This window comes from Trachymyrmex cornetzi, unplaced genomic scaffold (assembly GCF_001594075.2).
Source record: "Trachymyrmex cornetzi isolate Tcor2-1 unplaced genomic scaffold, Tcor1.1 scaffold67, whole genome shotgun sequence".
Taxonomy (NCBI): Eukaryota; Metazoa; Arthropoda; class Insecta; order Hymenoptera; family Formicidae; genus Trachymyrmex; species Trachymyrmex cornetzi.
The window spans coordinates 2,639,161-2,869,933 of record NW_017299992.1 but is presented as its reverse complement, the minus strand read 5'-3'; the positions used below and the strand labels follow the sequence as shown (position 1 = coordinate 2,869,933).

Genomic DNA, 230,773 nt, shown 5'->3' with positions numbered 1-230,773 from the left:
GGTCGTCCCTGCCGACGGTGACGATCCGAACGTCGTTGTCGTCCTCGTCGTCGTCGGTCCTGTCACGCGTACACTATGCACCAGCAGCACCGGGCACGAGCAATACAAGCATGCGGCCATCGCGCGCGCGGCGGCGGCGGCGGCGGCGGCGCGCAGTCAACGAACCCGCATTTCTTTTCGCCCGAACTTTTGTTTTCCCCTTTTTTCTTTCTCCTGTTCGACGCGAGAGTGTGCGAGGGAGAATGGAGGAGAGAGAGAGAAAACGAAAGGGAGAGAACCACGCGCGCACCGTATCGCTTATATCCGTGGATCTCCCGACACGCGGCGGTCCTCCTCGCGCGCGCACACGTATAAGTATATACGCGTACGATATATACGCACACCTATATACCGGTGTATCCCGGTGGCCGCTTTATACACCAGGAACAACCGACCCTCCCGGTGTCACTGGCTTCTTCTTCTTCTTCTGCCTCCACCTCTTTCCTCCTTTTCCTCCTTCAATCTCTCCTCCCTCTCGCCTCTCGGCTATACGCGCTATCGTCTCTATCGCGCGCGCGTGTGTACTCTGTCCGCGCATACTCGCGCACCTGCAGGGCTCTATATGCGCGCGCGAGCGCAAGTAGGTATACGGTAGGACACGCGTGTGCGTGCACGTACGTGTGTTAGGGCGCCGAGTACACAGGGACCGGCGCACGCGCGCGTTTCACGTTTCTCCTCGCTTTCGCACGTGCATATACGTACATCGGAGTAAAGTGAGAGAGAGAGAGAGAGAGAGAGAGAGAGAGAGAGAGAGAGAGCGCGCGCGAGCGAGAGCGAGAGAGAAAGAAAGAGAGACCATCTCTCCTCGTTGCTCTCGCGACGACGGCGGCGGCGCGCAATCGTTCACTGACCCGCTCTCACCGACACGGCTCTCGTCGCGTGCGCGCGCGCGCGCACACATACACGCTTACAGGCACGCGCGCCCGCCCGCGTGTCGATTCGATTTTCCGATGCAATTTTTCCCGTCGGGAGAAACGAGAGCAGACCTGTCCGTCTCTTCGTTCCGTCGTAGCCGCTCCGAAAGTCCGCGCGCTCTCTCCGCTCGTTTCGCTTCGCGCGGCGGCGAGTCTCTTCCTCTTGTTCTCGAATGCACGGGAACGAGACGAGCGAAATGTATACCGAACGAAAACAACCGGCGCGGCGGCGCTCTCTCGGCGCCCTGCCGGGGCTGATTAAAGGAAAAAAAAAGAAATAAAGAGAGAGAAAATGCTTACGTTCTTCCTTCGTTTTTCTCCTCCTCCTCCTCCTCCTCCTCGTCCACGATTCTCCGCTTTCGGTTCACGCAACGCGCGAGTGTCCGCAAGCGGTGGAGTCTCGATGCAGCAGCATGAAGCACACGTCTTGTGAAACACGTCCGTTTAGATACGGGGGAGACGTTTCGGGGCGACGGCGACGGCGGCGGCGACGGTGACGGCGACGGCGCGCTCTCGACGGCCGGGATAACGACAATCGCGCGCGTTATTATCGCCGCGCGAGGCAGAGGTGCCGACGGCGCCGTAATAACCCGCACCTGTCGCAAGAGTCGCGTGAAGTTGCCGCCGCGAGTTGCCCGCGACCAGTCCGCTACCAGCTTCCTGCACTCCGCGCACCACCACCTCGAGCATAAACATCACCGCGCGCCGCGCGCCGGTTAATGGCATATTATACAGACTCCTCTCGCCGCCGGAATTGTCTGCCGCTCGCACGAAACGTCATATGGATTCGACGAAACTTGGAAACGTCTTCTATCCCTCCGCGCGCATTCCGCGCGAAACCGCCGCGTTCGAATCCGTCCAAACTATTCGCCTCGCGTACTATTTACTCCGCTCCGCCACCCTTAACCGCGGTCGCCGGCGTTTTTACTACTTTCCCGACTTCGTGCGACGTGCGACTCGATATATGGCTCGACTTCCCTTTTCTCGTCGCTCACTTCACGTCGCTCTCGTTGTGTACTCCCGCGCGCGGGTACCACTTTTTTTTCTATTTCTTTTCTCGCGATATATAAATTATCCGTGTTCGATCGCGCTCCGATTATCCTCTGTCCCTACTTGCGACACGCGCTACGATTTTTCATTTTACTCCGCGCGACGATCGTTTCGGGTACACACCTCCAATTCAACGAGGAAAAAGGATCATATATTCTCGTCCGATCTGCGGCAAACTTCTCACATCCTCTCGGTTTCTTTTTTTTTTTTTTTCGTTTTGTCAAGTCCGATAAGACAGCGCGATTCGCGTCGGCCGGTCGTATTGTTATTATTATGTATATACACTACCGTTCCCCCGCAATCCCGATCGTTCCTCACGTTCTCGTTTCGATGACGTCGGGTGACTCAACTCAACTAATGCGACCCGACTCGACTCCGACCACACGACTCCACGACACACGACGCGCGCGACGGTCGAATGTAGACTGAATCAGACGCTACGCGCCGTACTCCATGTATCGGTCTGAACGTATCCGCGGGTCTCCCTCCGCCGCCCTGCCTCCCCTGGTCTCCACGCCCCGCCACCCCCTCGTCGAGCTACCGCTCTTTCTCTCGCTCCTCTTACCACTCTCGCGACGCGGCTATCAGCTCGTGCCAGACCACAGTCCTCGAGCTCGTTATTTTTTTTTTTTTTTACCGCGATCACGCCGCGCATCTACGAAAAAATTGGAAAGAGCACGGTCGCGTAGAAAAATGACCCAAAGTCCCATCTTTGAGCGCAGCTCGACATTAATATTTTATCTAAATATGTCTAATGCGATCTTTAATCGGTCTTCCGCGAATGCGGAAGTAACATTCAAAATGCGGAAAGAGATTGCATCTATTTTTAGTTCACTTTTTTGTATTAATTAACGGAAAAAACATGAAAGTAAATTACAGACAGATGTAAGACAGAGATAAATCGTTATTTATTATGCGCCCTGGGATAATATTTTCGCAGACGCTCAGAATACCTTACAATTATAATTATAAAGCAAAAAATAGTGAGCATTAAAAGGGAATTCAGATATAGAGATACAGCCTTGGCCAAAAATATTACTCATATTTTTTTCATTTATCTGGAATTCTTTTATCTACATTGTTATCTATTGATTACCAGAATTACACATATAAGTTTAAAGGGCTTTTGGAACAAAGGATAATTTACGGCAAATAAATCTATTTTTTAACTATAAAACTTTAAATAATGTTTAATAAGATGCTTAATATTTTTGACCAAGGCTGTAAGACAGGATACAAAAATACGCAAAAATAAACGAAAAGTAGGAGAGAGAGAGACAGAGAAATCGCTGTTTATTAAACGCTTCAAGATAGAATTCTTTCAAACACTGAAACATTATACATTGTTTTCAACATGGTACCTACTAATGGATTAATTCTAGAGAAGCGGAATCGTAACTTGTTGTCATAAGACTTATAAGAACTTATAGCTGGAGTTGTAATTCTATGCGTAAGATGTAGTACGATCATTCGTAAATTTTTTCGTAAATTTTATAAAACTAACAAGAAGCTGTTTGTAATGATATTGAATAAAGTTATAAGCATTCCAGTCATAAGTTCTTCCTAGTCTTACGAAAAAACTAAGTTACGAGCCTTGTACGATTCAGCTTAAAATCGACATATATACATATTTAAAAATTAAGTCAAGGTGAAAATAATAAAAAAATATTTTGAAAAATAAAGAGAATTTCGAAAAATGAAGAAAAATAATATAGATATATGTACAAGCATAACAAGTGGCGATTACTAGCACGCAAGACTGAGACCGTAAGAAAAAGAAAGAAAGGAAATAATGTATGTGTGAGTGTGCGCGCGCGCGGGTCTGTGAGTAAATAACAAAAAATCCGTTTTCCTCAAAGAGAAAGATAATAATTCTGGGATTGCGAAGTCATTCTGCATTATTGTGGCGGCGGATTAGATAAAGAAGGCGACGCACGAACGATTCGCGTCGTAATGAAAGGCGCTGTATGATATTTAGCATACTTATAAGCGACGTCTTCGGTCAACGTCGAACCGCGTTGCGTCGTATCCGAGATATTAACTGCCCTCATAAATTATATCGTGCATTTTTAGTCGCGCGATAAAGAGCACCGTACAATCGGAACACTTCTTCTTTCGCGTTTCTGTCAATCCGTGGAAGGCGCGACTGGCGCGAGCGCCAAGAAGAGGGTAATACGTTCTACGTTCATGAATGACAAAAGCTGGCACGAGCGGCGTGTCAGGGAGAAATTCATGGATGCAATGTTTTATTGAGGAACGCGCGCGCGAAGTATGGATGGGTCAAAAGTTCATGTACTGTTGCACCGAGGAATCGCACGTCACGTTATTTTCAGCTTCTCCTTCGAACGATCTCCGTTGATAATCCGGTATAAATCGTCACTTGACGCAGACGGACAACGAAAAGTGGCTTGTCACTTGACATGCTTGTTACTCGATTACACTTATTGTTATAGATTAAAATCTAAGCATGGCTATAAATATATATTCTATGACGCTATTGTTTATATCTTTTATGTAAAAAGCCAATCGACGTTTTTGTCCTCCTTGAGGTTCACAAGTCTTATTTTTCGTCTCTTACCAAAGATAAATAATCTATACCTGGTTATCTTTCTCATGGTTCTTAAGTATAATTATTTAATGGAGTAAAATATGCACGATTAATACTCAGTTTTTTCAATATAAATTTTATATTTATTTATTTATTTATTTTTACGTAAATATTGATATATATATATATATATGTATGTATTTATTAGTAAACAATAAACATTATCTGCAAATGCAATGGACAATTCAATTGCACTTAATTGACATTTAAATTATAATTTTGTTTTGAAAATTATCATAGTCTGAAGTTTTTGCACTCCAATATTCTTAAACAACAGATCCTATATATGTATATAATAATAACTATACCTAATGTAGTTACTATTTTCTATATCAAAAGAAAAATGTTTTTTAGTTTTATATACCATTCAAACATAATTTTAAATATATAAATCAGAAAATATTTTTGGAAAAGAAATAAGAATGTTACAAATATTTTCTTTGATTTTTATACGTTAGGTGGAATCTTAAGGCGACTTCAGAGGACGGACATAGCCAATGTATACCAACTTTGCACACATTCGCTAAATATTGACCTACATTTATATGAATAATTGTGCATGTCGTGTGTATGCGTGTGTGTGATATTTGCTAATGTGGCGTACATTGGCTATGTCGTTTGAACCCGCCTTCACATTAAGATCGAGGCCACACAATATGATAATAATTTAGACATGATTAGTTATTATTCGTACATCAATAACTGTCTCATATTGTCAAATCTATCTATCTATATACATCTACACACACACGCGCGCGCGCGCGCACACACACACACACACACGTACATACATATATATTTATTTATACACATTTGTTAATAACAAAAATAAAAAAATCAATGAAAAGAAATTTATTTTACTTTTTATTTTACAATTTTTAAATATAAATTATTTAGCCATGATTTTTTTTTTTTCGATCGTGTCAAAGAGATTAAATAAATCGACATTTACAATTAATAAATACATGCAATTAACCGATATCATAAGTGGAATCTTCATAACTTGCATTTTCGCGCGTACTATCAAAACCAATTTCTTGATCTGTTTGAGAGACTAGTTCAATAATTGCACTGTAACATAATAAGACAGACATTCATCATGTATTTATAGTTATAATTTCTTTCTCTCATAAGAATAATTATCATTCTTAACATAATGTTCATTTGCAAGAAACAATGATAAATAATAAATAATGTATATATAAATTTTTATGTATACTTTAATAAGTCTCCTTCAAAGGTTGACCAAGATACTGTTGCCGGATTTGTAACTTTATATTCCAATAAACCATTTAGAGCTTGTTGAAGTTCCTGTATAATGAGAAAGTATTTCAAAATAAAAAATATTTCCTTTCTCTAAGAATACACATACATATACATATTAATCATACTAATCTGTATACCTGTATCAATTCTGCGGATTTTTGTTCGCAAATTATGTTTTCCGAAAAATTGATGCTAATTATATATTGTCCTTTTTCCCGTTCTAAAATATAATGTTATAACATGTGTACGATTACTATTTTGAATGATTAGCACGTTCAAATAAAAAAGAGTTATATTTACTTATCGACATATTTGGTCCAGCAAATAATAAAATTGGTACACTTATACATGTAGTATCATGCAAAAATATGGCGGTGGACCGTTGTTTTGTGAAATATGTTAAGTAGCAACTAGGAAAGCTGGAAACTCTATTGTTTACGCTCGATGGATGTATACGCACACTACCGTCTTCCGGTGTCCAACTAAGCACCCCATTTTTAGAAACTCGTCTAAAACAGTTAGAATCATATAGATTAAGATAATTGTATTTAAACCAAATGATCGAAAATTAATTAATATAAATTATTAATGTCATATCAATCATATGACATATCAATGTCTATACCTTACAACAGCGATGTTAGGATATAATCCTGCACAGACAATAGCTTTTATCAACGCTATGTTATTCGAATTTCTGTTAGAGCCTATATGGTTTGGGTTTTCACTATCCAGAAATTTCATCTCACATAAATACTGTGCAAATTGAGCTTTCATTTCGGAGAGAAGTTTCAATGTATTAAAAGAGAGGAAATACTCTCGACAAAACTGGCGAGCATTTCCTCTTTGACGTGCAACTTCATATCTTCTTAGAGCTTCCGCAAGAGCAATATGATCACTACACTGTTCCATACTGAGCTCTAACTTTTTTTTATTAGCCATTTCCTCTTGTCCTAATGGACAATAGAAAGCGTCTTTAAATGTGAGACTTGCAGCAATAGCAAATATTGGATCAACACAAGAGAACAATGCACCCCACAAAATCATTTTCCCTATAATAAAACAAAATATACATTACATTAAAGTTGCATCTGGAGACACGGTAGTGTCTCGGCGCTAAGCCAAGCACAGCGACACTGCCGTGGCTATTTTACACGAGCCGGCAAATTGCGGAGGACCGAAATTATCAAATCTCAATTCTGTTTACAACAATAACAATAATAAATTACCTGTTCTAGGATCAAGTGGCAAATGTGCTAAATGATAACCCAAAGGAGTCAAAGTCTCGTCTTTATCGAGGGCATTAAGTGTCTCAAGTAAATCGAGAGACAGATCAATAGCTTTCAAATCTGGCGGATCCATGACGGTAGATAGGAACTCTTTGGCTCTTCCTAATTGCAAGATTTTTATTTGCAAAATTACCTCTTCTAAGCGTGTTCTTAGCATTTCTGGCAACGGATAGTGATCAAATGTCATTTCTCGTGCTTTTGTATACATATGATAACATTCTCCACTTTTTACCCTACATAAAAAATATACAGATTTGATTTTAGTTTACATACAGAAATTTGATTAAATGCATTATTTTTCTTCTAATACCAAACTGTAACAATATATAAAGTATTACCTGCCAGCTCTACCGCGTCTTTGCTTGGCGTTAGATAAAGATACCCACTCAGGCTCTAAAGTCTGAATATTCTTATTTAGATCAAATTTTGAATATTTTATTTTCCCGCAATCTATTACGTACACAACATCTTCTATAGTAATTGATGTTTCAGCGATTGAAGTCGCAATAATTATTTTACGAACGCCATGAGGTGGTTCTTTAAATATAAGTTTCTGATCAACTGTTGGCATACGTGAATGAAGAGGATAGATGATGTACGCATCTGTAAAAAAAAGTTTTATAAGATACTTGGTTTGAAATATATATCAAATGATGTCAAAATAGTTATAAACTCAATAACACAATTAACAGAATAAGACAAAAAATGTGATTTTATCTAATTTGTAAAATAAGTTTGTTTGACAATTCAAAATCTTGCAATATATAAAAGCATGTTCTGATTCCCACCTGGATAGACCTCGGTAAATGTTCGGTAAACAACAAAGATGACATGACATCCGGGGAGTACCCAGATGGAAATCTGAACATGCTTTAAATTAGATTTAAACATAAAAGCTATATATATTTATAATCTCTTACTATAATATTATATTAATAATATAAATATATACTTACGACTTGGATAACATCCGGACTCTAACATCATTTTATTTAAGTTCGATATATCCATCATACCAGGTAAAAAAATAAGAATAGCTCCAGGACCTTTTGTATTACAGATGTATCTAACTAATTTTTCTATGAGCTCCAATGAAAGATTTTCGCTATTTGGATTCCGTAATTGATCAATAACATGTGTTTCGTATTTTTTCTGTAATTATATAAAATATTTTAACATACATATAGATAAATAACGCGCGCGTGAACAATACTTATTTATTTACCTCAGCCATAAGTTGTCTAACATAAGGTTGTAATATGTCTAAAAATTCTTCTTTCTTACATTGTTGCTCTTTATACCTTTTTAGGTGTTTTCTGTAACCTTTAAGTGGTTTTTCAGATGGTGCTTCGGGAAATTTATGACTATAAGTTAAAAAAGATATTATAACAGTTCGTATTAATAGACCTGATTAGGTAGCGTGTAAACGAGTGCATGTATTTCGGAGAGTGTGCGAGAATCAATAGCGTTTAACAATTTGTATTAATCTCTCATGCATACAGAACCTAAAATCATCTAAAAAATTATTTAATGATCATTTAAAGTTATCACGAATATAACAATATTTTAATAACGTGGGAGAACAAATCAAAATCTGTCAATTTACAATCAGCAGATTTTGGATTCAATTTTTATTCTTATATATCAGTTTGTAAGAGGCTAATGAAAAAAGATTAAAAATTTTGAGTGAAAAATTATCAGATTATTGTAGTATGAAATCGTAATCCAAGAATAATTATTATTAATATATAAGGAATAGAAGTATAGTATTGTCGTTACTTTTTATAATAACGACTTGAATAACGTTGCTGTTACACAAAAATTTTATATAACAATAACTAAATGCTAAGGTTGCACTAAAATTGGGAAGGTCACTTTGAAAAGTAACGGGTGACCATTATGCGTTATCTATTAAGAAAAGCAATTCGTTACTAGTAATGCATCGACACGTTACTTTATTCGTTACAAGTAACGAGTAAAAATAATTTATTGCACAAATAACGAGTTACCTTTTTCAATAATGAGTGACTTTTCCAATCCGTTACACAAATAATGCTTAATTTTTTTAATTCTGATGTTTTTACCGTTACTACCATAAAACATTCGCAACATCATTATCAAATCGTTGTTATAACAAAGTAATGATAAAAAATAACAGCATTACAAGTAATGCGTATTTTCATTCCTCGCTAGATATAGTTTCAATTACATATCTATACTTACTGTACAAATGACAAAACATCTTCTAAATAAAATTCCTCCACAGGATAAGTAAATCCCGGTATATGTATCATAGGACAATTGTCATAATATTTCGAAAAGCTTTCAGCATTCAATGTTGCACTCATTAAGAGAACTTTTAAGTCTATTCTCTAGAAAATAAATTCAAAAAATGTTCAAATTAATTTATAAAACATGATTTAATGATTTGTAGATATAAAAATATATATTACAAAAATGTTCCAAAAATAATAAGAAAAATATATATCTAAACTCCTTGAATGAAATAACATAGAACAGTAAAATATAATCTAAATAAAGATATATATATATGTATATATATTAAAAAATATATATATCCAGTGTATGTAATAACGTTATTGTAAAAACAATATGTAAAACAATACGTCATTAAAACTTACTTTCGGAATAACTTGTTTTAATAATGTAATAACGAAATCACTTTCCGTAGTACGTTCGTGAATTTCATCCAGTATCACATGAGAGAAACCTTTTAATGCTGGATCATGTTTCATAATTTGTAGTAATATACCAGTAGTACAAAATAATATACTTCCATGATCTCGTGATAGATGTCTGTAGACAAAAGTATAAGAAAGTGAAAGAACATTATACGTCTATAAACTATTATACATATAGTGTAGATTACATTTAAAATGTATTGTATACATTTTTTTTAAATTTACTTTTCAAGTCGTATCTGATAGCCAACAGAATTTCCAAGATTTTCTGCTCTTTCCATAGCTACACGTTCAGCAACAGAAATGGCTGAAATCCTTCTAGGCTGTGTGCAAATTATTCGAGTAACGCTGCCATTTCCAGTTTCTAATTCATCGTCCAATATAAATTGTGCAATCTGTGTGGTTTTACCACATCCTAAAATTTTTTTTAAATCATTAAAAATAGCTTATTAATTATTAATTAGAATTGGAAATTTAAACAATTTGAAAATTGCTCCAGCACATGTTTAATTTTTACGATCAAATTTCTTTTACTGACTCTCTCACTGTATTGCTCCAATAAATGCAGATAAATAAAAAAAATAATCAGAAAAACATTTCATCTTATATTAATAAATAACTTTTACCACTTACCAGTTTCTCCACTAATAACAACAACTTGATTATCTTCAATCAATTGTAATATTTCTGACCTTTTTTTATATGCTGGTAACTTTAATCGAAACTTCAACATGTTATTATAAGCATCTTGATCATGCTTTTGTCTGTAATCATTTTGTAATATTCTGTCTATATCACTGTTTCTTTGCAACTTTGAAGTTACATTCATAGCTTTGGCAAGACTTTGTTGTATATTACCGTGTATAATTTCCAAAAACTTTCTTTTAAATTGGGTGTCATGAAATTGATGATACTTGTTGCCTTGCTCGGATTCAAAATTTGTACAGAAAACTGGATTGTAATATTTTTCTGCGTTATTTAACATAGCCTTAATTGATTGCTGTATATGAAATGACAATTTAAGAACTTCTGAATCCTTTTTTTTCTGTCTCTCTCTATTTTTGTTTCTATAATACATTCCTATTTCTTTTCCCCTTAGTCCAGGAGGTCTTCGTGCTTGTGAGTAAGTTCCTCCATTTCCAGATGTAGATTGTGTTTGTTCTAAAAAATTCATGGTAAATTTGAGATTTCATTTTTTCTTTAAATTTTATGTTATTTAACAATACACTCTTAAGCCTTGTGTCCACGATGCTAGAAATCGTTCCGAGATCTCGGACAGAGACAAAATTAACATTTGAACAATTTGATTACATGACTATTGCGATTGGTCAATTCTTTCTTCATCCGAGGTCTCGGACCGATTTCTAGCATCGTGGACACAAAGCTTAACGAAAGAATAACAATTATTATAAAGGTGAAATATCAATCCGTTCAAAGTGTTCAAAAATTAACAGATTTTGAAAAAGCAAGGTTAAAAGCGAATACAAAGTATTCAAGTTTTGTTTGCGTTTTGATCAGTACATATTTAATAAAAAAATAGAAAACAAAATTTAAAAAATGATACATGTATTTTTGAATTATTTTTTAAACAACTGAACATCTCTTATTAAAAATAGATATTACAGACTAATTTAAAAGACATTTTTCTAATGCTTATTTTAATAAAGCCTCTCACAATAATTAAGTTTATGAAAAAAATATCCAAGGATTTATACCTCAAGAATATTATATAGAAAGAACATTTTTCTATATAATATTCTTCAGGCTTCCACAGGTGCTTTCTATATAAAGGTTATGCATTTTGCAGATTTTCTCTGTGTCCAATTCCATTCTTGAAATACCAGGCGAAACGCATGACCTTTATATTTTTCTATATATGTAATATATAAGTGTGTATATATATATATATATATATAAATTCTAGTTTTCTGAAAATTTCATTGAATAGATAAAAGAAATTATCGTAGATCTAAAATATTACATATACAACAAAAGATAATATATAGTTCATTAATATGAAGAACAGTTATTACAAAAATATTCCATGGAAACAATTTCATCATTAATTTGCTAAATTACATCAAAATAAAGAATCTTGTGAGAAATGAAATATTCAAAGTATAATGGAATATAACTTAGATTGCTACATTATTATAATAGAATGTAATTTAGATTGCTACATTATATGTGTGTAAAGAATTGAATTATAATTATTTATAAATAATCAGTCTTTTTTAATACAGATTGTTAATCACAAATAATTTATAACAGAAAGTTCTCAAATAAAAACACATGTAAGTGTTTATGAACCTAGTCCTTGCTGATTGTTTCTCCAGATCGATTGTACTAAAAAATGAAAGAAAAAAAGATGACAAAAAAGCATTCATACGAAAAGAAATAGGACAAATGATTTTAGAAATAAATTTAGATTATTCAGGAATCTTGATCTTACCGTCTCTATCACGTTGTGGGTAGGAGCTGGACATGCCCCTAAAACCTCGTCGATACATTTTGAAAGAACAAAGCATTCATATATTAATATTTAGACATTGTTTTTAATCTTTAAGCCCCTCACAATGATCAAGCAATGCCAGTTTCTACCACAGACTTCTATATACACTAGCCTGTCAACTCCTCACTTTTTTCAGACTTTTCTCTCATATCATCAAATTGGCAAAGTAGCTAAGTTGCTCGCCAAGCAAATGAATACGATTAGTTATTACTTATAGATTCAACCAATCACATTCAATCGCTTGACGAGCAGGCTAGTCGTTTTGTCCGGCTTGAACGCACCCAAGGCTACGTTCAGGAATTATGCCTAGATAACTCTAGGGTGCATTTTTGCTATAATATACGTGACGTAACCTATAGCTTAGAGTTATCTGGGTGTAATTCCTGAACGCAGCCCAATGGTGTAAAAACAAATTCTCTGTTCTAAAACACAAATTCAGTGCTTTAAAACAAATTTTGTGTTTTAGAACAGAGAATTTGTTTTTAAAGTGCTAATTGGCTGCGTTCAGCAAACTCAGCAGTTTTGCAACCGTTTTGTAATTCTTCGCTGTGATAGAACTATTCCTTTAAATCTAAAAGTATGATCCAATCAGCGCGACGAATTATAAAACGGTTGCAAAACTGTAGAGTTTTGCTGCTGAACGCAGCCATTCTTTGTGTTTGTAGATAAGAGAATTTGTTATAGAACCTAATGCTGGATTCACACTGCATCCGATTTACGTCGTACGACGCTCTGCAACCAATCAGAAAACAGGATTCCGAAGCAAAATCCATCGGAATCCTGTTTTCTGATTGGTTGCAGAGCGTCGTATGACGCACATCGGATGCAGTGTGTATCCAGCATAACATGTTTACTCAACGGTCGCCATGATCGCCATTACGGTGGAAAGGAGAAAGATAAAGAAAGATGGGTAGCACCAGTTGGACACGGCTCAATTGGACACGAGCCACTCACAGCGCTTGAGACTACAAAGCTCCTAAGCACCGGTCGCTGTGATTATTGGTCTTCTTCTTCTTATTAATTTAATTGGCCCAGGCCCTCGACAACGGGGTGAACATGGCCATGCTTACTAATCACAGTTAAAGCCGGAATCGCTTTTCAAAAAATTAATGAAATGATGCAATACCCGAAGCAGGGCAGACGAGCGTCCGTCCTACTCGAGCAAGCAAACGAGACTTTGTGATTATTGGTGGTGTCCAATCGAGTCGGGATCACCCCAAGAAAGATGAGTCCCATGACACGGTCATCGCGTCACCATGGCATGGTGGAGGAAACCATGGTGAAAAAGGAAATCACCATGGACTGATGGACAATGGAGTAGATACCACAGTCGGTATTATCAGCTCGATTATCACAATCGGTATTTGCGCAGCAATTGATAAATACGTGGAATTACCGAAAGATAGAAAGCTTTAAAATTTTGCGAACGTCCGCGAGAGATCAGTTTCTCACTTGGTCGTTCCGATAATCCGATCACAGAGGAACGCGTATGGAGTATGAATTCCATGCAGTCATATGGAAGTCTAATAAAATTCATGATATTGAATGAAAATATTTGATAAGATTTTGTTTGTCTCTATTTGAGAGCTTAGAGATTTCGCATTTTATATTTTATTCATTTTTACTTCACTTTATTTAATTTTTCTTATTGTAATTAAACAAATTTATCGTTATCATTAAAAAGTGGCACGGTTAGTTAGAAATTAAACTGTGCGACGGAAAGATTAACCAACAAAGCAGTTGACATTTTTGTGTGACGCGTGCTGCATACAAAATTTGATATTGGGAGTTGTATTTATATATGCAAAGTTTGATAGGATTAATAAACATTTGTCAGAGCTGACTCCAATTTGCTCATTTTCGTTAGTGACTAATAACGAATATTTGGGAATATATCTACGTTGTGATTTCATTGAAAAGAACATAACCATGTCGGAACCAGATAAAAAATCTAACGAACCATATCGTCAATTAGAAGAATCACATGGTGCCGAGTTAAATGTTGGCGCACAAAGTACGTCGAGCTGTCCTACGAGTTTGGAGAATGCCACTGAAGGGTCAATGGAACTTTCCTCTGTTGTAGTTATACCTGATGGTATGTTACATCTAATTGAAATCTCTTGTAAATATGTAAATAGTATAGAAGTAATATATTGTAATGTTTAATTATATGCCGTGTTCTAATTGTACAGAAGGGTTTACTTAACTTTAATATGAAAGAGGACCATATGCTGTAAATATTTATCGCATGATAAAATAACACAACACTGGGAAAACTGGTTTTACTAATTACTACGTTAAGTTGTGGTAACATGGAACGCTGTAAAGTATTTTTAACAACAGTGTACATTAGACATGCATGTGTACAAAGAATTAGGTGTGTATATTTTTCATAAACTTTATGCGATAATAAAATGTGTCATCTGACATTTAAAGAGGAACAATATGCTTTTATACATATGTACGAATATGAAGTATCATGAAATAAAAATGAATGTATAATATCTCAGTTTAGTAATAGAAGAAATGTAACAATTGTGAAATTATATTAAGTTGAATTAAATCTTATCGACAGATACCTTTACCGTGGTACAAGCTATCAATGCATTAGGCTTTGGAAAATTCCAAGTAAAATTATCTCTATTCACGGGTCTTTGTTGGATGGTAGATAGTATGGAGATCACAATACTGAGTATTCTAAGTCCATCCTTACATTGTGATTGGGGCATTTCTAGATATCAGCAAGCACTGACCACAACGGTATTTTTTGGATTTGCATAATTATCTTTGTAAAATATATGACAATATTTGAGTTTATTATTGTGGAAATTGAACTTTTAGGTAGTATTTCTTGGTATGATGTTAAGCTCCACTTTTTGGAATAATTTAAGCGACAGATACGGTCGTAAGCAAGCTTTAACTTTGTGTGCGGTATTATTGGCCTATTATGCATTTCTAAGTTCATTCGCACCAAATTTTCTCTGGATCCTGTTGCTTAGAGGAGTTGTAGGATTTGCTATTGGTTGTGTACCACAATCGTAAGTATTTGGTAAGTTTCTTATAGATGAACAACTAATTTGCTTTGAAACTTGTCATTGATGCATACTCTTCTTTTTTTTTTACAGGGTGACATTGTATGCAGAGTTTTTGCCAGCAAAACAACGGGCAAGATGTGTTATTTTACTGGATGTAAGTTTATATTATAAGTATATGGATTAATACACATCATAGTATTAAACACAGTATAAGATATATATGTTACATGTATTGTAGTGTTTTTGGGCTCTTGGAGCTTGTTTCGAAGTGGCGATTGCATTAATCGTTATGCCCAATTTTGGATGGAGATGGCTTCTTATATTATCGTCCATTCCATTATTTATATTTGCTGTAATAACACCGGTTTGTAATAAATTTAGATATTTTTGAAAGTATATCATTTATTTAAAAATACTTTAGAAATTATATTAAGTAATTTCATATATTTGCAGTGGCTGCCAGAATCTACAGTATTTGATATGACAACTGGAAGAACAGATCGTGCAATTTCAACATTAGAACGTGTAGCTAGAGAAAATAAAAAATCATTGCCTGTAGGAAGACTAGTTATGGATAGATTTTATCAAGGTCATCATGGTCGATTTAAAGATGTTCTGAGTAAAGAAATGTACAGAACATCTGCTTTACTTTGGCTTGTATGGTAAATAACAAACTAAATATAAAAATATTAACTTTATCTCAATATTTTTGCAACTTTAGTATAACGTTGGCAAATAAAATATATTCGTAATATTATATTTACGATCTAAATGTGTATTATAACATATTTTACAGGATGAGTACAGCGTTCTGCTACTATGGAGTGGTATTAATGACAACTGAACTTTTTCACACATCCTCAGAGCAATGTAGCACATGGAGTACGAGCAACAATGAAGGTACATGCCAACTTGACTGCCGATTGCGGCGTAGTGACTACATCGATCTACTTTGGACAACATTGGCGGAATTTCCTGGCATATTTTCTACTGTTTTCGCGATTGAGAAAATAGGTAGACGAAAGACAATGGCTTGCCAGTTAGTCATGTTTGCCATGGTAGTTTGCTTCTTAAGCAGGACCTGTTTGTTGAGTAGAGCAGTGTTGACCATTGCCATTTTCCTAGCCAGAGGCTTAATTGCCGGTGTGTTTCAAGCTGCGTACGTATACACGCCAGAAGTATACCCTACACATTTACGAAGCATAGGTGTAAGTGCGTGTAGCGCTATGGCACGAATCGGTGCTATGATCACTCCATACGTAGCGCAAGTATTTTTACAATGGTCCATCACGGGAGCCATGATCACTTATGCGACAACCGCTTTGTGCGCTGCAATTGCTACGCTTGTACTTCCCGTGGAGACCAAGAATCAACAATCAAATGATGCAAGTCATGAAAATAGATAGACATCTTTGTAACGAAGTATCTTAGTATATTGACCGAAAGTTACTACTCTGTCGCATTATTTAGGATACTTTTATTATATATTACGATATATAATAATAGATGTATATACACAGACTGTTCTTGATTGATTGAGAACTTGTCTTGTGTATTTATACATGACCATATATGCGAACACGCAGCTTTAGTCATTATTAATATTTTTAATTTATTATTTAATCAAATGAACATATCTTTATTGTAAGTTATCTATAATACATATATATTTTTAATATTTTATTTATTTACTGTAGTACACATATATACTGTCAACAAGGGAAATTGTCTTGCATAAGGATTTATTATTAAAAAAAAATGTTAATTCTAGATTACACAATATACAAACATAAAGACTGACGTGTGTGCGACTTTCAAGAGAAGTGCCAAAACAAATATTAATCATGAATGCTCTAAATTTCGTCATATCCACAACTTTGAATCTATTTTTTTAAATAATGATTATAGTATCTAATGGAATAAATGAATAAAATTAACTTGTTAGTATGGTTGTCTTGTTAATATTATAAATTGAATTTAAAATCCAATACTGAGAATTATGGTTAATGTTGAAATTATTAACCAAGAGAATGATCTAATATGTGTGTATGATGAGTTAAATTGAAAGAACTTAAATGCACAAACTATTATTTTATATATATTTAATACTTGTATTGGTTTGAAATTTAATTTATATATATTAAAAATTATATATAATTATAATTAATGTAATTAATTATATACTGTAATTATTATAATTACTTGAAGATAGATTATTTTTACAAATACCCTAAGATATCATTTTACGTAGCAAAATTTAATATATCAATTTTTACAATTGTATCAGATAAGTGTAATAAAACTTTATAACATTTTTGTCATTTCTATATTATATCCTGTTTTTCTTGTGCGATGTTTTTAGCGATATGTATCAAATTGATAAAAAATATCTAAATTACATTTATATGACACTAATAAAATCATAAATAATAATTAGTAGTTATTAAATGTAGCTAGTGTATTGCATATATTAGTCTTAAATAAGAATTATCATTTTTTTTTTTGGTAGATATTTAACATATATTTCTCATATATATTTTTGTAGCATACAATCTCTACCTACAAAATATAACAATAATAGTCTGACACATGCATGCGTGTGTGTGTGCGTCATGCATAAGTGGTGTGTAGCAGCATGCAGCATGTAGTCGATCAGTTGAAAATAGAGTTGTCGCTATTAGTTTCTCTTTCGTTGCAATAATTGTATATATTTAAAAGGTTTTTTTTTGTAAAGAATACCAAAAGAGAGCAGAATTAGTTTCCAGTAAATAAAATAGAAGTGTTTAATATCAGTCTCTCAAAATGGTGAGTATTAATAAAAATTGGAACATTTTGGAGGCTAAGAGGTTAGGCGGAGGTTAATTATAATAAACGAACGCGTGATTCCTTATATGGTAGTATGACTTTAGATAGAAAAAAAAATATATATACATATTTATTTAAATAATATTTTCTAATATATTATTTCGTAGTATAAAGAAGAGAATTTAGTTATTTTTGCGTTTTGTATTATCCAAGCAGATAGCTTTTCAAGTTAATTTCAGCAAGATCCAAATGAAGACACCGAATGGAATGATATCCTTAGGAGGAAAGGTATCATACCTGAGAAGGAAAAGGAACAGGAAGTTACTGAGGATCAGATAGTAAATCTGTTGGAGAGTACGATAGATGAGAAAACAGGACGTGGTGATTATGTTTTTTAATATCTAATTAAATTGTATTTTAATTATTTATTGATGTGTTATCGTCAGCTCACAAATTCAATTTTTACAGATTGTAACAATTTAGAAGAGAAGACCTTGGATGAGTTAGATGAGCTGGAAGATGAAGAGGACGAACGAGTTCTAGAGGAATATCGACGAAAGAGAATAGCAGAAATGAAGGAGTTAGCTAACAAGTGTAAATATGGAGAGGTGCGAGAAATATCTGCAGAAGATTATGTTAAGGAAGTTAACAATGCTGGTGAAGAAGTTTGGGTTGTTTTATATCTTTACAAAGCTGGGTATGATAAAACAAAGCAGAACAAACCTTCATAGTGAACATAATCATGAAACTAACTCATAATACATATATCTTTTCAGCATTCCCCTCTGTACTCTAGTCAATCAGCATCTTGCCAGTCTAGCAAGAAAGTTTCCTGCCACTAAATTTTTGAAAAGTATCTCTACTACTTGTATCCCAAACTGGCCCGACAGTAATCTTCCTACAATATTCATTTATCACGATGGAAATATGGTGAAACAAATTATTGGGCCACTCGAATTCCGTGGCATGAAACTGTCTGAAGCAGGTAATACTTGCTTGATTGCAAAGTGTCACAAAGAAAATGTACAAAGAAATAATTTTTTTTTTTTTTTACTTTGTTACATAGAATTAGAATGGATGTTGGGGCAGACAGAAGCAATACCAACGAAGATCAAGGAGGATCCTCGATCCAAGATCAATGATGTTTTATTTTCAAGTTTGAAAAACGGAAACAATCTTGATGATGGTAACGATTGGTAATTTTACTTATATGAAGTCATTAAGAGATTAATGCATAATAAGTATTATCAAATTAATGTTTCGTATATTTTATTTATTTTATTATGTCTATAAACTCGTCATTTATAAAAATACTGTTTTCAAAACTGCTATACATTCATTTTAATAAAATATTTTATTACAATGTTATCTCACTTTACATTTATGTCATTTATCCTATAAACTGTATATATAAGAAATCTATTCATTAATTTAATTAGAAATTATGTTATCAGAAAAATATAAATAAAGAATTTATTACAACCAACTAGAATCAGCAAGCTTTTAAAATTGTATTTAAAATTTATATAATGTTAAATATGTATATATTTACTTTTACGTTACAGATATGAAAACAATGTACTCTTGGTTTTAAAAGTAAAAATTTTTAAGTCTGTGAATGAATTTAAAATTGTCAAAATTATATATTTATATACATATCAATTCTTTGTTTAAATTCTCTTTTTTGCTCACATATTTTGTTATATAGTATAATAAGATTCCAATTTGAACTCCAAGGATTCAGTTGATCCATATAGTGCATTGATACTTGAAGCAAAGAAAAAAATTACATTAAATTGCTCGTTAATTTTCCACCAGAACATTGTCGAAGGAAGCAACGAATATTTTTAAAGTCGTTTTAGACATTCTACAGATTTGACAGTAAAATGCTATTTACAACTGGTGCCCATTTCCACCAACGTAGATTAACTTTAATCTCGGTTCAACTTTTCGTCTTTCTCTAATCTTTTGAATTACAAAAAGACGAAGAGTAAGTTGAGTCGAGATTAAACTACATTTGTGGAACCGGGCATTAGAGTGCGATTCCACTTTGCATTGGTCAATTTTTTTCTTCTGATTGAACAACGAAGCATTTTGCAGTGAGTGGATTGCATCCTCATTCCTTAATATGCCGTATGCATTGTGCATTTTACAATTGCGTGCGTTCAATTTTATGCAATATGCACACGATGTATCATTTTATCCTTGTTCTTCGCCGAATAAAGAAGGATAAAATAATACATCATGCAATCGTGCGTGAAAGATACTCTTGTACGTGCACGTGTGCACATGACGAGCGCCAACGTGCACATTTCCGAGTCTTCAGAGTTCAGATGTTTTTTTCGTATCGTGTATCGTGCGACGTGCGATTCACTTCGCGCAGTTTACGCGACGCGACCGGCGCGATCGAACGAGACGCATAACTCTGAATTCATAAGTTACGTGTGGCGATGACGGCAATCCTATCTGAAATGTCCTGAATTCTGATCGCGAATTAGATATGTGTAGATCGTTTAGGCCGGCTTAAAGCCGTCGGCCGTCGCGAAGCTCGAAGGCAAGATATGAGAACCTCCGTTCAAATGAGTAACACTTGAGGCGGTAAAAAAAAGGCCATCGTTATCAAATTTCACGTGGAAACAAATAGAAGTATAGAAACACTTATCTCTAAACTTCAAAATACTTGGTTTAGAATTTTCGGAACCATGTATTTACGTACGACGCAAATATGTAGGTATGTATTGAGTGCTTTCCAGCAACAGAGAACGTTTACACCCTGTGACAGAGTAATAGCTGAAACGTTTAGCTTTTTCATTTCACTGTGAGATTGAAGAAAAAGGTCTTGTATAGCTAGGACCAAGAACACATTCGAACGTCGTAATCTTGAAATCTCTTATCGGAAAGTGTCATTCATAGAAAAATAAATAACAATGAAAAATAAAATATATAATTGCTTTCGGGAAGTAATGTTTTATTTATGACGATTTAGTTGAAAAACATCACAGTATTTTACAATTGTGTCGACTTGTTATAGTTAGAATCGTACTGTTAAGCCTGTTCTTTTTTTATCAGAATTGAACTTCTTGCATGATTAATCTCTCTCGAATTCTCTCCAATGTGAAAAGAAAAAGAAGGAAAGAATGAAGCTGTAAGTAGTATTTAGGGCTGTGCCCTTATCCTTGTTTAACATTCGATGAATAACAAGGATAAATAATGCGACATGCGGATGAAACGGAACGCAGCCTAGAATCAATCCTGGTATGGAAAAAAACCAGTTTAGACACGTTTTCACTGTTTTCAGCGCTTTTACACACCTATACATGTCCCATTTTTTATGCGCGGCGCCTTTGAGTGCCAGTACTGCCGTCTGAACGTAGCAGCGTAGCGAACGTTTAGAAAAAAAGGCTGCGAAGTTACAGGGCGACTAGGGGCGACTTTGTTTACATTCGCGGGCGCCCATGGGATATCTTTTTTCATGCGATTATCGCTCCCTCAAGGACTTCTCAGGTTACGGTTTTTGTTTAGTGGCTGAGAGAGCGGCTTTTGTGTGTCACCACGCCACGAGTCTCATTGTCAGTCGCGCGCGAACGAAAGACGGGCTCGGACTCGTGTCACTCGCGGTTACGACGAATTTTTCATCACCGGCGAAAATCGTCCTGGGAGTGAGACAGGAAGAACAAAGCCAGTGCTGTGACAGTGCTTTTGACGCTCACCTTCCCCTCCTTCCTCTTATTCTATTATCGGATCTCCGACAAAAGTTTTTAATTGACGATTTTTGATTTCTTGGAAGGTATGCGTATGCATGCAGAATTTTTTTTTTTTTAGAGTATTTCGGATTAAATCGGTGCTTATTGTTCAGTGCTTTTTGTGAGTCGCTCGAAGTTCTAAAAATAGTGACGATCTTGCCCTCTGATGCTTTGATTTATCAGTGTTGTATTAAATAAACATATAATATGCTTGACTTACGCGAGAATATTTATTACGATTTTAGATAAGCTAGGCGTTAGGAGATTATATTTATAGTAATTCTTTGAAACACTGATAAAATTTTGAAACATTTTATTGTTTTAATTTGACAATAATTAAACAATAGATAATAGATCTTTTTTATCAAGGATATGTCTCGAGTTTTATAGTGAAGTTTTAAATTAACAGATTTTTTTCATAACAATTGAGAAACTAAAGCCTAATTTTTTTTGTAAAGGTAATTTTTGACTTTACTTTTTGCGTTATTCCTTTAAAGTTAGAATGAAAATGTAATCAAGTATGTTTTAACTATATTTCTTTATAATCTTTGTTATAAATAAAATAAAACAAAAAATTGGGAAAGAGACTTTATAGTTAAAATTAATTTATGTATTAATTTGATGGCTCGATAAAATGTCAAAATATATAAAACTTAAAATATTAATTTTTTGAAATACAGTTTACAAATTTTACAAATAATTTTTAATAATTATATATAAAATGATTGTTTACATCCTTTAAATGATCTTTATGTGAACGCACCATTATTTACAAATAAATAATTAATATGATATTAAATATATCCGTAATATACTCTACTTTTATTATGATTTTAAGTAATCTAGGGATTAAGAGATTGTATTTAATTACGTGCAAAGCAAAGTTCTTTGAAATGTTGATTGTAAAGAATTTTATCGTCTTAATTAGATTATGGTAAAAATCGTAAATATAACAGTTGACCATGGACAAATATTTCATATACTATTTTATCTTCCATATTTGAGATATCTTATATATTAGAATAGGCAAATATTTATTAAATATTCTATCAATTATTTTGTTTACTGGCTAAAGGTTCGTATATGTCGCAGCAGAGTATGCAGGCACAGAATTGTGATAATACCAGGAAAAAGATGAATATTGAAGTAGGTTCATCATCTATGAAATCCTTCGAAACCATTTTTATGGAAGATGCAAATATCTCTGAGGAGAAAACTATCGCAAACCAAGCTTCATTGCATAATGTACAGCTTCTACGGAATCTACCAAATATTTTAAGAAGCAATAACACAAAAACATCTAGAAATCATAAAGTATTAAACAAAACCGATACAAGTACTTCCGGTGCAGAAGACGGAAATTCTTCTTGGGAATTAAATACATCATCTAGCGTTGATTTAGATATGGAAGCTAATTATAATAAAATCACTTCGCTAAAATCGCATCATCAAAGAAAGCAAGTGCACAATCCATTGGACGTTCAATATAATATTCCTGATTGCAACAATAACAAAAATAGAAATCTACTGCAAGAAGTTAGTCAGTTAAACACATTAATAAATGTGTCACCAAGTTGCCAGAAAAATACATCAACAAAGAAAAAAAACGTAAAGTATAACAAGCAGAAGAAAAGTTCATTCGATAAAAACTTGAAAAAAAAAACAGCTCGTAAATCTAGCAGGAAAACACAAGTGTCACGTAAAAAGCTAATTACTTTAGCTACTATTCCAGATATGAATATGAAGAATGCTATGCAAGATGTTAATAATTTTTTGAAGAATGATATACTTCCTCAACAACTTTCCATTTACAACCCTAATTTTTCAAATATAAATGTAAATGATTTAAATGACGTTACAACAGAACCGATCGAGCCATCTAATATGTTCTACTGTAACAACGAGATTTACAAATTCGAAAAAGAATGTGATATAAATCTCAACAATGTTATTTCTTGTAAACCGACAGAGATTAACACAACGCAGTCTAAAACTATCCAAAAAGATATTACAAGTTATGAGTTTCCAATAACAGAGAATAATTTGCAACGAAAGACGATAGACAGCTACATTGGCTCTAATTTTTTATGTGGATCCAAAATATTATATTCTTGTTCTTGTGCAAATTGTATGTCACATGACAAAGATATTATATTTTATGAAGATCCAGTATCAACTTCTACGAGCAGTGACGACATGGAAGCAGAGCTTTTCGCATGTGATTTGCATACAAACTTTTATGACTTTTATATTAATAATTACTTTCATATATTTGGTAATTTAATGGACTTTGAAAAGAATTTTTATGAAGAGTTTGACGAGAACATTTCAATGAAAGAAAATTCATGTAGTACAACAGAACTAATTGAAAGCAGTACAAATATGTCATCCATAAACCAAAATGAATCGCAAAATTTACAGCCTTCCCATATTAATAAAAAAGATATTTGTGTAGAATCATATCCTGCAGCATTAGTCACATATCCTAATAAAATAACAATGGAAAATTCAAAAACTTTCGATGAAATAGATATCCCTAATTATTTAAATTTGGACAGTTTTTCAATGAAGGAAAATAAAATGATTTCTCATGATGAAATACTGATTCAAAACGCTGTCTCATCGAATGCACCTGTTTCCGATTCTACATATCAGATACCAGAAAACAACACAGGTAAATATAAAAGATAGAGAAAAATAATTACAATAAATTATTACTTCAAGTTTTTATTACCTGAATTACTTAATAAGTATCTGTAATATTTTTATTTCAGATTTATATGTTATGCAGTGTGCTCAATGTGGAAAATTGTTCAGTAAAAAGCATCAGTTATGGAAACATTTTAGTCACTGTTACTTTCACAAGGAAAATTTTCCTTGTCATATCTGCAATAAAATGTACAGGTAAGAATATAGAGATAAAGCTTCTTGCTTGCTGTTTGATAGTTGTAAATACGTTATAAATACGTGTTGAATGTATGATTTATGTACAGATATTATTTTAACACATTTACAGACATAAATCGTCATTAGCTCAGCATTTACGGTTAGTGCATAATGTACCACATGGTCTCCACGAAAAGTTGGAGAAGAACTATATTTGTAAAAAATGTTCAAAATCATATGTCAGATTTCGTGCTTTTCAAAGGCATATGCTTCTTCATGATTAGTAAGTCTGATTGAACGTCATTGATAGTTGGTTTCTTACATGATGTCCTAGAACTGAAATTACTACTAAGAAATTGCGAAAAATCGTACATGACGTCAACATCACAGAAGTACAACGTAGTAACTATTTGTTCGATGTATGATTTGACAAGTAATGTCAGATTTTACGAATAATTTTATATTTTGATAATCCACTTAATACTTAATACTTGATTTTTTATGTTTTTTTTTGTTATCATTTTTGTTGTCAATTCTTTAAAAATGTTCCTCTTTGTTTAGATTTTCTTATTAATGTTTTCTATTAGAGCTTTTTTTAGTTTGTGGTGTACTACAGCGAGCCTCATTACTACTGTATTTCCAGTGTATCAGATTTTTCTCTCACTCTCACTTTAAATTATGTAAATAACATTTTCATCATACAGTTAATTCTACATGGGCTTTATTTTAATGAAGTATTAATTTAGAAATAAAAGAAGATATTTAATATTAAAAAGAAATACGAAAAAATATAGGTAGAGATAAAAATAAATTTTTGTAATTAACTTAAAATTTTTCAAGGAATATATGAATGGAAACACAGTAGTAATAAACAATATTATTAATAAATTGAAAACTTTTATTTACATCTATTTTTATATGGAAGACTCTCTAAAGCATATAACTTGAGTATAATATTTTACTAATATTTGACTAATATTTTGTTCCTTTGTATCTATTCTTTTTACTTCCTGAAATATATTGCCAAAGTCTGTCTTACTGTAACTGTTCTTTCGTTTTAAGGATGAGAAAAAAATAAACTCAGAATTTGGCTATTTATTTCGGGAATATATGTATGTTTAGTAACTAATTTCATTTAGCATATATAAAAAAATGTGTATTTTATATTTTTTATATATTCTAACGATACATCCAAAGTTTGGTACTTATATGTGTATTCATTTTAGTAGTATATTGCTATGCCAAATATGTTTATTTAGGCAATAAATGTCTATTATTGTGATAAATTCACGTGTCTGAAGAATTAAAACATCAATAATTATAAGACCAAATTGTTAATGATTTTCTACATGACATAACATAACATTTTATATAATGAAAATTGATAAGGAAAATTGTTATTATCAAATAACAAGAAAGAAAAATACGTCACAATATCCTTAACATGTAATTTTCTTTGTACATACAAAAAACAATTTTACAAAGAAATAAAAGATATTTGGCTGTTCATTTTAGGATACGTACATTTGTCATTTGATAAAAGACGAATTGCAAACACAGGTATACGAGAATCTTTCATATAATCGTATTTGACATTATCATATCATTCCAAAATAGCGAATACATTGAATTTACTGCATGCGTGAAATATGATTATCCTACAGTTGAATGTGTGACAGAATATCTCAAATGGATGCGTCTTTTAAAGGAAAGGGATAGAATCGTATATTATTGAATAAATTATTAATTATTATAGTTCAAGCGAAGTCGTGGAATTACATATTTATAACAGACATTAACATATGTGTCGTACAAAATTTTGCTCACTTTATTAATGAATTTACTAGTAAAATTTTATTCGTAAAATATTACTTAAATTTAAATGTACATTTTATATATGAAATTCAAATAGTAATTCAGTCTTGCAAATTCTTTAGGAGTTAAAATGTAAAGTCAAGATAAAACTTGAAATTTATTGATAAGACTTTCAAGTTTATTTATCGTCTAATTAATTACACTTATCGTTTAGCACTTTCTTGCGTAGAATTTAAAAAATAGAACTTGAATTCATACATTTTTTAAAATGTCTAGTAAATTAGTTACCTATATAATTGCAGCAATATTCTGTTATTCGTGATTAAAAACGTTGTGATATATAATAAAAATTTTTTATAACATATTTACATTAACAGTGTTGCTATTCACAAAAAACTTTATTTACAAAACTGACTTTCAAGAGCAGAAGAATTTCATTTAATGGTAAATTAAAAGTATTAAAAAAATTTTGTTTACTTAAATTTTTTCTGTTGAGTACAATAATTTGCATTTTTTTAATAAATAGGGATATTATTGTGCGATATCCACAAAAACATAAAAATATTATAGTATATAAGTATGTGGTGAGTGTTCTATGTTTTTTTTTATTTCAATAATATTTTTGAATATAAATGCAATTGTTAATTTTATATTATTTTGAAACTAAAATATGAACCTTATTATTATTGATTTAACTAAAAATAATATTGATTTAATTAAAAATAATTTCAAATATTTAATAAACAATCATTGTATAACTATTGGAAGATTTTATTTAAATACTTTATATTTTGTTATAACGTGATATTTGTTAAAACCTAAATAGATAAATTTGAATTATGATATATAAAACATTATATTTAATATGCAAAACAAAATTTTACATATACAATTTACAGATAATTGTTGTATTTTAAAGCATATATGCTTCTCAACACTGATTTCTCAACAAAATCACGGTATTGAATGGTTACTATTATATTTGAGTTTTCGAATTTGACAAGTTTATATTGTAACAAATTTAAATACGCCATTAATATCTTCATGTTGGGCCACGTTCAGAAGTTTAATCAAATTATTATTTTATCCTTGTTCATCGAATGTTAAACGAGGATAAAGTGATACCTGGATGGTACTCGAGTGAAATTTTTGAATGTAGGCGTTAACTGTGACGTCACTGTGACGTCATGCAAGCATCGTCAGAAGCGCGCAACATGGCGTCGCCGCGTTGCTCCGTCGTCTCGTGTCCTCTTCGTCTTCTACCGTTGTTTTATGAGTAACAGGTAAGTACAATTTTGCATTTCGAAAAAATATATTATTTGAGTGAAGCGTTCTTAAAAATATGTACGATTAAACGATAGGGAATACGAGAAGTTCTGAGATGCTCGTAATAATTTAGGAGTTCCGTTTCACGCATGATACGCATAATGTAGCATTTTATCCTTGTTCCTCGAATTGTGTTGCATTCGAGAATGTACATCGAATGCTTCCAAGCTTTTATCCTTGTTATTCACTGGGTGTTAAACAAGATTGATATCCGGAGGCACTCGTCTGTATTCTCGAAGGCAGTCTTAAAGAAGGATAAAGTGATCCATCACAACACATGCGTGAAACGGAATGCACTTTATTAGTTTTCGAGTCTTTTTTTTTTGCGAAATAGTTCTGTTTTTTGTCGGCCTTCTAAACGGTAAAATTGTAAACGCCACGTATAAAAATACACGGAAAGAACGGTTTTATGACACTAAAATATTAAAAAATTTAGTTGGATACAGATCTGAAAATAATTTTGTTTAAATCATCAAAAGTTGTGTTTCGATTATATTTACTGTCAGTAGTGAAAATTATAGCATCACGTTACGGTAAATTCCCAGTGATGAGACATGTATCTAATGACATATCTAGCTAAATTTATAACTTCAGCAGAATCGTTGTCCTTCCATGTACCTGTAAAAAATTCATCTTTTATATATTCGTTACAAATTTATTTTATTCCGAATTTCTCGCCGCGTTACGTATAGAGAAGAGGATCGGTACATATAAAATACATCAGCTTTATTTCGGTTCAGATAAACTTGCGACAGGACTCTCTTTGTTCTCGAGGTGTAAGGAAATAGTTTTTTCACACAAACGACAGTTGTTTAATTGTAACAATTCTGGTTTCTTTGTATTTTCGTTTAATATGTATTAATTGACATATCCTAGTTTCATACAAATATTCTAACTAGTATAATGATATATATTATGTAATGATATTCTAACACAAGTATAATGATATATATTATTCTCGTATATGTATATTCTAGTATATTATTCTAATCTAAAAACATATATGCATATATGATATGTATAGTGTTTAATTGATAAATATTGAGATATTTGAATGAATACGTGTAGTTTATTATATTTCCAATAGGAAATATGATATAGAAACATTGATTACTTAATAAGCCACAGTTCGGCGTAAAAGATTATTATTAATATATTATAATTAATATCATTATATTATAGTAATTTAATAATCCTACCATAATTATAATATTGATGATTTAATAGATGTAACAGAGTTTCTCTCTTGAAAAAATATTTAATAATTCCTCTAAATTTTATACTTATCTTATTTTAATACATTGAGATTTTATTTTTTAACGTAATTATTATGTAAAATAGTAAATGCCATTACTGAAATAAATAGTAAAGTATTTCTATTGGTATTAATAAATTATAGTATACATATATTAATATTAATTCTTTAAAAATGTTTCCCTGAATTAAATTTGACAATAAATATTTTTATGTGAGATAAGAATAATTTTTATAATTGCGATATCGTGACTATATAATGATATATGATTCTGTCAAATATAATATAAAATATTTGACAATTTAATTAACTATTATTAATTAATTTGAAATATAAACAAGTAACTTTTTAAATAAAAAATTAAAATTTTCTAACAAAAATAAGATAAAATTATTTAAAATTAATTACTTTGTCAAATGTTATACGTGTTTCTTGCGCATAATCAATGCTTATACAAGGGAGTGAGAAATAATGAAATATAAAATTGACGTAAATGCAACACAAAAGTGATTCGGGCTAAGCAGAATAAGCCTGAAGGCAAAAAAGTCGTATTTATTTTAATATTTTTTTCGCAATTCAAACTTAACAATTTTAAATATATCTTTTAATGTTATTAAGAAATTATACAATATAAATTTTTAATATTTGATGTAAGTGCATTAAAAAGATGTCTAAATGTATATAATCGAAATTACTTTAAGATTACTATATTTATTTTTTATTTATTATTTAGTTATTAATTATTAATATATTTATATTATATGGTTTTTTGTTACTAAATTTTTGCGGATATGAAAATTGTATTTTGTTATTGTAGAAAAAACTTTTATATTAAACATGTTCAATTAAAATCTAATCGGCAATATATTTCTTACAGATCTATTTCTGGATGCGAAATCAGTTCTGAAGTTGGCGGTATTGGTGAGTAAAATTTGGAATATAGGGGATGGTTTCTTTTTACCAATATCATTATGGCTAATTGATTATATTTAGAAATTTAAGTGCCTGAGTGCATTATATTATTTTACTAACGATAAAAATGAACGATAAAGATAGAACGACATACTAAGGCACTCGAGTAAAGTTTCCGAACACAGCTTACATAAGAAATCAGTGTGATGTATTTCACGTATAGATTTTCTCATATTGATGTATAAATGTGCATAAGAAAAGTTGAACTAGAAAGCGGTGTACTTCGCGTTTTGGAAAATATATTTATCAAAGTAGTATTATGTTTAAAATAGAATTATTTTATTGTAATACTCTTTTCGATTCGATTTATTAGAAAATAACTTTTTTTATTATCAAAATTCCTGTCGATATTTGAGATTTAAAAAGTTAACATGGAAGGAGAGAAATGATTAAAAATTTTATGGTTTTTCTTAATTTTTTTATAACATGATATGATTTATTATAAATATCTATAAATTTCATGTTTTATGATTATTAGTAATTGTAAGTTATACTGTTTATTTCTTGATGATTTCTTTAGCAAAGATTTTTTTATCTACATAATGTCAAAATTGACGCTTGAACTTTGTAAATAACAAAACATATGCGCGAATTCGCGATTATTCTGGCGCGTTAATAGATTTTTATGGTTTTTAGTTTTACTACTCCCATTTAATTTTTTATTTTTATTTTTTTTTAAATCTAATATTATATAAACGATTATAAATTTTGTAGAATTAGATTTATGGAAGTTATAAAATTTTGTAGAGATTGTAATTATTTTGGACTTGTTGATAAATTCCAGAAAAATAAACATTTTGTAAAATAAAATTTTTGTACAATTATATGATATAATATTATATTTATATAATTATAATTATATATAAATTTGAATTAAAGATTTTATTGAATTAGTTTGCTATATAAATTTCGTGATAACGTCAGAAAATTTGTGAATATTTTATTTGAAAATTATTTTTCTAGATACTATTACGATTGTTTTATGTACATTTTAATGTGGCGATCTTTATAAAATAATATTCGTAAAGAGGAATTATGAAATTGAGCTTCGAAGAGATATTATGAGCTGAGGCAATCTTCGCAAAAATATCGGAAAGACGCTCTTGCGAAGCAAGATTAAATTTATATTATATTACGTTACAAGAATTCACAAGTTTTTTATTTTTTGATACATAAATGTGTATTTTTAATTTAATTTATAAATATTTTGCTATTAAATAATTATTTAAAAAATTTTAACATTTTATATGTTATAAATACAAAAGATTTCGATGTTAAATTGTGGATTTCATATCGCGCATCCATTGCACGTGAAGTAGCACATAAAGTGAAGTACGGTAGACATATAAAACTCTTTAATGAATTTATTAACTTCGTTATATATAAATATTCATTTATTTAATTAACTATTAAATTATAAATTAAATAAAATTGTAACTCTATGAATTTTATATCGTATATTGCGTAAAGTGAAATGAATTGCAATCAGCGTAGAATAAGAGGCTATTGCTACTAGACCGTTTCCGGATGTACTTGCAGATGCAATTGCAGCGGAAGATACATCAATGAATGCGTTCAAACGTTGAGATACGCAAAATATTGAATGTGTTAATTAATGTTACAATTAATCTGTTCTTTTTCAGATACATTTTCTTGCATTTTATTGTAGTTTATCACTTTCTTTTATTTTATAAACTCAAATATTAATAAAAAATTGATATTAATTTGGAATAATATAATTTTATGACTGATTTTATGATTTTTTTCTCGCAATGGTGTGAAAATATAAAATATTATATACATAAAATTTATTTATGAGTGTAAAGAAATTATATATACATATATTTAATATAATATACAATACATGTAGATACATGTAAACTTCAGGTTTTTTCAAATATTATGAACAATTAAAAAGAACAGATTATACTGCATGTGTAGTACTTGCAGTATTCATAATAATCACACTGATTTCTACATCGACATTTTATGTTTTTTTAAATTGATAATTTTTATATAGTAAAATTTTATATAAAAATTTTAATATGTATATTTAAAAACTGAAATATGTATATGTCTATGTATTACGTATGTTGTTCCTTCTATCATACAATGAAATAATCTGCAATCTACAATCTGTGGTTGCGTCTTTCATTCTTTAAACAATTATAATTGCGTCTGATGAAAATTATGTCGTTATATAGGAGAAAGCAAAAAGAGATTGCCTGATTAGCTCGTGATTCCGATCACAACATCGTTTCTATATGAAAATATCGTCTATTCGTCGCTATTTACACATCGGTTTTCAGTAGTAAATTGTAACGAGGCCCCATCACGTAGCTCGTCGAATTTATTGATGATTGTGCCGCGACGGGTAAAAGGCGGCCTTGCCTTTTTAACGACGTACGATATCAGTACGGTGGCCCGTTAGTACGTCGCCTCCGATATTGTAACGCAGTATCGACCGTGCGAAACTCATCTCGCCAAGATGCCGTGTTATCTCAGCGGTGTAATCTTCGCGACCCCGATCGGCATTGTATCTAGAAGCGTGGTGAACTCGACAAACTTTAATTAAATGCAATTTTAAGCCGAGTGTTAATACATTTCGTATATCCTTGCTAGTACAGTTTATATGATCGCGATAAATTTGAATTTTAGTGCAGTGGAACCTAGTCGTCTACTTTCGTCCTCAAAACGACTCAAATTTAGACTGTAACAATATTATGATGTATTGAAGTATTTCGGAAAGATACATTTTACGATATCTGTGTCATTTCTTTGGGAAGAGAAACGGGAACGCGAAAGTTAAATTTTCGGATTCCTTTCGAGACAGCTTAGTCGAAACTGATATAAATGAAGAAGTTATTTTTGTAGAAATTGATAAATTATTTTTTTCCCTATAATGTAAAACAATTAATATATCTATTGTATAATTAGATAATAATATAATAATTTAGAGATTTTATATTATTTACATAAAAATAACACAGAAATTTCGAAATGTATCAATTGTTATTCATATAAGCATTAAAAACTGTGGAATATTTTTAAATATCAAATGATAAAAGAGTGTTTTCCACGATAAAAAGAGAAATAACGTTGTTAAACTATTTTTTACTTTTAAACATGTAATTTGTGACTATAAAGCAAGGAAGTCACGTTACAAATTGCAATAAACAACTTATGGGTGGATAGCTCGTCATTCTGAAAAGACTTGGAAATAATATTATAATAAAAGATGATAGTCTTGGCGCAGGATAATGATAGTAATATTCTCATAAAATATCGATATCACCTGTAGTATCGGCAAGTAAACATCGATTCATAGATACGAAAGTGAGGAGGAAAAAGAGGGATATATTTTGTAATATCATAATATCATTGGGATCACCTTTATCTCTCGTATCGGAGTACGACGCGTAGCGTAGAGTAGACGCGCGCGTGTGTCTTCATCCTCATGGTCCGCGTGTCTCTTCTCACCCCGGATCCTCGCTTTCTCCCTCGTCGAAAAGGGTGGTCCACGGTGGCGCCGTGTCTGGTCAAAACGGGAACGAAAGCTTGCGCCGGAACCGCGCAGATCCTCTCCTCAGTAGTTGCCCAGACGCTGTCACGGGCGTAGCTGGATGCTGGATCGTCTCTCTCTCTCGCGCGCGCGCGTGCCGCAGGGAGGCGCTTCCTTTTCTTCTTCCTCTTCCTCCTAATCACGTCTCGCGTCGCCCTCGCCATCGGCGACGTCGCCGTTGCCGTCGTCATCGTCACCGTCGTCGACTCCGATCGCGACGTCGCGCTCATTGACACGGCCCGATCGTCGCCCCCCGAGAGCAAGGAGAAGGTGCTGTAGAAAAGGGAGGCCGACGACGAAGGATTTCTCCTGCCGGCGTGACCGAGGAGGAGAGGGGGAGAGAGAGAGAGAGAGAGAGAGAGAGAGAGAGAGAGAGAGGGAGAGAGAGAGACAGGCAGACAGATAGATAGATAGATCGAGATAGAGAGAGGGAGAGGATAAACGGACAGGTGGACCAAGATAGAAAGGGCAGAAAGGTAGACGGGGAAGGAACGAGGGATATAGTTGAAGATAGAGACCGACCGACCGACCGACCGACCAGTGGAGGAGGTGTTGCTCAAGTAGTGCTCTGTGTATGGTGCAGTGCGGTGCTGTGCTCGAGAGAGAGAATGGCGTGGACGGATTTCGCATGTATCTCGCCGTGACGTGGGAAGGTAAGAGAGCACTGCCTTACGCATTTCTCCTTTTCTTTCTTCTCTCCTTCCCATTTTGTTTCATCCCCTTTCGTCACGTGCCGCGTCGCTCCGAAACGATCATCGAAGACTCATCCGGTCGTGTCTAACCGGCAGCTCGAAATCTAGTTCACATTCCAAATCGGCTCCGATTTGCGACGATCGTCCATCGGCTCGACCGGCGCGATGATACATCGCGTCGCGTCGCGACGCCGTGCCGCGCCGCTCCGTACCGCGCGGTGCGTCCTGTCGCGTGCGCGTCTGACGCGACGCGTGCTGTTATCACTGATGGCTGTAAGCTCTGGCTCTAACAAGCATTGGCTGCGCTAACAAACTGCTTAGCGGTTGCATTCACGCAATCTATCGGATTTCATTATTCAAAGATCCGCTTATTTCGTAATGTACTGCTATATGATGAAGAAATTATATTGTCACACTTTTTATTATTATCTGAAATCCTTACTTTTTAACAATTAATAGAATTTAGGCTGTGATGAAAATTAATCAAAGAATGTGACATGCCTATAGAGCCAATACAAGCTGATCGTTAAATTTCTTTTATTCAAAAAATGACAATAATAAACATTTCGATCTTTTAAAGTCCTCCTCAATATATAAATCGCTTATATAGATAAAAACGCGCGTTCGCAAATTTATCATCACAAAGTAACGATAATAAAATAAAAATTAGTCATACAGGAATATAAATATAATATAGTTAAATTATGCTAATTCTAATTTTTTTTTCTCTCAGTGCTGGTTTGCGTGGATAAATGATTTCATATCTCAGTTTTGTCAATGCCACATGGATAAGTTGATCAAGAAGGATTAGTTCGTCTAATCGAAATACTCCTTCTGGACCAGCTTATCCATCTGGCGTATGACAAAATTGATATGAGATTATTTATTTATGTGAACCAACACGAGAGAAAATATGATTAGAATTGTCATAATTTAACTATAATTTATAGTCATTTTGAGGATAACTATATATTACTATTTATAGTAATGTGTAGTTGTTTTTAACCATGCAAATATATATCAATTGTTCTATTAATAACAGTCATGCACGCATTGCTTGAACATCTTTAGTTTTTTTAAACATATTTTTTAGTTATTATTACCACATAAATATTAAGTGAATGTAACAAAATAGTTATATTCACTACAATTGCGATTACTGAATAAAAATGTTAATTTTATTTCTTTCAATAAACGATTGAGCATAATTTCTTAAATTCCGATATGACTAGTTTTTATATTACGACTATTTTGTAATAAGAAATTTGCGAACGTTTTATTTGTTAGCAGTTTGTATACCGAGGAGGACCCTAAACTAAGGTTGAAACGTTTATTATTGTCATTTTGAATAAAAAAAATGTATACTTGACTATAACTTATACTGGTTCTTATAGGCATCTCATAGTCTTTACTTTTAAACTTTGTAGGATTAATGTGAAAAATGTATAAGTGAAACGAAAAGTTTCATACAACTGAATCGTCACGTTGACACATTGCTATGACAATTGTCTATAAATTTCGTTTTTTATAGTAACAATATGACTTTAACATACGATTTGCATTCATCTCTGCTGGAAAAGTGAACGTTGAACTTTTACTGAAGAAATGTACCGAATTAAATGGCGCGTATGCGATACTTTTTTTTTAAATTAATCAATTTTAAATGATTTGTGTGATGATTAAACATTCCTTAGTTCTTTTTAGAGCAAAATGTAAGATTACAAAACTGTCGACAGTACGGAGCACAATATCTACTGCAAAAAGGATAACATTTTTATATTCTTTATTATTTCTTTATAAGAGATCGTGTATGTTACATCCTGTGATTTCTAAATGTGACAGTAAAAAACGACTGTAGAATTTTTCCTTTGAAATTTCATTATCAAAATGAAGGAAGAATGGGCATTTTTGCGAAATATAAATGCCCGCCTATACATCTTGCATCCCACAACGTAAAAAAATGCTTAATTTCGCGGATAAAATTTACGACTACCACCCGCATAGTCAGCGAATTTTATCTTTACTGTCAGCCTTTACCGCGCAGAGCAACGATAAAAAAAGAAAGAGTGCTTCGTTACCGTATTATTTATGAGGAAAGAACTTATTTATCTTGACGAGGGGGTTGTTGGTAGGGCTCAGAGAAAAGGCCGAGACTCAATAAACGAGAATATCTCGATGTAAACGTAGTATGTAGGCGAAGATCACACGTGACGCCAATCGATATCTTCTCGAGTATAATCTCTTTTACGAATCTGACGTTCTTGTCTCTTTTACGTGATAAATACAATGTCTGATCGTACGGCACGGAGAAAATTGAGCTCAGAGAAATATTCATTTGTATATTTTTTCATAGCTGACAATTTGTCGGTCCTCTAGACATTGGAAAATTGAAGGCTTGAACTACAAGCTTGATTTTTTTGCAGAAATAAATTTCTTTATTTATATTCGGTCCATTATACAGGGTTTCCCATTTTAATCAATTCATGTAAATATGATATGTAAATTTGAAGGGTTTCAAGGAAAACATCACCTAATATATGTATCAATTTTAATGGCAGAGGCGTTGCAAAGAGGAGATTTTAAGGTTTTTCAAATAAAACTTTTTACTCTTTTAAATTTTGTGTATTTGTTATTTAATATTGTAGCTTTAAAAGAGACAGACAATGACAAGTATATATAACAATCGAATTATATATTTTATAAATTATTGCAGTATTGTAATGTGTAATATATTTAACGAAATTAGTGTTACTTTTTATCCAGATTTAAAAGCATATTTTTTGTAAGTATAAAAATTTATGTAAATTATCAGTCAAATAATTGTCAAACACTGATAGAATGTTTACATATTGTAGATATTTGAGAAATAGACGTCATAAATTCAGAATTTTGTATTTCTTTGAGCCAGATTTATTAATAACAAGCGTAGTAATCTTTATTATATAAATATTTTCTTTATACACACACAGAATGATTGATATTCTCTTTATATACATAATAACACGATCTGACGCAAATCAATCTTGTGTTATTGTGATATCTCTATTTAGATTTATGCTTATGCGTTATTTAGATAGAATGGAAGGTATCGTGTTTGATTAAGAAACAAATTAGACTTTATTTGTAGTTTCATTAAATTAGAGTTATTATGAAGAATGACCTTGTTGTGAAATCTGTATATCAAGTGGCTTTGGAACAGCTGTTGAATATGTAGTTCTCGAAGTTACGTAATATTAAGTTTTTTTCGTTTGGTTGAATTTTAGATATAGATTTCTGAAATAATAGCATGAAGAAAGGGTGAACTTGAATTTGATTTGAAATAATATTTATACTTTACAGATTTTATTAATTTGATTACAAAATTGAATAAAATTACTCTTAATAATCTCATACGGATTATTAGATTAACATATATAATAGATTTTAACGACTCTCAAGAATTTTTATTTGTTTGAAGCAAGATTTTGCCTGATATTTTTGATTTATTAGCGTTATCGCTATTGTTTATTAGTGGCGACTTAGATAAATGCTTTAAAAGATATCGAAGCATGATAGAGATTCCGCAATAGATAGGAATTGCAATTCAATTTTTGCTTTCTATATTAAATTCCGTGCGGTTATAGGTTATTATTATTTCTATAGCATGCGCGATGCTCGTAAACGCTTCTTTAGAATTCTTTTATCGTTGTGCAACATTAAATAAAAAAACCGAGATTTGTGCTGCTGTAAATCGTGCAGTAAAACGAACATAATTTTAACCAGTTTCATAATTTTGTTCAGATTTTATGATATTCCTCGTCGCTCTCAGATTGGCTGATTTTAATTGGCCGCGTTATTCCACTACGAAAGCTAATCGAAAGTAAATTGCGTTTATTGAGATATCAGCGTAAATTAAATTTCTCTGAAATTGAAACTCAGATTTTCACTTGTCATAATAGATACGTCTGATTTTCAACGTTACGATTTCAACGTCCTGACTCGAATTGATCCCGAATTAACCTGGCATTAATAATAGAAATTCAGCGCACGTACATTTATGTATAGCGCACGTCTATTTCGTTAGCTTGCGTTGAAGCTCGATCTTATCTTGCTTCAAGAATACCCAGTTTCATGATTAATCCTTGAAATCGAATTTCAACGAGAGGCAGACACCAAGCGCGCAGAAACGTATTAAAAATCTCGCACCACTGTACACGATTTCTAGAAAAATAGTTATTCCGCGTTTGTATATAGTTAAAATTCTCATATGACACGATTTATAAATTTGTGACTGAACTGCACGTTGTGCATTCCCGCGCATCCATGCGTGAGGCTCGTCGCGAAAAAGCATAGATGCGAGGTGAGGTGATTATGGGCGTCCAGACGACGCCCCGCGTCCGTCTGGCAATGCATCGGAAAATTGCATAGCCGTATCGTCGTCGGTACTTTTCCGGAACGCGACACCACGAAACGTTTCCAGCCGCGATCTACAGCGCGGCTAATTCGTCGCCGAGAGTTGAATGCCGGCTAAACGATACTCAGTCGTATTCGCGGCCATCCCAAATTGACTGCACATCTTTACTCTCGATCTCTAACCGTATTATCGTTACACTCGGCTCGAAGCCTTTGTTAGCGACGTTGATAACTCATGTCAGGCATACGTTGCTGCGCTAAAACTGTAATCCCATTATGGGCCTGTTCTATCGGAATTTAAACTCACATTATGATACGCTGTGTACGCACATAATGCTTGAACTATTGTTTTTTCTCCTTCTTTCTCTCTCTCTCTCTCTCTCTCTCTCTCTCTCTCTCTCTGCAGCGTATGTATATAACATATCATGATGATAAACCCAAATGTAATAGATACATACATAAAAAGATGTATTTTGTCGGCTGTGTAGATATAGATTGTATGATAGGTAGATAGTTCTAATGTATCATAATTTTCATCAATATTAAATAACTCTGTAGCATTATGAATATATATATTTATATTGAAATGTTCTGCATTTTTTGTTCATTTTGGTTTCTAGTATTTGTAATTGTCTTAATTTCTGATGGGATTTGGCAGAATGAATGATATTTATATTTTATACAGAGTCATTATTTAACAATTTTAACTTTAAACTTATTTAATATCATAGAATCAATTGACAATATCTTTCTTATCGTATCTGTATCGAGAAGATAAAGTCAATCTCTTAATTCTTTAGAAGTTGTTCTCGACAAGCCATCTGTTGCCTAAAAACTGTGGTATATTCGAGCATTACACCTTAATGAAAAGTTCTTGCGCGTGTTATATTTTGCCAAATAATGGGGTTATTCCTATTTTTGAGAATTTTGTCAAACTCAATTCAAGCATGAAGAATTCTTTAATTCTTTAATATATTGTTATTTTTATGTCCGTTCCTGACCCCATCCTCCTCTCGTTCCTGTGCATTCGACCGAGTTTATTCGCGTCGATGATCTTTTTTATCCTCTTGCCTTTCTTATTTTAGCAATTTTCTTCGTTAATTGTTATTAGCAAAAAATCTGTGTGATATATTTATAATCGTGCTCGAAGAGAATATGCTTGCGCAATCCTATATGTCGAAACACTTGAAAGACTTTATTGGAAATCGTTTCTGCATTCGGTTTTAATAGCCTCTAATATTATTTATTATTCTATAATATAAGAAGGGAATTCTCTCTATACCTAGTCATTTATACCGAACGTCAAAAGAGACTGCGCTGCTTATCAAGCCACTTCTCTGTTCGCTTTTTGCCGTCCTTGCGCACGTAGCAAAAACCTCAGGGCATAATATATCAAGGTACACTGAGTTTATTATTATTGCTGTACATATAGAGCCACTTTATAATTAACGTTTATCTAATTACGTAAAATTCATTATTTATTTTTCCATTAACATCGCATTCTTTTATATATTATATAAAAATCTAAGATCTAAAAAAAAATCTAAAATCTGCTTATTTCATATAGATTATATTTCTAAGTATATAATTATTTAAACTACATTCTCTCTCTCGTAAAATATTTTGTGTGCTGATAGGCACTAAATATATAATATATAATGTTTCGAGTAAAAATTACGTGATAAACGTTATTTTTTAACGACATTCCGTTCATATTCCTTCCATTCACATTGTGACATGTCCTTTTATTATTTCTTTATCCTCGTCATTAATCGACAAAAATTCGTGTCATATTTTTTATGTATATCGTTGCTTTATTAACTATTAATTTTGATTAAATCTTGTGTGGGTGTAAAGGGCTTAATAAGGATAGTACTTCCGTTCTAGAATGTTGCATGATAGGTATAATAAAGATGGATAAATACATAGTACAATTTAATCGCTTAATAAATTATTGTAGGCAGGAATCAGCTTTGATGCTAATGAGCAGAGAATTTGCTTGTTGCGGTACTGTAGTATTAAATAATGAGAAATTGAGGTTATTTTCTCTCTGGCTAATTTTATTTGCGCAATAGTAGTATATTCTATTGATATTAATTTATATATTAAGAAAATGAGGTGCGATAGAGTTTAATTTGTTTATATTTTTACATTTTAGAGTTACTTTGTGTTTATACTATTACATATAATCATTTTGACTGTAGCTAATTAAATGGACAGATACTGTTTCTCACGCAAGTTTTGTTTTACAAGAAGAAATATTTATTATTAATTTTTATCAATATGTATATATATATTTTTTAAGTATGTCAATATTCTTAAGTAAATAAAAAACAGATTTATGTTGCTCGGTTATTTCGTAAATTTTTTTCGTTTTATGACAGACCGAGGCATACCATGGCATGAATTTTTTGCTATTCGCTAACGACGGCGATGCGCCACGAGCCACTCGTTCGAAACGGCCAGAAGTTCGTAATTTGTCAATTAAGTTTCTCATTTTGCTCGGATTGGACCTTTGCACAGCAAATAAAGGGAACGAATCCCTGTAACAAGGACGGCACAGCTCACGAATGCAAAAGCGAATTAATGCGATTCAGCGTCGAGTACTTCATGTTTTCAAAATGCACTCTCGACACTGTGCAAAAGTAAATTTTAACGAACGTCTTAGCTTGTTTCTTGTACAACGAGTATAAAGTGTGCATGCTTACTGTTTTGTTGCGACGTGCGTGAAATATTTTTTACCTATGTAAAAAAATTAGATGCAACGAATTGTTGACTGTTTCTTCTATTTAACAGCGCGAATTAATTGGTTACTTCACTAAAGTATTGCGAGCAAATGAAATGAGTGAAGTACCAGCAATCTTAGATTCTTAGAAGTTGCACGCGAAATAGTCTTCAGTAAATTCGCGCATCAATTTGTCATTTGAACAAAGACTTTTCTGCTTGATGCAATTTTCGTAATATTGCGAGCTAACGGGCTTACATTTTTAGATGTCCATTTTCTCTAATGCTTCCTTTTAAAACTCTTCACGTGCATTTATCATATTTACTTCAAAGAAGAAAAATTAATGCCAATGAAAAAACTTAAAAAAAATGTTGTATCATATATCATATAGATTGACATCTACATTGAGCAAAAGTTAAATTTTATTAATTAACTTTTGTTTTGCTTATCGATTTTAAATTATGGAACAAACAGTACTGACATTTTAATGTACATTCTCTTTTCACTTTTTTTGAGTATTCAAATCTGATTATGTTATTCATAAAATGTTAATGCTAGAAATTTATCCAAATACTTTTTGTTCACAATATATATATGATAAAATATATTAGGTTTACCGTAATTTCGCGAGAATATTTGCTATTTGGGAAAGACAATCGTGGAGATATTTACATTTATAACGTTAAATGGTTTACATCAACTTTATGTCGAATGATTTTCCAACCACTTACTTTCTGAGTGCATTTTCTTGTATATGCTTGATGCCGCAACTCACGTACAGATCGATGCAAAAGAAATTGTTCTCCACTGTTCGCCATTATAATGCAAAATTTACTCTTCCTCTTAACATCACACTTTTCTAGTTTCTGTCTACTTAAGACAGAATACATATAGCCGAAGTAAAGTTGGAACAGGGAATGTAAACACGCAGTTTTATTTTCTTCAATTTGTACGGAATATTTCAAAAGTACATTATATTTTTACAAGTATCTATACAGACGTTTGTAGATACATACATCATTTGTTTCTTACGTTCAGCTATGTTTGAAATTTATATGCACATTCTGGTGCGCATATTTCAAATTTATTGTACAACGAGAAACTTTGAAATCTATGATTGCATAAATGACATAGGTATCTGGTTATAAATTTTTTGCATTATTGGAAAATTTTTAAGTATCCTTCCGTTTTCTGACTTTCCTATTCCATGTGAAAAGACTATTCGCTGTGGTTGAGAGACTTGGAAGCTTGCCAGTAATAACGGTGATTCGATCTGATAAAAATGGCGAAATGAAATTTAATATAATGCTTGGGTGGTGAAAGGGTGTGCAAGAAGGGGCCGACTGAGTTTACATTAGGTAATGAAATCTATCTTTGATGCGCTTCGATTAAAACTCTGAACTCAGCCTGCGGAACTATATATATATTGGATTATGACGTCAGAGTCGAAAAATCACATACAAATTCTGCTTTTTTCCTGCAAATTGTGTTTGTGAATTAATAAATGGCTGTAAAATTTAATTAATCGTGGTTAGAAACCTGGAGTACATGCAAAATAAATATACAGATATTTATTCATGCAGAAGAATCAAAATATAATTTATAACACATTTTATTTTTTCGTCGATCGTAAATAATGGAAAAAAATATTCTATTTGACATATATTGTAAGAGAATATTACTTGCGCTTTCTCTCTTTTGACGTCATAATCCACTTTGGCGGTAGTGGTTCAGAGTTTCAACCTTTTACGTAATTCTTCTTTCTCTTTTTCTTCCTTCCGTCTATTCGTTAAATATAACGAGATAAAGTTTTGTCTCCTTCATCGCAATGATCAAGAGACCTTGATTTTATATGTTAATTTACATTAAGCCTATAAGAATATCTCTATGACTCCGTAAACTCATGCAGAAACGCCGAGAAATAATTGTACGAGACAATGCAAGATAAACGAATGTCTTTCCAACTATAAGGATATATCATTCGAAAGTGTTTGGAAACAATGGAGGCATCTTATGATGTGTATGATTTAGAGATACGCGCGTTTAAGGATTATTCATTTATTTATTTTAATGTTAATTCTTATATACAGATAAATATTGTAACTTTATGTGTTTTCCGATTCAATTTGCGTATGATCTATCGATGCGATTCTGACGAAAATTAAATTCTCCGTAAGAATTATCCGCAGGCGATTAACGGTTTGGTAAAGCTTCACGATTTGAGGAACAGTGAAGGTGCATGACCGGAAATCTTGAAGAACAAAAAATAAGTCGATGCTGTTGCTGATATGACGAATCAATCGTGATGTGTTCGCGACAACTATAAAAGTACTTAATGTGTGTTGACAGGCACCAACATTTATTTTTATAACATATTTAATACATTTAGAGTTTGTTAAACTTATTGAATGCTCTTCCAATGAAAAAGAAAAACTTAATGTTTCAAAGTATATTGAAGAGTATCAATATTTTTATGAAATTTATTAATAAATAATAATTGACTTTTGGATCTTTAAATTTTAAGAATAAACAGATAATAAATTTTGTTCTTTTTATCTTCAAGCTGATTCCAGATTAACAGAAATATCGTTTAGGGTTTAATTATCGGAATATTTAATATTGGAAATTGGAAAGGTATAGAGATAAATGTGATTTTCATTATTTTTAGTAGGGAAAAATCGATATTACATTTGGCAAGAAATCAATGTTTAGAAAGACGTTCGGTAGATTGAGTTTGCTCTCAATTTAATAAGTATTGAATCTTTTTTATGATACTTAATAAAAATTTCGCTAATAATAATGTTCGCTGTTGTGTGATTAGAACGAGGGGGTAACCACTAGCTGAAATATTGTCCCACAGATTACATGACATCATATGATTTCATCTGATTACAAATAATTTTTTTCGTTACATTTGAAGTCGTTTGGTAAAATATACGAATTTATTTAATATTATACAATGATTTATCGTGGTTGCATACGTAATTATTAGATTATACATAGAAATTTAATATGAATTTTATAATGATTTCGAGGACTTCTCTCCCACGATTACATTAAGTGGTTACCCCCTCGGATTAGAAAGAGTTTCTGTCTAAATATTTCTGCAATCTCGTATGGATTAAAATAAGGTAATAATATTCAATAATTATTGATAAGCTGTATAGGTATATAAAATCCATTATTTTAAATTATAATTGAATTTTTCATTATGATATCATGTGGCATTTAAAGTTGTTTAAAAATAAGCTATTAAATTAAAATCAATTTCAGAATCCCTAATAAAAATATAAGATTTATAAATTGCTTCATATGTAAGATTTTATTAAGTTTTTCGATTTCGCGATATGAAGATCAGGCTTTACATTGATATAATTCAGTTCAATATACGTTTGCATGTATTTGGAATTAAATTTTAAATTGATTTGTAGTTATTAGGGTATAAAGTTATTTAAATTTTTAAAAACAAATTTGTTATATGCGCAAATAAAAGATACTGTTTGATAAAAATTTTTTTTTTAATAGTTTTTCTAAAAATAATGCATATTTTTTTTTTTATAAGTGAGGCACGAGTTTTAAAGTACTAATTTTTCCTTATTTTCTGATTAGATTACTGAATTACTTATTACTTATTTCTCGAAGTAAGGTAGATGGTTTCAACGCACATAAACTTATATTTGCTGTCGAGAAAGAAAAAAAAGGTTTACAGATATATCATTATTACAGTTAAAAAAATAAAATTGATCTTTATTAGGATTATCGATCCATACAAAATGGGTGGAAGGCTATAGTAGGATTCAGAATAGTTGGTAGTACGATAATCCTTGATAAATTGCAAGTCATTACCTTCGAGAGAGGATTCTCTTTTCGCATCCTCTCTGATCGAACATTTTTTCCATTTATACTTTTCCTTATTTCTCGTTCGGTGACCCAACTCGACTAAACTAACCGTCGTCATTTAGCGAGACAAACGGCGAATCGGGTAAACGTCACAGTTTCATTGCTCCTGGGGAATAAGTTTAGCCCTTTCGCGTTACACACAGATATTTCGCCCGGCATGCGATTGTTCGAGCAAATAGAATTGTGACTGCTACGCGCACTCGTCAACAGCGGGATTGCAAACAGTTGCGACTTTTTCACGAAGCATTGTATCGATAATATCGGTTTGCATATATAGAATGTAAATTAACTTAAACAAACGTGTATTTGCATGAATATGTGAACATATTTTAATATAATTCGTTCTGCGCGTATCGTTATTTGTATTCGAATCAGAATGCTCAACGATAAACATACCGATGGTGATATGCATATTGACATCCAATTAATTGTTACTATTTACATTACGCTCGATATCATCAGCGCAGAAAAGCGATCTTAGATCTCATCCTCGTTTCTATCAATGTAGTTTAATTTTAATCTTGATTTAACTAACTCTTCATCTTTTTCTAGTACTAAGAATTAGAAAAATATAAAGAGCAAGTTAAACCGAAATTAAAATTAGTCTACTTTGGTAGAACAAACCTTAACCAATGAAACATGATGCGGATTTTGGGGTGCTCACGTCCGTTTCGATTGATCGAGAGAATCGTGAGGCTCGATATTAAGCCGAGAAAGTCGAAATACAGCCCCAAGATATCCGCTTTTGAGCGACCAATGATTTACATAATGTATACAGGATGCAAATTTAACTACATCAACGGCACCCTTGTCTACCTCGCACAAAATAGGAATCCAGCCGAGCGAGTGACTTGCGGGGACCGGCAAAATTTTCCGCGGAAATTTCCAAACGATGGAGCGATTCGATTCGCGATGTCCTTAAGCGTCTGTTTAAGTGTCAGTTCGGTGAAACACGTCGTTTCTCGATACACGATATCAGACAATTAGCATTTTTAACGTTTAGGACGTGATATGCATGTTGGACATGTGTTTATTATTCAAGTGGTAGATATTATTTTATTTCTCGTGTGATAATATCATTTAAGTTGTAGGTATTATTTTATATTAATGTTGCATAAAATAATAATATGTATGTTTATCATTTAAATAGCAGGTATTATTCTACATCTCATGTAATAATAGTACTGGGTATTGCTATTAAAGGGTGCTACTATTACTTGATAATACTGATACTAAATAAACTTATAATCAATATCCTTGAGCTGCCAAGTGCAGTTTAGCTTAAATAATGAAGCTCTAGGTGACATTTATAAGCTCCTGTCTTCTTTAAATAATAAGGTAGGATAAATTTTTTTAATTTATTACACAATTTAAAATTTTTAATTATATTGGTTATTGTTATATATAACTTAATTTATTAGAATAATATGTAATGGAGAAAAATGAATAAGTTCTAAATTCTAATTATGTATTTACATAAAAATTAATTGTACAGAACAGATATATATAGAATTGTTCTACTCGAAACTGTCTCTTTGATGTTATATAGAGTTTATTTCTTACCAACACTTGTTAGTTGCTCGTACTGGCCTTCTTTTTCTATTATATTATTACAGAATTATTCTATCTTTTCGCAACCTATGACCTTTTTCCTAAAAAAAAATCGATCTTCGAATACGGAGTCCGGCCTTTGAAATTGTTAACCCATATTCTTTAGTACACAAATTTTTAAATGTCAGAAAACATCGAAAAGCATGTAACTTATTTTTAAGCACAATCGAAAATAATAACGAATGGAATGGCAATCGGTTGGCTTGCTTAAAGACTGAAACGTCAGAGGAATTATTCATCTTAACCTCACTTGTAGCAATTCGTTCTGGTATCACCATTAATTATTAATCATAACGCCGTAAATATATAAATGATTCTAGGCACGGCGTAAGCACTTTTTTATTTTCACTATTTTACCCTGATATTATCCTTCATTTGAAGTAAATTTTAAAAGCAATTTTATTATTTAGTTACTCTCTCCTGCTACATTTTGTCGTTCTTTCTAGGAAATAGTCGTAAATGCTTTGTAGAATGTTTTACGTTGTAACATCAAGCAACTTGAAACACTTGCAAGATTGTGGTCATAAGTTTAAATATTCATCTTTTTTCTCTCTACCTCTTTCCCGCTTCAATATAGACTTGCTGTTGAAAGCAAGTTTACAATAGCTAAAAGACCATGGCTTTAATAAATTAACCGGTAGTGTGTACCTTAACACTGGGTATCAGCTTTACTCTCGACCTTTGCGTTCAACCTCTTACATACATAATCGCGAGCATGTGCGAATTTGTAATTAGCGAGGAAATTGTAATCCTAGTAAATTAACTAGTCTTACGTAAGTATAATATGGTCACACATTTACATTTCTCCCTCAAGACTCATGTCCTGGATGCGCTGTGCATAGCCTTTTCTCTTCTCTATTTGTACCACTGCATTATCCCAGATGTCGTGTAGTCTTTGAACGATCCTCGATGGAATCTTGTGTGTGAACGCACCTTCAGCAGCCTCGCTGCGGAAGGTGGGTAACGATCAACACGTACCGAGATTCGCGCGTGCGCGCCTCCCGTGACGTCATCAACATATAGCCGTGACTCCGGGGGGTGGTTTTGGATATCGTTTCTCGATATCTGTATACTCGCGTGCGTCAGCGTGGACACGCTGACCGGCATGATACGCATTGTCACGCACGGGCACGCTTGTGTCGAACGTGTCTTGCTTTTTTTTCCCCTACTGGCGCGAAATGTCTTTTTTTCTCCCCCTTCGTATATATATCTCGTTATTGTTAGCGCGACCCGGAAGACAAATCCCTTAAAATCCCTTTGACGGATATTCGAGATACGATTCCTCTTTTTCGATATTTCTTTTATTCCATCTAAAAAAGAATTTTATATACGAAAGCGATTGTGCAACGAATTGTGTGATGGTTTAATTTTATGCCGTAGTGAATATTGATGTAAATTGACAAGCTGCTTTTGTTTGATTAAATGAATAGAGAGAATGTAAACTATGTATAACGTCAGTTTAGAAATATATACATAACAGAATATTACACAGCTTATAACTATACGCGCTAAAATAATAATAATTATAATATAATAATAATTTAGTTTAGTAATAGATGAACGATAACACTGGATTAAATCTTTTAATATTTTTGCTCTTATAAAATGGAATATGAAAAAGGATTATTCTATTTTATTCTATATATTATTTGAATCTTAGATTAAAATTTCTCAAGAAACTTCACAGAAATATTTTAATGAAATATTAAAATATATTATTTAAATGTAAGAAACTACGATAATTGTGTAAAAATATAGAATACACGCACATACAAAATCAAAATAGATGTAGTAATATAAATCATAAAGATATACATATGCATGTATATATACATACATAATCAGTATATAGATAAAAGTATATAACGATAAATATAAACTTATAGAATAAAATAATATAAAATCCGAATATTAGCATAATTAATATAACCGAAGAACAGTATATTTAATAAAAGTTGATTGACCTTTTTTCTTTTTTGCTACAAACCTATTTAAAAGCATATTTTATAGATAATCTCGTTTAAATCATTTTATAGTTACTGATATTTTAGTCTGTTACTTCAGTTACTTTTTATCGATCGTTAACTATATCGTAGATAAAGATGGTACCCATTAACCGCAGGTGTTCGCGTCTGATAATTGTTTTAATTTATGAATCATGCAACAAAAGAAATTCGATGGTACAATGGTCATACTGATGTAGGCCGAAATAAAAAAAATATAGAACTACATCTAATATTGTCGATATTGACAAGAATAAAAAAAAATATTGAAGAATATATATCTCTCTCTCTCTCTCTCTCTCTCTCTCTCTCTCTCTCTCTCTCTCTCTCTCAAAACTGCAAATTTACCAGTAAAATATACTTATGCTTTTTCAGCATGTATCTTTTCTCTTAATAGAAATGCTGTAACGTAAATATTTAACTTATAACGTTTGAATTTAATTTTTCATAGAAAAGCCAAGATATTTGTGTATAGTACTTGCGAGAAATTTGCGAAAAGATGGATTTTATAAAATCAGAATAAAAATATTTTTTAAACAATAAGAATAATTAAAAAATATTTTAATTAAGTAAAATGTTTACACGTAAAATGCCCCCCAAAATAGACATATATATGCAATACACCCAATGCGAATTTTTTCTTATATTTCATTCCATGACTATAAATCCTTCCGCAGAAGGATAATTGCTACATAGAAGGAAAGAAAGGTCGCCGAGAATCGCTTCTGTTATCTGATTGGTAATTATCATAGCGAGCACGACGGGAAACGAAGATGTTTCCTGATCTGAAGTCGCGAAGATAAGTACTCGCCAAGTTAGACGGTAATTGGAATTATCGAATTTACTATTAGTGACCAATGAAATAAAGAGTAAAAATCAATAGATTAAGATAATTTGATTCACGCACATAACAATTTTTGTAAATTATAATTTGAGTAAATTGCAAGCAATTTAATAGCCCTGATGTTATGCGATTTTCATTTTTATAATCATATAACGTTAATATAATTATAAATATAATATGAAATATATATATATATATATAATATATAATCCATCTTTTGTAATGCCTTTTGTAAGGTCAATATTTGAAAGATAAAAATTAAAATGTATTATTATAAATTTATATTAGATTTACACTTTAGAGTTTCTTAACGTTTGAAATTTCTACAGTAAAAGTCTCTATACTTTCGGTATGTTTTCATAAAAAATTCTAGGAGTTAATGAATTTTATCGTTAGTAATTTACGTAAAACATGAAATTCACGGACTGCAACGAACTTTCGTCAACAGCGTCATATCCGACAGTAACTTTGCCCGGAGACCGCGTGTTAAGCTAGCTAAACAAAGGCGAATAAAAGGCAGATGTATCTCGGGAAAGTTGGACTCGGTCGATAAATTTGCGCTAAATACGCCGACGATGCGGATTATACCTCGACAATTAGGAAGTTCCTAGGACACAAATGAAACTCTTGTTCGCATTTAATGTCTAGGCGAGGCAGATCGCGGAGGTCAACGAGTTTGTCTCTCGAAGCGTTGCCGAGAAACACTATTAGTAAAGTTGCACAAACGAAAATATAAGATACAACATTTGAATTGTGTATGTACATATACATATATGTACATATATAATTTAAATATTGTATATACGTTTTTTTTTACAGCTCATTCTGGCATAAATTCCCATTTTAAGCTTATAAAGCACGGTTTGAGAGCTTTAAAAAACGAGCAATGTGGCGGCGAGGCAAACAAAATTCCGTTTTATGTACATACTTGATTGCATCTCACAACTTAATTTAATAAAAAATATTCTTAAGTTTTATCTGTAATGTTAAAATTCTTATAACTTATTTATCTTGAATTCTAGAGAATTCTTTAGGAAAATCCTAAAAATACCTTAAGATGTATATATATTTTTATATCTTTTATTTTTAATTTTTTTTATTATAATAATTGACTTATATATTGTTAAGTTTTGTATTATTTTAATTTTTAAAAATATATTTTTAGCATAATATCCCGATTTAATTTATTTCTGTTGAACAAATGTTTTGTTGAACATATACTCTCCTTTCCATTTTCACTAATCGTCTTTTATTAATTATATCGCATTATTTTAACTTAATTTGTGCTTGGCATATTCTTCATTTCATAATTTTGTTATAATTTTGCTAAATAATTTTATTATGTAAAAAACTGTAGTTTGTATCCGTAAACGAAGCGGAAAGAGAGAGTGTTAATATTATATCATAAATATCATTTCTTTATTTCATTGAGATCAAAGCATCTTCATTGAAAATAAAATCTGGTAATAGCTATTAAATATTGAATGAAATAATGCCAACCAAATGTTCGGTTAACATAACAGATAATGTTACTTTTTTGAATATTTAATATTATCAAACGGTTAATTATATTATTATGTTTGATTATGTTAGCCAAATATTTGATTGATATTATTTCACTTAATATTTGGCAGCTATTACCAGACTCTATTTTTCAATGTAACAGTTTGCTCTGAAGAAAACGTATGTTTCTATTCATGCTGTAGTTTTTCCACTATTACTGATATCTTTCTCGTTTTCATGCTTCGTATAAAATTGATGGTATAATATATAAGCACTGAGAGTAGAGAGATCTCAGTAGAAAAATCTTTTCATTCATTGACTCTCTTGTGTCCGCGGTACTTTTGTCATATGTTTTACATTCTTCATATTCGGTACAAAAAGATTTAACGAATTCAATGGTATAGTATATCAGTTATTACGATCGCTTTAATGGAGAAAAATAATTTTGTTATGAACGCAAGAGATGTACAAAATCAAATTTGTTTGCTGTTTGTAGCAAACAAATTTGCATATTTTATATTTATTACAACTAATGTTTATAGCAAGTGCAATAAAAAAAAGTGTTACAACTGTAAATTATTTTGCGATTCCTATATTTGCAAATAGAATTTGCCATGATGGCATAGGATTAACGTCTATAGCAATTTTTTTCTCTGTGTTCTTTCGTATCCTTATGATCATATATTCATACCTCAATGTGCCAATTTTGTTAATAAATACAAATTTCTCTTATTAATTGGTCTGTTGTCGAGTAGACGTTCCGTTCGACAGGCTACTTGGCTGGGAATGTCCTTTGCCTATCTATCAGTGAGCAGGGAGTGGACGAATGTCAACAGGCCTCACCCGCTGGGGCAAACACTGTTCAAGGCTTTGCCTCGCTTCAGCTTCTAAGCGTCTAACCGCGAGCTTGTTTGATTAGAGACCCGTTAACGCTACTACCTGACGCGAGCATTGCTCCGCTAATATTAAAGTTCGAAGGTTAAGCAATAGCCTCTCGCTGAGGGGAGGCTAGTAGTTACTGCTTATTTCTGCATGCCACGGACGACGTGTCTCGATTTATAAGTTTATTAATATCGCGTGCGCCAGTTACGTTACGATGAGATAGGTCATGTCATTCCGTTTCAAGATTTCACGCTCGCGTCCGGGACGGTCGGGCTTGGCGGTTCAGCGTGAAAGAATATAAGTATTTCCTTTTTCACGCACATACTTTTGCGTGGCTCGTTTACATTAACCGATTGTCGCCGAAGGATTATTCGACCCGGCTTCCAATCGTCTCGGCTAGAAGCTCTATATTTGCGCCCGTTATCGATTTCGTAATTTCCTACGTTTAATCGACTAAATTTCTAATAATCGACCGTCGCGACATTGATTATTTTTCGTTTAGGAAACGAAGGGCCACTGCATTAAATCCATTTAATTCAAAATTGGACGTATGTAGATCAATTTGAATTGAGGATTGAACTGTCTATATCGACTCTCGAGGGAGCTTGCCTTCCGCAAACCTTAGGCACTCTCTCTTTCTCATGCATTATCACTGAAACATCTTGTTAATCATAGTCAGGGATGTCGTCGCCTTTCCTAACTCATAAATCCGAAGCTACTTGAGGTGCTAGTGTCCTCGCAAAGTACTCTTAAAAGCATTCAACTTTTTACAACGATATTGGCAACTCTAGGTGTAGATTGCCACTCGACCTATCCAACCGCTCTCTCTCCTCTCTCTCTCACTCTTTATCTATCTATCTATCTATCTATCTATCTGCCCTTCTCTTTCTTCTATTTGTTTTTCTCTCTTTCTCTTTGTTTCCCCTCTCTTCAGCTGTGGATCACTCAACCTGAAATATAGTTGATTATCAAATATGAGTGTTGATTATCGGAGCGCTATCATCTCGAGTATTTGCACTTTTTTTAATAACGTGTAATACGATTGAAGGGTAGGCGACAAGAATTTATTTTCGTGCTGATTTTGCAGTTGATGTGCCCATCAATAATGCTGATGTCATTTTACAAGTTGAACCGATTCGTCGGGCTTTTCGAACGGGTCGAAAAATTTAACTGCGAAAAAAAGTCTTGAAATTGTACGGAAATTCACGAATACGAATGGTCGAATTATTATAATTTTGATAGGATCATTTTTAATACAGTTAGAAAATAAAAAGCAGCACGTCACAAATTAGAAAACGCAGACCATAATGATGCGCAAATAGTTATAGTATCGTTCGTTCATCGCGGATGTCGAAAAGAAAGGAGAATGTGAAATAATCGTCCGTGGACATCATACTGCGATGGATATGCGGAAAAATTTATGGATTCATGCTAGGTTTGAATAACTGGTATACATACATCTCTTCTTTATCCAATTTATTTATTACGCCGCAGTGTGTTGAAATGCGATGAAGATTTATCGGCTTAGTGATCCGCTCAGATTACCGGGCTCTGTTTCTCTTTTTACGTATAATAATTCTTCACCAATGATCTTTGTTATGGAGGATGTTAATTTATCACCCTTGCAAAGATTTTTTTGTTTACTAAATTTATTTATTCAGTGTTCAAGCATATTTTCAGCAATTTAATTAATCAGTGCGAAATATATCGAAAAGCTAATTATTTATAAAAACAGAAGCGTTTATGATTAGAATGATTATTATTAAAATTCGTTATCATTAGAATGAAAAGAATTTTTATACGTAAAGAGATGAATAAAATCCTGACTGTTTCAATACATAATTTTTAAATGGTATAGAATTCTCTTTTATTGCACGAAAATAGACGGTTTTATTGAAATATCTAAAAGTTTTTTAACCAGATACAGATTTAAAAATAATTTTGTTGAACTATTCAAATTACGTAGGACGATCAGATTTATTAGAATGTCAAAACTTTTTTCAGCATTACTCAATATGGTTAAATTTTCTACGTAATTATTTTTATGATTCAACAAAATTATTTTTAAATCTGTATTTAGTTAATATATATTTCTTTTTAGATACTTCAACAAAATCCTTTCCATGTGGTTATTCATGATTTTGTATTGCCGCATACTACCATATGAAATAATATCTTAATTCATAAAAAATTGTTTTTAATTTGTTTATTGCTCTTTCTCTGAATTTATTTCCGAACACTTGCAACGTCTTTAATTTCTTTGAAAACAAGTCAAAGACGTCTACAAATCGATACAAGGTTTTTCTAACTTTTAGCAATATCTGTCAAGCTTAATCCTTATAATCCGAAAAATATGGCTTAGATTTCAATGAAACAATTCTACCCTATGTGGCGGATACATCATTATGTCTAGTTCTCTTCAATGTTTTCTATAAACGAGCGTATCTGTCATAATACAGATTTTCTAGCATGTCTATCATAACACTTGGTACACAACAATTTATCATGTACTTTATTTGCATCTTAATAGCGATACTTTCATTTATTATAACGATAATTATAGCAGTAATTATAAAAATTCGACGCTTTTGTTTTCTTTTCTAATCCATATGCTCGTTTTATTTATCACAGGAAGAACAAAATTTTGCTGATATATCTGAAAATTTGGCTACATACAGACTTGAAAATGATTTTATTGAACTATTAAAATTATATATGTTAAATATTCAAGCATATAATGAATAATGCTACAAAAAGTTTTCTAACAACCAGCTTGAGAGTCATAACTATTCGAATAATTTAACAAAATTATTTAAATCTAGCTAAATTTTTAGATACTTTAGCAAATTTTTTTTATAATTACTTTGTTATAATTCATTAAACACAAATAATTGTAGAGATTTTCTATTTAATTCACATTTATCTTTAATGAAGTTAGCGAATATTCACTTTATTTTTCTGAGAGACGTATAAGACAAAGTGTATCAAAGAGTTTGGCTATAATCCCTTTTGTAATGCTCGAGATGTTCTCAAACAAAGTACGATACCTGAAGAGACTGTATACACTGTGCACGATATCCAGTAATAATATTATATATACATAATAATGTTGCACAAAATTGCATTTGGAGTCACACGAATCGTACTAACACGAGTTAGCGGTAAACCTTATTAACTAAATTTTCCTCGGCACTCTCTCTGCAATAGATAGGCAGATAAGATTAATCCTAAACAAGGATAGCGTATCGCTAATCCAAAATTAGTTAACTGATATCAATATAATTCATTTATAGTTTATAGATACTCGCATGAAGATGCTCATATTTGTTTATGTGATTTTAATAAAAATCGAATAATCTTGACTTAAAGTTGCCAATTTTTTGAGTAAACTCTTGAGGGAAATATTATTAACTTAACTTTTTGGAAGAAAACTTAATTCTTATAAATCATGCATTATATATATGGTTCAGTGATATACCTGTTTATTCTTACTCGTAACCTAAACGAGATGAGAGTAATTATTTTTTTATTAAAGTTTAAAGTGTTAATACGTTGTAAAAATCTCACGTTTTGTATGAATCTTGTATCTATATTTTGTCAACCTGACCCTGCTCTTGCATTTTGATATTAGAATAAAAAACATTTTATGTCTTAATTTCCATGCCTATAAAATGTATATTCTATATTGCAAGTGAAAATATTAATTTTACATGTACCTACTTAGAATATTTGATATTTTTTTAGTCATATATATATATATATATACGCCTACATATAATATATATAGTATTGTAAAATTATCTTTTCACAGAGAAAACTATTTATTTCGACTCGTAACTCCTATTTACGTTTATTTCATTGGAACAATTTAATTTTGAATGAAAATTATTTTGTTCAATTTCAAAAATTTAGTTTGAATGTAATCAATTTCTTAAAATTTAAGGAATCAATTTGGTTGTATTATTCTAATGACTACATTTATTAAATTTAACTTTTTCTCTGTATAGTTGTTAATTAAACTATAAATTTTTTTATTGATTCAAGATTGATCTATTATAAGCGAAAATCTCATTTTTTATCTTTCTTTCTAATCTTTTACTATTTCTTTTTTTATATATCGTAAAGTTAATATTCTTAGATTAAAATTTTATCAAAGTAAAATTAAACTTATATATAAATCCTATAAGTGGATTTTTGAAGATTATCTTTGAAGATTATTTTGTGGGATAATTTTAATTAGTACGTAAATTTTGATATATTGGATACAAGTGATGGCAGTCAATTTTTATGCACTTAATCGTCTTATCCCTTACCTAATTCTGTAGAATTCAGGACGAACTAGTCTGGCTTGTTTTCCTTTATGTGCGGATAATCTGTTGGAAGTACGCGGGAAACACCGAGCATATGTTCGTAACAAGTACTGTAGCGCGTTACATGAATAGAAAATATCGACTCTAGGGGCAAGTATAAGTCGACGATATATCGTAGTTCCATCATTTTCTCTATATCTGCCAAATCCTCGACACGGCGCGACTTTCTGGGTAGGAATATCGATACATATTGACAAATTGCACCGATAAACTGTTCAAAGTCAAAAATGTTGTAGGAGATTTTTCGCACTTTTTCATCGTATCGCACGTTGCTCCACAGTTTTGACTCATTTTTTTCAAAAAACAAAAATTAACTGATTTGTTTTTCAATTTGGAATTAAACATTTTTGCATTTTTTAAATATTTTTTTGCCACTCGCCACTATTTCCTTGTGGATGCACACAGCAATTACATCTGCGTTTTTCATCGTTATAAACGAGCGAATTTGCCTGCATCTCTAATCTGGATCGTGCTCTCAGAAATTGATAAACTCGTTCCATTCGACCGAAAGCGAGTTTGCGTTTCCGCACAAAATTCTCAGCAAACTATTAAGCGAGGCAGATATGCAAATGAAAAATAGGTAAATTCAATTAAAATTTACATAGGCTTTTTTTGAGCGTTTATGAAAGATAAAAATTTAGAAAGTACGAACAAATAATTGAAAGTTGACGTTTATTAACAATTTCATACGGAATACAAGATTTATTTTTCACGTCATATCTTATACATATATATATTTGTTTTGCGCTGCTTGCATGTTCACATGCATAAAAGAGGGATGATTTACAAAGAATGGATTCGGGTGTGGCCATTCGTCAACAAAACCACACCCTTATCTATGTTGTAGCAGATAAATAATTAGGCACGTGGTCAGTGTCGATTCGGAAAATTGAATTATTCATATAGCCATATTAGTATAAACTTTCAGAACATCTACTTCATGTTATTATGCGGTATATATGTATAGCCTTATTTATTTATAGTGGCGAGAGACTGTTGTCAATATACATAGCTGTATATTGATACACATCCCCTTCAAATCTATAATGAACCATAAATGGATAAGGGGGACTACGACAATAGAAGAATATTTTCCCTTCTTTCTTCTTAACTTCAATGCCCACAAGATAACACATCTAAATATTATTTTGTTAGTACCTACGTAAATGAAATGGCGAGTGATAGATAGTCTGTTTTGAAAATATCCTGATATTCTGCGAATCGTAATCATCCTAATATGAGTTGTCAAACATTTAAATTTTTTATGTTATATTAATTAATCTAAATACGAGAGATAATAATTTAAGAAGAAAGTTAAAGTTAAACAGATGAAGTAAACTAAATAAAAAATTTGCAGATTGTCAAACTATTTAGACACAACACATCGATTTCTTTACTTCTAATATTGATTTCAATATTTTTATATTTTTTTTATCATAAAATAAATCTGAATCATTCAAATTAATGCTATAAAATGTTAGTTTTTCGAGCCAAACTATTGATATTCGAGCTATCGAATTAATTGATGCTAAAAACCTGAAATATGTAAATTTTGCGTTGGTGCTTTATTATACACACACACACACACATGATGATCATTCGGTTGAAGTATTTCTTACCATAAGGTCCGTTTCTACCAATAGTAGATTAACTTTAATCTCGGTTCAACTTACTCTTCAACTTTTTCTAATTCCAAGGGTTAGAAAAAGAAGAAGAGTAAATTAAACCAAGATTGAAGTTAAGCCACATTGGTAGAAACGGGCATAAGAGAGATAGAATTACTATTATTATCTCTCCATACACACATACATAAATATACACACACATGTTGCCACCCTCGAGTTTGGTGGATTAGATAGGGAAAGAGTAGCGAATGGGGTACGACGGAACAATGAAAGAGTATAGAGCGAAATGTAAGGGACAGAATCGTATTCGAATGGATGCTGGCTTTTCCTCATGGGCCAATATCGACCCGGTCGCAACCGACTGATGCTAAAGAAAAGCTAAGGTCGCGGTTACGACCGTCCACAAACAAACGCAACGCTCGTAAATCTCGTACGGCTCGTAATTCTTACTCGTCCGCCAGAGAGATATTTCACAAGTGATTAGAAAATAAAACGGAAATTTTCGCGGTGTTTCTGAGGACAATTCGTTTGCTCTATATTAGTATTCCCGATTCTCTCAAAGTTAAATCTTTAGCGTGAAATTAAGAAAAAGGTAATAGAATCGCTAGCTGTCTTTTCGATCAGATACCAAAGTTTAAATTGAGAAAAGCAACAGTTGTTCCAACGTTGAGAAATTACTTAGTTAAGGAGTTATTTAACTTTGAAAATTACACGATTATGGTCAATTAAATCTTAAGAGTGAAAAGGAAATAAGTAACAGAATCCTGTTTTCCAATTTATAATTAGATTTTACCTTAACATAATTTTAACATAAAGTGTGATTTTTCAAGAGATATTATATTATTAAAAGTTAAAAACTTGTGACGCATCATGGTCGCGCGTCGAGTTTTTATGAAAAATGAAAAATGTACTGCACATTCATTGCACAGTCTATAGCTGAAAAGGATACTCGACGCTTCTGGCAACATCGTCTATCAAACGACTTTCATAATTTAAAATGCGGATGGTATTTTCCTGAAATTCAAAAAGTTTAGTTGAAATTTTTGATATTATCTGCAATTTTTGTAATGAATAATAATAACCAATGCGAATAATATGTTTCTGAAATTCAAAAAGTTTAGTTGAAATTTTCGATGTTATCTGCAATTTTTCTAATGAATAATAACCATGTTGAGAACTCTCATGCTTTCGAGTTTTTCGTATTTCCTGAAAATGAAAATGTCTGGAAAAACTTTTATCATATAGAAGCGCCAGTGGGTCCTTCGAGAGTTCATCATAAATTTTTGGACTGAGGTACCTTCTAAAATTTCCGCGTGCAATCTGGTTAGCGAAGGTAGCAAAGCGGAAATTTTTTACTTGTTGAAAGCTCTTTAGTCAGAATGGTAAATTCATGCTATTATGTTTTCGTGAATGGAACAACAAAATTTTAATGGATCTCTCACGGCATAATTTCTTTTAGAACCGCGTGTTATGTCGAAGGAAGAAGCGGAAACTCGCAACGGAAGAGGAAAGTGTACTTTATCACAATAAAACCGCGACACGAACGGAAATGGATTCCGGTGATTACGAGGCTCCAGTTAGTGGTTGCTACAACCGCCTACTCACATAATTCTGTTCCGTAATTATGCTGGTTAGCCACAGATATTGTGTTTGCTTAAATTAAAAATTTATGAAAACGTTTGTTAAAAAATCGCTCTCGAAATCTCATCTTCTCTCCCTTGTTTATTCGATATATATTGATTAATATATAATTATTCTAAATTAATTTTATGTTATTTAACGCAGATATATTTTTTGTTTACATTTTATTTTATCTTTAATCACGTGGGACGTGTGCGTGTAAACCTACATCTATAAATATATTGCGGTACTAATCTGATAGGCGACTTTAATCTAACGCGTTTTATTTAATACGCGAAGTTTTAAATAAATTACTTTCTACAAAAGAAACATAGCAATCAACACTTTGGATACGTTCCATTTTGCGCTTTCAGCGCTTATAAGCATCATTTTTCCTTGTTTAATATTTGATTTTTATCTCTATTTTTGAATTAGAAACTGTGATAATAATCAAATTTTCTAATATCTAAATCTTTCTCTTCTCGTTTAGGTTTCTTGATCAAAATTCTGGCAATAGATTAATATAAAAAGGAATCCCTAAATAACGGTTGTAAAGGAGGCAAAGACAGACCTTTCTTTTCGGATCTACGATATGTATCGTATCCATTGGCAGGAAACTCGTGTGTTTTTGTTCCAAGGTACAGTTTTCTTTCTGTTTCATGCTCTTACTGTAGCACCCTTCTCAAACTATTCTCTGCGTCAAGTCTCCCCGTGTCGAACGTTCCCCGGTTTGTTCCCGACAGCGTCATCCAATCCTCTTCACACCGGCCACTCCGTTCTCATGCACACAAAAGGGACCCGCGTGGTCGATGCTGGAACCCGTCATATACATATAACATACCCACGCGTGGATAGGATAGATGATGGGAACGACGAGGAATCAAACAAATGAACTGTACGACCAGTATTGAGAAAGGGACCGCACGATTGGAAACGACGTGCATGCAAACAAACGTTTATTTATTTAACGTTCCATTTAACACTCAAGCTTAAGTTTAAGGGGATCACGCGGATGACGATAGTTACCCAAAAGTCTTATTAGAAAATATTTTATTGAATATATCCTGTATAGTTATGAGATTTTAATTATAACGCACTATTAAATAATCTGATACTTAAATGTGTTCAATATGATGAAAAAGAATAAGGCAAAAATATCAATATGTAAAAAATGTTTTATCCATTGCATCATCGTGTTACATGTAATTTACAAGTTAACGGTAACACGATTTAAATGGAAATTAAAATGATATTGGTATTTATTTCGTCCTGATTGTATTAATCAGACCTAGCGAATTGATCCAAAGAATGCGAGAGTGAAGCTTTACAATGGAATATAGTATTACTTGTGTGATAAAAAATAAAATTACCGATCATCGCGTGCCTCATTTTGTGCGATCATAAAGCGAACTAAAGCACTTTTCGTGATCGCGCGATAGAACGTGCAACAATGTGGAAAATAATTTCGTTCCTCAACTAACGGTCGTCATAAAGGGACAAAGCGAGAAAACAAATGCATCGAAGTGTCGGAGGAAAGAGTGACGAAAATGATTGTATGTGCGCTATATTCGAGCATTACAAGAGGCAGTGATATCGCGGAGTATTCCACGTACGTACGTGCGGAAGAAACGTTACCGCGACGAGATCGCGGTAACCGTTATCGTTACCGTGAAAGCGCTCTACAGGAGGACACACAGCTAATCCGGGAGAGATTCGGCTGACTGGATACATTATTCGTGCGAACTTCTCCACGCGAGACTCGACAATCGGCAGTGCGCTATACGAGAGATTTCGGAGGTCGTAGTACGTCGTGCCAGGCGAGAGAATGGAAATTCGGAACAGATGGTGGCGAGTTCTACCGACAGAATGTAATTTCGTCATTTAACTGCGCTCTGTAGATCTCTATAATAATTTTCACGTATTGAATGTACAGTCATCTAAAGTCGTAGATGGGACTTTAATAGTGATATATCATATTCATAGCTGAAAATTTAATTGACGTAATATTTACGATGCGAAATAACGGTTGCAAATGCGACAGTTTAAAGATGTTCAAAATGTTCAATAAAGATGGTTAAAATATATCGTTTGATTAATATTTTAAATTTTTAATTGTTCATAGATATATTTTAATAATAGATTCAACGTTTTGTTGATAGATATATTTTATAATAATAGATGTATTTTTTACAAAAGAGGAAAAAGGGAAAAACTCATCAAAGTTCTTTCAGCAAAAAAGCATAGAGACATTTCTTTGATACCACTGTCAATAATAATAGCAATAGATATCTACAATAACAGTAGGTGGTATCTGCGAGATATCGGAAGCTACCTATAATAGAATGGGACTTAAATTTCCGGTATTTTCTCGAGAGTTCGCCTCGAGACATGAAAACGAATCTGAAAATCATTCGATTTATCTAGAGTAACATTATGTTGTACTATATGTGATGCAGGAAAGAGGCGTATTTGTCGATTGAAGATATATAAGAATCAATAGGTATTTCTTCAATGTTTTTCCAAATTATTGGATAATTAACGGAACATGAAGAATAATACAAACAGAAGAAAAATAAATAACTGATTTTTTTTTAATGATTATGCGATATTTACTGTAACGAAATTATATTATTTCAAATATAATACAGATCTCTGGATGATAAATGTGTTTATGTATAGTAATATTTCTAAACGTTTAAATGTTAACATGCATGTTTCGGCTCACTTATGAGCCATCCTCAGAGACAGTATGATGTAATTACAAAAATAATTTTTTTTTCTTACAAACTAATTCATTTCAGTGAGCCACTTCCACCTATTAACAGAAACTGTAATATAAAAACGAACTCTAATAACAATCTAAAACGTATTAAAATTATTAAAAGGTAAATTTTTTGGAAGCAAAAACGATTTATTGTAAAACAATAGAAGGTAGCTCACTAAAACAAAAATTCACTATATCGCAAACATTTAAATTCTATAGGTTTAGTCAAAAACTAGTCTTTGACCATTCAGCGAATCAGTGTCAATTATGTTGAAATTAATGGATAACTTTTAATACACTTTAAACGTTAATCGCAAAGAAAAAGAAAAAAGATAGAAAGAAAACTGATATTAATTATGGTCTAGACGGACATCAAAACCAAAACTGAATCTTTAATAATTTAATTTTAATGTAACAAAGAATGTACACTGATGGTTCAAAAGTGAGCCGAAACATGTAAGCGGATTAATTATTAATAAAGTTGTTTTGTTAACCGTATTGGTTTGCACAAGAATTATCGTGCTTGACTCCTATTGCCCTGTTGTATCCAACCATTTTGTATCATTAAGGAGTCTTTAGGAATTAATTTATATTTAATAAGAATTATATTGTATAACCATATATGTGAAAACACTACCAATAATAGGAAATGGGAAATAAAGGACAAAGACACGTATTTATTTTTCAATATTTGTTTTACGTCACAATGGAGAAACGTTACGTCAAAGATTGCAGAGATAGATAAAATTAATTGCAAAAAAGTATATAATTATAAAAAGTAGAAAATAAGAAATAAAGGCTCATAACAATCGAAGCTGGATCTTTAATGCTTAAGTAATTCAATGTGAATTTATATATACTGTATATGATATTAAAGATTCAGTTTCGACCGTTATGGACCTCTATTTCCTATTTTCTATTCTTTACAATTATATACTTTTTTTGCGATTAATTTTATCTATCTCTGCAATCTTTGACGTAACATTTCTCCATTGTGACGCAAAACAAATATTGAAAAATAAATACGTGTCTTTGGCAGTTAAATCAATGCATCAAAACGCGATTGAACATCAATTATTTGAATTTGCGATTCGTTTTCATATAACTGCTATTTTCTATTTGTCTTTTACATTTTACATCTCTTATTTAAATAATTACCTTTCTCTCTCTCTCTCTCTCTCTCTCTCTCTCTCTCTTTAATCTGGCTTTGTATTTTCCCCATATCCAGTAATATTACGGAATTGTATAGAATGTGGGTTTGAGCCAATCTTATAATACATCATCTAAAAATAGTACGATGTGTAAACAGTAGTCTTTAAGCGAGCAAAATGGTTACGTTAGAAACGCCCACTACTAATGAAATTAAATTGCATCTGTGACGAAGGAAATGTGGTGAGAAACTTGGTGGGGTGAGATGGTAAAGAGAAGAGTGATAATGTGGTTGCAAAATCATCGGCGCAGTCGACGCGAGCGGTAAATTAATTTTCGTGAATTATGCATGGATAATTCTATTGCAATCTGGCGCACGAGTTTCGACATTTACAGGTATCACCATTTGCATGCGTGAATACGTCGATTACAGCGATAATTTTTGTTGAAGCAACGCGATTGATATTTATTAATGAAATAGGACCGAAATATCTGCGATCTCAAGCAATTATATTATCATACGTTTTTGAACCGTGCCGTTGATGAAAGGTGGGAAGAAAAAAGTTTATGAACTAGTTTATTTTGAGTTGCGTCACATACTTCCTACACGTGCCCTTTCAGAGACTTGGTAATAATCGATGACGTAATTAAAAGAAAGTGGAAGAAAGCCGTTTATTATTGGAATAATATAATTAATAATTAATTATTAATTATAATTTATTCCTCTTAAGAGGCGTAAAATATATTAGAAAGCTTCTTCAAATTATTAGGAGACGAACGAGAGATTTTTCTTTATATTCTAATAATAAATTTAATTATGTGTGCACGCAGCAATTTAAAAAAGTATTAATAATCTGTGGAATAGAATATACAGATAGATGTGTGAGGGCCAAGTATTTTAATGATGTTTGTCAAACATCAAACATTTTTTTATAAAAAGCGGGAAATTGTAATGATTGGAACGGTATCGTCGTCTGTCTTTCACTGCTCATAATGTGAGCATTCGATAAGAATTATATTTCCATTGGCGTAATGTCATATCGAAATTCTTTTTTACATCAAGAAATAGCGAGAATCTGATTATTTAAACGGAGATAATTTTTGTTAATATCTTTCTCCTGTTCATTCGTCGTGTCTGGAGTCATTGTCTTTATTATTTCGGCATTGGACGACGTCCCTCGATATTCAAACTCAAAGCGATTGACGTTTAGTTTTATAATTTACTTGGAAATAGCGAGGATAAATTTTTGGACGCGAATAAAATTATTTATCTACATTTGATTACTTAAAGTATAATGTTGATTGATCAGTATGTGATTTAAAATTTGGTGTAACAAAATTTTTTATTTTTTAAAATATAGTTACATTAACTATTTTATTAGCTGTGAAAAGCGTGACTCGTGTTTCTTGTCAATGTCTAATTCGCGTATGTATTCGTGTGATATGTAGGAAAGTATTTTACTCTTCGGCAGAGGAAAGAACTCTCCTTTTATCCTTGTTTTGATGCCACGTGCTACGTTTTATAGGGCCTAACAGCCAAATTTTGTGAATGAAGGGAGACTGATGTAATCTTACTTATAGGTTGTTAACATTTCGGCAGAATTTGAAACGACTGTTTTAACGTCAGTAAGATATAAAAGTCAACGTCCGTAAATTCTTTCAGTCACTCGTGTTATGTCCGTCCGTGCTCTTTTATCCAGGGACGTCCATTATGTCACAAGTTGAACGAATTATTCGGTGGGCAAATATAGCTACTCTTTTTCATTCTCATACTTCCATTTCCGCCTCAGTCCTCTTTCATCTGTATTCCAAATTTAGTGCTAAATGCGGCTTCCATTCTCACTTCGTGTTGACGTTAAACGCATTTATCATGATACGCAAATAAAATACAAAATCGAGTGTGGTGCACGCTATGTGTAATGTGCTATGTTGAAAGGAGTAGTGAATGTGTAAGTTTTTTCTAATACAGTTACTTTTAACCGTGCAAGCTGATATCGTACTTTAAATGCAACAACGCACGTTAATTTATTTACATTTATTTAAAATTATGATGTATAATACATCAATTTTATAATACAATTTAATAATACAATAAAATAATATATCAAAATTATATAGATATATTATATTGTATCTAAAGATAATTTTTTCTTGGCGGATAAGTAAACGGCTGGATAATGGTTTGTCTTTAATTCTCTTTTCTTTTACGGAACGTACTTTTGCACCGTTCTTCAGGATATCATCTTTTCTTCTTATCTCATTCGTTAACTCTATAAAAAATTGAAGTGCTTAAGTAGATTTAAATATAAAGATGAAATAAATTAAAATTCTTTAACACGTAAATTCAATTAGTTTTATCTCTTATTATCTTATAATCTGATATATAATCTAACATATGTATATATATTAAATGTATATATATATATATATTTTATATGAGATATATATATATATGATATATATATGTATATTAACATTTATAATAAGATTTTGCTATTTACATATATATCACAAAATTTATTAAAGATCTTATATATCATAAAAGTCTTTATATATTGTAGATGTTTATAACTAAACGGCTATTAATATTTTGATAATAAGATAATTTTTATTTTTTTTTATTTTTGTCGCTAATGCGTGGTAAACTGTTGTGACCCAATTTTCTAAGAATCGATAACTAAAATTTCTACGCAGATCGTGATTATATGATCATACGACTAATATTAGATTAAAAAAGGAATAATAAACTTCAATATTCAAACGAGTTGACGTGGCATTACAAATTACATACTAACAAAACGTTTTTGTAGCTCAAGTACCTTACTGCTTAGTCCAAGGGCAATATTGCGATCAAAGGGCCGGTTTTGCACTCAATGGTTTTCGCCGCACATAAATCTTGCCGTTTGTTCACCCGACCGTAGAATCGTACAAGGAAGGTCAGAGGTTAAAGTAATCGCTGATTGTCGCTAGTCACCGCAATATCTATCTTCCTTTCCTTAAATTACGATAATTGTAACCGAAAGATTCGAATCAATCAGTTATACAATAATGTAAGTGCATAACTTAAAAAATAAATTTATTAATTTATTATGTAACAAGTTTTATAATAACAATGCGTCTTTGAGTAGCGTATTTGGTCAAAAATTGCTTTTCCTAATTATATAGGTAGAACGGATGAGAGTGGCTAAAGCCAGCGGCACACGATACTTTTTTCTTCCTGGATTGCTTGCGTTTTAGTAAATTATTAGAATTGCAACACACAGAACGCAGAAGTTCGAACAAGTTACTAAAACGCAAGCAATCCAGTAGGAAAACATGCATCGTATGCCGCAGACTTAAGTGACTATTTGCGATTTTGGAGGTGACTAGTTTTTTATGTCAAAGATTTTAATTTATGGTCATATTGAGTGACTATAAAGCAGTACTTAAATATTATTTTGTTATGTTGTACTTCTTGGGAAGGAATGTACAGCTTTAAACATTTCAGATATTTAAGTAATATTAGAGAAATGAAAATCTATTTTCTATTCTCAATCTTGATTGAAGACTCCAAAGAATAAATCATGGAAAGGTAGAAAATCAATGCGAGCCAGCACAGGTTGTTGGTGTGCAAGAATACTATATATTTCGGAATGGAATAAAATTACAGACGTTTGTATATTGCAAATAATAATGTAATTTGTTTGAGTATTCAGTTAAATACGACAGACAAGTTTTATATTTATTATATTGACAAAATAGTAAGCGGTCAGTACATATTTAAATTTGAACAATTGAATTTTTTCAAAAATTACATTGAAGATGATCCAATAATAAGCGTCGAAACGTCTTTTCTATTGTTCTCTGAATCAGAAGTTTGAAAATGAACTACAGAACAAAGTACATTTTATTAAAGTACATTTTATTAAAGTATATTTTATTCTTTATATTATTAGGTATATTTTTCTAAGAGTGATCAAAAATACTATGTAGAAATGTATTCTTACTAAAACAAATTTTATATATGTCTCTAAGTTTTATATATGTGGTATAGATTAAATTTCGTCCGTTATGACGTCAGGGAGATCAATTCATCGACCCGAATGGTTATGGCCTAATTCAAGATGTCTTGCACAGAAAAAAAGAGATCAATCTTGTTCGAAAATTTGTTGTGAAAATACGAAAACTAATTGGGTATTAATGGCCGTTATATGTGTGTATGTTTCGAATAAAAAACTAATCTTTTTTTAAAAAGAGAAACTTTTTGGGGGGAGTATGGATATAATATTTTATATAATTTTATGTAAAATAAAGATTCTTAATATTGATTTTATATAATATATTTATAATATACATATACCACTTTAAGATCAGATACGATCAAAATAAACCGCAGAGAGGTATTATTGTTTCGTGAGAATTTAATTAACGATAACTGATTAATAATATATGATCCATATACATTAATTTACCTCTCCGGTTTCGAGAAGATAGATGTTTTTCCATCAAGATCGTTTCTAGCTATTTTATTGTTTATTTTTTATTTGTTTCATATATTATGCAGCTCTGCAAATTACTTTTAACAACTTTATGCAAAACGTGTATTCTATTTCAATGTTGCACTTCTCAATATTTATCTGTACGAATATTGCATTTATAATTTATTGTGGTAAATTGAAATGACCTCTGATGCTTTTAGATTGCATATAAAACGATGGATTTTGAAAGTTTGTCTTTTGTAGAGCGTTTTTGAGTTACATCAATTGCATTGGAACGTAAATTGATGGGGAAAATCGATGAATGTTATAATGTCGAAGTAGGACGCTGGAAATAACTCGCAATATAATTCAGTACTTTAGAACAATCACATATTGTATTACGTGGTACGGTAATATATAGTAATTTTTGATTTTTATTCGCTTTTGTCTGTAAAATTTTATTTCAACGAAATGGAATTACGAAACTGATGTTGAAAACGATATAAAGTCTTTATCTAATATGGTTACAGATAAATATGTAGTTGCATACACAGATAGAACGGTTTTGTTAAAGTATCCAAAAATTTAGCTAAACAGATTTGAAAATAATTTTGTTAGGCCATCAAAATAATTATATAGACCGCTTAAGCATTAATGACACTGTTGCAAGAAATTTTAACATTCTAGCTACTCTATTCTGAACACTACAGAATTATTTTGATGATCTAAACAAAATTATTTTTAGATCTCTGCATTTAAGGGTGCATTTGTTTCTCACGAAAACAAGGCTAAATGATGCATTATGCACATTATGCGTGAAACAGAATGCACCTTTATTTAAATTTTGAGATTCCTCAATATATAATATATTTTTTCTGTCTCATTATTAACGAAAAATTGTCGATATAATACTAATGTGTTTTATGTAGTATATATATATATATTATATATATATATATATATATATATATATAATATATATGTATAAAAAAATGAACTTTAGTGTACAGAAAGAAACAATCGAGCGAATATTCGGTTAAGTTTTCAGTTCAGAGTACTTTCTATCTTCTCTCTTCAACGAGGGAGATAACAAGAATGATTTCGTAGGAAATTAGTGTCTCATTAACATCTCGGTAACTAAAGCAAAATGACTTGCCTTATCGCCAAGTTTTCATCTTACAAAATGAGCGTCAAAGAATTATATCTGATTGTGATTCAACACGCGGTTGTAATAGCTATCCCTGATATTATTTCTTTTCTCGTGAATAAGAAAATAGCTTGTTATTCTTTTTATTCTGACAGAATTATTTATTTGACTCAAATAAATTATTCGAGATTGCGTTGTAAGCAAGATTATTCTTGAGTATTAATCTTCAAGAAATTTTCGCGATTAACTGCAGTTCAGAAAACTATATTTTTTAACTTTCTCATTAAAAATTTCTCTTTACAATGTTATTTAATTATTACATATTATAATTAATTACGATATACGAGTAGAAAATTTTAAACGGAAATATAAATTATAATTTAAAAAGAAATAAATATTATACAGGAATGAAGTATGAAATAGAGAGTGATTATCATTTTTTATTTTACATATTTCATTCCAACATGTTATCTCGAAAATTTAACCTCTCAGGAAATACAGAAGCTATGGAAAGATCTCACGAGTTTATCTCTCTCGAATTCTGTCAATATTTTTATTCATCGTACGCCAATAGAGTACAAGATGCATCGTCGCTCTCTTGTTACCCGATTTGAATCGGTGTGTATCTTGCGAGAATCGGGTCCCTCGTAAGGGTTTCCTCGGTCGCGATGTCACGGAGACATCAATATCGAATTTCACGTCTGTCTCAAACCGAACTCGAAATGTTCTCTCGAGAGACTTTCGAATGCTTGGAGATCTCGGATATACGATCGGTGTTTCCCTCCTTATACACGCAGGTGTCTAAGATTCTCGCGTACATATGACGTTTATCTTGTTCCTTGTAATATTCCATGTGGAGCGGTTCCGAGGCAGTGTGTCACTCAAATGATATAATTCCAAAAAAAAACCGAGAACAGACATGTTCTCTGCCGTATATCATAACATTTTCAAGGTTTCTCTTTAAATAGAATAACATTTAGACTATATAGGATAATCCTCTTTTTCCGTCAACTATTAGCATAAATCAATTATATTCTGTTTAGAGAAAGAAATATGCATATATTTCATAGAAATTTTGCAAAAGTTCGTTAAATTTAGTACGAAATGTGCAATGAGAGATATATAAATATTGGAGTGACGTATAAAGTATATACAAATAAGATATAATATGTTAGAATATAAATGTATTATTATTCAGGGGGTTAAAAGAAATATTTTTTTGCTTTGAAAACATTGGGATCGTATAAGACATATACGAAGGGATGAGATAAATCTTCGCTTTACAATTGGGGTTTTCAGGCGAAATTTTAAATATACTTTTTCTTTCTTTTCGCGAAAGACCTTTTCTTTTCAGTCAAGAACAACCGAGGAAGAAGATCGTAAAAATGTTCTGCTTCTCCAGTGCAGAGTACCTACATTTGTAATCGGGCTTCTGCCGGAAACATTCCTCCACGAATCGGTTTTAACTCCAGCAATCTTGTACTTATACGAACGAACTAATTATACACATAGACAGACAACGTTACTCGTGCATGTGTTTGTGCAAGAGATTGCAAACTTCGTTGCCAGTTCCGGTTTGAACTTCCTGAATTTGTAGTTGGTTTGCTCCGAGGTTTGCTCCCTGCAGTGATGCATTTAACCACGATTTTTGATTATTTGCGATTTTCACGATTAAATTTTTATTACATTGATAGAAATGTGCAACATCTCTGATATTTTTCAGAATGTCATTTATGTAAACCTCCAAATTATTATTCAATGTTCTATATGATGTGAATACGAAATTAGATATGCAACAATCTATTCTTTGCTTGTCGAATCAACGTGATTCGCGCATTTTCCGTAACGCCTGCTTCTAATGATATTTTCCCCTTCTTTGTCGATTTTGATGCTGAAAGTCAAATTTCATCCAAGCGCCCGCTGTGAAATCCGTCACGATGAGTCAGACATGCAGCGAGAACGTGCGCGGAAATAACGTTCATTATGCTAACGAATGCTAATGTCAACCGGAACGACAGACAGGCGAAAACGGAAGAATATTCGCACAAAGTTCGAACTGTCGTTGGTGTGGTAGCAGGGTCTGCGCTCCATATGAGAATCGTTCGTCCGTTTGCGGTTCACTGAGAACGTAATGCGACAAATTCTATCCGTGGAAAGAAATTGCGACGACAGGGAACAAAGAAAGAGTTCTTCTTTTCCGTCCGCCGTCGCACGTAAATGCAATATTTTAACGACGCGACAAATGTCCTTTAACAATTCTTTCGCGACTGACTTTTCGCAATCTCCGCGTCTGCCTTAAATCAAATGGAGCATTCTATTCGCCTTTCTTCTTGGGATCACTCGGTAACGTACATCCAACTTGTCTCGAATACTCTACAATGATTTCTTTGAGTCGTTTTGTCAAGATCACTTGATCCTTGACTTGCTGTATCAGTCGATCTTTCTTCGCCTCTAAGTCATTGAGCTCCTGAATTTTCAGCTGCTCAGCGATGCGCGATCTCTCTCCAGCCTTTCGTGTCTCATATATAAGTACACTCCCCAAAAATCCAAAGACTAATACCTGAGGGATTAAATGAATTCGAATTTTATTTTGCGAAATGCAACCGAAAAAAATTAGCATTTCAATGCGAGTAATATCATAATTGCTATCTTTACCTCGAGTAGTAGTGTCGTTCCTACTTCCATTGTGTGATCGTCGTCAACGGGTCTTTTTTTTGCTATAACTGAAATCTGTCGCCACTTTATCATATCTTCACATAAATAATAAAAACGTCCCAATTGAATCAGAACGTATTTTCTTAAAAGCGGCCGTTTCTTCACACGTTTTACTATCGCCTTTGACAATGGCTGCGTGATTTGTCTTAGGAGCTGTCCAATAAGATTCGCACCGGGAAACCCTTGCACTGCCATAGTTATATGCGTCCATCTCATCAAAGGAAATAATTTAATAAAACTTCCCTGTGAACGCCATTTGCGAATAATGAATTTTTAACTCGCTGAAATATTATTATTCTTGAGAGAAAATACTAATTCATTTTATTTACATTTTGATATAAAGAAAATTATAATTAGGGTTAAGTTATTCGTTTTCCACATTATATGAAAATGTGACAGCTTTTGAATTTATTCGTTTGTTACAATAATAAAAACCCTTAACCTTATACTTTCACAACATCTTTTCATTTTTTATTATATCATTTGCTTTCATGTTTTTATTATTAAAATTTATTAGAATTATGCAATGCTGCACGCATGATTTTTCTTTGAATTAAATTATGATTAGAAGAAAACTAATAAATTGAAATTACGTGATCTACATTTTAATTTTCATGTTTACGATTACAAACAAATTTATTGATTCAAAAATGTTTCTCTCTCTCTTTTATATTAGTAAGCTTCTTTTATAAAATGAATTCCAACATAAACATAATTTAGATAGGATCGTAGTATAACGCACATGATATAATTTTTTTTTCGTGAAATAACATGATGGTTTGGCGTTTCCCCCCCCCCCTTAATTAAATTTTAATATATAATCCTCATAAGAAATATGACAGGCGAATATTTTCGGAACGGTCCAAGTTACCATTTTGAATATCTACATTTTATGCTAGAGGAAACTATAATGTGTGTCTCTTCCATATCGACCAAATGGCTAAACGGATTATATCCATCTATATGTCAAAAATCACAGAGCTGACCCGTTGTGCGGTATACAATGGTAGGTCGCAATCACTTCCGATTGGAAAGTAATAACCGCATAGCTCTTTTGAAAATTCATCAAGGTGAAGTATCATTTTAGCAGCGTGCAAAATACATACATTTTAAATGACGGTGAAATAGAAATATTAATTTTATTATTGAGAAAAAAATTTTTAGAATAAAACAAAATCTTGGAAAAAATTTTAATATTGCCGCGTAATTAATTACGTACATTAATTACGAATGAATTAGTCATATATGCATGCGTATATATATATATTTTTCAATATGTGTAATTATATATCTATTACCTTTAATATACATTTAGAAATTTAGATTGTATGTAAAGTTATATTTTGCTATATATTTATTAATTTAATTATTCGAATCTATCCGATTGACTTCCATGTTTGAAGAGGAGTAATTCTTTAAAATAACATTTTTTTAATTTTAAATTTTATTAAATTTTATTTTTTAATTTTATAAATGTCAATTTGTCAATTTGTTTAATTAATTACAGAAAAAACATATTTGTAAAAAATTTTGTGTTGAAACGTCAGATATAACGCATAGATTTGAATTCAATTTTGTTAAATATATATGATAATTTAATCACATAAATTTCTTTTTCTCTCTCTTTCATTTGTCTCCTATTAAAAACGTGCTTTAAATGCGCTTTGTGACACTGCATATTGACCTATATACATACATACATAAAATAAAAACACGTGATGACATAAGACAATGTTTAGATCGAGAATTTGTTTGATTGTCGGGGCGACGTTTTTCCCCCTAGTTTGATATAACATTTTCATCCATTTCCCTTGTGTCTCGATATCATCTGGTAGGATTTACCGACGAAATCGAATCCACTGAAATGACGCAGTCGAGGTATAAGCCGTCATCCGTCGCCGAGATCCACTAGATTGTCGCGAAGGTACGAACCGCACATGATCTCTCGCGAGAAAATCCAGAATTTTCCCCTTATACGTACCAATCCTCTTTACATGGAATACGCTTTCCATGATCTTGTAAATAATGTTCGATAGAATTTCTAGAAATATAACTATTAGTCACCAATTTAACTAGGATTTGACTGACAAGAATATAGTAATATCATAGTAATTATCTTAATTTTACACTTTTTGTTGTGCAATAAAATTTAATATATGTTAGCGAGACAGAGATATAAAAATGAAAAGGTAAAAAAAAGTTGCTACAAAAAAATTGTATTTCGTCCTTTGGAGAGTCACATTAACGTAACTATATGACTTTTTTATTTGAATACATTTAGTTATATATATGAAACGGACATGTATAAAGTATGTATATGTAAATTAATATGTCACCATGATGAGAACTTCCCTATTTTTTAAAATGTTTTATTACTTATAATTAGTATGTGTGACAATTAGTATATGTCATATATTTCTTTTTAAATTGAAAAAAAAATATATATATAATTCTTTAAATAATTATATTTGTTCCATATTTTTTAAAGATTTTATCTTTAAATCTATTCGTTTTTTTTAGAGTTTAGATTTGATTATATATTGGATTTTTTTATGCAGCTACACTGTTAAATTTTATAGGATCAAATTAACTAAATGTGAGTCGCCACTGCTCCTACTAAATTTATCGTTATTTTTAACTAAAATGATAGTTAAATTTGACACTATATAATATTAAATTGATACTGTATAGTGTCAAATATAACCATTGTTTTAGTAAAAAATAATGATATTATTGAATAGGAGCAGCGGCGACTCACATTTAGTTAACTTGATCCTATAAAATTTAACAGTGTATATTTCCCGAAAAATGTAGAAAACAGAGATACAATTAGACATTTATTGATTAAATAAGAAAAAAGAGATTATATTAAATATTAAGTACTTTCCAGACAAATGATAATTGGATATAGGAAAGTAAAATTGTCTCTCGGCTCCACTTGGTTAGAGGAGATACATGTATCTCGGTTACATATCTAGGGAATGAAATGTCTGTTCCATCTTCAACACGATATGGATCGGTCTTTCGGGACTCGATTTTGGCACGCCACTTCTTTTCTAACCAACGATCCTTGATTCTCTCTCTCTCTCTCTCTCTCTCTCTGTTTCTTTCTCTCTTTTTCTCTCTTAAATTGACCGACTCGATGAACGATTTCATAGTTCTCTCAGCCACCCCTTGAGGTATCCTTTCACTTTTACCCCGCAATCGATCCGACCTACGCCCCTATGTATGGCTATTTGCGGGGCCCGCGTGCGGGACAGAAAAGAAGAATCTCTATGTGCACGTGTGCACTACTCCGTGACATTTCAAAGTTCATAGTTCATTATAGAAATGTTGACGAATGATATTAATTTTTGAATAATAAATGATTGAATTTAATAATTAATTTAATAAATAGATCGATTTTAAATAGTATAAATAAACTATTTCTGGAAGGAAGAAGAGAGAGAAAGAAAGAATTTTATTTTATTAACACGCTGTTGAGATTCTTTGAGTTTAAAGTATTGTATTTATTGAGTTGTTGATATTTTCATAATAACTTTTAAAATAGTATCTCTATATTTTGAAATATAATATAATCGCTGTATGAATTTGGTGATTTTCATAAGAGAATAATAGATATTTTTGGTGGAGAGATGGACAATGTTTGAAACTTGTTTCGCGTGATGCTTGATGCAATTATATTGCATTTGCATATTTGCATTTTATTCAGTTAATCTCAATTTCATATATGGTGATGTCATTTTGTCAGCAGTTTGCATGGGTAGAAAATAAAAAATAATCCTTTTGTGATCCTTTTGAAAGGAAATATTTGTAAAATGTCGATTACACGGTATCCATAATAAACTTCTTTTTTTCACGGAATTGCATAACTACAATTAAGATCATAGAATGCGTACACTTCTTTCGATCACTTTAATTTAAATGTATATCGGATCATCATCATCATCATCATCGCTTTTACCATCGACCATTTGAAATCTCCGTATTCAAGAGCATCAAATAACAGCCGCCATTAAAAGTGTCGATACGCAATTTCCTGCGAAAACACGTCGCCGATGCCGACGCCGCGCGTTAGGAAAATCGGCGGGGAAATATCGGAAAATGTCGACGAGGTCGGCAGGCGAGGTGTAGGCGAAGAGGCAGGACAGCGGAATGGAAGGACGCTCGTTCCAGGAGCACTTCTCCCGTCCGTCGTGACCGCATGGAAGGCAAAGAAAAAAAAAGATGCCTATTTATAAACCATTAGCGGAGAATGAAGTTTAATCAGGCTCACGACACCCCTCGCTCTGCCTCTATTTATTGCTCCTCGGTTGATCAATACATTAAATGTTAGGATATCGCTATCGCTGTCTCGTTTGAGTCGGAGAAGATTTTGGTTGATCGCCGATTAAAACTTTTCCTCTACGCGAATTACGCTGGTAACCTTTTATTTTTATTTTTTTTTAATAGTGCGTCATCATTCACATCCTTCTTTTTCTGTTTCTTTTTCTTTGATTTTTCCGTCGCATATTAATCCAAGAATAAAGATTCCACGCACTAGTTCTCTCAATAAACGATTAATATTTGTTTACTGGATGTAGTTTTTAAGTCACAAAACATGCTTGATATTTATTTCTAAACGTGGATATTTTGGGGTGACTATCTTGGTCCCATCCTATAAACTCTCTGTAGTTATTTAAAAGAAGGGAGAGGAATGCCAGAGGTCCATGATTTACCGCTAAATATACCTGACACTTTCCCCATAACGAGAGAGCGCATTCTATGTATCAGACAAGTAAAATTCCAAAATAACTGTACAAATAAATTCTTGGTTAACTAAGATAATTTTAAAAAACTGTAATTGAGGTTAAAATACTTTCGAGGGAGATCATTTGTAGCTTACGCAACGGAAATTGATAATATATTATAAATGATTTCGAGAATACAATTAAAGACAATTGGAGCAATATAAATGTTTTATCTTTTATATTATTTCATAATTTTTTATAAATAAGTGAATATATTTCTGTTTTACCTTACTTCTTCCATAACAATATGTAGTTATATTTAAATTACGTTTTATCATTATGTCACGTTATACTATATTTGTATTTGATCCAGCTCTGTACCGCCGTTTAATTTATATTTAGACACACTAGCGTGATAGAGAATAGTGCTCCCTGTTAGTTTCAATTAGGATCAGCCTCATGTATTATGTGCATAAACGGAAATACATACCAAAATATAGGGATAGTTTTAGCACGATGGGTTCATTTGCATAACGAATTAAATAGGGGAAGCAGCGTGCGTGATATTACTAAAACTGTATAGAGTGGGGGTAGAATCTTGCGTTTATAAGTTATATGATATTATCTAATCAAAATATAGATAAAGATCTAAATGAAAGTTTTTCGGTAATGTAAATATAGAATTATAACATAATTTCTTTGCCATAAGCAATTGCAATAGAATAAATTAATTTTTTTTCAAAATAGCTGCTAAATAATGCAATCTTATCCTTCATTTACACCTAAACATACACAAGAGAATGAAACATTAATTCAAAGGTTAGAGAGAAATAATTAATACCTATCTTTTTTCTTTCTTTTACGTGAAATATATATTATGTTTTACATTTTTACGCGATACGGCTAATTAATATATCAGGCCTTTCTTTGACATTCGACGTGACTCACGAAAAGGGCGAGGCAATCACGCGAGTCTATATTCTCATATGTTCATAAATGTAAACAAGAGAACGTCCTACATCACACCTACATCATGTCTATTCGTTTGCTAAACGAATGACTGATAATTATCGTTAATATTAACGTCAACGATGCAGTATGCTTTCAATGTGTGCGTTTTCTATTGGATTCAATTCAAATAGAATACGTTAAATTTAATATACGATATTTTATGGAAATTGTGTAAATTAAAATTGTATCAAGCTAGATATTTTTTCCAAAGAAATCACCAAAAAGAAAAAACCAAAGTAAACGTATAAGAGTTTATTAACGTTTCTATGGATGGGCAGTTTCTATAGATGGACTTTGGCGGAATATAATTTAATAATAGATACGACTAAAAGAAGCTCTCCGAAGTTGGCAGCAGACAAAAACATATTGTACCGTGCAACCACTCGCCTTAATACTGACACGGCTGACGTTTCCGAAAGACTTTCCACAAACTCAAAGAAAATAGAATGGCGCTCAATAGAAGCATGAGGGAGGCGGGGAGTAGTTTTCGCTATGGAGACAATGTATCGACGTAAGAGTCCTCAAGCGGTAGATAAATCTCACATCGTAGAGAGGGAATTATTTCCACTTAGCCGGTCCCTGCATAAATGAGTTCATGCGAAACTGTCCGTGGTCGCAAGAACGGAAGCGCGGTATATCGCGCAAACCGCTTCCACGAAACTCGGACGCTGCAAAAACCTGATCTCACGGCTGACGTAGCTCGAATCGCATCCTACCCAGCAACAGCGGCATCGTATGATTACAGCCCGCGCCCCACGCGAAAGTCTAGAAATTCCTTATAAAAACTTTCTTAAGAGCATTATCTAACACGTCAGATCTAAATCTCACTTTCGCAACAAACTGATGGAAATTAAGCGTATAATGTGGCATAGCCCAACATGGATCACTGAGTTCCGAGAGAAAGGACATAGGTACCAGGGCATTCCTTTATTATAAATGTATAATATTTGTACACAGAATGACTAGAAGTGAGATTTTTAAACACTTGTTTATTTGAATTTTTTTTCGTTTCGAGATCCTATATTATATATGACACTTTGTATTGTAATTTTAAAAAATGTGCATTTTAAAAAATTAAGTAAAACCTAAGTGTGATCTTAATAAAAATAAATGTATGTCATCCCAGGATCAATGAATCTGAATTTGCAAACTAAGAATCTAGGAACATTGGCATAGTGAGCAGCCACTGGTTGTCCTGGCAAAGTCGTCGGGTAAAGAATATATTTTCAGTAACAGTGCGTGGATCCGCAACAGAAACGGCGGTAGCGGCTGGATCACGAGGGTATGGGTGGGAGTGGTTGTATATTTAGCTATAAACTTTTATACACCGGAATGGTACACCGACCGCCCCTCATGGCCGCCGCCGCCGCCGCCGCCGCAGCTCTTGCGGGGCTCCGCGGCGGCGGTAGCGTTGGTGGGGACGACCGAGGTTCTATTTATAGAAACGGCGACCTATATATAGCCCGTCGCGGGCTATGCATAGCTTCAACTCACCCGGCCCAGTCACACCCCCTGTCCCCCGTCGACCGCCAACCCCCGACGTCGCGAGCGCACCGCTCCGCACTGCGAACGTTCGCGGGTGGGATCGTGGATGCGCGGGGTTACGGGGGCCACCGTACGGCATGGAGGTGTTGTACGCGGTGCAGGCAGGTTCAATGAAACCAGGCCACACCATCCCCTCCGCGCAGGGCGCGCGCGACTTCTCGTACGTAGAAACGCATCCCCCATTCAGCTCCCCGTTCTCAAGGCACGTCCGCGCGCGCGAGACCGACGGATGCGACGGCGTTTCCGTTGCGGCACGCGGCGACGCCGCCTCCAACAGCGTCCACCAAATGTCGCATTCTCGTATGACTGGAATCGGAATCGCTCTGATTTTCGAGAAAAAAGAAAGATTTCTTTGATTCCTCTATATGTAGATTGTTCCGAAAATGCTCTAATCTCTGAATAAAAGAGAAAGATGATCAGAAACGTTAATAACATTTTCTCAATACAAAATGTAGCTATTTGTGTTGGAAGAGACAGAAAAGAAAGAATTTAGTTTAGAATCTGTATTGTTTGTAGTTCATAATTACTAAATCTTCTCTTCATTGTATATCAGTTTGCATTATTGATATAATGATTAGGTAAATTTTAGTGATTAATGATTAAATTAATTTTAATAACGAAGAAAATATATATAATGTTTCTTTATTGCCGCAATTATTAATCTCCTACCTTTATTCTTTCATATATATTTTTAAATATATTTTTATCCCCTTTATTTTAAACAGCAATGTTTTTTATATATACACATGAGTAAATATTATTGGGAATAAGGTATAAAGAGACTCTTCTCTCTCTATTTTCCGCTTTATACTTGAACTCTTAAAAAAGACATCTTATATTAAGTACCTCCCTTCCCTCTTTCATTTGCAAGAAGCTTCCCTGCTACTTATATCCAAGCAACCTTTGCCGCGTTAAAACAAACGTGTGAGATCGCCGATAACGCCTCCGAAGTACGCGTTATAGCACGTGCTGCAATTATATCAGAATGTTCTCATTGTTCTTAGTAAATACGTAAAACGAAGCTACACATTCGTAATTTTCACAGACGTTTCGCGATCGGGTTGTCGTCCAACGTTAAGAGATTCGTTAATATATTTTTATTACCCAACGTATCTCCGTGCGCCATTCCTGCTTGTAAATTACAATCGCGATTTATGTGTGGTTGTATAAGAGGCGTATATATATAATACCTTTTTCGCAGGAGCGAAAACGCGAATGTTCGTAAAGTGCTCTTAACGGCATCGTTAAGTCGACGAAGTAGACTTAATATCTAGTCGAAAGATGACCAGGCGTTGCCTTAATGCGACAATAAACGCTGCGATATAAAATAAATTTGAGCGGATAATTGTCTTACAACACTTCCAAGTTGTGCATTAAAATTGCGGATAATAATAACACGCGAATGGATATTAATGAACTTTGAGTATCACGATAACTTCTAATTAATTTTCCAAGAGGGCAAAGGCCAAAATTTCTTATCGATTTAGTTTAGGAGGACTTTTATACTCATAGTCAGTAATGATGTACAAATGCATGTGTCATGATCTCTCTGTGAAATCTCTTTGCTCGATGGACCGAATTATCCGCTATAGATCTACGTAAGAAATGTAAATGACGGTAAGCACACCATCGTTAATTATATCGTATTGCACCGTGTCTGCGGTTTTCGTCGCGACAGCGCGTATCTTACCGAGAGATTAGTTAGGATATATCATTAATTTTGATACCTAATAACGTTATTAATAACGTTTGATAGCTAATTACGTTTATCCATTGTGTTTGCAGACAAACGGCTCTACATTAATTGCATCCAAATTAGATGAGACATTTAAAACTATCTCCGAAGTTAATTATTCTGTTTTTCTCCACAGCTCTTACTCGTATGTTATAGGCAGAATTATAATTTAATATTGTGTTGAAGTAAGTCGTTGTTGAACATTGTTTTCACTGTTGAATATTATTGAAAAATGGTTCTGTATGAGATAAACTAACAATCGATAGGCGTAATTTTTTTGGCATTATTAGTTTTTTAAACATATTAAGTCAGAGTGCTAACTGGGTCGCGTCTTTTTGATGAAGGATCGCGTAAAAATTATTGGAGATTGTGATACTTTTTCCAAATATGTAAATACGTAAATCGAAATGATTTTTTTAAATGAATTTATAAAATTATGATTATAAAATCCTTTATATATAATTAAAAAATTAATAGATCATGTTAAATTTCTAAGGAAAGGGATCGAAGACATAAAAAGTTTGTGTGTCATTGCATTAAGTGATCTAACTTCACATTTTTATACATCTAAATGTTGGCTTGTAGTCCTCCACAACTGTATGATCTCTGAACTACGAGATTGCTATATTCACGAGATTCTTATTGTTAAATGACGTTGACACCCTCAGTCGTAGGTAAATTCCAGTATTTTAGTTTTAGTATTTTAGTTTTAGAATATTATCTGAATCTATTATTTTCGAAAGCACATCGAAAAAAAGCAACTATTAAAAGAACCGCGAGTTTGCGTTAATAGGCAATCGCCCGAGTTAATCTCCTCTGTAATGAATTCCAGGAAGCGCGATTACCTTCAGTACCGGAGCGAATCGCTTACAGATCGGCCGATTAAAATCGCCTATGTCGTTGTTGCGCGCAACACAATCACTTTCAGCCGACACACGCGATTTTGACCGGATGCAGTTAATCGAGATCACGATGTATGTGAATAATCCACATCAAATTGGACCGTCATAATATTCAGTTTTTTGTTCTCTTCAAATCTTGTTTTTTTTTACATGCATGTATAAAAACTTTTACATAAAATTTCCATGCTATACTAAGAGAAAAATTTTTGATATTTGTAACTATAATTACATATTGCTATAATTATGACTATGATTATTATAGTATTTGTAATAATAACTATATATATAATTTTATCAACCAATATTTAGTTGGCAACCGAAAATGATTATAATTATAGTTATTATAAAAAAAAAATGATTTGAACTACCATAAAAAATTATAACTATAATATATAATCATTTAAATAATTTTTTAATCATTTATACCGTATGGTAATTTCCACCACACACACATTTTTTTAGTTATAATAACTATAATTACCGTCATTTTCGATTGCCAACTATGATTGATAGATCCGAAAGGTTTTTTTCTCAGTGCATCTTGCAATGATATTTTTCGAGACGAATGTACAAACTTTATTGATGGGAGTCGTTAGTCTTTTAAACACATAAAATGATTTTACTTTACATTTTTATACATCTAAATGTTTTGAATCTTGCATTTTCTGTGACTTTTGAAATTACGAGTGCTTTTAACATATACTTTGATTTTAATTAATTCACATATCTCATCCACCAGTCAGTTTAGCGCATTTATTACATTTCATACAGTCCATTTGGCATAGCCCGTAATTAGTCGATAATTGGCACACACATCCTGTACATGGTAATAAACGTAAGCTGATAGATTGACCGGCGAGGCCAATGAGAGATCTTGGAAGCCCTTTCTCACGCAAGAGCGGTTATAATAGTTAAAGGTCTTGATTCCCCGAGGAAATCTGTAACATTTTGCGGCAAATACCACGGCAAATTATTGTCCGTCGACGCGATCACTTACGCGTTAGACGATTGCGATCGTACTATAATGGCCACGGCGTCCTGACACAGCTTGGAGGTAATCTCTGCGAAATGCAGCGAATAGGATGAGACTGAACTAATTACACAATATGTGTACGTTGTTCATAAAACAATGACTAGTTTACGAAAATGTTATTCTATGATATCCCATAATAACATTCCGCGATGTATATTGTGTCACATGCTTTTTTCGCTAAAAGCTCTCAGCATGAATTCCCGCTACGCGTATTTGACACGACGATAAAGCCGAGATATAATGCTTCATCTCATGCGTGCGTGCGTGCGTGCGTGCGTGCGTATGTATTGTCAGGCGTGTGTCGGACATATGCACGTAAATGTCATTGCATAAATACATAACTGGCACGGGACGATAGCCGGAACGGACGTTACGTAGAGCCGTACGCGCGCATGCATATGCATCGCCACCACGATTAATTGGACACGATCGACTTGTATTTCGGTTATCTTCGTTCTGGCTGCCGTGCCATCTCACCCTGAGAAATCAAATCAAATCAAATTGCATTTCGCGAATCATCACCGCGCCTCTTTTCCTTGAATACACCAACCGCCAATTCCCTTCGTATGTCACGACGCATGGCATAAATTTCCTTTTCGATACGTTTTAGATTAAAAACACCAACGACATTTTATTTTATGGCAATACTGCGTTTGTGAAGAATACTGGTGAAAAATATAGATAAACTCCCTATTGTGTAATTATCAAAAACGCAATTATTGATGATATAAGACGTTACTTTCACAAACCGTTTAATTTTCAGAATTTTACAAATTTTATTTTAATTTCCTCTATATCTTTTTTTATATTTATATAATATACAGACTATACAGTACAGCTACGTTATTTTTATTGTTTCCCGATTACAATTAATTACATCCATTATTCAATTTAATAATACGATTATTGTACATAACATGATTTATAAGAATAATTATTATATTGGCAATTTTATATCAATAAATATCTACAATGAATTATGCATGTATAATGTAATTATTTGCCTAAAACTACGTATATTGCAATTATTATTTTAACCTTTGTGTAAGTTATTTTAAATATTGCTAATTATCATCTTTTCATTTCTCTCTCTCTCTCTCTCTCTCTCTCTCTGGTTCTCCGTCTCTCTCTTTTTCTCTCTATATAACTTCCTTCTTATACAATTTTGTTGCTTAAAGGCATTGGGATACTGCAAACGCGAACACGGAACACGTTCATGCAAATGCACGTAAACATATACCAACGCGAACCGTGAATTAATTCGACAAGCCACGATCGATAGCGAATTCGAGTCCGTTTAATACAGGAGATAACGGCGTTCTCCATATGCTCACCTCTTTATCTGTCTCGTTTCATTCACCAATCGCTATTTACCTATTCTGTCCTATTTGTGTGCCTGGAGGAAGCTAGCTTGTGTGTGCATGCCTCAGTATTCAATTCATTTCAAAACGCCTCGATCATATTACATGCTCGTATCTCGTTACTCATCATCTCGCGATAGGTAGATGAATATTAATTGTTTAAGCTCCAGCGATATTATTAGGGTGAAGCGGTTTATTATTTCAAGCTTTTCGTATTGCATTTTCACAAAAATTGCAACTCTAAGCGACAAGCGAGGGAACAAATCCAAAGCATCTTTCTGGAAAACTTTCTTAATTACTCTAGCACAATTCTAATATTAACTTAATCAATATATTAATAATTATGGAAGAAATAAATATAATTTCTTTCAAACAATTAAAAGATTATTTTTAATTATTTTGATTAAAAGTATTACTATCTCTAGTCTATTGTAAGATACCTAATTGCTTAACTTTTTTCTTTTAAAATTCGCAGAATCTTTTAAATATCAAACAGAAATTGCTTAAAAAAATGGTATCTATGTTAAAAACATGCGAGAAGAAAAATCACATAAGTGTTTCGATTTTTTTTTAAGATTGTAATCTCTAAAGGATTATATCGCTCGAAACAAGACTATATACAGTTTAAAAATTCAATAGTTATTATACAGTTTAAAAATTCAAAAGGTTGAAATTATAATTAAAATTAAAAAAATTGTTTAATATACATCTCGATATCCTGACGGTTACAATAGATGACTAAATATTAATTGTTAAATTCTGAACATAATACAAATTATTTTACTTTCTCACCTTCATTTGCAGTAAATTTAATTAGAATTGTGATAATATTATAGAGCAAAAGAACGATTTTATTGCGTTACGTTTTATTAAATTTTAATAGAAATTTTAAAAAAATGTTACAACGCATAAACCGATTTTGTAACAGAAAATGTAATAATACAAAATAAGAAGAAAATTAATACTAAATAAATAAATCATACAAGATAATCGCTTAAACATTATTCTTCGCAGACTCATTTTTTATTATTTATTATGTTAATAGCTTATTCATAAGTTAGTATAGATTATCGGATACCTTTTTCTTTTATTTAACTAAACATCTTTCATACGTGAAATTATATTAAATTTTTCAAAACTATATATATAAACCGTTTTTTTTTATTTTATTAAAGACTTTCTTATCCTGCTCTACTCATTTAACGAGTGCAACAACAAAAGATATTGCAGGCATTTGTTTGTCATTATTTCTCGCGTGACTTTCTGTCTCGTTTCGCGTCGACAAAATCGTTCGGATGTTTAACGAGTATATGGGTTGAAGAGCTTACAGACACTTCGAAACAATTAACGAGTACGCTGGTATTACATGCACGGTGAACAGCTGCACATCACGTAATACATATGTCAACACGTGTACGTCCATTAATCAGCGAACTGCAGAAATCGTATGTAATAACAAAACTGACAGAGATTTTATAGAATCATTGAGGCGTTGTTATCGAATAATCTCTTGAGGCGATTTTAGGTTGTGTATTTATTTTATAAGCGATAGTATTATAAATAATTAGCTTGTTAGCATATAATTAAGCCTGTTATTTAAAAAAATGATCATTTTATTAGAAAATGAAAATAAAAGTAATTTTTTAATCAGAGTAATGAATATATCTTTTTTGTTAATATTAATTAAAACAATACATAACAGTCTAAAATCATACACAATTTATATTAATTATGATAGTTGAAATAATTACAATCTCTATGATTCTCTTATTTACGTGACACAATAATAAGAATATAGTGTGAGAGAAACAAAAACTATTTTAACTTTTTTAAAATTATATAAACTATGCGTTTTATATTCCTTTTAAAAACGTAAGAATTTTTTAATGATAATACACGGTTAAAAATATGATATATAATATTGAAAAGATATTGTTTTTTTTTTAATTTTATTTTATCAATTTCTGTTTTAAAACTACATTATACATTATTCTAATTTTATTGTATAGTACAATAATATATTTAAGTTTTTGTATATATATCATAATCGTATGTACATGTTAAAATATTTTAATCTTTAAACTAAATTATGATATCTCTTGTATAATGTCATTTGTGCTTTTTGTTCTTATTTATTTAAAATACACTCAGACAGTGTAAGAAAAATATGATATGTTAAAAATTGGTCCGTTTAGTAGTTCAAATGTATAAAATTGCGATATAAGCATTTCATCATAGCACGATTTCTTGAGAGGTCGTGTGAATAAACGAGATTTCGCCATCGAGAAATCCATCTTGCAAAATGCATTTTTAACGCGCGGCATCAATCCTATGTCGTAGCGATTGCAGCATGTTCCGCACATTTAGAGAGCACATCTCGGGCCAGATGTGCAGATTCGCTATCGTATGGCAGTGGTTGTGCGAATGAGTGACGCAGTGAGGTAGCTCGCAATAGTGGTAGTAATATTAGCACGACTGGGGAAGAGTGAGACTCAAGCGCAGGAGAGAAGTCCGTATACGGCCGCTTCGGCGATGCAGCCAACTCCAAGCAAGGTGGGTCGTGTGCCGCAATGCGGCTGCACGTTATCACACCATCGAGTTTCATCTCCTACGTGCTCTTTTTCATTTTTATATGTTACCACGGCCACCATGAATGGCCGCCGAATTAGGCCGCGCGGAAATCGTTTCCGTTTTTTACGATGGCTCATTAGCTTTGCCCGGAGGCTTCTCTCGTCTGTCGACGAGAGGTTGCCATGCAACCGTAGTCGCGTACAGATTCCGGACGGGTTGCATAGCAATGGCAAAATGCATAAAGACGTCAAGCGTTTTTCCTTCGGAATGGGAAACTCGAATTAAGGACGAGATTAGAAAAAAATTACGATAACGACAAGTTATTACCAATGTTTTATTTAGAAACGATTAAAGATTAAGAAAAATTCTACTTTTCTATATTAAATTATATATACATGCTATATTTTATATATAATTATTTTTAAATATAAAAATTTTAACAATTTATATTTAACAAGATAAATAAGCTTTTCACTTATATATATTATAACTTGTTTATTTAATAAGCTAAATTAGCTTTTCTTTGTCCCTGCTTTAGCTTTAAAATTTACTAATTTATGTTAATACCACAAATAACTAATTACATATCTTCAATCATCTAAGAAATTTTTGAAGAATTGACGTTTCCTCAGTGTATTGTCCCCTATACATACATCAATTTTTATTAAGTTGTAACATCCTATGATTTTCGGCAGGTATCTCATTCATAACTTGTATGAGCGCTACTGCAGTTTATAACATGCGCGTAGGCGTTACTAGAAGCATGACTCAGCTGTTCTTTATTTGTTGTATACGACGCGAGCTCGACAATGGACTTTTCAACGACCTTAGTTCCCTGCTACCATTCAACGTATTTTCACATAGAAAAGTCTTATATGAACGGTAAATAAATCATATTGTTTCCTAATACTCTCGCGTCGAAATAAAATTGTTTTTTTAATCGAAAAGTATCAAGTTCATTAAGATATTAATTATTGAAATAAGATTTGAGATTGAGGATGTTTATTTGCATATATTAATTTAAAAATCAAAAATTTTAAAATAAGTATTACATTACAATGAACATGCTGCAATAAAGATGTTACTATAAAGAAGCTACTAGAAATATTGTAATATTGTAAATTACGGTATTCAATTCCATTTTTGAATTGTGTAAATCACACTGTCATTCAACAGCGTATATCTTTGGATTAATGGGCTTGTCGTAATTAAAGAGTCAACTTCCATAAATCTCCCTGTTTCACATTCATCATAAATCGTACAAATACGTCGATAGGAAGACACGAAGGGATAGAAGACCCGAATCAAATCTCCTCTGTCCCAGTTATATAAACGCCTCTCCGTTGAATTTGCTCGCAATACAGGCGCAAAACTGCAGCATGACTGCAATCAGCGTGATCCACTTTTTTTGAGCAGTCAATCCGCTTCGTTGAATTTATTTATTTACAACAGCTAGCCAATTCGCAGCCATTTTATTACAATTTTCATAGAATTTTTAAACGTAATGTACGCGGGCCACAAAATAAGTTACTGTATAGAAGTTACTATATATGTTAAACGCATATTTATTGAACCGAGTGATCTTTTTTTATTCTTCATATCATATTTTTTTTATTAAAATTTAATTGGACGTTTTTAAAATTTAATTTATCTAATTTTTAAGGGATGTTTTGTCTTGTCTCTATTAATGCCTTTAAAATAGTCCTTGAAATTAACAAACATAAAGTTTTTTTACTCATTAAAAATTTTTTATTAATTATCTAGTTAGAAAACGATTAATTTTTTTTATATTTTTTGAAATTTTTACTGATATTTTTGAAGATAAAATATTATTTTAGTTTTCAATTAAAAAAAATATTGCATTGTGTATTAAATATGTCAATTGTCGATGTATACTCTGCATAAATCGAATTGATATACTGAACATTGTACACCAAAACGAGTTTACGCTAAATGCTAATATCGTTATGCCGTGTGTTACGTTTTAATTAAAATTCAGCGGACAATTCGCTTATCACTATTGAACCACATTGGCTGTGCAGCCAACATGTATTTTCAAATGTAGAAAAGCATGATTTCATCTACCATTTTATCAATAAATTATCGTTGCTCTGATAATTTATTTTATGGTTAGATTCTTTTATTTGTGTTTAGACATAATTATTTATTGATAATTCGAGTTATAATTAAGAAACTTATATATATTAATATATTATATGACATATTATATAATATATTATACATTTTCTGTTTTTATAATAATTGTTATTACACTTGAAAATCTCTCAATTCACTGAAAATTTTTAATTTACATGATTATAAAATAATTGTGGAATGTATATTGAAGAAAGCATATGTTCTTTTAGTAGTATTTTATCGTGATATAATTGTGCTTTGTTATATTCTAAATAATATTAATTGTGTCTTAAGTGCATTTTATTATTATTATAATAAAATTATATAATGAGTAAAAAACAAAATTTTAAAAATGGAAAAACATAATTGTTACTCCATTTAACTTTTTCCTTTTGCTATTCTGTTTATTGTGACATTATTGAAGTATTGTAAAGGACGTTAAATATTTATTTTTCGGAGATTGACGTACACACATATTACGTATAAAATCTATTCTAAATTGTTTAAAGTTTAGAAAATTGATCTCTATACTTACGTAGAAAAAATACTTTAGAAGTATATTTAATATTCCTGATATATACTCAGAAATTCTGATTTTAAAAACAATTTTTAATTTTGTATAATGTTCGCCTGTATTCGAATATAGAGCTAAAAATCTAAATATAAAAAGTGTTTCGAGGGATGTATAAAAACTTTACTTTTTTAAAACTTGACTCCGATGTTCGGTATTAAAATGCTACAAAATTTCAGGAGTTTTGTAGCAAACTTTTAGAAGGAGATTCTTCTTAAATGCGACAACGTCATTAATAACTTTAAACGTTAGTTTTGTAACTTCTTGCTAAGTTCAAGTTGTAAAATATATATATATATATACACACACACACACACACATATATATATATATATATGATGCTTATATATGATGCTAATTTAATGATAGTTACTTGAACAGAATTTTTATTTTTATTAATTTTTTTCTCTCTTGTATGTATTGTATAAAAATTCCAGATTTTTATTTATTTTTTATGTCTAATTATATGTTACTAAACTTGAATTTGCAACTTGATTCTTAAGACACACTCTTCTAAAGTGCCGATAAGCATCTGTTTATCTACATTATGCTGCTTACATCGGAAAATTCCTAGGAATATTTCTACGGCGGCCATTGAAGTTATTTTCGATTGCCGATGTATTCATCGTACGATTAAATTACACATAGAAGGGTAGAAGTACAGCTGATGGTAAATCAAGAAGTACTATTGAATAATTCAACTCTCTTGCAAAGTGAAAATATTTACTCTGATTATGTATATATATATATATGTATATATGTATATAATTTCAAAGATATCAATTTAGCATCTCTTTAAGGAGATGAAGGGTTTAAAATTTTGGAAGATTGAGGAATTTGACTTTAATTTCTTTGTACATACACACACATATACATATATATATATATGTGTATATATATATGTATATATATATATTTATGACCCAATTTTCTGGTCTATTTTATTAAAACTCAGTACGAAAATCAAAGTAAAGTTTCTTTAGTAAAGCTTAGGACTAATTCTCAAAGTATTAAAACTTGCAACTTTCGTTCCTTTATAAAAGTAATAAGATAAATATACAGAAAATGTTTGCTCGAATGAAATTGCTGAACTCCCGAAGAAACAACGAGTGTGAAACTCAATTCAAATTTCAATTGTTTGAGCAAAAGTTTAAAAAGTTATTTTTGAATGCTGTTGATTTCATCAGAAAAAGATGCTCTGTTAAATTGATACTGAAAAAAGATCATTAATACAAAAATTTAAAGAGAATAATTGTTGGTCTTAAATAAGTGATGCATATAAATAGCATATATAAATTTAATATTTTCATGCTTTTATTTCTGAAAAAGATACAATATCTTTATGTAATTAAAATAAAATACTATTTGATTCTGCAGTTATTTGCTCGCACCCGTGTCGCATGCACCAAAAATGCGCATGCAGTATGGATTCGGGTACAATGGGCAGTGCCGATCGCACACGGCGGTGTCCCATAGCTAGTAAAACTACATTTCCCGAATCCGGTGACGTACGCGGGGATACGGCTTGACGTCATTGCGTGAAAATGGGCCACGGCCTCCTGAGCCACCCTCTTCCGACTGCCCCGCAAACGCCTTGTCATCCTTCGTCCTGGTACGCGCCGCAGGATCCTAAAACGCCGCGCCATAGGACGTCGAGTACCGGATATACGGTTTTGTACATATGTGCATATATACGTGTGTGTTTACGTATATGTTCCTTTCTCCAACAAATGTACTTAAGCGATACGCGAAGGGATTGAATTAAATCAACACCTAGAGTTATTTGGCTCAAATTTTAGCCGATCTTTTTGATACGGATTAATTTATATGTATCGTTAAAATGGAGACGAATGTAGGTATCGCATTCTAACGAAAACAACGATTTTATCACTTTGTCGATCAGTAGTATTGTTATTTAACTGTTTATAATTCATTTGTACCCAAAAAACTATTATAGTTTTATTGAATTGCAAAAATCAAAGCACTAGATAAAGTATTCTGACAATAATATAGATATCTTTTTCTTAGAAAAAACTGATTATTTCTAATTATACATATTTATTGCATCAATTATTACGACATGTGCTATATGATTTATTATTAATTATTTGTTATTATTAATTATTTTTTAAAATTTGACGATAATTTATAACATATTAACGAGTTACAAAATGTTACATAAGAGAGATTCATTGTTCAGTGTAGAAGCGTCGACTGTGTGAGGTGAGGTGATTATTAATTTTCAAATTAAACATACGATAATTTAATCTTTCATATAATTTTAGCTTGAGTTCTCATTGTCACTCAGCTTTCTAACTTTGTGAGTATGTGATTTACCTCACAACAGTAAACGGTTCAATTTTTGAGAGGAAAAACGTTGCAGATATCATTTTGTCATGCAATACTCCAATCGTTGCGCTAGGGTGAAAGATTGCTGATGAAGACTCAAACCATGAGTGGAAACGTTCAAAGTTAAGGTTTATATTTTTAATATTAAGAAAAATTGCGCTAATTGATAACCAGCGTCGACTCCTATTACCTGTAATACATATTTTATAGTTTTATTAATTATTTTTTATCTTTGTCACACATTTGTTACGTACATTTAATTTCATCGACATCGGAATTAAATGAATTATAGCGATATTAAATGAATTATTTAGGATAATTAAACATGCCTTTATAATCATTCTAAATCCGCATACACAATGAATGTGTGCTAAACGTAAACATATATTATTTGATTTAAGTATTATTTTCTTTTTTGAATATTTATTTGCAACAAAAAATTGTTTACTTAATACTATATAAAAAAATATTACTTAAATTTAGGAATTTTTTTTAGTGTTTTTTTTAATGAATCTATGACTGCGTTCAGCGGAGAAAGCAGCTTTGCAACTATTGTCAAAGCTAACGACGAACAAAAGTTCTATCATTAATTGTCTCATAAAAATATAATTTATCTATTTGAATATGTACACTTAATTTAACTGTTAAGTATTTCTTGATTATGTACTACAGTTTTTCTTGCGAGTTCAATTTACGGACTGGAAAATAAAAAACTGTAAATTGAATATTTTATTCATATATGAAGTTATAATAAAGATCAGTTATTATCATGTTGTGAAATTAGCTGTTAATTTGACTTGGATTTTAATACGTAGACAAATTTATAGCAAATGGTCAATTACTGTATCGTGGTCAATCACTATACTTTACCCTATATTGGTTTATACATTTAGATCCAGTGACATTAAGGACAAAACCAATCATACTAAAGAATTTTTTAACAGTTGTAGAATTGTTTTCTCTGCTATTCTTATTTTGTAATCTGATATGTTCGCCTTTGAATATTCAAATAGTAAACAAAAATACTGTCGTCTATATTACTGGTTTTGCAGTAGTAGTAGTAATTTACAGGTTTAATAACATTGATGCGATTTCAAAATTGCGTATAATAAGATATATAACATGTACGGAGCTTCGTACAGAATAATCCAAACTCAAATCCTTTATCGAAATGGAACTTGATTACTAATTTCGGAGAGTAGTTGCAGCCCGCGTGGTCACGAGGCAATATCCTAAATATATCCATCCTTCCATAGGGCTATATGAACGAGCATTTAAGATTCCGATTGACTCAATAGAGATAATTCCAAAACTTCATTAGCCAGAGTGGATCCTGCTCTGGAGATATTCAGCTGTCGATTTAGACTGCGTTTAGAAATTTCACCCTGGTGCGCACTCATGTGTCATTTTATTCTTGTCGTTCATCAAATATTAAACAAGAATGAAGTGATATATACTTATGTGCATCTGGGTGTTTCTGAAAGCAGTCTTAGTGTAAAAATCAATAATGGGAGAAATATGAAAGTTTTTTTTTATGATTTTGTCAATATAAAGACAATTGTTTTATTGTTTTTATCTAAAAAAATTATTTGTTCTTGATGACTTAAGTATATCTTATATTTATTTTTATACATATAATGATGGAAACAAAATACATTTCTAATATTGTAGTGTATCATTCCGTAAATTAAACAAATATAGAATATACTGAAGTTATATATAGGTTTTAATCCCGTGCATCCAAGTTGAGATAAAATAAATTCGTAAAACTATGGAAAACTGCAAGGAAAACAAATGAAAGTGGAAATTGTTGCATTACCTCGTTTGCTGTTCTTTATTTATTGTTTGAGATACATCGTCTAAATAAGCGTTTTAATTTTTGAACTTGTAAAACATAAAATTTATCATAGATTAATATTATCACAAAATAAATATTATGATAGCGATAATTTGCTATTAAAATGAGGGTAAGAAATTATTTCTCGTTATATGGGAAAAGTTAAAGTTTGCGGAGTATATATTGGCGTTAGTGTTAACCATGAAATTTCCCTCGTAATTCAATTGTTAGTAAAGAAACAAAAAGTTTGTTCAACATAATGAGAACAACATTGTAGACTGGTATCACAAACATGGAGGGTCAGTTTTGCGCATCAAAATACGAAGTCTGAATAAATATATATCAAGAAAAGTTTTATTTTTAAGCCGAAATCTTAGCAAATCTTTGAAATGTACTTGCAAACTTAAAGGGAGGAAGATATTTTGATTCGCTGTTCAAATAAATAAGTATATAAGATAGATTATAGTAATTTATAATAATAAAAACTTAAATTTTGCTGTAATAAATTAATATAATATAATTGTTTATTTATAACAAGTCGGTTTATTATATTTATTAGGTATCGTTTTCAAATTTACAATATTTATTTTTTTGAACAATTTATGTATATTTAATTAGTTACAAAAGCATTTCTAAATCGATTGAATTGGTAGTGTTTTTAATTCATTAAGCGCCAAAAATAGAAATTTTTATTATTGATAAATATTATATTTATTTTATTGTTGAAAAATTATATAAGTACTTTTTATAAAAAGAAATTATTTTTTACTTGGACTTAATTGTAAACAATCGAGAATGTACGGAAATCACCCTAATCAGGATTTTGAAATCCGAGGATGATTCACAGATTTAATTAATGAGACTAATATTGCCATAAAGATTGGAGGCAGTCTCTTATATTGCGTGTGTCGGTATTATTGTGCCATTCGTCCACTCGAATAACCCTCTTGCTGCGAGAAATATGAGCATTTAGGTACGCGCGCCTTTTTTCATGGGGAACAATCCGAAACGTCGAAGCTGTAAAAAGTAACGACGCACCCCCGAATCCTTCGTGCTTTGACTTGATATGAGTGAGATTGATAAATTTCGAACTCGCTTTTGTGCAAGGGAAAAACGCGAGGAGGAAAAGAGGAGAAAAAGCCATCGGAACTTTCTTCTCGTTGGCTGTATAATTTATTCCATTTTTTTGTTTTATCTGCGACAAGCTTTTAAAATTTTTCTCCCTTAGTGAATTTTTTCCATTTGCGGATTAAGTATCTACTAACTAATGCCGCAACATGCCGATCGAGTTTAAAAAGCAATCATACGAATTGCGAAAGTTATGTGTATATATTGAAGTTCTCCGAAAGAAGCCGGCGAGACTCATTTCATAGAATTCAAGTGAACCAAGTAATTTATGTAAGGATCATGAACGACGAATGACGGCAGATACTCGCGAACAAAAATTATCAGATCTGATTTACTGAACAGAATATTGCTACGACTTTGCATTAAGTCCGTTCTTCAAGCATTAGTTTGGATTGGGAGCAATTTAGTATGGACAATAATTAGAAAAATGCGGTCAAATTGCGGTCAAATGAAAGTATACATGCATTTTAGAATTGGGATTTGGAATAAAACTGTAGCAAAAAAATATTACAGAATTGCATCTTTTTGACTTAGTTAACTCACATAAGGCTAGGTCCACAACCTTGCTTTAAGAGACCGTAAGCCGTAAAGCCGTAGGAAATTAACCAACCACAGTCGATTATTTTTCTCATATGTAATTGTGATTAGTCAATTTCTTAAGGCTTTACGGCTTAGGGCTTCTTAAAGCGAGGTTGTGGACCCAGCCTAACGATTACTTAAACATTGACTTTCATATATCTTGTTTTTTATATTAGTTTCTTTTGTTTATTGATAAGAAGCCTAAGGCCCGAATCAGACTACGCATTGAAGAATGAAATTGAAGATTGAAAGATTGATGTTTGACCAATCAGAACAAAAGAAGCCAAAATTTCTTTGTCCTCATTGATGAAATTTTAATCTTTAATTTTTAATCTCAATCTTCAATGCATAGTCTGATTCCGGCCTTACAGTGGATCGAAATGTGTATTGTACTACATTGAATAAAGTTTAATTACACATGTTCATCTGGTGTCTGGTTCTTATTGGCAATACTTCAGAACTTTTTTTCTACTTAATTTGTATAAAATTGTAGCTTCTGTATAGAAATATATGCAATGAATTTAGTTGGAATAGGAAAGAATACTGAGATACAGATGAGGCTAGATATTTCGATAACGTAGATTAGATATACTTTCTATAGTCTTGTTTAGATTTACAAAGTAATTTGTTGTATTGTAAAAAAAATTTCAATTAACCTTATTATGATAAAAAAATTTACTATAGCTTGATTTTATTTAAAAGTTAATAATTGACTTTACAAAATTTTAAGTTTTTTTAATGTTGACTTAATAAGAGTGCGTAACTTTTTTTTATAATAAATCTAATATATTGAACAATTTATAATAAACAACCTATGATTTATCTTATCTTTACATCTATAGACTTTTTTCTTTTGGAAATTTCTTCTGCAAAAATATAGCATCTTATTCTTTAGGAATTGTCTATTTTCCGTATATAAAAACAAAGTAACATCTCAAATTTAGTACAAAATTATCGTAATTATTGTATAACGTCGCACTTTGATTCTGTCTTGAAATTTTCAATGTAATTTCCTAATTATGCCATCCTAATTGATCCATGAAGTACGTGCCTAATTAATTTATAATACCGTCATGCGTCGCATATAGGAAACTTCGCTTTTTTATTCCGTGAGCCATACGATAGTACTCAACTCCAATTAAAAGCGCGATTCGATACCGATCGAGTGCAGGCCGTTACAACGTTCTTCGCCGAGGCCATTGTTTGCATAGCGAGAGTCCTTGAAGCAGCCGAGAAAGCCGAGACAATCGTTCCTCGAAGACGGCGGTCCTATTACGTGTAATTGGTTCATTAGCTTCCATAGCGAAGCTATATTTGGTCGTTGTCTGGGATGGCAAGAAGGGCGCCAAGACGCTTGTTCTTCTTCCGTCACATCATTCCTTCACCCTTATGATCAATGTACATATATATGTATATGAATTATAAAATATATATGCATATAGACATATACATGTACAATTCTAAATGTTAGAAGAATGGCGATTATTTTAATATCGAGATATCAATATTTTTTTAGAACACAATCAAAAATTTATACAATTTTTATGATATCTATATGTATATATATAAATGTGTGCATGCATGATATTAAAAATTCAAATGCTAGATAATCTAGAGAAAAAAATGACAGGTGTTTTTAATGTCCGAATATTAATATCTTTTGGAATACAATCACTTAAAAATATAAAAGATGCATTTTTTAAACGAAAATTTAATTTTACAAATGTATTATACACGATATTAGTGTATTCTTTATTTAATTTTAAATCGTCTTATTTTATAAAACACGGATAAGCATATAATATATAATTTTAATTAAGCTTTATATATATGTGAAAAATTCTCCTCTTTAGACGAGATTTTTCCGTTTCTGGTAAAATTCGGAACTCAGAACTATACATTTCAACACATATATTTCTAGACTAATTTTTAATGTTAAGTATCTCCGTAATTAGGTCACTTGTGTCAAGTGTTCGCTGAGCAAAAATCGATCGTGCACATTTGTAAGAGAATCAACGTTTGAATTACGCTGTATGACGATTTCGGGACATTTTATACATTTAGTTTTATTCGAAGTTGTTTCGCGAGAAAGAAAAAGATCGGCGTAAAAGTTTTTTAATATCGTTCTTTAGAAGTATACGAATGAAGCATTTATGAGAACGAATCGAATCGAAATTTTATTTATTCGAAAACGAATCGAGTTGGAAGCAATTTTTTCCGGATTTACATTAAAAACTGTGTAACTTAAAAGTAATAAAGTACATTCAATAATGTTACAAATTATTTAAATAAACGAGAAAAAATATTTTTCGATTTACAAGAGTTATGCATAATAATAAACTAAATAAGCGATTGATTCAAAATCGAACCAGCGATGATTCGAATTTTGAACTTATTCGCAAAATTCGCACATATTTACCATTCTTGAAAATTTGTTTTTAATATTTTTAGTCAAGCGTCGCTTTCTGCAACATTTTCATATCACTATTCCGATCGTCTTGTTCTTATACCTCGATGATTGACATTAAACGTTTTTGATTATGCAACATAAGCCATTAGTGTTATTTTCGTGAACGACGGAACAATATCTACTCTAACGAAGACTTTTTCAACGACGCGAAAAGCGTGTTGATGCATATGTAAAGCGTATAATCGCATATGTAATTGCCAATTAGCTGTTTGGTTGAGAATTCTATTTGCCTGAGATAGTTGTCTCGACAGAGGTAGAAAATAAAAATCAACATTTAGCGCTAAACGTGTAATGAAAATTAAAAAATGTTGCTTAATAATCTTAATATATATATTATAAAATTATTAAAAATTAAATGTTTTTAATATGAAATAAAACCTGACAATACGATTTTATATGTTATATTTAAAAAATATTCAACATAGATTCATGTCACATTTACTTATTTACTTTATTTTCACTTTCGTTACGTTTATTGAAAATAATTTTTCGTCGCATGATGTTATCTCAAGGCAATGAAATTCGTGGATGACTTATTTCGATTTATCCGTACAAGTACCCCTCGCAACATTCATCAATCTTGAGACAAGGACAGTATTTTTCAGATTCAAGAGTAATTCCGAAGGATCGGGCTAATAGGTACAGATTTGCAATGTACACTATGATGATAAGATTAACTACGGCTGCTCGTCTGAATCTCTGTCTAACGGTTTCACAATTATGCTCGCGGTAATAGAACGGAAATAACTCAGATCAGTTCCATTTTAAATTAATGCCGCACTGCCACTGTTGGATCGGTCGATGGATCATTTTCAATTATCTCGCGTCATATCTTTCGCCTACCACCGATTATTCTCGTGGCCGAAAAATCTTTGCTTCTGTCATTCGCAAAAAGTTGTGATTATGTTCGCTTTATTTCTCTCTCTCTCTCTCTCATCATAAAATATTATACTTGAATAGTTATTAAGATATTACGAGATTATGAAGACCGTAAATTAAATTGTTTTAAATTGCATCTCATAATTATGAACACATTGGACAGTAAATCCTCAAATAGAATAAGACAAATTTTTTTCTTTATACTTTATGACGAAAATTGAGTTATGCGAAACAAGATTCTGTATCATTCTTGTATAATTCTAAAATATATGAAAAAATATAATTAAACAAGAGCGCGAGCGTGGCATGACAGACAGCGCACTGGTCCATCATGCCAGAGATCCCGGATTCGATCCTAATAGGAACCAAAATATTCATGCTCGTGTCTTCTCTCGGAAAAGGCCGGCAACCTCCTGAGAGTATTCTAGCCCACAGAATACCTCTCGAAAAATCCGGTGTTCGGAACCGGCATTAAAAAATCTGTAGGTCCCATATGCTCGTGGCAATTGAATAATTAGCGTGCGCACCATACACAATATGAGAGAGGTGTAATATAGGCCAGAGGCTTAATATAAGAAGAAGAAGGTAATTAAACAAAAGAACTTCTATATTTGATCAAAATGGATCTTAGTGCTTAAATGTTTTTGTATGAATTTTTGCAATAAATTATTCACAGATTTATGATCCTTATTAACATCTATATTATTAATTTTCTTATAAAGATGCTTATTAGCGTCAAAAATTATTAAATTGCTTGGCAATTTAATAAGTGACATTACTATTCCGGTTTTGCTCATGATACATCTATTAAGCTGGCACAGCCATTTCAGCAGAATCAAATGCGACCTATACCACATTTTTTGCTAATTTTTTTGCTCCATTCCCAATTTTTTTGCTCCAACCGATTCGCTAAAATCCATGGCCGTGCTAACTTAAGACTAAAGTCAGCACAGCGACAAAGAAAAAAAGCAGCAAATGAAAAATCAAATACATATTCTTAAAGGGCTATTTTTTGCTAATTTTTTATTCTATTCCTGATTTTTTTTGCTTCAACTAATTCGCTAAAATCCATGATTGTGCTAACTTAAGATTAAAGGTAGCATAGCCACAAAGAAAAAAGTGCAGCAAATTAAAAATCAAGTACGTATTCTTGTAGGGCTTTTTTTTGCTAATTTTTTATTATTATATATTCACGATTTTTTGCTCATTATTTAAGTCAAAAAATTCAACCAACAGTGTGGCTGTGCTGGCTCGCATACAAGAGTAAAGTATATTAAAGCAATTAATTGTCGGGCTAATGTTGGTCTTAAAATATTTCTAGAATTTTAAGGTTGAAAGCTCAACTGCTTTTGAGATATAAGCATTTTTGTATGTTAGCATCATGAATGAATGACTTACTATATTTACAGAAGGTGTTCCATACATCTTCCTTCCATTTCCATACATGCTTGGCATCTTCTTACAAAATCTTACAGAGTTCTTCTTGCAGAACGCAGCTTATAAACACGAAGGTAAAAATATCGTATGCGACACGTAGAAGCCAGTAAGTCATTCATGATGCTGACATATAAAAATGTTTATATCTTAAGAAACGGTTGAACTTTCGACCTGTATTCATTAAGGTTTTTTACTCTATGTTGTGTACTTACTATCTACCACATAAATGCTGAATGGTTTTTTTAACACCCTGTATAAGTGTATAATTATATAAACTCGAAAATTAATTTTTCGGATCTTTTAAATTTTTAACGTAAAATAATTTAGTCTTTTAAATTACTAGAAGTCTTTTAAATGTTTTAGTTTAAACTTTTGCTGAAAATTGCGTTCTTGTTTAAGGATATTGCTCTATTGTTTTCTGTATATTTGATCGAGTAACGTTTATTTTAGTTATGAATAATATTGTGTTTATTAAGCAGAGTTATTAAGTGGATGATAACAGGCGAGATATTAATTATCGACGACGATAATATATTTTAAGATAATGAAAAACGAAATGCACATACACGTTGTTAATATTAGTCACGCCATATATAAACACGAATTATTAAACACTACTTTTCTAGACACGCAACTTGTTGCTTGTCGGAGCAAGAATGTGTCCTAAATTTTTTTACTTGTTAATTGATTAAAGTCCATTAATTGAGTTAAATGGATAATTCGCTGGTTTTTTCACACCTTGTAACGAAAAGTGCGCGACGGAATGCTTTACTGTGCAAAAGAATATACGAGTATGCCTTACACGAGCCGCCGGTTTACTGTTATTGGCTTTCGTCGCTGCAAGTTTTATTGCGGCTTCATGAAAAATACATTTGGCTCTGTTGCATCCAACGTACGTAAAATGTACTGACATCGGCAGACGGTTTCAGTCGAGAGGATACTCAAGCTACTTCATTCGGAAAGAAACGACACTCGGCCGTTTATTTTTTTTTTTCTTTAAACGTGAGAGTCTTACATCTATTGGAATTAAAGCTACTAAATATTAAGTGCTGTTTCCTTGTATACAAAATAAGAATGGAAATTGCAAACACGTTAAATTAACAATTTTTTAAGTATTTTTAAATAGATTCTTTTTATTTATTTGCCCATTTTATTATTATTATCTTGCTATGTTTATATGTATATATCATTATAATCTTATTTAAATTTCAAATATATTCTTATACGCGTATATATCTTACTATTTCGGCAACACGTTTCATTAAAGTGGAATAAATTAAGTTAATTGTGTAAGTTATCTGTCTTGATTTACAAATTTATTTTAATGCATGTAAAAAAACTGTATATCTTTTCAAAATCAGAGAAAGAGAGAGGGGGGGGAGAGAGAGAGAGAGAGAGAGAGAGAGAGAGAGAGAAAGCTGCATAAACTACAATGGAACTGCAACTATAGTATCGTGACGGAGCAACAAGTCTTCCCATTAATAAGTAGCTATACCGACCCGCCACAGACATACAGTTGAATGTACAGAAGTTGGTCATGTCGCTTGACTGTTAGAATAGCGGTCAACAGCAGGACAGAATGGTCAACAGCGAAGGATGGACGTGCCGAGAGAACTGTAGCTGAAAGCTCAAGTGAAAAGTAGATATACATAGCAAAAATCACGAGAACTTGGTACTATGAACTGTGGATAACAGGCAAATGTATAGTAGAGAAATTAATTTTATTGTTGCAAGTGAAGTGAGTTCGCAAAAAAATAATTTAGACTGCGAATGTAATTGAATATCTTTTATCTACAATTCGACAACAAAATGACCTAAAAAATCATTGGTGTAATTCTTTAGATCATTTTATTATATTTATTTAAGAATTTTTTAAATCCATAAATTTATCAGATAGTTTTGATGTTTTTCACAAAAAAGTAACTTGATATATTCTATTTTATATAAAATGATTATTAAGACTGTATTGAAAGTAATCCATTATATTTTTCTTTTTTTCCGTTTTGACGATCGTTTTTTCTGATTATATACCTAGGTATTTGAGACTCGTCATTTTCATTTGAATTGTTGTACAAGCCAGTTTATGAGTATCAACATGAACGTATTAACCATCGAAGAAAAGGTGTTTCTCATTGAGTGCTTCTACAGTTGAGGCGAAACTGTACAGAAGCATGTCGTAGATTTCGTAAAAAATATGAATCTAAAAAAGTTTTAAACGAAAATACGCTTACAAGGGAAACTTCGCGAAGTGTTGAATTATAATTTTATGAAACTTTGTGTGTATGTATATATATATATACATATATGTATACATATATGTATACACACACATATATTTATGTATAATAGATTATGTAAATAGACGAATTTAGATAATATCAGTTTGTTGGGGCGGAAAAACGGTTTAAAAGATGAAATTATTCTTTGTAGGTATAAAAGCAATTTTTAATTTGTTTCTTACATCTTAAGAACTATTCAAGATATTAAAAAATGTTTTATAAAAAAGTTTTATAATAAAATTACCTCTATCCGCCCACGTTAAAAGTTTAATAATAAAATTACCTCTACTCACCCATGTTAATATTATGTTTAAAAAATAGTTTTTTAATAAAACATTAAAAAACATTTTTGAACCTCTTTTTTTTATGATTAATGTGTTCATACTGACGCTCATAAACTGGGTTGTACAACAGCTTATATGAAATTGACAAGTCTTAAATACCTGACTCCAATAAAAAGAAACGATTGTCGAAAAACGGAGGAGAAAAAATATAACGGTTTACTTTCAACACAATTCTTTTGGTCACCGTGTATGTTATGTTTAAAAATTATATTTGTTTTGAAAAAATATTTTATATGTTAAAATGTTATTTTTAAAATAACATAAAAATACACACATTCTATTATTATAAACTTCGAGAATGCTGAATGGCACTTTGTGGCCGTTTTACTGTGTAAGCATTTAAATGAATAGGGTGATGCCGTGTCCAGGCTATTAGGCTGATGAAATATCACAGCCGCGAAAATGTTCCTTTCTTTCGATAATTAATAGACTATTTCGCGGGAAACGAGAATTAGGCGGTGCCAGACTTTAAATGCACTTTTTCAGCGACTGTTTTCAGATGCATTTTGAGTAATTAAATTCTCGTTTTCTAGGCATGATCTAGCAAGCATTTATTTTTATTAAAAAAAATCTATGATTAAAAAATATTTTCGAAAGTATCTGCCTACTTAATTATTCATTGAAGTTATTGTTTCTGATAAATAATTTAAATCGGTAAAAAAATAATAGAATTTGAATATAATATTAATTTTTGACGACGTTTATTGGCACAAAAATATAAACTGCTAATATTTAAACATGTGTTTGAAATTATATGAGAAAAATTTAATTTTAATTTAATTTTAATTTTAAAAAATGTTCTTTGTAAATTCAAAGAACATTATGCTCACTAAATGCGAGCTGTCTCTTAAAGCCTTTGATCAAGGTAGCGGTAGGCGAGTTGGTTGATACGACCACTTATACCAAATACGATAAAGTAATAGCCTTGATCGTTCTAGTGATCTCATTTGCGTTTTATTCTCTTTTATTAATGACAGCAATTTTCTAAAGGATTTTATCATAAAAACGTTGATGTATTACGCTTGAAAAAAATACTATTTCATTAAATTAATGCATTGCTTCTTTTTTTAATAAGTTGAGAGTCTTATTTTTTTTTTATTACATTAAGAGGGATTATTCAAAAGAATTGAAATAATTTACATAAAGTTCCGAAATTGATGCAAATCAAATGATTAAGAGTAGCGTTTAAACAACAATATCTTCTGCTTTCCTTAAATCTTCCGGTAGCTTCTTGCGTTAATATATCAGAATATTACTGGAAGCAATTTCGACGCTGCGCGATAATTAATGTATGCGCGATTATACATTATCCTTTTGGTATTCCTAGCGCGTGTTTTGCAACGGGATAATTTGAGAACAGCGCTCCGATTACTCGCGCTACGTATTCGCGATGTACGTTTCTTCCGAAGATAACGGCGATAGAGATGATCGCTTAGCGATAAATCAAAGACGGCTTTTCATTTTCTCACGACTATCCATCACTGATAGATGAGAACGTCGATGAAGAACAGCCGCAGGGAGTAGAAAGGAAAAGAAAGAAGGAACGAACTCTCTTGAACAGTTAAGGGAATCCCAAATTTGTCAGGCACACCCTGCAAATGATACTCCATACGATAAATTCGTCTATCCTTCCCTCGGCATTTATGTTTTTTTGCTGTCCTCCGATGACCATGTGCGTCCTTGGACAAATGTGGGGCAACGTACGAGAGGCAAGCAGAGAGACGAGAAAAGAAAAGAGAGGGAAAGAGACAGAGGGATGAATGTAGGTGAATAGGGGGAACGAAAGATGGATGAAAGTTCTTTTTTCAGTATTGGCCCATTAATCATTCAGCTGGTCCAGTCGACCTGAAAAGAGCCGAAGTGCCTTCTCCCGCTATCATAGCAAACGTATAGAAGTTACTAACCCCTTCTTCGAAATTATGCTTGCCTTTCGTAAGGACGACAAAATGTATCCGCATCGGATGACAGTAGAATTTCTGAGCGTTTAAACGCTTTTTGTAGGCTGTTCCAGCGGTCAGGCTGTTTGTTGAGGTTATTTCGGCCATCTCTCTAAGCTTTTTTTGTACTGATAATGTTACGTGTGTGTGTGTATTTCAGGAAGCTTATTAAGTTCACGATAAATAATTATCTTTTAAAATAGTTGAATGTATAACGTAATAAGATAATTGAAATTACAGTGTTATGTAATCGTTTCTATAAAAAACAACTCACTTTATTCAAATTAAACAGCTCGCTTGCATTAAAATTTTAATATAACTAAAATTATTTTGAGATGGATAATTTTACGAAAAGGGAATAGTACAGAAAGATAAATCAATGAACTATTGCAATGCATTTGTATTATCCACAGTAGTAGAAAGCGATTTTAATCCGACGTCGTTTCTCTTAAAGAGAAATGCTGTCAAACGAAGATGGAATAGCGTACCATATATACGATCAGTATATGTATAGATATGTATAAAATCAACAACTCTCTTACCAAGTCTAATATTTCATTCGAACGAGAAAAATATAGATTTTACAAGTATGATTTTGCGTCAATCAAATATCACAAATTGTAAGTTGGGCACCTACGACATTTAATCATTGAATGTGTATGTATTTCCTCTTGGGACGATATAAACTGAATACTAAAAGTTTATTGAAAGGTACTGGCGGACATATTGTAGCGGGGAATGTATTTATTTATGAGACTCGTCGACTTTATCGTGGGTTTGCACGGCACTTTAAAAGGCAGCGACGTAGACAGAGGGGAGAAAAACGGAGAGAAAGGGCCGGACGGTTATACATGTCGGCGAAGGTGAGCCGGAACATGCACCATTCCGGTAGATGGGAGAAAAGAAAGGTCCCCGGATGCCCTCTAATGTAATTGAATCGGGAAGAAACGCGCCAATAGTTGTACTTTGGTGCTTACGGAAGCGACAGCGCATGATTGCTTGGATGGCGAGGGCAAGAAGGATCAACGACGAAGTGCGGGAGTTTCATCTTTTTTGACCTCGTTTCATTACGGAAGTTCCGCGCGAGGTTTGTGGCCATCGAGGAACACGATGGTGATAATGTCGGTAAGATAGTCTGCTCGCGGTGCACGACTTAAGGAAAATGACTTTTGCATTTACCCGCCACACCAAACGCACGACGGGCGCATATCTGCGAGATAGGGTCGGAGATATTACCTTATCCTCTCGGACCCTCGTATTTTGCGAAAGCGCACCTACAAATAGAGATAATATTGCATATATTGTATATTCCCTGTATATTAATATTGTATTAATGTAATATATTGCGAACAATTTTTTTTTTATTTTTATACAGAAAGAATGATTTTACTGATTTTATGATCCAACAAATTATTTTCAGACCTATATTCAGCTAAATTTTTAGATACTTCAGCAAAATCCTTTTTTTGATGTACGAAATAAAGAGAGATTTAAAACTAATTCTGTATTGCGATTTTTAAAACTATTTTAAAAGATTTTAAAACAACGTGCAATTAGATTTGAGAAACTTGGATTTGAGGAAGAAGACAGCGAGTAAAAACGATAACAAAATCACTTAAAGTGAACATAGATATACTCAATAAAAGAAACGTTATATGTGTACGGAGTGTTAACAGGGCAAGAGGAGTGTGTGTTAATGAGAAAATAAGATACAGTTGAGTAGCGCTATATAGACTTTCCAGGTCATGGGAAAATATAAGTTTCAACACAAAACTATTGTAGTATGTCATAATTATATTTATATTCATCACCAATTACTTGATATGCTAATTATAACAAGCCGTATAACAATTTTACATTTCTTAACTAAATAACTGTAATGAAAATTTTTTTTAATGTATAATAATTAATGATTTAATAATAATTTATAATTATTGCATTACGAGAAATACACGAGGCTTTTTCTGATTTGCTTTTACAGGAAAATGCAATAATTGTAATTTAATGTATTGCTAATATTTCTAAATTTATACGGAATATATATATATATATATATATATAAGAGAGATCTAAAACATACTCCGCGCTCGGTTACATTTGAAACTTTGTAATTATACTCATTTTATCGCACCAATTATTTAACATGCTAACTGTAACAAGACGTGTAACAGTTTTGCACTTTTTACCAGTGCAACTGTGATGAATTTTTAAAATAATTATTTAATAATTTAATGACACTTTGAAATTATTGCATTACGAGGCAAACGAGACTCTTTCTGATTTGTCCTCACAGGAAAATGCAATAATTTTAATTCAGCTTTAATATCCATACTGTAATACATTTCGACGATAATGGAGACTTTGATTGATAATTCGATTAATTATGCATGTACTACGTGGGCTCCACTAATCGATGTATCCCAATATTGAACACCAAGGTACGAAGACTACTATTAGTAACATCTGTGAAAACTAAAAGTTATCAGAAGAACCGGATGTTGTACTCGCGAAAATTAGAACAAGTTCTATTTCCGCGCAATCGATTGCTACAACCCATCGCACGTACAATTTCGATATTACGCCGTATATATATACATACATATATGTTACATGTTATATTACATATCAGGTCGATTACTTCGGCTTTTACAATTTGCGTTATAAATCGGGTGGTAGGGAGGATTCTCTTGTCCTCTTTCTCATTTTATCAAAAATTTTTTCGTTTTGTTATTATTGTCAACAACTCACAGGAATGATCTACAATATCTATATAACATAAAGCAACGATTGAGAATTATTGAAGATAGCCATATATATTTTTTAGTATTTTATGATTATTTAAGAATAATCTTTTCTTGAATGGAAACTATATATTTATCGTTAATTATCATAAATTTCGATCAATTCTACTATATTGAGGCGAGAATATTGTACAAAAGGTTGCCGGGCATATATGTCGTATGTTTAGTGCTTGATGGAAGTTTGATTCGCGATCGATCGCGAAAATACTTTATCACGAGGCAATCGTAACGTCGTATGATGCTGCACTCATGGGAGAGGTAACCGCATGCGAGCTTCGTAATTTCATATAAGGATGACGCAATCGAGTGGTAAATTTGTTCGAATTTATCAGATTTCTATAATGCTCGTGGCAACAAAGATTCTCACTGTATACATTAAAAAAAAATTATTAAATTTTAATAAATATTTGTTTCAATAGTCTAACGAAATATTTACTAAATGTAAATATATATTTATTTGCATTTAAGTATAGCTTTTTTTATTTTGAGTAAATATTCATTTACTGTAAGTAAATATTTCGTTAGTACTATTGAAACAAATATTTATTAAAATTCAATAAATTTTTTTTTTCAGTGTAAGATTTTAACTATAACATGAAATATAATCAACCCTTGTAATCCGATATTGTTCCCGCCGGTATAGTATATACATCAATAGAACTTGTAATAATTTACACGGTATACGCCATCATCATCCATCCATTTATTGATACTTATTGTTGATGATTTCTTAGAGCCTATTTGGGATAATAAATAAGGAAACGCGAAGTTTAAAAGGAATTTATTTATAGTAACGTATTACTTTTTTAAAAGGATATTTATAAATGAAAGTGAAATTAATTTGAAATTATAATAATCTTTTGATTTATTTACATTTTTACATATTTTTAGCAAATTATGTAAATTTATGAATCCATATATATTTTGGTAATTATTCAGAATATTTTCTGATTTCTCTCCTTTTTCGAATTTTGGTATTTTTTTGCGTCAGTTAATAAAAATTTTATTGTTACTCTAACAGTGATAATCAACTGAGGGAGGTCGGAAAATATATAATCTACCTATTTTTTTAATTATTTATTTCCAACAGCTTTTCAGATCTCCCGTATTATAAATACATAATAGTCCTTAAAAGGACCAATTTTAGTTCTGAAAAGGACTAATGATTTATTATGCCTGTTTTTGTGTAAGCATATGTATCTTTGCTTGCATGCTGAGAGAAAGTGTTATTTTATTACCCATAAATAGAGCAATCAATGGCCGGTATTGTAGTTGGTTCTTATTTTAAGATCATTTTGAGTAATGTCTTAAAATACTAATACAGTATTCTGATTAGTTCATAATCTTTTTGATTGTACTTAAGACGATCCTAATATAAGATCCGACTATAAATACCGTCCAATGTTTTGTATATATGAAGCCGAGTATGAGCAAGAGAGAAAAAAGGCGAAGGAAACTCAAAAAATAGGTAGCTTACACATTTTTTTACCTTCCCTGTTAATTATCACTGTCAGAAATACAACAGAGATTTTTATCAGGACTGCTGCGTAAAAATTACAATTTTAAAAATGTCTTATTCTGAATAATTCCTTTAAATTATTACGTGTAATAATTTTTTTAATTAATTCTTTTTTATTTAAACAAAATATTTACAGATATTTATGAATCTTTTGTCTCAAAAGTACATGAATTGCACGGTCTTTCTCGCAAAACCTTTGTTCTAAAAAGCTCATGATGCTTCTATGTTTTTTTAAACAGAATTTCACAGATTTTAATAGACATAGCAGGTGCGGAGGCGAAACATTCAGTCTCATTTTTACCAGAGTTCTAATTTTAATTTGTGTTTTAATCTAATTTTAAATCATATTAGCTTTGTTATTATATTTTATATTATTTTTATGTTGAAATAATTCAACATAGAATAATAAATAAGTATATTATAGTGAAAAAAGTCGTATTATTCACAGTAATAAATTACATGTAGTTCAGTTTAAAAAACCGAGTGTCGGGGTGTATCTGAAAAATAGATCAATCTCTTTATCATTTGCGTAACGATATTTCTCGCATTTCTCATATTAGGCAAATTCGAAGTCGTGATGAGAAACTGATTTATCGCTTAGCAGACTTCTGGAGAAATTCTTTGTCTTCAGAGCGGCGTGGACGATCGGGTACGTCGTCCTGTACTTGTCTACCACGGCTTATTGTTCTCGTTGATTCAGTGGAGCAAATAAGCCATTATCGCAACAACCCTTTACAGAATCGTGCGCACAATAATCGATATTAGGGAGCATCGCGAGCAGTATGATAGCTAACTGGTGTTATTAAACTCGTGACCTATCCAAGGATACAACAATGAAGATCCTATCACGAGATAATGATTGGATGGCACAGAATTACGACGTGTCTTCCCCTAAAGTGATAGGTCCTTGACCTTTTCAGTTAGAGATTATATATGAGTATAGGATATGTATTCTTCCTATGAAAAATGTGTCCTTGTCTTCCTTAAATTGCCAAAGACAAAAATTTTATATAATATAAGATCGTCAATCATCCTTGCGTACCTGTTAAGGCACCCATCTCTAAAAGGGACATTTCGTACCCTACTAGGAATTTATCTGCCTCTGATTAGGAATTACTTAAAGTTTTAATAATAAAGACGAAAATGTAAAAATAAATTTATACCAAGAGTAAATGTATTTATTTTTACTTTTTTCCTTTATACATAAAAAAAAGATGATAAAACACTCTTATATATTAAACCCGTACGATAATTTTTTTGCATATAACACTGAACACGACTCATATAGAAGCGATTAAATCGATCATCATAATAAATTATGAATAATACCAATGAAGCGACATAATAATAAATTAATATTTAGCTTTTTTTTACAAGAAATGGCTTTCGCAGTCTAGCGGGCTTGCATAGATTGATTTATCTTCTGTTTAATATCAACTCAAACGGAAAAATTCAATTAGATGCGTATATACAGATTAGATGCAAATACCCTTTTTGAAGTGTCAGATTTATACATTCATCGATCATTATCGACGTTAATGTGTGTGTGTATGTGTTTTGCGCTTAAATGTTAAATATTAGGTTTAAATGTATTCAGCAAATTTTGTCCTTTGTGAAAGGAATCGCCGCGATTCTAATCGCGATCATTACCTTGATTCACAAAAGGATTTCCGCAATCTCTTCTTTCACGGGTTAAATGTGCGAAAACGGTTTTCTCCTCCTCCTCTTTCTCTCTTCTCGCTTCACAACGTTGCCCGTATAGTAAATGGAAATTTCGGAAGCAATTTATCATAAATTCAATAAAACACAGGCCGTCAATCTCTAACCAACTATATCACGCAAACGCTAATTTAAATCATGAAGCAGAGAAAAAGAGAGGATGAGAGATAGAGAGGGAGTAAGATTTGAGAGAATTTGATATGACTTTACGTTACTAGACTCATTGCTTACGGAATTACTATAGAATTTCATTTCAAATTGGATGGGTGATGAGCGGTTTCCTTCTTTATTAGATACCCCCTTGCGAAATTTTCCCCTCATTTTCCTCTTTTTCATCTCTCTCTCTCTCTCTCTCTCTCTCTCTCTCTCTCTCTCTCTCTCTGTCTCATACACAGCATTGATACGTGCATTTATATACCTTATTATGTATGTACTACCTATTTCTATTTGTATCTATAAATATATGTATGAATTACTACACATATTTATTTTTAATAGATTTATTTTATCTTGGTTATCGCGTTAGATCTAAATTTAATATATCAAAAAATTTATTATTTTTCCATTAACTTCATTATTTAAACTCACGATTAAATCTTTTTATTACGATGGAGCTGATATTTATTGCAATCGTACGTGAAAGCTGTGTCTAAAGACAGAGCAAGAATCCGGAATATCCTATATATTTAATGTAACGAAATGACTTATTAATATTCCTTTTTATTTTTAAAAGTTACATGTACAAAGAGCAAACTTTTTTGAAACATAGGGCATATATGTAAGATTTATTCTAACAATCCAGGATAGCGTCATATGGAATATATTAGTGGAAATCAATGATTAAAATCAACACGATTCCGAAGAGTTTTATTATAATACGAAGAAAATATATAGTTCACTGTTCGTGCTCCTAGTTTCATGAATAAACACGCATTCAAACTCACCAAAATTACTGCAGGTTGTAATCTTTGATGAAAACATCGTTCGTATTTCTAATATAAATTGTTCTACTATATATATAGCTATCTAATCTTAGATTTATATAAATATTTAATGTAAAGAATATTTTCAGTGTGTAAATATGAAAATCAGATACTTGCTGGATATCTTGCAATAATATATTATCGGCGATTATTATATTGCATTATAAAGATACTATTACTGTTAAGACTTGTTAATCTTGTCATGGATTTTACAAATTTACTTTCTCAAATAACATTTAGTTGGAAGCAATTAACAAATTAATGGATAACAAAGAGACCGAATCGGTCGATTAATCCCGATAAAAGCCAGTCTGAAACACTTATCCCAAATCCGCTTTAATCCACATTCAAAACAATTCTAATTGTTTATACAGTCATTTTCTCACTGATTGACATGTAATTTTAGTAAAAGACTTCAAATTTACGGTAACTTACACATTTCGCTTCTTTTAAATTCATTTTTGTACTTTTCATATACAATATATTCATTTATTTTACGCGTTTTTTGTATGTTTGTCTTGCTTTAAATCTTTACCGTGTTCACTTAATTCCAGTATTTTTTTTCGACGAATAGGAAGAATATGATATCAGAACTGTTTCAAGTGAAAAACAATATCAGCAAATATTGACAAAATAAATTCCACTCGGCATTATTTCTCGAATGTATTATGAGAAACCAATTTCCCAGCGAAATGTGCCTCGTCACTCATCAGAATTTCATCTTATTTTTGTTTAGTCGGCTCTGAAAGCGTGGGGTGTTAAGCCGAGGAATGGAGGGAACGTGGCAGTGGGAGCAGCGAAAGCACTGCCATATCATTCTGCTCAACTCTTCGTCGTACCTAAAGGAGAACCCGGAACAAGTTGCAGGTGAGCTAAAAATCTTTTTCTTCTAAATCAGCACATTTTTTGTTCAGTCCGATCCTCATCGAAGAAATAGATTTGATTCGCTACGTCAATGAGAAAAAAAAAGGAAGTTTTAAAATCATCTCTCGCGCTTGACCGCTTAGAACGATTATACCTTTTCATAGTGCATCTGAATTTCAAGCTAAGAAAGCGATTCCGAAAGAGCGAACTCGTGAAGAAGGGAAAAAGTGTTCAATGAAATCGATTTCAATCTTCGCGGTTCATTCTTAAGTGACCCACATCTTTAAAAATAACGCGAAGTATTGCTGAAGCAGATTGGTAAATTTCGTTCATATCATTGGCTCGCTTTCAGTTGCCATGAAATCGATTCGATGCTCCAATTGCCACATCTTTATTTCTTATTTTATCAAGAATTTGTTGTCGATCTAGTTTTTATTAATAAATTATTATATATATCACACAGTACGATAATGTTTCTTATACGGTACTTCTTTTAGCTTTGATAGGACAAGTAGACGCGACAGTTTCAGATGAACGAAAACGACTGCATGATTGCTACGGCAAGGAAGCAGATATCCTGAAAACAAGGGATCGTGTGCCAAGTCTGTAGCGTTTGGTAAGGAAGAGAGGGGCCCCCGTCAAGTATCACTTTGGAAGGAGAAGAGAGAAGGGGGTCATCATGGGCCCAGCAACCCAAATCGTATCTTACTGAGCGATGCAAGTAATTAGGGCCGGGGCCCTGCTAGTGAGCATGTGGCTCACTAGAGAATGAAGAAGCAAAACGTCCGGACTTTATCATTAATCGTCTTCACGCTTACCTATCTCCTCGTCGGTGCTGCAATCTTCGACGTGCTCGAGTCCGAGACGGAGAAATTACGCAAAGAAGCGTTAGATGGTAAGTTAGATGGTAAATTGAGTCGCTCATGCCCTGCAAATTTCAAGTTAGACAGGTGGCGTGCATATTCTTTTCAAAATGACTAGACTTTCTTAATAAGTGACTCGAGTTATAAATAATGATATGCCTCGTAAAGTTAATTCTGTAATACATAAAGACACATGATATAATACAAATAATTTAAAACTCTGATTTTTTTCAACGAGAAAATATCTATATATATATATATATATATATATATTTTATATAGGATTCCAATTTTATGTAAATTATTTCTTGCAATTTTGTTATGTAATTTCTATTTTTTATCTATGCAAATGATATAGATACAATAGCTTCTTTATTCTCTCGTAATCTGACTTCAAGAACTTCATTGAATAGAGTCTTAAGTAAACAAAAGTCCAAGAGACTCCTCTGAAAACTCGAAAAAGATCATCGGAGGGATTGAAGTGTCTCTCAGACGTTTCTACAACGCTTCTAGGCATTTGTGTTGTCTGGGGTTTCCTTAAGCCCCTTTATTGCCATTCGCGTAGATTACTTAGCCGTATAGCGAGCAACGAGCTCTATACGAGTGCATTAGTGTGTAATCGTGTATGCGGCGACGGCGGTATTTGTGCGACATACGTGCGGGGTATACGTTATGCAGAGAGGCACTTCCAATAGAAGAATGTCGTTGCACTATCGTCAAAGGGGAACGATCTTACAATGTCGCGGCCATTGTCTCGCTGCGAGCTCGAAAACGCTTGATAAATTCCATCTCCTGCGAGCCTTATAAATCCCAGTAGTAGTAGAATGAAATAGCGATTTGTGCGTTGCCGTGCTTCTTTTTTTTTTTTACAAAGACGAGCCTCGGCTTTTATTCATGGAAGGGACAGTTTTGCGCGTGTCTGACACGTAATTTTCATTAAAAGAATCGCGTTATCGTCATCCCAATGTACGAAGCATCTGTTCCGACAGAGTCTCTGAAAGCACACTCTGAAAAGTTCAAAGGTCATTAGTCATTTTATTTAACTCTGTGATATGTTCATTCGTCTCTCTTTCTCTCTCTCTCTCTCTCTCTCTCCCCTTTTAATTCTTTTTTGTAATTACTCATCATTTTTGTGTTAAAAATGGTTTCTATTGTAACACGTTTTGTAATTAATGCATATAAAGTTTCTACCCTCGAAAAGATGTTATTTTAAAGAACACTTAATAAATAGCAATATCTCTTTCTCTCTTTTTCTCTCTCACCGATGAAATCATTATAAATAATAATAATAATAATAATAAATAACAGGTGCGCACCATTATCAGGCATCACTCATACTTTTATTGATGCCTTCGGATCGCGAGATACATATCAATCTAATCATCGCTCTCATTCTGTTCACAGCCATTGAGAAAATGGTCATACGAAAATACAATATAAGCGAGGACGACTTCAAGATCATGGAAACAGTGGTGCTGAAGACGGAACCTCACAAAGCTGGCCAACAGTGGAAGTTCGCTGGCGCGTTTTATTACGCTACAACGGTCCTCACCACGATAGGTACATGTTGCAATGTTACCATTGCCCTGAATATCGTCGGATGTTCAAACCGAGTTTATTACGCGTAACTACCGCTGCGTCACTATCCATTTGCATTGAAAACCTGTTCGATAACCCAAATTGTTTGACGGATACCCAAATGCGACAGTTTGGAAAAAGTCAATTTGATTTGCAATTCGGATTTCTTTCAACCTTTATAAGTGTTAAATCACTACTGTTTTTTTCTAAATTAGAAAAAAACAAAAACTTTTTACAATTTTTATATGTCATTTTAGGTAATATCAATTTTTTCATTTATCATGAAAGATAATTTTTTGATTCTACGAGCTCTTCGATGAACGATCGTGATTTCGAAACTGAAAGTGATTGAGCAACGCACGAATGGATCGTCGGAGATATATTCGCCAGTCAGTGCGTTTTAATCGATTTAACTATTTTCATCATAACAGAAAAAACACAGATTCACATTGTGCACGATGTTTTGCGGTTTTGCACGAAACGTCGCGATTAAATTCATAGGGTGTCGTTTCTCTTCGATCGTGCGCGAAAGCTGGAAAACTGTCAAAATTTATTTTGCATTTCATTTTTATTTCAGGTTACGGACACTCAACGCCGACTACCATATACGGCAAATTGTTCACGATGTGCTATGCGATCATTGGTATCCCATTAGGACTTGTAATGTTCCAGAGTATAGGAGAACGCGTGAATAAGTTCTCGTCTGTCGTGATACGGAGCGTAAAGACGCTTCTAAACTGTAGAAACGTCCAGGTAACAATAAGCTTATTTGAACCACATATTTTGTCATTAGAACGTTTCATATACAATTCGAACAGGATTCAGGCACGTTCTATCGAAACAAATGGTGCACTTTCTGTTGGGCTGCACTAAAATCGCCGAAATTTCTGCACTACAGATTATTAAAGTTAATTAAACATGGATGAAATTGTGTTTCTGTTCAAAATAATGGAATTGTAATAATCCAAGTGCAAGCGTTTGAATTGTATATGTATAGGAATTCGTTTAATTAATTTTAAGCAGAATTTTATACAAAATAAATTGTAGATTACATTAAAATATATGTAGATAATATCAACAATAAAAACTTAAGGAAACTTGCCAATACAAGATGTTCAATGTGACAACAATGATTAATGTATTAAAAAATATAATATAATTACAGACGTTTCGACATCAATATTGTGTTCTCTCCAAAGTACAAAAAATATGTAATCTTCCAGTATACATTGAATATACAGATAATATTGAATTTTAGAAAGTTACAGATGTTATTAGAATTAATTTCAATAGAAATTTGTTTTGTTTAATATGAGAAACGTATGCTAAATCAATGTAAACTCATAATTATAATATCTCGAATTATTTGATATCTAATAATTAATGTGGCTTCAATTCAAATTGGCTTTTTGAAATCGTTTCTAATCAAAATTACACAGAGAAAAATTTTTACTTCACAAGTAAAAATATTCTGTTCAACTTATGACAAACTTTACTCGTCTAAAAGTAAAAATACTGAATAAGGAAAAAAAATACTGAAAGTGTAAAAAAAGTACATTACAATTACAGTAGATTCATTCAAGTGATTATTATTTTACAGTAAAATAAATCGTACTATTCTCAAGACTGTAAATTTTATCAGCTTTAAAACAAAAAAATACTCGTCGATAGAGTAAATAAATTCTATTGAGATGTCTGGTAATTTATAGATTTACTTTATGAAATGTAAAAAGTACCTTACACTATAACTACAACGGTCACTCATTTATCAGAAAAGTAAAGTAAATTTTACATGGTTACAGGTGGGCACCTACATGGGCCTGCCAATTCCATAAAATTTATTGAAATTCTAGTGCATATTACTTTACATTTTTCTTCATGTATTAGAACCTATGTTCTCTTTTTCATATCTCTTGAATAATGTAATCCAGTTTCCCTTCGAATATCTTCTTCGCTCGAATATCGAAGATTAAACCATTCGAATCGGTCTCGTTCCTTAAGCGTTTATCACGATACAATATATGTAATACATATGTAATAGAATTTAGACTTATAAATTAATATGCAACGTATTGCAGGCCTCGGAGATAAATCTCATCTGCGTGGTAACGACGTTGTCGTGCATGACTATCGCCGGCGGCGCTGCTGCGTTCTCCAGGTACGAGGGGTGGTCCTACTTCGATTCCATTTACTATTGCTTCATTACTTTGACGACAATCGGTTTCGGCGACATGGTCGCGCTGCAGAAGGATAATGCGCTCAACAAGAAGCCTGAGTATGTGATGTTTGCCCTAATATTTATTCTCTTCGGCTTGGCGATCGTAGCGGCTTCGCTTAATTTACTGGTTTTGAGATTCGTGACTATGAATACGGAGGATGAAAGACGAGACGAAGCCGAAGCGTTACAGGTACAACTTACCCTTATCCGTATCTCTAAGATTCGTTCATCTATCATTTTGCCGAATATTTAGTATCAATTGTCTAATTGTCATTTCTTTCTTCATGAAATTTTTACGGTTTGTAATATAAAATTCCGCTTAATTGTGAGCCTAACAAGTGGCATAAATGATATTTACGAATTAAAATAGCATTATCAAGTGGACTTTTTCATTTCCATCGCAATGAGTATTCATTCGTGAGAATTAATCGACCATTTTTATACTCCTCCTTTAGGCGGCCCAGGGCGCGGTGCGTCTCGAGGGCGATGTGATAACGGCAAATGGCTCGATACTGTCTGGCCAAATTGGCAATCACGGGAACGCAATGTCGTTGGACGACGAAGCGTCGGTGTGTAGCTGCCGCTGCAGCGGCTTCCAGAGGAAGCGGCGGAGACCACGTTTCACGGTGCGCCGTTCGCCGGGCAAGATCTCACACTTGCTGCCAATGCAACAGCTGTCGGCGTTGAGCGTGCGGGGCGACCCGCGGACGTCACAGCATTCTTCGATGCTGCCGTTACCGCCACTGTATCAGCATCGTGCCAGTATCTGACGTCGTTGTTCTGCCGCGAGGAGTGTGATACTCCTCGACGAGCAGCAGAATCACTATTACGAGCAGCCGCGGCGGGTGTCCGTCTGAGGGGAGCGTGTGCCTCTGCCTGGCAGCTGGCGACTTCAACGAATTTCAACAATCGTCGTCGAGACGCTATTATCACCGCCACGAGTTCTCTTTTTCTCGCGTTCTCTCTCTTTCTATTTCTCTCTCTCTTTCTCTTCTCTCTCTCTCTCTCTCTCTCTCTCTCTCTCTTTCTTACTCTCTCTCCCTTTTTCGCGTTCCACTCTCGTCGAATGAGAGTAAGATTTCGCATATAGATAGTCAAGAGATTGGAATTGGTTAGAAATTGGATCGATGGAACTGTTTAATTCGGATCGTGACATCGGAATAACGACGGCGCCGGATGCTTCTCCTCAACGAAAATGTTTTGTCGTTTCGCGAACCCGCGCGATACGTATAATTCTTCCATTCCGTCATCATCCGAGTTTAATTCATGTTCACGTAACCGAGAATATTCTCTATTCCGAGAATTATATTAGGATACTCGATGTACGATGAATGAATTTCTGATGCATTTGTGCGTCGAGTGAGGAATGAGAATTCGACGAATGAGGAAGCGAGAATTTTGGCGCTCGAGATGTTAAGACGAATTTTCCGTTCTGACGTTCTAGATAAATGGCTGTGTCGTTCGTTGGCATCATTAAGAGTGTGACATACGATGAGATTCTGTACGTGTGATAAGTCTATAGCAATGTAGATTATTTTTAATCTATAGTTAACGATAAGTTATCTTCGATCTTTTGTACTAAAAATTATTTATATTTTCTTTGAGAAAAAATATTATATGTGTAAGAATATTTGCTTGAACAATATCTTTGGCGAAAATAAATATCGGAATGTAAATTAAGAACGTAAGAGGACTCTTCCTTTACATTCAGCTTACGCTCCGATTTTTATTTTCGCCAAAGATATAAAAATAAATTTTTTTTACAGACCTTCATATTTCCTTTTATATATATATATGCATATGTGTGTTTGTTGTGTGTATTTTATATACATATATATATATTATATATATATATATACGTATATACACACATTTATATTATGCCCGCATTTTTCGAATATCAGATACGACTTGGAATACCGAATAGTATAATGCTTGTGCCCGCTTTCTGATATTCTCATATTTATTCTCATATTTATTTTTTATAAATAGAATGAGAAATGTGGAATCACATTGTAGGTGCAATTACGCAGTGAACTGACCTTGAAAAGACACGCATGTACAAAAAACTGCGGGGATAATGTATCTTGCGATCGAGAGATACTCTGTGAAGACACGAAAAATATTCACATGGGAAAGACGAAAGGGAGCGAATGCAAAGGAGTACGAATGTCGGTGATCGAAATCGCGAACGAGTGCGAGTGAGTATGCCTGGGAATGTAGTATGTGTGTAAAAATGTAAGAATACATGAAAGAAAAAATACGAATGTTATATATACGTTCAAGTTCTCGTGAGAGAGAGAGAAAAATATTACAGAAATACAAATACACACCAAAAAAAGAGATATACACAGACCGACACGACTTTTTTCATTAAGAAGACATTTTACAATTTGTATATAATATAAAGTATGGAAAGAAAGAAAACTACGCGCGACTTTAGGTATACGACACACACGAGACGTTCCGATCTTATGGAGATATATAATGTGTATAATACATACTTGTAAGATACGTCACAATTATTATCAAGCGAGTTCGCGAGTACGTGATATAAATATATATATATTATATCTTAAAAATTTCGACTTTTCATCTATTATTATTTAAATACAGATCGAGATTGTCGAGGTGGCCAAGGCCGCATAGATTTGTAGAGTTCAGTAGATTGCTGTAGGTTTCCTGGAAAACACAAATGGGCGCCCGGCGACACGATTACGGAGAGAGAAACACGTGTGCGTATAGGAGAAAAAAAATTTTACGTGAATTCGCTCCCCCGAATTTGATCGTTTACAGTTTATCTACGAAGAGTCAATCCATCGAAACACGAAACAAGTACGTATTCCCGGTAGATGCGTTATCATATTATAGGATGAACACGAGCGGAACAATTCTCTTGCCTTTTATCGAGAAGTAGAATCTACTCGGATATTTTTAAGACGTATACTGGATTGCACATGTGCAAGTAGCCATACGTAGGAGACATTTCTTTATCCAATCAAATGGTCTATACAAGAAAAACGCCGACTAGTATGGCAGTTTTCTCGTGGAAATATCTTGTTATTTAAATCGTACGTTCATGAGGCACGTTTCCATTACGCTACACAATCAGAATTTTCTAAATACTTTTAAATTATATATCGATAGTTCAAGATACTGTTCATCGTGACCAAATGTAATTTATAATGCTATACATATGACTATTTCAGATTAACGAAAGGCTGCAGTGCGTGATTTTATCCGTAATCTCATAATTTATAAATAATGTACGTATACACGTTAGAATATTATTTGAAACCTAATGTTAAATTAGAAAAAAACATTTTTCTCTATGAGAGCAAACACAATTATGATAAAACAGCCGTACTTGTCGACCGTTTATCAGTTATGCCATTTCACTTATAAATATCTTACTCTACGAAAAAAAAAGAAGATAAGAACTGCTAGAACTTACTCCCGTTCATTACCTTTAATTACGGCCAATTAAATCTGTAATATAGGTAGTAACAAAAAAAAGTAATGCGATCGCGTAGATCGTACAAGATTTTTATGAGATAAGGCGAGTAAACAAGACAAACTTAACGAAAATAAACTAAGTGAACGCGTAATTAGCCATGCATCTTGTATTAATCAAGTTGATGTAACGTTCATTTTATTTGCATCTTACTTGACGCATCATTTCAACTCGTTTGAGCTAAATAACAGTAACGATCACGAATCTTTTCGAAACACGTAGGTATTTTACTGTTTCAAATGATCGACGTTACCTATTTGTTCTTAAACTCCGTAGTCCATATTATCTAATTCATTATTGAATTTTACTAGAATCTTCACGTAACATAAATAAAATTTTGAATAATCGGATATACAATTTTTTTAATTCTCAGGTGAACGGTCATAGCGTCTTAAGATAATACAAGAATTATATTATATACACTTTCATATAATATTTTGTATTTATTGTAACATTCTATAAAAAAAGTAATTGAGCTTATAATATCGAGGCTATAGAATTAGCTGGAGAAAAAGATACAATTTCTCGTTTGCTTTCGATCTCAAATTATTAAGTAGTACTACAAGACGTAAAACTATTATCATCAGGATGCAAAATATAACTTAATTTAAGGATAAAAATAATACATGAGAGATTTCATTTGTAATATTCTATAATCTATAATCATTGGATTGATCTAGTACCTCTTGATTAATCCACAACATTATTTTCCTCGAGATGTAATTGTCAAAAGTTCGACGTCTAAAAAAATATGATTTCGCTGCTAAGAATATTTCCTACAAGACGGCTATCCATTTAAACGTTTCACCAAACAGCAAACGTTGAATGGAATGTGTTCACACCGATTTAGCTAAAATGCAGAATGAAATGATGTATTGTTTAATGTGAATGCAACGTTCGAAAGGAAAAAAATATACAAAAATCTAAGTAACGTCACTGTAATTATACCGCAGTGCCATAATTTCCTAACGTATGTTTAAATTGCCATTACTTGTATTATTTTGATAAAAAAAAAAGTATGAAAATGATAATAAAATATATTTGGACATTAACTAATTTTATTTTACGTAAAAGAATTTTGTTATAGTATCTCTCTTAAACGCCGATGAATAATTAATAATAGTACAGAGTAACATGGCGAATAGTTCACGAACTTATAGAATAATGCATCTACATGCAACTTCCCTATTTTTGTGAAGAGATTAGTCTTGATTAACACGTCGTATTGTAAGGATGAAGTCAGAATATAATTTCATGTATTATTATATATATATATATAATATTGTAATATATAAAGCATTTCTGTATAAGTCTTGGGACGCTTTGCTTCGCATCTAATTTGACAATCTTCAGCACACCATTTAATGATGATTATCCGAAATATTTAGAATTATCGAGTGTTTCGCCAGGATTATTCGTTTATGGTGTCCATCTATAGTACAATTCTTAAAAAAATAAAAAAGCTGCATTTTATCATTGATGTTTCAAACGGCGCACATCCACGAGTAGAATCAAATGGTAGCGTGGAATGTTGTCGAAGTAGATCGAAGCATACGTGACACTTCTTACGTACAAGAAAACTGTACGATATAGAGTGAGACATACGCTTCGTTGAGATTGCTATAGGATTACGTTCACTTCCAAGCCTTTCCCACTTGATGTTTTGTCGTTCAGCTACCTAAACGCGTCCCATCGATACGGCGTATCAGCGCGAGATGTGTACCTAGTATGCTACAACTATCAACGATTTTACGACCAACGCTAGCTTAGTTAATCCCGACGGATTGATGATATAAGATCATTTTTTCAGACTATAGTCTAGTTAATTAGAACCCGAGTGGCATAATTCATTGGCGATATATTGATTAAACATTGACATGCATTGGACTAACATTGCGCCAATAAATTGTACTAGCAGGAAACGTAATAAGACGATATCTAAGAACTTCTTGCATATTGTACGTCTTTCGCACGACCAATGTTTCTAATTTCAAAGGTACAGCAGCGTGTTGCTGCTTCGTGTAATCGTGACGAGACTATTTGCACGTGAGAACACGCAATTAAGACATAGAAGACTTCTTCGTTCTGCAAGAACGATAAATGCAAGAACGTTTAAGTCTAATCTACAATGATTTGCTTTCTGTTTCTTGTTTTTTTATCACTTTTTATCTCTTGTCTTTTTGCCTCTTATGTTGTTTCTTCGTTTTCTTTTGCCCGAGATAAAAACTGATGAATTTCGGAAAAGACAAGAAACACGTAACGAGAAATACGATTATCGATAAAGCATAAAGAGGAAAAAAGGCAGAAATAAAAAGCAAGTAACGGTAGCACATATGTATTACACATATGTGCTACCGTTACATATGTAGTACACATTGTAGATTAGGCTTTAGTTTGGATATGACGTTTATTTGAGCGGTTCTATTAGGTAGACTACGGTCTTTAGCTTAGAAATTGGTTTGAAAAATTTTTTTTTAAATGATACATCAGCGGCCTTCCAAATTCTAGGATATCCGAAATTAAAAGAATGTTCCTCATGTGAAGCGCTAAAATTATGAAAAAAAAAAAAAGAAAGAATATCGAAGCGTTACCGATATACCGAATAATCATTTCAATGATCTAAAATGTATTCGAAATAATTTATTATCCTCGCAACGTGATACACGTAGATTTAATTGACGATGTATTTGTATGTACACTTCGACTCAACGCCATTCGAGCCTTTGGCACGTTCTTTTAATTCGGATCTCCGGAAAATTCAGAGAGGAACAACACTACAGGCAAGTGCCAGACACAAATCCACACGTGCTCTGCGCACATGTACGCAAATGTACACGCGCGGCACATTCAGCGGAACGCATTCGCGGATTTGAAGAAAGATTTAAACCTCGTGCATTTTTAACTTTGTATTTAAGTAGGTGATAGGCACGAGGGAGAGTCTGCTATTAATGTTACCTTACACAAATATAAACAATAATACTTGTAATAGCTGTAAATTTACATTTACGAAGTACCCGAAGAAGATACGGAATTAAAAACGAAAAAAAAATTTAAAAATTCACGCAATTTTTGCTATTATTGTTATAGCGTAAAATGTAAGAACATAGTTACGAATTTGACAAACGAATTAATCGATTAATTAATTAACTACAAGCATCGAAGTAATGCAATTTTGTCGTGGTCTTAATCGATTTACTGATTGCGCGGTTCTGAAATCGCAGAAAGAAAAAAAAAAGGAATAAAGAAGTTTGTAAAATATATATACGAATGTTGTACCTTCAAAATTTGTAAAAATTCACCCTTCTATTATTCTACTTACGGCAACTTTATTGGCTGTATTTTCCGATAATAATAGAACTTAAAACGATTTTGTCGTATCAAAGATTATGTCTAAACGAATTTAGTTTGAATGGCTTATTCAACAAGTAGGACAATTAATTGGCCACATTTCTTCCAAGAAACAAAAGACACTTCCGAGGGATAAAATGTATCATTTCGTCGCTAGAAAGAGAATGGAAAGAGATGATTAACCAGATTTTGACAGAAAGCAATTGATTTTCAATGTCTTGGACATTATATGAAAATTATTGTTCACGATAATAGCAATATTGTGTGTGTAAGATGCAGAACAAGATTTGCACAATGTTCCTTGACTAACCATGATTAACAATTTCGATGAAAAAAAAAACTGTAGAAAAGGTGACTACATATCTCTTGTTTCCGTGTATTATACATAATAGCGTACCCTTCAAGGACCTTCGGAAAACCACTCATGATCGAGATTAACAATTGACGTTCAAAAGTTTCAAGGAGAGTACGAACAAGTGGGCGAAAATGATTCAAGATAAGACGCGAGGGAGTGATCGGAATCGATTCTCACAAATCCCCTGCCTGCACACACCGCCATGTGTAACGACATTTAAGTGGATCGTAATTTGTAAATTATTATGGACTTCCTATTATATGCTGGTATATAATGATACATGTGCTCTGCCACAATAAAGCAGTTTTTTATCTACTCTACTGCAGTATTTTCTTCCCCCGAGTATACAAACAACAAATTTTATCTGTCACAAACGACGATAATAAAATTTTGCATTGATGCAAATCTTCCATAGTAGAAGTTTACAACATATATTACCGAATTTAAGAAATGTTACAACATTTGTCTAATTAATAAAGAAAAAAGTAGTAATAATTTATATATAATTATGTGTACATTGTTCCTAAAAAAACCATATTTATATAAATTTATACAAATTATTTAATATTTATAAAAGTTTATGCAAGATGTCTTATAGGAAGTTGCAGAACCAGTCATATCATTTTTACGCACATAGAAAATAGAAAAAAAAATTTTTTTTAGTAGAAAATATTTAAAAGTTTTATTTATATAAAAAAAAATTTTTTTATGATTTTTTCCATGCAATAAATGTTTATAAAAATACCACAGTTGCCAAATCTTAACGATGATATATAAGTTGCTTTCCATTTTCACATGAGATACTGAATTATAAAGTTAAATGAGTGTTTTATACTCGGATAATAATGTCATTACTTGCTTACTTTGATGACAAAGTTATTGTGTATAACAATATATTATATATTTATAACTTCACGTTTAATATTAGGTAACAAGATTCACGATCAGTAAAGCATACGGTCTGAGAATTAATTTAATCTTGATAGCAACTTAATTTAATAAAAGGAAGCAATTTAATTTTCAAAACCGTCAGAAATTGAAATAACTCGTTGTCGAAAATTTAAAAAAACTTTCTCTAACGTCTCTTTTGAAATGCTATTTACTGCTTTTCTCACAGCTGTTTTCAATTGTTTTATCGTTTTAGGCTCTTCGGTATAGCAATTGTCTTGAAGGTGTCTCCACAAAAAAAAATCGCACGGATTCAAATCTTGAGATTGTGAGGGCCACTCTATCCCCTCCTGATCATCAGGAGATCCCAAACCAATTATTCGATCCTTATAAACATTGACGATACTCTTAAAAACTGCACGATGTGGTCTTATTCCGTTTTGCATAAAGTAGAAACGTTCGACTAAATGGTTTTTCTTAACATACGGAAAGAACTTTGTCTCTAATAGTCGCAGGTAACTATTTATAGTGATAGGTGAGTCGAAGAATTCAACATATATTCCTTCAACTGAAATGGCTGCCCATACAATCACCTCCTTAGGAAGAGGTGTTGCTTTAGCAACATCAAAATCTTCTTCTTGATCCAACCCATATTGAGCTACAGGATGAAACCAATAATATTGTTTATTAACGTATCCATTCAGCCAAAAATGTGCTTCATCGCAAAAAATAATTCGTTTTTCGTTGAATTCCTTAGCTTCATAGAATAATAGCTGCTTCATTGTATCGCAAAAAAATTTACGTTGTATTCTAGCACGTTCTTCTAACAACTGACGGATTACTACTTTGTAGGGATGCAATTCGCAAAAAATACTTAGAATCTCTGTCAATAATAATTTAGGGATTCCGAATGCTTGAGCAGCTTTTTCAATGGAGGCATTCGGATTTTTGTGAAAATAATGTTCAATCACGTCAATTTTGTCTTCTGCCGTGTAGAAAGGAAGCAAATACAAAGAGATTTTTCCTTCAAAGATATCGTTTACTTTCAACTCCTCAAGTGTACCATATTTTATAAAGTTATCAATTATTCTGTAAAAAAAAGAAGGTAAAATTATTTTAATACATAGAGGAAAGTCGCCGAGATGCTGATATAGGTCTCTTAAAGTGACACCCCCTTATTTCTCAGAAACTAACTATTGCACTTTATTAATACTAATAAAATCATGATCTGTTTAGCTAATTAAAGAAGTACAAATTCATAATTCATATAATTGTGGCTTGTTTCTATACCAAATCAGCTAAAAACCAATTCTATGAATCCGAGAAGAAAATTCTTACGGTGTTCTTTTGCAAATTGCGTAATTAAAATAATAGTGACTGTATTATTGATAATATTATGTCATTTTAAATGTTATGTGTTTTCTTTGCACCAATTGATTCATCTTATTATTCTGTTCATAAAAGTATTAGAATACGATTATAAAAAAAATTAATAGTTTACAAGTTATTTAATATTTTATGTCAATATGTGCCAGAATAAAGTATAAAATATCTCGTAAACTATAATTGATTTTTTGATACCACTATCTTGATACTTTTATATGCAGAATAATTAAAGGAATCATATTATGTAAAAAAATTATACAATTTTATTTAAAAAAGTGGAGTTGGCCTTCATATCTTTTTGACGCCTAGAAGAAAGGCAATATATGACCAACAATGTGGTCCCCTCTAAACCATGCAACTTTTGTCTGAAACATTTTTCTATATCTTTCATATTTTTCAAGATATTTGTTTGGAAATTAAAATGGGACACCTATATAGATTTTGTTAAAGAAATTTCGTAAAGACCTTTAATTAGTGATCTCTTATGTAAACGTATTTGTTGTAAAAAAAATGTACTTGCAATACACATTGCCTATACATTATTTTAATTTTTTTTTAATTTTGTTTTTGTGTTAATACTTAACAACTTTGATAATTAATTAAAATTTTATAATTAAAAAATTGTATTATAGGCCTGTCGATAAAAATTACGTTCTAGAAATTTTATTACATTGAATAGCTACATTTAACGCACAAAAAATTATATTTCCTCTTTTTCTAGAACTGGATCATTATCTTTTTTAAAAAGTATAAAATAAACATGCAGGGACACAAATGCCTAGCCGTTCGAAATTGCATGCCTCTTCACGTCTTCTCATTCTTCTCATACCTTTTCTGATATGAGTGCAAATTTGGATAGATAGACATTTATGTCCCCATGTGTACTCTTTTTTTATGACTCATGAGATCTGTTCATGTTGCTTGCATTTTGTGCACTGAGCATCTTTGTTTTCTTTCTTTCAAGGAGTATTTCACTCTCGAGTCAAACAAATATGATTGCTCGACTCTTGGTGACTCGGTTTGACTCGCTCCTTATTTTCACTGGTCTCTACTGATCCCTCGCACTATTTTCGTGATTTTCGCTCGTTGATTCGCACTGACCTGTTTCTTAAATGTACCAACTCTGTATAGACATAAGTACAGATATATTAGCGTTGCGAAAAGGACAACAGCATCGATAAACAGGCAAGAATGTCGCGAGGTAGTTATTAATATGTGATGAGCGCTAACTGAGAGAAGGAGAAGGATCGCCGAGGAGATCCGGCGTGTGCCGAGAAAGATAGACGAAATTGAGCGCTCGTTAAATAATGATTCCGATCGGGAGTCTGGCTTAATAAAGAGTAGCGACCCCCCGGAGTATGAGATCGCGCCGCTGACTACACGGAGCAAAGGCACAAGCACAATTCAGCAACGGAGTTTTAGCATCCGAGGTCTGCCTTGAGTCTCGTAACAGGTTCACCAAGTAGACGACTATTCATGCACGGCTGTGCACGGCCGAAAGGTGACGAAGCGGACAACCTGGCACAAGATCGGAGTCTGGATCGGCACATTAATTGGTGCGGCTGCCAATCTAGTTTGATCCCTCCTCCCAGGATGCGCTACTACAAAAACGAGATACGTACCGTATAATAATCTATTCATATTAATCCCGAAATCGAAGTAACTCGCGGAAGGAATCGCATCGAGCGTAATATTGTGAATAATTTGTAATCACGATCATACATAAGTCGTATATCGAGTTTTACGGTAATGATTTTTTCAATTCAATTAAAATAACGAGGATCTATAACCGGGTATCCATTTCGTATTTTTGAAACTGAGCTATACACATCCAAACTTGTTTCTACGCACAAGAGAAGGGATGGGGGGGAGGTCATAACAACCTTTTCCTACATTCACATAGAAAAATTCCTGCATGGGTACTCGGGTACCCCGGTTATTGAAATTATTGGTTATAGAGACATGAGTTAAAGTATTGAACTCGCGTTATCGATCTCCAAATGTATATATATATATATACAGCGATCTCTTGAATTAAATCTTAATGCGAAAAAAAATTTCTTTAGTGTGTGTGTCCTTCAATCACATGTCCACATAATTTCTGTTACAACTCTAATTGTAAGACTGTAACTCGCATTGTAACTCGAGATTGAAATGCTCTTGCTTTCTCCGACGCTATAATATATATATTAATTTATCTCGATCATTTAAGAAATGCACAAATTTGTGAAGATTTCAAGCAACACGAACAGATCCAGATCGAGATGGTAATCCTAGTAACAACCAACAAGATATATTACGAGAATTATAAAAAAATTGAGTTCCAACCTTTTGAGACTAATCTCATCCTTAAATCCAATTTCACTCCTAAATTTGATACAAAATTCTTCACAAGCAGTACTATATGTTTTATATCTAAAGAAGCAATCAATGAGATAAATTTTTTGTTTCACCGTAAAATGGGGTTTAATAGTTGACGCAATAAACTTTCTTTTTCGTTGTAAGAAGTCCATTATGAGTGTATTTCGCGTTTCACATAGTTTCTTCTTCTTCCCAGTGAGAAATAACAATAAAATCGATGTCGAATCGACGTCAATTCGATGTCGATTTGATAATTTCGACGTCGAATCGACATCGATTCGATGTCGATTCCATTATCATTTCTCACTGGGTGGCCAGTGGACTTTCAATTTCACTTGCAGAAATCCAAGTATCACGCTTCGAGAAAACTTGCTGGGTTGAAAAAGGCCAGTCAGACCAGTGCATGTTTTTAAAAGTTTCACATAGCTAAAACGAAATTTACGAAATTGCCTGGTTTCAGGTATACGATCAACAATAGAGCTCCAATCCATGAATGAGAGAAGGAATTCGTTTAGCAACATCATGAGACCTTCTGTGCGCGCGCACGCCTCACACGTGCACATAACACACACACACACGCGCGCGTGCGCGCGCGCACACACACACACACACACACACCCATTTTTCCACATATTTACACACATACACGTATAGAAATAAAAAATTTAATTTATTTAAATTTTTTTCATACACACGCACACATGTATGTGTAGAAAAATTTTCATTGTTATTTTGAATAGTATATGGTATATGGGGTATTATATGTATATACATAATAATATTCTAAGTTTTTAAATTAAATGTTACAAAAATCAGATTTATTATATGTACAAATATATATGTTATATAATAATAATAATAGTAATAGATGAAATATATAAATAAATGGTAAAAGCATTTCTAATGCAAAATCGTTTTTCTTCAAGCATCGATAAAAGTAAAATGTAATCAATGCAGCAGCGTACGCAGGGAAGGACGCAAGAGGTCATTGATATCTTTTGCGTCAGAAAGCCGGTTTCACAATGGATCACAATCAAGCGACAGATTTTTGTATCAATCGAACGCTGGGCAGTTTATCGATGATGATCTTTCTAAGTGATGATTAACTTCAGTACTATTTATAAATAATTCGTGTTAGAAAAAAATCAATTGAAATTCAATTTTGATATGACAAATTTTTTTAAAATCTTTAGAGTGAAATCTCACTGTATATAGAATCAAAGTTCTGCTAGTTTTGAAAAAGAATGGCAGAATTTTCAATTTTTGAAAGTGAGATTTACTCTTTAAATTCTGCTCCAGAGATTGTAGAGAGATCGTTATTCATTTCATGTGAAGGTACCCTTAACGTAAATACAAAGGGAGGTGACACTTATAGAATTCTTTCTCTCGCGATCCTTTTTACTCATATTTCAAAAAATAAAATGTTACAGGCAAAGATTTTCTTTCTACAAAAAATATTGAAAATAAGAAATATTCTCTTTAAAATTTTTAGAATGAATCTCACTCTGGGCTGTGGGTGCAGATTCCCATCCAAGTTAATGTTATTTTATCCTTGGTGCTTACTAAATATATTAAACAAGGATAACATCATTCCTGAAAAGCAGGTATCGCCTTTGAAGAGTGAAATCTTACTCTTAAAATTTCAAAATTGAGCCACTATTTTTTAAGACTAGCACAATTTTCACTCTTTAAGATGAGATTCCAAAAAAAATTTAGAAAATAAAAGATATAAGAAAACATATTTTTTACGACTTTTAGATTTATATAATATGCTATTTGTTCGTGCATGTTTCTTGATCTTTTTTCGAACACAGATAAATTAACTGCTTTTGTGTTAAAATATGACGCTTTTGCACCAACCTTATTTCGGCTTATTTCTAAGATTGTGTTTCGAAAACACGATATTAGCGTTATTATTTCATTCTATTTTTATTTTACGTCAGAATGATACAATATAAGATAGAGACTACGCTCCGTTGAACGCATAATATGCATGAGGTATCATTTTATTCTTGTTATTCACAGAGCGTTAAACAAGGATAATACGATACATCATGCGCATTATGCGTGCAACGGAACGCAGCCAGAATGACATAATAGCAATGATAAAGCGCTCCTCGAACCTCGAACATAGCCTATATTTTTGTAATTTAAAGTTAAATTACAGAGTAGCAATCATGCACGTAAAAAATGCTGTATACACACACGAGTGCTTAAATAAATACCATTCTATTCGCAATACATAATTTATAATGCATCGTGCATTATAGCTAGAGACAAAGAGTGGTGTGTACGAATCAATGAATGGATATCAACATTTTCTCTACCGGTCTCTTTGTTGTTTGCTGATAGCCGTTACACAGTTTGATCATGCGTCGTTGAGCATCTAACTAAAGTGGGAGTAATTGAGCATGAAAACTTCATAGCGTGCACCCGAGCGACCTTTTCTCAGTCACCTGCCCGATCAATCAATCGACGTCGCGAATTTATACGGAGTATACCAAGAATTCTTCTCGGGGAAATAATTTACGCAATTATTTGAGTCAATTATGGAAAAAATAATTTTGTCGGTTTCGTACATATTGTTTGAATTGCGATTCGAATCTCGATTTCGTCTCGACAACCGAAGCGAGCAGTGCCAGTAAGAGAAAAAAAGAAGGGAGGGGATAATCTCCTGATTTTCGGGATTGGAAATTTCGAGAGAGAAATGGGATCGTTGTCCCGCATCGATTTACAAATCACATTGAAAGGAAAGAACCTTCTCGGCGCTGTAGACTGTCGTGTGTGAAGGCGGTTGGCAGGTTGGCTTCGGTCAAGCTGATCGATACGCGAAGTGCGAACGCGGCCGTTGAGTCGGCACGGAAATAGCCGAAGCGCGTCGACGATAGCCGAGGAGGGCCGAAGCGAGGCGGACGCGGCCGAAGTGTGGTTGAGAAGCGACGCATAGAGAACGACGCGCGGGGACCCCTCTCAGCTCTCCTGCACGGATTCGCAGCGAACGACGTACGCTTTTAACGGGCGCGGCTTGGCGTGTTTCGAAGCTGGCGTTTCACGCGGTAAAATGTCCTCCCTCGACTACTTGAACCTGTGCCGGTTATGTCTCGTGAAGGACCGCGTCTCCGTGCCGATTTTCGAGGGCGAGGGCGACGTGCGGCAGATTTTCCTCAAGATCACCGCCTGTTTGCCGGTCAAGGTAAGAAGCTAACTACGCCATTCGGCCGAGCTATGACGATCCGCCATCTTGCCGAGTCTTTGCGGACGGATCACAGATCCGACCTCCACGATGGAGATCTCAATCTCGTCGTTCCTTGGGCGTATTTCCATTGACGAGGAACGGTCGCTCTGTGATCCGTCGAGATGGCACGCTATATGACGCTACATATTACGCGGGCGTGTGCGAACCCCGTCTCGTCGCTCGTCGCCTTTGTGATCACCGCTAATTACTCGGTGAACTTTTGCCGCGCTTTTTACCTCGCACGGACGCCGTTTGATAAGAATACGGCCTCCGTTCCGGTCGCGCACCGACGCCGACGAAGTCGATATCTGTCCTCGCGAGAAACACGGCCATTGGAAATGTTTAATTGCGCGCACCGCGAAATCTATTAATTCTCGAGCCGTTTTCGACATCTTGCCGCCTTCGACGTTGCCTATGCGAAACGCGTGACGGCGACGCTTGCTCGACCAGCTCAACCTCCCATGGATCGATATTCCCTCATTTTATTTCATCATTTTTTATTCTTCCCCTCGATTCGAGCTGCAATTTCGCTTAAGTACGGACAGAGAAAAACGCGGAATAAACGCTACGCGTACGTTGGCCATTACTTTCTCGTTGATCGCTCAACGGTTATAATGGCGTCTCTTGTGTTTGTTGCTTCCGAGAGGCAATTCCCAGAAAACAATTTTATTGAAATCTACGTTAATATACATTTATTATAATATTTATAGTATTCATTATATTAATGAATTGAATTAATTTAAATTTTAACATTATACGAGATCTAATAACTTTGTAATTTTAATATATTGAAATATAATTTTGATACAAACTAAAATATTACCGTGTATACGAGATGTAATGTCTCATGAATTTTCTTTTTATGATTATAGGTGAACAGGGAAGACAAATTACCTAAGAAGATATGCGATGATTGCGTGTATAAAGTAGAATTATGTTATCAATTTTGGCATACGACAGCAAATGCTGAGAAACAGTTGCTTCAGTGGTTAGGCGAAGTGAACATGGAAGACAAACAGGGTTATAATGTTCTCAATCCGGTAATTACTGTTTCATATATTATTTGTTACTTAATTTTTCTCAACAAACTTACGAAAAATTTTATGCACACCTTGTACAATACTGTACAATCTTGAAAATTTAGAGGGCCTTTAAAAATGATATAAATCTGTAGAGCATCATTTGTTTGATTCTTCTTTTGTCTATGTTTACCTTAACTCCTTAGTGATGATAGCTAGTGATCGTAATATTTTGCATATTGTATAATTGTAAGTTTGTTTTATTATATATATATATATACTTTATATTTTATATTTTTATATATTTTATATTATAACCTTTCCCCGATATGCATTAGTAATCAATAAATTTTATAAAGATGTTACATGAGATATAATGGTTAGATAATTAAAAAGTTAAGTTGGATTATTTTAATTAGGAGACAAAGTATTATAAATTAGGTTTAATTTATTGAAACTTTTATTTCTTAATAAATACAAAACTTATGTCTGTTTCATTTTATTAAATTTTAGAATGGACTAAAGTCAGATCAGAACAATGAGAACAGGTTAGATGGTACTGTGATGCAACAAGTAAGCGAACATCAGAACAATATGAATATGAGTATGATGGACAACATGAGCCTCAATATGCCCATGATGATGTCAAGTAATACCCAGCAACAAATAACTTCAGTTCCTATGGACAACAGTGGTAGCTCTGTACAAAATGTTCAACCAGTAGCTGGACCAAGCACGCAAACGACGCATGACCAAATCACACAGAATCAAACAGATGCGCCTACGCAACAGGAAGAAGAAGACGAAAGTAGTGATGAAGATGAAAACTCGGACGATGAATGTGATGGAGATGAAGGTATATATACCTGTCCTATTCATTATATCTTGTAATGCATGTATTTAATTACTAGGCAAATAACAAAAAAATTTAGAAAAATAGGAAGAAAAAAAACCTTAAATTCTGTTTAAGGCCTACCTATAAAAGAAGAAAGTGAAGAAGATCCTAATAATAGAACTATTGAGCCTACAACATTTGTCAACGTTTCTTTGGCATGTGACGAAGCAGGACCGTCAGGACTTCAACAACAGAAAATTACAGATATGCCGGAGATAGTAATACCACAAACATCAGATGTGGATCCGAAAACTGGGTGAGTTTTCTGTTCTTACTTTATTGTTTAAGGGCCAAAGGTGCCATTTGTTGTGGTAAACATATACAATCATACAAAAACATTGCGTTGGTTTTATTTATTCATTTTTATCAATTTTACTTAAATTTGAATGAGTTCGTAATTATCAAATTACAAACTTGTAAGTATCAAATCAGCGATATGTATAAATAGAATAAATTTAACGATAATGAGCGTATTGAACGATAATGAATTATTATGGAAAAGTAGTTTCAGTAACTTAAAACAGAAGTTATCAATAGTATTGAAGTATATTTATTTCTAAAAAAAAAAAAAAAATCAATATCTAATGTGCGTATATGAGAATATTGTGCTCTGTTTTAAACTGTTTTTTATGCATCATGCTCTTTCCTTCATAAATTTGCTAATAAGTTTTAAAAGAATTGTCGAGTCTGTAAGATAGAAATGACAATGCAAGATAGACAACAACTACATCTGTAGCTTTAATTCTTATGAATGTGAGATTCAGGTAAATACAAGGTAAGTTTGAACACACCCCACAACCATCTTTGGCCCTAGGTGTTTAGCAATTTAAATATAACAATTTTAATTTTCTATATATTATGTATAACATTAACATTAATTTTAAACGATTTTGTCTGTTGTTATACAAGAAAACATGTATTACGCGATGATGAATTTAGAATACGAATTGCTAAGCACCTTGTTACTTTTACATGTGGTAGCATGTACATAAAGTGCATTTCGATAAAACACGATCTTGATATCAATTTTATAATAATGTTCTTTATATCTTATCGAATTTGATATTAATTTTAAACTTAATCGAAATGGACTTTGTTAGACATTATTTATATATGTGCAAAAAAATGGATAGAGGGATTTCTCTGGATTATCCAGGTAAATTATGTAACAAAAAGATTAATTTCTTTATCTAGCAAAAGTGATGTCTGAGAGAAACCAGCCTGATCTCTTTGTCCACTCATGAATCAAATGTTTACATGTTGTCGATATTAATATTCCCACGCTTACGTGATGGCACTAAATGCCGCACATGACCGTTATTCGGCCGATCCAAAAAAAATCACAGACGATAGATATTTTTTTAATGCAACGTATATCTACTATTTCTGATTTATGATCTTCGTGCTTTCCGACGCCTGCGCTTTACGATATTGCCAGGACACAATTACTCTATTAGTGTTACGACTAATCTTAAGAGTTACTTTTAATCTACGTAAAAAAATACGTGTTTTACGAGATCGTTAATAAATTTTACATATAATCGTCAGACGATAAAATTGCGTAATAGTGTATTTTAACCGAGAAAATAAATCGGTTAAGAATGATTAAGAATTTTGATGTTGAAGAAGATGAAGGATTGTATTTCTTCCGATTCGAAGATTTCTGCGAAACGAAAGAAAGAATCGTCCGTTAAGCGACTGCTGAATCAAGAGGATTTTTGTAAATACAAAGGCGAGTATCATCTTTTCTACATTTTGTATTCTATTTTATTTATAGGCCATCTCTTATATGCAAATAAAATAATGCGAATTCGTATCAATAATACTAATATACGAATTTGCATTATCTATGACAAGTTTGTCATTTTGGTTTGTCAAATGAATATTTTCTTATAAATATCCCGACGCGATTATAAGTTATTCTATCATGCACATTGCTTGAATTGCGCGTATTATTTCGCGCTTTCATAAGTGCAAAAAAATATATCGCGAGGGATAATTCTTTTTAACAAACGATAAACCAGGCTTGCATTATAGTTGCGCCGGTTTCGCGTTTGAAATATGTGAAAATTTTGTTAAATATTGCGCCTGGAATTGGCTGCAATATTTGTATCGCAATATTCTGAGCATATCGTTTTATATCATAAATTTTTATAACGCTTCTGTGGACGGAGAAAATTGTATTGTTCAGTTTTGGGTACAGTGAGCATCTGATATATGAAGGATTGATACATAGCACTTTTTGTGCTTTTACTGTGTCAAACTTTTATAGATTCAGTCACTCATCACTCGGTACTGAATAATACGTTTGATTTTCTCTTTTGTCTATCGTACTTACCGCAATTCTTAACTACGTTTTTATCTTATTCGGTATATTAGTGATATGTTAAAATAACATGTTACGGTGTGTTGGACACGAGTACACATGTGAAAAATCGCTTCGTTTTACGGTGTACAAATGAGAAGAAGATGCCATATCGTAATGGAATGCTTATAAAGGTGAGATTTTTTTATACCTGATTTAATTTGCGTTTTAACATGTTTTATTCCAAATCATTAGTGAGTCTTTTAAGTAAAAATTTGCTTTTCTCAACTCTTTTTGCCAAATTTTATGGCTTGATCTTTATTTTTCCCTTCTGCTATATCGTTAGGGAATATCTAATATGTATACATTTAATGTATATATATTTTTATTTATAATTAATTATTAATGGATACAATATGATGAGACTACAAAATCATTTCATGTCGCGCGCGTAATTAATAAGTCATTTTTATCATGTAATATTCATTATATTATTCTAATGTTATTTAAATACTATCATGTAAGTCTTACGAATTCGGAAAGCTTGATGAGTATTCACGTAGTAGATGATGATGAAACTTTCAATGCTGTTTGACTTGACGACAATCGCGACGACTTTCTCGATCCGCACATGCGCTCTTCTAACACATTATTATTATTATTATTATTATTGCTGCGTTTCGAGAGGGATGCCAGCAATGCCCAAGCACCTTGCACCGGCCACCTTGCAGCACTCACATAAGCATAAGATTTATCTTTTTTCTATCTTTCTCTACCTCTCTTTCTCTCATCACCGCCTGTATGCAAGATATATTTGTAATGATCACAAAAAACAGAATCAAAAGACGAAAGTTGTGTGTGCTCACGGGTCGTTCTCCGTTGCAATGTCCTTGGGTTTTGTCAATTTCAGGGAAGGAGGCGAGACCTTCGGTGGATTATCAGGGATGCTGCGTCAGATTCTCTCGCCCTCACCCGAGATCGGGGAGGCCGGTATGTCCGTCAATTGTAATCTCCTACAGACCAACTCGATATTTTCGAACCAATCGTCGATGCTTTCGTCGACGTTGCTCCCCCCACATTTTCAATCCGTGTGCCCGGACCAGTCTCTGCTTGATCAGGTGCAAATCTTTACTGAGTCTTATCCGTGTCCTACGTGCGGGCTGGAGTTCCGAAGTACCCTTAAGCTAAACTACCACATGCGAACAAGTCACGCCGCGCGTCCGGAATTCGAGCATGGTATTGAGAATCAGCCGCGGTACTCGTGCGCAATTTGCTCGCGGACCTTCGTTGCTTTAAATCACCTAAGGATGCACGAAGTTACACATTCTACGCCCATGACCACATGCGCGTCAACCTCCGCCAATCTCGCTACATCGCTCGGTGGCAACATGGAAAAAACATTCGCCTGCGATCTCTGCCAGGCCAGCTTTCGGTATCGCACACTACTGGAACGTCATCGGAGGATGCATCAAGAGATCGGCCAAGAGAAACCCTATTCCTGCCCGAGATGCTTAATGCGCTTCGAAACGCGCAATTTGTATAATCACCACGCGAAAACCCACAGACCGTTGCCGGCGAGTAATGACAATCGGATGGTCGCCGGTACGAATGCGGTGTCGTCGCCCGTCGATTCGGTGATAACCGGCAATCTCGGTGTTGTCGGTGGCGGTGCCGGCGGCGGTGGAACTGGTGGACCTGTAATCCCCGTCAAGCCCCTACCTTCTTATCCTTGCGACTCATGTTCCAAGCAGTTTGCGACTGCCGAATCGTTGACCACGCATAAGGCGGTGCACAGGTCGCGACCGCTAGTCTGCGACGTATGCGGCAAGGGCTTCACGCATCGCAAGTATTACGTGGTGCACCAGCGCATTCACACCGGCGAGAGGCCGTATCTCTGTGCCATGTGCGGCAAATCATTCACGCAAGCGTCGACGCTCACCGTGCATCGCCGTTATCATACGGGAGAGCGTCCGTATACCTGTACGCTATGCGGAAAGGGATTTGTTACGCGGACGATTATGCTTAATCATATGAAGAAACATTAAGCTAATGATCGCAATCAAATTCAAAATGTAATTGATATTCAAAAATCTTATTTGTGTGTTGATCTCGGAATCCATATTTCAACACTCTAAAAAAATTAATAAATAATATTGAGAAATTTAAATCAACTTTGATCGAATTGAAAGAAAGCAATTAAATATAATTTAAATAAAAAAGAAAAAAATCTGTAAAAGTAAGACTAAAAATGAGCGATACTTTTTTAATTACCAATTGAAACAAATTTTAATAGCTAGTGCGTATAATTTTTTTAAAAACAAATATTTTATTGGAAATAAAATTCTATAAAAGTAAAATATTTTTAATTGGACGTAATCTCATATGAAAGTTGTATGGTGTGTTGATATTTAACAAGTGCCTAAAATTACTCAAGTTACTCGCAGTATAGTAGGTCGGTATAATGTGGTAAACGAATTAAAATGTATATGGTAAATTAATTTTTTTTATGAACTATCTACATGATAATATTGATAATATATAATTCCGTATAGTTTCAGATAAAATATATTTAATAATCAAATCACAAAATCACGATAAAAGTACGCGAACAATTATATGCTATAATCATAAATGTTGTCATCACTGTGATATTGTTTGTATATTATACAAGACATTTAGAGTAATGAATATTCTTAAACGCGACGTGAAACTTTCTATCTTTTTAAATGAACATTGATATGGCATAATTTAGTTTCTAATAAGAGAAATTAGTACCTGCGCAATAATATAAAGTGCCTAAAAGTTCAATTTTCTAAATTATTTAATTTTTTAATCGTGAAGTAAATTAAAGTTTCAAAAACAATTTAATAATGAATAATTATTTTTATGCTTCTTGCATTAACATTACATTTTTGATTATATTAATGAAATTGTTGACCGATTGCTTTATAATACGGTAACTAATTTCAACTGAATTCAGGTGCCTTTAATTAATATGGGATGAAAGACAGGGTAGAACGTGTAACATGAATTACGTAAATGTGACATGTAAGTATGAAGACGCTTAAATATCTAGATATAGTCCTAGAAGTTACGTGCAATTTAGAAAGTAGATCCGCAGATAGAATAAATGATAGCGTTTAATGATTTTTCGCAGTGATTTTCGACCTTAGCGTTACATAAATGTTTATTTTTTTTTTTTTTTATTAATATAACATTAAATTGCATTTTTGCAAAAGTACGTTATACGTGCATCTCTGTGTATATATTGCCGATTAATAAAAATTGACAATATCTTTTACAAAGATCATGTATTTGTGCTAATATTAGTCTAACGATGATATATTTACAGAATTTTTCAAATGATGAGATTGATTTTATTTTGTTTTAAATATTAAAATGTATACAAAATGTATTCTTGTAAGATACATACCATAATATTCATTTATTTATATTTGCTCAACTATGTACATATAATTCATATCAATTATGTTTACATATGTAAAAAGTGCATTTTTAATATTGTAATTAGACTTATTGTTTTATATGTACGAGATTTTCGATAACAAAAAATCCTCCATGGGCTCTTGTTTTTTCAGCAGTTTTAAATTGTAACTTGGAAACGAAAAAATACATAAAAAAAATTCTAGCAAAATATTCAAAATATAAGTATTTTTCAATAAAATAACATTAGCAATTAGTAGATTAGATTCGTAAAATATGCTGAAAACGCCTTTTATATTCCAGTAATCGACAACTATATACAGGATGAGTCTCTTAAAGACCGACCACCCGAATAACACTTACAGTTTTGGAGATAGGAAAGAAGGTTTCAAACGAGAGTGGAACAGTTTCAAGAGACGTGCTTTGGTTGTTTTTTTTTATTTTAGGTAGAGGTGTCAAAAAGATGTGAAGGTCACCTCCATTTTTTAAAATTCTATAATTTTTTTTTATACAATATTTTGAAGAGATTCCTCGTAATTATTCTACATATAAAAGTATTAAGGTAGAGATATCAAAAAACCAATAGTAAATGAGATATTTTATACTTCATCGACACATATTTTGACATAAAATGTTAAATGACTGATAGATTATTAATTTTTTAATAATCTTACCGTAATACTTTTATGAACAGAATAATAAGATGAATAAATTGATGGAGGGAAAAGCATGGCTGCTTAAAAAATTTTGTATGCAAAATGGATAATTTTTTAAATTAGCAACTGTTTTTTTTCCACCAATTAATTCATCTTATTATTCTGTTTATGAAAGTATTAAGGTACGATTATAAAAAAATTAATAGTTTACGAATTATTTATGTCATAATATGTGTCAATGAAGTACAAAATATCTCTTAAATTATTGTTTTTTTTTTTATATCTCTACTTTAATACTCTTATATGCAGAATAATTAGAGAAATCATATTACGTAAAAAAATTATACAATTCCATTAAAAAAAATTGAGGTGACCTTCATATTTTTTTGACGCCTCCATCTAGAAGAACAACATGACCAAAATACGTCCTCCTTGAAACCTTTTTACTTTCATCTAAAACATTTTTCCTATTTCCAAAACTATGGGTGTTATTCGGATGATCTGTTTTGACTCACTGTATATATATATATATATAAAAATATATAGTTTTTATATAAAGAGAGAGAGAGAGAGAGAGAGAGAGAGAGAGAGAGTGAAAAAAAAGAGCCGCACATTCTCGGGAGAGCACACGCTTAATGTTTGAGTTGTGTTAAATTAAAATAAATATATATTTTATTTTATTTCAAAATAAAAGAAGAATTTTCTCGGTACATATGTTTAATTAGAAATGTTTTATTAAAAAATATTTATGCTCAATGTAATATTTTTGTAAGATTTTTCTTTATTTATTCTGTGATTTTTGACATTACAATTTAATATAGTTGTAATGTAAGCAGAAGAAATGTGACTTCTCTATAAATGTTTTAATAAATAAAATTTAAGAAACGTACATTTGTGGTACTAAAATAAAATTTATACTGAAGCATATGTTAATTCGAAAAACATTAACTTCAATAAGTTAAGGAACTATTAACTATATAAGTAATTCCTTTGTTCTTTTTACATTTGTGAATTTTTTTAAGTGCAAATGAATACAGTTGATAAAAAGTACAAAATGTTGATGAAAAATATCTGCATCATCGTTTCTCTAGTGATCGATTGCTTGAATTTAATACTTCAAACTTTCAACTGTTTGACATTGTATTATTCGCTATCATTGTTCAAGCGAACAATCTTTCAATATCGATCTGTAATTTATATTTTAAAAATATGGACAAAAAATATTAACATCCAAATAACTATAATTAATGGACATAATGTTCTGTAATGTGCAAGTATTACATGAATAGTAAAGCTATTATTTCGCGATATGAACAATATCTTAATTTTCTATAATACATTTATGAAAAAGTTCGTATAATTTTGCATATTATAAGATTTTTCCTACTGACATTCATTATAATTACCTAGTTGATTCTCTGCTCCTTTATATAGTTAAGAAAAGAAAACGAAACTCTTTTTAACATTTATATAATAGTATGTATAACAATTTTTTATTATATAATATTAAATTAATAAATTATAGTAATAAAAGTGTGTGCAGAGAAAAATGGTAAAAGTACATTTATACGAGTATGTTATACAGGGTATTTCTATTATAGAATATTTTTTTGATCTCGAGATAGTTCAGATTATTGAGTCGAATCTTAAAGAGAGTTTCGAGCTGTATCTCCAGTCGAACCTTGAACTGAATCTAGAGAGCTTCGTGAGCATTGCGAGCATTTCAGCGATCTATATTGTGGTTTTAATTGTATGTTTTGTACAGTCATATATGCACACAAGACATACGAGGTTTGATTCAAAGCTCGCCTCTAAATTCGGTTTCAAGTTCAGCTTGAAATTTCGCTTGAAGCCCAGCTTAAAGTTCGGCTCGAAGCTTCGCTCAAGATTCGGCTCGAAGCTTCGCTCAAGGTTCGGCTCGATAATATGGACATTTTTAGGTACTAAAAGCTCAATTAAAAAATATAAATTATTTACATCGGGTATAAATAATTGAAAATCAAATTTTAATCAATTAATCCTTGGAACAAATGGGTGTATTAAATAATATTAATCCTTGGAACAAATGGATGTGATATCAAATAATATTAATTATTTTATATTAATACTAATTAATACTAATTTTCAATTTGAAAATTATTTATCTGCAAGTATATTTGACATTAAAGATTATAGAAGTCCGACAAATTTCACTTTTTATCAAACTTTTTCTATGAGAGGAAATTAAGTAATTCAAAATTTTTCGGAAAATGTGTAATTGAATTTATGACTCGTATGATAGTAATACAACATTCTGTATATACTATAAGCAAGAAATAGTGAGATTATGCACTTAGAAGAAAAGAAAATTATGGTATGATAATATAATTAGTATTGTTAAGACGGCCGCATTTTATTAACGAACACAATACAAACACAACATTAGTATTAAGAAAGCATAAAATATAAATGGTATTTTGTAGTTGCGAATTGTATGCTACAAGGTTGCAAGTACAAGTAGTACAGAAGACGACGGTGTTCGTTCGCGAATAATCATTGTTTAAGCGTATAATAAGACATTGATGAGAGAAAAATAAAAGGCAGATGGCTACGTAATAAAGAGAATACTGGAAATCACAAAATGAGGCGCTTTATTGACTACCCAACTTCCATACAATCGAGCACGAGTGTTCAGCTGATCATCCCTGTACATATCTCGCTTACCACGTAAGGCCTGGTTAAGGCAACGAAAGAGGCAGCGAGGAACGAGCACTGACTTCCGTTTGTGTCTCTCTTCTTTCCAGATATTTTGTGTCAAGACTCTCGGTGCTGCCTCAGGATCGGCAGCAGTGTGGATCCAGCGTAATCAAGCAGATCTTCATCAAGCCGGTCAAGCTGAAGCAGTTACAGACAGACCCCAAACAATCGAAGAGGAAGACGACGCTCGTTTACGAGAGTACCTTGAAATGCGAGTTCTGTGGCGGCAATTTCATCTGTGAACAAGCTTTTAATATGCATTTAAAGATGCACGAATCTCATTCGGAAGAACAAATGCAGCAAGATGAGCAATTAGTCTGCGAGAATTGTGGCTGTACCTTCATGACGATACTAGAGCTGCGTGAGCATCAGAAGAAACACGTCGAAGACTGTTTTAGCTGTGACAATTGCGACTACGTGACCACCCGCAAAGAGAACTTAATCACTCATCAGAAGTGCCACAATGTGTCTAATTACAAGTATCAGTGCGAGGAATGCGGCGAACAATTCCAGAGCAAGAGCAACTGTCAGGTACATCTGTTGTCGCATGCGAATGAAAAGTCGTTTCAGTGCGACGTGTGTAACGCCACATTTCGCTACCGCCAAGGTCTACGATTACACTCAAAGCTACATCAACCGGACTATGTACAGCCACAAAGAAAACATCACTGCGAGCTGTGCAACAAGCGTTTCTCTCGGAGACAAGTGTTGCTGATGCATATGAAGACTCACGACGCGGGACCGCAAAACGAGTACGTGTGCACGATATGCAGCAAGTCCGTATCCAGCAAGACTTATCTCGCGGTACATCAGCGCAAGCACACCGGCGAGAAGCCTCATGTTTGCGACGTTTGCGGTAAAGGCTTTATCTCGCAGAACTATCTGAGCGTGCATCGTCGCACGCATACGGGTGAGAAACCGCATCAGTGCACTCATTGCAAGAAAAGGTTTACCCAACGGACTACGTTAGTAGTACATCTACGAGGTCACACAGGTGATCGACCTTATCCCTGCACATACTGTCATAAATCGTTTGCTTCAAAAACGATGCTGAACTCGCACTTGAAAACGCACGCGAAACAAAACGCTCGACAGCAACAGGAACAGCAGCAACCGCAGCAAGAAAGTTCGCAACAGGAAGAGGAATCAGTGTCGTACGAAACTGTCACTATAATGTTGTAGTTAGGACAGTGATTGTTTAGATTCTATACTTTTTTTATGTAATCAAGCTTGTTTATTTCTCTTATCATCAGCGTAAGTGATATTAGCAGAAGGTGCAAAGAATAGATATAAATAACTGCCAGATACTTCGCAATTTACACAAATCGTTAAGCGTTTTAATTTTATAAAATAACTGGTGGAAGTATATTGTAAGATAAATTTGCTTTAGTAGTAATGCTATGTTCTGTTAGATGAAAAATATACTTGTAATAAGCATCGATTAAAATGTGAACAAGTATTTATCGAATCAGGGTCTCTAAATGGAATCGGTATATATCAATACTAAAAGTTGTAAAAGATATAGTAGCGCAGTTGTACTTAGTACAGTATTTTTTAAATGATATTTTACTGGAAAATATTTCCAGAAAAAATACAGTATACGTTATTTACGATCTGAAAAAATTTTCGAAAATCTGCAATTTTTATGAAATTTCTGTTTTATTCTTGAAAATTAGATTCATGGAATTTTACCAGGAATCAAGAAAATTTTTGAAATTTTATTTTTAAATTCTTCCTGGAAATATTCGTTTATTATTTTTTCTTGATAATGTAAAATGTCGAGAATCAGTTAGCAATAGTGTAGCATGCACATCCGCGTATATTTACATACATTTTCTTTTCACAAATTTTTATTTAAAAAAATGAGAGACAGAAAACAATACTTATTGTCATCAGAATAGAGTAGTTTACTGATATTGCATTGTAATGCGCCTTCTCTCTATTATTCTATATATATCTAAAAAATGATTGCAAAAAAAATAGGTCAAAACTACCCATTCAGGATTGCCACAGATCTGGAAAACCGGGAAAAGTCAGGGAATTTTTAAATTCATTTTCTGTGGCTACCCTGCTATTGTAGAATTCCTGTCTTCTAGTTTTCAATATATTATGATTTATTTATGTTACTTGCACTTAAATTTCATTTAAATTATTTTAAAGTTGCATTAGGAAATTCTTTAATCTTAAAATTTTCAATGAAAATAAATTTTTAAGGAATTTTTCTACAAAAGTTCAGTGAACACCTTGAGATTATTTTGTAATATTGGGTTGCTGAAAATAATGAACAGTAATAGATTTAGGTATGAATAAGCATAATACATGATTCTCAATTAGAACACTAGTTATGCAGGTTTCAAACGTGAAAATTTCTTCAAAAAAATAGCAATCCAAAATAGCAATACAAAAAATCTTATAAATATGACATGGATATGTATTTATTACTATTAATTTCATTTTTCTTAGCCATAATCAGTGAGGTAGAAGAGCAAAGTATGAATATCTATATTAAAATAAATGCGACACTTATTGATTTAAATGAGGTAGGTAACCCCCTTTTTTTTATTCCTAAGTCTGATATTATTGATGCTTATACATAATGTCTAATTTAAAAGATTTACAAGATAATGCCAATTTTTATTATAGTCGGTGAATAATGTGAGTATAATTATCGATCTAAGAATTATGTAAAAAAAAACGTTTTGCAGACTAACTACACAATGCAACATGTTAAAAAAATTAATTACCTTATGAAATTCGATCAAATTGCGAAAAGATTTGTTAATGAAATTTTACCGTAAATAAATTAATACAGACAAATTCGAAGCAGAAAAAATAGTTCTTGTACGTTTGTATATAGCGATTTGAGATTTGTCCATTATGTTCAAAACGTCAGAAAAAGCGAGTGATTTTACAAGCTGTTAAAACCGTCCATAACTTTTTAATTTTATTATTGTAACAGTATTTTTTAAATTTATGCTTATATTTGTTTTACTTGTAATACTGATATGATACATATATAAAGAGATAGTTATTTATTTTATATTTGCTTCGTACTCGTCTTTATCTTTATAGAAATTCATTAATGATATATTTTAGTGTAAATAATTGTACGCTCTTTGAATATAATACTTGCCTAATTGTTACAAATCGAGTTTCCTGTGCCTTTATTGTTAAATTGTTTAAAGAGAAAGTTATACACGATTATGTAAAAATTGGGAATAAATCTATTATTGGCGATTAATGATATGATAATGTCTAATAAAAATGCTGTAGTTTTGCAGAAATTTATAAATATGTATTTTGCTATCTTCCAGTGCAATTATATCCATTTATGAACAATGTAATTAGTTTGACCTCATTAATTTTTTGTTACAAAAAGAAATGAAACTAAAATTCTTAATTGAAGTAAAATAAAATTTGTATTTTTTAATAATCTTGTAATAATAAAATACATTTGATTATAAGTATCTTTACTTAGGCTGGGTTATCCCACCTTTTGGTAAATTTTACCTTGGATAAATAGCAAGATTACCCAATCACATGCGCGGATTGCCAGATTTATTTAATAAGTAAAATTTATCAAAAAGTGGAACAATTTTACTCTTACTTTTTTGTTTATCTAGTAAGTAAATTATCACAGTTTAACCGAAGATGGAATAACTGGCCCTTAATTATATAAATATCAAAGAAATTTCATTTTTTAATTATGCTATTTTTCTATTAAAAAAAAACGGAATAATGGTTAAGTAATATAGAACTATTATTATTATATGCTTCATCGGATTTTACACAGTTGTTATTAGCAGTATTTAAATTATGTTATATTCTTGTGGATATTAATTTCTTATATCATGTATTATTTATAACTTCATATATTGACAATAAAAAAAATTCAAGTTTCACAAGAAATTGGCAGAAAATATTGTCTTTATTTCCAAATGTTAATTTGATTTATTTACAAAGTTTACAAAGTTTGATATTTTTGCGTGATACTTTACATAGAATAATAACTTTTTATTTTTATGTAATTTATATTTTATTCTAGTATTATTTTTATGTAAGCAATTATTTCAGTAAAATATTTGTAATTCTTCAGAAATATTCTTGAAAATCTTTTGAAATCGTCTGAATATAAAATGTTTAAAAAATAGATTATAATTATAGGTAAATTATTTGAATTCTTTTAACATAGTCATTCGATTTTGCAAATATTTTTGAAAGGATTTGTTATATTACTTTATTCTCTTTTGTACATATAGATGATTTGATATCTCTCTCTCTCTAGGGATTAATATGTAAATTAAAAAATTATCTATTTTTTCGTAGACTTACCAATATTTTTTCTTGGTACTTTGATTTCCAACAATTTGTATGATATATGAAATATTTAACTCGATGTGTCACTGAGATCGCAGCTTTCCAATTGTACAGTAAGTAACAAGATTTTAATATTTTATATTGGCAATATTTTATGTAGGCATATTTATTAAATTTCTTACTACACTTGAAGACTTTAATGAATATAAAAGATGTGCCTTTTTGCTTAAATAAACTGTATTGATTTGTTTACTTTACAATTTGCTTTATTATATAATTTTTCTTTTATCTGTACTATTTTATATCTTATATAATGATGTCTATCGTCTAATTGTCTAACATGTAACATGAATTGATTAAATATCTTATTTTAAAGTTAAAAACATTTCTTTTTTAATTATGAATATAATCTGTTTCTTTATTTCTTTTCAGAACGAAAAAATGGATTTCTAGAGTACCTCATAAACCTGTAGAAAGGGAAGATCAAAGCGCAGCCTTCGTTATTCTTGAAGAGATTGATAACAAAACTTTTGCACGAACAATTCTTGTTCAAGAAGTAACCGCGTACCACTGTGATTCATGCAATGAAGATTTTGACACAGAAGCCAGTTTGATAGTGCATAGAACGGAACAATCAATACTTAGAACCCGAGAAGCGTTGCGTCAAGCAGAAAAAAAGAAACACGAATGTGGCATATGCGAACAGACTTTCTCGAAAAAGTTGCAATTGATTAACCATCGCCGGATACAATGTAGGCAATTTCTGGACACACAAAAGAAGCAGGAATGGAAAGAAACACTCAAGACTGAGACAATTAAGAAGACAAAGAAAATTGAAAAAACAGAAAAAATCAAGAAGGTTCGAGAGAAAAATGAGGAATTATTAGCAGGTCCCGTTAAGTGTGATCAGTGTCATAAGATATTCAAGAAACAGAAGTATTTGAATGTGCACAAAACGTTACATGGCGCACCGCACATTTGTCAGATATGTGGTGCGAAGCTGACTTCCAAATATTATCTAAAGATGCACATCAGGCGGCACAACAAGCAGTTCACGGAATTCTGTAAGATCTGTAATAAGGGCTTCTACTTAAAGGCTGCTTTGAAGTATCACATGACCATGCATATCGACGAAAAGCCCTATATCTGCGAGATTTGTCACAAATCCTTCAGAAATCAAGTTTATCTCCGAAATCACATGAAGATTCATGCTGAGACGAGGAAGAAATTTAAGTGCGATATATGCAGTTTTGAAACGTTCTATAGTTATTATTACAAGGAGCACATGTGGATTCACACTGGTGAGAACAGTGTGACATGTGAAGTATGTGGCAAGCTAATCGGACGACAGTACATGAAGACTCATATTAGAATACACACTGGTGAGAAACCGGAGATTTGTGAATTTTGTGGCAAAGCGTTCAGCGCTAGAAAGTATTTGGTTAAACATCGGCGAACTCATACTGGTGAAAAGCCTTACAAGTGTAAAATCTGCGAAAAACGTTTTACCCAACGGGGTACTCTTACTGCGCATCTTCGGAGACACGAGAATCCTAAATGAAAGCGTCTTCCTATTTGTTCTTTTTTTTTAATTTTTTCTCCAAAATCTTATATAATTCTTTTCGAACTGATTTTATATTTGCATTACACAACATTGATATTAATTACTGTAATTTGGTTTAATTCACTGATGAAATCATTATTTTATATTAATATTTCTTGTTTAACATGTTCCATGTGAGCTGCATAGTTAATCGAATGATAGTGATATTAATTATAGTCTAAGTTATAGTCTATGTTAATGAATTATAGTCTATGTTATGAAAATATGAAGTTAGTTATTTTTGAATTTAATTCAGTGATACATGAAAACATGACTTAATGAAGTTTTAAAAAACCACACGAAGATTAAGATTCAATTTTATTAATGAAATGTCTTATTGTTTATTAATTTACGTACTTATTTTCAAACTGTACTATTATTTAATATATTGTTACATGCAATGTTAATAAATACTTATTTTTATATTCATAATTAAAATATTGACTAGATAATCAAATAAATTTATTTTTTCAATTGAATACTTTGTATTAACTTTGTATACATTATGTAATTCAATAAATTTCAATGTATCTCTGTAATTTGTTATATTATTTATAATTTATACTCCGCTTTCAATCATTTCATAATTAATTTAAATATGTAAGACTTTTGAAATAAATCAGAAAAATTAAGTGTGTGTAAAATATCTTTCATGATCAAATTTTAAACAGCAATTAATAATCGAGTAAAGGTAAAATAGTCGAAATATAAAATATATGAAAACTATTCTAATAGAAAAAATGCAAAATTTTCTCTGATTAAAAATAAGAATTATACATTATTTTGATTAAACAATCATGCTTTTAAAAAAGAGATATTGATTGTGTAAGTTATATCTTCAGGGTGTACATTGTATCTCTAAATTAGACAATTTATAAAAATGTTAAGAAAAGTTTATAGAAACTTTACAAAATAAAATGTTTTATAGTATTTAACTTTAAAAATATAATATACATATATGATTATAAATCTAACAAGCATTATAAAACGGTCTTAAGTTTATGTTATTATCTAATTTTGTAATCAAGTCTAATAGTGATAATCAAATTTATTGGCAAATTGATCGACTCAATAAGTATAATACGAAAGTGCTTCCTGTGGAAAACTTATCAAGAATGTGTGAAAATGTTTAGCTCAAGTAAATCAATTGTCAACTGATACTATATTTATTATAACAGTTTTTCGTTACTTCCTCGCGCTGTTGACAGATTTATTTATTACAGGTGCGACGAGATCGACATAGAAGACATAAAGCTGGATCCAATTGACGAATTGCAAGATATAGAATTAGTACGATATCAAGATGAAGTACCTATAGCGGAAGAATATCATCACATTGGTCATCAAGAAATAGTTATGGAAACGATCGAATATAAGCCTGAAGATTTGAACGACAAACCAGAATCTGCGTCGGAGATATGTATTCTAAAACAGGTTTCCGAACACGATTCGAATCGTAAACGTGCGATAGTTTACGAGTGTGAAATTTGTGGGAAACAAATGCTCAAGAAGCTACAATTTTTGAAGCACAGACAAGACCATGAGAGGAATCCAAAGACTGAAGATCGTTGCGAGGATTGCGATAAAGTCTTTGATAATCACGAGAAACTGCAAAAACATAAGATCAAAACACATCAAAAGGAAAAACCTTTTCAATGCGTTATGTGCGGCAAGTGTTTCAAGACCGAGGAGTTCTTGAAAACTCATCTGAAGCAGCATAACAAACGTTTCATCTGTGACATATGTGGTGTATCAAAAGTTTCCGGATATGATTTGCGTCTGCACAAAAAGAAGCACAATCAAGAATATGTGATTCATTGTGAGACTTGCAACAAAGGTTTTTACACGAATCAAACGTTGGAGCGGCACTTGCTCACTCACACCGGCGAGAAGCCATTTATATGTAAAATATGTAACACCCCGTATGCAAGTGCTGCATATCTCAATATGCATATGAGATCCCACGGCGAGAGGGAGAAGCACAAGTGCAATATCTGTGACTTCGAAAGCTACTGGAAGGCCGCATTAAAAGTGCATCTTAAGATACATACTGGCGAAAATCAAATCACATGTGAGGTGTGCGGGAAATCTGTCAGCAGCAAAACGTATCTGCAAATTCACATGCGTATACATTCAGGCGAGAAGCCACACGTTTGCGAGGTATGTGGCAAGGCGTTTAGCGTACGGAAATATCTAATCGTGCATTTAAGAACGCATACCGGCGAGAAACCTTATGAATGTAAGGTGTGTCAGAAGAGATTTACGCAACAGGGCTCATTAAACTCTCATATGAAATCTCATAATGAAAGCAAGTGAACAAAACATTTTTCGAAGTTCGTACATTCACTGCCATGTGATGTTGCGTTTAGTGTTAAATGTGGCTTTTTAATTTTGATTTTGACCTGTACTCTCTTACTATACACGATCAATATATTGAAAGATATTAGTATAAAGTGAGAATAATTGATTATGCCATTAAGACTACGGATACAGTGGATGTTCTAACGAACTTGTTTTGTTCTAATGAATTCGTATAAAATGAATTTATCTAAAATATTAGAAATATAGGTGGTTATAGTAAATGCGTATTCTAACGAAATGTAATCTTATAATCTCAAAGTTCGGAATTTTAAGACCTTAAGGCTCAATTTCACAACTCACGGTTAACTCTTAATCAAGATTCAACTTATTTCTCATCTTTTTCTAATTCTAGAATTAAAAAGAAATAATGAATAAGTTGAACTTCGCGCAATTAAGAGTTAACCACCAGTTGTGAAACTGGGCCTAAGTGTCGCAACTACATAAAATGGATGATATCGATGATTTGTATTTTTTGAAAAGTCCATTATTAAAAATATTTTACTTGTAAGTGGAACAAATGAATGCATAAATGAAATGTTCGCTTTAAGAGAAAAAAATGACAATACTATTTCTGACTGATCTTACACTTCTTATTAGATAAATCTCAATTAAGATAAATTTTTCCTCTATATTCTACATAAATTATTATTTTTAAAACTAATTCAATAAACTGATTAGTTTTTCAATATACAGGATGTCCCGAACTTTTTTGCCAATCACTTTTGTATAGATAGAGCGGACTAAACTAAGTCGAAAAGTCCTTTACCATTTTGCAATTTTCGCAGTAGTTAACAAGATATTAATTACTAAAAATTGTCAAATATTAGTCTTGAATAATTTTTCGCTCAAATACTATGAACTTTATAGAAAAGCTGCAAGAGTCAAAAATAATTTATTTTCTTCTCATAAAGTTCTGAGAATTTTTTCAGAATTTTTAATACCGTATTTTCTCATGTTGAAAAAAATAAGAAAATGCAGTACTAAAAAATTGATAAAAAATTCTGAAAACATTCTCAGACTTTATGAGAAGAAAATAAATGATTTTTGTCTCGTGCAGTTTTTCTGTAAAGTTGATAATATTTAAGTAAAAAATTATTCAAGACCAATATTTTGCAATTTTTAGTAATTAATATCTTGTCAACTATTGCAAAAATTACAAAATTGTAGAGGACTTTTCGACTCAATTTAGTCCGCTCTATCTACACAAAAGTGATTGGCAAAAAAGTTCGGGACACCCTGTATATTTCAGAAAGTCATACAAATAAACAAATTCGTTGAAACGACATTTGGTGAACTGTACGCACACAGTGTAAATATTCTCGTAAAAAACACTCAGTTTGTTCTGATATATTCATCAGAATATGCATTCATTGTAATCATAACTTAAAAAGATATAAGAACGAAATCTATATGTATTAGGTTTAATGATTAAATTATATAAATAAGTTATATATCTTCCCATAATTATTGAATCTTGTAATTTCTATGTTTTATTAAAAATGTGAATAATTATATATTCCTTTGTGGGGGGAAAAATAATACAGAGTAAACAAAACTGAACAAAATATGTATAAAAAGAATTTAATCTCTCGTTAGAGATATGAGACTGATAATAATCATGAAAAAGGAAACATGCAGTTAAAAACTTAAGATTTATTTTATAGACTACTAATATATTTATATTTTGCTAAATGCATTCTGAACTAATAGACTTATTAAGTAGACATGCACATTGTACAATTATATATATTTTTTTAATTTAATTTATTTTACTTGATATAAATTTTAAAATATTTTATGAAAATATAACGCTCTTTCTTCTCTCTTACGGAGGAACGTAATTGTCTCTTCCGTTATCTAACAACTAGGAATAATATTTCAATCTAGTGTAGAAATTTATCAGAAAATTTTTATTAATAATTAATCTCTTTTTAAGCTTTTTTTAAATTTTTTTAAATTTATTTAAACTTTGATTTTTTAGTTAAACATATATTTTATATATATATTTTAATAATGTAATAAATATATATATTATCGATTATTATTAAATTTATTATTGTAAATATATTACGTACATCATTTTCTGCTATATATATTTATGTGTAATCTTTATTGTCAAAACCATTAAAAATAAAAAATTATTAAAAGTTTATTCGTCGTCATACATTGTCATCGATAACTGCGAGTTGTATGTCTCTCTGAATAGTAGATTATATTAAATATATTAATAGAATGCAGGCTTCCTACATCATAATAATTGGATACGGGAAGCAAACGATGGAACAACCGTCAATATGAAAATATCAAGATTACAAATATTATAAATATTCATTAGATATTTTTAAAAGGTACGCATCATCTTGTAGCACGAGATTGGTTTAACATTAAAAAAATATATTTATTATTTTACAGTAAATGATAATTATATTTTATTTGCAGATTTGTTATTATGAAAAAAATGTTGAAGAATAATTAAATATATGTATGTGTGTTTGTAAAAAAACGCGTGTATATATATCTATATGTACACAGAGTGTTCGGAAATTCAACTGACAACGCTCCTGAGTCGAAAATTCCCGTGCTATTTTGCAATTTTCGCAATAGTTTACAAGATATTAATTAGTAAAAATTGCCGAATATTGGTTTTTAATAATTTTTTACTCAAATACTATTAAAAAACTTCACAGAAAAACAGCAAGAGATAAAAATTATTTATTTTCTTATAAAGCTCTAAGAATTTTTTCAAAATTTTTTATCGACTTTTTATTATTGCATTTTCTTATATTGGAAACTATTTTTACCAACATGAGAAAATATGGTATTAAAAAATTCTGAAAAAATTCTCAGTGCTCTATGAGAAGAAAATTAACAATTTTTGTTTCGCTGTTTTTCTGTAAAGTTGAAATATATTTGAGTAAAAATTTATTGAAAACCAATATTCAGCAATATTCGGTAAATAATATCTTGTTAACTACTGTGAAAATTGCAAAATGATACAGGACTTTTCGACTCGGTTTAGTCCGTTCTATCTGCCCACGAATTATCGGTTGAATTTCCGAACGCCATGTATATTTTTAAATAAGTAATTTTTAAAAAGTAATAAATTTAAATCAGTTGATATTATACGTATAGTTATTGTTTCATTTTCTTTTCAGAAATGAAAAACGAGCACAGACGAGTGTAAAAATTGAACTGTCTATAGATGAATTGTACGGATTCTACGTTGGTTTCAGTTTTCGTTGAAGAAGAGGCATATGTCTCTTCTTTATATATAAAGCAGGAAAATTGCAGTGTTTAATACGAAGATGTAAGTTTGAGACATGAATCTTCCGAGGATTCACTGACACAAAAAGAATCTGAAAAAATTACAAACGTAGGAATTACTCATCAGAACTATTCAGGTATGAAAAAACAATTTACCATACAAACGTTTTATGAGTGTAGCATATGTACGAAGCTTCTTAGATTGAAAAATTTGTTTGAAGGTCATTTAGTGGCACATAGCGAAGCTCGATCCTATCCATGCGACGTCTGCGGCAAGTATTTCAAGAGAACCAATACTTTAGCGCGACACAAGCGATCAGTTCATGCTCAGGAGAAAAACTTTGTGTGCCCTACATGCGGTCACGCATTTCTACAAACCTCTCAGTTAACCATTCACTACAAGTGTCACTTCGAAATGTATACGATACACTGTGAAATTTGCAATAAGGGTTTCTTCACGAACACCGAGCTCCACAGACATATGAAAGCGAAGCATGCCTTCGTCAAGAAACTGTATGTACTGTTCGTATGTACTGTTCGCAACGAGTCTTTCGCCACTAATGACATCTTGGCGCGCCATATGCAAATTCATGATCTGAAATCAGTGAAGCATCAATGTAGTTCTGCGACAAGATATTCGCCTACAAGAACTCGTTAGTATTCCACGTCAAATCGCACATCGACGAGAACAATATAAAATATGACTGCCATTTATGTGGTAGATTCTTCTCTAAGGCATTCTTTCGGGATCATTTGCGTCGTCATGGCGGGGAGAACCTGCCCGTAAAAAACATCTGCGATGTTTGCGGCAAGGTTTTTCACAGAAAAACGACAATCAAGCATAAAAGAACTCATCCCGGCGAGAAATCATACTCGTGCGACATTTGCGGAAAGTCTTATATGCATCGTTCGACTCTCGTTACACATAAATGTCAAATGATATTATACCGGTGAGAGATCGTATCAGTGTAGTTATTGCAGCAAGTCATTTGTGTCTAGCGGAGTGCTTAATATTCATAATAAAATACACATTTTTAAGGAAATAGTGCAATTGACATAGTTATACAATTTGTATATGTTTCTATTATACTGTGTCAGTTGCATCTCGTGTTTAAAACATTATTATATAGTGATATTATCAGACTTATGTGGATTCAAGCGATGATGTAAAGAGGTACGATGTTAATAAACGCCGTATTCTACCATTTATTTTAACAATGCTTGTCCACACTGTTATATGAAATATTTTGATGTTAATACTTTTTGCGGGAATCGTAATTTGATGTTATCATGTACTTGACATATTTTGATTAGAGTAGGTATAAAGAGAGTGGCGCCAAAGCATATACCTAATGCTGATTGGCCCCGCCATTAAGTGTCCTTATTGTTAGTTAGAAAGAAGACAACGTTAAAGAAAGAAAAGGTTGAGACGAGGAGTTATATAGATATCCCATATAGATACCCCAGACATAGGACACAAAACGGCGACTAATTAGCGTCACTCTCTTTATACCCATAATTTTTATATATTAATTACTTATTAAAATTTTTTTTTATTGATTTATTGAAGTGTTATTTATAATGTATTAAAGCTTTTATATACTCATTGCAGCCATCTTGGACTGTGACATCAGAGAAGCGAAAAAAATATCTAAAAAAACTGTTGTAAATTATATTAAAACGTATTTTTTAATAAAATAACATTCGCAATTGATAGAACAGATTTATAAAATAGATTGAAAACTTATGCTCTAGTAATTGATAAATAGCCATATACTTGCAACTGAATTATGTAAAAAAAATGAAACAAACTGTATGTCGAATTGATTTCAACTTAGATAAATATGATTTTATTCCGAAATACAAGAAGTTTTTCGAATATTTTATAAATATTTTATAATTATTTGTTTTATATTGAATATATTCCTACATTATTAATATAAATAAAAGTGCTACTCTCAGAGAGTTACGATTATCAAAAGCTGTTTCATCATATCGCTTTTTTCATATTTCAAATGTTTCAATTGTTAGATACAATATAACAAATTATGTACATATAGATATAAGACAATTTTGATTATTTTTTAACCAAATTATCCAATTTATTGCATGATAAAGCTGTAAATTTGCGCAAATTCACGAATTTAATGGATATGCATATATTATGGAAAAAAATGCTTTATACTTTGTCAAGAATAATTTAATATGTATTTGTGTTTATAATAAAAAAAAACGTGCGCGCGTTTATGTATAGTATATACCGGGTGTTTCAGACCACCTGTATCATCCTTTTGTTTTCGCAGGATAAGGTCCAATCGTAAGTGTTCAAACAAAAGTTGTGCGGTTTAAAAAAATCTATTTACTGATCTTGTCAGTTTAATTTTGGGTGGCGTCAAGGTCAGGTTAAGGTCACGTCGATTTTTAAAAATGGGACATCCTATTTGTTATTCCAGAGTCTAATAGCCGATGTCGAGAGCTTCCCAAAACATTATTATAAAGTTATTTTTTTATTGAATACTTTTAGAGTTATAAGGCTTGATAAATTATAGTATCGCCGATATTAGTATTACAGAAGGTGTCTGATTGATGGCTGAAACCTCTTGAATGTTGTTCAGAATCATGTCTTGAATAACATTTGTCAAGATCAAGGCCACTAGAGATTATTTCTCTTATTTTCATTTTTGCACTAAGAATTCATTTTTATGTAAAACTGAAAATAAGAGGTACAACCTCCAATGACTTTGATCTTGACAAATGTTATTCAGAACATGATCCTGAACAACATTCAGAAAGTTTTTAACTATCGGTCGGACATCTTGCGTAATGCTAATGTCGGCAGTACTGTAACTTTCGAGCCTTGTAACTCGAAAAGTACTCAATGAAAAATATATGCTTTATTATAGTGTTTTGAAAAGCTCTCGACATCGGTTATTAGATACTTGAATAAAAAGTTAGATATTCCATTTTAAAAAATCGACGTGACCTTGGCGACGTCACCTAAGATCAAACTGATAAGATTATCAGTAAATAATTCTTTTTAAACCCTATAACTTTTGTTTTAATATTTTTAATATTGGACCTTAGCCAGCAAAAAGATGTGGTACGGATGGTATAAAATATCCGGTATATAAGGTGTCCTGCAATTTTTGGCCAAGCGCTTTTGTGTAGATAGAGCGTACTAAACTGAGTCGAAAAATCCTCTACCATTTTTGTAATCTTCGCAATGGTTAACGAGATATTAATTAGTAAAATTTGCCGAATATTGGTTTTCAATAATTTTTTACTCAAATACTATTTATATATATATATACCTTTACAGAAAAACAGCAAGTGATAAAAATTATTTATTTTCTTCTCATAAAGCTATAAGAATTTTTTAAAAATTTGTTATCGACTTTTTAGTATTGCATTTTCTTATATTGGCAACTATTTTTACCAACATGAGAAAACATGGTATTAAAAATTTCTGAAAAAATTTTCAGAACTTTATAAATAGAACTTTACAAATAGAAAATAAGCAATTTTTGTCTCTTGCTGTTTTTCTGTAAAGTTGATAATGTTTGAGTAAAAAATTATTGAAAATCAATATTTAGCGATTTTTAGTAATTAATATCTTGTTAACTATTGCGAAAATTGGAAAAATGGTAGAGGACTTTTCGACTTAGTTTAGTCCGCTCTTATACTTACATAAAAGCGCTTGGCAAAAAATTACGGGACTCTACACACACACACACACACACACACACACACACAAAATTGTGTTGTTACTGTTTAATTCTAAACAATCCTAGGAAACCAATTTTTATTACATAATAGTTTTATAGTATTAATTATATACATATATGACCAAGATAATAAGGTACATACTTTTTTATATTTTCGATCCGTTTGTTTTATGATTCTTATATTACACACACACACACACACACACACACACACACACACACACACACACACACACACACACATGTATGCATATGTGTATATACATATTATAAATATTTAATAAACATTTTTTAAGGTAAGAAACATTGCTTTTTTAAAATATATATTTGATATCTAAAAATTACATTAATATACAAACTTCTAATGAAGAAAGATATAAATTAAGTGCACATAAAATTATAATCCTTCCTGAATTCATTTTATTAGTAATCAGTTTAAATCAGTTAATATTTTAATAGTTATTATTTCATTTTCTTTTCAGAAATGAAAAACCAGCACAGACGTGCGTAAAAAATGAACTGTCTATAGATGAATGTACGGATTCTACGTTGGTTTCAATTTTCGTTAAAGAAGAGAAATATATAAAGCAAGAAGATTGCAGTGTTCAATACAAAAACGTAAGTTTGAGACATGAGCCTTCCAAGGATTCACTGACGCAAAAAGAACTTGAAAAAGCTGCAATCGAAGGAATTACTCATCAGAATTATGCAGGCATGAAAAAACAATTCAACAGACAAACGTTTTATGAATGTAGCATATGTACGAAACTTTTTAGATCGAAGAACTTGTTTGAAGGTCATTTAGTGGCACATAGTGACGCTCGACCCTATCAATGCGACGTCTGTGGCAAGTGTTTCAAGAGAACCAATACTTTAGCGGTACACAAGCGAATTCACACTCACGAGAAAAACTTTGTGTGCGACGTGTGCGGTCACGCGTTTATACAAGCTTCTCAGTTAGCTACTCATTACAAGCGTCACTTCGAAAAGTATACTACATACTGTGAGATCTGCAACAAGGGCTTCTTCACGAACGCTGAGCTTCATGGACATATGAATGTGAAGCATGGCGCCAAGGAACACGTATGTACTGCTTGCAACAAGTCTTTTCCCAATAATCACACCTTGGCGCGACACTTGAAAATTCATGATCCGAACTTCAAACCGGTGAAGCACCAATGTGAGTTCTGCGGCAAGATATTCGCTTACAAGAACTCGTTGGTAGTCCATGTCAAGTCGCACACCGGCGAGAACAAATACGACTGTCATTTATGCGGTAAATCCGTCTCATCTAAAGGATCCCTTCAGGACCATTTGCGTCTTCATGGCGGGAAGAAGTCCCTGGTCTGCGATGTTTGCGGCAAGGCTTTTCACAAAAGAACGACATTGGTCGTGCATAAAAGAACTCATACCGGCGAGAAACCGTACTCGTGCGATACTTGCGGAAAATCTTTCACGCAACATTCGACTCTCGTTATACATAAACGATATCACACTGGTGAGAGGCCATATCAGTGTAGTTATTGCAACAAATCATTTGTGTCTAGGGGATTGCTTAATGCTCATAATAAAGTACACATGGTTAATGAAATGATGATGCAATCAACATAGTCAATGTTTCTATTATACTGTGTCAGTTGCATCTCATGTTTAAAACATTGTGTATAGTGATATTATCAGACTTATATTGATTCAAGCGATGAAATAAAGTGCAACGATATTAATAAACGCCGTATTCTACATTTATTTTGATGATGCTGGCCCACAATGCTGTATGATCAAATATTTTAATGTTAATTCTTTTGGCCGGAATCATAATATGTTATTATGTGATATCTGACATATTTTGATATATTGATCTCTTATTTTTATTTGTTTTATTGATTTATTGAAGTGCTATTTACAATGTATTAAAGCTGCTATCTACTCATTGCAGCCATCTTGGATTGTGGCGTCAGAAAAGCGATAAAGTATCAAACAAAAACTTTTGTAAATTATATTAAAACGTATTTTTTAATAAAACATTCGCAATTGATAAAACAGATTTATAAAATAGACCGAAAACTTGCGCTCTAATAATTAATAAATAACCATATACTTGCAATTGAATTATGTAAAAAAAATTGAAACAAACTGTATGTCGAATTGATATCAATTCAGATAAATATGATTTTATTCCGAAATAAAATTAGTTTTTCCGAATATTTTGTAAGTATATCATATTTAAATCAGATTTTATTGAAAAATGAATGACTGAATTTTTATTATGTGTTTTCTCGCTTCTGATATCATTAATTGAATTCTGAGGATTTATTATCCGTCATTAGAAACCTCAAACAAATTTATTTCATTAAAAATTGAATTGCAAAGTTTTTCTATGATTCTGACGTGAAGTTTTCTCTTTATCTTTGACAGGTGACGTATTATAAAGTGGATTATTATTATAAGAAATTAATATATTTATATAAAAAATGATTGAACAATATCGTAAATATAGCAAATGCCGATAGACAAACAGAAATATCAGGAAAGATTTATGTAACATTGTTTATTTTATATGGATTGCAGTAAGAGCTATAATTTTTTTTTATATTGAATATATTCCTGCATTATGTATTATTAATATAAATAAAAATGTATTATTAATATAAAAAAAGTGCTACTCAGAGTTATGACTATCAAATGTTTCATCATCGCTTTTTTCATATTTAAATGTCTCTATCGTTAGATATAAAATGACAAACTATATATAAATGTAATATAACGATTTTGATTATTTTTTAACCAAATTATCTAATTTATCACATAATAAAGCTGCAAATTTGCGCATGTTCAGAAATTTTACTTACAGGAGTAGAAATAATATGCTAGACAACGAGACCAGACAATGAAAGAAAGATCGTTGCCATATAACAAGGATATTCGATACTGATATCCCCCTGAATTTTTCCATTTCAGGTACAACCAGCTACAGTTTCCTGAAGACTATTACCCGATGTTCTCTAAACTTGATCTGGTGAAGAAGAATGGCGAACCTGCGAAGTCCTCGTCGAAATGCCTGGATCCGGTGGACGTTACTGATGAGACAGCAGTTTCAACAAATCCTGAACAAGACGTCATAAAGCAGGAAGTAAAGTACAGTGAGGATGACGAGGAAGATCTTCCTTTGGCGTATCACTGTAAACTCTGCGGTGTCTTCTTTGCCTCGCAGTCTTTGTTGGATAATCATGAGATCGAGCACAAAGGTAAGCGGAAGAATACATGTGCCCAGTGCGGCCGGATCTTCAGAACTGGTATTAGTCTTCGCAAACACATGAAGACGCATTCGGTACGTAAAAGCAGTCGCAAAAGCAACTCTTCAGGAGTGAGCGATCGTATCGCATCATTGAAAAAGGTGAAGAAAGAAAAGCCTGAGCTGGAGTTTCTTTGCAAAACTTGTAACAAAGTTTTTCGACACAAGAGCAACTATCAGAAACATTTATTGCGTCACACAGTAGGCGATCTCCCCTGCAAACATTGCCCCAAAAAATTTCGGTTGTTTCGTGACTTAACGAGGCACGAGAAGACGCATTTCCTACCGAGTTACGTGTGCAAGGAGTGCGATTACGAAACTACTGTTTTGGCGGCTCTGAGCATTCATATGACGCGACACATGGACAAAGCGGATCTGCCATTTAAATGCAATGAATGCGACAAACGTTTTCGTAAGAAGCTCGATCTTCAGGAACACTATAATATTCACTCGGGCGAGAAGCCGTTTGTCTGTCAGCTCTGTAACAATGCCTTCTACTTGAGACGACAGCTTTCCGCACACTGCAGACGCACGCATCCCGAGCTGAAGGCCAACAAAGTGACTAGTACCGCTTGTGACATTTGTGGCCGCGTACTTGCCACGAAGAGGTCGCTCTTCCGACACAAGGAAAGCCACAATCCGACGAAGCTGTATCTTTGCGATTACTGCGGAAAGAGTCTCAGTAGCGCTGAGCACTTAAAGAAGCACAGGCGGATTCATACCGGGGAAAAACCTTACGTTTGCGACATCTGTGGAAAGGGTTTCACCGATTCCGAAAATCTGAGGATGCACAGAAGAGTACATACGGGGGAGAAGCCGTACAAATGTGACCAGTGTCCGAAAGCATTCTCACAGAGATCGACGTTGACTATTCACAAACGCGGACACACCGGGGAACGTCCTTATGTGTGCCAGATATGCAATCGTGGATTCTCTTGCCAGGGCAACTTAACGGCCCATCAGAAGTCTACGTGTGTTTAAGAACTTTGACTTGTTTTATGAATGACTTGTTGATGCGATTTTCGTTGACGACTACATTAAACGATAATAACAGTGCGATAGTACGTGTTTACGCGTTGTTGTTGCTTATATATCGTAACAACAGAACAGACAGAAATTCTGAAACAAGTTTTGAATTATTATAGATTATATTATCTACCAACTACGTTGGACAATGTCGACGGAGCGTTATACTCACGATATTGATCCCGATACTTCTCGATAAATTTCTACAATATCTTTTGTACACTTGTTGTAACATTTGTGTAACCCGTGCAACGCTCAAGAGACAAAATAACGCGCGATATTTGTCCGTTCAGTTTTTCATGAATTATACGGTTATACATTTGTACTATCGTGCTCAAAGTGTTCCGTTACGAATATTGTTGTTCTATTTTTTTAGTGTAGATAAGGATAACTTGTAAGCCGAATAATGCCAATGTTGTTGAACGACGAATTCGTTTTCTTTCCCTTATTTTTCTCTTTTCTTTTCTAGAGTTTCTTTTCTAAGGCGAGACCTCAGACTTATTCGTATGAATGTGGATAAATGCATCGATAAATTTATGTTATCATTGATATTCGTTATTATACGTTTAATAAAATAACTCATATATAAAATAGTGTTTGTAACTTTGAAATTATCTTATCTTTGTTGATTGTTCCTTGATTTTGAAATAAGAGAACGTCATTATTTCCAACGTCTGTATAAATTGCAAAGTTGTAAAATTGCCAAATTAGTCCTTGGGTCATTCTCGTATGAAACTTCGGATGAAGGAGAGAAAGTATCCATGTCATGTGTATGTATCAATGTCTTGACGATATAATTGCGTTTAAATATGAATGCTGAAAAATTATTGTTGTTGCTTACAGAATTCTCGAATTCGGAGAGTTGATGGGAGAACGTTTCAAGAATGAGTTTAGCGAAGAAAAATCCGAGATGTACAATTATTCGCTAGAAATAGAATCAGATTCAACGATAAGAAACTTAATAATTGAACAAAAGAAGAAAAAAGAAACAATATTGAAAAAAGCATGTGATGAAAACGTTAGAAATACTATGATTAATATTGAAAATGAAAAAGAAAAGTGTGCGTGCGATATATGAATGTCCTATATGCCATGCAACATGTCTTCTGCTTTGTAGATATAAAGAACACATAGTGAAGCATAGCGATGTAAATCCTTGCACGATTTGCGAGAAAACCTTCAAACGCAAATCGGATATGAATAATCACATGCAGATTCGCAGTGACGTCACATATACTTGTGATCTATATGGCTTGATTTCGAAAGTTTCATTTGATGCCCATATTTGGCGGGTGCACAAGCGCGACTTTCGACGTCGCGAACAGTGCTACATCAAAAGATTTATGTCGAATTATAATTTCGAGGATCACAACTGTTACAAGGTGAGTTAGCGAAGAACTTGGTACTAAAAACTTTATTTATGATTATTGCAGCTTACAGAAGTCATACCTTGCATACAAACGTGTGATTCATGGAATTCAGAAGTCCGCACCGAAATAATAGAAAAATTTTATCTCGGAGCTCAGCCTTCGCAGTCACATGAGCCTGCACTTGCCGAAGTTCTTGTACGCCCAGTAAAATATTAGCGTCGAATTAAACATTAGAGCGACATGAACATATACATATCGGCGAACGACCCTACCAGTGCATGTTATGCTCGAAAAATTTTCGCGAGATACGCACGTGTCAAGATGCATAAATTTATTTACACAGATAAAAAATCATACAAATGTGATATCTGCCAACAATATTTCACGCAATATAACAGCGTGACGACACATCATCGCAAACGACATCCCAACGTCAACGTTCTAACCCGGCCAAATAGTTATCGGCCATCCCCGTTGCTGCTCAGTCGACTTGAATTGATTTGAAAGCCGAACTACTAGAGAATTTGATTAGACACATCTAGTGTGCATTGATGCATATTAAAGTCGTACATAAATTGACGTAAAGATGTGTGTTTAATATAAATATAAAATAGGTTATAAACCGTGAAATTTTTAATATATTTTATTATGCTGTCAAGTAAAATATGTATTTTATAATTCAAAATATTTGCATTTCATTTTTACACCCAGATTAAATCAGTGTACAACAATTGTAATATGTATTAATGCGCTTTGTGCGCTCAACCGAATTTGCTATAAGTAGATGGTACGTCATACTTACGAATTTGTTGGAATGGTAATTGCTGAAATAATTATTTTTAATGTGTGTAGATACTGTATGGTATTTAAAGAATTATATGTAAATTTAGAAATTTTAAGTCAAACAAAGCTTATAATTTTGTTTCTATCCTAATATACTTAAATATTTAATCGCTTAATCTTTAGAAATTGTATAATAGCAATAATATCAAACAAATTAGTTAAATAATTTTACTAGAATTTTATTGAATATTACTACTGATTATGGAAAACTCTTGATTTTGGCAGTTGTGACAGACAATGGATATTTTGTGTTTGTACTGATTGAAATTAATGGATGTTTTAGGGGACGGTGGATGACAGTGTGGGATGATATATGTCGGAATGTATTATGATGTGATAGAGATTACTTCTAAAGAAAGTGTGAGGAAATGATATAATCCAGCAAAAGGAGACAGAAAGAAAAGATTACAAGGAACAATGAAAAAGAACAAAGAAGAACTTTAAATAGAAATAGAAACAGACAAAGGGAGCAGACAATTAAGACAATTACAATACAAGAGCCGGGTACACAAATTAAGTATAACTTGTTCGATTTGTAAGAAAGTATTGAAAGTGTCGAGAAGAGGTAATAAGTTCTATGAGCATGTTCTTACGCATGCCGGTATCAGGCCATATAGCTGCGATATCTGCCGTGAAGACTTTACTCAATGATCCAGTCTTGGCACAGAAGAAAACCATCCTGGTCTTTTTTTACTCTACATGTCGCAGGTTTCCATTGCTGGTTTAGCTAAAAATGTTTTATAGAAGCTCGAGAAACTGTAATGAATCTAATGAACGGCTTATTAGACGATGTTTTAATATATCATTATTTGTACAAAAGTCATTTAATCTACAAATGTATAATAAAAATGCTCGAAAACATATTTTTCAAAAAATATGTTTGATAGTTTGTGAGAATATAAAAATACTGTTAAACTGTTAGAGATACATCGAATATCCGAAAAATATTCGGTATTCGATACTTTTTACTATTCGGTTGGATAGCTGAGTATCGTTATAGTATTTGGCTATATATGTATATCCAGCTGAAATTTTATATTAAAAGGTTGATACAGAATTCTATTCTTTTCAACTAAACTTTTTGCACAGTTCAACTTTTCTCTTTTTCTTTTTACGTTGGGGAAATAAAGGAAAAAGATAAACTGTGCAAGAAGTTCAGTTAATGCTGCATTTGGGGAGCACAATAATAACAGCCTCAGCGCTGTTGTGTCATTCTATCTTTATTATTCATTAGACATAAAACAAGAATAGGATATAGAATGACGTTGATAGCGCGCTTATCATTAAAATGAACAAACCTAAAATTGTCGCTATTTTTTTCCTTGCTTTCTTTTTTTTAGAATTTTGGGAAATTTATACCGGATATCCAGAAAATATCCGGTATCCATGTATATCATTTAAAACCTTTTGACGATTTTTCTTTCTTGCAAGTGCGTTTAGTTCTATTTTTAGTTTAATTTTAGTTTTTAATAAATGTGAAAAATATTTTATTCTAGAGGTATATTTTGTTATTGTATGTGTAAGGGAAAAAGTTAACTTGAAATCATGGAAAGGATACGTCCAAATTGCGATGTATTAAAAAAAATTAACGAGTCTTTATCACGATAAAGATTATAAGACTGATTTTTTATTTATACTATTACTTTCAATTATTTAAATTATTCGGGACATACGTTCTCTCTATATAAACATCTTTTATGAATACAAAGTATAAGTATTTAACATAGCTAAATATTTATCTAAAATAGCTGAAATATGTGTTAATAATGCTTAATTAATAATAAGATATGTATAAGTGTATACATATATACATAAAATTTCGTATTATGAATAATCATTTGGATAATCGTTTGTAATTAAACAAACACTAGTAAATAAAAAAGAATGTATTTTTGTAAGATTTATTTGTATAATCAATTAAGTATGTTAATATTATTACGAGCATAATATATATTAAATAATATTGTGTACGAAAAAAGATGATGTAGTAACAGCACATTAAATCTCATTTGAAAATAATCTTAAATTTAATAACAGTATTAATGGAATAAATATATATTTGCTTTATTAAAGACTAATGCTGTTAATACATAATTTTTTTCATTTGTTTTATGGACGATATTCTTATTGCATAATAGCTAACTTTATTTTGTGCAAGAAAAAAATATTTTTCACAATTTTTTACATTTTTTGAAGTAAATTTACTTTCTTGCATTTATTTCAGACTCATTGCATCTCTCTGGATATAACGGAATACAAGTGCGTGTAAAAATTTTATATAAAAAATATTAAAAATTGGTAAAAATATACGTAATTTTCTAATGCTATCCCTATGAAAATTTTCTAATAATTGATGAAATTGATGGTGACGTCCACAATATAACAACACAGTGAGATTTATTTTATTATATATAATGGTTAAGGAGGTTTTTTTATGTCACACTTGGTTACTTGCTATTTGAATATATAATTAAAACAAGTATTGATACTTTATACACTGACACGATTTATCCCTGTTTCAGGGAAAAGCCTATCATCAGGCAGACAGGAGGAAGGCAATACCAAAAAGGACCCGTTCGTTTTGTCTCCATTTTATTGGACTCTTGGAAACCTGTTCAAAGTGAAACTAATTCTACAAGTGAAAAACTTAAATCCGTTACGATACAGTGTCAAAATGTGTCAAATGAATCGATTAATGTAGATTTGTCATTAGATTCACAGAATTCATCTATAGCAACTGTCAAAGGCACCAATATTTCAATTAACAATGTTCGATCTTTGTTGAATGTGAAATCATCACAAGTCTCCGATTCTCCGAATTCACACAAAGAAATCACCGAAGTAGATGAAGTCATGGAAGAAATAAAAAATACATGTCCATTTTGCGAGAGGCATTTTAATAATGCAAAGCAAGTTGAGCAACATGTAAAATATGCACATCGTAAACCATATCAATGCGACAGGTGTAAAAGAACTTGTTACACGCCAAAGGCGCTGGAGGCGCACAAAAGAATACATCGGCCGGATTATTTCTTTGAGTGCGAAATCTGTCATGTGAAGTACAAAAGTGAAGATGGACTAAAAAGACATTACATTCGTGCTCATAGCGATTATGAATCAAGATACGTTTGTGAACATTGTGGCCGCAGTTATAAGCTGAAGATTGATCTAACGCATCATATGAAAAGAACCCACGTATCGGATCTACAAATCTGCCGTTTTTGCGGCAAGAAGGTCAAGGACGTCAAAGGCCATGAGTGGCGACATCAGAAACGAAATCGTGAGATCAAGTATGAATATCCGTGTCACCTGTGCCGTAAAAAGTTCCACCATAGAAGTAGATTGGACAACCATCTGATGTTGCATAAAAAAGGTTTTAAATGTGAGATTTGTGGAAAAGAGTACAGTGGTACTCGCGAACTCACAAGCCATAAACGTTTTAAGCACGGCCAGACAAACGTCTCCACTTGTATTCTGTGCCAAAAACCGTTCCTGTCCATTAGCAATTTTTATCAGCATGTGCTCACCCATGCCAGCATACGGCCATATAAATGCGATGTTTGCGAAAAGGACTTTACGCAACGCTCCAGTCTACTGAGACATAGAAAACATCATCCTGGACCGTTACCGCCGTTATCATCGTCCCATCCGCAAATAGCCGAGCTCGCCAGAAATTATCTTGAAAAGATAAAAAATGACCATATGGATAAGAGTTTCGTATTGGATTCACAACCGATTGACGGTTGATGTTAACAAAGGATTATAAAGTAATATTTTGAAATTATTGAGGAATGTATAAAACATATGAACTATATATTAGAATATACGATTCATACAGATAAGTTTTTTCGATTGTATCTTGTGTACGAACAAAGCGTATTTACATGATGATACTTTTGCCTTTTCTAAAGAAAAAGACTGATAAATTTATGCACACTTATAGAAAAATATATATTCTTAATACTATTGTTTTCTTTTAGAAAACAGTATTTGATATATGTTTGATATACAGGGCCCGGTCGAATAATATGTAAAAGCGGGCACGGCGTGATTCCTTATAAAAAATTAAAAAAATATATAGAATAAAATTTTTCGATTTTCTACTTAGTTTTCAAGAAAATCGAGTTTGAAAATCCGCTGCGCACGTATGCTACGGCTAAACTATAGTTTGTTGAGCGACGTATAATAGTATAATAGTGTTTATAAACAATTCTCTACAACTTACGATGTCGAACACTCTTGCCAGTTTTCATTCAAATATCACGACGATGAGTTATACATCACTCGACGAATCGTAGCTTAACCGTAACAGCATATATACGCAGCGGATTTTCAAACTCGATTTTCTCGAAAACTAAGCAGAAAATCGAAAAATTTTATTCTATATATATTTTTTATAAGGAATCATGTGCCTGTTTTTACATGTTATTCGATCGAATCCTGTATGTTTTTGTGTACATTAATTAAAACTACATCAGAAAGAAATCTCTATATTAATATTTATGTATTTTACAAAACAGTGAATATTAAAAATATTCAACAAGAATTTCTATTTTATGTGAATATTATTAAATTATAAGATTTGATATAAACTATGAAATAAATGCAACGATTTAATATACAAATAAAATTATATTTAAAAATATTTTTTACTTAATTATGTTTGAAATTTCAGAACACGGAATATTTGTGTTGATTTAAATTATAATTTTTATTTAAACGCGTATTATTGCCGTAAAATAATGAATCATAGAATTAATTATTAATTATACATACGAAAATACTGAAAGCATTACTTTGTAGAAAAGAAATACATACGAGTTATATATAATTGAATCTATTTAACCAATATTAAAAATTTGAATTTTATGTTTAATAGTTATATTGATTATACAAAAGATTTGTGATTTGTGAAAAATTTATATTTTCTGATTTTTCTTTAGATTTTTATTTTTGCCATATAGGTAAGCTTTACTTTTATAAGTATTTAGTATTTTCTACTAAAAGTATTGTAGTTTTGAATTAATTTCGAAGAATAAATTTTTTAAGAATGTGTGATTTCGAATACCGAATATTTTGTACAAAAATGAATTTTTCTTTATATTTTACGAGTATATGTACAAATTTACATTTATGTAATTTTATAACAATCATGATTTGTTAAATATAGCGATACATTAAATTATATTTTTTTTTACTTATTAAAATAAATGTTTCAGAAGTCAACGAATTATTGTATTAAACGATTATATATATATATATATATATATCAAAGATGAAGTATTATATTATAAAAAGAGTCCAAGTCTTCCAAAAAATTAGGAAAACTAAAGTTTCAACGGACGCTTAAATAAAAGAAAATTATTTTTTATTTAATCGTATGTTAAAACTTTATACATATATATATATTATACTTTATATATATATTATATATATGTATACATATATATATATATATATAATATATGTCTATATAATATTAAGTAATTTTCTTGGAGAATATTTGAAAAACAAGGATCAAACTGTAATGCATGAGAGTGGACCGAATTCATCGAATATTAAACAATTTATCAATATATATTTTACAGATTGAAATTTTAAGAATCTTTAGGCTCATCATGACGATTAAAATTTGCTCGAGCAGTTTAACAAAGTTTTAATCATGATTGTAGTAAAGGATTGTAAGTCTGAGATTGGATATTCGTGTCTGAAATATAGTATTCTTATGCGTGTAATCGGTTGATTAACATATTTATTGTTTCTACGTGATCAATTCATAAGATTGAAATTTTTCAAGAAGATGAACGGTCAAAAGTGCAAAATTTATTTTGTTGAAGAAAACTTGTGAGTTGATGGATAATCATTTGCTGATCCTACTATCATCAGAATTGTATTCAGAAATATAAAGATTTGATGAAGCGTCACAAACGTCATGATATGGAATGCAGGATATAAAGCAAGATGACTTTATCTATTCTTGCAAATCAACTCACGTTATGACATTTGTGATGTGAATTTTACGCAGCGATCTATATCTCACGAGGCGTGGAAAGAAAGATTTTTATTGTCATCTGTTTTGAAAGTGTATTTTATTTAGAATGATTTATTCTATTCTTTAATTTAATTTTGTTTTTTTTTAATGTTGATACAGGAGTAAATGTACAAAAATGCAGATGTTGCACTTTTGGTACATATTGATTATTTAATTACAATATCTGGACTTTAAAGCGAAAGCTAATTAAATAATGTGTTACATATTGTTATTATTTTGAAAATGTTTTAATAATGATGTTTATTTAATATCAAGATTGTTGTGCCTATTTTTTTTTAATGCAATTTTTTTTAATGCAAACAATACATATTCAGTTTTAATTATACAGAAAAAAATTTAATTTTTTAATATAAATTAAATGCAATAAATAATCTAAATAAATATTATATATATTATACATTGTATTAAAGCTTATTTATATATTAATGTATAGTTCAACGTTTTGCGTTTTTAAAAATGTAAGTTAATTTGTCAGTTACTATTTATTGTTATAAATAGATGTTAAGACAAGTATTAGAATAATAATGAATATTTATACCTAAGGAAGTATTTCTATAACCAGTAGAAAAAAATTATTTATATAGAATTCAGCTTTGCTTCTTTATTGAAACTTTTAACTCTGAAATTGCACCATGCATGTTCGCGTGCAACCAGCACGTCCATATCCTCATTGTACTAACGAATAAAAATCGACTGACTGATTTTTATAATTTTTTTAGGTCCAATCAGCTAGATCCACTCTCGTCAACTTTTCTGATAGTAAAACTGGAAGACGATTATTTTCGCATCCCAAAGTCATTGAGCGTGTTTATGATGAAAGAACCTCCGCCTACCGAAGAAAATAGTTTCAAAGCTGAGTCGAAAAAAGATGAAGTAAAAACGGAGAAGGATCAAGAACGAATTGAGACTAGAAAGAAAAATAAGATAGCCGTCGAGGATTTGGATGATTTGGACGATTTGGATGACACTCCTTTGGACTTTAGGAAACGGCGTAAAGATGAACTCTCGAAAACACGATCCGGTAAACACATGACTAGTTCAAAGAAAAAGTCGCATATCTGCCAGATTTGTTATATTACGTTCGACCGCAAGAGCAAGCTCACCAGTCATATGTTTAAGCATAGCAATTCCCGTCCGCACAAATGCACGATCTGCTCCAAGGGCTTCAAGACCAGTGCGTATCTTTCTAGGCATATGGAAATCCACGACGAGCCCGCGCAGCTTCACGCGTGTACTCTGTGCGAATTTAAGGCGCGTACGAAACCGTATTTGAAGATACATTACATTCGCAAGCACACCGAGGACTACAACTACAGCTGCGAACAATGCGGCAAGATGTTCAAGGTACAATCTGACTATACAACGCATATGAAGGATCACGATACAGAATCCTGCGTTTGTGACATATGCGGCACGTCTTATCCCAGCAAAAGTTCCTTGTATTTCCACAAGCATTACAAGCACAAGACGAAGATTAAGGAATTTGAGTGCCAAGTTTGCAGGAAGCGCTTCAAGACCCAGAAAAATCTTGACAGTCACGCTGAGCTGCATAAAATGAAGTACGTCTGCGAGCAGTGTGGTATGGAGTTCAAGTTCAAATATGGTCTCACAAAGCACCTCAGGACGCACTCGGGAGAAAAGTCGTATCTCTGTGCAATATGCGGCAAAACCTTCGGCTGTCTCAGTTCACAAAAGATTCATCTGTTGACTCATGTTGGCGAGCGACCTTACGTTTGCGACATTTGCGGTCAAAGCTTCACTCAGCGATCGCCAATGATGTTGCACCGTAAAAAGCATCCTGGCGTACATCCACCGCCTCCACCTATTAAAATTACGAATCTCCTGCACGGCGTGCAAGACAAAATTGTTGTAAATAAAAGTGCCAAGTGATTTGTGTGTATAAACAACAGATGAATTTGTGATATAAAGAGAATGACCTTATGGTTCTCTAATATACATATATAATCTCTAAAAGCGCGTGATGTGCAAACAGATGATTTTTAAATATTATCTCAGTGGCGATACATTTGTAATGTAACGCAGTTTAGACAATCTCGTCTACATCAAAGGCGATATATTATTGTCTTGTGACATGTAAATTTTTAAATCGGAGGATCCTTTTTTTGATAGTACATGCTGCTATATTGGTATGTTGACTTTGTATTTAAATTTGTTGAAAAATTTACTTGAAAATAAGTTATAAATGAATACTATATCAGGTTTGTTAGATTTACGATTAAATTCTAACATTTCTCTCTGCATTCAAGTATTTATTTATTCTCTAATAAAATTTTCGAAGAATATTCGAAGATTGTAATTATCTTACTGAATTGCAAAACTATTCTGTTATTTTTTAATTTTTTTTTTTGAAACTTTTAATATATTCATGTTATGATTATAAATCTGTTGGCAATATAACAGGGTTGGCAAAAGTTCACATTTTTTGGATAAAGTCCACGCCAGTGATAAAAACCGGTATTTTCCGGAAAAAACCGGCAAAAAACCTGGTCTTTTCTATTAAAAATAATCAAATAAATAGATTTGATTATTTTGAGTAAAAATACATTAAGAGGAAGACATAAGAGCCCTGTATGGGTTTGCTTTGAATCTTGTACAGTTGACAACACTATTAAGCAGAAATGTATTGCTTATGGAACATTAGTTAGTGGAAAAGCTCCACGACTGAAACAACATCTTCAAAAGTATAGTAAGTATGAAAAAAACGATGATGATAATTCAAATAAAAGTGAATCAGACAGGAAGAGTGAAATGAATAAATCAAGTAAAAGAAGAGAGATTAGAGATGCATCGATACCGAATCACCTTCATGTTCTTATATTTTAAAGCAGCAGTTTTATAGTTTTTTATTCCAGTTTATTATTCCAGTGAATAAACTCCGGACCGGTAAAATCCGGAATTTACCCTGGTTTTTTCCACCCACTGAATTTTTCCTGCCAACCCTGCAATATAAATACACAATACAGTACAGGAAAAGTGATGCCTATATTAATCTAATATTAGATATAATTTTTTTCTTATGTTATACTGTATCTTGAACTCGTTCATCGTGTAATTACATTTCATTTTTATATCGAAGTCTTCCAAATTTGTTTATGAATTGAGTTTAATGAAAAATATGTCACCATCTTTGCAATATCAAATTCAATTTCTTTTGAAATATGATAACATTTACTATAATTCTTGTATTCTCTATTTTTTATATTTTGACTAACAAGTAAGATTGTGATATATTTTCGTTAACGATAAGTTCTATTTTTTATAGAATAATAATTTTGCTTTTTATATTCACACACTGCAGCATGAAGGCATACACTATATCTTTTGACATCATTTAATAAATTTATCCGTGTGTGTAATTTAAATTGATGATGAGAATGTTATCTTCTATTCAGTTTTTTTTAAAATAGAAATTTATTTTGAAAAAGTTATCGAAAATATTTTATGATAATAATCCTCGTCATATTCGCTTTTGTATTGATAGTAAACTTTTATCATATGGGATGATGCAATGTACAGTATAAAATTGATGTAAAATACTAAATAAATACATATGTTTTTAGTAAATGAATGTATTCACACTTTCTACGATTGAAATATACATTGATGTGAATCCTTTTTTTTTTTTTTTTTTTTAAAGAAACTTAAATATAATGAAATAACATAAGAAAATATAATATACAGGGTGTTTGACAATTAATGATTAAACCCTTACATAGAGGCAAAATGAATTAAACTGAATCGAAAAGTCCTCTCTACTATTTTGCAATTTTCGCTGTTGGGCGGACGGACACAAAACACATTTGGCGATCTTTAAAAATTAATATCTTATCAACCCCATTGTGAAAATTGTAAAATGGTAAAGGACTTTTCTACTTAGTTTGGTCCATTCTGTCGATATGCAAGAGGATAATTATTAATTATCAGTCAGCCTGTATTATGATTATTAAATAGTAGTCGTATTTTCACAGTAATAGAAAACAACTTTTTTGTTGCTGTGATGGATGTTTTTAAAAATATTTAAAGATATTTAAAAAAACAATTATTTAAATATCTTATATTAATGTGAAAAAATCTTTTTTTAAAAAATGAGTGCGAATGGGGATATCATATAATAAAGTTAACATGTTAATGCTTCGTTAACGAATAAGAATTTTATCAATAATATTAAATCGACTGAAAATTTAAGGAGAATACATTACTTTTAAATATCACATACTCAGATATTATTAACACAAAATTGATAAACATATTTAAGTAAAACGCAGTATAAAATAATGACAAATGTATGTATTTTCCATTTTATTCGTATAAGAATTACTTAAATATAATGCAATAAAAGTTGTAAAGATGCTCTTGATATAAAGAACTTTTTTATAACAATTTACAATTTTATATTGCATTATCATAATGTTATATTTCTTGTTGTATGTTAAATAAATATATAATGTTTAATGTATTGTGCAAAAGGGATGTTTTTACAGCCGATAGACAATTTCTGTATATACTAATACTTGTTTTGCGTCACTGACTTATTTTTCTTGCTTTTAGGTCTAAACCATGTGATCTTCTTGAACAAACTTCTTTAAGATTCAAAGCAACCATCAATTTTTTTTTGTGCCGATATAAGATCCTTATGAATTTATCAAAGATGAAGATAAAAGTGAGATCGTAGAATCGTTATGTCTTTTATCATTAGTAAAAGTGGAAGCTGCTGATGAATTCATGGAGAAAAAAATTAAAAGGACAAATTGAATCTAACATTAAAAAATATATAGTAAAAATTTAAGTTGGAAAAAATTTAAAGAGAGAGAAATTGCAAATAATATTTGCAGAAACTGAAGAAGCGATATTTACGGAAGATTCTGCAGGATCAATTATTCGTTACATAAAAAGGCATGCAATGAATGCATTCAAACGAATACAAGTTTTACTGTGTCATATACAACAAGATTACAATTTTTAAAGCAAGAGGATCTCGACAACCATATGTGGTAGCACGATAAGATTTACAATGAGCGAAATTGCAGTATTCAACTTGAAGAGATGTTTAGTCACTTAATCACAAGTCATCGCTGTATATTTATGATTTACGCGTACAAGCTATCAAAAGGAGATGTAACTGTGCGTAAGAAGTATCAGATGCACACTTAGCGACATTATCTATGTCTCTTGGGAAGAAAGTAGTTATTTTACTTGTAATGCTGTATTTAGTTTTATATACATATACATAATTAATAAGTCTAGTTCAAATATTATAAGAAAAAATGTGAATTGATGAGGGATAAATAAAAAAATAGAGCTTAAATTAATTATAAACCTATTTGCTTGAAACAGTTATTTATTAAGTGATCTATACATATTAAGTTACCGAAATTTATATTATGTTATTTTTTCTACTAACACACACACACACACACTTCTAATTTATATATAAGTGTAAATTTGAATTGTTACATAGTTTTAATAAATTAATTTTATATCCTTTTCATATCCTGGAAAAAGACATTTTATAACGTATTACTGAATATAAAAAAAATATGAATGAATTCGTGGCTTGCGAATTATATAATAGTTCCACGATTCAATCGTATCTAAAACTTTTATAGAAACATCTTTTAGACCTGGAGTAAGTAGTGATTGAGATGTTCAAATTCTAACAACATTACTGAAACTAACCGCTGTATTTTATATGTTTTAGAGAACAAAACTGCAGCGAGAAGATCTTGCAGATGGACGCTTCTGGTTGCTTTATTGCTGCAAAGGATTCAATACTGATGAAAGAACTGTGGCAGCACGCTGATGCTAATGATAAACTGCACTATTCGTTAGTACCGGTGTTAAAAGATGTCCATAAAACTGAGGAAACCACAAAACTTAATGTATTATCGTTGGCCTCTGTCGAAGTCCAAGAAATCAAGGATCAACAGAGCAATCAGAAAATCAGCGAATGTAGCGTCAGTAGTTGCATGGATTCCTTGATGCGTTTGCACAACGTAGTCATCGATAGTTACACTTGTGATAAGTGCAATATGAAATTTCCCATGCAGTCTATGCTAAGTCGCCACAAAATAACACACAATATGCATTCATGGCTTCGAGAAGGACGCCTGAAAGAAAAGTACATGCTATATTTAAAGACGAACGTTCGAAGACCATCCAAACAATTAAAGTTGCGTTTACAGGAAGCAAAATACGGGAGCAAATACGTATTTTACGTTTGCACCTTTTGTGATTTTGATTGTAATAGATTAGCAACTTTAGATGCGCATGTAAAGAAGAAACATAAGAAAGAAGTGGCTAAAACAAATCCTAAGAAATTCAATTGTACGATTTGCAGTTATGAATGTTTGAGTGAAACGAATCTGAACATGCACATGCGCAAGCACAGGAACAAGAATACAATGAGTTTTGTTTGCAATGTGTGTGATTTTGAATGTAAAAGAAGCACTACTCTAGCATCTCACTTGGCACAAAATCATAAGAGGGCTAAGAAAAATTTGGAGGCAAGTTGTACGGAAAAAAAACGTAGAATAACGAAATGTAACTACACGTCTCTCAAGAAGATTAGTCAAACAGCTTGCTCATACAGCCGCGGAACAGCTACTGCGTTAATTTCATCCGAGGATCCTAACTTAATAATTAAAACAGAAGTTAGTATTGAAGATAACAGAGAAACATCGGCGATCGCTGTTGATGTTCCAAAGACATCTAATCAGAAAAAGCCATCCGTTGAAGAACATTGCGATCTTTGCGATTTTACGTGCGCAAAAAAGAGCACGCTATATTCTCATAAACGCCGGCACAAGGTGGAGGACGTTAATAAGGTGTACACGTGCAATGAGTGTGGATTCAAAACTGCCAAGAAGTCGTCGCTATACTCTCATATCAAGCGAAAACATAAACAGCCACAGTCCTGCGACGGCGACGCGCAGCCGGAATTATTTTATTGCAACCAGTGCGAATACAAGAACAAGAACAAATATGAATTGAAGATACATGTCGCGCGCAAGCACACAGATGACTTCAAGTTTTCCTGCGAAACCTGCGGTAAGAAGTTCAAGGTCAAAGGCGATCTGACGAACCATATACGTTTCAGCCATCGGGAGCAACCGGTGATCTGCGATGTCTGCGGCAAGACTTGTCTCAATAGCAACTCTTTGTACGTGCACCAGAAGTTTGCACACTACAAGGCCAAGTACGAGTGTCAGATATGCAAGAGACGAATGGTCAGCCAGGAGAATCTCAATGAGCACATGCTCAGGCAGCACGAGCGCAGAGAGAATGTGGTATGCGAAGAGTGCGGCAAGACGTTCTCGCGGAACAGCAGATTGAAGGTGCATATGAGGATTCACACCGGGGATAAACCATACAGTTGCACCATCTGCAGTAAGTCTTTCGCCCGTAGGACAGCTCTCAAGCAACATCTGCTTATCCACACCGGCATCAGGCCATATGTATGCGATATTTGCGGCAAAGCCTTCACTCAGAAGCCGGGTCTAATCAGTCACAGGAAGTCGCATCCAGGTTCTCACCCACCTCTGCCGCGCGTCCTTATCGACCATATTTTGAACGATGTTATGAACGGTTGACATGGTGATTGATTAATGTAAAGTTTATACGTAAGATTCCAATGAGTGTACTTTTCATACAACTGGTTGTACTTTCGTAGGACGACAACTGTATTCCAAAATTCACTGCCAGTGCTGATATCTTACGGTGCACGTACAATGTAAGCTATAGATTGTTAGCATACTGGTAATGAATTTTGGACATATGTAGTGTATAAAAGAGAAATATCCTTGTGTTATTGATATTCATATACTATGTGAATGAGATACTTTCATTATACGAGTTTTTTATCGAGTGATATCTAGAAGTAATGATACATATAACAATTATCATATAAGACAACTCAATATATTATTTACAAAGAATTTTAATTGTTATATATATATATGTAAATGAATCTTACACGTATTTTTTATATTAGAATAAAATATCAATTGTATGCATTAAGTCAATTTTCGAAAATGAAATCTCTTTCTAAAACTTATTAATTTGTTTTGTTATGCATTATATATTATTGTCATTTAACTTGTTTATTCCGTTAATTAAAGAAGAATTAAGATTTGAAAATTTTCAAAATGAAATTATATTTTATAATATAGGGTTTTAAAATTGTTTATAAAAAAATTGATTATATTGAATCTCATTAGTTATTCCTGGTAATTTATTTGTTATCTTTTCTTTGGAAACATTCATGTTCTAAATGTATGTATGTGTAACATCATTGAATATATATATATATATATATACTGGGTGTTTGGAAAATAATGATAAATCTTTCGCATAGGTGTAGAATGTACTAAACTGAGAAGGAAAGTTCTTTACCATTTTACAATTTTCGCAATAGTTAACAAGATATTAATTGTTAAATATTGCCGAAAATTGGTCTTCAATAATTTTTTACTCAAATACTATCAACTTTACAGAAAAACTGCAAGAGACAAAAATGGTTGATTTTCTTCTCATAGGACTCTACGAATTTTTTATCAACTTTTTAATATAGCATTTTCTCATTTTTAACAAACAACTTGAAAAAATATGGTACTAAAAAATTCTGAAAAAATTATAAAAAAAATTCCTAGACCTTTATGAGGAGAAAATAAACAATTTTTGTCTCTTGTAGTTTTTCTGTAAAGTTGATAGTATTTGAGTAAAAAATTATTGAAAACCAATTTTCGGCAGCTTTTAGCAATTAATATCTTAACTATTGCGAAAATTTCAAAATGGTAGAGGACTTTTCTTCTTAGTTTAGCCCATTCTGCCTCTATGCGAAAGATTTATCATTATTTTCCAAACACCCTGTACACACACACGCGCGCGCGCGTATATATATACATACAGGGTGTTCAAAAAAGGTCGAGACCCCGGATTTACTCAGGAAGATGATATTTACAAAAAAAATATTTCAGACAAAAGTTGTAAAGTATAAAAAAATCTATTTACTGATAAAATCTGTAAATAGATCTTTTATACCTTACCACGTCTTGAAACATTTCTTTCAAAAACGTCATCCTCCTGGGTAAATCCGGGGTCCCGATCTTTTTTGAATATCCTGTATATATGTATATACATGTATGATTAGCTGTAATCGAATGTAATTAAACTGTTTAGCGTTACAGAATGTATAAATTAATACAAAACAAATTTTTGCTTACCACTAGAAATAAGTGTGACTATTGACTTGCTGTTGATTGTAATTTTTGAGAGATAGAAGAAATAATTGGAAAACGATATATAAATAATTAACAAAATCACAAATATGTTTTATCTGAAATGTGGCGCACCTCATCTATTTATATATAAAAAGATCCTTTATTCTCAATTTCAAATATTAAATTTATTTAGAAGAATAAAAGAGACAAAATTATGAAATAAAGATTCTAAAACTATTTTCATTCGATAATAAAATTTCTAACTAACATATTGTATTATTTTCAGGGTCATAAATGGAAATGGACGTTTTCTATATGGCAAAGAATCTATTCCAATGCAGCTGTGGAAAGTAGTTGATTTAGAAGGATGTCTCTGTTATGCCTTCCTTCCAGTAAATCACATATCAATAAAAACAGAAGAGAATCAACACAATCAGAAACAGATTGTCGAAATATTGAAAATCGGGACTGATGATATGGTAAATTTAGAAATTACAGATGATAACAGTGTAATTTATGCAGACGTATCGAACGATGATTATACAGTAAATGAAAACAAGAAAATCTTGTCAGCAGACGAGTTAGGTATGGATGAAGATCAACTTGACAATAAGAAGGAGACCAAGGTCTATGCTTGTGATAAATGCAATATTTCCTTTCCCATGATGAAGATGTTAAAGTTTCATTGGGATCTAGTGCACAAACAGGATAAAGATAATGTTACGTTCACCTGCAGTTTTTGTACCTTTGAAAGTACCAACAAATCGACCTTTTATTCGCATATTAACAGGAAACATTCCACGAACCGTGAAATTAAACGAAGAAAAAAGCCACAGGAATACTTGTGTAACTTTTGCGGATTTGAATCTCCAAACCGACGACGTTTAAAAGAGCACCTCGATCGCAAACACGGATCCGAGTATAAACATGACTGTGAACATTGCGGCAAGAAATTCAAAGTGAAGAGCGATATGAGATTGCATGTACGTTTCAAGCATATGGAGGATCCAGTAGTATGCGATATCTGCAATAAGACCTGCTCCAACACTAATTCACTGTATGTGCATAAAAAGTGGGCGCATTTCAAGCCCAAATATAAATGTGAAATCTGCAATAGGCGTTTAGTCACGCAGGAGAATTTGGATCAACATATCATTCTACAGCACAAGTCCAGAAAGAGTTTTATGTGCGAAGAGTGCGGCAAATCTTTCAATGACAATCACCGACTGAAACAGCATATGATGACCCACACCGGTGACCGACCGTATGACTGTCACATCTGTGGCAAAGCTTTTGCGCGTAGAACTGCTTACAGACAGCATCTGTTACTTCATACGGGAAAACGACCGTACATTTGTGATATTTGTGGGAAAGCCTTCGCGCAAAAACCTGGATTAATATGTCATCGAAAATGTCATCCTGGAGAGCACCCTCCTTTACCAGTGGTGCACATCGATCACATTCTTAACGATTTTATGAAGAAGTGAAAAAGTGTTCCAAACGTGAAATAATTTCACCAAGGCACTCATTTAAAAAAAAATAGTATAGAACTTCGTCATTATATATATTAACAATTTGAAATTACGTTCTACAAATTTAATTTGTAATTTTATTGATACTGAATGTATACTTTAAATTACATCTCACCAATTTTAACATCCTTCAGGGCTGCGTTCGAAAACGTTACCAGGATGTTTCCATATATCATATTATTCTTGTTTAACATTGAGTAACAAGAGAGTGTTCTGAATAATTCTCCACGAGAATTAAGTGAGGGACGGTAATCGTTTAGGAGACAATAAATTAAATTTCCATAATATGTAGAGGACGACATTGATAAGGAAAGTATATTATGCATGACAAGAAGTTATATGCCTCTAGGCAGGGAGGGGAGGTGGGATGGATCTAGTTTCGCGTGAAAAGTCGGACGACCCTAGGGAGGGGGAGGTGTGATAGAGCTCACTTTGCATGAAAAGTCAGAAAACTGTAGAAAATCGAAAATTCATATGAAACAGTACAATTACGAAGCGAGGTCCATCCCACTTCCACTCCGCTAACAGGCGCACGACTTATCACTCGAAGCGAGTTCCATTCCAAGTTCTGCTTCCAAGAGTACGACTTTCCATGATAAAATAAACATCTTTATACAAACTTTATTATGAAACTTCAATTTGTTATATTTCTTAAACCAATGCCGTCTTCCGCTTAATTCTTGTGGAGAATCACTCGAGACACTCACTCCTACAACATAACTAAAGGACATTCAAATCGGTGAGGTGTAACCCAAAATATACATTTATCATTTTATTATCTAGTACTTTTCATTGGCAATCTTTAATGTTCATACTAGTAGTACGTATGTATGTAAGATAAAGTAGATCGTTTTGTTTACTTTGAACACGATTAAAAATAATACATATATAATCTTCAAATAAATGTTTGGTTTTATGATCGTTATAATTGTTACGTGAATATCGCGTGATAATAAGGTATAAGGTTATAAATGTTACAGTGTGATAAACAGTAGTATGTCAATAAAAATAATCTCTCTGAATTATGGAGAAAATTTATTTGCAATTTAATATATTTTTTCATAAAATCTTACAAAATTTTTTATAAGTACAATTTTTACTATGAGAAATAAATTATAATAAAATGCTTTTATAAATTTGTTTTATATGATATATAAATAATAATCAACAATTATGCGTAAGTATAACAAATTGTATAGAATAGAATAATTTAGTTACTTCAGTTCACATGTCAAGAAGAGACTTTATTATATACATTCATTCACAATTTTTTTGAAATAAAACTTTACATATCAAAAGAATTTCAGGAACTTACAGAATTTCTGTATTTATAGAAATTGAAGGCAGATGCGTTTCAATCCTTATTTTCATAAAATAATAGCAAAATATATGTCCTATTTTAATCTTTCAAATTGGCATAAATAACATTAGAATTGATCAAATATCCTTATGGAAACATTATATTAATATTCATTTTTTATTTTTATTACAGGAAGGTCAATTATATGTGCTTTTTTGGAATAATTTTTGTTTCTATCTTGAATAAAAATCTATGATTTTGAGATCTTATTATAAGAACAACATTTTTTTCGGTTACTATTAATTTTGATAGATAACTAAAAATATTTTTAGAACTACATATAGTTATTAAATATTAATTTTTAAACTATGGCATTCTTTTTTAATTTTGTACACAACATAGAAATTCACAAATTTCCAGGTTGAAAATAATCACAAGTAACTCTTATGAAATAATTCACTTTTGTAACTTTCCAATTCTTTTATTAGTAATTTTTACGATATGAAACATTCAGAATCAAGAATTATGTATGAAATCTGAAATAATAAAAATAATTATTACAAATTCATCGAGTTATAAATTTGCACTTTAATTTACAATTCTGCCGTAGTTTTATTCTATTTTCTAATATTATATGAATATATATTATAAAATTATATTAATGTGCTAATATATTTAATAGTTTAATATTATGTACAATGAGTCATAGAAAGGTTGCAACACTTTTTTTTAATAGGTTTCGGAGCTAAAGCTTGCTCATAGTTAAACGTAACTGGTTAGATTCGTAAAAACGATAAAAATCAATCGCTCCAATGAGCAGAGTGCATTCTGAAACTCATCGAAAAAGTATTGCAATCTTTCTGTGATCCATTGCGATTAATTTGGAGCGTTTTTTCGTTATCCAACCAGAAGCTACCACAGCTAAGGCTATCTTTGTCTTCAAGGATCAGAAGACGAAAATAGTCTTAGCCGCGGTTGCTTCTGGTTGCATAATGAAAAAATGCCATTGTTATCCTATAAGCTTCCCACATCAACAAAATTTTTGTTTTTAAACCCCGAGTAGAGGGGTGAGAATAAATATAATTCTGCTAGTACCAATGTGTCTTCGCAAATTTAGATTTGAATGTAAGTAGTCCAAGATCTGTATACTTGCCAGCTGTAGAACCGTAATAAAGATATATCTTTGTAATGTTGTAGGAAGCTGAGAGCGGATATTTTTACCAGCAAAGCGGTGACGAATAAAACTGGAGCAAAAACATCGACTTTTGCATGTAAACAAGAAAAGAAGTCACAGAAGGATTGTGAAGAAAAATACAATTCGTTCGTCTGCGGTGTCTGTCTTAAATACTTCAAGAGCAAGTACTTACTGAAACGTCATGAGCTCACGCACACGGCGGAGATTATGCGCGGATGCGAAACGGACGTGAAAGAGAATTCTACATTCACTGACGAAGTGCCGCAAAAGCAGGCACCTCTCCCATGCGTAACGTGCGACTTTCGCTGCAACAAGAGATCCACGATGATCGCGCATCTCGCTGAGAAGCACGACGGAATCGCGAACAATGACAGATTCACCGGTGACAAGCGCGAGTTTACCTGCGTCGTCTGCAGCTTGGGGTTCACCCGCAAAGAGAGCCTGAGGTCGCACTTCATCCGTAAACATACTCAACATTACGCTTACTCGTGTGAACATTGTGGCAAGGGGTTCAAGGTTAAGGGTGACCTCACCACCCATACCCGGTTGAATCATCAGGAGTCACCGGTGGTGTGCGGTGTCTGTGGCAAGACCTGCCGAAATAGTCACAGTCTGTACACCCATCAGAAACATGCACATTACAAGGCAAAATATGAATGCCCATTGTGCCATCGACGGCTCGTAACACAGCAGAATCTGGATCAGCACTTGCTGACGCAGCATGAGAGGAAGGAAAAGTCGGTGTGTGAGCAATGCGGCAAGACCTTCTTCGAAAATTACGATTTGAGGAAGCACATGAGAATTCATACGGGCGACAAGCCGTACAGCTGCACAGTCTGCGGCAGAGCGTTTGCCAGGCACAGCAGCCTGAGCCAGCACCTCCTTCTGCATACCGGCGAGCGTATCTACGCATGCGATGTATGCGGCAAGACGTTTGCTCAAAAGGCCGGTCTTATCTGTCACAGGAAAATTCACTCGGGCGATCTGCCACCCTTACCAGTGATGCATATCGACCATATACTGAAGGAATTCATTAAGAAATAAAATCGCATAACTTGAAAACGTCATTGGTGCTTTGCGATCTTCATCTTTTGTTTTTCTCTCTCGTAACGATTAAAATGATTAAATAAATAATTTTAATAATTTTAAATAAATAAATAATTATCACATGTATCTACGTGCAATGAAACCATACTGCTGGTTAATCGTTGAAATATAAAACAAAAAACGAATTACGAGACATTTGCTTGCAATGTATGACTCATAGCGTTGATACAGATACGAAAAATTAAAAAATTTAAATGAATGGAATTAGCACAATTTTAGTTATAAAAACTTGTGGTAAAACGAAATTTGCAAAAATCACAAAGTTTACAATAAGATAATAATAATACGAAACTTATTATGAATGACTTTTAATATTACGAGATATGTGAAGCTTCTTAATTATTATTTTGATTATTAATATTTTTACATTAAGTTTAATATTTTCATCAATTTGATGCATTTAATTTTTCTATCTTATATATTATTTTAAAGATTCTTGAATATTACCATCGATAAAAAAAGTTGTAAAAACAATTCAAAATTTCATTCTATGATATCTAAGTTTTAAAATTTTACTTTGAAATTTTTTATTTTTCGGAAAAAATGTGTAAATAAAAGAATATTATAAAAATATATAAATATACAAATATTTCATTATTTAAAAATACGCAAAAATTTTTAAAAGTGATAAACTTATGTTTATTTTTTTTTTAATTTGCTTTTAAAGTTTAAGCATCACAATTTCGCGAATTTTAATTCAATTGCAATTATAAACAACATTATTTACGAGATATTTACAGTTTGAATTCTATTGTTATTTATGTTCTAAATATTACTTGACATTTTTCATTTCTCATCAATATTTTTAGTGTAGTTTAATATGATGTATTATTTAGAAATAAGCTAACTCTAAATGGATATTTCTAAAATTGTTAAAAAAAATAAATTGTACTGATTATACTGGATGTGTATTTGTGTGCAATACTTCTTTTTTTTTTAATATTTTGTTTCGAATTTTCCCATTTTATGACAATTTCGTAACTAATGTAGGTTGCAACGGAGTGCAATGCTGATCAACAAGAAGGGTAGTTTTAGCTCCTTGTTTGTGAGTACCTTCGTTGATCTGTGATCTCTGATTAAATTTATATTATAGAATAAATGATAACTTCTAGCTTATAATTTTTTGCGGTATAAATAAAAATCACATATAATTGTTCTAATAATTATTTCATTCCGTGATGTTTCAGGCACCAAGGCGCGTATAATTCTCGTGGCGTTTTCATCTTTGGTAATGAATCGCTGGTGATGAAGACGTGGCAAATTTTGGAATTTGATGGCAAACCGTATTATGCGTTTGTGCCTGAAGGCGATGTGCCTTTACCGTACTTAGATCAAGCAGAATCACTAGAGGAAGAAGTAATAGAAAATGGGAATATTGGTGTAAATAATGTAAAACGGAATTACTCAGAGGAGGAATACGTTTGTATGGAAGAGAAATCATACAATGTTGGGAGCATTCTTAACGAAAGTGTTGAGGAAATGGACGAACTGGATATAAAACCGATCGTACTAAACGGCGTCAGTGAAGCTGTGGATGGCAAAACTGCTGGAGATTTATATCAGGTGAAAGTAGAGGGCAGTACGGTGACTATCGAGAAACTTGCATCCAATATAGAGACAGATGAGAAAATAACCGAAGATCAGACGGAGGATGTAAATGATGATGAGGGAGAAATAGAATATCTTGAGGAAGCAATGCTAGATGTACCTAGCATTGCTTCTCCCCCAAGCATTGGTCCCTCCCCTAACATTGCTTTTTCCCCTAGCAATAAAGCATCGCGTATGAAAACACCTACCAAAAACGCCAGTGAGTCTATGAAGTGCAAATTGTGCTCGGAGACGTTTGATACAATTTTAGCCTTTAGAAAACACGTAGCATGGAATCATAAAAAGAAGATGTGCATAATAGAGAACGACGCTTACATATGCGCTGTGTGTGGCTTTAAAACTCAGAAGAAGAGTTCGTTTGCCGCTCATCTGGACAGGAAGCATGAAACTTGGAAGTCCCGGAGACGGTCTATCAACACGAAATTTCCTTGTAGTGCTTGTGGCTTTATTTGCAGATCAAAGCATTCCTTGCAGTCTCACTTTACGAGGAAACATACGGACAAGTACGAGCATCAGTGCAGTTTCTGCTCAAAAAAGTTTAAGGTCAAGGGGGATCTAACGAATCATATACGATTTCATCATAAAGAAAAGCCGGTCAAGTGCGACGTATGTGGTAAACTGTGCCTTAATTCCGGCTCGCTTTACGTCCATCAGAAGTGGGCACACTACAAACCTCAATATGAGTGTCACATCTGCAAAAGACGTATGGTAACACAAGAAAATCTAGATCAACACTTGGTGACGCAGCACGAAAAACGCGACAAGATAGTCTGCGCGGAATGCGGTAAAACTTTTACAAAGAAAGACTCATTCAAGAGGCACATGGTGGTGCATACAGGATGCAAACCGCATTCCTGTATGATCTGTAGCAAACCCTTCGCGCGAAGATCCCAGTTGCGTCAGCATCTGCTTATTCATACCGGCAAGCGTCCGTTTGTATGTGACATATGCGGCAAAGCATTCACGCAAAAGCCAGGCTTGATCTGCCACAGAAAAACTCATCCTGGCCAGCATCCACCGTTACCCGTGATGCCAATCGCAGATTTTGTTAAAGAATTCACTGATGGATATGAACAGGAAATGAACGCGCCAGAGAACGAAGAGGAGATTAATGAGGAAGAAGTATTGGACTTTTAATTCGTCATGTGGATATATGTTAAAGTATATATTTTTTTACTAGTGTCTAAAACAGCAAAAGCATGTGATTATTACGGAATAAAAATGAGAATTGACAAAGTTCATGTACTTATTCTTAGTACAGAAATATTAAAAGCTTAAGCGGCAATTACAAGTGGAATTTTTATTTATATATATCATGTTTTCACGCAGAATCATGTATCGATTACTATACATGTATTTTAATAATACAATCAGACTCTTTTCAATCTTCATATTGTTTACTCTTTTCTCTGTATTTTATTATTTATTTTTTTGATATATTGTTTTTGCGTTTTAGACAAATGTAAAAAGTGAAAGCAAAAAAGAACATAAACAATTAACAATAGAAAAATGGAGAGTTAAGTGTCAATAAAACTCGCGATTCTGAAAATTCAAAATAAAGAATGAGAAAATATCAAGTAAACAAGTTGTCGATTATTCAAATTTCTTCACGTAATTATTTAATTTTATTTCTTTAAAAATCCAGTTTTATCGAATTATGAAATTCTTTATTATCGCTAATAAATCTATATATAATATAGGTTGTTATAGAAATTATATACGTTATTTGTCAAAAAATAGTTACAATTTTTAAATTTGACCCGTGATTACTCAATGTAATAAGAATGTACTGATAAAAATATTCCATTGCCGATAAGAATATGATGGTTTGTAATGTGTAATTATTTCTTTATTTCCAAAGTTTGAATAATCGCTTAGGATAACTGAATATACATATAATAAATAAGTTTAAATGTAGATATGTAGCTAGCAATTGTAAATTACATCTTTCTAAGAATAGAAGAACTGATCTTACCACTTATGTCGGCTTTTCGCATCTTGATGATTATTGTTACAGTAAAATTAAAACTGTATATTTCTAGATGATTTTGATTTGGTTATTATTCAATATATACTGCTAAAAAAAAATTATGGCATAGAAAAATTTTGGGCAAAAATTGGTCAACTTTGATTGACGATAACTTTGTGAAAAATTATATCGTATGAAAGATAACGTTTTTTTTATTTTAAATTAAAGCTTGAAATCTTTACTTTAAGACGCTATGGCCAGATTTTAAATTTAATGCACCACTGTAACTCAAAATATGAGGGTGTGTTTGTCATATTGAAAATTGCAAAGTTTGACGAAATGTACGGACTTTGTAAAACTTTTTGAAGGAATGCCATTTGCAGCGGCATAAAGTTCGAACTTTCCTCTTTAATTAATAAAAAACGAGGCTGCGATTTTTTTTTTGCAAAGTTACAACACTTTAAAGTAGCCCTCGCACTTTTTATATATACTACCAACTGCCGATATTTGTATTACCGGATATGTTGCATAGCCTGCATTAATATAAGGAGTCGATTGCAAGTAGTAATCGAGCAACGCAGAGGCAACACGAGTTATTGAAATTTACACACCCAGAAACACGATGTGCAAAATCCATCCAGCAATCTCGCCGTGGTGCATATTCGGTAATGCAGATAATGTCAGCAATTTTGGGCAAAGTTGGCCAATCTATGCTTAACATTTTTGAATGCCATAATTTTTTTTCAGCTATTCTTAATGCTGTTTTATTGGTTAAAGGAAAATAAGACTAATGATACAATATATTTATCGCTGCAAATGTTGATTTCGTAAGTAGAAAAAGAATCCAATGTACAATAATAGCTACAATAATACAAATTAATTATAAAGTAATGTAAGTACAAGTGATAAATTAAAGTTATGTAAGTTTTCTCTTCAATGTAACATTATTTTACAGAAGATAAATTTAAATAGAAATGTAAAAAGAACATGTAATCGGTACACTAAAAATCTTATTTCTTTTCTTCTCTTTTATGGTATAAATATATTTCATACGAATATTTCATATATTATATTATTTCATTCATTGATATAAATTTGGATTCACAATCTGTGCATGATAATTAAAAAAATTTGCAATTGGAGAGAATATAAGATAATAAACAGATACTTAATTATATATTCATTCTGTTATTAAAGATTAGATTTAAAAATTAAAATAATTTAAACAGAAAAATTAGTAATTATTGATTTTACAAATTAATAATGATTTTCAGAAAATGTTTTATGAATAAGAAATGTCTTTTTTATATTTTACCACATTAAGATAAATATTTTATTCTTTTAAAGGGTTCAATTTAGTCTGACAGTTCGATCAGGAAATATATTTTTGAAGATAAATTAAAAACAATATAACAAAATTATATAATATTAAATGAAGTTATACAAATTTGACATTGTGTGTGTATTGCTATCTTTTAAATAAAATATTATTTTATTTGAAAGATCTTTTTATTTAATCTAGTTTTAAAATTTCCTTTTCGAACCCTCAGTTAGAATTAAAAGTAAATTTCATAAAATATACCGAGACACTATCATGCATCCAGATTATTAATTTTTTTTCTTATTTTTTATGTTAGAGAACGTCTCTTAGAATTCGTAAAATGATAATTTTTTTGAATGAAAAGTATATCGTGCTAAAATTAAATATATTTGATAACATATATATACACACACGTGTGTGTGTGTGTGTGTGTGTGTGTGTGTGTGTGTGTGTGTGTGTGTGTGCGCGTGCGCGCGCGCGCGCGTGTGTGTGTGTGTGTGTATTTATATATATATAATTGCTGTATAACAAAATTTTTGTACCTATTGTATAGTAAAGTTTTCTATTACGTAGAATCAGTGTTATTATATGTAGAGAAATAATATTTTCATTTTTATATAAGAATTAACTGTTTAAATGTAACACAGTATTTATATAGGATCATTTTAATCTATCCAGTAGAATATCTCGTAATTTATCTCAGAAAATTCTTAAGTTTAAAATAAAAGGTTGCTAAAGGGAAAGAAGATAGTGATCTTGAGTGACCTTGAGATATCTCTAGAGTCAATTGAAAGTTATTTAAAACTTTTTAACTGGAATTATGTAGTTTTTTTTTACATAATATGATTTCTTTAGTTACTCTACATATAAAAGTATTAAGGTCGATATATATTGAAAAGTATTAAGGTAGATGTGTCGATAGTTTTCGAGCTATTTTATATTTTATTTTGGCACATATTAACATAAAATATTAAACATCTTGTAAACTATTCATTTTTTGATAATCGTAATACTTTTATGTACAAAATAATGAAATGAATCAATTGATGTAAAAGCATTAACAAAGTGCTAAAAAAGCGATTATATGAGCTTTTTTAGTGCTTTGCAAGCGCTGCTATGCTACTTGGGAATTACATAATTTTATTTATTAAGTAACTATGTTTTTTTTACATCAATTGATTTATCTCATTATTCTATGCATAAAAGAATTAAGGTACAATTATTAAAAATGAAGCTTCCAAGCTATTTAATATTTCGTGTTAATATATGCTAGAATAAAATATAATGTAACTCGAAAACCATCGATCTTTCGATATTTCTACTTTAATACTTTTATATGCAGAATAATTAGAGAAATCATATAATGTATGAAATGTAAAAAAAATATACAATTCTATTGAAAAAATTTTAAGTAATCTTCACCTGACCTTAAAGACATCTTCTTAAGGTTAACTAAGGTTACCATTTTCTTTCCCCCTAGTAACTGAGCAACTTTTGTCTAAAACAGTTTTGTCTTAAACTTAAAAATTTTGGTATATTTTACTGGGTGGATTAAAATAAATCACCCTATATATTAAATATCGTTTTATATTACATAAAATTAAATAATTATTATCGATTTTTGCACGATACATGTTCTTTAGAGGATACGTTAATATTAATTTGAATAATTTCACATTAATTGATTTCATATGTGAAAGACTTATAGCAGAATTATTTCTTTTAACATAACTGCACTGAGACAAATTTCTGGTTGGAAATAGACCAGAAATCAGAAAATTCTGATCATATCAATCAGAATTTTGGTTACCTTCAATAGAGTTACAGTAGATTCAACCAGAAAATTCTGTTGTCCATTTTCAAACAGAATTCCAATTAATGCAAACAGATTTTTTCCAGTGTGTTGAACAAAGTTAGACTAGTTAGTAAGTCGTGTGCACAGAAGCATAGATTTCTGTTTTAAAGAAATATTTTTGATAATTTTTGATTGTAAATTATACTTAGATAATAATAAATTTAGTTAGACAGCATATATATTTAGTTAAAGAATATTAATAGTATTTATGTTGCGATCCTGTTGTAATAGCCTATGTTTGACTAAACTTTTACCCAGTCAGCCAAGTTTGTCGAAAACAAATTTTTTAATATTTGCTACAAATTTTGTCAACAAAAAGATACCAAATAATAAAATACAAATTTTGTTAATACAAATCACACCGAATTTGTTATCAATTCTGTTTGCAAATTTGATGTTAATCTAGCGACAATTTGCTAACAATTTGCTTATTAATTTGGATATCTATGCCACTTTCGAAAACGATTCAGATTTTACGAAGCATTTCATAAAATTGCAATTTGCGTAAGTATACTTTGCATTAATCAGATATGTTGAGAGTTTAATGATAATAATAATAATCTTTTTCTAAAACTTTTAGGATTATAATCGGTACGGATTCTTTAAAACGAAGGAATATAATCGGTACGGGTTCTTCAACGAAGAACAGTCTGTCGCAGTTCCGATTTCCTGAGAAAAAAATCTAAATTAAAAGTAAGTTCGTATATACAAAAAGCATGTCAAGAAAACCACATTCGTTTTCTCTATTATATCTAAGCATAAAGTGAAAGTTTATAGTGAAAATACATTCAAGAAATATAGTCAGAAAAAAGAAGTTGAGCAAGAGAATTCGGATCTACAATGGCATTCATTTTATTATTCTTAAGTCATAGGAGTTATCTTCATTTCCGCGAACATTACAAAGAAGTTGAATTTCATCTCTTGAGTTGTGATTATCAATTTGTTATTATCAATTCTTTTGAATTGATAATACAATATATCGAAGAAATGCATAATATCATTTCCGTGCGATATTGCTTACACACACAAGTGGATGCTATGAGAGTATTAGAGTTATGTATGTGTATAATGTCTGCAGGACAAAGAAGGATTCCACAGGCATGTGCAATACATACAATCGCCAAACAATATGCGACCTATATGGCAAGTACCAGTATCTATTTAAAAGACAGCACATGGGTCATATCTATAATAGGTTTTTTTGGCATGCGTGTAAGAGGAAATTCATGACAAAAAAATTGCTTGCACAGCAAGTTGTACAAAATAGCCGAAAGGTTATCGTCTACTATCTGCGGTAAGACCTTGAACAACAAAAACTTCCTAAGGACGCACGTGAGGAATCACGACAATGGTGTGATGACGTATGGCTGCAAGGCAGCAGATCCAGAACAAGTAAAAGCAGCATCTACTGATGTACATCAACATCAGATCTGCGATGTCCACAGTCAAAGCTTCAAGTAGAAGTTTGATCATACATAGGAAGAACCATCCTGATCCTTTATCTTGATTGTCTACAATATCAATAAATTATCTTATCGAAAACCTGCTGAAGACGAAAATGGAAAAAAGGAATTAATGCCTTAAAGAAGAAAAACCAATTCGAGACGTGCAATTTGTGTGTGTGTGTGTGTGTGTGTGTGTGTGTGTGTGTGTCAGACTACGTAAATAAATCTTTTTAAAACTAAGACAAATGTCCGTGTTAATAGTCAAGCCTTATATTTAAGGCTTCCTTAGTTTATTTTTAAGTGTTTAGTAGCCAATAAAATAATTCGTAAAGCATCTGAAGATATATTTAAGGAAGCCTTAAATATAAAACTTGACTATGAATACGAGTATTAAAAGGATCTTAGTTTTAAAAGGATTTATTTACGTAGTAGAGAGAAAATTTTTGCAAGAAGAAGGAAAAGTTTATATTGTACTAAAATATTTTGTTAAAAAATATTTTGCTAAATAAAACATTTTAGAACAACGATGATTCCTGATGCAAGCGCATTGTCGGTTTAATAATATTAATAATATTAATATAACTTGTATATGTATATACAATAGCGCTTATAAATAATTTGACACTAATATTTTTGTCACACTTTACGAAAAGTTAAATACTCGATAAAAAAAAAATCGTAGAGAAGCTTTTGACTATGCATTTTAAAGTGCAAAAATAGGGCTTTAAATCTGTGTTTGAATTTTTTTTCTACGACATTTTTTTCCTAAATTACATAAAATTTAAAATCGATATTTTTTGCAATATTTTTGTCTTATTTTGAAGTGCTGCAGTTTGATGAAACATCGGACTGTATATAATATAAAAGTATTTTTTGTAATTTAGAAACAAAATATCGTAGAACAAAATTTAAATATAGATTTAAAGCTTTATTTTTGCGTTTTACAATGTTGGTCGAAAATTTCTCTATATTCATGTTGATATATTGTTATTTCTTTTAATAAAAATATTTGTATAAGTTTTTAGATTGAAAAACTGAAAACTGCTAATTGATGTCTTATTTTGATTGAAGAAAGTATGTACGTTGTATTTTTGTCATTGACATTACATTTACATATTCTCTAAAGATTGACAGTACTAAAATTGTTAAAATAATAAATGATAATAAAATAGTAACAATGTTATCTTATGAATTTTTGTTATTTCACTAAACCTTCTGTATAGTTCTCCAAATATCTTCAATCGTAATATCTATATTAAAGAAAGATGCGATTTGTTAATATTTTGTATTATTGTAAGATTTATAATAAAATACTGAAATGTTAGTTAAAATAATAAATTTAATAATTGTTGAAAGGACACTGCAAAATTTTTTATAATCTTTATTTTTGAAACTTTGAAACTTTTCACAGAATGTTAAGAGAACTCATACTTTCCGTTAAAGTTGACTATGATCGAAATTTTTTGTCAAAGTGAAATTTAAATCTTTAAAGGAAAATAGTATAAGCGAGTGAGGCATATTTCTCATATTTTTGTATATTTCTTGACAAAGAATTTTTTTATGTCGTAGGTTTGATTTGCTAGAAATGGACGAAATCAAGAGTGAAGGCATTCGGGATTCTCACGCATTCTTTATCGATACATCTTCGAATATCGCCGATATAATCAACACGGATAGCAGTAAAGAAAACAGGAGTGTAGTGAAACGCTTACGTTATTCCTGCGACATTTGCTCGTTCCCGTGTCGTACGAAGGAAAATTTAAAAAAGCACATGCATCTTCACAAGAATTCATGTAGAATATGTAACGAGCTTTTCGTCACGTCGGAGAAGCTAGAGCATCACATGGTCGTGCATCACGGCGAGCCTAAATATACCTGTAAACTATGCTACTCTGTTTTTTGGAACAAGGCGGACATGAAGAAGCATCTTGTCGTAAACCACTTATTGGTAGACCCTTTCTGCAACACGTGCACTACCTGTAATAAGGAATTCCAGTCGAAGTACGCAATAGAGAGGCACATGTATAGCCAGCACACGAAACTCTCGGTGGGATGTACCATCTGTAGACGTATCTACAACAGCTTTACCGCGTTGAAGGCACACACCAAGCTCATTCACCTGAAGACCGGTTATCAGTGTGAGATTTGCAAGCGACGTCTTCACACCATGGATTCCCTGGAGAAGCACCTACGCCGGCATGAAGGCACGCGAAATATGGATAGTTACATTTGTACAACATGCGGAGAAACTTTTCTCACCAAAAATAATTTAAATAAACACGTGATCATCCATGGCGACGTCAATCCTTACATCTGTCCGGTCTGCCAGAAGGCTTTCGACAAACGGGCGAATCAAGTGCAACATATTTTGACGCACATGAGTAACGTTTATGCGTGCGACATATGCGGACTGAGATACTCGCGAAGAGCTGCCCTATTGTGGCATAGAAAAATGCACCCTGGACCGCTCGGAAAACTGCCGGTTATACCAGTGATAGGTATCGTGAGTGAATTTGTTAAGAATTACATTAGTAAAACGAAAAATTTACCAAATACTTAATTCGAAGTCTGACGGTTAAATCTAGAAAGTACTAACTAAATCATTTATTTAAACGTTACTTTTTTTTAAGATATAGAACTTTTTTGAAAATAAATTTTCAAATATAAGTACGTGATCTTACTATAAATGTCTTCAGTAATTGCAATTATAGGATAAGATGTCTTTATTTTTGCTCGAGTATATTACGAATTTCTGTTAATGATGTTATGTGATGTTATATTTTGTAAGAAATGCAGTTTGATGTATTAGTTCGTACATGTACAGCGAATTTATTTGAAATATATGAACAATTAATTCAAATCGTTTTTCCCAAATTGTTTCTGGTTATTCTATTTCCCGATCATTATATATTGATCTGTAGAATTTACTTATTTGTTATCAGGTAAGTTACTATTTGCCATTAATTAATTATGCCAAATAATTAATTATGGTACTGATAAGTACTCTTTTTTTAGGTGATCCGAGAGTTTTGTGTTGCATTATGAAAAGCTGATATTTAATTTTTGCAAATCTCCGAAGACTTCTAATCACATTTAGGAAGGTAACTTGAAGAACGACAATAAAACATCCGAATGTTTATTAAATCGCTTCCAATGATTATTATAAATTGTTCCCAGTTACTTCCTCCACTTGATGATTTTACTCAACAGGTGTATAAGCAATCCTTCCTTTGATTTATAGCTAACAGTAACGCGAACTTTTGCTTTTTTATGTTTTAGAATGGATCCGTTGAACGTTGAATTCAATATCCAAAAATCATTCGTCAGAATTGAATGCGAACGGACGGAAAGAGAAAAGTCGTTAATAGAACGTGAAGAACGACTGTCAGAGATAAATACGAATCTAATGAGAGAAGAGCTTAATCAGCAAATCGTAACTGAAAAGAATCGACCAATTAGAAAGAAGACTACGTGTGTAGAATGCGATCACTGTCGCCGTAAATTTTTGAAGAAGAGTAACCTCGTCGAGCACCTGAAACAGCACAGACACAAATGCGCCGACTGCCCGAAAACTTTCAGCCTGCGGCGTTATCTGGCCTCCCATGTTGAGAAAAATCATCGGCAGCAGATGTACGAGTGCAGCGTGTGCAAGTATAAGAGCAACAACAAGGGAACCTTGAAGAATCACTACATCCGGCTACATACGAGCAATTACGACTACGCGTGCGATACGTGCGGCAAACAGTTCAAAATAAAAAAGGCTCTGAATCACCATGTGAAGCAAAACCACAGCGAAGCTCCGCCGATTGTGTGCGACGTCTGCGGTCATTTCAGTAAAAATCTCCACGCCCTCAAGGCCCACATGAAGTATAGACACTACAAGCCGGAGTTTGTCTGTCGAATATGTCGACGAGGTATGACCACGCAGGAGAACTTAGAGCAGCATCTCATGTGGCACGAAACTAGGGAGAAGGTACTCTGTCCGACTTGCGGCAAGAGATTCCGGGGACGCGATCTGGACTCGCACATGAGAGTACACACTGGAGTGAAGCCGTTTCCCTGCCCTGTCTGCGGAAAGACTTTCCGGCGGCAAACTGCTCAAGAACAACACGTGTTGATCCATACCGGAAAAAGACCCTACATTTGCGATATTTGTGGTCAAACGTTCGCCCAAAAGCCCGGCCTTATCTGCCACAGAAAGAGGCATCCTGGCCCACTACCTCCGCTACCTGTAGTCTCTATCAAGAACATTGTCACCGAATTCACGAAGGAATACGCGATGAAAAACGCGGTCATAAAGATTGAATAAGATGTATATGTTTGTAGTATTTCTAGTACAACTGATGAAATGAACTGCGGATGTTAAATACTTCGTGATTACATCGGTAGTAATTAAAAATTTGGCATAAAAAAGATCGCGATGATAAAATAAGAATTTGAAAAAGTTATTATTTAAACAATATTTTTTATTTATATAGAAGAGCTACATATAACTTTTATATACTTTGTAGATATAAATGTGATATTTGTATAGATTTTACATTCTTATAAAAATTGCTTTTTGTATTAGTTTTGATATGTATATGTCACAGTCAAAGTGTTAACTTTAGTAAATGTATACATTGATTACAATGGACTACAATAAGTGTATACATCTACTGAGTTATTTTGACTGTGACGTAATAAAGACATACTTTTTGAACAAATATATAATTATATATACATATATATATATATACATAATATATATAAAATAGGTTAGGCAGTACGCAACCTTAATTTTGCTTGTAACAATCAAGATGGTAAAAATTAAGGTTATTTATTGACTCATCTACGTATGAATATGTGCGTGTGTGCGTGTGTAATATATGTGCGCGCGCCTGTGTGTGCAATACATATGCACATTTTTTTATGTCAAGTTTTGAAATATGAATATCTTTTTGCAATTTTCTATTGTATTTTGTATGTAGCTTGCAATAAAAATTACGATTTTTATAAATTTTGTATATTATTAATTTCCTATGTGTAATAACGAGTATAGCACGAAAGAAATTGAAGAATACATAATTTTTTATTTATTATGTACATATATATATTTATTATGTATACATAATATCATACATATATCTTACACATGTGTGTGTATGTATGCATGATATCAATATTATATTCAAGTACAACACGTAATTAACTGGTCATTATATAAATCATATTCAATCATCTAAGGTATATTACTTTCTTTTATTTGAAAGTATTTTTGACAGTCAGAGATAAGATTTTGTATAGAATATTTTTTATTATTTTATTATTTTATTATTAAAAAATTTATCATAAAATTTTTATTAAGTAAACTTCATTTTTTAAATCACTAATTATATTTTTTATTAATGTTGAATCATATTTAAAAATAATTTACATTACGTAAATTATGATCTATTTGGAATTTGATTTTATGGTATTTTCATATTTTTTACATTCTCTTTGTAGATTAAAAATATTTTCGTGTAAAAAAAAATACTGGAAATCATTCAACACTCTTAATATCTCAAGTAAGTAAGCTCAATATCCAGAGATAAGTCTTGCATCGTGTATAATCAAATTTAATTTGTTCGTAATTTATGTTTTAGTGGTTCACCTGTGGATCCTCTGGTCATGGACGCCAATAATGTGGAACACTTGTCCGAAACCATAGAATGCTTATCCGAGTACGACTTATTACCAAATAAAATCAAACGATACATCGCTAGGAGAGAAAGAAAAATAAAAGAAAATAAGAGAAAACAGAGCAAAATCAGTCAGAATAAAATCGACAAAAAGAAACCTAAACTTTCCTTCGAGTGCGCCACGTGCGGCCAATGTTTTAGCCAGAAAGCTACCATGATAAAACACATGAGCTTGCACAAATATCAATGCCAAACTTGCTGCCAGAGCTTTGGCCTGAAGCGAGAATTGAAGCGCCATATCATGAACGTTCACGGACCTCTCCTATATCCATGCAGCATCTGTGACTACAAGAGCAACAACAAATGCACCTTAAAGGATCACTTTATACGGAAACACACTAGCGGTTTTCAGCATTCTTGTACGGTTTGCAATAAGCAGTTCAAAATAAAAAACGATCTGAAACAACACATGAATCAAGTTCATAGCGGTGAACCGCCCATCATCTGCAGTATCTGCGGACACGCCTGCAAGAACGTTCCCGCTATAAAGGCGCACATGAAGTATCGACATTACAAACCGGCTTACGAATGCAAAATATGCAAGCGTGGTCTTACCACTCAAGAGTATCTCGACCAACACTTGATCTGGCATGAAAGAAAGGAAAAGGTCATCTGTCCAACTTGCGGCAAAACCTTCGGTCAGAAGAGGGACTTGGACCTTCATTTGAGGATTCATCAGGGTATCCGACCGTTCTCTTGTCCAGTCTGCGGCAAAACCTTCCCCCGAAAGACCGCACAAGAACAACACATATTAATTCACACCGGCAAAAAGCCGTATATCTGCGACATATGCGGACATACCTTTGCACAGAAACCTGGACTTATTTGTCACAGGAAACGGCATCCTGGACCGTTACCACCCTTGCCTGTAGTATCCATTAAGAAAATAATCATGGAATTTACGCAGGAATTAGTCTCTTCTACGCAACAAGATAAAGTAGATAGCTAAATATTTATTTGAAAAATTGCTTTGGAGCAACGTTGGCATAGATTAATTAAATTTGTTTACATTAATCCCAAAATGCACGTGATGAATTCATGAATTTCATAATTTATTTCTCTGAGTATCAAAGATTATTTTAAGGGAACCACTAATTTTTAAAAGCTTCGATATATATTTTGTAATTAATATAAAATTTCTAAAATAATAATTAAATAATATTAATATCATAAATTTCAAAATTTTAAATTAAAAAGCAAATTTTATTTTATTTTCTGAATTCTAATTTTTACTGTCTACACAACGTCTGTTTCTGTATGTCGCGATTAAGTTAATTCTAAACAATATAATTTTTAGTTAGATGTATTCAAACTGTTGTAGATCAAACTAACTGACGTGTATTTAAAAAAAAAGAGATTTTAGATAGAGGAGAATTTTGTACATTATATATAATTATAATTGTTATGTACGTATCAATTTATATTCTCGAATTAAAATTCATTTCATACTACTTCATTCACAAAACTTGAAACTTTCTTAGAAGCTTTTATAAAATCAAGCGTGCGCGAGAGAGTCGGGATTAAACCTGGAATGCCCAGAATTAATGGTTTTTATATTAGGATATGTGTCATTTCAATTATTTGTTATATAAATTTTTTATATACGCGACATTTTCTCAAAATTTCAAAATTATAAAATTTTTCTATTTACAAGGTTACGATGTATAATGTAATATATATAAATAATTATGTATTTACTTCTTTTAAACAAATAAAATAAAAAGAAGATATCATCCAATAATCTTAACATTATGTTTTGAAATTTATGAAAAGACCATTATTTAAAAATAACAAAATAGATGCAATGTTTCCGTTTTTACAATATTTATTTTACAAGGCTGATGCGTATTTATTATATTGTAATATATATAGTTGTAACTAACATATACATATTTATAGAGAATGATTTCTTTTTAAAAATCATTTAAAAGTCATTTCTTTTTAAAAATTAGTTTTTGAAATTTGCCTGAAAAAATATTTTAAATAAAATATTTTAAATTTATTTACAAAATTTTGTAATTTTGTAGTCTTAAATAACTTAATCTTGTAACGTAAAAATATCATGCCAATTTAATAACAAAACATAAATAATTTATTCTTATTTATAGTTTCTGTTTTAATTTTACAAAAAAACTGCTAAACTTTTCAGAATTATTACGTCAGTATTGTTAATATATTGTTAAGGTTTTTTATGTTATCATATCTATTTGTTGAAGACAAAGAGAGTGATGAAAAGGGTAGGTAACGCTTACACAAATTGAAGAAGTAAAAGTAAATTGTTCAAAATTTTTATTACAAATCTATTATAAAAATGTAGCTACTTAATTTTTCAGTGGAAAATTGTTTTAATTAATTTTTGTTCTTTTATAAAATTCCATTGTGAAACGTGTATTTCATTATTCTCCTCTCCTTTCAGACAAAGACGGGGCAGATCGCGCGACGTTCACCAATGCGTCAAATGCGGGGCTCGCTTCCGTCATACGCGGAAGCTCGTGGAGCATCTGAAGAATCTGCACAACATCGACCGGGCATTTAGCTGTGATGAATGCAGCAAGACATTTCGCAGCCCGATGAATATAGCTCGCCACAAACTAATTCACACGGGGCTGAGGGTGTTCAATTGCGATCTCTGCGAGTACAGCACTAACCAGAAGTCCAATCTGGAGTGCCATCGTCGCCGACACGCGAAGGACTATAGTTTTAAGTGCGAGACGTGCGGCAAGGGCTTTTATTACAGAACCGAGTATATAGAGCACCAGAATACGCATACCAACAAGAATCCGTATCGCTGTGAACACTGTTGTAAGCATTACAAATACAAGAAGAATCTATTAGTACATCTAGGGATGCATCACACTGGCAAACAAACCGCCGCGACTGCGAGAAACGCGAGGACGAGGCACGCGTGTAAGTTTTGCCTGGAGAGATTTGTGTATAAGAGGCTAATGGACAGGCACATGAAAAATCAGCACGGCTTCACGAACGCGCCGGCGAAGCACCTGTGCGACCTGTGTGGTGCGGAATTGTCATCGATGAGACGACTGATAGTGCACAAACGCAGCCACACAGGCGAGAAAATTTTTGAATGCGACATGTGCGATAAGAGATTCGCCAGTAAGGAGAATCTGAATATTCACAAACGGACGCACACAGGCGATAAACCGCATGTATGTTCGCAATGCGGCCGCGGTTTCACGCAGAGGACATCCTTAGTTTTTCATCTGCGGTATCACTCGGGTCAGAGGCCTTACCAGTGTCCGGATTGTGGTAAGGGATTTGTGTCCAATACTTTGCTCAAGAGACATCACAAAATGCATGAGAAGATCACGCAACCTAAGCTATGAAATGGAAAACTTACGACGAATCCGATACATTCCGATCTCTCTAGTTAGAACTGATTTGTTGACTACGATTGTAATATTTTGTAATAAATGTAACATAAATAATTTTGGAACGAGAAATGATATTTTGTTTCTAAAATTTGAATCTCATTCGTCACTTGTGGCTTTCTACGATGCGATCTATGTGAGTTCTTTTCAGCTGCGGAAACGCATTTTACAAAAGCATCGATTTTATAGGTAACGAATGAATGTTAGTAGAATTACAGTTACCTTTCTACAATGCTTTACGTAAATGTGTATCGATCATTGCAGCCAGTGGACGAATAATCACGATTTGAAGATGAAGAATGGGGACTTGCTTGATCTTGGACAAAAGTGAGTTGCATATAATGTATATGTTAATATATATCTCTTGCGTGCATTTCAAGTTTACAGAGGATAATGAATTTACAAATATCGCAGAAGTTCAAATTTTTATTTTAAAATTTATTTTGAGAAATTCAATGTATAGTTCCATTAGAAAATGTAAGAAATTATAATAGATTTAGATTTTTAATAAAAGATTTAAAATTAACTATTTTCTTCAGTGCTATTTAAAAAATATACCTAATACAGTGGGTTGCCAAAATATTAAGAACAGTGCAATTTTTCTGTTATTTTTATGTTTGCAAGTGCTTTTTAGTGAAAATATGGCTGGAAACTTATTTTAATGTTGTTTTCCTGAGCCAATCTCTTTTGCACAGTTCTCTTCGAGACAGCAATTCCATCATTGTTTATGAGCGTTGTGAGTCGTGCAACACTTAACTTTCTGTTCTGAAGGCAAATATTCCTAATTTTGCGATTAGTACGTGGAGCGATGCGTTTTCGTTCACTCTTGCCTGTTCGGTTAACTTCCAAAGGCAGATTTTGGTCCAATTTTATTTTTAATCTGTTTACCACTGACTTTGAAACGCCTGCAATCATCGCTATTTTTCTCTGTGAATAATCTGTATGCAGCAGAAGAATCTTAATTTCAGCGGTTTTCCTTGGAGAAATATCTGCACCTTTGCCCATACTTAAAATAAAGATAGGAGCTAATAGAGAGGAAAAAATCTTTTTATTTTTAATTTTATTAATAAATGATAAAATATGAAACAACTTACCTTAAAAATAAGTTTTAGCAACAAGATTGAGCTATAAATTTCTTTTTCACGCTTCAAATGTAAAGACAATAACATGTATTCACTCGCTTGCAAACTGACAAATAATGACAATCAATATTTTGAAAGCTGAATGTCAGTATTGCCAGCTTTACATAGAACTTACAAATCACCAGAATGGGCATTAAAAACAAAAATACTTCACGGAATTTCATTAAGAGGCACTTGCAAAATCAAAATTAATAGAAAAATCGCACTGTCCCTAATATTTTGGCAACCCACTGTAAGTGTTAAAACTAAATTTAATTTAAAAATTAAATTTAATATGATGTAAAAGGATATATTTTCAATTTTTATCTCTAAAATTTTTGTAGATTTTTAATCGGAAATTCTGATATTTTAATGAGATATCTTTGTAGATATTTATTTATTAATTTAGTAATTCAACTAATAAGAAATAAAGCCTCTATAACTTCTTATTATTTATTAATTCAAATTATTCTATTTGTGTGTGACAGCAATTTATGTTGGAAAAAATAATTATATGTATCTGATGTAATTTATTTTAGTAAGTAAATTGTAAGTAAATTGTTGATCTATAACAATAAGCTCTATCTTAATAATCATTCAAACGCTTGCTGTTTTGGTTGCAGATTTGAAGGTGGTGAGAAGATCTGCGAATTGTGCCAGGCAAAATTTCACTTCGTTACCAGACTGGTTGCGCACCTCAGAATAGCGCATGGTATCCATCGTCCTTTCAAATGTGTTACCTGTGGGAAGAATTATCCCCAGCAGTTCATGCTTAATGCTCATGTGAAAAAATCGCACACGCCGAAGACTGTGCCGTGCACCCAGTGTAGTTTTATGGGTGTCAGTGTGACAGATGTGGAAAAACACAAACGGCGACGTCACCGAGCCCCAGAATTCACGTGCGAAATTTGCAGCGAGGATTTTGTCGACAAGGACGCTCTAATCGCGCACACGGCGACGCACGATTTAATGCAGCGTTGCAACGCTTGCGATAGCATTTTCAACGACATGTATAGGTATATCTTAATCATTGAATCTGCTGTTATTGTTGAATTTATTTATAGCATTTTTCAAACAAAATCCATGTGTTTAAATTTTTCTAAGTTCTTTATATTCGGAGGAAATTTAATTCTGACTCAGCGTTTCTCGATTGTCTCATGTTAAAACAATTATCATCCTTGTTTGTTTGATTTACTTATTATCGAAAGCCTATCCTCGACTTTAGAAAATAAAATATAAAACTTTGTTTTCTTTTTGAGATTAAAAATACTATTACATTTTTTAAAATCAATTAACTTTACAATATCCAGATAACATTGATGTATTTTATAAGAGCATGTTGTACAGCTTGAAGGAACACAATCGTCTCTATCATTATGATCCTGCATCGGACGAGAAGTTTGAAGAATCTAACGAGAACGAGTCCGAGCACAAATGCGACGTTTGCGGCAAGATTTATAAGTATAGGTCGATACTGAAGCAACACAAGGTCAGGACTCATGGTGTCCCATCGAACTGCGAGAGGCGCAAGTACCTTTGCGCACTGTGCGGCAAGGAGCTGAAGACCGCGAAGGGCCTCGAAATTCACAATAGATCGCACACCGGTGAAAAACCGTATACCTGTGAAGTGTGCGGCAAATGTTTTGCCTGTGACACCATGTTGAGAACCCACAATGTCACACACACTGGAGAACGGAAGTATTCGTGTGACCAATGCGGCAAGGCCTTCACGCAGAGATCTACTCTGGTTGTTCACAAGCGATATCACACGGGCGAACGACCGTACATTTGTCCTCAGTGCAATAAGGGTTTCATCACACGAACTGTCCTTAATACTCATATGAAGTCTTGTCGTTGAGACTGACTTATCTTCATACGATTTATCGAATCAATGCGAAGGAGCTTACATGTTTGAGAATATTCGGAATAATCGATTTCTGAGTTTAGAGTATCGGAAAAAATCGATTTTCTTTTTTCTTACCATTTTTTTTAATCTTTATAATCTCAAGAACATTTCTCTTCAAAGCAAATTCACAAAATTCGAACAATTTATCGATATTTTAACGATTGATGTTATTGCAGATAGAAAATTTTAGAGCAATTGGTGTGTGTGTGTGTGTGTGTGTGCGCGCGCGCGCGCGCGCGCGTGTGTGTGTGTGTAATCTCTCTTCTTCCCTCTTCTCACATACCATACACGCGCGCGCGCATCAATATTCTAAGTGTTTTTATTTAAAAAAAAATTCTTAAAAACGATTCTAAAACCACCCATTCAAACTCTTTAAATAGAGACCTCTTTAAATAATTCTTTGCGTTATTTATCTCGATAAAGAAGATCTACTAGATGGTAAATATTTTACACTATTAAAGCTCCGAAAATATTATAAGTAAAGAGATTAAAAATTAAACTTTCATTATCTCAGGATGATAGATATATTATACATATTTTGTAATTTTAGTAACGAAGAAACCGTCCACTAATAAAAAAAGATAATATCCTTTTTTTATATGTATAATGTAATATATCTATTATTAATAAGTGATATAATAATGCGTATACTACTACATAAAGTAAAAAATAGACAAATTTAAAACATGTAAATAGAAATGTTTTTTAAATTAGTTTACTAGATTTTTGACGAAGAAAAGATAAAAATACTTAAAAAAAGTATTTGAATATTAATGAGAGATGCATTTTCCAATACAACTTAAAAGTATTTTTTAGATACATTTTTACATGTTTTTTATAAAAAATATTCTTGATTGTGATATATATGTTATTTATTATACATGAACATTAGCATTTGTTGTATAAAGTGCAATCAGATTTTCATTAATAATGCTATTTTGATTTATTATTTTCTATACAAATAGTTACTGCTATTTTATATAACTGCTATTTTTATATATATATATTAAATAAATAATAATCTTTATAATAACGTTTTGTAATAACTTACTCGTATATGTGCTATTATGTCAAAACATATATACATATATATTAATCATTTAAGACTTAAATTAAAATAAGTTGTTAATCAGTTTTAATATTTTTACAATTTTATATATTACACTGCTTGTTGCTCTGTTACAATACAGTTATATATTATTTCATTTCTGAAAATTTTATTATTTTATCCACATCACGTTATTTAACAAAGAAGAAAACATATTTGATATTATGAATTTGCAAAAAAAAAACATTAAAATAGATACAGAATTTTTTTCTAAATCGCCCAAAGTTATTAACGGCGAGATAAATTATCAATAGAAGAATAAGATCGAAGTGATATCTTCAATCCGAAAATCGACTCCTTGTTCGTGCATTTTGCGATCGTATCGATAATTAATATCGTTCAGTATAGCCCGATTTTGTATATTGACATTCCGAGGTTTTACATGTATCGTCCTGAAATCTGCGATCATATTCATATAATCATGTTTATTGACGTCGTAAAAAATATTCCTACTTACGGGTTTTACGTTCGGCTTGAAGTTGACATATTTCGCGTAAAGTCTCGAGGCTCCTTATAATTCCATCATATTGCAATCTCATCAAACGCTTGCAACGTATCAGCATGGACACTAACAAATCGTCGAGTGATTCACGATTGTTCCTAAGCTGCAGCATAACTTCAACTGCAAGAGAAGATATTTTTTCCTCATCCTATTCTGATAACAGGTGTATAATGACAGGTATAGAATATTTTTATTCATGGAAAAAAATTCAATTTATAATTTATAGAGTTTATATAACAAGTGCGGCAGTACTAATAAATATTTTACTTTATATCATTAATTAAATCTCTTCAAATTGATTAGCAAGTACAGCTGTAAAATACCTAAGGTATTCGTGTATTGAGTAATTATCAGACCAATTGTGTTTCTGAAGTTACGGGATCTGCTCTGATCCCATACATGTCCGCTGAACATATAAAACTTAGCTAAAGGGACACTAGGCAGTAGCAAGTAGTACATATCCTCGTAATGTGAGATGTTCACTGGAAATCAGACTTGAAAAGCTGAATAATGCAATAATTCTGAGTAAGTCCGTAAATAATATATATATGAATGAAAATTAAATCTATTTTTAAACACAAATGAGTGGAAAACATATTTGGACAAGGTGAATTTTCGTGCCTAATATTTTTTGTGAATTTATATAATTTCCAATTTATGCATCTAAATCAAATAATAATCAATCAATATTAATCAAATACAAATAAATTGTAGAATATATATAGCAACAATGTTATACCTATAGTATAGGACACTGTCAAGTCAGGGCAAGCCAACACCAAGTTGCGCCAAGCAGCGTCCGCTACCATGTGTTGCCTAGAATCCGAATCTCTCACGGATATATACAGGTATTTCAGTGTTTTCGATGCTCCGCTTGCAAGAGCATCAAGAGCATAATTCGATAAAGCCGGATAGTCCAATTTCAATAGAGTTAGCGCGTGAAAACGACCTAGTAAGCGTAAATATCTAAAAAATAATTCAAACACATTGTGTCAATCACGATTTATATAAAATTGTTACGAATAAATCCTCTCTCAAGTTATGAACATGCTCTTTTAATTTAACACAATTAATTTAATTCTCATTTATATGTTCATATATATATATAATATTTTCTAATATTTTTACGTGCTTTGGATTGTCATGAGGAGCTTGCCACTCTCTGAAAGCACCGCGGAGGTCCAGGGAGACTAGATGTTCACCAGATCCTTTGGCAACTGTTCCAAGCAATCGCAAGACGTCAGTCACACCAAAATCGGCGTTTAACAAGCTCAGGATTTCCAGGCTGCGTTGAGTGCTGTACAAAACAGAAAAGGGATTTTAGGATAAGCTCTTGCATTTTATCAATTAAGGTCAATACAAAAACAATTTGATTACCGCAGAAAATTAGCCAGGGCAGAGAGCAGTATTCCCCTATTGCCCCATTTGTAGCCAAACACCCAGTTCGTTAATGTCAATTGTCGCAGTTGTATGTCTTTGGCACGGATGATTGCGAGAAAATCAGCACCCGCCTCGGCTTGAATGTTGCGTCTGATCCTAACTTGTCTCGGTGAGATGTATGGTCGTGAAAAAGCGAGCTCTAGGTTGCGCATATGCTGTCCATATTTTGCCTGTCAATATTATATCGTTTAATTTATATTATCAATATTAGCTATACTGAACGTAACATGTAATGACATAATATAATATAGCAAATTTTCAAGATTGCCTTAAAATGATTAAAGCGATTGAATCAGAGATCGATGAAGATTTTTCAAGAAAATTTCGAGAGAATTTAAATTTGAAAAAATTTATAATACGATAGTGAGCTTCTAATTCTTACTATTGCAATCTTTATTTTCATCTCTTTTTTTGCCTATTTTTCAAAATAGATCGGCTTTTTCTCAAATTATACTTTCTTCTTCAAATTCACGATCTTGATTTCATTTCGGACTCGAATTTCAAAATTCTAGATTTAATTAAAGTCGCCGAAAAGAATTTCATCGAATGATGGAAAATTCTCTTACGGCCAGTTCTCCTGCTAGGGGGAAATCGCCGCGTAAATCGCGATCGATGAGAACTGTGACGGATCGCCATAGCACAGGTGAAGACAACGTGCGATTCCATGATCGACAGACTTGACTGACGCTGGCGCGATCAGTGCGATCAAGATAGTCGAATATCTGCGTCAATATCAGCTCAGGTAGCTGATCCCACATCTCCTGGCTCCAATTTGGCTCTTCCTCATCTCTTCTAAGCGATCGTTGGCCTAAATTACTGTTGGTCGTTTTATTTTCTTGATTTCATTGAATTTCGTCGATTGCTACTGTCAAAAACTATCGATCATGAAGGATTGGATTGAAGCATGATGGGATTGAAGTGCATCCCGAAAGGAACTATACATGAGGAGAATAAATAGATGGATGTATTCTTACATGGGCAAATTCTAAATGGTTCAATACTTAGAGCTCTGACGAGAATATGGTCCTTTAGTTCCATAATGCGCATGATATGTATCTTCTATTCTTGTTCAACGTTCGGTGAATAACAAGAATAAAATAATACATCATGCGTTTTATAAAACTGTATCAGAATAATAATTGCCAAATTTATTGTAGATATTATCTACAAAAAATATGTAGATACATATGATATATAAATGAAATAAATATCTTATAATGATATCAAATTAGGGATGGCGATACAGTATATATGGATCTTTCGTAATATTATTGATATTTTTTAATTGAGATATCGATATTTTAGTTAGACGTCGATATTTTGAAATATCGATGCTGAGTTTATATGTATCGATATTCGATACAGATGAAACTTCGGATATTTTCAATCGCAGATTGTGCACGGCTTGCTAATTTGCTATTCCATAATCATTAATTTTGTATATCTATTATCAGTATCCTTCTATTATAAAAAAACATCTATTACACAAATCTATTACACAAAATATAATTTTTTATTTTAGTTCCGAGAAAGTTTTTAATTGTAAATGTAATTAAGCTTATAAAATTAATTTTCAGTCGTAACAACTTTGCAAACCAATACATCTTGAGGTTGGCAACTGTTTCCGAACAAGCACCCTGCACCGGTGCCACCGGTCAGTCAAAAAAGAAACCCACGGTGACCCACGGTGGTCTATGCTTGTGCTTTTGACTGTGGTTGATTTGTTGAATTACAACGTGTAGTTTTGTGGAACTTATTTTTAAACACAAATTTGTTTGTTTCTTGTCGTAAAAAATTAAAAGAAGACGAAGTAAAGAAGCTGATGATGTCTTGTTTTGTATAATGTATTTTTGTATATTTTTATTATTTATCGGAGAGGTTATTACATGACGTATTTTGAATTTGGTAAAATCTGACATTTTAATAAAAGCAGTGAAAGATAAATTGTCACGGGAGATATTAAAGCACGAAAAATGCATTCTCTAAAGAAATTGTCCTTTTCATTTAGTCGTATATTAAGAAATAACATACGACGCACCCTAACCTCTCAACCGGCTGCGAATGTGAATGTTGACAAAGATAAAGGTATGTATTTGAAATTTTATGAAGAATGTTGCAAGCAATCATAGGTTTGGTAACACGTATTTTATTTCAGAGAAAACAATATTAGTGAAACAGATGAATAAAATCACTACAATCGGTATTAACCGTCCTGAAAAGAGGAATTGCCTCGATGTAGCAACTGCACATTTGTTATCAGAAACGCTAGATGAATTTGAAAATAATGAAGAATCATTAGTAGGAGTATTATATGGAGTAGGAGGCAATTTCTGCGCTGGTTACGATCTCAAAGAGATTGCAGATTATGATGGTGAAAACGAGGAAAGCATACCACATTTTGGACCACTGGTATATTTGCATTATATATGAAGCTATGAATTTGTTAAGGATATTAAAAGTCTCTTTGGTCTTTATAGGCAAATAGAACTGAATTATCCAAGAAACCATTGATAGTAGCTTTGAATGGATATGCTGTTGGAATAGGATTCGAGCTTGCTTTAATGTGCGACTTGAGAGTCGTAGAGGAGACAGCAATGGTAGGCTTCTTAAATCGACGTTTTGGTATTCCAATTTCATGTGGAGGCACTGTCCGTTTGCCTGCCATGATTGGGTATTCCAGAGCTATGGATCTGATATTAACAGGAAGACTAGCTACTGCACAGGAAATATTCAATTGGGGAATTGCACATAGTTATACAAGTTGTGGTGCAGGTATGCTTCTTTTGGATTTATTTTAATTTTTATAAGAAAAGCGTGTTATGTTGTATAGAATCCAATTCTTGGTTCACAGAATAAATTATAATTATTGAGATAACAGTATTTTTACTTAATACAGTAGAACTCCATTTATCTGAATATCGAAGGACAAGACAGTTTTGATAACAGTTTGGGTAATAGAGGTTCACTAAGGCTGGTATCCATAGTTGGTTTTTATATTAAAAAATCTTAAAACATCACAAACTAAAAACTACAAAACCATATTAACATTTTAAGACATTATATAAGATTGAAATAAGAATGGATTATGAATACCGGCTTAACTGTTTGCTCTATTAGTTCCAATAATAGGAGCTGATGTTCAGAAAACTGAAGTCGAACAAATGAAGCTTTTGTTATTTGAATAGCGCCGTAATTTGGATACTAGGAGCTCAACTGTGAGTTCGGATATTTGAAACTGAGCATGAACTCGATCATATAAGTGGATTGCAGATAAACATAATTTTATTGTACTTATAGAAATTATTTCAAGCCATTTGATTATATAAAATCATTGATGATATGTATGTGTCTATCTTTAAGTATATTTTTTCTAGCTTTAGGTAGAGCGATGACCTTGGCAAATTCTCTTGTAAAATTCCCGCAGAAAAGTTTGCTAGCAGATCGCGCTTCAGCATATTTTGCTACGTTTTCACCAAAGCAAATAGAAGAGTCATTGCAGTTTGAGAAAGACAATTCTTCGCATTTGATATTGGAGGAAGGTGTTCCAGGCGCCAAAAAATTTGTCGATCGTGGAATTGGAAGGCATGGGAAGTTTCATAATATCACGAAGCAAGATAAGAGCATTCGAGAACTAGATGAAAATTTATTATAAGAACTTCTGGCGCATATGTGTATAATTGTATATATAATGATGTACGTAATATATTTTTAGTATAGCTCTCTAAATATGTGTGTAATAAATTTCTCAATTTTCATAATATATTTTCATTGGTGTATGACAAATTGATTGTGTATGTATGGAAGGCTGAAAATGATAGTGCTATACCATTATTTACCCGTTTTAAGTCACTTTGTTTAAATTTCGACTTGAAGTCTTGACTTGAATTAGTCTACTGAAGTAAATATGTCGAAAAAACCTTTTGTTTCTTGAAATCATACATAATTAAGTAACTTACACCACTATAACTTACTCTTTACAAACATATTTGATACATGACATCCACACATCTATTTTTTCAAAAATTAACACTATCTAAACACATGCATTTTAGTACAATTGTGATTGTAAAGTAACATTCTTTATTCATTAGATTTATTATGCATTATTATACTTTTTGAGTACAGATTTAACGGAAGCTTTTTGTGATGGTCTTTGGATTTTCGAGAAAATATCGCAAAATCTCTTGGCCGCTTTTCCGGTTAAAAGCGGGGTAAGGTTTATCATTTGTCCATTTTCATCTCCTGAAAAATATCTTTTATAATTTCAATAATAAATAGAGTTATATAATATTATTATTTACGTTCGAAAGTAATGATAAAATATGTTAAATCTGGTTGAAGAATATCTGTTCCACGTGTACAAGGTTCATAAAAAGATGTACTCTTCGGATGACAATTTATTTCATCGCACAAATCGAACTCGCCTGGAAAAAATTGTTTTCTACGAAATATTTATTTTTATGTTCACTTTAATAATTAAAAATAATTAAAACTTTATAATTTATCAAAATTGAAATCGTATGATATATCGACAAAGTTATTGTTAAAGCGTATTTAATTATTTCATATTGTTTAAAGATTTTTATTTTATTTTTATTTACATATACCATTCACACGTGCGACTTTTCTTATGTAATTGAGTATCATTCTAATTGGACAATTTATATTCACCAGTACTTCTCTGTCTACAGCTGTGACTTCTAGATGTCCAGCGTCATCGTCATTTGATAAATATTCTGAAATTATAATATTATAACATTATATTATGACCTATTTAAGAAGATAATGATTTCATACCAACGTATTTAACCTTTATGATAGTGGTCATGTCAAATAATGTTTGTCAACATCATAAACTGTAACAAAATAGAAAATAGATTGCATATTCTTTTTTCAATGCATTAATTTTATTTATGGACGCTGTACAGGGTGTCCCAAAATTCGCGACTTAAAATAGCAAGAAAAAAATTAAGTAAAGAAGTTATTTGTAAATTTGTATATTAAGCAATAATTTTTTAGATATAAGGACTTAAATATGGCCAATTTCAGATTATATTTAGATGGGGCGCCTTTTCATTATCCAGCCAGAAGCGATCACAGCCAAGACCATCTTCGTCTTTAGGGATCAGAAGACGAAGATAACCTCAGCTGTGGTCGCTTCTGGCTGCACAATGAAAAAGCACCAATGGTCACCTATGACGGCTGTGAGTATTAGTGAACGCGCTGAAGTGAGCACTTACCGGCGCTTATTAATATTTACGACTCATGGACAAATGATCATCTAAACGTAATCTGCAATTGGCCACACTTAAACTTAACTCAAACATTGCTGCTTAAAATAAAAATTTATAAATAACTTTCTTATACTTAATTTTTCGAGAACTTTCTTACTATAGTATTATGAGTCGCAAATTTTGAAATACCCTGTATAAATAATATAAATTATACAATATGTTGCTCAATCTTTACTTTAATTTAGTTCTTCGCTTTAGTTAAAGTTGTACAGATTTTCAGAAAGAAAAAAATAATTTTTTTTTAATTGTATCTTTTCTTATTCTTTTTGTTTTTTTATTTTTTTTATTTGGGTACTTAGCACCTATAAATATCTTTGCCAAGAGTATATTCGGAAATCTGAGAAGTGCAAACTTCTAACTTTGCATAACTTCGAATTATGCGTAACTTTTATTGAGATATTCGCTTATTGATTTTATTTATTAACATTGTTTATTGCGACTTTTTCATTTTATTCTGTTATTAGTCCAAAATCGTTTCCATAATCTAGGCAATTTGTTTAGTATGTACTCATCAGTAGTGATCAGTACTTGGATCACTATATATTGATCATTATTGGTTTCCCCTTTCATTACTATATCATTTGCTTTGCGAATTGTACGCGATTTGGTTCACCACGCATTATATGCCGTCTCACTTTACTGTTTAAACTGTTTTCAATTGTTTATGCAATTACTTACAGTGTCCCAAATACTGGCAATCTGATTTTAAATGCTGTTTTGAATACATAAATTATATTATAAGTAATTGTATTTAATTCTATTTAAATTTTGAAAATGTCTACTTATAAGTAAAATTAAATACAATTACTTATAATATAATTTATATATTCCGAAAAGCATTTAAAATCAGATTTCGGATACTGCCAGAATTAAGTTTTTTACCCTATACGAATTCCTAGTTCCATGATTTTCCCGTATTATCATTTATCGTGCACTTTTTTCTGACTTTTCCCGGTGTTTTTCAAAAATATATCCATTAATATAAAAAAAAAGACAATACAAACATTTCGATTAAAATATTTGCCTTTCGAATCAATAATTTTTTGCCATCTTTTAAGCAGCGTACTGATACCGCGGCAAAAGAATTGCTTCATAGCGCAATTTATCATTCACATCGAAATCGTCACTTTTAAATCTTTTAAATCAATTTTGATACAATATTAATTGCTATCCAATTCCATAAAGCTCACAAATTATTCTGGTGCTTTAGTGGTTTTACCGTGATGAAAATAGCATGCAATATAACAAATATGCACCTTTTCAGAGTATCCATTTTCAATTAAACTAAAAATATAGTTAATTATCTAACTGCGAGCGTATAGTTAATTGTCTAACAGCGAATTGTTATATAATTTTTCAAAATACGGATTGGTCTACTGTACTAATGGCAAAATAATTGGGCGCGGAAATTTAAATACACTGTTGTTAGTATTATCTAAAATTGGTCGTAAGAACCTATTATATTTATACATTTATTTCTATCAATATAAGTAATTTTGATTTGACTTATTTTTATCTTACTCTTCTTTTAAAAATTAGAAAAAATAAAGAGTAAATTAAATCAAGATTTAAGTTAATCTATGTATATTGATAAAAATGAACCTAAATATATATATCAGGATGAATGGCAAAAAAGGATTTCGTTTATTGTCGTAAAACACACATATACATGCATTCTCAGATCATTTTATTAAATTCTTAATTGGTATTATTGATATCTTTTTATTATCAATATCTTAACATACTATAATTATCTCACAATGCCTGGGGATATTGTGATGCCATCTTCGTAACCGCAGATGAATATCTTCGTCTATTCTCGAAGCTGTTCTGTTTATCTTAAAGAATCCTAAATAATCCTGGAACCGCATATTCGCGGTTCATTAGCGATTCGAGTTTGATTGGCGAAAGTAATGTGAGCCGATCAACTCAAACACCACCGTCATGTCTGTTCAAAGCCATCGCGAAATGACGAAACAAGTACAGGTGGTGACGGTGCATTCTTGCACAATCTCCTCGTCTCTATCGTTCCCTCGTAACTAGGAGTCAAGATCAAGAGTCCATTTGATAACCTGAAGATGAGCCACCTCCATTATAAAAGAGCTCTCCCTTCTGGTGGATACTCTGATGAATTACGTTCCACCCAGCTTTACGAGTTACGGTTAAGGCCGAGCTTTTTTCTTTCCTCTACTTTATTCCTCTTGTGAGGGACTCATTTCCATAATTCCCTATCTCGTGTCTTTCCTCTGCTTACGTCCCCTTCGTTAACGCCACCGGTTCCTTTGCGCTTGACAGGTATTCACGATGATAATGCGTCAACCCACGAGGTACCCTTTTGTCCCTCGTTATCATAACTACTTGAAAAATAGCATAAGATGATTTATGTCTTGAATAGAGCATATGTGTGCGTTCATATCCCATTTCGCGCTAAACATAAAGGTACAAATGTGGACATCGGTACATGAGTAGCGCGGAATCATCTAATCTGTCTGTTGGACACGACTTTCATAGGCGACTCCAAAGGTCCTTTGAAGTCTTGGAGACTTGAAACCATGGAGCAAAGTTGGTGACGAGTTGTCTGAAACTTACAAGTTAAAAGCAGCTGATAACTCCATAAATGAGCGAACAGATCGATACATCGAATTTGATTCGCTCCCCAAGCAGAACAACAAGTCACGATAACGTCAAAATGACATTAAAATGAATCGAAAATGATTGAAAAATGACTTTTAATGATCATTTTGATATTATAATGACTTGTTGTTCCACTTGGGTCCGTATAACTTCTTCGTTCTAAAAGAGATACCGGACTGCATACAATTAAGCGATAATATAAATATCCTAGATCGTTGTAGAGTACTTTGTAAGAATATAAAACGTACGCTGTTGCGCGAATCGTGCATTGTTTACGTGTAAATATGTCCTACTCCCTTCCTCCCGCGGTCCACTGCGATTCTCTAAATTCTTGGCACACGGTTGCGCGTTGTCCTCGCCGTTGCGACGACCTATATGTCTAAAAGAAGAACGGCCGGCCGTACGCGAAATCGTTAACGAGGCGATTCTCGGAGAGGCGCATTCGTCATCCGCCCGTCAGCTGTCGAGAGATACGAGCGTATATACGAGCGTATATACGAGCGTATATACGAGCGCGCGTTTCTCTACATTCTTTGTGATCGGCTTGCGCTTAATACATAGCATTTAAGGCAAACGCGGAGGGGCCTTTCACGAATCGTCATTGTGCGCTCTCTTGATCTACTATTATTAGCGGCTCACGAACCAACGGAGGAAAAGTTCTCTACCCAGTTCTTCTACTTTCCACGCGGGAGTGTATTCTTCGTCAGACGGGCGTCGCGGAAACTGCGCAGATATATCTCTGCACGATCACGTTCAAATCTTCCCGCGTCCACGGAGAGCCCGTCTTCGGGATGATAAGAAATAAATAAGAGAGAAAATCTGTTTTAGAGTGTTGAGGAAGAAAGCGATACAAAGAAAGAATTTATTTTACACAACCAACTAGCTTTTCCCATTTTCTATCCTTTCCTTTCTTCCCGCTTGAGAATTCGATTTCATTAATGGAAATATCTTTTCTTACGTTTGCTATTATAATTATACGTCTATTATTGTCTTCAACCATTCGTATAATTGCATGGTTATGACTACAGGTCAAGACGTTAATAAGATTCATAAGGTGTCATAACATGACTAACGACCATGACGGAGTTATAGCCCTCAAAGCCTCCCGACGCGTTAAAGCAAGGCATATGATCTTAGAATGGGAATTAAAAGCATTGTGAAATATTAGTGTATCACGCAACGAGTGGAAATCAGTACTGCTGCGCCGAGAATTTTACGAGAGAGAGTTCGACCAACGGAAACTCTCAACGCTGATCTCGTGGATGAAATCTCGCTTATCGACAGAAGTCACGTTGTTAATCCCAAAGTAGTCAAGTATAGCAAGCTGGCGTTATTTATCATCATTTTGACTATCTTTGTTATTGGGTAGTTTTTTGCATAAATGATATCTGGAGTATGTTTTACACCCCAATTAAAAGCCACTATAATTATATACATAATTGAGGGTCTAATAAATTGTAGAATAATTAGTGATATTTTGCTACAATAAATTGTAAAATAATAAATGATATACAATATGTTACATATATATATATGTATATATGACATATTCGAGCATGTGTAAATCTTGATTTATATAACTTGTTCTCTATTGAAACAGCCAAAAGAATGAAAAACAGATCTTGCGAACACTCTTCCGTCCAAAGACCTCGATATTTGGCAAGTCTTTCATCAAAGGACGAAAATAATATCGCGGAGTCAGCGGAGTATGTCGTTTGTGGATTCGCAGATGTATAACGAGAGAAGGTCCTAGGGAAAAAGAAGGAAAGACCCAACCGCATACGATCATCCTCTTATATGGGTGTGACATTATGTCGATGTTTTCTCCCATTTTCTCGTACTTCGTATCTGCATCGCACTAAACCATTAGGTTTTACGAGATGGATGGATATAAACTACGATCTTTTTCCTTCCTTCCCTACGTCGGTACTCTCGACAGCAACAGGTTATATCGTCTCGTTCTATTCGACGACGACGACGACAACAACAAGGAGGAGCAGCATTTTCTCCCTTCCCTCGCGTGCAAACAGGACCTGCGTCTCGTATATCTACGAAATTTATTACGAACACACCCGCAGCATCACGCGATAACATTTTGCTTGATTGCAATGATATAAAACAGAGAGAGTAGAGTGTCTCCTAGCTATATATACTATAAATGGAAATTAAAAAATACATTTGGATACATTTGCATATAAATACATTATATATATTTCTGCTATCATATGCATTTTATAAAAGTTATTTATTATATATAGAATATAAGTAACTATTAACATTTTCGAACGGAATCTTATATCTAATAATAATTTTTGTGAAATTTATATTTACATTTTGCTTTTATACTTTTTATTACTATTTCCTAATTATTATTTGGATTTGAAACACAGTTTTATGTTAAAACTGAAAATATGGTTTAGTATTTGAACAATATGAAGGAGCATAAAAGCCAACGCAGGGTGACAGTGCAATAAATATATTAATGTACATATATCTTGATAAACGTTTCGACCATATATCTGGTCCTCCTCAGTATCGCAAATCAAACATATTAACCGCTACTTACAAAATTGTCATCTACAAAATATTTGTAATAACATAAATGTCCGTCACGAAAAGATTCTTCTTTCTCTTTGTCTCATTATAATACATTTTTATTGATTGACCAACACATAATTTAAATTGTTGTTTATATAATTTATATAGAATCTTGTGAGAGTCTGAGATGCTGGTGGAATTTCAAACAACAACGACAATAATTTTCAACGACGTTGTATTATAATGAGACAAAGTATGTGCATATTTACACGCGTGAACACACGAATAAAGCCGTACATATTTTCATTATTACGTACCTAAGCAGAACAACAAGTCACAATAATAAAAAGTCAAAATGACATTAAAATGAATCGGAAATGAGTTGAAAAATGACTTTTAATAATCATTTTGATATCATAATGACTTGTTGTTCTGTTTGGGTATATACTCTCTTATCATAAGAAACGCTACATCAGGAATATTTTTATCAGTTATTGATCACTACATGTGCACGTGCAGTATCATCACGTAACATACGGCTGGATTACCATAAAAGACCCTCCAATAAGAGTTTGAACAAAAGCCACAGTTTTGTATGAGGGTAATAGCTTAATTTAACAAAAATCTGCAAGATATATAGAAGGACATATATTTACTATTTCTTTTTTTCTCATTCCATTCTATCTTTTTTTATCTATTTTTAATTCTTTCTTTCTATCTCTCTCAAAAATTATTAATTAAAACATAACAGACCAATAAAAGATAGCTTTCTCATATCCAGATTCTTATTAGATAGTTTTTAATTACCATAAGTTTTACCTATGCATGCAATTCTGTCGTTTGTAACATTATAATGTTACGAAACATCCGTAATAGCGAATTACCTTCTAAATTTTTATACGTAAAGACGATTGTTTTCATATATATCTTATACTATATTTTTAATTAATTATATTTTCTCAGTGTATTTATGAAAAAAGGCCAGCATTCTTTTATTACTTAATTTGTTTTTTCTTTGTGTATCGTATAACTTATTATACATTGATATTTATTTCATTTTAATATTATCCCTCTCTCCCAAACACAACATAGAACACATTAATGAAATGTATTTGATTACGATAAGAAATAGCGTTATACGTAATTACATTATCAACAAGAATGTATACATTTCTATTTTATCCCTTTAAATTTCCACAATCTCCGCGTAGATATTTTTCCTTTTCAATGTTTTGCAATTAAGCCTATATCGTTTCGCTTGCTTCTATTTTCTCCGTGACGTGAAAAGAAGCGAGCGTATAATATGTTAAATCGGACGATTAATAGATCTCCATTTATCAAATCTTCATTTTCCTTTTATGAAATGGATTACAAGCGACCTTTCATTTCTTTTTGTTGCAAATTATGCTTTAAGTAAGCACAAACTCTCGATCGACGGTGTCACGAACACGAAACGTCTGCGTGCAGGTGTATATCTGCCTCCGCTTTCGAAGTTACACTCCTCGAGGAAGTCCGCTGTGCCAATGAACAAAGACTCTCCCAACGTTTTCACCGACTCCTTTTGAGATCAGTGGCCAGATAATCGCGAGTATATGACGGAGTAATGCTTTATAGAACGGATCATTAAAATCCGCTCGATCTTCCCTATAACTGCGCTTATATAATGCGCGTACCTATAATAATTTATAATCTGCCATCATAACAATAAGGCGGATAAGATCTGCCTTGAGAATCCCCTATCGATGCGATTTCATGTTTTAGTTTCGCTGAGGATGCATGCTGAAGATAGTGAGGTTGATATCAATATATTGTATATAAATTTATCACAATTAAATAGCGATTATATCACATTAATCTTTGCCGCGTAATATCCAGAGGAATATAGTTAAGATACAAAATTTTCAACGCGTGTATTAATATTACGTTAATAATGACAAAAAAAGATAGTGAGATTGACGCCTGTATATTATAAATCAATTTGTTGTGATTAAGTAGTAATTATCACGTTTTGACTTTTGCCGTATAACACGCACGAGAATATGATTGAAATATCAGATTTTCAACGCGCATATATTAATGTTAATACTGAAAAGAGTTTGACGTTAATATATTATGCATCATTTTGTCGCAATTAAATATCGCACAGAGAGCGTCTCTTTGCCGTTTAAGGAATATAATTAGGATATAAATTTTTCAACATGCGTAGTATAATTAAGTTAATGATGAAGAGGTTGATGTCAATAATTGCATTGACAAAAATGATGTTGTTTCAATAGCATTATTTTAATTGAAAATAACCTTTTTGATTTAACAGTATTAATGAAACAAATAAAATTTTATTAAAAAACAAGAGCATAAGAATTTGTTTTATTAATGGTATTATGTTAAATTACCAAAATTATTTTCACTTAAAATAGTGCTGTTAATACATCATTTTTTTCAGTGTAGGCATCATTTTGTCATAAGTCATCACACAACGTGTTGATCTTTGTTACATAATAAGCAGGGAAAAATCATTAGAATACAAAATATGTAACTCGTGTAACGTTAGGTTGATATTAGATTGATGCTGAAGATAAGAAGGTGTTAGTGTCAATATATTATACATAATTTCATAATAATCAAGTAAGTTATCGCGATGTAACACGCAAAGAAATATTATTAGGATATAAAATTTTTAATGAACGTATCAATGTCATGTTAATATTGAAAATAGCAAGGTTGACGTCAATACATTATTAATTTGTTGCGATTAAGTAATAGTTATTGCGCAGCATTGAGTTTTGCCGCGTAACACTCAGGGAAATATCATTAGAATATAAAATTTTTAATGTGTATAATCAATGTTATGTTAACGCGCTCATTTGCATTTTATTTCTCTCTCTCTCTCTCTCTCTCCCGTTTGAGGGGAGATGTCAGTCTGCAGCAGATGTCAGAGGTTAAAGTCGACATATTTATTACGCCATAAAATCAAATATCGCTGGAGGAGTGATCTTCGTGTTTGCTCGTAGTAATGAAAATCAATGGGAAGGCTTGGGCGTGCAACGGCAATTCTCGTTTGCATGTTTTATCAATGTCGTTGAAATTTTCACCTAAATCGTACTGGCGTCGAAAAGCGCAAATATTTGCGTCGAAACGTATTACTTTCAGGATAAAAGGACAAAAGGGAGCGTTTATTATTGAACGCCATCTCTCTTCTCCCTTCCCTCCACGCAAAATTTGTGACGACTGTACAATTGGAATATAGCGATGATGGCCTCGGGTCAGTAAACAGTATTTTATTTACAACTGCACTTTTATTCTATGGTACACCATAGAATAAAAGTGCAGTCGTGGGAGTGACCTTGTTGCGGTCTGAATAGAGTTTCTAGAAGTAATAAAAGAGTCTGGTCAATCTTCAAGTTTGATTAACAATGGTGTACGTATATGAGTATACACCTGCACTTACACAATAGTATAAGACATTTCACATATCTATCTTTCAATTTTTCCATATACTCAGTCATCATCTAATTCCGCCATTTTTCATTAAATCAATCAAAAATAGGACTTGATTGGTTAGAGTCTTCTAGGAATACTTAGGTTTGAATAGCTCGGGTTCATTTATCTTCATCACCCATACAAAAATTTGCAACAGTATTGCTGTAATCTTTGTATTGTTATTGCAATATTGCTGGAGCGTTGCAATGTTGCTGCAATATTGTTGAAATGATTTGTATACGGGCATCTTCGTTTTCACCTTCATCAGAACGTTTTCCATTGTTGCATCATCATTGTAATTGCTGGTAATTTAAGCAATAGAGCAGATAAATCCATTATTTGATAGATGCGATCTGATTCAATCCTTCACGCCGGCATCTGAAAAACCAAGATCAGACGGAACACCTGCAATACACAATAGCGATACAACCTTTAGATAGTAAAGCTGCTGCGAGTTTTAGCCACGGAAAAATAAGCAGTTCTCTCACAAGAACTATTTTTCGTACTTGTTGCAATATGCGAGATGATTGCGAGCTGTGTTTGAAAAAAGAATATAAAAGTTTTGCTTTAATTAATTTTATTATTAATTATGTTATTAATTTTATTTATAATAATATAACTCTTATTATTATTAAATGTAATTAATTCAATTGTTACAAATAAATGAAATTAATTATAATTAACTAATATATTGTACCGATAATAATAAATTAATATTAGCTTATATGATATATATATATATATATATATAGATACATTAATTTTATTATAATATACACATACACGTAGTTATATAATTTCTGCTTATTCCTTTTTGTATATTTATTACCATTATATCAATTCTTTGATATTTTAAAACTTTTGATATGCATAAGAATCTTCTTTTGTTATTGTATATTTGTTTGCGATCATATTGTACGAATAATAATTAATGTATAATTAAAAAGGACATTACTATAAATGTCATGTATTGTCACACAATGATGTTAGTGTCGATATACTGTAATTAACAAAACGTTGCCAGTGCAAATCAGGAAGGAATAATGACTCTCTCTTTCCAAGGTAAACCTAACAAAACGTAATCACAGTCCCCTTTATTCTGTTCTCCGCGATATCTGCAGCGAAATAAATATTAAGTGAAAAGTTCGTGTACTTTAATAGCTGACTGTTCCGCCCATTTTCTCGGCTTTTTAAGTATAGTAATTAGTACCACGTGCAGTAGATTAATTTCGTAGTCCCTATATCCGTGTAGTGGTACGGCCCATAAAAGGTATGTTTTTTTCTCCAGTGGATTTTCTTAACTGGCACATAATTGCTCGAAAATACAAACGGGCGAGTAAGCATGCATTTAATTAAGGCCGACATTTTGTACAAGGGCAATGTAAAAGTATCCAGAAAAGGCAAGGAATAATAAGCCGTGCAGTGTAACATTTTTATCGTCGATCAATTCCGTTACAAGAGTGAAACCCCGATGAATCCGAAACGAAAGCGAAAATCCAATTAAAGTCCTCGCGTTCTTTTTATCCGAACCTCAACATATGTACACAAGGATAAACTACTAGTGGACGGTGGGGGCAAATTTAATTGTTGGATAAATATAACTTTCAGATATAATTTTTTTTATAAACGTGACAAATTTTCTCCGTTTTTCTCGTAAAGCAACAGAATAGAGAATTATTGAATTATTTTGCTGTATAAATATGCAATTCATAAAAGGAATGAAATGTAATTCATTAAAAAATACCACCTCACACATTTATCGGGACCATTACGTGGTTCGAATAATATTTTCTTGAAAATGACAAAAATAATTATAACGCTTGACGGCACAAATGTTTTTTTTACCTTATATAATACGAGACCAGAATTATGTCGTGATGGTATTATACTTGTAAATGAATTTATTCAACAAGTAACAAGCAGAGTTCCCATCAATATCCTTGAACTATCGGCTGTTTTTAGCCACAGATTCTTCGAATTTTAGTCCGGGTTTCCTGTTTTCTTTCTTAATATCGAAGGTGAAGAATGTCGAAGGCGTTAATGACATTCTACTGACAAGGATAAGTATATCACGTGTGGAGTGACTATGCGAAATCTCTTTTCTCGTCCATGGAACTAAATCGCGTATACAGAGAGTATTTTAATTTTCGCTTTCTCTCGTTGGAGCTTCTCTCTTGTAACAAAATTGATCAGCAATAAAGGATGTGACGTGGCGCAGCTTATTATTTCTTAATTGTCTCTTCTGGGTGCTTTGATCTCCTTGTGCAAGAACAATACAGTTTCATTGTGAATGCGGGTATATCACACCGATATCGCAAAGTCTAAAGAATCTGCTCTCAGCCTTTGACTGTTTTTATCGTGTCGCGCGTCGGTAGCGACGGAATTTCTCCGGTCGCGCTATTAATTACACGCTGATCTGCGATGCAAATCTTCAGTCGCTCTTCCCATTCGTCAATGTACGCTGTTGAAATATGTCTTTCTGAATACAGGGGCGAAAGGAGGAGGTTGCTGTAAGGACACGAATCAATTATTTCGATATTTTCTTGTGATTCATCGCAGGGTAGGCGGGTCCATGAACGATCGCCCACCGGCGATGACCCGTTAATTTTTAATCATAAATCAACACCGATTCGTTGCTCAGTATCATTATGTAATAACAACGTTGTCACCTTAACACTCTTCGTTTGCCATCAATCTTAAACGATGTAGCTTTCACGTTGAGAGTATTCGAAAACTAAAGCCTCGTTTAATGTCCGAAGAGATGAGGGACGTGACGAAAACAATATCTTCATTCGAGCAATTGGATAATCGTGTAATGATTATCGTGTAATAATTATGTTTAATTATCCTGTCGACACAAATTAAAAGTAATATAACATCAATTATAATTTCGTACTCAACGATATAAATGTAATGACGTAATATATGATGCTACATAATAGTTACATTGTTGAGTAATTATAATGTTATGTTACTTTTACTTGGAAGAAATATTTATTGACGAGGAATATTTCATTTATTCCATAATATTACACTCTTAATGCGTTTGTCACAAAAGATTTACGTATCTTAATCATCACATCTCGAGAATCGATATTTCAATACAATTGTGTAGAATTTCGTTCGCAATTTTTCAGGAAGAAGTTTTACTTTTGTCTTTTGTTTTTTTTTACTCGAAATAGCGTGTAGCAAAATTGTGTGCATCAACGTTGTCATCCGTTTACTTTGGTGCTATTCTCGTGAAACACACAAGCGGTCGTCGTTGTTGTCGTAAGACAGTCGGAATAAATATTGCTAATTTTTTCGACTTTTGTGCTTTTCACGTTTTCAACATTGCAATGTCCTGCTAGTGCACTGTGATTGGCCATCGGTTTGCTAATGATAGTCGCCAATCTTGCGACAACTCGCGGTATCGAATTCAACGAATCGAGAGCTGATCAATAATCAGCGCTCGCTTATTAACGCAATTAATTGGACGAATTATACACGCTACGTCGCGTTACTCGTTTTAATATCATAATATCGATCGAACATAATTAATTGTAAAATATATTTCGCGGCGTTTTTTATAAACAAAAAACTGAGTTAACTCTCTTAATCTCTTTTGCATAATTTATTTCAATTAAATGCAAGTAAAATTTGATAATAAGGGAGAGAGAGAGAGAGAGAGAGAGAGAGAAAACGTTAATATTCTTATATTAAAAATTTTTCGAAAAACTCAAGTTGCGTAAAATTTTATTTATCAATATTACAATATCAGAAAGATCTATATTATCTATAAAAATTTCATGTTAAGTATTACACTTTTATATACAATATAATCATATGTAATCATTTATATTTATTAAATACCTACTAAATTACATAAACATCTATATATATATATATATATATATATAAAATTACATATATATATATGTAAAATGATATGAATAAGATATATATGTAATAAAAAATATGTTGTATACATAGACATATATATATTTTTTTTCATTTAAACACTTTCAGAAGAGAAAGGGCAATAATTATAATTAGAGATAGGAGATGAGATTTGAAAACATAATCAATTTAATTGCATATTATGATTATTATCCTATATTTTCTATTACTCGCTATAAACTATAATTAATAATGTAAACTTCAAGTCTTGAGTCATTAAGCCATCGTTAATCGCGTTAAATGATTATGATCTATCAATCAACTTGTAAGATTTTTTGCGCTGATGGAATAACTAATAGAATTGTTGTTATGCAATTCATTAGGATGTACAACATGTGTCGTATACCATATATTTAAATCATGTAAAAATTAATCAAGGAAGAAAAGAAGAAAAGAATGTTTAGTTGATGATATTTTGATAGGATAAACGTTTATCAATTGACACAACTGGACGTCCTCGATTGAAGATACGCACTCCAGTCGTAACTGACCGAGCGCGACGGAAAGAAGTGTGGCATCACTAAAAATAGTGATTATCGCGCGTTAATGGCGCCCACCGTGTTGCGTTGAGAAATTATCCCGATATCAGCGATGAAATGCATCAGCTTATTATCTGTAATCTCCTCGAGCCAATAAACTCGCGATCAATTTATCTTCGATCGGCCGCCGTCGCCGTGTCGCGGTGCGAGTCGCGACAAAGAAGCGGCGTGTGATTTATCGGCAATTATACCGAGTAAATATTTCAGCAATATTTCGCATGTGACAAGGTTCGCTCCTCTGCGATCGATCGCACGGAAAGATTTCGTCGGGTTAGCAACAGGTTTGTCTCGGCTGTTCCAAGTCCAATTTTGATACTGCTGTGGCTGATAATCTTACGGAACACGTGCTTTTCAAACGTAATAGGATTAAGTACTTTCTCGACCGGCGGGGGACTTTGCAGCTTCCGAAATGCTTGTCGCAATAATAGAACCGCCAGGCGAGAACTGAATGATCGGCTAAACGATACTACTGAGAAAATACAATTTCTTCATTAAAATATTTAAAAAATATATTTTTTTTTCTTAAATAGAAAATGCAGTATATTTTTTATTAAACTTTAACCTATTCAATAATTGGCTGGAAACTGATTACTTGTTTACACGTGGTCTTTGATTCGATTCCTAGAATTCAACAGTAATAAACAAGAAAAGGTGTTAACTTTGTTAAATTTGTCATTTAAAAAATACTAAATTTTACAATTTTTTTTACTTGTATTTTTATTTTAATTGAGATTTAAATTTTCGAACCTTTACGCACAAAATAAGTACATAAAACTAATTAAACAAACAATAATTATTACAGTATTTGTTAAAACAGTAATTAGTAAGTAAATTATTAAAAATCTATTATGTAAGAAAGATATTGCTTAATTTATTTGAGTAATGTTGGGACAGATAATTACGAGTTTTAAAATTGATTAAAATAGTGTTAAAATACTTATTAACATAATTATTTTTATCAGACAAAATACAGAGTAATTTTAAACGATCGGTTAAAATTTTACCAATATTAAATCTACGTATATTATTCCAAAAGAGTTAAGGAAAAGCAAGTATCAAGTACTTTTCCATGTCACAAGAATAATATCACACGCTTTTTTCTATACATATAAATATAATTCAATATGTTCTGAATAATATATTTATATCGAAACAACATTGTCACACAATTATATATTTATCTTCTATAAATATTTAATTTATATCGTGAAAGGCAATGATAGTCGAGTGAACGGTAGTTAACGACCTTGTCACGCCTTTATCCTAACTCTCTAAGATTTTATCTACCATTCCTAAAAAACGAGGAATCAGCTAGGACTCAAGGTCGAAGGAAGAAAGGTCCCAATTCGCGAACGAGTACTCGCGACGCGTTTCCTTTGCCGGCGAACCTTGCTAAACCAGTCTGCGCGTCGCGCCGCAATCGCTTAAGCTGCCAGGTTACAACCGATCTCGGGGACCGAGGCGGGGATCTGCGATTTCCAGGAATCCCGGATCTCCGCGGTCTCTCCCGTGTCTGACCTCGCGGGCTTTCTTCTGACACGCGGATGCGAAGCTCGAACTGTTCTTCACGTCACGCGGAACTGCGCTTCCATTACCATCGCCACTCGCTGACTTCTTCATGTCGAAGTGGACCTCTCTCATGCATCTGTTAGACAGAGGCAATTCCGAGAGATTGATCATATTCTCTTCTGTTACGATGCGTACAATGTTAACTCACTCGTTGAAGCTACGGCTTTAATGAACTTGCCCTGCTCAGGAATGCTTTGAAGACGAAGAAACGAGAAAGCGATGTGTGCGCGAGATAGGAAGCTGGATCTTCAAGTAGTGATTGGATGCAACCGGCAGCGCGTTCATTTAATTATGTTACTGTAGCTGCGAACAGATTTTTATACCGCACTTATTTACGGAGTAATATTCAATGATCTCACGCATGGATTTCTTCGAAAAGTGATTAAAACAAATTTCTTGACAGCGAAACTGGTCTCAATAAATAGCGTGTTCGATCGAGCAGGTTTAAGTATTAAAGCTCAATCTCATCAGCATATCGAATTAAAGTCATATAATTTTTTAAATTCAAGTAAGAGGGATAAATATCACGTATCTCTCGAGGATATTCAAGTAACTTAAAAAGTTGCTCAAACTAACGTGACAAGTTGATAAAGCCGGTTCTCCATTGTGCGCTTGGTAATAAGAAAAAATCTCGCACTAATTATATGATGGAAAATTGAGTTTTGGTGAAATGAGTTAATATTCATATATAATGTAGTTTATAATGTGGTGAACAAAAGATGTTATAAACGTAAAGCTTAATAATGGTTTTTGTGCTGTAATGTATAAAAGGTACTTTGTGAGCACAAATTTTATACTTTTATTTAATATATCATAGCTCAAGAACTATTCGTTGTTCGAATCATGTGATTTTTTGTCCATCACATTGTAAGTTAATGAGAAAATCATTTCAAACATATTTCACCAGGACTCTATTTTCCATATATAATTAGTGCGAGATCCTTTTTTAATAACGATTTTTTATCCCTCACACATCATTGATTGAAATGTCATAACTTTATACATATGTGATGACTGAATCGAGTTCGGGGCGGGAAGTTTTTCTCGACAAGAAAAACTGGAGTAAGCGCGTGTATTTTTTTCTCAAATGGCGCGTTTATCGTAATCATAAGTAACCGATGATTACCGGCCCGCAAATACTATAATTAATATCGTCGAATAATTGTATATACTTGTCGCAAACGGTGCGAGCGTTTTTATTAAGTTGGTAAGAGGCCAGGTGCGAATACGTATGTGCGTTTATAATTACAGCGTGCCGGAACGTGCACGCAGAATTATACACCTCGTTATTCCCGCTTATAATATATTACGACACGCGTCGCCGCGCGTATATCGTGAAATACTTTTTAATATTTCCAAATAATGGGTAATAACCGATAATGACGGAAGAAGTTCGTTACGGGTAGGAAAAGTGCACGCGCTCGCTCGCCGCATCGGATTTTGGCTCCACGCTTCGTTCTACGATTTT

At 32.3% G+C, this 230,773-nt stretch overlaps 12 protein-coding genes across 21 annotated transcripts in view; 7 read left to right on the top strand and 5 right to left on the bottom strand.

Annotated features, from left to right (window-relative positions):
• Nucleotides 1–2,454, bottom strand: part of E23 (ABC transporter G family member E23) — a 131,053-nt gene extending 128,599 nt beyond the window's left edge. The window contains exon 1 of the mRNA XM_018517251.1: nt 1,254–2,454. The gene's annotated coding sequence lies outside the window, so the exon portion shown is untranslated. The remainder of the gene's footprint in view (nt 1–1,253) is intronic.
• A 3,059-nt stretch (nt 2,455–5,513) lies between these two features.
• On the bottom strand, nt 5,514–12,518 carry LOC108767402 (ATP-dependent RNA helicase DHX36). Of its 3 annotated transcripts, XM_018517286.1 has the most exons (15): nt 12,321–12,518; nt 12,179–12,214; nt 10,502–11,029; nt 10,094–10,283; nt 9,809–9,983; nt 9,390–9,538; nt 8,392–8,530; nt 8,123–8,318; nt 7,505–7,769; nt 7,107–7,399; nt 6,503–6,929; nt 6,178–6,386; nt 6,015–6,097; nt 5,831–5,922; nt 5,514–5,682 (listed from the first exon to the last, which is right to left on the bottom strand). In XM_018517286.1, the coding sequence occupies exons 1-15, from the start codon at nt 12,394–12,396 to the stop codon at nt 5,583–5,585; spliced, it is 2,958 nt and encodes a 985-aa protein (XP_018372788.1). In that variant the 5' UTR covers nt 12,397–12,518; the 3' UTR covers nt 5,514–5,582. The 3 variants fall into 3 exon arrangements, with proteins under 3 accessions (XP_018372788.1, XP_018372789.1, XP_018372790.1); XM_018517287.1 differs by lacking the exon at nt 12,179–12,214 and having other exon boundaries at nt 12,321–12,396; XM_018517288.1 differs by lacking the exons at nt 12,179–12,214; nt 12,321–12,518 and adding an exon at nt 11,354–11,437.
• Nucleotides 12,519–14,156: 1,638 nt separating this feature from the next.
• On the top strand, nt 14,157–19,512 carry viaf (viral IAP-associated factor). 2 transcript variants are annotated; one of them, XM_018516957.1, is made up of 11 exons: nt 14,157–14,475; nt 14,956–15,140; nt 15,222–15,418; nt 15,506–15,569; nt 15,654–15,779; nt 15,869–16,077; nt 16,212–16,770; nt 18,460–18,601; nt 18,689–18,917; nt 18,997–19,205; nt 19,287–19,512. In XM_018516957.1, exons 1-11 carry the CDS (start codon nt 14,310–14,312, stop codon nt 19,418–19,420), a joined length of 2,220 nt encoding a protein of 739 aa, XP_018372459.1. In that variant the 5' UTR covers nt 14,157–14,309; the 3' UTR covers nt 19,421–19,512. The 2 variants fall into 2 exon arrangements, with proteins under 2 accessions (XP_018372459.1, XP_018372458.1); XM_018516956.1 differs by lacking the exons at nt 14,157–14,475; nt 14,956–15,140; nt 15,222–15,418; ... (2 more) ...; nt 15,869–16,077; nt 16,212–16,770 and adding an exon at nt 18,038–18,220 and having other exon boundaries at nt 19,287–19,498.
• A 1,778-nt stretch (nt 19,513–21,290) lies between these two features.
• Nucleotides 21,291–25,239, top strand: LOC108767279 (putative histone-lysine N-methyltransferase 1). 4 transcript variants are annotated; one of them, XM_018517035.1, is made up of 5 exons: nt 21,291–21,365; nt 21,743–22,007; nt 23,039–24,637; nt 24,738–24,867; nt 24,980–25,239. In XM_018517035.1, the coding sequence occupies exons 3-5, from the start codon at nt 23,047–23,049 to the stop codon at nt 25,131–25,133; spliced, it is 1,875 nt and encodes a 624-aa protein (XP_018372537.1). In that variant the 5' UTR covers nt 21,291–21,365; nt 21,743–22,007; nt 23,039–23,046; the 3' UTR covers nt 25,134–25,239. The 4 variants fall into 4 exon arrangements, with proteins under 4 accessions (XP_018372537.1, XP_018372540.1, XP_018372538.1 ...); XM_018517038.1 differs by lacking the exon at nt 21,291–21,365 and having other exon boundaries at nt 21,653–21,974; nt 23,059–24,637; XM_018517036.1 differs by lacking the exon at nt 21,291–21,365 and having other exon boundaries at nt 21,653–22,007; nt 23,059–24,637.
• An 8,660-nt stretch (nt 25,240–33,899) lies between these two features.
• On the top strand, nt 33,900–118,502 carry Task6 (TWIK-related acid-sensitive K[+] channel 6). Of its 2 annotated transcripts, none has more exons than XM_018517317.1 (7): nt 33,900–34,432; nt 112,771–112,901; nt 113,396–113,793; nt 115,166–115,321; nt 115,917–116,092; nt 117,418–117,747; nt 118,013–118,502. In XM_018517317.1, the coding sequence occupies exons 3-7, from the start codon at nt 113,667–113,669 to the stop codon at nt 118,325–118,327; spliced, it is 1,104 nt and encodes a 367-aa protein (XP_018372819.1). In that variant the 5' UTR covers nt 33,900–34,432; nt 112,771–112,901; nt 113,396–113,666; the 3' UTR covers nt 118,328–118,502. The 2 variants fall into 2 exon arrangements, with proteins under 2 accessions (XP_018372819.1, XP_018372820.1); XM_018517318.1 differs by lacking the exon at nt 33,900–34,432 and adding an exon at nt 64,192–64,255.
• Nucleotides 70,668–72,584, bottom strand: LOC108767417 (putative OPA3-like protein CG43998). Of its 2 annotated transcripts, XM_018517320.1 has the most exons (4): nt 72,508–72,584; nt 72,119–72,421; nt 71,763–72,023; nt 70,668–71,084 (listed from the first exon to the last, which is right to left on the bottom strand). In XM_018517320.1, the coding sequence occupies exons 2-3, from the start codon at nt 72,392–72,394 to the stop codon at nt 71,778–71,780; spliced, it is 522 nt and encodes a 173-aa protein (XP_018372822.1). In that variant the 5' UTR covers nt 72,395–72,421; nt 72,508–72,584; the 3' UTR covers nt 70,668–71,084; nt 71,763–71,777. The 2 variants fall into 2 exon arrangements, with proteins under 2 accessions (XP_018372822.1, XP_018372821.1); XM_018517319.1 differs by lacking the exon at nt 72,508–72,584 and having other exon boundaries at nt 72,119–72,484.
• A 13,368-nt stretch (nt 118,503–131,870) lies between the features above and the next one.
• On the top strand, nt 131,871–206,259 carry LOC108767296 (uncharacterized). Its single transcript, XM_018517060.1, is given in 12 exon segments — nt 131,871–132,602; nt 133,517–133,684; nt 134,177–134,519; nt 134,634–134,814; nt 184,821–185,797; nt 187,121–188,678; nt 197,403–198,383; nt 199,751–200,743; nt 202,233–203,183; nt 203,500–203,562; nt 204,980–205,372; nt 205,704–206,259. Coding segments are annotated over 12 exon segments (7,251 nt in total). The 5' UTR covers nt 131,871–132,470; the 3' UTR covers nt 206,215–206,259.
• LOC108767294 (gastrula zinc finger protein XlCGF26.1-like) lies at nt 137,748–138,908 on the top strand. Its single transcript, XM_018517058.1, has one exon. It carries the CDS (start codon nt 137,748–137,750, stop codon nt 138,906–138,908), a length of 1,161 nt encoding a protein of 386 aa, XP_018372560.1.
• LOC108767295 (zinc finger protein 525-like) lies at nt 167,730–169,284 on the top strand. The gene is made up of 2 exons (XM_018517059.1): nt 167,730–167,759; nt 168,023–169,284. Exon 2 carries the CDS (start codon nt 168,354–168,356, stop codon nt 169,245–169,247), a length of 894 nt encoding a protein of 297 aa, XP_018372561.1. The 5' UTR covers nt 167,730–167,759; nt 168,023–168,353; the 3' UTR covers nt 169,248–169,284.
• Nucleotides 206,260–207,594: 1,335 nt separating the features above from the next.
• Nucleotides 207,595–210,264, bottom strand: LOC108767293 (F-box only protein 39). Of its 2 annotated transcripts, none has more exons than XM_018517056.1 (7): nt 209,879–210,264; nt 209,250–209,482; nt 209,005–209,169; nt 208,612–208,838; nt 208,196–208,354; nt 207,828–207,992; nt 207,595–207,769 (listed from the first exon to the last, which is right to left on the bottom strand). In XM_018517056.1, the coding sequence occupies exons 1-7, from the start codon at nt 210,068–210,070 to the stop codon at nt 207,618–207,620; spliced, it is 1,293 nt and encodes a 430-aa protein (XP_018372558.1). In that variant the 5' UTR covers nt 210,071–210,264; the 3' UTR covers nt 207,595–207,617. The 2 variants fall into 2 exon arrangements, with proteins under 2 accessions (XP_018372558.1, XP_018372559.1); XM_018517057.1 differs by lacking the exon at nt 209,879–210,264 and adding an exon at nt 209,695–209,786.
• A 729-nt stretch (nt 210,265–210,993) lies between these two features.
• Nucleotides 210,994–212,979, top strand: LOC108767257 (carnitinyl-CoA dehydratase). The gene is made up of 4 exons (XM_018517007.1): nt 210,994–211,397; nt 211,468–211,721; nt 211,790–212,084; nt 212,687–212,979. The coding sequence occupies exons 1-4, from the start codon at nt 211,286–211,288 to the stop codon at nt 212,962–212,964; spliced, it is 939 nt and encodes a 312-aa protein (XP_018372509.1). The 5' UTR covers nt 210,994–211,285; the 3' UTR covers nt 212,965–212,979.
• A 31-nt stretch (nt 212,980–213,010) lies between these two features.
• On the bottom strand, nt 213,011–214,154 carry LOC108767258 (uncharacterized). The gene is made up of 4 exons (XM_018517009.1): nt 214,110–214,154; nt 213,920–214,048; nt 213,614–213,736; nt 213,011–213,554 (listed from the first exon to the last, which is right to left on the bottom strand). The coding sequence occupies exons 1-4, from the start codon at nt 214,138–214,140 to the stop codon at nt 213,409–213,411; spliced, it is 429 nt and encodes a 142-aa protein (XP_018372511.1). The 5' UTR covers nt 214,141–214,154; the 3' UTR covers nt 213,011–213,408.
• Nucleotides 214,155–230,773: the final 16,619 nt, after the last annotated feature.

What these genes read in the sequence shown, in the direction of transcription:
- Task6 (XM_018517317.1), top strand. Translation starts at nt 113,667, where the DNA reads ATGAAGAAGCAAAACGTCCGGACTTTATCATTAATCGTCTTCACGCTT. An exon ending in ACGCAAAGAAGCGTTAGATG is followed by an intron (nt 113,794 to 115,165) that starts GTAAGTTAGATG and finishes TTCTGTTCACAG; the next exon opens with CCATTGAGAAAATGGTCATA. An exon ending in TAAACTGTAGAAACGTCCAG is followed by an intron (nt 116,093 to 117,417) that starts GTAACAATAAGC and finishes AACGTATTGCAG; the next exon opens with GCCTCGGAGATAAATCTCAT.
- LOC108767257 (XM_018517007.1), top strand. Translation starts at nt 211,286, where the DNA reads ATGCATTCTCTAAAGAAATTGTCCTTTTCATTTAGTCGTATATTAAGA. An exon ending in GAATGTTGACAAAGATAAAG is followed by an intron (nt 211,398 to 211,467) that starts GTATGTATTTGA and finishes ATTTTATTTCAG; the next exon opens with AGAAAACAATATTAGTGAAA. An exon ending in TTATACAAGTTGTGGTGCAG is followed by an intron (nt 212,085 to 212,686) that starts GTATGCTTCTTT and finishes TATTTTTTCTAG; the next exon opens with CTTTAGGTAGAGCGATGACC.
- LOC108767295 (XM_018517059.1), top strand. Translation starts at nt 168,354, where the DNA reads ATGGAAGAAATAAAAAATACATGTCCATTTTGCGAGAGGCATTTTAAT.
- LOC108767279 (XM_018517035.1), top strand. Translation starts at nt 23,047, where the DNA reads ATGTCGCAGCAGAGTATGCAGGCACAGAATTGTGATAATACCAGGAAA. An exon ending in GATACCAGAAAACAACACAG is followed by an intron (nt 24,638 to 24,737) that starts GTAAATATAAAA and finishes TTTTTATTTCAG; the next exon opens with ATTTATATGTTATGCAGTGT. An exon ending in ATCTGCAATAAAATGTACAG is followed by an intron (nt 24,868 to 24,979) that starts GTAAGAATATAG and finishes ACACATTTACAG; the next exon opens with ACATAAATCGTCATTAGCTC.
- LOC108767417 (XM_018517320.1), bottom strand. Translation starts at nt 72,394, where the DNA reads ATGAGATGGACGCATATAACTATGGCAGTGCAAGGGTTTCCCGGTGCG. An exon ending in GAACGACACTACTACTCGAG is followed by an intron (nt 72,024 to 72,118) that starts GTAAAGATAGCA and finishes TTAATCCCTCAG; the next exon opens with GTATTAGTCTTTGGATTTTT.
- LOC108767258 (XM_018517009.1), bottom strand. Translation starts at nt 214,140, where the DNA reads ATGACCACTATCATAAAGGTTAAATACGTTG. An exon ending in AAAAGTCGCACGTGTGAATG is followed by an intron (nt 213,737 to 213,919) that starts GTATATGTAAAT and finishes AATTTTTTCCAG; the next exon opens with GCGAGTTCGATTTGTGCGAT. An exon ending in TTTTATCATTACTTTCGAAC is followed by an intron (nt 213,555 to 213,613) that starts GTAAATAATAAT and finishes GATATTTTTCAG; the next exon opens with GAGATGAAAATGGACAAATG.
- LOC108767293 (XM_018517056.1), bottom strand. Translation starts at nt 210,070, where the DNA reads ATGTGGGATCAGCTACCTGAGCTGATATTGACGCAGATATTCGACTAT. An exon ending in CCCTAGCAGGAGAACTGGCC is followed by an intron (nt 209,483 to 209,878) that starts GTAAGAGAATTT and finishes TAATATTGACAG; the next exon opens with GCAAAATATGGACAGCATAT. An exon ending in TCAAGCCGAACGTAAAACCC is followed by an intron (nt 207,770 to 207,827) that starts GTAAGTAGGAAT and finishes ATATGATCGCAG; the next exon opens with ATTTCAGGACGATACATGTA.
- LOC108767294 (XM_018517058.1), top strand. Translation starts at nt 137,748, where the DNA reads ATGTCCTTGGGTTTTGTCAATTTCAGGGAAGGAGGCGAGACCTTCGGT.
- LOC108767402 (XM_018517286.1), bottom strand. Translation starts at nt 12,396, where the DNA reads ATGCTTTGTTCTTTCAAAATGTATCGACGAGGTTTTAGGGGCATGTCC. An exon ending in TAAAACAAGTTATTCCGAAA is followed by an intron (nt 9,539 to 9,808) that starts GTAAGTTTTAAT and finishes TTTATTTTCTAG; the next exon opens with AGAATAGACTTAAAAGTTCT. An exon ending in CCTAACATCGCTGTTGTAAG is followed by an intron (nt 6,387 to 6,502) that starts GTATAGACATTG and finishes TAACTGTTTTAG; the next exon opens with ACGAGTTTCTAAAAATGGGG.
- viaf (XM_018516957.1), top strand. Translation starts at nt 14,310, where the DNA reads ATGTCGGAACCAGATAAAAAATCTAACGAACCATATCGTCAATTAGAA. An exon ending in TTGCTACGCTTGTACTTCCC is followed by an intron (nt 16,771 to 18,459) that starts GTGGAGACCAAG and finishes AGTTAATTTCAG; the next exon opens with CAAGATCCAAATGAAGACAC. An exon ending in CATGAAACTGTCTGAAGCAG is followed by an intron (nt 19,206 to 19,286) that starts GTAATACTTGCT and finishes TTTGTTACATAG; the next exon opens with AATTAGAATGGATGTTGGGG.